Here is a 288,358-nt window from a genome sequence, read left to right as displayed (position 1 = left end):
AGTATTCGCCTTAAGAGGTAAGCAAAATAACTTACTTTGAAATCAGCGGACTTAGATCTGAACATCCTTCCTTCAGAAAGCACGTCCAGTGTGTTACCTCTGCGCACACTGCATTAAATCACGTACCGTGCGGATAAGGGTTTTGTTAGGTTTACTGTTTGACAGAAATCTGTTGTGACATTAGACTCCGTAGTCATCATATTTGTCACAGACTTTGTGTCAGAGAAAAAGGAAAGGAAGGCAACAGGCTGTAGTCATGAGAAAGAGCCGCAGTTGACACAGAGAATCATACGAACAAGGGATCCAAGATAATGAGAACTCGAAATAAAGAATCTGGTGATTTCAGTCCAGAAGGGATGAAACAACATGCAGAGCAGTACTGGAATGTATTTCCACATTCAGCATTAGATTCTACCAATCAGTTGTGAAAGAAGATAGACGAGCAGACAGCGTCCATCAGCAACAACACAAGAAGTGATTAGAATTGTGAAGTACATGAAGAATGAGTGGGTCCTGTGCCTGGGTACCGCTAACACGGCACTGGTGAAGACAATACTATTCTTCATAGTTACTTCAGTACAATGATCATTAATATCCTCACCGAGCGATATTGTGCAACGTTAGGACACTGTAGGTACTTTCGAGAGCATCGAGGGGTAACTGTAATTCCACGTCCAGATATCCTACTTGATGTTTTCCGTGGTTTCTCCAAATCGATTAAGCAGCTAAGACGAAGTTGAGATGTCTTTGAAAAGGACATTGGCAATTTCTTTCTCCATCCTTCCCCAAACCCAGCTTGTCGCCTGTATCCAGTTACCTCGATGTCGATTAAATCATAATTTTCCTTCCTTCTTCATTTCCAAGGTAACGACTTTGTTTTACGTAGACGGATTGTAAAGATCGGTTGTGAATATTTAAGCGGCAGGTAACCAGTTCCTGTATTTACGTCACAGTCAACACAAAACCCTCGAAATTTTGGTCGGAACCTGAGGAATTGAGTTATTTTTCAGTCATTTCCTGGAAAACACATACCAGTCAAAAACATCAAAGCATAGCAACACATCGATTGCAACGAGTATGTGTGCAGATACTTTTATTGGCTTCATAGGTTAATTTCCATTTTTTTTTTTCAACTGTAATAAATGTCTTGATGTTTCTTCTTGGTCTTCCACGTGTGTGTCCTGAATTTTTGCACACAGCAGTTTCACTGCATTAAATATATCCAATTATTCTGCATATAAAACTGCCTTTTCCTGCTGATAGTTACTTTATTTTTTCCATACGCGTTTCGCCTTCTCCTAAGGCATCATAAGTAGGATCTATAACGATACAGTTTTCTTAGTTTTAGATTATTAAACTGTTCACTTCGCGACTTTTTTGTAAAAAAAAGTAATTACTTACGGTTGGCTGTTTTTGCAAAAAAGTCGACAAGTGGAAGCCGCCTTGTAGAATTTTGCACAGAGCATAACTTAATCATAGCTAACACTTGGTTCAAGAAGAAGGTTGTATACCTGGAAGAATCCTGGAGATACTAAAAGGTATCAGATAGATAATATAATGGTAAGACAGAGATTTAGGAACCAGGTTTTAAATTGTAAGACATTTCCAGGGGCAGATGTGGATTCTGACCACAATCTATTGGTTATGAACTGCAGATTGAAACTGAAGAAACTGCAAAAAGGTGGGAATTTAAGGAGATGGGACCTGGACAAACTGATAAAACCAGAGGTTGTAGAGACTTTGAGGCAGAGCATAAGGGAACAATTCACAGAAATGGGGGAAAGAAATACAGTAGAAGAAGAATGGGTAGCTCTGAGGGATGAAGCAGTGAAGGCAGCAGACGATCAAGTAGGTAAAAAGACGAGGGCTAGTAGAAATCCTTGGGTAACAGTAGAAATACTGAATTTAATTGATGAAAGGAGAAAATATAAAAATGCAGTAAATGAAGCAGGCAAAAAGGAATACAAACGTCTCAAAAATGAGATCGACAGGAAGTGCAAAATGGCTAAGCAGGGATGGCTAGAGGACAAACGTAAGAATGTAGAGGCTTGTCTCACTAGGGGTAAGATAGATACTGCCTACAGGAAAATTAAAGAGACCTTTGGAGAGAAGAGAACCACTTGTATGAATATCAAGAGCTCAGATGGCAACCCAGTTCTAAGCAAAGAAGGGAAGGCAGAAAGGTGGAAGGAGTATATAGAGGGTTTATACAAGGGCGATGTACTTGAGGACAATATTATGGAAATGGAAGAGGATGTAGATGAAGATGAAATGGGAGATAAGATACTGCGTGAAGAGTTTGACAGAGCACTGAAAGACCTGCGTCGAAACAAGGCCCCGGGAGTAGACAACATTCCATTAGAACTACTGATGGCCTTGGGAGAGCCAGTCATGATAAAACTCTACCATCTGGTGAGCGAGATGTATGAGACAGGCGAAATACCCTCAGACTTCAAGAAGAATATAATAATTCCAATCCCAAAGAAAGCAGGTGTTGACAGATGTGAAAATTACCGAACTATCAGTGTAATAAGTCACAGCTGCAAAATACTAACGCGAATTCTTTACAGACGAATGGAAAAACTGGTAGAAGCGGACCTCGGGGAAGATCAGTTTGGATTCCGCAGAAATGTTGGAACACGTGAGGCAATACTAACCTTACGACTTATCTTAGAAGAAAGATTAAGAAAAGGCAAACATACGTTTCTAGCATTTGTAGACTTAGAGAAAGCTTTTGACAATGTTAACTGGAATACTTTCTTTCAAATTCTGAAGTTGGCAGGGGTAAAATACAGGGAGCGAAAGGCTATTTACAATTTGTACAGAAACCAGACGGCAGTTATAAGAGTCAAGGGACATGAAAGGGAAGCAGTGGTTGGGAAAGGAGTGAGACAGGGTTGTAGCCTCTCCCCGATGTTATTCAATCTGTATATTGAGCAAGCAGTAAAGGAAACAAAAGAAAAATTCGGAGTAGTTATTAAAATTCATGGAGAAGAAGTAAAAACTTTGAGGTTCGCCGATGATATTGTAATTCTGTCAGAGACTGCAGAGGACTTGGAAGAGCAGTTGAACGGAATGAACAGTGTCTTGAAGGGAGGATATAAGATGAACATCAACAGAAGCAAAACGAGGATAATGGAATGTAGTCGAATTAAATCGGGTGATGCTGAGGGAATTAGATTAGGAAATAAGACACTGAAAGTAGTAAATGAGTTTTGCTATTGAGGGAGTAAAATAACTGATGATGGTCGAAGTAGAGAGGATATAAAATGTAGACTGGCAATGGCAAGGAAATCGTTTCTGAAGAAGAGAAATTTGTTAACATCGAGTATAGATTTAAAGTTTCAGGAAGTCGTTTCTGAAAGTATTTGTATGGAGTGTAGCCATGTATGGAAGTGAAACATGGACGATGACTAGTTTGGACAAGAAGAGAATAGAAGCTTTCGAAATGTGGTGCTACAGAAGAATGCTGAAGATAAGGTGGGTAGATCACGTAACTAATGAGGAGGTATTGAATAGGATTGGGGAGAAGAGAAGTTTGTGGCACAACTTGACTAGAAGAAGGGATCGGTTGGTAGGACATGTTTTGAGGCATCAAGGGATCACAAATTTGGCATTGGAGGGCAGCGTGGAGGGTAGAAATCGTAGAGGGAGAACAAGAGATGAATACACTAAGCAGATTCAGAAGGATGTAGGTTGCAGTAGGTACTGGGAGATGAAGAAGCTTGCACAGGATACAGTAGCATGGAGAGCTGCATCAAACCAGTTTCTGGACTGAAGACCACAACAACAACAACAACATGAATGATTTAATATTAATACTGTAATCAGTTATATTCTGGCCGCGGTTTAGTTTACTTGTATGTTTGCATTACTGAACGTTTCGTAATACTTGGCGTTTTTTGTACTCTGTGGTGGCAAATAAACCAACTTGACACGTTAAAAAAAAAAAAAGAAAGAAATGTCGGTAGCGTGCTAGAACGTCATACGACCTATCAGGGTTCCATTCTATCTCTGCACACGATTTTATTTTCTTCATTGTTTTTTAACATTATAAAGACTTTTAAATAAAGTTAATGACATAAAATATTATCAATTAAATAAAACATAATTTTATTTGCTTTAAGAAATGAACGTCGCAGGCTACTTAAAATGTTAATTACACTCGTGAATACTTACTTTTTAAAAAGTTGAATAACTTCAAATGCATTCTTAATGGAGGTAAACGCAAGCGTTAATTACTGTCATTACAATGTTATTACAAAACCGGGCTATATTATAAGATGTGGAAAGGTTATAAATATTCGTCGTAGAGTCAAGGAACCGGTGTCTTCGTGGAAGAAAAGCATAGCTCTTGTCCTACTGTACATAAAAACAGGCAGATGGTCAGGAAGCGTCAAGGCGGGTAGGAAACTAATCGAGCAGCGAGCCTTACCTGCTACAGTGCCAGTTCATTCCTGACTTTCACAGAGATTGGTGAGTTCTGTACTGTGAAAAATTATCGGAATTTTTACAATATAGTGAATTAAAAACGTCTGTCATGAATACACCGCGAAAGTATCAGAAGCTGCAGATTCACTATACAGAGAAGTGTCGGAGGTGATATTAAAAGATGCGGTTGTTTATTATCAAAGCTTGCACGCTGCAATTAATTTGATTATATCTGAGTCTTCAGCTACAATTTCTCGTGAAGCAATGTTGATGGGTGAAGAATTTACAGACTTATTACGGACACGTTGGCTGAAAAAATACTTGTGACTGATTCTGAAGATGCTCACGAAAATGAAAACTGCAAAGGTACCACCTTTCAAAAAGTACGAATATGAACCAGTAGAAAAGAAGTCAAATGAAGTATCCCTCATTCTTTGAATTAAAAAATTGGCGTGGTTTGTATCGCAATGGCTCATCTCACATCGAAATTACAAACATTACAGAAAAAAGGATGCAGCCGGTTAAGGAGAAAGGGATATTTATCTCAACTGGAAGTATAAATAAAAAAGAAGGCAATTTGAGAAGTACGCAGTAATCAGTTACTGGACTTATGATCGTTTTATTAAAGTCCGAGAGAATTATCAGCAGGTGACTACACGGAATTTACAACAGTGGCCTTTAGCAGCAGAACAACAGCTTACAGATTTTGAATATAAAGTTTCTAACAGCTGGGTTCATAGATTAAAAAATATGCACGTAATTCGTCAGCGAAAAGCGACAGGACTTGTTTCACGAAAAGAAATAGCGACGATCGAAGAAACTTTTGCTGCTGCAGTCACCTTTCGAACCCAGACGTTTAAAATTGATACCGAGTTTCAACAAATATTTTGTTATCAACACTGATCAGACATATATTTATAGCAGGGTATCTAAAAGTTCATTTTTACCTCTATTTTTACGATTCTCTGACAAAATACCTCAATTTCGGTTCTTTTTTTCTTTCCAGGATGACAGTATTAGTCGATGTACAACAGGATTATAAAGTGACGCATTCATATACCGCTCAATATGCTCTCTCACTCTTGTCTGGAAACATCCTACCTCAACTGTTTGTTTCATTGCGAGAGGCAGTCGGTACCTTCGGTCCATGAGTTCAAGAAACATTAAAAGAATATGAGCAAAATTATAAAAACATTGTAACAACGTCTTTCAAATCTGGGGCGCTAATGACAGATCCGTATACCGACGTTGTCAACAGGTGTTTGAAGTTTTATGTGGGTCAAGAACGGTTTCTGTTAGTTATTGACTCTTCGAGTGGACAAGCAAAGCTTGAATTATAGGACGAAATCTTTCAGGATGACGAGAAATCACCAAAATTCTCAATTAAAGTAATTCCTTCGAATTGTACCCCGCCTGTTCAAGCATGTGACGTATAATTTTGGAGACAAGTAAAAAATCTGATAAAGTGGATACAAAATTGCGCTCATCATATTAAAAATAACAGAGAAATAAATTATCGTGAAGACTGTATAAAAATACGATCAAGAATCGATCATCAGCTGTCATCGCCAGTTTTTAAGGGAGGGATCCTATATGCGTGGTATGCTTTCAGGCTTTCTGATGAAAGAGAAGTTTTCAGGAACGTCAACGAAGTAAGTTTCTCAACAGATCTTTTAAAAACCATGGTTCTTGGAAACAATTTTCCCTGATAAATTGTGCAAGATACCAAAGTATTTTTTTTGTTTTCAATGTTTTTGTGACAATTATCATTTTGGTGCTTACATATAAAATACAAAGTTCACAAATGAACATGTTGTAAAGAATTTTATATAATTGAAACTCTACCCAGAATTTTGTGACAGTGGTAATTAATTCACCTCCATTAAAACTGCGTTCGAAATTATTCAACTTATTAAAAGTAAAATACTGATGAGTGTAATTCACATTTTAAGTAACAGTGACAGCCATTGCATAGCCAAAGTAAAATTATTTACCATTGAATTGATATTTCTTTACCTCATTAACTTTATTTAACAGTTGTTATACTTTTTAAAACAATTAAGAAATGATACCTTACCGGCAGGTAGGAGAGACCGAAACCAGATCGGCTACATGACAGTCTAGCACATTACTGTTTGAGTTACTTTACTTACGTGCTGCGTTTCCACCTATGACCCGTACGTGAGGTGTGTAAGAGCTACGTTTAAAACTTTAAGGCCCTTTATCTCTGAGTTTTCTGGATAGTCCGCTTCAAGACTTGCATGAGTGGACACCCTTCAGGTATACTGCTAACCTGCGAAGTCTCAATCCGAACTGAATTTATGAGACCGGAAGGTCTCTTTGTCAGACAGTGGGCACGACTCGCGTTGTCCCCTTAACGACCTGAGCCACGACGCGGCCTGCTGAACTGCAGTGTGAATATAGCTTTACTTCCACCTCCACTACACAGGTGACTTTCCTTAGCGATTCACTGTGCTCGAAGGAGAGTTGACAATGTAGTTCTCGATCAAAACGATCGAAATGGGCTATGCGAATCACGAAGATGACGCTTTTTTCAGCAGTTTATTTCTGAGCTAGTGAATGAGTAATACTGAAAAAAAGTGTGTATTGACTGTGAATCTAGTGCATACCTGTCATGTGGCAGTTACATAACTGCCGATTTGATCCCCGATACTTACTGTCTGTCACTGTTATAGTTTTATCTTCGTCAATGACCGCCTTGTATTACAGATGCCACAGCAGTAATCAAAGTAAGTGAAAGATAAACGATAAACTGCTCTCTGTGACGAGGAAAAAGCCTCATCTTAATCGCTGCCAGTAGGCACTTTGTTGAAATTGAAAAGTCGCTCACAGATACAGAAATTAACTTAATTAAATAAAATGAATATTTCTGAGGTTATTTTCATTCTGTCGTTGCAACTACAAGGAAAAGCCCGGTTTTTTCGAGCAGACGCGTTTCGATTTACTCAGGTAAAGCATCATCAATGGTCTGTAGTTAAAAATATTTACAACCGGAATCTGAATGGCTTCTAAGATCTAAAAACTGTTTGATAACAATACGTTGCTTTTTACTTATGGTGATTTCCGCTTGTTTCTCGCTTACATCAGGAAATACACTCCTGGAAATTGAAATAAGAACACCGTGAATTCATTGTCCCAGGAAGGGGAAACTTTATTGACACATTCCTGGGGTCAGATACATCACATGATCACACTGACAGAACCACAGGCACATAGACACAGGCAACAGAGCATGCACAATGTCGGCACTAGTACAGTGTATATCCACCTTTCGCAGCAATGCAGGCTGCTATTCTCCCATGGAGACGATCGTAGAGATGCTGGATGTAGTCCTGTGGAACGGCTTGCCATGCCATTTCCACCTGGCGCCTCAGTTGGACCAGCGTTCGTGCTGGACGTGCAGACCGCGTGAGACGACGCTTCATCCAGTCCCAAACATGCTCAATGGGGGACAGATCCGGAGATCTTGCTGGCCAGGGTAGTTGACTTACACCTTCTAGAGCACGTTGGGTGGCACGGGATACATGAGGCCGTGCATTGTCCTGTTGGAACAGCAAGTTCCCTTGCCGGTCTAGGAATGGTAGAACGATGGGTTCGATGACGGTTTGGATGTACCGTGCACTGTTCAGTGTCCCCTCGACGATCACCAGTGGTGTACGGCCAGTGTAGGAGATCGCTCCCCACACCATGATGCAGGGTGTTGGCCCTGTGTGCCTCGGTCGTATGCAGTCCTGATTGTGGCGCTCACCTGCACGGCGCCAAACACGCATACGACCATCATTGGCACCAAGGCAGAAGCGACTCTCATCGCTGAAGGCGACACGTCTCCATTCGTCCCTCCATTCACGCCTGTCGCGACACCACTGGAGGCGGGCTGCACGATGTTGGGGCGTGAGCGGAAGACGTCCTAACGGTGTGCGGGACCGTAGCCCAGCTTCATGGAGACGGTTGCGAATGGTCCTCGCCGATACCCCAGGAGCAACAGTGTCCCTAATTTGCTGGGAAGTGGCGGTGCGGTCCCCTACGGCACTGCGTAGGATCCTACGGTCTTGGCGTGCATCCGTGCGTCGCTGCGGTCCGGTCCCAGGTCGACGGGCACGTGCACCTTCCGCCGACCACTGGCGACAACATCGATGTACTGTGGAGACCTCACGCCCCACGTGTTGAGCAATTCGGCGGTACGTCCACCCGGCCTCCCGCATGCCCACTATACGCCCTCGCTCAAAGTCCGTCAACTGCACATACGGTTCACGTCCACGCTGTCGCGGCATGCTACCAGTGTTAAAGACTGCGATGGAGCTCCGTATGCCACGGCAAACTGGCTGACACTGACGGCGGCGGTGCACAAATGCTGCGCAGCTAGCGCCATTCGACGGCCAACACCGCGGTTCCTGGTGTGTCCGCTGTGCCGTGCGTGTGATCATTGCTTGTACAGCCCTCTCGCAGTGTCCGGAGCAAGTATGGTGGGTCTGACACACCGGTGTCAATGTGTTCTTTTTTCCATTTCCAGGAGTGTATCTTTAGTTAAAGACCTCTGATTATGCTTTACCTGAGTAAAGCGAAACGCGTCTGGACAAATAAACAGGCACTTTCTTGTAGCTGCAACGGCAGACCGAAAATACCCTTAGGAACTGGAAAGCAACTACGGACAATACTACCACGTAAATTAAAAATTAATGTATTCAATTCCGCCAAAACTTAAACATAATTGGCAAGCTACTTGAAAAATATGAGTTTTATGTTGATACTTTGAGTGTCTCAAAGTTAAGAAAAGAAACAAACGTTGAGGTTTGTGAACTTGAAAATTACTGCAGTCTCTACCGAAGGCCCATAAATACACCAATCATGTTTATCCTCCAACACAACACTCAATCACTAAGATCAGTACAGTCACATACAAAATGAATTCTAATTTTTCGACGAGCGCTTTACCTTAGGCCGTAGATGCTTGCTGTAGTCTCTCTGACAAAAACGGTCAGTAGTTAATCTCCACCAGACAGTACCTCTCTTTCTCTGCCAACAACCACGTTATCTGTGTCTTTCTATAATTCTCAGTACAGATTCATTCGAAGTGTCTTTGTCTCCTCTCGTTATCACCTTCACTTACATACAGGCCACTCACGGCAGTATGGTATCCTCTAAACCTTCCTGCCTAAGGCAAGTAATAAAATAAAAGTTTCTGGTTTCGTCACCAGATTGCAAACTGCTCTATTATTCTTACTGATTCGTGTAGTACGAAACACGTCTTTTCTTCTAAGTGTAGCCAAAAACGCACGCATCGGACTTCGTCCGTGTGGCGAACGAAGTATTTTGAGTACTGATTTTCAGTTTTGATGGCCAGGATAATGAGCCAGCACGTGTATCCAAAGTTAGCAGAGAGTTTCCGCTGACTGGATATATGGTATTTCTTTTTCAGCATTGCAGTACCGAAGTAAATATGTAGGTCCATTTTAGGTGAAGGAAATATTTCAATTTCATGAGTACATTGAGGTATGTATTATAGTGCGGTGTGACAGAATTTGGAAGTATTGTTAGGAGGGTAGAAGGTAACTGTCATTGAGCGAGGGAGCTGTGCTATTAATTTAGTTATTACCTAAGTTATGTGGAGTGGGTCGTTGTATTATGGAGAGGAAACGGAAGAAACGATTCATGAGTTATGTGAAGAGCCAAGAGGAAGCGATTTACGTGGTTAAGTTGTGAAAGAAATAATTAAAATGCTATTAGCGATTGGTTTTGTATGGAGAGAACTGGAGACTTAAAGAATAGAGTTCAACGCTGTTCTATTAGGGAAAAGGTGGTTAAGGCTACACCAAATATGAATGGTAGTATGAATGTGAATGTGACGTGTCAGAACCTCTCCATTAAAACTTGTTGCCTGTTGGCATGATTTCCATTAAATGGAAAAATACTAACGACAATAAAAATTCATGTCCCTCCGTTTGACATGTGGAATGAAACATATAAAAGTAATAATAGTTGAAATCACCAACTACTGCGATTAAAACTGCTGTGAGTGGTTTAGGTTGGTTGGTTGGAGGGAGGGTACCAAAATGCGAGGTCATCGGTCCCATGAAGTGCTTTACTGAGAGTAATAATGTATTCAATGTAAGAATGATATTCGCAGTTACCAGACAGATTAGTAAAAATATCAGATGTAGAAGCCTAATATTAATGGAATAAATGACCTGCGTGCTTCCTGACCGGCATTTAAATGTAAAATTTTGAGAAGAAATCAGTTGCTGAATATGTAAGAAGGAGGAATCTTTATATTTTTTAATATTGATAAGTATCTCACAGAATAATATATTAAAGTTGTTGTGGACTGACAAGGCAGCCCGTCCACAGTGAAGTAGCCGAAAGGGCACGCGTCAACTCACGCCGTCTTGCGTTAAGTCTGAAACAGGATACGTGATGAAAGCTATAAAGAAAAGAACGGAGCTTCTCATATACTTAACTTTATTCTCTTCGTGTGGTACATCTCTATGGTGAATACAAGTGAGACTCTCTCCAGATATGGATAACTGCGCCTTGCTAGGTCGTAGCCATGGACTTAGCTGAGGGCTATTCTAACTGTCTCTCGGCAAATGAGAGAAAAGGCTTCGTACGTGTAGTCGCTAGCAATGTCGTCCGTACAACTGGGCCGAGTGCTAGTAAGTCTCTCGAGACCTGCCGTGTGGTGGCGCTCGGTCTGCGATCACACAGTGGCGACACGCGGGTCCGACATGTACTACTGGACCGCGGCCGATTTAAGTTACCACCTAGCAAGTGTGGTGTCTGGCGGTGACACCACAAAAGTAATATGAATATTTTTAACATCATGTTTGCTCATAAAATATCTGCATTTAAGCAGGCAAGTGTAATGTAATACTTTTACCCGGATGTATGGCCTACTTTCTCGCGAATTTCGTTCACAAATAGTGTGTTTTTCGTATCCCATGAAATGCAGATAATTTCTCGTAGCACACAAATGGAATGTTATTTGTGTCAGATATCGTAAATGATGTAGGTGAAGAGGGAGTAGTTGTTAAAATACGAGAATATGTAAATAACGAATGTCTGCTAGTTAACTGAAATGATAAAATAGAATGCGAGTAAACTTAACTTTCATTTCATTATCCAGATTCTTGGCGATTTTTGTTCAGTGTTGCTGGTGACTTAAGGAATCTGTAGTGAATCGGAAAACACTGCACTCACGCGGAATCGATTATAGTATTTGTTTCAGAAAGACGTGCACCACGACATCTATTGACTGTGTAGGTAAACCGAAAAGCTATTGTACAAGAGTAATTCGCATTGCAGTAATAGGCGTAGAATTCTTCCTGCATGATTACAGAAGTGAAAGAGTGTGCAAGCTGGATGGTTTTAATTAGACTATTCACTCACTCTTTCGTTCACAGGTAGTATCTATAGGCTCCTGGCAGATAACGTGAGAAGTGCGACAACATATTTCGAAAAAAAAAAAAAAGAAACTGGAATATTTATTTTTATCTGCTATCTAAGGATTACAGCCGATCACAATACAAACCTACCACTGCAATTGTAAAAACTAAATACTACATATCCAAAGAAATCCATGTCTTAAAGTTCCCTCATATTACGTTACAGTAGTAAAGCCTCTTTACTTACTTCGGATACAGATCTTGGATCAGGACCCTGGCGATAGAAGCTGAAAATACAGTACTCAAAATACTTAGTTCGCATTACTGACAATATCTGATGTGCTCAATGATTCTGTACTCCAGCATAATGAGTCAGCTGTGACTGAGTTCAAGGATTTCTCTCTACTTTCCGAAGCGTACAGCCGAGCAGTGACCTTAAGCAGTGCAATGACTGGTTTCAGAGCCACTGGAAACGGGTCCGTAGACAGAAACGTGGTTTTCGATGCTGAGTTTGTGTCATCCGTTATCCATTCACCGAAAAGCTACCTAGAGAATCCTGAAGAGATGCCAACACGCCTGCCTCTTCCCAACGCCAATGCTGAGAATGGGCGTCAAGAAGCTGGAGTGGCCTCTACAACCCAGCAAATAAAAAGTACCACAACCACTACAAGTTAGCCCTACCAGAAATCTTGTCTTAACTCAAACTGGTTAACAAATAAGGAAAATGACTAAAGAAACGTGGTCAGAAAGATTAACTGTTGACTTCAAGCCGTTATAAGAATACAAGAGACCAGACAGAAAAACTCTCTTCAAATTGCAAAGTAAGTGTTGATAGCAGTGTGAGCCTCGAACCTCAACAGGAAGAAGCAGAAAAGCAACGAAAATACCATTCGCTCTTCGACACTGTTTTTTCTCTCCTGAAGGAAGTGTTGTGGAGGATATGGTAAAGTGCAGAATCTGCAGAAAAGGGGCTGTGGTGGTGTTTAAAACGTGAAATGATCTTTCAGTTTGAGTTTTGTGTGTGAATTAATCACTGAAACTGAACAATGATATATATATTTTCCAGCTTCCGATAACAATAATGTAGCATTTAGAATACTTTTTAACGTCTTTTTGCGTTCCATATTCTGTGAAATTTTGTATAATGTTAGGAATGAGAGCGATTCCGGCAACCTGCGATGCATTTTAGGAAACCTAGGAAACTAGTAGCCTAAATCGCGCCATTTTCAGAGTCTTAGAAAAATGCCAAAAATGAATAGTAAAGTTTTTGTTGAGCGTTTCTTTTAAATGCTATTTATATCCAAAACACACAAGATCATTTATTTCATTTTGTTGTACTTATATAATTAAAATAGAATACAAGAGACCAGACAGAAAAACTCTCTTCAAATTGCAAAGTAAGTGTTGATAGCAGTGTGAGCCTCGAACCTCAACAGGAAGAAGCAGAAAAGCTTTGCTCGGTGCTCCACTGTGTGACATTTCGTTGAGTATTGCGGTGTGGCATTTTCCGTTCGACACATCTATCTTCTATTCGGTAGAATCGTGCTGTCACTGCTGTTTAACCTGTAGTTTTTATGGAAGGTGGTACGATTTGGCGGCTAGTAACAATAAACATTATGCAGAGTTGCCGTTACTTTTTTAAGCCATTGAAATAACCACAGACCTTATATGAATTTGTAACCCAGAACGAAATAACTACGAAGGAATAGATATATCCGCGGGATTTGCGGAGCTGAGAAGCTACTTACTTAAGAGCTCGAATTTTATGTAAGATTCTAGATACAAATACACCTCATAAACCCTTCGAGCCAGGTGTATAGACCACACGTGTGCGTTGACTCGGCCTGCCTTGGCTTTGCTCGGTGCTCCACTGTGTGACATTTCGTTGAGTATTGCGGTGTGGCATTTTCCGTTCGACACATCTATCTTCTATTCGGTAGAATCGTGCTGTCACTGCTGTTTAACCTTCGCTGTTTTTCACGGTATAGAGGATGTTCGCAGACTCAGTGGCTGTTTGCACAGAAAGAGACAGTCTAGCGGTCTGGCGACACCGACTTCTAAAAATGAATGTGAACGGCAGAAGAGAAACGAGAATTCTCAATATCTACCATGCATCGCATAATCGACGGGGACTGCAGATTTTCTATGGAATGACATTACAGTAACGTGCAGAAAGAATTGAAAGCTCTAGTTGCAGACGAAAGAGCAAAAAATTACAACGATTGGTAGATGGGATTTATTGTTCTGTAAATGAACAAGAATTTTATGCCGACTCTGCAGGCATGGAGCCCGTGAAGAAATTATTTGTACAAACAGCAAAATTTCTGAAGCTGCACACGTTATTCCACTGTCAGCTGCAACAGTTTTTGATGCAATGTAACGTAGAGTAGGCCTAAGTTGGTTAAGTTAATAAGCGTACCTGGGAAGTATTTTGGATTTCGAATCCACTATTGGTGAGTTTATGAAGGAAAAAGGAGTGCAGAAACGAAAATTAGAACATCCAGAATGGATTGCAGACCTCGTATTTTAAGTGAACTTGACTGCACACTACTCACAGTAAGACACCGCAAGGTGAGACACAAATTATTTATGATTTGGGGGATGCATTTAAGAAGAAAATTGCTGTTTGCAAGGGAAAAATTCTGTCAAGCGCAGTCGAGTTTCCCAATCTCACTTAAAGAAAACATGGGGGTTGGAGAATTCATTCTGACCTTGATATAATTACAAGGATAGTTTCCTAAACTTTTTGATGACACTGTCAATCTTACATCTGTTTTCGAAATCGTTTGCCGTTGCAGTTGAAAGCATGTGTATGAACAGATGTAACTGACTGATCTGCAACGTAATTGCCATTTTAAAGACAAATCCTGTCTAGGATGTCTACATTGTTTTCCTTAGGTAGAGTTCCCATATCTCCATATTGAGGGTTTAAGAGTGATACAATATTTCACTCGACATATATGTGTGAAAGACGTTCAAAGTTATTTGCGCCGACTCGGTCTTTAGTAATCCATAAGCACTAAGTTTTTGATTGCTTTTTTTACTCAAAACTGAATATACTGTTCTCTCTTATGAACAGGTTGGACTGGAATTGATATTGTGAATAGTGTGTCTCAGTGCACACCTTTTCATAAAGACAAAACTAACCAGTGTTCACTGTGCAAGAAAAGAAATCAAAAATGTTACTCTAAAAAACCAGCATAAAAGTCAAACTACGCACTGACCAAAAAAATTGAAACACTGAAATTACGTAGTAACACTATAAAATACTACCGTTCACTGGCCCATTAAAAGTCTGAATTACAAAGTAAATGCTTAGAATTGGCACCATGTAAACGTGAGATGGGAAATGAAACAACCAACAAAAAATGTAAAGAATCTCATCTGAAAAACTTACAGTATAATCAACAACAACAGCACAGCATGAGAAAATCGCAGCTCCTAAAATATGCCAAAGTAAAACTAACTGCAGGGAGAAAGATTGGGACGATCTTCTCATGCTAAAAAGGAACCCTTCTTAGTCAAAATGAAAACACTAATCTATTTATTAAGTGCTGCATCTGTATGTCCTTTCATCACATTCTTAATTCGTAATCATTTTCTTCAGCAAACTCCCCCTCCAGTATGCACTAACTAATATTTCCGCTAGCTTACGCCAAGTCCAACAGTCGTCTATTCTCCGCTCTAAAACTGAATCAAAGGTATACAAGTTCAGAGATACTGCTGTTACTGCCGTAAGTCGACTATTCCACACATGTTACATGCGATGCTTTGCTCTAGTGACATGAAATTTCCACTCATCCTGAAACAATCCGCAAATAAATATCCAGTCTCTGTTGATCCATCATGTATTGGTGAGATCAATTGGTCAAGTATTTGTCAATGTCAATGAAATTCGCCCGCATCCATGTGTACCGCGGTATTGCTTATACTAAATACAAATTATATACTAAGTTAAAAGTGTTTGTTTCTGGTAAACAGGAAAGGTTAAGGTTTGGTACAAAATGGTGAAACTATTTTTAAGTTTACACAAGTATCTAAAGAATATTTCCAAGAAATGCTGCTGTCATGCACGTATCTACGTGGATACTCTACACATCACATCTCAGTGGCTGGAAGAGGGTTCATCGAACAACCTCAACAATCCTCTATTATTCCAATCGCGTATATCGCGCGGAAAGAACGAACGCCAATATCTTTCCATATGAGCTCTCATTTCCCTTATTTTCCTATGATGATCGTTTCTCCCTATGTAGGTAGGCGTCAACAAAATATTTCCGCATTCGAAGGAGAAAGTTGGTGATTGGAATTTCGTGGAAAAATTACTCCGCAACGAAAAACGCCTTTGCTTTAATGATGTCCATCCCAAATCCTATATCATTCATAAGAAATGTAGTACTGCTGGTAAGTAAAAAGAACTAAGTGGCAAACCGTATTCCATGTAACATTTTACTATCTCACAAATCAACTCTTTCAGGTGCTCAAATAAAAATTTTCATATAGAGTGTGTAACTCATTTCATATCATTCAAGTATAGCTAGCATTTCATATGACGTCAACATTACTCACTTCTTAGCTCGCAACTTTCTAAATGAACCATTCTTCCAACAACAAGCGTCAACAGAAAACAGATTCCCTAACCTGTTCCTATTCGTTATTACCTCAAGTATCGACATATATCATCGTACTACTCATCATTAACTTCATCATACATCATCATCACAATATAGCACCAATGGCTTCAGTGCACAAATAACCCCATACCTGATAAAACTTCATTACTTTCCCAGTACAACGCTTAATCTCCACTTAGTCTTCAAATACTGGGAGATAAGAAACACTACATCGTTACACGCTTATTAAGAATAACACTTGTATTAATACTTCTATTCTTCACTAAAAACCAAGAAACTTGACTAATGTTTAGCACTGGAACGTTACATTCTTTATGGAATTACATCGAATCCTCTCAATATACTTTTTTATCACGTACCAACTTAGTAGGAAACAAAATTTCATTTTATGCCAAATGAGTTACATAAAATTCCATACATGTCAATATCTACAGTATCAGGTATTGCCAACATAGCAACTTACAGAACTGGTAACAAGTCCCAAAGCGTGGAGGAGTCCAAATTTCCAATTTAAAAAATCTATGGTAAAAATTTACCACTCCTAAAAAGCCTCTGATTTTCCATTTAGTATTAGCTGGTAGGATTGCTCTGATTGCCTCTACTATTTCGGGCCAGAGGCTTTATGTGTGATACGTGGTGCAGTCCTTCGGATTTCCGCATATGTAGTATTTCAACTTCGATTGCATTATCGTGCGCTTTTCTTTTAATTCTGTAGGGTTCGTTGTAGAGAAGGAAGAATTTCTGACTAAGAGACTTACCTTTGCTTGATAGTGGATGACGTTTGACCAAAACTTTTTGTCCTACGTGGAATTTCCTGACTTCTGCCTTGACGTTATGAGATTTCCAGCGTTTTTCAGATGTATTTGTAATATTTGTTACGGCTACTTGTATGATATCTTTGTGCCATAATTTTCTGGTGTGAAGAAACTGCACCAGTTCTTTGATTTTGTCTAGCGGCTGTCGATTCTATAGCAAAAGTAGTGGCAAAGACGTTGAGTCATGATGAAGTTCATTTAACATATCTTCAAATAAAGTGATATATCTGTCCCAGTTTCTGTGTTGACAGTGGCAATAGAGTCAGCACAGCATGTTAATCTCATTTATTAAATGTACTGATGGGTTTGAATGTGGAGAACATAACGAAGTAAACATTGGCTGGATCTTGTATCCCTTTAATGTGCATAACCTAACACTGAATCGAAACTGAGGACCGTTATCTGATATGATCTTGTCAACATGTCCTACATAGTGTAAAACGTTCTCTTTGAAAACTTTGGACACTGTTTTAGCTGCAGCCTTACGCAAAAGGAAGAATGATAGAAACTCAGATGCCAATGCCACTGTTAGGGGCAACCATTTCTGAATCTAAGTAGTGCTCCCAGTAAATCTACCGCTGCTTATTCTTTTTCTTCGATGGTATGATTGGAAACAGTGGAGCAAAATGTGACATGGTGGACGGTTTGGCCTTTTGACAGCGTTTACAGTTTGCAAGTACTTTCTGTATTCTTTTCTCCATTTTGTTTAAGTAGCACGTGGTCTGTAATTTGTGGAAACACTTCCGTGGTCCGACATGCAGGTAGGTTAAGTGTGTGCCATATGAACTTATTGACAAATTACCCTGGAATACATACTACCCAACACGTACCATTTACAGTGCTGCGTTTAAAGAGCCTACCGTTTCTGACCAAGTAAATTTGTCTGGTAGGTACGTTTCTCCTGTCTTTCCATTTCTCTTTAACAAAATTTCAAATGGCATCTTTATTTTGTTCTTCTGTTGTATCAAGTAATGAATTTGAGATAAGAATTTCGAAAACTACTTATTGTAGACAAAGTAAGCTCAAATTTGTGTCCTGTTAAGTATCTCTGTTATTATCAGCTAAACCAGTTGGGGGACGAGATAAAGCATCGACAATGGTGTTATCTTTGCCTGGAATATAACTGATAGTGAAATTTTATTCCTGCAATGTCAGTTCCCATCGACGTAATCTTTCATGGTTTAACTTCCATGGTTAAACTGTTTGGCTTTGTGGTATGAATAAACTTTTGTGTGCTTTCCAAGTAAATAGTAACTAAAATTCGTAAACACCAAGACAAAACTTCTAAGTTGGTGACTGGGTAATTCCTTTCTGATTTTATTAATACTCTACTGGCAAATACAATAATCGTTTGGACAAAGATTGCCTTCTCAGTGTGCTTTTGGGATATATGAACTAGAAGTCCTATATTTGGAAGAGTCTGAAGAGTAGAAATCCTTTTGAGAGACCAGGATGAGCTAAAATAGGTGCCGTGAGCAGTCTCCCTTTCAGTGCCAAATAGTGTTTCTGCCTGTTAGAGAACATAATGTTGGTAGAGTCAAAATTTTCAATTTAAAAAAATCTATGGTAAAAATTTATTACTCCTAAAAAGCTTCTGATTTGCCATTTAGTCTAAGCTGGTAGGATTGCTCTGATTGCTCTTATTATTTCGGGCCAGTGGCAATACCTTCTCGTGAAATGATATGGCCTAAAAATTTTACACTCTTCTTACAAAAATGTGATTTTTCTAAGTTTACTGTCAAACCTGAATCTTTAAAAATGTGCAACAAATTTTTCAAGTTGGTTCTACTATCGCAACATCATCGACGTAGATGATGATGTCTTCTTAGTTGTCTGGAAGAATAGTGTTTAATCCATGAATAAATGCTGTTCATGAAATGTTTGAACCAAAAGGCAAATTACAGAACTGGTAACAACTCCCAAAGCGTACAAAGGCTGTGACAGTACTTGTTGTTGTTGTTGTTGTTGTTATGGTCTTCAGTCCTGAGACTGGTTTGATGTAGTTCTCCATGCTACTCTATCCTGTGCAAGCTGCTTCATCTCCCAGTACTTACTGCAGCCTTCACTCTTCTAAATCTGCTTAGTGTGTTCATCTCTTGGTCTCCCTCTATGATTTTTACCCTCCACGCTGCCCTCCAATACTAAATTGGCGATCCCTTGATGCCTCAGAACATGTCCTACCAACTGATACCTTCTTTTAGTCAAGTTGTGCCACAAGGTCCTCTTCTCCCCAATTCTATTCAATACCTCCTCATTATTTATGTGTTATACCCATCTGATCTTCAGCATTCTTCTGTAGCACCACATTTCGAAAACTACTATTCTCTTCTTGTCCGAACTATTTATCGTCCATGTTTCACTTCCAAACAAATACTCTCAGAAACGTCTTACTGACACTTAAATCTGTACTCGAAGTTAACAGATTTCTCTTCTTCACAAACGCTTTGCTTGCTATTGCCAGTCTACATTTTATATCCTCTCATCGACCATCATCAGTTATTTTGTTCCACAAATAGCAAAACTCCTTTACTACCTTAAGTGTCTCATTCCCTAATCTAATTCACTCAGCATCACCCGAGTTAACTCAACTACATTCCATTATCCTCGTTTTGCTTTTGTTGACGTTCATGTTATATGCTCAAGACACTGTCCATTCCGTTCAACTGCTCTTCCAAGTCCTTCGCTGTCTCTGACAGAATTACAATGTCATCGCCGAACCTTAAAGTTTTTATTTCTTCTCCATGAATTTTAATACTTACTCCGAATTTATTTTTTGCTTCCTTTAGTGCTTGCTCAATATACAGATTGAATAACAACCCTGTCACACTCCCTCCCAAACCACTGCTTCCCTTTCATGTACCCTCGACTCTTATAACTGCCATCCGGTTTCTGTACAAATTGTAAATAGCCTTTCGCTCCCTGTACTTTACCCCAGCCACCTTCAGAATTTGAAAGAGAGTATTCCAGTCAATATTGTCAAAAGGTCTCTCTAAGTCTACAAATTCTAGAAACGTAGGTCGGCCTTTTCTTAATCTAGCTTCTAAGATAAGTCGTAGGGTCAGTATTGCCTCACGTGTTCCAGTATTTCTACGGAATCCAAAACGATCTTCCCCGAGGTCGGCTTCTACCAGTTTTTCATTCGTCTGTAAGGAATTCGCGTTAGTATTTTGCAGCCATGACTTATTAAACTGATAGTTCGGTAATTTTCATATCTGTCAACCCCTACTTTCTTCGGGATTGGAATTATTATATTCTTTTTGAAGCCTGAGGGCATTTCGCGTGTCTCATACATGTTGCTCACCAGATAGTAGAATTTTGTCTGTTGTTGTAATGGAATGTTGTCTACTCCCGGGGCCTTGTTTCGACTTAGGTCTTTCAGTGCTCTGTCAAACTCTTCACGCAGTATCATATCTCTTCCATTTCCATAATGTTGCCCTCAAGTACATCGCCCTTGTATAGATCCTCTATATACTCCTTCCACCTTTCTGCTTTCCCTTCTTTGCTTAAAACTGGGTTTCCATCTGAGCTCTTGATATTCATACAAGTGGTTCTCTTTTCTCCAAAGGTCTCTTAATTTTACTATTGGCAGTATCTATCGTACCCCTAGTGAAATAAGCCTCTACATCCTTACATTTGTCCTCTAGCCATGCCTGTTTAGCCATTTTGCATTTCCTGTCAATCTCATTTTTGAGACATTTGTATTCCTTTTTGCCCGCTTCATTTACTGCATTTTTATATTTTCTCCTTTGATCAGTTAAATTCAATATTTCTTCTGTCACTCAAGGATTTCTACTAGCCCTCATCTTTTTGCCTACTTGATCCTCTGCTGCCTTCACTACTTCATCCCTTAAAGCTACCCATTCTTCTCCTACTGTATTTCTGTCCGCTATTCTTGTCAATTGTTCCCTTATGCTCTCCCTGAAACTCTGTACAACCTCTGGTTTAGTAAGTTTATCCAGGTCCCATCTCCTTGAATTCCCACCTTTTTGCAGTTTCTTCAGTTTTAATGTACAGTTCGTAACCAATAGATTGTGGTCAGAGTCCACATATGCCCCTGGAAATGTCTTACAGTTTTAAACCTGGTTCCTAAATCTATGTCTTACCATTATATAATCTATCTGAAACCTGTCAGTATCTCCAGGCTTCTTCCATGTATACAACCTTCTTTTATTATTCTTGAACCAAGTGTTAGCTATGACTAAGTTATGCTCTGTGCAATATTTTACCAGGCGTCTCCCTCTTTCATTTCTTAACCCCAATCCATATTCACCTACTACGTTTCCTTCTATTCCTTTTCCTACTATCGAGTTCCAATCACCCATGACTATTAAATTTTTGTCTCCCTTCATTATCTGAATAATTTCTTTTATCTTCTCATACATTTCTTCAATTTCTTCGTCATCTGCAGTATGGCGTATAAACTTGTACTACTGTAGTAGGTGTGGGGTTCGTGTCTATCTTGGCCACAATAATGCTTTCACTACGCTGTTTGCAGTAACTTACCCACACTCCTATTTTTTATTCATTATTAAACCTGCTCGTCCATTACCCCTATTTGATTTTGTATTTATAGCCCTGTATTCACCTGACCAAAAGTCTTGTTCCTCCTGCCACCGAACTTCGCTAATTCCCACTATATCTAAGTTTAACCTATCCATTTCCCTTTTTAAATTTTCTAACCTATCTGCCCGATTAAGGGAGCTGATATTCCACGCTCTGATCCGTAGAACGCCAGTTTTCTTTCTCCTTATAACGACGTTCTCTTGAGTAGTCCCCGCCCGGAGATCTGAATGGGGGACTATTTTACCTCTGGAATATTTTACCCAAGAGGATGCCATCATCATTTAACCATACAGAAAAGCTACATACCGTCGGGAAAAATTACGGCTGTAGTCTCCCCTTGCTTTCAGCCGTTCGCAGTACCAGCAAAGGAAGACCGTTTTGGTTAGTGTTACACGGCCAGATCAGTCAGTCATCCACTGTTGCCCCTGCAACTACTGAAAAGGCTGCTGCCCCTCTTCAGGAACCACACGTTTGTCTGACCTCTCAACAGATACCCTTCCGTTTTGGTTGCACTTACGGTACGGCTATCTGTGTCGCTATCGCTGAGACACGCAAGCCTCCCCACCAACGGCAAAGTCTATGGTTCATGAGGGGGGGGGGGGGGAGGATACTTGTATGCCATAGAAATTTTTGCAGCAATTCGTTAAGTGTCTGTTGTCTGTTTGTTTCCAGAAGAACGGTAGTACTGACCTGATGCGTGTCCGGGGCCAACATTATTGAACCATCTCTTTTTTCAACGAGATGCAATGGATTGTTGTAGGAGCTGACAGGTGGCTAAATAACACTGTTTTCTAACATCGACTGTTTGTCAGCCTTCATCATCTATCGGTAATGAATCGGTATTATATAAGGTCTTACACAGAATTTGTTGTGCTCTCTGAGCTGAAACTGGTATTGAAATCCTTTGATTGTGTAAACCTACTGCATTTTCTTGTAAATTTTCGCTATGTTCTTTCTCGTTTTGTTCATCACAGTTCTCTGCTTCTTGTATCATTTGCTGGATTAATGTGATTAAATTGTTAACCTGATCATAACTGTCGTTGTTTGTACAATGATGAGCTGTTCTACTGTCAATAGAATTGGCTGAGCGCGGTAAAGAACCTTTATATAGGAAACATTGGCGGTTGGTCTCTTTTTCTTGTGAAATTAACAAATCTTCAAATTTTAAAGCTGCATGTTGATCCAAAATTGTTAGATTAATTTCTGCATCATTAAAGTTCATTACTGCTTTGTAATGATTAAATAAATTGACACATAAAATAATTTGAGTAGAGAGCAATGGCACAATGAGGAATTTCACAGCAAAACTGTGTCCCGGAGAAGTAAGTTCAAGAAAGGTCTCATGTTTAACATCAACAGTTTTCCCGAAATGGAACCTTGTATTTTTAATTTTCCTAAGTCGTAGTGTCAGGCAAAGTATTGTGTTTGTAAATTTATTATATGCTGACTCGCTGATAATACATACTGTGCTACCTGAGTCCAAAACTGCGGAAAAATTATTATTAGTAATGCAAATATTGATTACAGGGTGTACAATTTGTTTTGGTTCAAATTCGTTTTCCTTGATCAGAATGTCCCTAATATCTTTGAATTGCATAACGTTAATAGTTACGGCAGCAGAGTCATCTGTTCGCTGTCATTTCCCTTCAGCTGCCAGGACTTAGAGTCATTGTTTATTCTTTTTACCCTGTCGCTGTCTGTCATTAGGTGCCAGTGATCTAAGTTCGACTATTTCTACCTGCCGTCGTCGTAACGACGTACCAGGGTTCTGTCATATAGACTTGTTCTCCTGACTGGTATTCTGATATTTGTTGTTGCCAAAATTTCAATGTTATGACAGGTGTCGTTTTGACCTGGCCGACTACATTGCTGAGTACATGAATGTCCACGATCTTTATTTTTGTTATATTTATGACTGTTTTCAAAACGATGTTTGTTTCCGGAAAAAGAATTCGAATCGTGGCTTCTGAAACTGCTCCTGTCTGTTTAGTTGTCTTGGTACCAGACTTGTGTATTTTAAGGATGATGTCTTTGATCGTGTTTTTTATTCTTTTTACCATGAAATTTATTATATGATCTACGCTTATTGCTATCGTCATGTAGTGGATATGAGCAATCATAATTACCAAACTTATGATTAGCTGATTTTCCTGTTAGAGCATGGTCGTTGTTTAATTCCAACTCTTGCAATAGGCTCAAAAATTCGTTTTTGTCTTAAAATGGTAGGTAATTTCGTGAGACAAATTCTAATAAACTTGTGTGGGCTGAGCAGATGATACAGGTATTGGTTCCACCGTATCATGTCCTCGAAATACTGTACTGGACTTGAGAATTCCGATTGCTCAAAGTTGTTCAACATGATTATACGGTGTTTGATTCTATCCTGCTTTGGTTAAAAATTTCTGGTAAGCTCTTTTTTGATTGACAGTCTCTTATAATTGATCACATTCTGACTGCTGGTTCATTTTCTAGGTATTCACACATGAATTCTAGCTTGTGTTCAGGGGGTCAATTTGCTGGTAACGCATACATAGACTGCACAGGTCACGTGATAGGATGAATTTTGTTAGTGAAAGCTCGGAAAACATTGAACTTTCGTACAGTGAGGAAGTGTTCGTAATCAAATGTGTCTTTGTATCTTGGCACAGCGTTTTCGCGGTTGCTCCAGGCGCTCTGCTCACTGTCATGTCTTGACATGTGAAACGGTTCACATGGGTAATCTCCCAAACGTCAAAGTTACTATATGTCGAAAACACAGACAAGAAGAAGGGACAAGATGATGGTAGATCTGTTAAGACATCAGGGTATGACTTACATGGTACTAGAAGGAGCTGTAGAAAGTAAAACTGTGGAAGAAAACAGAGTTTGGAATACATATACCAAATAATTGAGGACGTAGATTGTAAGTGCTACTCTGAGATGAAGAGGTTGTCACTAGAGAGGACTTTGTGGCGGGTCGTAGGTATAACAGTAGCTTTAGGGAAACAAGATAGGGAATGGGTAGTCTCTCTTGATGAAGTGACATATTGTCCCATTTCGACTGTAATGGAAATTTGATTTTTACCCACCTTGAATGAAAAGAGGCTAATGATGTATGATTTTTCAGTTGAGGATCCGACTGGTTAGATGAGTGGTTATGTGTTTGCCTACTGTGTAGTTTTTTCCGCTAGCTGACGGGGTGTTGTGTTGTCTTCATCATCATCTCACCATCACCAGCACGCAAGTCACCCAATATGGTGTCACCTGAAATACAACTCACAACTTAGCGACTGAGCTTCCCTGGATGGAGCCTACTGGCCATCAGTATCACATGATCATTTAATTTTTTTCATTTCAGTTGAGGTCGCATTATGAGATTATATGAACTTTTGCATGACTTGAAAGTTCTCCACCACCAGCCAGTGTGTAGATTATGGAGACCATAAAATGAGGAGCACTTGAAGATGAGTATTAATAAATAGCAAAACCACCTCCCGTTTGAAATAAGGCAAGTGCCGTAGATGATGATTTTATAAATGAAAGACAATGTAAAGATATGTAAATATGTATGTTACGACATCATGAGTAATGATAACGTTTTGCGAGTATTCTCAATAGTTAAGTGGACTATTTTTGACCGTTTGTTGACATTCATGTTGAATCTCATGTTGTGATTTTTTAATAAAAAAGGAAGATCAAAATGTCAGACTGTCAAATGGTTCAAATGGCTCTGAGCACTATGGGACTTAACATCTATGGTCATCAGTCCCCTAAAACTTAGAACTACTTAAACCTAACTAACCTAAGGACATCACACAACACCCAGTCATCAAGATGCAGAGAAAATTCCTGACCCGGCCGGGAATCGAACCCGGGAACCCGGGCGCGGGAAGCGAGAACGCTACCGCACGACCACCAGCTGCGGACTGTCAGAGTGTCAATGTTTATGTATTTGTCCATTGGTGATCACACATGTGAGTGAGCTGATAATGTTTTTATGATAAGTATTGTCTTAGTGTTTTTATGATAAGTATTATCAAGACTTGAAGTTAAATTTGTAATAATGATGTCTTTTTCCCTTAGCTGCTTGATTTACTTAGTTATGTACCGAATAGTTATCTATGATTTGATGTTTTCATGTTCTTGCTGTGTGCTTCTTGGTCCAGGTTTGTTATATATATGTACTTACTGTTAATTATTTTGATACGTGCTTCCTGGTCCATCTTTGCTGTATATACATATACCTACTATTAATAATCTTGATATGCTTTAGAGAGTATTACATATTTATATTTCTGTATAATGAACAATTAAAATTTGACTGAGTTTCAGGATGTTAACCATTGTTTTAGACATTTATCTTATGTGAGGATAAAAGGCGCTTAGCAAGGCGTGAGATCATGCGACTCATCAGGTGTTTAACATGGATAGCGTTTTACAGATAATCAATCCTGAAAGATTAGATTATGTATAACACTGATAGTAAATATAGCGTCTATGATGTGGTTGATAAAGAAATATTATAGGTAACACTATGATGCAAAATAATCTATTGCTGATGTAAACAAATGACAGTGTTACAATAATTATTAATTTCACACATATTTTGCAGATTTTGTTATCCTCGATTTTATTTATTATGATCCATGTTATGAGCCATGTCATGAACCATAAAAGGAGTTAGTCAGTAGTTTTGGGGTCATTCAGTTGTTGAATTTAGGAGCGTAACTGTAGCTTGGTTAAGGTGGTATGTATGGGGGGGGGGGGGAGATACGTAGTTTGATGTATGCAGTTAGAAATGTTGTTATCTGAACTAATATGAGATGACTCTGTGAGCGTTTTACCTATCTGTATGATATGTCTACATCTTTATCTACACGCCGCAAACAACCTTATGCTGTGTGACTAAGGATACTTTGTGCACCAGTATCACTCCCCCTTTTTTGTGTTGCAATCGCGTATGGTTTGCAGGAAGAACAATCATTGGTATGCTTCTGTGTGGGGCTCATCTCTCTCTGATTTTATCTTCATGTTTTTTTTTGAGACATGTACGTAGGTGCAACTTATATGTTGGTTGACTCTTCTATGAATATACACTCTTGGAACCTTAGCAGTGAACCATACCATGATGCAGAGCACCTCCCTCGCAGTGTCTGCCACTGGAGTTTGCTGAGCATCTCCGTGGTGTTTTCGCACTTACTAAGTGATCCTACAATGAAAGGTGTTGTACTTCTTTGGATCTTTTCCATTTCCTCTATCAACCCTATCTGATACATACCCCAGACTGACGAACAACATTCACGTACTGGTCTTTGACTTTGTAAGCTACTTTCTTTGTTGATAGATTGCCTTTCCTGTGGATTCTTCCAGTGAATATCAGGCCGGCATCGGCTTACTTGCGATTAATTTTATTTCTCTAAACTCCGTCCTAACAGGCCTTGGAAGGCCCAACGGTACCTACCGACCGCCGTGTCATCCTCAGCCCACAGAGTGGATATGGATGTGGAGGGGCATGTGGTCAGCACACCGCTCTCCCAGCCATATGTCAGTTTACGAGACCGGAGCGGTTACTTACCAATCAAGTAGCTCCTCAGTTTGCCTTAAAAGGGCTGACAACACCCTGCTTGCCAACAGCGCTCGGAAGACCAGAGGGACACCCATCCAAGTGCCAGCCCAGCCCGACAGTGCTTAACTTCAGTGATCTGACTGGAACCGGTGTTAGTATTGCGGTAAGGAATTTTACTTGAGGTTCCATTTCAAATTGCTCTGTACGCACACCATCAGGTATTTATGGAAGTAACTGCTTCCAGTGATTGTTCTGAAATTTTTCTGTTCGTGTAATCGCATTTGTTTGCAGTCAGGGTCAATTTCCGCTTCTTGCACCAAGAGTCGATCCTCTCCAGATCTTCCTGTATTTCTCTACAGTTTTCTAGCGTTGGAACTTATCTGTGTACAGCAGCCTCATTCACGAAAAGCCTCTTGGAACTTTCGACATGACATGACAGCACCTACTAATGTTCTGATGTTTTATTTCTTGAATTGAATTGTAGAAACTTTGAGAATTCTCTCTTTATTGACCTCCACCTGTCATGGTAATAATTACTGTTACCATATGCACATTTGCTGAAGAGATGGTACGCATACCAACAATGATGGTGTCAAGATTAGAAGTGGGCTATTAGCGAAATCATACCAATATCCATTGAATTTATTTTGTAGCACCAGCAGTAGAGTGAGATGAGATTAGGAAATATACTGTGTGGGAATGAAGATGTTAGTTATGGCAGTGCAGAGGCTCGTGGATAATCCTTTGGATCCATGCTGACTAAAGCCATGCACTACCACTGAACTCAGACTGAATGACATAACAATTACCAGAAACAGTCGTCTGTAAAGATCACAGAGAACTTCTGACATGCAGAACACGGTATACATGTACAAATGAGATCCACCTCCTGACAGTCAAGAAGAATATGTTTACACTTGGGCGTGTAGCATGTGTCAATGTAGTTTTGTTACAGATCATAACAGTATCAATTCCCGGAGCGTGGTTTATACTTGGGGTTTTCAGTGGTTAATCAAATTCTTCCCACCTCACCTGCAATTACCTCCTTTTCTCTTTCTATAACATTATCTTCAAGTTCGTTGCTTCTGTACAGCGGTTCCATCTTTCAACTTCGTCTTCTTTGTTTAGTATTGGCTTGCTACCTAAGGTATTATTTTATACAGGTGCTTCTCTTTTCTCTAAAGATTTCTTTAATTCTCCTATAGGTGTCATCTATCTTTCATCTAAACATACATGCCTCTACAGCCTTGTGTTTAACCTTTACCCATTCTTGTCAGCCAGTTTCTGTCAATCTTTTATTTCAGATATTTGTATTCTTTCGCTTAGGTCACTTACTACATTTTTATATTTTCTACTTTTGTCAGTTAAATTCAATATCTTTTGTTTTATAGGAGAAGTTCTAATACGAAACGTCTTTTTCCTATTTGATCCTCCTCTGCCTTCACTTTTTTTTTGTCTTTCAGATGTACCCATATGTCTTCTGTTGTATTCTTTTCCCTTTTTTCACTCAAACGTTGATGGATTATTCTCTTTGAACTCTTAAAAGTTTCTTGTTATTTCAGGTTACCCGTTTCATATTTCCTTAATTTTTGGCCACGAGCCTCTGCACTCGCATTGATATCACCTCCATTCCCACACACTATATCTACCAATTCTCATCTCATAGGCTGCTGATGCTACAAAATGAACACAGTGGGTATGATTTCAGTTGTACTCTGGAGTTCATAACCAGTACATTACTTGTAGGAGCAAAGCAAAATCTGCCTCTCTAAATATTTTGGAGTTTAAAATATGGTATCTCTGTGATACTATATATATATATATATATATATATATATATATATATATATATATATATATATATATATATAAGGTGGTCAGAAAATGTGTGAAGTGCTTGTAGGGATGTTACAGGGCAAGTTGTACTGAGACATAAATGTTAAGAAAGAAATTCGATACGCTGCTCCGTTTCCGAGATATTTAGCATTGAAGTTAGACAATCGGGGCGTCGCGCGCGTAAATTCAAGTTTCAGCTAACGAGTCAAAGCACTTGTTGGGCAACACCGTCCCTGGCAGGCCGCTTGAATGTGATACATATATATATATATATATATATATATATATATATATATATATATATATATATATATATATATATATCCCACCAGGTCTCTTCCAGGTACTTGATACTTGATTCCAATCAGGTCTCCGAATGAAGCACTTGAGATGCGGTGTTGAATTCACGACGTCCAGGAACATATGGCACTGTAAGACAATATCGCTTGTTTTTTAGCGATGCATATGGTGCCTTATGATGGCACAGCGGAATGCTGAAAGTGGTAGTCAAAATTAAATTAAATAACAGCTCTGTTACACGGCTGCTAGTGAATTAAAGTTCGCGCGGTTGTGTCTGATCTTCTGCGTGCCAGCGGCCACTGACTCCTTCAGTGTTGGAATGCACGGATACTCTAAGATGACATGATTGACGGATTACAGTCAATCACCTCGCTGCTCAACTGGACGTCTCTGCTGGTAGTTCTGACACATTTGTTCAACAGTTGGGGTGCTGAAAGTCGTGTGCCTGCAGCCCAGATCTCGCACCTTTCGTCTTGGATCTCTTTGGCCCGATGCGGGATACACTCCACAGGAAGCAGTAGGTGGATGATGGGGAGCTTATTGAGGTAGCAAAATGTCGACTCTGACGTCGAACAGTAGTGTGGTACCAACCGGGAATGGTGCCCCCCTCCTCCCAACAGTAAGGTGGAGTGTGGCTGTCGCATTGAAAGAGATTGTATTTAAGAATAGGGTTTTGTAACCAAAACAATGGGTAAAGAATGGTGTATTGGAATCCTGAATAAGAACAATTTTCTTGCAGAAAAAGTGTGTTGCATCGCTTATTGAACATCCCTGGTAGAAGCCTACCAACGCCAGACTCACGTTGTGAAGGAATTTGATGACAGTGTAAGTATTGTGTTTGGAGATACGATACATTAATATTACTACCAATCACAAACTACTCACATATTACTTGTGTTCCCTCCCCTGGGAAGTACTTCACAGAGTGGCAGATTACCAAACTGACCAAAAAGAATGCAAAAATGCAATAATGCAAGAATCCCCAGTGGACATTCGCATGCTACCGTTGCAATACTCTTGGGAACATATTGAATTTTCTGTTCTGTTGCCCTGAAGAAGTGTTTACAGAAAATAACTGTTCAGAAAATTACATGCATGGTCATGACAAACCGTTTAGTAACGAACCATCGACTATTACAAATACTCGAACAATATTTGTGATTCATTTATACTTCATCCGCTGTATCAAATTTTTAATAATTTCCGCTATGTATATTTGTGAATAAGGCTCTCCCCATGCACGTAAAAGGGGAAATTTGGCCTTTTATCTTTTGTACGAGGTAGAACTGTGATGCGAAAATCACACCGAAAACTGGAGCAATATACAAAAACCTGTACCGTACATCAAGTGTCATCCAAACATAGAAGGTGTAATGTGTCGATGCCACCTAAAGTTGGACAGTTTCATGGATACTAATTATTACTAGATCATACTCTAAGATAGCCACAATGATATGTGCAAGAAATATTGTGCCGATGTTTTATTTCAGTCTCTCGCGAAAGGAAACTGTTTACTAACAGAGCCCATACCTTCCGTATGTCGTACCACTCAGCAGACTTGTCTCAGTAACCTCTGAGGTTTGTCAGTTGACCACACATACACTGTGTATCCATGTAAGTGTTTCGGTCGAAACGCTCACCTCTATTGACATTTGTTTAAAAATGATATAAAAAAAGGATCAAGCATTCGTTACATTTCTGTAAGTACAATCCGCATTAAATATTTCTATTAGTACACGTTTATTAGTGTTAATTGTGTTGTAAGTAGAAAACATGAATATCTTCAGGAAGCAGTGAAGATACATGCTATGAATACAATCCAAATAAATTATTTCTATTAACCATCTTTTATTTGTTTTAGTGTTATTGTAAGTAGAAAAGATCAAGGTCGTCGTGAAGCAGTGCAGATATACACTAGTTTCACTTTATCCTACGAAAATTGGCAGTCACTTGTTAAGTATGAACTATAGGAAACGCTCTGTCACATATATATTCGAGAGAATGTAAATCGGATACACACACATCTTAGCAAAGTTTACTAGCGGTGACGTACTGTAATGACGTCATTCAGATATGTTAGCGAATTGTGCTGGTCGCTAATAAAGCTTCCTTTTGTAAGTGACGATGATTCGAAGATTATTTCTTATGGCATCTCTTTCAGAGATGTCGACGATTAGATCCTATGCATTTAAAAAGAGACCAAGAGTTTTCAATATGATCATAAAATTCCTTTGTTAACGAAAAGTGGCGCAAGGTATTTCAAGTAGGACAATGTATACGGATTTCTAAATGACTTATAGACAGCGTCATCCATTTTCTCTTGATCGTTGAATGCTTTTGCATACTCTGCACCGTGTTTCTCGGAAGTGAGGACCATTCCACTGAAGGAACTAAAGAAAACACCGATTACTAAACAGTGGTCCATGTCCTTCTTGAGCTCCTCGAAGGTGTAGGCCTCTGCCTGCTCTTCCAGTCCCAGACGCCGCAGCAGGTCCACCAGCGTGCTGTGGTACTCGCGCAGCAGGTCCTCCATGTGGTGCCGGTGGACGTCTTCGCTGGCGCTCGAGTACAGGAAGTACAGCAGGTCCGAGGCCGGGCTGGTTACTGATGAACACTGTAATGCCACCAAACAGTCAGCTATTAGCTAAATTTCTACGGAGTACGTCGACTTTCAGCAACTGTAAATTATTAATATCAAACAGTGACAGCTGATTTCAAATGAAGAGCCGTGGCAGATCACTGAGCAGCTCGTAGCCAGTTTATAGGCAAACAAGTGAAAGGGGTAGTAGTTACACTGGAGTATTGCTCATCAGTGTGGGATCCGTACCAGGAGATAGAGAATATCCAAAGAAGAGCGGCGCCTTTCGTCACAGGGTTATTTGGTAAGTGTGACAGCGTTACGGAGATGTTTAGCAAACTCAAGTGGCAGACTTGGCAAGAGGGGCGCTCTGCACAGATGTGTAGCTTGCTGTCCAGGTTTCGAGAGGGTGCGTTTCTGTATGAGGTATCGAATATATTGCTTCCCCCTACTTATACCTCCCGAAGAGATCACGAATATAAAATTAGAGAGATTCGAGCGCGCACGGAGGCTTTCCGGCAGTCGTTCTTCCCGCGAACCATACGCGACTGGAACAGGAAAGGGAGGTAATGACACTGGCACGTAAAGTGCCCTCCGCCACACACCGTTGGGTGGCTTGCGGAGTATAAATGTAGATGTAGATGTAGAGTGTTAGTGGGAACCTAGCGTTTTGCCCTGCCAAACAGAAGGATGTGTCAGGTCTGGAAGAAGAAACATGGAGTGGATACAGACTACTAGCAAGTGTACCCCGAGTCATTTGTCGTGAAGTCTGAAAACTATTTCAGTCTTAAATTCTCTCTCTTTTCTGATGCAGCACGGTTTCATTTAGGGGGATACGGGAAATCGCAGAGTTCTGAAAACTCTCGTCAATTACAGCAGGAGGCTCTGCACGATGTGGAAACGGAAACGAGATGCGCATTTACTACAGCACCAAGTACTGGACCGAGCTTCCTGTCAAACCATAACTGCTGTGGCGTGTCTGCCGCGGGGCGCTGGCGGCCAAATGTTTGTCCGCCAGCCGTGCGGGGTGGCTGCGCAGTCTTCGGCGCCTAATCATGGTTCACGCGGCTCCCCTCGTCGGAGGTTCGAGTCCTCTCTCTGGCATGGGTGTGTGAGTTGTCTTTAGCATAAGTTAGATTAAGTAGTGTGTAAGCCTAGGGACCGATGACCTCAGCAGTTTGGTGCCATACGAACTTACCACAAAGTTTCCAAAAAATTTTTCTACCGGCCACGCATTTCAAACGCCTTTAGCTTCATTCGAACCGCGGCAGGGCCAAGAAGTCAGCGACCAGACCGTCAGCTGGCGAAGCCAGTGGCCTTGACAAAATCTCATCTATCTCGTACACCTAACATTGGCGTGCGCCGATCAAGACTATGTTGTGCTTGCGCGAACCAGCCAGCCATAAAGATGTAGTACTCCGCGCATCGAGGGTTTAAGCTCGGGCCGGGGCGGGAGAAGGCAGTGACATCACGAGTCCGGAACCGATGAACTTCATCAGAGTTGCCGCCGCTGTCGTCGTCAAGTCTGCCAACACCCATCGCTCTTCAACCAAGACGTAGCGCCGTTCGGGACCAGGCTTACAAGTTCAGCGCGTCTTCGTCATCGTTTCAGTGGCCGTAGCTAGGAACATTAAATTTTTAAGTACCTCGTACTTGGCGCAGACTTACTATTCGCAATGAATGTGCTTGTCAGAGCTTTAACTTTTGTTCTACGGGTTACATGAGCCAGCAAGGGACTTGATCTTTTATTTTCCTATTACTGAAGTTTTGTAGACTGTATTACTTACAACATTGTCCAAGAATATCTCTTCCTGCCACAGTAAACTTCCTGAAGAAATGTTAACTGATTAGTTTTGGAAAACACTTCAAAAAGTATTTTTTATGTTATTGTTAATAATTCGCTAAAGCCGCAAAACTGTTCACATTCATCATAAGCGTGTAAATAAATATTTTTCCAATTTCCGGGTATCAATTATGTCGGACGTAATAAAAACTTCTCATACTTGTGTGAGTAATCTACTGCAAGCGTTTTTGGGGAAATAACAACTACTGTATATACCTTAGTTTATTTCACACAAGACAATGCCCAGAACGCGTCTATGATAGTATTACGCAATGTTTTTGGTGGTAGAATAGTTGACTGCCCTCCTCGTTTACAAGAACGAAATCCATGTGATTTTTTTTTTAATCTATGGGAATGTTAGGAGAAAATATGTGCGCAACCAATCCCCATACATTAGAAAAGTTAGAGACGGTATTGAGCTTGTAATTTCAAGATTACCGGCAGCCAAAATACGACAACTGTATGGTAGTGTGTTGAGAAGGTGTCTTGCTGCTCTTGCCGTAGAAAAACATTATTTTGAACGCCTGCTGAAAATAAAAGTAAGCAGGGAAGTTGCGCTGAGCTGTGTTGCGACAGCTTCTGTGGAAAATAACAGTGCAAATGCATTCTATGATAACTGCGATGTGCCCCTGAATTGTAAGAGAAATACAGTTTATTGTAAGTGGTAGTGTAAAAAGTATCTCATCGCATACCTTTTACACTAATCAGCAAAGTGTGACTGTAGTTGTAGATAGATACATTTCAGGTTGTGACAGAAAATTGCTCGTTGTGTATCTGTCACTTCTTTCCGTGACCTCATGGCTTAGTTGCAACTATATTCTGCTACACTGGTATCCAAAATGTAAGGACGACAGTAACTTTTTGATGATGTGTCACTGCCAAGTAACATAGCTTGATGAAACTTGGACTACTACAATACAGTACTGAAGGAAACTGGAAGATATACACAATGAGACAAACAGAAATGAGACTTTTCGTCAAAACCAATGAATGACCGCTAATTTTGATGGCCCCTGGATATTAGAAAAGGGAAGAGGCGTGGTTCTTAATAGGGTGTGTAGTCATCACAGGCAGTAGCGCATGCTCTGTGATGCACTCCCATACTGGCTAAGATGTTGGTAAGGAGTTCGTGTGGTACAGCGCTCCACTCCTCCACCAGAGTGGCTGTCAGCTGATAGATGATTATCTTGAGGTTGAAGCTCTTCTATTTGCTTTACCAATAGATTTGGCGGACCCCTTCAGAAACAGGTGTGATGGATGCTTGTTGGTACATGTCCATGTGCTGCAATACATCTCCCCAATGCCTCCCACATATGGTTAGATTGCTACATTCTTATCGGACACATGGTCTGTAGGATTTAAGTTAGGGAAAAGAGTAGGTTAGTCCATCTGCCAACTATCCTCTTGTTTCAAAATCTCCTCAACATGTGCTGTCATCCACAAAAATGATGTAAGAATCGAATGTACCCATGAAAATACGCAACTGGGGAAGGAGTACAACGTCACAATAACGTTTACCAGTAAGTGTAGTGCCTTCCAACGCCCTAACACCTGGACCAAGAAACTATCACATTTGACAATGTTCCCCACATCTCGTCATATGAGTGTTCATCCAGAAACACTATGCGAACAACCTGCTCTCATCCGAGAAGCGCGTGTAACACCACTCCTCATCGGTCAAGTCTTTATGCTCTTGGCACTTTCGCAAATGTCTGAATACAGTACACTCACCTATCGATGTCATTCACACACCCACCCACCCACCAAACATTCACCAACTCATCCAACAACACATCCACTCCCACACACACATAATTGTTGATTGTCGTAATATGTAGATATAGTCACAGATCTCTGATTTCGAATAAAAATTTGAACTATACCCGAAAATAAAATTATTTCTCAAAATATGCAAGTCATCGAACACAAAACATGTGTGATACCACGGTTATAACTGTTCTATAAATTAAGAAAATGTACACATGGCATTCGTATTGCCGCTGCAGATAAATGGTGTAGGTTAAGCAGTGCATGTTTCTGACCGAAGTCTGGTATCTGCACCACACTTTGCAGGCACAACAGACACTCAAATTAACTATTTCAACAACTAAATTGTCTGTGTTACTCATTAAAATACTCATGGCATTTATATTAGAACTACTGATAGAGTATCAAAGCGTAGTTTGGTCTCTGTATCACATATTAAATTTATCAAATAACATAAGAAATGGTACTATAACAAAGTTCAAAATATTTAGGTGGTTAGGAATTTCAAGTACCTAGGAGAATGGAATGAATGAAACAACCTTGAGGGGGAAGCAATGGAAGCAAGAAGGACCAAAATGGAAATAGATTTCCAGAAAACCAAAAACACATACAATAAGACAGCCCTTTCTTGGAACACCTAAATAAGGCATTGTAACACAGTAATTAAAGTAATTAAGCGGGAAGCACTCTATGCAGCAGAGACACTAGCCATGGTGGGGGGGGGGGGGGGAGGGCAAAGGGAGAAATTGGAAATCAAGGAGAGGAAAATATTGAGGAAGATCATGGGTCCCAAATTCCAAAGTAACAAACAAGTTTTCTGTAGAAATAAAGCCCTCTATGCAAAGTCGGAAAGACTCACGGAAACCATGAGGAAAAGCAGGATCGATTTCTATGGACACTTACTCCGAATGAATCCCGACAGACTGACTAAACAAATCATTGATTCTTTTACAAAAAAAAAAAAAAAAAAAAATAGACTAGCCCAATTGGTTTAAGGAATGGGAAAGGATTTGACAGAGCTCCAGATTACGGTAAGTCACGTTAAGAATGGTACAGCCAAGTCCGTGACCAAAGACTAAACTAAGAGGAGAAAAGAAAGAAGAGATCAGATAGAATGAAGAACTATTGGGAGAGAGACAGAGCACAAGCTTTTAAGAAGTGATTGATCTGACATAGCCTAAAGACAGGTGACTCGGCCGGCCGCGGTGGTCTAGTGGTTCTGGCGCTGCAGTCCGGAACCGCGGGACTGCTACGGTCGCAGGTTCGAATCCTGCCTCGGGCATGGGTGTATGTGATGTCCTTAGGTTAGTTAGGTTTAAGTTCTAAGTTCTCGGGGACTTATGACCTACGATGTTGAGTCCCATAGTGCTCAGAGCCATTTGAACCATTTTTGAACAGGTGACTCGAAGTGAAAAGAAAAGCAAAACACTTATGGACACTATTGCTTACCTAAATTACAGCTTACACAGCACTTGCCGACAAGAATTAGCTCAATAATGTTGGCACTGATAATATCTTATACTTGCACTGATAACGTCTTATGCTTGCAAAACGATGTTTTAATCACATCTCCATTTATTCATACATGTTGTCATGCTTGCAATGCATTTAGCATAGGAATATGATTAAAATGACAACCTCCAACAAATTCTTTTTATTGATACGATAAATGAAGGTAGTCTATATGAGTAACAAAAACCAGTAGTCTGCAAATGGTACACTCTGCTCGCTCATATTCGCTCTAGCACACTACGGTCGAACTTGGCGACTATGAATACTCAGAGGGGGCAGGCTCTGGTTGAACGAGGTTCTGTGGTTTGGGGAGGGCGGAGGTAGCCCAGTTTGGTGTGCTGGCTGCTGTATGTGTATGCATGTTAGTGTTGCTTCCGACATACTCCCACTAGATGATATAACTGTACTTGCAGCAATTTAGTTATGCAGTAAAAGTGTATTCCTGCCAAGTAGTGTGTAAACGCGATATCATTATGGTCAATAAGATAAAATAGCAGCTTCAAACAATCTCAGAAACTTGGAAACACGAAGTTTGACGGGAAAACTAAGAATAAACTTTTGTAATGACGGTCGGTCTCGAAATGAAAAATCATCTTGCTGTTTTGTTTATAAGACTATCTCCTTTATTGATACAAAATTACATATGCGACTCTTACCACATAAGAAATTAGAATTGTCCCCTAATTATTCTCAGTAACCGTCGTAACTACAAGAACTGACAGGATATCGTCTACTCGTTTCAGGTCAAGTCTACTCCGTCTGTCCAAGTTAAGGTTCTCCGCAGACTGAAATACCTATCGCTAGCTGCTTTTGAGGCTACAAAAGAAAACACTCTTCTCATTAAATTAGATAGCTTCAGAAACAGACTACTGTTACGCTTCCTCCTCTCAAGTGGATTGTCGTCCTAACCACTATCCATTTGGTTCAAATGGCTCTGAGCAATATCGGACTTAACTTCTGAGGTCATCAGTCCCCTAGAACTTAGAACTACTTAAACGTAACTAACCTAAGGACAGCACACACATCCATGCCCGGGGCAGGATTCGAACCTGCGACCGTAGCGGTCGCGCGGTTCCAGACTGTAGCGCCTAGAACCGCTCGGCCACCATGGCCGGCCTGTTCAATTGGGATCAGCACTAGTCAACCACATCAGTTGATTGTGCATGACATGGTCCACAGTCAAGACACACTAAAACAGGGAATAGATTTTTTGACTGGTGAATGTAGCTGACATTCTCTCAATTACGCAAAATAAATATTTGCAGATATCACAAAAACAGGATAAGATAGCTGTCATTCTATTATTTTCTTCTAGCCTATCTGGAACAGATATTTCAACACAAATTTGAAGCACAGTATTTAATATCTCATTATTAGCACAGACAGACATCATCTTTAATAATCTGAAGGGCGGCCACAGGAATGCTACTGTTCAGGCTAATGTACGAATCGACTCTCCCCTCTACGAGACGGTAATAGCGCACTTTTGGTGCTCTTAGTATCTATAGTTAATAGACGATAATGCGACAGTTGAACTGTGCTGTCAAATAGCAATGACAGTGAAACAGTCGTTCTGCAATTAAGCATAGTTTTCATTTTCTGGAACACAGTACGCTTAGACAAGAAAACTGAATCTGCAGTAATTTAAACGTGCCTTTGTATCTTCAGGCACTGTGTTAGTAGGGGTTTATGCAACATTACCATACAAACTAAAAGTAGGATACATCTCGCCTTCGATCACTTTTGTTGCTTCTTTGAATGGCTCTGTAAACGTCATGAGTTCTGTTTCAATGTTGTTATCATAACCAATAATTTTTTCACAGACATCTTTCTTCGTCATCATATCCTTGATGTTTCCTTAGTGTATATAACTATACACGTAGCTTTCTAAACAAGCTGTTCCACATAGTCCCCGTTTCCCGCCTGAAGCTTGTCTGTATCGAATTGACATCACTAGTTCCTCAGTATTTACTGAAAATCTCTGCCCATCACTGGTACGACCATTACCTTCCGCATTCTGTGCATATTATTTCGAATTAATTTTCGCTTTCACACTCTTCTTAGTGTCACATTCGCGTACCATGATCCTACAGCGGGTGACTGAGCAGCGATCGAGTAGCTAAATTAGATGGTCAGGCTTTTCGAGCATGATACCCTCGAGTGAGCGTCAGGGAGGTGGACTGCAGTTTCTACACACAGGAGGACTGGCTGTACAAATATCTGTCGAACTTTCCTAGAACTACAGGCAACAAGTAATTCGAGAGACCATAAACACCACATGCAAATCTCTAACAAAAACCTGTGAGAAGGTGGAGCTGTTGATACATTCTCCCAAACAGCACACTGAACAGTAGTAATACACATTTTATAGGTAAGAGAAGAGGGTTTCTAGGCTTTTAACTACGCATCTTCATAGACAGGCACACGTTATAGTGACTCCATGCTTGGGTATTAACTTAATGTTGCTCTGCAAAATATGTGTCATCATGCTTTCACAATGAAAACTAAGTGGTACTTCTATGCAGTAGCATACTGAATAGTAGTAATAAACATTCATATAGATAAGAAACACGTGCATCTCACTAACACAGACAGTCAAACATTCTATGGTAGGATGTTAACCTTATCATGCAGTACAAAATATTTGTCAGCTTCTTATGATAATGCTAACTTGTCCTAATGCAAAGTGGAAAATAAAGTACTAGGCAAGCCATACAATAATTATTGACACAATCAAATATTCATTAATTACTGAAGAAGTATTCTAAAACCAGAACATGGCAAAGTAGGTGACATAATGTGACGCTGTATATATCACAGCTTGACAGTGTGTCTCTCCCTGGATCTTCAAGCAGGGTTGTTCCACCAGTAGCTGACAATGTGTGTGTGTGTGTGTGTGTGTGTGTGTGTGTGTGTGTGTGTGCATGTGTGTGTGCAGTGGGTGTCAACCACTGGCGTGCAGCTATGGGGTGTGTCCGATGCTGAGGGTATCAGCTACTGGAGGTGTCAGCTAATAAGACACAGGAAGCTGTTACTAAAAGTGCAACGTAACGCCAGTAACGTAAAGTGTGTATGTGCAATATGTGACTTCAATTATCCCAAATGCATCGTTGATACTTTGCCAATGTTTAAGGAAATATTCAATAAATAGCACCATGTTGCAACAAAAACTGAATCAGCTCATGTTGTAGCAAAAAATGTAGCTACCAATGTTACAACAAAGTTGCAACAATTTGCCTAGCGTTATGGCTCACGTACTTTTGAGCTTGGTCAAAATGGTTAGTCTTGGGCTGTATTCCCATTGGCTGATTCATTTTAATGGCTGTAGTAATAGTAGACTGATTGGTTGTTTCATTGTAATGGCCGCCACTGTTCCAAGAAACAAGGTGTGGCTTCTTGGAATGTGACAGTGTCATAGAGTAGGAAGACATAGTTTGTCAAATGGTGGTGGTGACGTGATTGATAAGGAGGTGTGGTTTGCGTCATTATGGGTAGTAGAGCTATGAAATCTCTAACCCTAATGCACTTGTCAAGGTTATTTAAATGGAGACTAGTCCTGGTCTGACATAGGTTTTACTATACTACTCACTATCTTAATATCTGCAAATTTTTAATGACTTCATTTAAGGGGGAACGTAACTGAATAAAAAGTAAAGTTTGACTTTACTCACCCCCTGCGGGTTCGGGGGTTAGAATAGGCCCACGGTATTCCTACCTGTCGTAAGAGGCGACTAAAAGCAGTCTCAAACGTTTCGGCCTATATGTGCTGGTCCCATAGCGGGTTTGACCTCCATATTTCCAAATTCTTCTGAAGAGCGAGCCAATTGGGTAAGGACACCTTACATGGTGCATTCTGTCCATCGTGGATTGAGACCTTTTGCCAGCTTTCTCATCGTGGCATTGCTGTCCTGCTCATTCTCCATCTCTTGGGTGGGCATGCCATCCTGGGTGCGATTTCCACAATGCACTGTGCAGTGTTGGTTTTTTCGGAGACGACGACCATGGACTTCCTTGCACCTAATATCCAGCACGGTAGCCAGTCCATTGTGGTGGGGCCGCCATGTACCCTGTTGGTTGTAGCCCCCTGACAACACAGGGATCGCTCTTCTGATGCTGCGCCATTAACTCCCTACTTATGCCAAGGAGTAGATGCCTATTGCCCTGGGGTATCGGGACTCCCGGCAATAGCCATATCGCTAGGTGGCCCTTGCTGAGGCTGGGTGGCGTCTGTGGGGAGGGCCCTTGGTTGGAGTGGGTGGCATCAGGGCAGATAACCCACAATGAAGCGTGGTACACCATTTCTCGCTGGTGGCCAGCAGTTGGTCGGAGTGGGTGGCATCAGGGCGAATGACCCACAATGAAGCGTGGTATACCATCTCTCGCTGGTGGTCAGCAGCCAGCAATCTCTAAGTGCTCTCGGGCTCAATTTAACGCTCAGAAATATGATCCCAAAACGTTCCCCTACCTGGCAACACCGTGAGAGGAGCGTAAGCCTCAGGATGGCAGTGACAGTTATTCGCCCCAGTTCCTAGTTTGTACTAGAGCTGATGCGGCGTCTTTCATGTCAACAAAGCCTCAGTTCTTCGTAGAGCATTAAGAGGACAAGTTTGGGGAGGTTGAGGGCTTGTCCAAAATGCGCTCTGGGTCAGTATTGATAAAAACGGCGTCCTCTGCCCAGTCACGAAGGTTACTTGTTTCTGACAGGTTGGGGGATGTTTCCATTACCATCACACCCCATAAGAGTTTAAATATGGTCCAGGGTATTATTTTTCATAGGGACCTTTTTTTGCAGTCTGATGACGAGCTGCGCGCCAATTTAGAGCGTCATGGTGTTCATTTCGTCCTGTGCGTTCATCGGAGTCCAAAGGATAATCAGATAGCTACCAGTGCCTTCATCTTGGCCTTCGAGGGTGTTACATTACCGGAGAAGGTCAAGGTGATGCTCTACCACTTCGATGTCAAGCCCTATATCCATCCCCCGATGTGGTGCTTTAAGTGCTGGAAGTTCAGCCATATGTCTTCCCTCTGTACTTCCAGCCTCACATGTCGAGACTGTGGACGCCCGTCACATCCCAATACTCCGTGTGCCCCACCTCCCATCTATGTCAACCGCAGAGAGCATCATTCACCTTGCTCGCCAGACCGCAGGATCTTATAGAAAGAGCGAAAAATTATGGAATACAAGACCCTGGAACGACTGACCTATACTGAGGCTAAGAGGAAATATGACCGACTACATCCCATGCAAATGACTTCTTCATATTCCGCCACTACAACAACCGTGATAGCCCCATCAGTTCATTAAATTCCAGCCAGATCGCCGACCTGTAGAACTCCACATGCCCCCTTGCCCATGGGGGGGGGGCACTACCCACCCTGTTCCTCCTGCGCCACCTACCTCAGGAGCTACACCCCCTCACCCATCTGGGACATCCATCCCCACATCTAAGCTGGAGAAGTATCCCACTTCTTTGGCTCCTCTCGCTCACGTGGGGTCCCTTGGGTCCCTCCCTTCCAATGTTTCCACAAGCAGGAAGAATGACGCCCAACAGTGGCATAACTGCCCACAAGCAGCTGTTCGTAGGGCTTCACGATCCTCCTCCAACCCGGAGACTGAATCGGTGAAGCCCTCCCAGGTAGTGAAACCCAAGGAGCAGTGAGAGAAGTCCAAGAAGAAAACCTCTAAGGCCGATGAACTCGAGGTGGAACCCAACCCACCGAAACCTTCAAGTTCGGCATCTGAGGATGAGGTGGAGATTCTGGCGTCCACTGAGGACCTATATCTCGCTGGTCTCTCAGACACAATCAATAGAACTTGCACAGGTGCTCAATCGGTGGCAGTAGGTGACCCAGTGGCGTAATCTGCCTCCCCAGTCCCTTCACGCCTTTCTCGGCCATGGACAATGTCATCCTCCAGTGGAACTGCAACGGTTTCTTCCACCATCTTGCTGAGCTCCGACAACTTCTCAGCCTTCACCCTTTCCTCTGCATTGCTCTTCAAGAAACTTGGTTTCTGGCAATGTGAACCCCCACTCTCCGTGGCATTCAGGGTTATTATAGGAACCAGACAGCTTACGAAAAGGTATCTGGTGGTGTATGCATCTAAGTTCTTCACTCCCTTCACAGCGAGTCTGTCCCTCTACCAACACCTTTAGAGGCTGACACTGTTCGGGTGTGGACGCCTCAGGCTGTCATTGTCTGAAGTCTGTATCTTCCATCGGATGGTGATGTCCAATAGCATGACCTGGTTGCACTGATAGCCAAATTGCCACCACCTTTTCTGTTACTGGGTGAGTTCAACGCTCATAACCCTCTGTGGGTTGGATCAGAGGCAACAGGCTGAGGCAGCATCATTGAGCATGTATTGGCACAGCTCGACTTTTCCCTTTTAAACGATGGTGCCTTCACACATTTCACTGTGGCGCATGGCACATACTCAGCCATCGACCTTTCGATCTGCAGCCCTAGCCTCTTACCGTCTATTCAATGGAGTGTGCATGACGACTTGTGTGGTAGTGACCACTTTCCGATCTTTCTGTCACTGCCACAGCGCCACTCTTCTGGTCGCCCCTGCAGATGGGCTATGAATAAGGCTGATTGGGACTCGTTATCCTCCATTGCCAGTATTGGGCCTCTTTCTAATGACGCCATGGATGTGGTGGTTCACTTGGTCACCACTGGCTTCAGTTCTGCAGCAGAATCTGCCATTCCCTTTCTTCTGAGTCCCCTCGGCTGAGGACTTGGTGGTCGCCTGAGATCGCTGAGGCGATTAAAGTTCACAGGCGGGCGCTCCAGCGTCACAAGAGGCATCCCTCATTGGAACACCTCATAGCCTATAAATGGCTCCGTGCAAGGACCCACTGCATCATTCACCAACACAATCAGGAGTGCTGGGAAAGATATATCTCCACCATTGGCCTCCGTACCTCTCCATCGCAGGTTTGGGCCAAGATTAGGCGCCTCTACAGCTATCGGACCCTTGTCAGCATACCTGCGCTTTCACTGAATTCAGCAGTCTGTATTGACTCCGACACAATTGCAAACCGCTTAGCAGATTATTTTGCGCAGAGTTCCGCTTCTGCGAATTACCTACTAACCTGCCGCTCCCTGAAAGAGCATTTGGAACGTCGGAGCCTTTCATTTCACATGCGCCAGGCTGAATTGTACAACGTTCTGTTCAGTGACTGGAAATTCCAAAGTGCTCTAGCCGCTTGCCCTGATACAGCTCCCGGGCCTTTCGCATCCACTGTCAGATGCTCAAACACCTCTCAGTGGACTGCCAGTGATGCCTCCTTGACCATTACAACCGTATCTTGGTTGAGGGTGAGTTCCCACCGCAATGGCGGGGAACATCGTAATCCCCGTTTTGAAAGCTGCGAAAAACCCACTGGAGGTGGGCAGATATCGCCCCATTAGCAACTTCTCTGCGAACTACTTGAACGAATGGTGATCTGGAGGTTGTGTTGGCTCCTGGAGTCTCAAGGCCTTCTGGTTCCATCCCAGGATGGTTTCCACCAAGGCCGCTCAATGTAGATAATTTGGTGTGCATTGAGTCTGCAGTCCACACGGCATTTTCCAGGCGCCAACATCTGGTTGCCGTCTTATTTGAGTTACGGAAGGCCTACGACACGACCTGGCACCACCACGTCCTTGCCACACTGGATGAGTGGGGCCTCCGTGGCTTCCTCCAGATTTTTATATGGAACTTTCTCTCCCTCCCTACCTTCCGTGTTCAAGTAGGAGGCTCCTTTAGCTCCTCCCATATCCAAGAGATTGGGGTTCTGCAGGGATCTCTACTGATCGTTCCACTGCTTTTGGTCGCTATAAGTGGCCTAGCAACAGCCTTCCTTATACGCTGACGATTTCTGCCTTTATTTCGCTTCCTCAACCGTAGGTGTTGCTGAACGCCGACCACAGGGAGCCATTCAGAAAGCGCAGTCATGGGCTCTCGACCGTGGGTTTCACTTCTCTGCTGACAAGACCTGCGTTCTGCACTTCTGTCGGCGACGGACTGTCCACCCTGACGCTGCCTTTTTTCTTAATAGACATCCACTATGGGTAGTCGAAACGTTTCCCTTTTTAGGACTGGTTTTCGATGCACGACTAACATGGCTCCCCCACATTCGTCAGCTTAAGCGAAAGTGCTGGCGGCATCTTAACACCCTCCGCTGCCTGAGCAACACCACTTTGGGGGCAGATCGCTCTACATTGCTGCGGCTCTACAAAGCCCTAGTTCAGTCATGACTCAACTATGGGAGTGTAGTGTATGGTTCGTCAGCACCCTCGGCATTAAAGCTGCTTGATCCTGTGCACCTCTGTAGGGTCCGTGTAGCGTCTGGCGCTTTTCGAACGAGTCCAGTGGCCAGTCTCCTAGTGGAGGCTGGAGTCCCTCCATTGCACATCAGGCGCCGCCAACTGCTCACCCACTGTGCAGTGCACATCCATAGCTGTCCTCAGCATCCGAATTACCATCTTTTGTTCCCGAGCACTGTGGTTCATCTCCCGGAACAGCGGCCCCAGTCAGGGATAACGATCGCTGTATGTGTTCGTTCCCTACTGTTGGAACTCGAGTCCTTACCTTTCCAGCGTCTCATGCGAGTCAATAAACAATTGCCTCCATGGTGTATGCCTCGGCCGGAACTACGGCTGGACCTATCGCGCTTTCGTAAGGACTCTGTTCCTCCTGAGGCACTCTGCAGTCAATTCTTATCCATTCTTGACAAATCCCAGGGTTCTGAAGTGATCTATACTGACGGCTCGCTGGTTGATGGCCGCGTCGGCGCTGCCTATGCTCACTCGGCCCATGTCGAACAGTGCTCCTTGCCGGATGGCTGCAGTGTCTTCACTGCCGAGCTGGTGTTCATCTCTCGTGCCCTTGAACACATTCGTTCCTGCCCCAGTGTGTCCTACATGGTATGCAGTGATTCGCTGAGTGGTTTACAGGCCATTGATCACTGCTACCCACGCCATCCTCTGGTAGTTTCCATCCAGGAGTCGGTTTACGCTCTCTAATGATCTGGTCGATCAGTAGTCTTTCTATGGACCCTGGGGCATATCGGAATTCCGGGAAATGAGCTTGTTGACAGCCTGGCCAAACAGGCCACTGGTAAGCCGCTTCTGGAGATTGGCATATCTGAACCTGACCTCCGATCGGTGTTACGCCGCAAAGTTCTCGGGATTCGGGATGCTGAATGGCGCAGCTTAGTTACGCCCAATAAACTCCACGCCATCAAGGAGAGCACAAATGACTGAAAGGCTTCTCGCAGGGATCTGTGGTCCTCTGCCGCCTTCGATTCGGCCACACTTGGCTGACGCATGGCCATCTTCTCTGGCGTGCGGCCCCACCAAGTTGTCGCTGTGGCTCACGTTTGCCAGTGGCCGACCTTTTGGTGGACTGTCCAAATCTGGCCGCTCTAAGATGGAATTTCAATCTCCCTGACTCCCTTCCTTCGGTTTTAGGAGACATCTCGCCGCTCCAAGAAGTAATTTTAATCTCCCTGACCCCCTTCCTTCCATTTTAGGAGACGATACCTCCACAGCTAACTTGGTTCTACATTTTATACGTGACACTGGTTTTTATTCTTCAGCTTAAGTTTTATTTCCTGTTTTTTGTCTGCCCGTGCTTTCTATCCTCGTCATTTTAGGTTAGACATTTTAATATGTTGCAGAGTGGCTGCTCTTCCTTTTTTATTCTCATGATAAGCCAGCCCGGGTCATCTGCTCTACTGTTTTCAGTTCTTCTGCCTGTTTCTTGTATGTCTGTGCTCTTCTTGTCTTCTGTTGTCCCTGGTGTTTCTTTTGTCCCTCTCAAACTCGTGTGGTGTCTCTCGTCGTATGTTTTCAATTTTAACGCATGGACTTGGTGCAATGGAACAAGGGACCGATGACCATGCAGTTTGGTCCCTTTAAACTTCGAACCCACCACCCAACTTAACTGAACATTAAAAACAAAACGATAACCAAATAACGTACATTTCTGCACATTGTAGAAACCTAAATCTGGTACTTAGTAGCATTCCCTCTGTGTTGCTTCACCCTATGCAATGTACATAACATGCTTGGAGCCTCCTTGTCATGCAGTCTAGAAGTTGTCTGCCGAAATGCTGCTGAGCAAGCCTGCTGATTTCTTTTACAGTAGTCCTACCTTTGTCATCAAATGTGTGAAAATGGTACTTATGATGGAGAACTGCAAGTTTCAGCTGGTCTCAGGGTTTGGGTTGCTATTAACAGGTATTGAAGGCCTCTCCATTTTATTTATTTCTGCCTTATAGAGGAAGGTAATCACGAGAACGATATAGTTCAAATGGCTCTGAGCACTATGAGACTTAACATCTATGGTCATCCGTCCCTTAGAACTTAGAACTACTTAAACCTAACTAACCTAAGGACATCACACAACACCCAGTCATCACGAGGCAGAGAAAATCCCTGACCCCGCCGGGAATCGAACCCGGGAACCCGGGCGCGAGAAGCTAGAACGCTACCGCACGACCACGAGCTGCGGACTTGGATGTAGTGTGCTAGTGCATTAACACCCTGAAAGACGAACGCATTACCAACATGTTGATTATAGGGCTGTGAAAATTTATTGGAGAATCTTGCATAGCCATCAATTACATTCTATAGCGAAAAGATAATGAATAAGAAAAGAGGGATGCGAATAACGTTCTATGGACAACATAGTGAACATGTATCGTTGCTGAGACAAGCATAAATCCAGCACCCACCACAGTAGTACAGGTTTATGTGGCACCTAGCTCCGAATATGAAGAGAATGAAAGAATGTATGATGAGATAAGAGACATTATTCAGATAGTTAAGGGACAGAAAATGTGAATATGAGGGGAGACTGGAATTCGATAATAGGAACAGGAAGAGAAGGAAAAATAGTAAGACAAGGAATGGGGTAAAAGCATGAAAGAGGAAGCCACATAGTAGAATTTTGAGAACAGCACAACTTATTCATCGCTAATACTGGGCTTAAAAATTATCATAGAAGTTTTTATACTTGGAAGAGGCTTGGTGGCACTGGAAGATTTCAAATCCATGATACTACTCCAGGCGCGTGTAGAATGAATGTGCGCAACAGAGAATAATAAACGCTAAGAGCCGGCTGGTGTGGCCGAGCGGTTCTAGGCGCTACAGTCTGGAACCGCGCGACCGCCACGGTCGCAGGTTCGAATCCTGCCTCGGGCATGGGTGTGTGTGATGTCCTTAGGTTAGTTAGGTTTAAGTAGTTCTAAGTACTAGGGGACTGATGACCTCAGCAGTTAAGACCCATAGGGCTCAGAGCTATTTGAGCCGTTTTTTGATACGCTAGAGATGAAGATTTGGCCCTGTCTGAACACCCCCTGAAGCAGATCTTAGAATCTCTGAATTCTAGAAATTACCATCTTAACAGAAATGAATGATATACGCAACTAATCCTAGTAAATGATAAACGTTGTTCCTGCTTATAAATTTGTTGTAGATTAGAAAAAACCTTTAAATTACACAGTTTACATTTCCCAAGTAAAATTACCAATCAATTGCTCAAATCTGCCATTTATTATGACTGCGCAGTCTAATATCAATAACGCGAAATGACTAACATCATCTACCTACCAAACACTAGAAGACACTACTTTCAAAGATGGTGGTGTGGGACCTCAGTGGAAATAAACTAACGTGATCACAGCGTGATCACAGCCGAAGCAATTTGCGATATCACCGTATGTACTGCGTCCGGTGCGTCGAAGTGATGGTTCTCGTACTCGACCCCGATGATGGAAGAATTCCAACCACAAATAAACTCTTTCAGACACTAGGTTGGCAGAAGGCGGTCCTCTGACTAATATACTCTAATACTGTATTCTCCTCTGAGTGTTCTACAGACGAGAAACTCGAACTCCCAGCCACAAGGACGGAGTTCAGATAACGTCTCAAAGTATGTATAATCCAACCGGCCCGTCGCGACTCTATTGTACTCCAGCACTTAGGTGCTATAATGTCCGTCTTGTTATTTGCTGCGTTTAAGCAGGACCAACACACCTTTGTGGGCGTTCCACCCAGGACTTGAGTTCCGTCTGACATTTCATTTCCACTGTCGTTCGAACCTCTACTAGTATAGGCAATCATTCATTACGCCGTTTTTATAATAATGCCACTCTGTCACCTTTCATGCAATAAGCGTTAACACTTATTTACAAGACGTAAGTGACAATGTCAGTCTCCTTTATATATTCATATATATGATGTGCTACCTATCAAATAATACATAATGTGGTTGTAGATCACGGTAAAGTATGTGGATGAGTGCTTGTACGGTGCAAAATTGTAGCCACCTTACACAATCAGATTATTTGTTGCTAAGACAGAAATTTCAGAACCAGATTATAAACTGTGAACATTTCAAGCGGCAGATGGAGTCTCTGACCATAATTACCTGGTTACCAACTATAGATTAAAACTAAATAATTTGCAGAAGGATAGGAAATTCAGGACGGGGGGCCTTGATAAGTTGAAACAACCAGCGTTTGATGAGCGTATAGAAGTGAACATAGGACAAAGACCGACTGAAAAGGAGAAAGGAATACAGTAGGGAACGAATGGGTAGCTTTGAGAGATGAAATAGAGAAGGCAGCACAGAATCAAATAGGTAAAAATAATTAAAAATCCTTGCGTATCGCATTTATACTAAAAGTAACTGATGTAAGGAGAAATGTAAAAAAAAAAAAAAAAAAATGGAAATGAAGCAGACGAAAGGGTATGGAGGCGACTAAAAGTAAGACTCACAGAAAATGCAAAATGGCTAAGCAGGAAGGGATATAGGAGAAACGCAAGTCTATAGAATCATGTACAATGAGGTGAAAGGTAGTGACCACCTACAAAAATATTAAAAATACCTTTTGAGTAAGAAGAGAAACTTCTACGGGTATTAAAAGCTTGTGTGGGAAATCAGTGCTAAGCAAAGAAGCGAAAGTTGAAAGACACATGGAATATGTAGAGGGTCTAAGTAATGGAAATGAGGGCAATTATGTACAAAGGGAAAAGGTAGTAGGTGAAGATGAGATGTGAGGTATGAGACTCTGAGAAGAATTTGACAAAGCACTGAGAGACCTAACTCGGAACAAGGCTCCTGAAGTAGATGACATTCCGTCTGAACTGCTGATACGCTTGGAAGAGCCAGTCCCAAAACCATTCCATTTTGTGTGCTAGATGTGGGAGACAGTGGAAATACCATCAGGTTGCAAGAAGAATGTAATACAAAAAAAACTGTAGTTGCCGGCTATCAGTTTAATAAGTCGTGGTTTCGAAATACTGGCGAGAAGTATTTACAGTAGAAAGAATGAACTGGTAGAGGCTGACTTTAGGGTAGATCAATTTGGGTTCCGAAGAACTGCAGGAGCACGCGAGGCAGTACTGACACTACAGCTTATCTTTGAAGACAGATTGAATAAAGGGAGACCTACCATTATATCACTTGCAGATCTGGAGAAAGCTTTTGACTATGTGGAATGAAACACAGGGAGAATGGAGTTAGTACAATTTGCACAGAAAACATATTAGAGCTGTAAAACTAAACAAAAGTTCAGATGGGCGTCACACAGGATTCTAGCCTATCCCCAATGTCATTCCATCTGTAAACTGAGCGACATGTGGAAGAAGCTAAGAAGGAATTTGGAGGGTAATTAAAGTCCAGGGAGAAGAAAAAAGAACTCGGCGGTTGGCCAATGACATTCTGTCACAGACGGCTAATGACTTAGAGAGAAGTTAACGGAATGAATAGCGTATTGAGAAGAGATTATAAGCTGCAAGTTTATAAAAGTGGAACTAGAATAATGGAGTGTTCTCGAATAAATTCATACGATGCTGTGGGAATTAGATCAGCGAATGAGACACCAAAAACGGTAAATGAATTTTGCTATTGAGGCAGCAAAGTAACACTATTGGACTGCAAAATAACTAACGTCGGTCGAAAGAGAGACGATATGAATGAGCAAGAAAAATTTTTCTGCAAAAGAGGAATTCGTTACGTCAAATACAAAATTAATCCATACCACAACGGAACGAGTACTACAGATTACGCAGGTCCAACACATGCGAATTACAGACCAGAAATTCGACGGAAGATAAATATGAAGGCAGGACGCCTAACCAGTTACCTTTCATCGTCTTTTATGCTATCAACTTGAGTCTTGTGGTGAGTAGAAGTGGCAAGGACCCTCATGCTCTTCTATGTGAAGGATACTTTTCCATTTTCGCCATCATTCTGCTGACAAATTTCTGTAGCGGTAGTTTGTGAAGTGCTACTAGATTTTAAGTGCATGTAAAATAGTGACTAATTTTTTGTCTGTGTTAGTAATAAAAGTAAAGTTTACGAAACAGATGGCAACATCTCGTGGTTTCCATTCGCGCAGTTTAAAATGCGAGCGGAACAAGGAAGCTAAATGCAGTCAGCTGCTGTGCGGGATCTAGCTAAATGCCCGGCACCTGCGATTGATCCCTTCACTCCAATTATGCAAAAGCTTAGTATGCTATTTGTTAATATGCCTTATATAGTGCAGGCACAGTCGACCATGGTACAAGCGCAAAAAGATATGAAAACTATAGTCGATCACACGCCGCAGGCACAATCTGAAATCTAGACATAGTTTCACTTAATACCACTGATCGTGCAGAATCAGAACTAAATGCAAGAAAAGTTGCCTGATCTTATCGGAAAGCATGAGGCCATGTCGAATGAGTTATTAGAGTTGCGACAGGCTCAACACAAATTTCCGATAGAGATAGAAAAGATAGGTGATTGTCTGAATGAAATTATGAATCGACAGAATTAGGTAGAAGAAACGGTGGCTAGCCACAGAAAAACAGTGAAAGATGTTTCCTCAGAACAGGAAGGTGAAATCAAAAAGTACACTACTGCCCATTAAAATTGCTACACCGCGAAGATAACGTCCTACAAACGCGAAATTTAACCGACAGGAAGAAGAATCTGTGGTATGCAAATGATTAGCTCTTCAGAGCGTTCACACAAGGTTGGCGCCGGTGGCTACACATACAACGTGCTGACATAAGGAAAGTTTCCAACCGATTTCTCATACACAAACAACAGTTGACCGGCGTTGCCTGGTGAAACGTTTTATGATGCCTCGTGTAAGGAGGAGAAATACGTCCCATAACGTTTCCGACTATGATAAAGTTCGGATTGTAGCTTATCGAGATTGCGGTTTATCGGATCGCGACATTGCTGCTCGCTTGGTCGACATCCAATGACTGTTAGCAGAATATGGAATCGGTGGGTTCAGGAGGGTAATACAGAACGCCGTGCTGGACCCCAACGGCCTCGTATCACTAGCAGTCGAGATGACAGGCATCTTATCTGCATGGCTGTAACGGATCGTGTAGCCACGTCTCGATCCCTGAGTCAACAGATGGGGACTTTTGCAAGACCACAATCATCTGCACCAACAGTTCGACGACGTTTGCAGCAGATGGACTATCGCCTCGGAGACCATGGCTGCGGCTACCCTTGGCGCTGCATCAGACACAGGAGCGCCTGCGATGGTGTACTCAAAGACGAACCTGGGTGCACGAATGGCAAAACGTCATGTTTTTGGATGAATCCAGGCTCTGTTTACAGCATCATGATGGTCGCAACCGTGTTTTGCGACATCGCGGTGAACGCCCATTGGAAGCGTATATTCGTCATCGCCATACTGGCGTATCACCCGGCGTGATGGTATGGGGTGCCATTGGTTACTCGTCTCGGTTACCCCTTGTTCGCATTGACGGCACTTTGAACTGTGTACGTCACATTTAAGATGTGTTACGACCCGTGGCTGTACCCTTCATTCGATCCCACCCTACATTTCAGCAGGATAATGCACGATCGCATGTTGCAGGTCCTGTACGGGCCTTTCTGGATACAGAAAATGTTGGACTGATGCGCTGACCAGCACATTCTCCAGATCTCTCACCAATTGAAAACGTCTGGTCAACGGTGGCCGAGCAACTGGCTCGTCACAATACGCCAGTAATTACTCTTGAAGAACTGTGGTATCGTGTTGTAGCTCCATGGGCAGCTGTACCTGGTCATGCCATCCAAGCTCTGTTTGACTCAATGCCCAGGCGTATCAAGGTCGTTATTACGGCCAGAGGTGGTTGTTGTGGGTACTGATTTCTCAGGATCTATGCACCCAAATTCTGTGAAAATGTAATCACATGTCAGTTATAGTATAATACATTTGTCCAATGTATACCCGTTTCTCATCTATATTTCTTCTTGGTGTAGCAATTTTAATGGCCAGTACTGTAAATTTTGAGGTACTTAAGAGGTGGACATCGAGAACTGGGCAAAGGTGAAGGAACAGCAACTGAATCAGGCAATGACAGACGGTGTAAAATCTGCTGTCTCATCCTTATGCCCGGATGAATTTCTTTAAGAAAGGATTAGAAGGAACAAGTCGAGAAATCTATTAAGATGACCAAAGGAAAGCTAGAATAGCTTCGAGTGGCTGTGAACAGTAGCAGCAAGATATATCAAGCCCCACGACAACAAACTATAGGCGACGCATCCAGTTACGGAAAAAACGTGTATCCGCCGTAATACAGCCCCCTATTCTGGCCACAAGAAGACGCTACAGGCACAGTACATGTATTCTACACCTAATATCGAAAAGAAAATGCTCGAGTATCGGAAATTGCAGGTATTTAATACCTATAGGAGAACCATAAATCCCGTAGTGTTCGTGCGAATCTTCAGGGTAGCTTTGCCAAGGAAATGGACTGGCTCACAAAAGATAAGCTATGTATCAGGTTGTTTCAAGACGGTGCCCTATAGGCAACCGACGCATGTGAATCTGTCGGACTTACAATAAATATGAACCGACATTCTCGGTAAAAGCAGGGGACATTAAGAAAGTACTTCGAATAGTTTCTTAATAACTGTCGCTACTAGGACGATGTGTTAACACAACATAATGTATTGAGAATATTAAAAGCTAGATTATCGGCCTGTGTCAGAAATCACCTGGTTAATGTTTCAGACGAAAATTTGAAGTAATTTGTATTTGTGTTAAATTCGATCAACCTGATGCAGGAAGACATGAAGTCCACGTCAAGATCGAATAACGAGTATAATAATGCGAACACTGGTGTCTATCACTCACCAACTGGCCGCATAAATGATTATAATGTGCAAAGAGCCAACCAAATGGATAAAGCAAATCCATGCAATGTACCAAATGGTAATCCGAAAAATAGATGGAATAACAACACTGGAAATGGTTGTGACTTCCGACAGGCCCGAAACAAATTTAATAGAGACGATCGGAGGTATAATCCAGTCCAACCTAGCAACGACCAACTGTCAACTAGGCAGTTTTAGAACAATACCTTCCGGCAACAGCAAAGACATAATCAGCCGCAGTCTGCACCACACCAGGAGATTGGCACATGTAGACTGTGGTGTTGGCAGAAGAGCCAACACCGTGTTACTAATGGAGGCCGAAATGCACGTGTTTTAGCTCACGCAGATTGGCGTGAGGAGAGAAGAACTATACTGACGTGAGGTATGGTACATGACAACGAATTAGAATTCAGAAAGCCGACGTAATCAGTTTGATACTTAACTTCAATACATTAATGATGAACGTCACTCTTGACGGTAGTTGATTCACAATATTATCTTTTCAGAGTACATTCTTGAAGAATATGGCGCCTTGCTAGGTCGTAGCAAATGACGTAGCTGAAGGCTATGCTAAATTGTCGTCTCTGCAAATGAGAGCGTATGTAGTCAGTGAACCATCGCTAGCAAAGTCGGCTGTACAACTGGGGCGAGTGCTAGGGAGTCTCTCTAGACTAGACCTGCCGTGTGGCGGCGCCCGGTCTGCAATCACTGATAGTGGCGACACGCTGGTCGTACGTATACTAACGAACCACGGCCGATTTAAAGGCTACCACCTAGCAAGTGTGGTGTCTGGCGGAGACACCACAGAGACACCAATAATGACGCAGGTAACAGACGACGCAAGTAGTGGCTGTGAAGCTCATCCAACAAACTAATCGTGACTGCCTCGAGTCCCAGAGACGCGTTCAGGGATCTAACAAGGTCTACGACCTGCAGTTGCTGGCGCTACGATACATCGATGGAAAGGAATTATCGGAGTAATTATGTGAGGATGTCTGTGTGACATGCTTAATTCTCCCGTTCCAGTGTCAGAAATCGTGTTTACAATCGTGGGATGTCAATCACTGAAGCTTTAGAAACGGGAAATTCGGCTAAAGTAATATCGAGCGCCTTTTTCGAAAAGCTGTCGCGAAAAGAAAAACTACTAATTTTCCAGTGGTGAACTGCAGAATTTTACGAGCCTTAAACACAAGATTAGAAATTGAAATTTGGAAATGAAACAATTACATGCACGTCCCTGATTGTTGAAAAATTGATGTGGATTGTATCCTGGGCATTAGTAACACACAAGAGAGGGACCGAGGCACCGACTTCTCAGCGGGGTAAGCGAAATTTTGGATCGACGGTGCTTCATTGGAGGTTGACTTAATAAGGAAAGAGGGAGTACATGAGCGGTATTACCATGCGGCCCGCATAAGCTTCATCATCACAAAAAACGAACGCCGAAAAAGTTTTCCCTGAACACAATTAAAGCAACTGAATTTTCAGATGAAGTAATCGAGAAACTAAAGTATTGTATTCACCTCACTGATGAATAGTAGCAACAGTTATCAAGCCTCCAATTGTGTCATTCGGTTGCTTTTAAAGAAAGCCGGGAATTATTAAAAGATATATCTGTCGTATTGACGTTATGCTACATAGGACATACTGTCACAGCTTATATCCGGTTCCCTGGCGTCTTAAGAAAACTGCAGAAGAGGAAATAATGAACAACTTGCTTCACGACTCAAAAAATTTCACGCCTGAAGACCTGATGTTGAGATGAAACGAAAGAAATTTACGGACAGATAAAATTCCGATGGCAGAACATACAGACACACCTTGGGAAGAGAAAATTAGACAAGCTGTGGTTAATCTCACCGAGAAGGCCTAGACCTGCAAAGAGGTTTATTACAGAAAACTCAAACGGATGCAGATTCAGGATCGGCGAAAAGTATTGCTGCTAGCACACCCGTGATCTTCATTACTTTCCAGAAAGAGTAAGGAGTGGCAATTATTATAGACTAGACCATTGGTAATTGTGAAGATTCCAAACCCTGGTACGTATTTATTGGCGTATCTAGAAATTCTACGAATCAGATGACTGTATCGGCATCAGGATATTAAAAAGTGTCATGTGAACGGATTAACCCTCTCTGAAAAGGGCAATGATGATTAAATTCATACTAATTAGGAATTACATAGTGACGATTGATGGACTATAATTAAATTTATAGTAATTATGTTTGGCGTTGGACTATGACGCACTTATAGTGAGACCAGGGATACTAGTAAGAGACTATCTACAACATAGTGAGTACTTTAGAGAATTAATGATAGGTTTATCTAATAAGTAACTAATTAATTCTTTTTAGTGACGACCAAGTTAATTATTTTTAGAAAGAGTGTTTATATATATTTGTAAGGCTGTGTGATCTTGAATTTTAATTATTTATATTTTGATGTAGGATGTGTTTTATCCATACAGATTCCTGCATGTACCTAAATTGACTGAATTTACTCGAAGGAGATATTGTGATTTATAATGATGGTGACATTTTAGGATATGCAGGAATTATCGATAATGAGCAGTTAATTTTGCTACATTCTTGCGAATTAGTAGAGTTGAAATTTGATTGGCATATAAGGGGTAGATTGGGATTGATTTGATGGTTCCCGATCCTAGTTAATTTTACTTTCAGGAACATGAAATCCCTTATATGTTTGTGTGATTTATTTGATTAAAGATGATCACGAATGTCAAAGGAATTAAAGTATCTATCTGCTCTAAAGTGAATTCCGATTCGGACGTGGTCCGAAATGAAACTGATAAGGCATAGGAGTTTAAGTGAAAAATGTATGATGAAAGAATAAAAGTTATAAGAAGACAAGGTGATGTATAGTCTTCGTCGGAAGCATTTCCCAGTAGCATATTTATTTTGGAGATACAAAAATTTTCTATAAAGGATTATAATGTGATATTGATGCATAGAGAGAAGGACTCCTAATATGAAGAATTATCTTTCTTGAATATCGGCTCATATGAAAAATTAGTATATGTCGAGTTATTGGTAAAAGTTAGAAAAGTTATTGGATGATCTACCGACTTCCTACAGCCGAAGAATACCCGTTTGTAATGAAATGATCATAAGCAGTGATTTACTTTGGTAAGACTTATTTAAAAATACACTGAACAGTTCAGTGACCGGGTTGTTCTAATCAGAATCGACAGCAGACCAACACCGACAACGATTGTTCATGTATACATGCCGACGTCGCAAGCTGAAGATGAACAGATAGAGAAAGTGTATGAGGATACTGAAAGGGTAATGCAGTATGTAAAGGGGGACGAAAATCTAATTGTCATGGGCGACTGGAATGCAGTTGTAGGGGAAGGAGTAGAAGAAAAGGTTACAGAAGAATATGGGCTTGGGACGAGGAATGAAAGAGGAGAAAGACTAATTGAGTTCTGTAACAAGTTTCAGCTAGTAATAGCGAATACCCTGTTCAAGAATCACAAGAGGAGGAGGTATACTTGGAAAAGGCCGGGAGATACGGGAAGATTTCAATTAGATTACATCATGGTCAGGCAGAGATCCCGAAATCAGATACTGGATTGTAGGGCATACCCAGGAGCAGATATAGACTCATATCACAATATAGTAGTGATGAAGAGTAGGCTGAAGTTCAAGACATTAGTCAGGAAGAATGAATACGCAAAGAAGTGGGATACCGAGGTACTAAGGAATGACGAGATGGCCGTGCGGTTCTGGCGCTGCAGTCCGGAACCGCGGGACTGCTACGGTCGCAGGTTCGAATCCTGCCTCGGGTACGGGTGTGTGTGATGTCCTTAGGTTAGTTAGGTTTAAGTAGTTCTAAGTTCTAGGGGACTTATGACCTAAGATGTTGAGTCCCATAGTGCTCAGAGCCATTTTTTTTAATGACGAGATACGTTTGAAGTTCTCAAATGCTATAGATACAGCAATAAGGAATAGCGCAGTAGGCAGTACAGTTGAAGAGGAATGGACGTCTCTAAAACGGGCCATCACACAAGTTGGGAAGGAAAACATAAGTACAAAGAAGGTAGCTGCGAAGAAATCATGGGTAACAGAAGAAATACTTCAGTTGATTGATGAAAGGAGGAAGTACAAACATGTTCCGGGAAAATCAGGAATGCAGAAATACAAGTCACTGAGGAATGAAATAAATAGGAAGTGCAGGGAAGCTAAGACGAAATGGCTGCAGGAAAAATGTGAAGACATCGAAAAAGATATGATTGTCGGAAGGACAGACTCAGCATACAGGAAAGTCAAAACAACCTTTGGTGACATTAAAAGCAACGGTGGTAACATTAAGAGTACAACGGGAATTCCACTGTTAAATGCAGAGGAGAGAGCAGATAGGTGGAAAGAACACATTGAAAGCCTCTATGAGGGTGAAGATTTGTCTGATGTGATAGAAGAAGAAACAGGAGTCGATTTAGAAGAGATGGGGGATCTAGTATTAGAATCGGAATTTAAAAGAGCTTTGGAGGACTTACGGTCAAATAAGGCAGAAGGGATAGATAACATTCCATCAGAATTTCTAAAATCATTGGGGGAAGTGGCAACAAAACGAGCGTTCGACAATATAAAATGGTGCAAGCTGTTCGAGATTCTGAAAAAAGTAGGGGTAATACAATGTGTACAACAACCAAGAGGGAATAATAAAGAGTGGACGATCAAGAACGAAATGCTCGTATTAAGAAGGGTGTAAGACAAGGCTGTAGCCTTTTGCCCCTACTCTTCAATCTGTTCATCGAGGAAGGAATGATGGAAATAAAAGAAAGGTTCAGGAGTGGAATTAAAATACAAGGTGAAAGGATATCAATGATACGATTCGCTGATGACATTGCTATCCTGAATGAAAGTGAAGAAGAATTAAATGATCTGCTGAACGGAATGAACAGTCTAATGAGTACACAGTATGGTTTGAGAGTAAATTGGAGTAAGACGAAGGTAATGAGAAGTAGTAGAAATGAGAACAGCGAGAAACTTAACATCACGATTGATGGCCACGAAGTCAATGAAGTTATGGAATTCTGCTACCTAGGCAGTAAAATAACTAATGACGGACGGAGCAAGGAGGACATCAAAAGCAGACTCGCTATGGCAAAAAAGGCATTTCTGGCCAAGAGAAGTCTACTAATATCAAATATCGGCCTTAATTTGAGGAAGAAATTTCTGAGGATGTACGTCTGGAGTACAGCATTGTATGGTAGTGAAACATGGACTGTGGGAAGACCGGAACAGAAGAGAATCGAAGCATTTGCGATGTGGTACTATAGACGAATGTTGAAAATTTGGTGGACTGATAAGGTAAGGAATGAGGAGGTTCTACACAGAATCGGAGAGGAAAGGAATATGTGGAAAACACTGATAAGGAGAAGGGACAAGATGATAGGACATCTGCTAAGACATGAGGGAATGACTTCCATGGTACTAGAGGGAGCTGTAGAGGGCAAAAACTGTAGAGGAAGACAGAGATTGGAATACGTCAAGCAAATAATTGAGGACGTAGGTTGCAAGTGCTACTCTGAGATGAAGAGGTTAGCACAGGAAAGTAATTCGTGGCGGGCCGCATCAAACCAGTCAGTAGATTGATGACAAAAAAAAAAAAAAAAAAAAAAAAATCCATTGCTATGAAGTGAACACTGACGTGGGCTATACCTCTTCCGAAACTCTTGAATTCATGAAGGATCCGATGGAGAAATGTGATACTAGCCCATTCGTTCGCAGTATCTAAGATAAAGATCTCCGACTGATCCATTGTTTAAAAAAGTTTCATGGCCTATGCCATGAATGCGAGTCCAGTGTGCTAACCACTGCGCCACCTCGCTCGGTTTTAAAATGGTAGCAACCAAATTTAATTGACATTTAAATTTGTTGCTTCCAAGAATGGCATTTTACTATCACACATTTTCTGTTACTTTTTCTCTTTTGACGCAAATGTTTGTGCGTAACAGCGCAAGTAGTCTATATGGATCAAAGACTCATTAGGACTGCAAGAGAGAGAGAGAGAGAGAGAGAGAGAGGGAGGGAGAGAGAGAGAGAGAGATTATCTCTGCTTCGTGATACAAAAACTCTGTGGATATAATGTGGAACATTACGTGTACTACGAGCATACTTACTTCTGATTTAGCAATTGTGGAGAGTATGATCGCAGCGGAACTGTAATTAGCAGTATTGTTTGAAGCTGCCGTTTTGAATACGGAATGCAATTTCATTAATTATGATAACATTTCATCTCATACAAGAAGATGATGTATCCTGAAACGAGTAGACAGAAAGATTATTTATGGAAAATGTAAACAAAATTGAAATTTGGCGCCAGACTCACCGCTGAACAAATGAACGCTGACTGAGCTGGGATACACAATAACCTCAATTACAGTCTGCTTTGATGAAGTGTAAAGTACTTTTTGCGACCAAATTTTCTGGAAATATGAGTTACATTTACGTGTGCTTCAGAGCACCTCACCAGAATGCTGAGGAAAAACGGCTTTCCATACAAAAACGTAAGTAAAAACGAATATTTGCGCGAAATACCACGACAAACTAAATTACGTCTTAAAGCATAAAATTATAGGTTAACTCCTAACAAAATTTCTCATCAACATCGGTTGCAGTTGACAAGCTACCAGTACGAAATAATACGCAAGTGGTCCTGCAAAACCATGCAAACCGAATGTAAAGGTATTAACTAACAGAAACAAATAGTTGTTTGAATTAAATATTACAGATTAAATAAAACAGAAACCCACTGACGATAGGGGACTGATGACCTCAGATGTTAAGTCCCATGGTACTCAGAGCCATTTGAACCATTTTGAACCACTGACGATGACACAGAGGTGTTGAAAAATGTTTGGGAACTTTGAAAAACGGGGTTTTGCGTAACTGGCGGACCTTATATCCAACAAACTAGAAAATACTGAACTCACTGGATTAACTCTATGCCTGTAGGCAACTGCATATCGAGTAATTTACTATACAACAACAATGTTCACCAAAACTTCAAACCAAGTGTTTTATGTTGTGTTCTGCCCAGACACTTTTACGAATAAATTACAAAATATTGTTTGTTAGATGAGCACTTATATTACTGAACAAAAATATTAAATAAAGAGGTATATTATTGAACGAGAAAAGTTCATTCTCACCTGAAAGTCAACCAAACGGCCTTCTGAAACTTCTTCATCCATGTACTTAAACATCATGTTGTTCTTCCAGCAGTCACCGTGAGTCAGAACTGGAAGTTTTGTTTGCTTCTTGATCTTCTCCATCCTTTCATATGTAACATCGATAAAGCGGTTGGCAAATGTCCTGTATCTTTCTGAATATTGTTCGTAGCCAGGACATTTTTCAAGCTCATTTGCTAACCCATTTATGTACTTTGTGGCTATTAATGCCAAATTCTGCAAAGAAGTTTCATCCGTGAACATGTTTAAACTATATTTGTCCTTGTAATGGGGCTGTTTGCTGAGCACATAGACTGAAGCAGCATGCAGCCGGGCGTATGCCCGCAGCACGACAGCACAGTGTTTGAGGTTTAGCGGTTGGCCAGCCTCAGCTAGTTTGAAGCCAGCCGCTGACAGATCCTCCAACACGAGAAAAGTCACGGGCTGCCGACCCCATTGGTAGCACTTGGCTGCCAGCGGCCGGAACTCCTCTTTCTCCAGCGCTGACAATTTCTCATGGATCTGTGGTATTATATCATGCAACATCTCTGCCTCGGTCTTGAATATATCTAATTTTTCTACTATGTCCTTCAATGCACCAGATTCAAGAAGTGTTTTCACTATTAGGGTTTTCTTCTGTGTCTCTTCATTGTCTTCATATCTCAGAAAGACAGTTAGTCTGAACATCAAGCTTGCATAGCCAAGTCCTTCAGCATTTGCGTACAGGACATTCATGGAATCGATGGTAGTTTTCTTTCGTTCTGCATTCTTCAAGGCAGATTGTATGAAATCGTGATTTATCCATGAAGGTGGAGGAACTCGGGTATCAGTTGATGACTCCATGATGTTAGCTCGTCTCTGAACCAGTTCTGTAGACAGAATAAAACATTGTATCACAGCCTACGTAGATAATCATATAATCATAATGAGGCACACACACACACACACACACATATATATATATATATATATATATATATATATATATATATATATATATATATATATATATATATATATATGCAGTTTCGCATCTCACTTGCTTTCGTACTATTGGAAAATATACAGCTGTACAGCTGTTTTATTCATATGCCTACTTTGAAGGTGGTAGAAGGTATCTGTTTTACATTGTTTCGATTGAGTATTGCAGTGATTCCGTTGACATGCCATAGCTGCTGGCTGATATGAGAAGACACAGGTACACTGTTGAGAAGCATTTAGCGGCGTGTGTGTCTCAGTTTTAACTAGCCAGGGTTGAGTGCAGAGCCAGAAAGGTATCTTTCGTGAGAAACGAAATGGCTATAATTAGTATTTTAACACTGTTCTTCATATTGATGAAATATCACACTTGAATCTCGAAAAAAGTTCAATAGTTGAGCTATCACAATGTGATTCATGTGACAAAGAAGAGCTGAATTTCAAGTACTATGTTCAACAATGTGTGATTTATGTACACGAAATGATATGAAATAGCGTCTGTGAACGATTTGATAACTTTCTCAAGCAGTAGTATGAAGACCTTGGTGGCGCTGTTTCTAATTGGGACGCCTCACTTATGACTGTTATTCTCTGATTATAAATGTGCGATATATTGTAGTTCACACATGAGGAATGTAGTTTTCTGATCTAAGGGAAATTATCATTACAAGAAAAGGTTAGAAGGGAACACTCCCCATGTCATAATTGGACCAAAATGCCGTCACAATCCCTTTTTGGACTATAATTTTTCGAAAGATTTGTGATGGGAAATTTGTCTTTGCACATGTTGCAGCTCCAAAAGAAGGGCATCGTATATCATTCTTGTTTACAGTAGTACAGAGCAGCAGCATACGTTTGCCTTCAGGTGCCTGAGTCCCTTTATGAAAAATTTCAGAATCGCTGTATTGGGTATGATTTGTCAACATCTGCAACCCACTGAAATGGCCAATATGAAGCCCGGACCTTACCATGCCAGACAACTCTTTATGGAGTGTAACAAGGTTTCATTCAGCTCAAAGTTGGTACAAGACTAATGAAGCACTCCGTCTTCAGGCCGCAAGTGGCTCATCGGGACCATTCGACCGCCGTGTCATCCTCAGCTGAGGATGCGGATAGGAGGGGTGTGTGGTCAGCACACCGCTCTCCCAGTCGTTATGACGGTTTTCTCAGACCGGAGCCGCTACTGTTCGGTCGAGTAGCTCCTCAGTTGGCATCACGAGGCTGAGTGCACCCCGAAAAATGGCAACATCGCATGGCGGCCCGGATGGTCATTCATCCAAGTTCCGGCCGCGCCCGACAGCGCTTAGCTTCGGTGATATGACGGGAACCGGTGTACCTAATGCGGCAACGCCGTTGTAAAAAGACTGATGACCATCTGCGGAAAAGTGTTGGGAGAGACTTCTGATGCATAGCATATGAGACGCTTTGTGAGATGCCATTAATGACATTAAACAGAAAATTACCATAGTTTCCCTGCAAAATCTCTATCCATAACCAAATACACATCAAACACGTTCATGTACCCATACCGCAATGCACTTTCCCCTTCTTCAGTGAATCTTAACTTATTGAGAATTTGATAAGAAAATTATAGAAATAATGTACTGATAAATAAATCAATACAAAATTTTTGCAACAATCAAGTGAACCCTGTAGTGCTTGCAAGAAATGTTTATGAAAACCATGTGGCACAGTAACTGCACGTGTTCGTTAAGTGGAATGGACAGAGCTATGATAAAACGGGGGATGATTTGTTGAAGTATAAGTTTGGAGTGTGGCAGTACATGGCTGTCAGACCTCGACTCTGGGAATTGAGTAGAGGAGAAGACATAATTCGTTTGAGACGTGGTGTTTGGGTACATCCTGATAGCCAAAGGGAGTAGTAAGATCACAAATCATATATTTCTTACAATAGTGAAAGAATGAGGAGTATATGAGCAATGGAAAAATATCTAGAAAATGGCAACGACTGAAGTGCATAGATCAAAGTGTAAATGATGTCAGCCGTAGATATTAAACAGAAATGAAGACGATGTAACGATCTAAAGTTAGGGAACAGTATTGCCAATCAATCTGTTGCAAAAATCCTCGGATTCCACACTAAATAAATGAAGGAAATATTTTCTGAGAAGCAGATGAGGCAGATGAGCACATAAATAAAAAAGTGAGGCGGTGGCTTGTTTTAGGTCTTTCTCCTCACATTTTGCTCTATTTGCGTACGAGACTCTCTTGCTTCATTTACTTCCAAATTCAGTTTTTAGTTGTCACCTTTTGACTGATATAGCACGCTGATTATACTCGTATGAGTGGTTAGTGGTAGCTTGTAACAGTGTAGGTTAACCACCTCTCTGTACCTAATGTAACATTTCATTCGAGTAGTAGCTCTGTTTCCCACTGCATCTGGTCTTGGCCAGGTGAACTCCTTTTCCATCGGGTGAAAACAGGAGGAAATTTCACAGGGTTTGGAAGAGCTGGCAGTCACTCAGAATGTAGCTCCTACAGCTCGTACGCTAGCAGACCGCGCGGACAGTCAAATGAGCCTTTCAGTGTTTGTCCTCAGACAATGAGCTGCTGAATGGAAGACTGGTGTCCGCTATAGCAGAACAGGAAACCATTGATGAAAGGCGTGAGAACTCTGCTTGTTAGTAACCTTTGGGTGGAGCTCTCAGGCGACGACATGCCGCTATCCTGCTGTCAGTTGTAGCCACTGCTGTGTCGCCATATTTCTCATCCCATGGGAACGTTGTGCGAAGTCCGCGGCTCGTGGTCTAGAGGCTAGCGGGTACTTCTCTGGTTCACGGGGTCCCGGGTTCGGCTGCCGGCCAGATGGAGGATTTTCTCTGCCCGGCGGCTGGGTGTTTGTGTCGTCCTCATCATTTCATCATCACCATCATCATTTGTGAGAGCGACTGGATTGGACTGTGAAAACAAAATGAACTGTTTAATAATTGGGACCTCGTACGGGCGCTGATGACCGCGTAGTAGAGCGCCCCACAAACCAAACATCTTCATCATCAACGCTGTGTAAACACCCAGCAGGGTTCCCAGAATTACCGATGAACAGGTCAGTAAGTGGGATCAGGCCAAAACTAGTCTCGCGTTTCCATATACGCGTATCTCAATCGCGGTCACATTTTAACATTATGGTGGGGGCCAAGAAACGGACTTCCAGATCAATAATGGAAGAGCATTTAGGCCTTTTCTGTTATAGGCTTGAACAGATTGTGCGAGGTGCCTCTCCGAGGTTTGAAGGAAACCTACCAAAAGCTGAGACAGGCAGTCGGAGTCGGTATTGGGATTTGTATGGGTATTATGATTCGAACTTCTACTTGGTGATGGTACTATGGACTCTGCGCTTGTACGTGTTTTTCTTGACTTCAGCCCCCCGCCAAGTCTTTGAAGTCTTACTTTGAACATACGCGCATCGTCAGCCTGTAATAAAAACTATGATGAGATCCGGCATTCGCAGTCACATCAGCTCAGCTCAGGAAGAATTAGCGCCAGCCGCAGTTCGGCGCACCGCGACATACCACGTCAGTAGCGGTTAAGGTAAGATCGCATTTGCAGTGCACACCCCCACCTTCGGAAAGGGGGAAGGGCTAGAGGAGTTTGCTCCTGGTTTCTATCTTTTTGTTTCTCTGGTTTGAGCTACGCGCTTCATGCATGGGTATGCAAGTTTTTGTGCGACCTGATTCTTGCTTCAAAAGGGTTTATTTTCGTAAGCATTCATGTTTTATTTCGTAAGCGAATTAAGTCTTTGGAACTCAGCCCCCTATTCACGCTACTTTGTGATGCCTCCTATATTTATTGTTTTGTTGTGTGTTTCTGTTCGAATTCGTGCCTATTTTGTGTAATTACATAGATTTGCAACCACTGTTGGCTAAAATGGGTCTGAGCACTATGGGACTCAACTGCTGAGGTCATCAGTCCCCTAGAACTTAGAACTATTTAAACCTAACTAACCTAAGGACATCACATACATCCATGCCCGAAGCAGGATTCGAGGCTGCGACCGCAGCGGTCGCGCGGTTCCAGACTGTACTGCCTAGAACCGCTTGGCCACTCCGGCCGGCAGCAACCACTGTTGAAAACGTAAATTGTGCCCTTTATGTGTCTGGGTACCAACTTAGTCGTCATTTTCGAGTATGATGCTGGTGGTGACCCTAACGACTACTCATTTTCTTATCATTGCTCTGCTCTAATTATGTAAATTCATTCTCAAATTGTTTTATAAACTCCACATTTTTAAGTCCTGAGTGATTTTTCCATATGGTTTGAATAAATATTATTTTACAAGATCAGCTCTATCATTCAGAAATCATTAAGGTAAATTATTGTACTGAAATGCCTGGGTCCTACATCCACAATCAATGGAAGAGGTCCCTGACAAGTTCTAGAACTTGTCAAATAACGCTGATATGTGCGGCAATTAATTGTTTTCAAACAGCTTATTACCTTCATGTGAGTAACGTATCATTTTATATGACGTGGAGTAATAGATTCAGGATGAAGAGATCGTGTTCACAGCTCCCCCGGCTTTTGGCATAAATCGGCGTCTCTGCCATTTCTTTTCTGTCAGGGTACGGGATTCGACCTTGCTTTCCTCGATTCAAAATCAGATACAATTTTGTCTTAATCACAAATAAATAAATATATGAATGGAATACTCGGGTGAATTACGAACAAGAGCAAGCAATTGTTAATGAATATGTTTAAATTTTTGGGTGTACATTTTACATTAGTTAATAGTGCAACGCTTTTCATTATTGTGTCAATTTTTTCCTGGCGTCTTGTGGGTGCCGTCCACATCTTCTCTCGTATGTCTTCTTCAATGTCTGTAATAAATCGATTGAGTGATCTGCGCACTGCACTGTATGCGAATAGGCAGGTGCATCGGATCTTTTAGCGAATGAGTACTAGAAGCCAGACGAGATACTCATGAAATATGGGAACAGTCAGAGCTTTGGTTCATGAGAAAGCAGGCGAAACTGCAGGTAGGACTATAAATGGGGAGCAGTTTCAATGGGAATACAGTAGTAATGTGGAAGGTATCCTGTTGCATAAAAGCGGGATCAGGCAGCGACAATGAGTGATGAGAGTGACGAGATAGGCGGTAATGTAGAAAACACACAGGGCATGCATACACATTTGCCCCAACCAGCGGTGATGATTTCACCAGTGGTAAGGAGTAACATGCGGAGGCGAGAACACAGTGAGCATACTAAGGATAATCGCAGCTGACATCGAGGAGATTACGATGTTACAGAAAGAACGAGACGAGAAAAGAGATAGGAATTGTGGCGTCACCGCCAGACACCACACTTGCTAGGTGGTAGCCTTTAAATCGGCCGCGGTCCGTTAGTATACGTCGGACCTACGTGTCGCCACTATCAGTGATTGCAGACCGAGCGCCGCCACACGGCAGGTCTAGTCTAGAGAGACTCCCTAGCACTCGCCCCAGTTGTACAGCCGACTTTGCTAGCGATGGTTCACTGACTGCATACGCTCTCATTTTCAGAGACGACAGTTTAGCATAGCCTTCAGCTACGTCATTTGCTACGACCTAGCAAGGCGCCATATTCAGTTACTACGAATGTATTCTGAAGAGATAGTATTGTGAATCAGGTACCGTCAAGAGCGACGTTTATCATTAATGGATTAAAGTTAAGTATCAAACTAATTACGTCCGGTTTCTGAATTCTAATTCCTTGTCATGTTCCAGACCTACGTCAGTATAGTCCTCCCTCTTCACCCCAGCCTGCGTGAGCTAAAACGCGTGCATTTCGGCCCCCACTAGTAACACGGTGTTGGCTCTTCTGCCAGCACAACAGGATGCACGAAATGTCATAAGAGGAACTTTCTAGGCGGATAGAGGCAACGTTACATACGTTTACTGAGGTGACACAGAAACACGTGGATCAGAATACTAAAGACGTAAAAGAACCCCAAAAATCCAACGAGGATTTTCAGACGAAAGGGACAGAATTTAATAACATAAGTTTCAGATGCATTAGAGACTCAAAGACCAACAATTACGAAAGTAGCGGAACATATAAAGGAACTCCAGCAATCAAACAGAAAATAAATGAGATAGAACGCAAAGTCAGCGAAGAGGAAAAGATTGCGGAGAAGGGACCCGACAGGCATCCCTTGCACTGAGTTGCGACACAGCAGAAGTGCAAGAACTGTTAAAGTTGAAGGAAAATCAAGAAAAGACATCATGGTCCGCAAGCAAAAGGAGGAAATAATTATCGAAGAACCCCGACGTCTGCCACTGAAAGTGTCACAAGCGTTAGGAGTGGTAAGAGGTACCGGCGCAACTGAGTGCAGCATCCCGTCTGTACTTGACATGGTTTTGGTACGACAGGCAGTAACCAACATCGGCCACTCACAGACAATAAGAACATGCCATCGCGGACGCCGAGTGCCTCATGTTATGTCCACTGAGTCGACGGATGGGAAAGCCTTCGACTTTAACTACTACCTGAAACTTCGTAAATTATAGATATTTTTTCTCTTGAGACATCAAGCTTCTGACTTGTTTGATGCGACCGCCAAGAATTCCTCTCCTGTGCCAGACTCTCATCTCAGAGTAGTACTTGCAACCGACATCCTCAATTATTTACTAGATGTAGTCCAGTCTCTGTCTTCTCCTACAGTTTTTACCCTCTACAGCTCGCTCTAGTACCACGGAAATTATTCCGTAATGTTTTAAGGAATGTTCTACCAGCCTGTCTCTTTTTCTTGTCAGTATTTTCCATTATCTGTCCTCATAATTTTCAACATTCTTCTCTAATACAGCATCACAGATGTTTTGATTCTCTTCTTTTCTAGTTTTCTCACAGTCCATGTTTCACTGCTGTACCAATCTGTGCCCAAAACGTAAATTATCAGAACCTTCTTCCTCAAATCAAGGTCTATGTTTGATACTATTAGACTTATCTTGGCCAAGAATACCCTATTTGCCAGTGATAGCCTCTTTTTTATGTCCTCTTTGCTCCGACCATCAAAAGTTGTTTTGCTTCCTGGGTAGCAGAATTACTTAAATTCATCTACTTCGCCATCACCAATCTTGATGTTAGGTTTCACGCTGTTCTCTTTTCTGATACTTTTCATTACTTCCATCTTTCGTCGATTTACTCTCAGTGCATATGCTGTACTCATTAAACTCTTCATTCCATTTAGCAGGTCCTGCAATTCTTCGTTACTTGCACAGAGTATAGCAATGTCTTCACCGAATCTTATCACTGAAATGCTACACCTAAATTTCATTCCCACTCTTGAACACTTTATTTCCGTCATTGCTTCTTCGATGTATAGGTTCAATTCCAGCACTGCGTTATTCCTCTCTCACTCTTATTGTTATCACTTGGTTTTTGTACATATAATATATTAACCGCCTTTCCCTACAGTTAACCCTGATATTTCTCAGAAGTTCGAACGTCTTGCACCATTTTAAATTATCGAACGCTTTTTCCAGGTTGACAAATCCTATGAAAGTGCTTTCATTATCTTCAGTATTGCCTCCATTATCAACCGCAACGTCAGAATTGCCTCTCTGGAATCTAGACGTTTCCTAAAGCCAAAGTGACCTTCATCCAACAGATCTTCAATTTTCTTTTCCATTATTATGTATATTATTCTTGTCTGCAACTTGCATACATGAGCTGTGAAGCGGATTGTGCAATAATTTTCCCACTTGTCGTCTCTTGCACTCTTCAGAATTGTGTGTGGATGATATTTTTCCGAAAGTAAGATAGTATGTCGCCAGGCTCATACACCAACGTGAATACTAGCGAATTACTCCAATGATTTTAGAAATTTTGATGAAATATTATGTTTTCCTTTGACCTGTTCGATCTTAACCTCTTTTAAATTCTGGTCTTAACACTGAATCTCCTATTCCTTCTGTATCGACTCCTGTTTCTTCTCCCATCATGTCATCAAACAAGTCACACCTCTCATAGAGGCCCTCTGTGTACTCTCTCCACCTATGTGCCCTCTCCTCTGCATTTAACAGTGAAATTTCCATTGCACTCTTAATGAAACCACCAATGCGTTTCATTTCACCGAAGATTCTTTTGATTTTTCGATATGCAGAGTCAGTGCTTTCGACAATAATTTCTTTTTGGATCTTTTCACATTTTTCCTGCAGCCATTTTACCTTAGCTTTCCCACACCTCCTATTTACATAATTCCTAAGTTACTTGTATTCTGTGTTTCTGAATTTCTCTGCTCGTTTTTGTACTTCCTTCTCTCATCGATCAGCTGCAGTGTTCCTTGTTTTACCCATGGTTTCTTCTCAGTTACCTTCTTTGTATCTTCTTTTACGCTCCTGTGATTGCGCTGTATAGAGATATCCATTCCTCTTCAACTGAACTGCCTACTGAGCTATTCCCTATTGCAGTATCTAGAGAAATTCAAGCGTATATCCTCATTCCTCACTAGTTTCATATCCCGCTTCTTTGGGCACTGATTTTTCCTGCCTACTTTCTTAAACTTCAGCCTACTCTTCGTCACTGAGTCTATATCTGCTCCTCGGTACACCTTACAATCCAGTATCTGACTTCAGAATCTCTAGGTGACCAAGATGTATTCTAACTGAAATCCTCCCGTATCTCCCTGTCTTTTCCAAGTATACCTCGTCCTCTTGTGATTCTTGAGCTGTGTATTCGTCAATACCAGCTTTTTTACGCTGAGTTAGTCTTAGTCCTGTTCAAATGGCTCTGAGCACTATGGGACTTAACTTCTGAGGTCATCAGTCCACTAGAACTTAGAACTACTTCAACCTAACTAACCTAAGGTCATCACACAGATCCATGCCCGGGGCAGGATTCGAACCTGCGACCGTAGCGGTCGCGCGGTTCCAGACTGTAGCGTGTAGAACCGCTTGGCCACTCCAGCCGGCCTTTGTCCTGTCTCACTCCTAGTACAAAGTCTATATTCTCTTATAACCATTTCTTCCACTCCTTCCCCTACAAACGCATTCCTGTCCTCCGTCACTAATAGATTTTCATCACCCTTTAGGTACTGAATTACCTGTTCAATATCAAAAATACTTTATCACTTTATCTTTGACTTACGACTTCGCCATGTGTACCTGAAGTATCGCTGTCGGTGTTGGTTTGCTGTCAATTCTGATGAGAACGACCCAGTCACTGAATTGTTCACATTTACTCACTCTTTGTCCTATTTTCCAATTCATAACGAATGCTACTCCGGTTATACTATTTTGTGCAGCTGCTGGTATTACCCTATACTCATCTGACCAGCCATTTCAGTTCACTGGCTGCGGCTAATCTAGATTTAGTTTTAGCGTTTCACTTTTTAGATTTTCTAGGTTTACTACCACGTTCAAACCTCTGAGATTCCACCCTCCGACTCGTAGAACGTTGTGCTTTCATTAGTTATTCAATATTTTGCACATGGTCACGTCCCTCTTGCCAGTCCACTCCCTGAGATCCGAATGGGGGACCAGTATGAAATCTTTTGCCAATCCAGAGATCATCATACACTTTTTCAATTACGGATCACATGCCCTGTAGATATCTGGATACACATTAAGTGTCTTTAATGCAATAGTTTCCATTGCCTTCTGTATCCTCATGCCGCTGATCGTTGCTTGCTTTTCCTCGTTTAGGGGCGGTTTTCTCACCTCAAGGGCAAGAGAGCGCCCTGAACATCTGTCCGCTCTTCCGCCATCTTTGACAAGACCGTTAGCTGAATTAGGGTGATTTCTTATTGCGGAATACTCTGGCGCAATTGTTGATGATTTTATTCAGAACTTAAGAGATGGCAGAGTTATTTCACGTAGTGTTGACTGTCTGATAGCACTAACAACTCTACGCAAATGCATCTGCTCTAGTTCGTTAAGTTGAGGCCGTGGGATACTGCGTCGTCCACTATGAGAGTAGTGAATGAAATTTGATATTCTCGGCACACTCTTGACACTGTGGGTCTCAGAATATTGACTTCCCTAACTATTTCCGAAATGGAATGCTCCATCCGTCTAGCTCCAACTGTCATTCCGCGTTCAAAGTCTGGTAAGTACCGTCGTGCGACCATAATCACATCGGAAACTTTTTCACAAGAATTACCTGAGTACAAATGACGGCTCTTCGTATGCACTGTACTTTTATACCTTGTGCAAGCGATACTACTGTCATATGTATATGTGTACATCGCTGTCCCTTGTCTTTGCCACCTCAGTGTACTACTGTCATATGTATATGTGTACATCGCTGTCCCTTGTCTTTGCCACCTCAGTGTATTTGGTAAATTGTATGGCCCTATGAGCCTGTCACCGACAATTCCTACCCGTACATTCATACTGAATCGAACGTGACACCTCATCTCCACGATTGCTCTAGGCTTTGCATCTGCCTAAATGTGCATAATTACTGTAGCATATCTTTTTTGCCTTATCTGTAAATAAAATGCAGGCTTTAAACTGAGGATCTTCAGCAATAGGCTGTAGAAGGCATTGTCAAAACTGGACGCAGTGCATATGACAGGGATAAAGCACATGCTCGTGCAGACCAGACCATGCAGCGGTGTGGATGGCAGTACAGCAGCTACCGTTCTTCGCACACTTGCTCGAGGATTACCTCCTACATACCGAAATACCTGCTCGTTCGTCACTGGCATCCGTAATCTGGGGGGCTTAACATGGCCCATTGTCCATGGTGCGAATGACCCACTGTGTGCAAGTCGCCGGAATAACCTGCTGTACATTTCTGCCAATAGCCTGGCGAGATCTAGGAGTCATCCGGAGTACAGTTAACGGACCTCGCGATTAGGGCCATCAGCTAACCTATATCAGAATACCCCTTATTCCATTTACTTCGTGAAATAGAAGGCCTCCACTGAACTAACAAGTTTGTTGGCATAGCCATCCTCCGCAGCAAGCCCAGAATTATTTATTTTGTTAAAAAAACTGCCTTTTCTTACTGCACTCAATTTTGTTTCTCCCAGACGCGTTTCACCTTGTTTCTACTCTAAGGCTTCTGCAGTTTTTTGCTGAATGATCAAGCACAGATGAAAAATAATTCATTGTATACACAAGTAGATAAAACAATAGAATAACTCTCCAAAAAAGGATTGTTATCATAATATTAATAATAATACTACCCACCACCTTTTCACTCACTTGTCCATAAACCCCTCCAAACAACATTTAAACCAAAACTCAAATAAGCTGACCACCAAAGCTTTCAACCACACTCTCTAACAGCTATTAGATTCATATTCAACACTCTACAACACAAATCAACCAACCCTTTCCCCCCCTCCCCCTCTCCCCGCCAGCCAACCAGCACTCACACACACATAGACACGCACCTACACAGTGCCATCTCCAGACTACATGGAAGGAAACGCAATGCCAACAAACTTAAATAATTACTTATTTACATAAAAACGCGACGGGAACTGTTTGAAAATGTAAAAATAACAACATCAATACAAAACTGTATCGCTCTCGATCCCATAAAGATGTCTTAGAGTAAAAAAAAGGCGCAACGCGTCTGGGAGAAATAAATTACAGAACAACAAGAAAAGACGTTTTTATTTACAAAACAAATGTGCTCCACTGAACTGTTTATAGTACGGTATGTGCGAACTGTACAGAACAAAGTCGTTCAGCTAACGTAACGCATCTGCAGTGTAACATCAATTGACTGATGTAGCAGATTGCTGCACTGTTTTGACTCACATCAGCGCCACTAACAATGTCCTGAAAATTACAACTACTCAAACATGTGAAATCAACTGCAACAGTAAGACAGACTGAACCACCGAATATTACTTAATATTAGTCACAAGACGACCTATCTGTCAACGGGAATTGGCTTACGGGCATGTCACTGCAGTAACCTACCACCTGATGTTGGAATACATGTATTTCTTTGAAACACCCTGTGTTATTTTAAATGTATAAAATAGTTTTAACTGGATTTTGAAAAAAAATATATTTTCAAATTTTAGATGATGGAAGCTCCTTGACTTACGTTACTGCCCATTACTGCTATTCACCTCTCAAATCATCTTTCCCAGGGTGACGTAACTAAAATTAACTTTAACAAATTATCTCGTAATAAGTATATCACAGTCTCATTTATGCGGACATATGAATGTATTTTCAGATCCCTAAAATCATTCATGGTGCGCCCTTGAGAACTACCAGCACTGTCTGAAATAACGATTGAAATCTGGATACTTCTCTCACTAATGACCATCCCAAACATTATACCCTCACTTAAATTTGGATGTCATGTGTAATCGAGCAAGCAGTTAAGTTCTGTTGCCAAATGCCTCTCCATCTAACTCCACAGTCGCCACTTTGTGAAACATTAAAATGATTACAGAGTACTTCATTTCACTAATGTTTACTGCAAAAGTAAACACTTACAGTATTTCCTTTATACAGGTAGTGTTCGGATTATAGACCTATTTTAGAGTACAAATTTAACAGAAAAGATGCTGCTGTATTACCTGAACAGTGCTCAATATTTAAATCCTGCATCTCTCTGAGTAAATCATTGACAAATAAAGCATCTTAAACGCTTTATTTTAGACGAGCTATTTCTCATACATTGGAATATGTTATCTTAGTTCAAATGGCTCTGAACACTACGGGACTTAACATATGAGGTCATCAGTCCCCTAGAACGAAGAACTACTTAAACCTAACTAACCTAAGGACATCACACAAATCCATGCCCGAGGCAGGATTCGAACCTGCGACCGTTGCGGTCGCGCGGTTCCAGACTGAAGCGCCTAGAACCGCTCTGCCATATCGGCCGGCTGTTATCTTAGTTAAATATGCTTAAAACCTTCCAAATTCGGTGATCATGTGTCTAATGTAAGTTACAGATTATTTATAAGGTAAAATGAATTATAAACGATACGTAGGATATAATATAGATACTTATTAAGTGATTACCCACCACACATTCCCTCATAAAGCATCTGGCCATGATCGCATTATTAGTGACACATAAATTTTTTCCCCTATCGCGTTTTCGCCGACACTGTCAAGGATAAACCTGTGGCCAAAATACTAAGCATTATTTCAAAATATTCCTTCGCGAGTCATATAGGGGAGTTTTTCCGATCGTGCTATTCACACATCAGTGCAGGAAGAAATGGTTCAAATGGCTCTGAGCACTATGGGACTCAACATCTTAGGTCATAAGTCCCCTAGAACATAGAACTACTTAAACCTAACTAACCTAAGGACATCACACACACCCATTCCCGAGGCAGGATTCGAATCTGCGACCGTAGCAGTCCCGCGGTTCCGGACTGCAGCGCCAGAACCGCACGGCCACCGCGGCCGGCAGTGCAGGAAGAGACAAAACGCACCTAAGAAAACGTTGTATTTAGTTGTAGTAAATATATAATTAAGAAGTGTTTCATCATATGCTACTAACCTTTAGATGTAAGTAAGAAATGTCAGCAGCAAATTTGAGTATCAGATTTTTCGCGTTTTGGAGGAGGTCTCTTGCGTTAGAGCAGGCCAGTAGGATTCTGATGCCCTGATAAACGAGCTGCTGCTTTTATAGTGGAGGGCATCACGTTGCTAGACGGATGTGCGCAGCGAGGGAGGGGGGGAGCGATAGGGAATCATGGAGGGGATGAAGTTTACGTAACGCGTTGAGGCAGAGCGGCGGAAAATGAATTCATGTTGTGAAGCGGTGATGCTGCAGAAAACAGTCAGTTTCCTTTGGCTGCGCTATATTTTCCAATGTGTTCAAATAGGGCAACCGATTTTGAACAACCTTGTACATGACACAAATGTTAGTAAAAGTCTTGAAGACGTTGCGTCGTTACTCCACAGCTAGTGTTGGCGAAACGTCGGAGGGCGGGGACAGCTGCCGCAGTTTTCTGAAGAAGACAGGTACAATTTTTTCTCAGAAAGACGATTCTAAAACAACATGGTCATCAAAACCTGTTATAATATTTGTCATTCTAGTAAGTTAGCGCTGTATAACAACTAAACGTGTAATACATAATCGCCTACGCCGGCCGGTGTGGCCGAGCGGTTCTAGGCGCTTCAGTCTGGAACCGCGCGACCGCTACGGTCGCAGCTTAGAATCTTGCCTGGGGCATGGATGTGTGTGTTGTCCTTAGGTTGGTTAGGTTTACGTAGTTCTAAGTTCTAGGGGACTGATGACCTCAGATGTTAAGTCCCACAGTGCTCAGAGCCATTTAAACCAAGCCATAATCGTCTACTCATTAGATCCTGAAATGAAAAGTAACATGTTGCATATCAGCAGCAGTTTTCCTGAAAATCGTATGAAACGAAGCGACCATTTGGATGCATTTTAATAACTTTCAGATGCTGAAATTCTTCCAGTCCATCTGTGGCATGAATCAGCAAACCAGTGTTCAGTATTATTAGCTGAAAAACAGTCTTGGTTCCAATTTTAGTTTTTTTATTTATCAACTACGCGTTTCACCTTATTTAGGCATCTTCAGGCTGATCCTACTTTGGTATTTCTTAGGTCTATCCTTTAGACAGTGTAGCTAAGGGGCATCGTCGAGTACATTAGGCCAACATCGCCTTCGTTAACCTCAGTAAATACTTTCTAGATGGACATGAGTGACTCCAAGAGCTGCACAGCGCGTTCAGGTTCACAGGAGCAAATAACATAATAAGATCTTATTCTATTATTTGCGCCTGTGAAAATCACAACCACATTTGTGCCAATCTGCTTTTATAGTGGAGGTCATCACGTTGTTAGGAGGATCTGCACAGCGAGGGAGGGGGAGGGGGGGAGCGATAGGGAATCATGGAGGGGATGAAGTTTACGTAACGCGTTAAGGTAGAGTGGCGGCAAATGAATTCATGTTGTGAAATGGTGATGCTACAGAAAACAGCATTACATAATTGTTACATCATCTATATCTGCCTGCTTCACAAAAGACGCAGTACCCGACAAAGGTCCTATGCAGAGAGCCACAAAATAGTCGTAGTGTGCGGGTGATACAACGATTTTACTTCTCTTTGGTAGGAAACAGCCTTTGGGAGGTTGTAAGCTCATATGTGAGGCTGAACACTTAACGTTCTCTGATTAATGGCTCATCTTAACATTACACTGATCGCTCCCAGTAATCAAATTAATGCAGTTGACATCATAACATTTAACAGTACCACATCTATCAGCACAGTATGTGATGGGACCACAATTAATAGCACAACGAATAATGCAATGGAGGAGAGTAATCAGGGAAGGAAACGTGTCGTAAACGGCTTTAGGCTTTCCTACACATTGCATTCCTATTTTCAGTCAGAACTTTGGCAAGTATCAGTCTCCACATTCAAAATGTAAGGACGCCTCAGCGTCTGGGGTGGTGGGGGGTGGGGGAGGGCTGCCGGGGGGTATGATTTGCCTAAGACTAGCAATGGCTTGGGTGATCTGAAATCATTTGCATGACCATCAGGGTTTCCATTTATTTTGTAATTCACATTTATTCTCTCAGAGCCGGGGATCTGGTGGGAATATCTGGAACGAATTTAATACATTCATTAAGCAAACAAGTGTCAAATTTGTAGTAAAATAATTGATCTCATAATTGGTGTACTGAGGTATGCAGGGTGTGACTGGGAATGGACAACACTAACGATCAGTGACTAGTTTGGGCGATTCAATCACACTTACAGGCACACAGTAAATAAAACAACAGTCAACCACATGGGGTATCAGTTAGGTGGACAAGCTAAGAAAAGGATGAACGCCGTGGATAGCGTGTAACACTGGTGGTGGGCAAGACAGACCCACTAACCACAAAGAATAGACACCAGAGTCAGCTCAATCAGATCAAAAGCATCTCCCATGGGGGTGTAATGGCAACTTCTGCCACCGAATGTATCAGGATGACCAAATCTAGTGGGAAGACACCAAACGTAGTGGATGGGTGCCAGGAGGTGCTGTATTAAAACTCAGCGAGAACTTTCCAAATGATTTATTGTTTTTAGCTACAGTGCCCTCGTTCCTCTTGGTCTGTGTCAAAGGGCACCGCAATGCTGAGGAAGCAACGCAGCAGCCTGTGTTTGGCTCAGCCGTCTGCGTCACTGCTGACGCAGCTGTCCCCTCCCTCGTTGCCGCCGAGCCACCCGCTGACAGCTGCAAGATAGTCCGCGCCGTGTTCTTTCACCAGTGTGGCTTAGATCACAGCAACAACGAGTGCTCGCAATCCGGCGCCTGAAACTGCGGCCCTCGCGTCGGGATGCCTCCGGCGTGTGTTGGAAGCTAGGGTGCCTGCCCGCGGTAGTCAGCCGTGGAGTGGCCTGCTGCTTGCTGGCTGGCTGACTACGGACCCCGTGTTGGCGTCAGGGGGTCAAACCAACGACCCGCCGTGAACTGGAATGCTGGCGCCCCGTCTGTTGCTGCATGTAGCCCAGTGGTGTGACACACCCCGCCGTCCAGGGTAGCTGCCACACTTGAATGAATCTCATTAGAAAACAGCACCTATTTGTACTCAGCTGTGTGCCTCTGTTTTGCCAAGTGCGCCATTTTATGTGACATACACATAACTCGCTAGCCTGGCCAGTGGGCCCCTTCTGCCTTCGCCATGCGCCATGCAAACTGCTGTGTGTGCCTTCTCCGGCATTCTACGCCCCGTGGCGTCTATTTGCCTTCGCAACTGCTGGTATGCATAACTCACTGCAATCGGGCCCACACCTGGCTGTAACTTTTGCTCAGAATATCGCACAAAACAAACTTTCCCTATCCTAAACGGTGGTGCTGCTACAGGGGATTAATTCAAGAAACAGACCAAATATGAGTAGAAGATCACTGTCGGTAACAGCAGCAATTTCTCTGACATCAGCATCAGCACATTCTTATCATCAACATCATCTGAATAAAAAGAGGAAAGAGCGGAATCCGAAAAAAATTGGGTGTTGTATAATTCTCCAAAATCTTAATTATTTGGAAGTTGGGAAGAGTCATAGTGACCACTGTAGATATCAGATACATAAATCAAAGTGAAATTAAGTTATGTAGATAATTGATAATTTCTACTGCGAATTATCTATTTTGTCGTTTCATTACCAGATGTGCTGGTAATCAGATTCCAAAAGATCGTTGGCAGGCAGATAAGTCTGGTGACGATGGACCGTGTGTGTATTAAACATGATGCAACAAATAATTTTGCGTTACGTGGAATAGTATAGGTCAGACTAGGTGACATAAATTTAGATTCCAAAGGTTCGACGTTTCTGGTTTGTGCAAATTTGCACTTAATAGCGCGGAAATGAGCATGTCATAAATTTCCAACTTCAGTCACATTGAAACATAGAAATATTGTTGTCGTTAGTAACAAGGGTTAGCGACCATACTCTTAAAATGAAGCATAGACAAAGGTATAGATTTATCTATTATTATTCAGCTTCTTAAAAGCTAATTCATTGCTTCTTACATCCTAAGCAAGCGAGCAAGAAGGCTTACAAAGAACAAATGATGACAAAAGATACGAGGCGAATGTCTCACATATTTACAAAGGGATGTCGTAATGCTCATCAGCGACCGCTGCACAAGCGTATGGCAATATTTGTGTGTAATGTCTTCCTTGAATGGGTGTTGACATCATTGGCATCAATATGGAAGCAGCCATTCAAGAGTAATCTCTTGGGGATTTGCTTTCAAGTAATGTGGTACATATAAGTTGTAATAGTAGTGCTATGCCACATTTCACTCAGTAGGAAGTTGCACTACTTTTATGTTTCCTGCATTAATTTGAAAAGATCTAAAACAATTGATTCAGGTAGTACAATAGTTTTTTGTTGAATAATTGCTTGTACTACGTGCAGTTTTGGCTTTCTTTTGGTAACACATCATGTACTTAGCACTTGCTCAAACGACGAGAATTTAATACACTCTTGATAGGTTGAACATGTAGTGGTTGTAGGATTGTAGTTTTTGAAACAAGTATGGTTTGATTGAAGTTCACTAATTTTAACAGTTCTGTTGCATGTCGTATCATTCCGCCGCCGATTACAAAGATTATGTAGTATGAATTTACTTCATACTTTACAGATTTGAGGCGAAACGCTTCATGCTGTTTATGCTGTGGTTGTAGGTTGAAGGTTGGTGCAGGAGGCTCAGACCTCACTGACCAAGGATTTTGTTGACTTGGTATTTTCAGATGATATCGGACTCAGATGAATGGTCGGACTTTGCGCACGATATTTACTACTAAACAGCAGGCGTGATAGGTCCCCAGAGTGTCTGTTTCCCATGTCTTCCTCGTCGTGTCGTTGGATCACATGAAACAATTGTACAATTAGATTAGTACAACGTAAAGGAAAGCTTAACCTAGTTGTGTTAAAAGACAATTTCATTAGATTAAAAATAACAGGTTTTTCGTTATATGATATACACTACTGGCCATTAAAATTGCTACACCACGAAGATGACGTGCTACAGACGAGAAATTTAACCGTCAGGAAGAAGATGCTGTGATACGCAAATGATTAGCTTTTAGAGCATTCACGCAAGTTTGGCGCCGGTAGCGACACCTACAACGTGCTGACATGAGGAAAGTTTCCAACCGATTTCTCAGACACAAACAGCAGTTCACCGCCGTTGCCAGGTGAAATGTTGTTGTGATGCGGCGTGTAAGGAGGAAAAATGGGTACCATCACGTTTCCGACTTTGATAAGTGTCGGATTGTAGCCTATCGCGATTGCGGTTTACTGTAAAGCGACATTGCTGCTCACCTTGGTCGAGATCCAATGGCTGTTAGCGGAATATGGAATCGGTGGGTTCAGGAGAGTAATACGAAACGCCGTGCTGGATCCCAACGGCCTCGTATCACTGACAGTCGAGATGACAGGCATCTTATCCGCATGGCTGTAACGGATCGTGCAGCCACGTCTCGATCAATGAGTCACCAGATGGGGACGTTTACAAGACAACAACCATCTGCACGAACAATTCAACGACGTTTGCAGCAAAATGGACTATCAGCTCGGAGACCATGGCTGCGGTTACCCTTGACGCTGCATCACAGACAGGAGCGCCTGCGATGGTGTACTCAACGATGAACCTGGGTGCACGAATGGCAAAACGTCATTTTTTCGGGTGAATCCAGGTCTGTTTATAGCATCATGATGGTCACAATCGTGTTTTGCGACATCACGGTGAACGCACATTGGAAGCGTGTATTCGTCATCGCCATACTGGCGTACCACCCAGCGTGATGGTATGGGGTGCCATTGGTTACACGTATCGGTCACATCTTGTTCGCATTGTTCGCATTGAGGGCACTTTGAACAGTGGACGTTACATTTAAGATGTGTTACGACCCTTGGCTCTACCCTTTATTCGATCCCTGCGAAGCCCTACATTTCAGCAGGATAATGCACGACCGCCTGTTGCAGGTCCTGTATGGGCCTTTTTGGATACAGAAAATTTTCGACTGCTGCCCTAGCCAGCACATTCTCCAGACCTCTCACCAATTGAAAACATCTGGTCAATGGTGGCCGAGCAACTCGCTCGTCACAATACGCCAGTCACTACTCTTGATTAACTGTGGTATCGTGTTGAAGCTGCATGGGCAGCTGTACTTGTACATGCCATCCAAGCTCTGTTTGACTCAGTGCCCAGGCGTATGAAGTCCGCTATTACGGCCAGAGCTGGTTGTTATGGGTACTGATTTCTCAGGATCTATGCACCCAAATTGCGTGAAAATGTAATCACCTGTCAGTTCTAGTATAATATGTTTGTCCTATGAATACAAGTTTCTCATCTGCATTGCTTCTTGGTGTAGCAATTTTAATGCCCAGTAGTGTTTAATAATAATATTTATTGCTTCACAGATGGAATGGATTCGGCTTTATTTGGGGCAAGAAGGTTGCTTTTATACTTCAGCTTTTCTAAAAGATCACTTTTGTATATACTGTGAACAATTACCAAAGTTCGTGATGAAGTAGTCCTAGAAGTTCGAAATCTAACTCATGTATGTTCGCTGCTGTGAATGTGACACGCTGGGTCTCGACAGTGAGGAGTAATGTCTGCCTACCACATTTACACTGATCTGCCAGAAATTTTACGACCACCGACATACTGTCGATATAAACCCGTCCAGGCGATTGTAGCTTCACCTGGCGATGAACGACTGCTAGTCAGACACACGCAAGGTGCATTTAGTATCAGTGAGCGTGCCGTCCGCGTGTGGAATTGGTAAGGTGCGCGGTATATCTGAGTGTCACCGAAGACACATTATGATGGTGCGAAGGCTCGGCACGAGCATTTTGGGAACTGCACGACTTGTCGGGTGTTCGAGGGGTGCTGTTGCATGGGGGCTTAATTATCGGAGAATGCAAATACTTTAAATTTTTTTGTCGCTGTTTGTCCGATTACGAAGTCTCGTAAACGGTTGGCCCTGACTAGTTTTTGTACGCAATCTGACTGCATGGAACAACAACAAAGAATGAAATGAAAATTTTCGTTAACACAATTAATTAATTAATTAAGTCCCTAGTAACTATAAAACCTACGAAACCAAAACACAAGTGTCACTGTTCTGTGTGTGGAAGTATGACTCAATGTACACATCTGGCACGGTTCTTCTTCAATAACATAAGAAATTCTAAATACCATTTATACTGAAATAATTAAAGAAAATAGAAATACTATAATTACGCAAGAAACCCAGAATTACACTCTAATACAAGAACACAAGCCAGATGCTTTGTTGACTGAACCTGTAATGACGCATTATTTAAGACACTGAAATAATAAAAAGAAAACAGGGAATATTTTACCTTCATATATATTGATGAAAGGCACTCTAATCATTACAATATCTCCATTCGAACAACATCTGCTATCTATCCCATCAACAACTGCATAAAACATGGAACAAGCACTCTCCACTACCTCTCAATAATCACTGCCTACTACGAGTTCTAAACAAGCACTGCCTACCACGACATCTCAAGAATCACTGCCTACTACGAGTTCTCAAGAATCACTGCCAGTGGAGGCGGCCAAACAAAACTCTCTGGCGCGATCTCTGGCGCTGTGGCTCAGTGTAGCCACCTTTCATATGCCCTTCCTCCACGGGCCAGAATTTGATGGTATTTTTGCCAGCATTGGTGGTGAAAATACCACCAAATTCGTCAAAAAAAAAATACAGACAAAAATAAAAGATAATATTAGTACGTAAATATCACATAATTAGATAAAATTTTGGCTTTGCACTGACCTTTCAATAACCTAATATATGAAATACAGTAAGCAATACAAATTCTTTCATACATATGACTTTACATAATAGTTTACACAATACACAAAAAATCAGTTTATACAAATGTTCACATAAAATGCTTTCAATTAAAAAAAAAAAAACAAGTAATTGATAGTTCCAGCAGTTGCACCCAGCAATGGTCAACAGGTGCAAATACCAACAAGTGACATCATTTCAGTAGAAGCAGTTCCATCAGTGGCACCCAGCAATGTTGAACAGGTGCAGACAGCAACAAGTGACATCATTCAGCAGAAACAGTTCCATTAGTGGCACCCAGCAATGTTGAACAGGTGCAGACACCAACAAGTGACATTTTCAGTGTAAGCAGTTCCATTAGTGACACCCAGTAATGTTGAACAGGTGCAGACAGCAACAAGTGACATCATTCAACAGAAACAGTTCCATTAGTGGCACCCAGCAATGTTGAACAGGTGCAACAGCAACAAGTGACACCATTTCAGTAGAAGCAGTCCATCAGTGGCACCCAGTAATGTTGAACAGGTGCAGACAGCAACAAGTGACATTATCTCAGTAGAAGTAGTTCCATCAGTGGCACCCAGCAATGTTGAGCAGGTGCAGACACCAACAAGTGACATTATGTCAGTAGAAGCAGTTCCATCAGTGGCACCCAGCAATGTTGAACAGGTGCAGCCACCAACAAGTGACATTATCTCAGTAGAAGCAGTCCATCAGTGGCACCCAGTAATGTTGAGCAGGTACACACAGCAACAAGTCACATTATTTCAGTAAAAACAGTCCATCAGTGGCACCCAGCAATGTTGAACAGGTGCAGACCCAACAAGTGACATTATGTCAGTACAAGCAGTCCATCAGTGGCACCCAGTAATGTTGAACAGGTGCTACACCAACAAGTGACACCATTTCAGTAGAAACAGTCCATCAGTAGCACCCAGCATTGTTGAATAGGTGCTACAGCAACAAGTGACACCATTTCAGTAGAAGCAGTCCATCAGTGGCACCCAGCAATGTTGAGCAGGTGCAGACACCAACAAGTGACATCATTTCAGTAGAAGCAGTCCATCAGTGGCACCCAGCAATGTTCACAGGCGCAGACAGCAGTCCATAATATTCACTATCACTAATCACACTGTTTATCAGAGTTTATCAGCAGAAATTAAACATGTCCTAGTGGCACCAATCATGTAGAAAAAGTGCAAGTAACAGTCCATAATATTCACTATCACTAATCACACAGTTCATCAGCAGAAATTAAACATTTCTAAGTGGCATCCATTATGTTGAACAAGTGCAGGTAACAGTCCATAATATTCACTATCACTAATCAGACAGTTCAGGCATGAACAATAGTTTGAATGCACACATAATTGCTTTAACAAAATTATTATCAATGCTCTTACACTAAACATACATATTATAATAAACACACAAATGATATCAGGTAATTGTCATATTAACTATTACAATACACGATTAACAGTAAACCTATAATGTTTATGGGTGTCAGTGCAAGCCACAACAAACAAGTAAAATAATATTTAGGAGATAGTTTGGAACTAATTTGGGATTGGGAAAGGAAAACACACAAAACACACTCACTCATCTTTCATCCACATTAAGTACTACTGTGTAATTGAATAGTGTTAACTGTGTAAATGCAATTCTGTCAAAATTTTATGTTCAACTTGTGTATCAAGTAGTAGTGGCAGCAATGTATAACAGTCAATAATAGTTAGTCAACGTCATAGTCATCATGTCAAGACCAATGTTTGCCAAGCCAGATCAAAATGTACGGTTGCTGAACAACTGTCAGTGTGCCAAGATGCGCAAATACTTCCTCTCTCAAAAAAAGTATGTACTGCTTATTGATTTAACAAAGTGTGTGTGTAGACAATCTTCCTTCTACTTAAGTGTTCTAGTCTGCCATCTTCATCCTCCTTGTTCCATATAGACCAACAAAAAACAAATATGCTCCTCACTTACTTTACCTCTTAGCCACCAAAATTCCAATAATCATCAGCATCACATAATCTTAATACTTCAATAATACCTCTTACGTCGATACATATAAACCTTCATCAATATCATTAATAATACCTCTTCAATACGTCGATACATATAAACCTTAGCACCAATATTATTTACCTTACCTCTTGTCCACGAAAACTCCAATAATCATCAACTTCACATAATCTCAATACCTCAATAATACCTCTTCAATACGTCGATACATATAAACCTTATCATCAATATTATTTACCTTACCTCTTGTCCACGAAAACTCCAATAATCATCAACTTCACATAATCTCAATGCCTCAATAATATCTCTTCAATACGTCGATATATAAAAACCTTAGCACCAATATCATGTCACTTCCATAACAACTCTTTCCATCTAGTCAGTCTCCTCGAACAAGTTCAGACAAAATCCTAGTGCAAACTTCAATTCAGCATCCCATACAATCCGAAGACACAGTGTCCACACACAACCTCTGTGTAATCCATGTGACCCAAATTTTCTACACATTATGCCTCATAAAATACATTTTGTTTACCTTGTCCATCATTAAACAAAGAAATGCATACATGACTTCTAACAGCCTTTAGTTTGAATAACCTTCAGTAAGTAAGTACGAGTACGAAGTGTGAATAATCATGATTTTTCACAGTGTGTACACCAATTCAAGAATTATGGAAAACAGAAGCAAACATGTGGAGTATTTCTTGTGTCAAGTGTCACTTGCTATTTCAATTGCTCACGAAGAATGCAGTGTAATAACTGTCAATGGTCTAAACCTAGTGTTGGTATGTCATGTCGTTAGCTTCCTTCCTATTAGCATAAATTTATACAGATTCCATAAAACCTCCAGCTCATGTGACTTCAATGAAGTTTCTTGTACCAATGTCGTTCGTAGAATTATAGCAGTTCATTTTCTTATCTTAAAAATATAAAGCACTGAGCGTAAGCAAAACATGCAGTAGCGAGTAAATATACCAGTAGAGAACAGAATGTCAACAAGTGGATGCAGCACAATCCCTAGAACGAGGCTCTGCCAAGCAAACAATCTATAATTAATACCACAGTGCAACCTAAACTCTATGTTCGTACACTGTACATCAGCATTGCTATATTCTAAATTGAAGAGTAGTTATGACAACAAAACAGAAATGTGTAAATATGCAATCCATATGCACAGCAGCAAACATATATCCTACGTAATAAACAAGTCATTAGCATCATATCAGCATAAGCAAATAAATATTCATATGTAATCTTAATAAGTAAACATGACGGCGCAAGCAGATAAATCACAAAGTATAACTTACATACATAACCATATCAGCACAACTAATCAGGTGACAATTATAATTTAAATAAGTAAGCAAAGCAGGCACATAATAGAAAAATATGACATCAGTGAAAAGGCAGTGCAGCCAAGCGAAGCATAATATACGCAAGTAATAACACTGTTCATTAATAAAACATTGTCAAAATCAGTTAATGTACGCAAGCACGTCGCTTCACAGGTAAATTCATAGAACATGAAATTTAGCACAAAGTATGAGTCACGTAATCGCAAGCAGCAAATTACGTCTAAAGTACGTACCTAAGTGGAAATATGTTACCTGAAAAATAAACTCAATTAGTCGTTACCTTTTTGGTTTTTTACTTCTTTTTTTCGAAATTACATTCTTCCTGAAATTTTCTCCATAGCAAGTCGTCTTAACGTCGGACACGCACAGAATTTACCTGAAGGTCTTAAATATTTTATACAACCGTATCCTGAAAAATACTGAACGTTAATAACATAATTTATCAAGTCACTATAGCTTTATACCGGATTTAATCCGAGAAATTAGACTGTGTATTTGTTTAAGTCTGTCAGTGCATTCGCACTGAGCGCTCGATCAGCTGTAGGCGCGTGACGTAGGAAGTAATTGTTTGCGGTCAACGACTGCCTTGTGCGGCGCGCAGACTTTACTGTTGCTTTGAGTATGTGCCGCCGCCAAAACACAGCGCGGTATCCTTGTACTCTCCGCATGTTTACATGTAGCTGTTAGTTTCTCTAAAGTATGTCATTCCACAAAAATTTTAACGTTTGATATATGATGTATTCCTTTAGAGCGTCGTGATTTAAGAGTTTCTATTTCAACAGTGTTATCATGAATGATTTTGCGAACCCTATATGGACCGTTATAAAGCATAGAAAAAATTTGCGACACAAGCCTTTTCCTTTATGAGACAAACGATGAGACTTAATTAACACCTTTTGACCAACTGACAAGATTTTTAAACGACCAGGACGTTTAGCTGATTTCTCTCTTCTAGCAGCCGCAGACGCAATATTTTGTAGAGCCAAGTTGACAATTTCAGAATGCCGCAGTCTTCGTGAAGGCGGAAAAGGAACTATTTCAGAAATGCGATTTGACGGTGCTTTATTTTTTAATATCAGTATAGGCGGTAAAGAAGTTGAATCATTAGGGAGTTCATTCAGAATGTTTTGAAAAATATGAAGATACTGATCCCAAGTTCTGTGATTCTGATGACAATGAAGACGACACAATTTATTGATTTCCTTCATCCATCTCTCTCAAGCGTTAGATTGAGGGTGAAAAAGTGAAATGAAAATTGGTTTAATCTTCCGACGCCGTAGAGTACGAAGCCAAATTTTAGAGCGAAACTGTGATCCATTATCTGATATAACCTTATCAACATGACCAACTTCTTTAAGAAAATGTTTGATGAAAGCATTAGATACTGAACGAGCTGTTGCTTTGCGTAAAGGCGTAAAACACACATATTTTGATGTCAATTCTACTGCTACGAAAATGTACGCAAAACCATTAGTAGAACGAACCACTGGACCGAACAAATCGACTGCAGCCATGTCCTTTAATTTCGCTGGAATGATAGGAAACAACGGTGCTCTGTGCGAAACAGTTGGCGGCTTAGCCTTTTGACATAATTTGCATTTGGCAAGAACAGATCGAATACGTTTTTCCATATTACTGAAGTAGCAATTTTCTCGTAATTTATGAAAGCATTTTCTGGGATCAAAGTGCGCATAACTGAAATGTGTAAACGAGGTGTGGCCAAATCATCCAATCTAACAAAGCGTCTAAGAAAATTACAGACACCAAGGACACTACGAACATCACGTTTTATGGTAGGAACAGCATAATTACGAATAGCGTCTAGTTTCTCTGGATCAGGAAGAATACCTTCTGTAGAAATAATGTGACCGAGAAATTTCACCTGAGAACGACCAAATTCAGATTTTTCTAAGTTCACTGTAATGCCAACTCTTGCAAAAATACGTAATAAGTAATCCAAAATTTTGTTATGCTCACTCCTAGAACGTTTAGCAATAAGAATGTCGTCAACATATGAAGTAATATTGTCACGAAGATAAACAGGTAAAATTTCGTTTAAACTACGAATGAATGCTGCAGAAGATACAGTAAGTCCAAATGGTAATTTCTGAAATCACTTTTGTGTAAAATAGTCATATCCGGTTATTCTTTACCTACTGTCTAGATAGATTGATAGTCGAAGAGTAGTTTTGACAGATGCAAAGAATAGTAAAAGAGTAGGCAGCGGTGCAGAAAACTAAAAGGGAAATAGCACCACTACAGCTCGGGGCCCTATGCACGCTACGGCACATATCCACTTAGTGTAGTGAATCCCCTGAGGACTTTAATAGCTGCACATAAATTTCAGTTTGTGACCTAGTGGCAAATTTGGTGGAAGTGCGTACATAAATTGATCTAACCGTGCACATGGATGTATGTCAATCTTAGCATTGCGGAAGATCTTAAATTTCCGAACATTCAAAAAGTGTTTATAGTCAAAGTTTTCTCCTCGTGGCGACAAAGGCCTACTGGGTCTGTCCCAGTCCCAATGTCGATTATTGTCAAGTTCGCGCGTCTGGCGCTCTCTTGTTGCATCCCGTAAATGAAATAAATTACTTTCTTGAAACCCCTCTGCTATCTGTGATTCTAAATTTCTTCTACTGTCTTTTCCTACGATTTCGCCTTCAGTTTGTTTGACTTGCATTCGTAAGGCCTCAAATTCCTTTTCAACGCGTTCATTAAATTTTGCCGGATTTTCAACATGCTTATTTATGTTCTGGTACTCTTCGGTTTCTGCAAATAGCAATGGTGCTGTATCATCTGAATCTCTGTCCCCGTTTAAACTAAGACTTGTCAGTTTATCTGAAATCTCCTCAACTCTTTCCAATAAGTTTACGTCTTCCGTAAGTGTCGCGACTCGGGTTTCGGTATTGTCACATTTAGTAGTTAACTGTTCACACTGTTGCGTTAAGTTATTTGTTCTGTCATTTGGTACGGATTCCTCGATTCTCTCAATTATTTCTTCCTTATCGTGTGCACGTTGTAAATTTAATTCTGAAAATTTTTGTACTATCACGCGATCTTTTTCTTCCCGTTCTGTGTCCTGTTCCTCTTGTCTGATTTCTGTTGAAATTAAACTATTATTGTGAGCATTCAAAACCGGTTGTACTTCTTCTCTAATTTCTTTCTTTGATTCATCTTTCATGTTTTTGAAACATGTCCCTGTTCGTGAGCTTAACTGTGTTTCCATTGTTCCCACATCAGTTTCTAATTCAGATCGTAACTGTGATCCCACTGCTTTCATCTCAGTTATAATTGTTCCTATTGTTGTTTCAATTCTTCCCATTTTTGATCCCAAATTTAGTATAGCACCCATCAACTGCTCCATTTCTTCTGTCGTTAACCACGCAATCTGAGAATTTTTCGATTGTGAAAAATTTTGAACTGTTTCCGGCCTAATTTCCCGACTTATTAAATTGTTTTCAACTCCATTATTCATCATCCCTTTCTCCTGTGTTGGCGAGTTCGCCATGTTAACAATTTCGTTATTCTCACTATTCATCATTTTTTTCTTTTTCATCGATCGCGTAATCATTTACAAAACATACAAAACTCGTCACAATACGAAAATTACAGAGAATATAACACGTTATCACCAACAATACCATTCACACGAAATGCTTCCCTCAAACACGATTAACGAACAATTGAAATAATTGCACTAAATTATCAAACCCGTAGACAAGACAACAACAAAAAATAAATTTTGAAAAATACCATTAGAAGAATGCCAATTACCAAATCTACACATGCAATATTGACTACAATTACTAAACTACAAATTACTACAAAAATACAACTGTCTACTATTTTTACAATCAGAAAAATTCCAAGAGACGATCCTGGAAGGGTCGCCACGTGCATGGGGGCTTAATTATCTGAGAATGCAAATACTTTAAATTTTTTTGTCGCTGTTTGTCCGATTACGAAGTCTCGTAAACGGTTGGCCCTGACTAGTTTTTGTACGCAATCTGACTGCATGGAACAACAACAAAGAATGAAATGAAAATTTTCGTTAACACAATTAATTAATTAATTAAGTCCCCAGCAACTATAAAACCTACGAAACCAAAACACAAGTATCACTGTTCTGTGTGTGGAAGTATGACTCAACGTACACATCTGGCACGGTTCTTCTTCAATAACATAAGAAATTCTAAATACCATTTATACTGAAATAATTAAAGAAAATAGAAATACTATAATTACGCAAGAAACCCAGAATTACACTCTAATACAAGAACACAAGCCAGATGCTTTGTTGACTGAACCTGTAATGACGCATTATTTAAGACACTGAAATAATAAAAAGAAAACAGGGAATATTTTACCTTCATATATATTGATGAAAGGCACTCTAATCATTACAATATCTCCATTCGAACAACATCTGCTATCTATCCCATCAAACAACTGCATAAAACATGGAACAAGCACTCTCCACTACCTCTCAATAATCACTGCCTACTACGAGTTCTAAACAAGCACTGCCTACCACGACATCTCAAGAATCACTGCCTACTACGAGTTCTCGAGAATCACTGCCAGTGGAGGCGGCCAAACAAAACTCTCTGGCGCGATCTCTGGCGCTGTGGCTCAGTGTAGCCACCTTTCACTGTGGAGAGTGTCTTCAACACGTGGCGAAACCAAAATGACACTACGTCCAGACATCGTGGGGTTGTGTATACTCCGTTACGCTCTATTATGTTTTTATTTATTTCTTAATTTATCCATTACTATTTGAATTTTACGACTGCCGTTATCATACTGTATACCCGACGGCAACTCCGCATTGCACCTGTGATTATTACAAGCCCAATATTTTGGATGAGCGCTGTGTGATTACGGAGGGGGCTCTGGAGCTGTTGTAGTGAACGGCTGTGTTTACAGTTTGCGTGCAACGTCCTGTTCTGCGCAGCTATGAGTGTTCAGATGGTTCAAATGACTCTGAGCACAATGGGACTTAACATCTGAAGTCATCAGTCCCCTAGAACTTAGAACTACTTAAACCTAACTAACCTAAGGACATCACACACATCCATGCCCGATGCAGGATTCGAACCTGCGACCGTAGAGAACGCAACGGTTCCAGACTGAAGCGCCTAGAACCTCTCGGCCACACCGGCCGGCTAGCTATGAGTGTCGTCACCCCCATTTGATAGTACGCATTTTTCGGCTTCTCCTTCGTTCTCTACTCATGCCTGATCGCGGAGATTTTATTTAATTAATTTATAATTGTTTTTTTGTACAGGTTATCTACATCTACATACATACTCAGCAATCCACCATACGGTGCGTGGCGGAGGGTACCTCGTACCACAACTAGCATCTTCTCTCCCTGTTCCATTCCCAAACAGAACGAGGGAAAAATGACTGCCTATATGCCTCTGTACGAGTCCTAATCTCTCTTATCTTACCTTTGTGGTCTTTCCGCGAAATTTAAGTTGGCGGCAGTAAAATTGTACTGCAGTCAGCCTCAAATGCTGGTTCTATAAATTTCCTCAGTAGCGATTCACGAAAAGCACGCCCCCTTTCCTCTAGAGACTCCCACCCGAGTTCCTGAAGCATTTCCGTAACACTCATGTGATGATCAAACCTACCAATAACAAATCTAGCAGCCCGCCTCTGAATTGCTTCTATGTCCTCCCTCAATCCGACCTGATAGGGATCCCAAACGCTCGAGCAAGAAAAATTCCAAACAAGGGCTGTGCTGAAATCGGCTCAAAAGATATGAAGAAATAGCCAGGACACCACCAGAATGTATTTCAGGTATTCGGCATTTGAGTCTTGTAATCAGTTATGAAATAAAAAAGACGAGCAGATGGCATCCATCAATAATAACACAGAAACTGACTGGAATTTTGAAGTACACGAAGAATGAACAGGTTCTGCTTTTCGGTCCTCAGAGAAAATACCGATCTCTTCTGTTAATTCAGTATCGTAATCACTGACATTCTCACCGAGCGAGGTTGTCCAACGGTACGACACTATAGTCCCGTTCGAGAGGTGCAAGTGCAGATATCCGTGCAGCTATCCAGGTTTATGTAACTCTTGCTTTCGCTAAAACAATTAAGCGATTAAGACAGAGCCTGGTACATTTATTTTGGAAGGACACAGACGATTTCTTTCTCTCCTGTGAACCTTGCTGTTAAGTTTGGAAGGTAGGAGACGAGGTACTGGCAGAAGTAAAGCTGTGAGGACGGGGCGTGAGTCGTGCTTGGGTAGCTCAGTTGGTAGAGCACTTGCCCGCGAAAGGCAAAGGTCCCGATTTCGAGTCTCGGTCTCGCACACAGTTTTAATTTGCCAGAAAGCTCCATATAAGCGCACACTCCGCTGCAGAGTGAAAATCTCATTCTGGAAACCTGACCGTAAACTATAAACAAAATACTAACTAAAACGATGGATGACTGGTCGAGAGTGTACGTCTCTGCACACTTCTGATATTAAAATCTACTGCTGCGTGCCATTCGGGACCATTTTGCCGAACCCTGTTCATTATAGCCATGTTTCGGTCCTCCTTGGCTTACTGTCTACAACGTGTTGGAGACTTTGGTTTTCGAGCCTGTCCCACTCATCACTCATCAGTGGGGTTCCTCTTGGAGTCGTTCAGCGCCTAAGTCAGAGTTTAGAAACGGAGGTAGGACATGTCGACGAATCAAGACACCTCCGTTATATGAATGCTAACGGGCTTCCTTCGTTCCCGCTGTAGTTGTGCGATTGTGACGAGTCTGAGAAGTGTGGCGCTGCTGTCGATTCATAATCGTCGCCTCGCTCTCTCATACGGAGGCACGCAGGAGTGTAAGGCTAGTCGTGACTTACTGCTAGTGCGGAACATGAGTACACGAGCTCCCGGCTGTAAGCTGGCACTGACAATAGTCGGGATCGTATGGTCTTCAACGACGTTTTGTTTTGTGAGACTGTGTAGGGCAGGAGACGAACAATAAGTGATGCAAAGTTCGCACCTGCACACGTGTTCCATTAGATGAAGAGTAATATGTTGATACGTTTCATGCTGTAGTCCACGCTTCAGCCGGAAGACATATAAATTTCGTCAATTGCAAACAAAATGGTTGTATTCCTATTTATTCCATCTCCAACGTGAAAAATCACATGTACTGCCGGAGACTAAAACTGGGCACAGACCAACGTCACTGTCATATCCCTGCGACTAAAAAGCGCGCTTTTTCTGTATTCTTTTGATCATGGGTATTTGCGATTATGGGCTGCTAGCGAGCTATATATAGGGTGAAAAGTATTAAAACCGACAAACACTGGGTCGTTGTAGGGGACATCAAAACAAATATTTTTCCCTGATGCCATTTTTTCCTATGAGGAGTATTTAAACCGGTAGAGGAAGATTTCTCTGGCGGCAAATTAATTAAACCAACAAACACTTTTGCCGACCGAAGTGGCCAAGCAGTTCTAGGCGCTACAGACTGGAACCGCGCGACCGCTACGGTCGCAGGTTCGAATCCTGCCTCGGGCATGGATGTATGTGATGTCACTAGGTTAGTTAGGTTTAAGTAGTTCTAAGTTCTAGGGGACTGATAACATTAGCAGTTAAGTCCCATAGTGCTCAGAGCCATTTGAACCATTTATTTGAACAAACACTTTTCCATTTTTTGATGACCAAGAGACAACACATTAACAAAACCAAATTTCAACTACAGTGGATTTTCAAAAATGCCTCCATTTACACGTAAACAAAGGTTACACTCTCGGATCATGTTCTGTCTGACACCGGCAAAAACCCCAGCAGTATCCTGAATTGTTCCTGCTGCTGCTGCTGCTACTATCCGGAGAACCAGATCCTCTTCTGATGCAACAGGAGTTGCGTAAACAAGGTTGTGAATCTCTCCCGCACACAAAAAATTCCAGAGGGGACATATCTGGGGATTGAGCAGGCCATGGTACAGGACCAGCTCTGCCAATCGACGTTTCTGGGAACCGTCGGTCCAGGAATCGACGAACACGACGACTGAAATGTGCCGGCGCCCCGTCATGTTGGAACCACATGCGTTGTCTTGTAGGGTGCGGGACGTCTTCCAGCAATTCTCGGAATGCTCTGGCGAGAAAATTGTAATACTGCTTGCCATTTAACGGCCTAGGTAGCAGATATGGCCCAATTAAACAGTCCCCAACAACACCGACCCACACATTAACGGAGAACAACACTTGATGAGTGCTAGTAACTGTGGCATGTGCGTTAACCTCACTCCAAACATGCAAATTGTGCATGGTGAAGACTCCATCACGCCCGAACGTTGCTTCATCGGTAAACAACTCAGAGGATGGAAATGTAGGATGCATTTCACACTGTTCCAGGTACCACTGCGAAAACTGTGCTCTGCGTGGATAATCAACTGGTTCCAGGTTGTGGACACGCTGTAAGTGAAATGGATGTAACAATTGCTCTCGAAGGACTGTTCTTACATTCGTCTGATTCGTCCCCATGTTACGTGCAATTGCACGAGTGCTGATTGAAGGATTCCGCTCCATATACTGCAAGACAGCTTCCTCTAATTGCAGCGTTCTTACCGTGCAACGGCGCCCCTGTCCATGTAATCTGCCAAATGACCTGGTCTCACGCAGACGTTGATACACAGCAGCAAAGGTCGTATGATGCGGGATACGGCAATTAAGATATTGTTGTTGATAAACCCGCTGTGCAGCTCGTCCGTTGTGGTGCGCTACGTAGTACGCGTCAACCATATCAGTGTACTCACGGAGCGTAATACGACCTCCACCGGTTTAAATAATCCTCATAGGAAAAAAATGACATAAAGGAAAAATATTTGTTTTGATGTATAAATGTAGACGTTCTCTGTATAGATACTGAATGTTAAAACAAATATACAGTCGTCTTCGAAAATGTTATACAGAGTGAGTCAGGAGGAATGGTACATACTTTGAGGGGTGATAGTGATTCCAACAAAAAGCATCATTGGGCATAAGCCCTATTCAGAATGGTTGCCGAAATAGAAAACGTTTAATATCACTTTTGTGCTTTCTTGAATTAATCGAAAACCGCACCCTTCAGCGAAAACGTGTCACTGCACAGAAATAAACTGCATTAAATTTCCTATAGAGAATGTCGCTCATTTTTTTCTCTGGGGCTAAAAGTTCGCGCGAAGAGGACGCGCGAATCTACATCTACATCTACGTGATTACTCTGCTATTCACAATAAAGTGCCTGGCAGAGGGTTCAATGAACCACCTCCAAGCTGTCTCTCTACCGTTCCACTATCTAACGGCGCGCGGGAAAAACGAGCACTTAAATTTTTCTGTGCGAGCCCTGATTTTTCTTATTTTATCGTGATGATTATTTCTCCCTCTGTAGGTGGGTGTCAACAGAATGTTTTCGCAATCAGAGGAGAAAACTGCTGATTGAAATTTCATGAGAAGATCCCTTCGCAACGAAAAACGCCTTTGTTTTAATGATTGCCACTCCAATTCACGTATCATGTCTGTGACACTATCTCCCCTATTTCGCGATAATACAAAACGAGCTGCCCTTCCTTGTACTTTTTCGATATCATCCGTCAGTCCCACCTAATGTTGATCGCACATCGCACAGTAATACTCCAAAATAGAGCGGACAAGCGTGGTGTAAGCAGTCTCTTTAGTAGACCTGTTGCACCTTCTAAGTGTTCTGCCAATGAATCGCAGTCTTTGTTTTGCTCTACCCACAACAGTGTCTATGTGATCGTTCCAATTTAGGTTATTTGTAATTGTAATCCCTAAGTACTTAGTTGAATTTACAGCCTTCAGATTTGTGTGACTTATCGCGTAACGGAAATTTAACTGATTTCTTTTAGTACTCATGTGAAATAACTTCACACTTTTCCTTATTCAGAGTCAAATGGTTCAAATGGCTCTGAGCACTATGGGACTCAACTGCTGAGGTCATTAGTCCCCTAGAACTTAGAACTAGTTAAACCTAACTAACCTAAGGACATCACAAACATCCATGCCCGAGGCAGGATTCGAACCTGCGACCGTAGCGGTCTTGCGGTTCCAGACTGCAGCGCCTTTAACCGCACGGCCACTTCGGCCGGCTATTCAGAGTCAATTGCCACTTTTCACACCATACAGATATCTTATCTATATCATTTTGCAAGTCGTTTTCATCATCTGATGACTTTACAAGATGGTAAATGACAGCATCATCTGCAAACAATCTAAGACGGCTACACAGATTGTCTCCTATGTCGTTAATATAGATCAGGAACAATAGAGGGTCTATAACACTTCCTTGGGGAACGCCGGATATTACTTCTGTTTTACTGATGACTTTCTGTCTATTACTACAAACTGTGACCTTTCTGACAGGAAATCACTAATCTAGTTGCGCAACTGAGGCGATACTCTGTAGGCTAGCAGTTTGGTTAGAAGACGCTTCTGAGGAACGGTGTCGAAAGCCTTCTGGAAATCTAAAAATATGGAATCAATTTCACATCCCCTGTCGATGGCATTACTACTTCATGAGTATAAAGCTAGTTGTGTTTCACAAGAATGATATTTTCTGAAATGGTGATATGTGTCAATAAATCGTTTTCTTCGAGGTACTTCATAATGTTCGAATACAGTATATGTTCCAAAACCCTACTGCAAAACGACGTTAGTGATATAGGCCTGTAATTCAGCGGATCACTACTCCTTCCCTTTTTGGGTATTGGTGTGTGGTGTGACTTGAGCAATTTTCCAGTCTTTAGGTACGGATCTTTCTGTGAGCCAGTGGTTGTATATAATTGCTAAATATGGAGGAATTTTGTCAGCATACTCTGAGAGGAACCTGACTGGTGTACAATATGGACCGGGGCCTTGCCTTTATTAAGTGCTTTAAGATGCTTCGTTACTCCGAGGATATCTACTTCTATGTTTCTCATCTTGGCAGTTGTTCTTGATTGGAATTCATGAATATTTACTTCGTCTTCTTTGGTGAAGGAGTTTCGGAAAGAATACGGAAAATCTAGCACGACCTACATGGACTGTGACTTATGTATGTTTTGTAGGTCAGTTTGACGTAGTTTCCGATTAGGATAGACCACAAATCTCCGGTGCCAAACTCTTCATCTGAGCTATTTCTATACTACTGTGGTGAGTTTTAATCAATGACAATGTTCGAGTAATAACACAGAACTATGTACATTAAATGCGTTCTATCGCGGAACCCATTCGGAATAGGACGTATGTCCGTTTGAAAGTTTTTGCTCAGAATTACTAATACTGTCACCCCTCGAAGCATATACCTTTCCTATTGACACAACCTGTATATATAAACATACATAATAAAGAGCCAAAGAAACTGCTACACCTGCCTAATATCGTGTAGGGCCCCCGGAGCACGCAGAAGGACTCGACTAATGTCTAAAGTAGTGCTGCAGGGAACTGAAACCATGAATCCAGCAGGGCTGTCCATAAATCCGTTAGAGTACGATGGGTGGAGATTTCTCCTGAACGGCACGTTGCAAGGCATCCCAGATATGCTCAATAGTGTTCATGCCTGGGGAGTTTGGTGGCCAGCGGGTGTTCCATTGTCCTGCTGGAACTGTCCAAGTCCTTCGGAATGCGCAATGGACATGAATGGATGCAGGTGATCAGACAGGATGCTTACGTACGTGTCACCTGTCAGAGTCGTATGCAGACGTATGAGAGTTCTCATATCACTTCAACTGCACACCCCCGCACCATTACGGAGACGCTATCAGCTTGAAAAGTCCAGTGCTGACATGTCCACGGGCTTATGAGGTTGTCTCTCTATCGGTACACGTCCAACCACTCGATACAATCTGAAACTAGAATCGTCCGACCAGGCAACATGTTTCCAGTCCAATGTCGGTGTTGACGGGGCCAGGCGAGGCATAGCTTAGTGTCGTGCAGTCAAGGATATACGAGTGGGCCTTCGGCTCCGAAAGCCCATGTCGAAGATGTTTCGTTGAATGGTTCGCAGGCTGACACTGGTTGATAGCCCAGCATTGAAATGTACATCAATTTGTCTGAGATTTGATGTTTTGTCGGATTCCGAATATTTACTGAACTCTCTTGAAATGGCCATATGGGAAAATCCCCACTTCATCGCTGCCTTGGAGATGCTGTGTGCCATCGCTCGTGTGCTGCCTCTAACACCACATTGAAACTCACGTGAACCTTAATAACCTGCTTTTGTAGGAGCAGTAGCCGAACTGACATCTGCGTCAGACGCCTCTGGTCTTATGTAGGCGTTGCCGACACTAGTGCCGTATTCTGCCTGTTTACATATCTCTGTATTTGAATACGAATGACTATACCACTTTGTTTGGCGCTTCAGTGGATGTACATGTAATACGACATACAGTGTGAACACATGTCAAAAGACCGAATAACCAAATTTTGCAGCGCGGAACGATGACAGGTTCTGGAAGGTAACGTCACGGATTGGAGGAATCGGGACTCTAGAACCGTGGCGAGCTGCACTTGGCTTTTTCTCAGTTTATGATCCCAGGCACGAAAAGCCCGATCGGGGTGGTCCTACAGATTCTCAGTTGGGTTTGAATCTTGGCAGTTCGGTGTCCAGTGGAGTAGGGTAAATCTCCTGATGCTGTTGTAACCACGCATGTACTCTGCGAACTACGTGACACACTGCATTGTCTTGCTATTAGATCCCTTCATGCCGAGGAGAAACAAAGTGCGTGAGGGGTTGGACATGGCTCCCAAGGAGAGGTGTTTTGATCAACAGTGTCGTCCAGAACGCCGACATCACCCAGGGAATGCCACGAATGCATTCCCCAGAGCGTAACGCCTCCGGCTCGGACACTTTGGTCGATTGTTGTTATGCTGTTTCCTCCCGACACTTCTCGTCGCACACACAGACAGCCTTCTGTTCGATGGAGCATTAAATGTGATTCATGTGAAAAGGCCACATGTTTCCACTTAGTGGACCTCCGGTTGAGGTATTGGCGTGCAAGTGCCACGCTTCGTCGCCGGTGAATGCCAGTCAGCACGGGTGAAAGAACCGAGGTCCTGCAGCGGAGGCCCATACGCAGCAAAGTTCGCTGAATGGTCTTTAGTAGCCCCTTGGTCATCTGCGTATTCCGTTGCTCACAGTGGCACATCTGTTCGCCCATATACATCTCCGCAGTTGCGGTTCACCTATTTCATCTCCATTTTGTCGTGCACGGTATACCGGGTGATCAAAAAGTCAGTATAAACTTGGAAACTGAATAAATCACGGAATAATGTAGATAGATAGGTACAAATAGACACACATGCTTGGAATGACATGGGGTTTTATTAGAACCAAAAAAATACAAATGTTCAAAAAATGTCCGACAGATGGCGCTTCATCTGATCAGAATAGCAATAATTAGTAAGACAAAGCAAAGATGATGTTCTTTACAGGAAATGCTCAATATGTCCACCATCATTCCTCAACAATAGCTGTAGTCGAGGAATAATGTTGTGAACAGCACCGTAAAGCATGTCCGGAGTTATGGTGAGGCATTGGCGTCGGATGTTGTCTTTCATCATTCCTAGAGATGTCGGGCGGTCACGATACACTTGCGACTTCAGGTAATCCCAAAGGCAATAATCGCACGGACTGAGGTTTGGGGACCTGGGAGGCCAAGCACGACGAAAGTGGCGGCTGAGCACACGATCATCACCAAACGACGCGCGCAAGACATCTTTCACGTGTCTAGCAATACTTTGCTTTTTTTTTTGGTTCTAATAAAACCCCATGTCATTCCAAGCATGTGTGTCAATTTTTACTTCTCTATCTACATTATTCCGTGGTTTATTAACTTTTCAAATTTATACTGACTTTTTGATCACCCGGTACTTTAACCACGACTGCTCGTGAACAGAACTCAATAGTTTCGGAAATGCCTCCACCGTTAGCCCGAAAACCAATAATATACACTCTTGAACGGTTTCATAAATCGCTCTCTTTCCGCCTTACTACGGCTGCACTGTTTTCGCAACCCTCACCACATCCCCGGCATGCTTTATATACGCTCCGCTGTTAGTGCTACCATCTGCTGTCTGTGAGTGGTTGTTGACGTCGAATATAGGCGATGGTCACATTAATGTGCGTCAATCATGTACATATACATAAATAAATAAACGGACCAATATTCGTTACTAACCGATGTGTTATTTACATAATAACCCTAATTCTAGTGGTTCTTATGTCATTTAGGCAGGTCGGACATTTTGTGTCATTTCAGCTCGTACTTGAAAATGGTTACAAAGGCGAAAGCATGTTTGTGTGAGATAAATGAATAGTAATTTACCTTCTAATGGCGAAAATTTCTTTCAAACAGTTTGTGTATGCAGCCGAAACGCAGTGAATCCGTGGTTATACTTGCGAACTCGTGTACTCGCTGTCCTTTCTGAGCGAGTCGAAGCTACTTGCATGGCCGCGCGGAGTGGCCACTTGGTTAGAGGCGCCATGTCACGGATTGCGCGGCCCCTGCCGCCAGATGTTCGAGTCCTTCCTCGGGCATCGGTGTTTGTGTTGTTCTTAGCATAAGTTAGTTTACGTAGTGTGTAAATCTAGGGACCGATGACCTCAGCAATTTGGTCCCTTAGGAACTCACACACATTTTGCTACTTGTATGCGACAAACAGACTCAGGTGAGAAGGGGGCAATAGCGGAGACGGCGAGTTTGGAGATGACGTCACAAGATTCGCTGGCGAGTTTAAAGCGAGTATACGGGACTCATTTGTGACCTCTAGTGTGAGGAGGGTTCCCGCTACGACGCACTGCCAGTTTCGACTGGTCCCACTCAAGCTCAGACAGGTTTATCTCAGGAGATACTGCAGGCTCTTCCATCCGGCTAACTTGGGCCTCGTGAACGATGGTGTTTATGAGGTGAGTGTGCTGTGCTCCTCCTGAAAGACGCACCTGTCTAGTAAATGCTGCCTATAGGACTAGACAACTGATTGAAGGATCCTGTACCGACGGCGGACAACCCTTAAAATATTCGATATGGTGAGGAAAGATATCCGGCATCCGTACATAAAAAGGTCTCTACGTTGACCGAACCACTGCCCTGCCTAATCCGTCGGAAAGCATGCCTGATACATCCATTGGGAGTCCTCCCAAGGCGATCATCAGGCGTCAAACAAAATCTTCACTTACCAGTGAAGAGAACCCGACGCCACTGAAGGAGGTTCTGTTTCAAAGGTTTCTTTCTCCATCGTCTTCACGCGCCACAGTCTTGGGGTGTACGTGGCGTGGTTCGCAATTGGCAGCTATAGGCCATATTGATCGGGTGCAGACGGTTTTGTGCAGCCTTGCTGTACACAGACCTTGCGCTTTTCTCCCCAAAAAGCAGCGAGTAGTTCTTTTACATTCACCTCGGTGTATGTACGAGCCACAATTTGTAGGTAGCCGTCGTCAGCTGGTGCTCTCAGCTTTTCAGTGTTTTGCATCTCATGACCGCACATGCATATACAAAATACGAAGTTGTCGTGCAATGAGAGGCAACTACGCCATGCTGACAATTCCTTTTCCTCATAGTGGCAACGCCCATACAGTCTTAACTTCGAGGCATGCAGACAGACAGATCACAGGACACAACTCGCGCTGTCCCCTTCACGACTGGAGTCACAACGCGGCCGACTGAATTGAACCAGAACATAACTTTTCTTCCACCTCCATTACAAAGCTCACTGTCCGTAGCGATTTCGTGGGCGAAAGAAAAGTCAATAAATAGGATCCTGATGAAAAAAAGAAGAGAAAACATGGACTATGACCGTGGACTATAACCGTGAAGATGGTCCAGTGACAAATCCTTCTTTGAGCCATTTTTCTGATTTAATGAATGAGTAATACTGCAAAAATAATTGTGTGCATGCAATGTGAATCAATGCATAGCTGTTGTGCGGGAGTTAAAAGCTGGGAGGGAATGTGGCCAGATACAGATTATCTCGCAGTCCATAATTTTATCTTTGTTAATGAAAGCCATACATAACAGATACCGCAGCAAAAGCAGTAAACAAGATAAACGAAAGATAAGCATTAAACTGCTGTCTGCGATTGTACTCAAGAACAGAAAATATTTGAATCCATTGTCTGTTAATAACAATGACATCAACCCGGATGCCGGGTCTACGTCTATAAAAGGACCAAGTGCAAGATAACGAAGGGAATCTTGGAGCGATAAGCGCACGATTAGGAAATAACGAATACCTGCATACTTGATACAGTGCTATCAGGAATTCCAGTGGGTAGAAAGTGTGGTGTCACCGCCAGACACCACACTTGCTAGGTGGTAGCCTTTAAATCGGCCGCGGTCCGTTAGTATACGTCGGACCCGCGTGTCGCCACTATCAGTGATTGTAGACCGAGCGCCGCCACACGGCAGGTCTAGTCTAGAGAGACTCCCTAGCACTCGGCCCAGTTGTACAGCCGACTTTGCTAGCGATGGTTCACTGACTACATACGCTCTCATTTGCCGAGAAGACAGTTTAGCATAGCCTTCAGCTACGTCACTTGCTACGACCTAGTAAGGCGCCATATTCAGTAACTATGTCTAAACGATTTCGCCTCCAAGTTATGTACAGTTTCATCTACAACTGAGGATTGAACATCCTTGCAACTTGTCTCCTTTTATACCAAAAAGCTTCGCAACATGTCTTTCTATTGTGTATATTCCATTACAAAAATTACAATTAGCCATTGTGAAGCAACTGATTCAACTTAGCCGATGCACGTATTCAAAGTACCTCAGAGCGGATAACTTATTAAACACAGAAGACGATGATTATTATAAATTAAAACATGTGTTTCGCCTTGGCAAAATTTCGGCAGATCTTACGCAAACATTTCATATGAGTAACAGCTACCGGTGCGTTGTGTGCAACTTTTATTTTGTAATTTTTGTACTGATTTTAGTTTTTGTGATTTCCCTTCTATCTTCAAGTCAGCCCAGATCAGTCAACATATTATAAACATGGTTTGCCTGCGAAGAAACTGAAAATTTGTGGGGTTTCCGATTTCTATTCTAATCAATTGAATATTTGCTTAAAATTACACTTCAGTGGCATTTGAAACTGTGTACATGATAATTTGACCCAAAAGACGCATATAAAAACTAACGTGTTTTGGTTGACACCCTAAGAATGAGGAAGTTCAGATGGTTCAAATGGCTCTGAGCACTATGGGAGTTAACATCTGTGGTCATCAGTCCCCAAGAACTTAGAACTACTTAAACCTAACTAACCTAAGGACATCACACACATCCGTGCCCGAGGCAGGATTCGAACCTGCGACCGTAGCGGTCACGCGGTTTCAAAGCGCCTAGAACCGCACGGCCACACCGGCCGGCTCCTGAGGAAGCTTAACTCAAATTTTCAAAGTTATTAACTGTAGCGAAATGTGGATGAAAAATTACGAAATCCATATGAAGGTAAAAGAGATCAACTTGTTAGATCTGTCAAAGATTATGCATTATGTGGTAAGGTGAAAAAAATAGACAGAGAAGGGGCATGTTAACGAAAACAAAGTGTCAGGGATACAAAAATATTTCACTCCTGAGGAAGCTTAACTCAAATTTTCAAAGTTATTAACTGTAGCGAAATGTGGATGAAAAATTACGAAATCCATATGAAGGTAAAAGAGATCAACTTCTTAGATCTGTCAAAGATTATGCATTATGTGGTAAGGTGAAAAAAAATAGACAGAGAAGGGGCATGTTAACGAAAACAAAGTGTCAGGGATACAAAAATAATTCACGGTTAGGAGACAGTTGGTCGACGGAGTACTGGATGTCTTAGAAAGAAGCAGGAACGATATGAATCGTGACCATATGGCCTAAAATTACTTGAAAGTGAAGAATAAAAAGAACAAAAAGAGAAGGAGAAGCAAATATCTCCGAACTAAGAAAAGCTAAGAATCTCTGGCATCGACATCCTGTATTCTGAAGACGCAATAATGAATCTTGTGGACCTGGCGCGATCCAGATTAGACAAGAAGGTAGACACACATGAAGCGGAATGCAGATGCATCTACCAAGGAATCTAACAGAAATGAAGTGATAATTATTTTAAGTTTGTCAACGTGGAGTCAGCTCAAAGCAAGTTTCAGTCATCCGTTATTTAAAGAGCAATATGTCTTTGCCGGAATATACACAAGATTAGGCGTTCAGGTCATAACGGACGCTTGAGAAAGTAATTAGGTAATTAAGGCTTCATTGGATGGGCCATATGTTGGTCTCGAATACTGGAGCACCAAATGATGTGGCACAGTGTTTAGCCATTAGACTGACATACTAAGGGGTTGTCGTCCCTATGCCGTCTGGCCACACACATTTAGGTTTACCGTTATTTTCCTAAATCGATTACAGCAAAATCGGGGATGGTTCCTTTGAAAAGACCACGAACAGTCTTATTCCCCATCCTTCCCCAGTCCTAGATCGTGCACTGTTTCAAATGACTTCGTTTTTCACAAAAACTTTAACCCTTCCTTTTCTCCTTCCTATGAATGTTGGAAGCATCGGCGACGGCAACCGTTAATACAGGTTACGGACACACATGTGTGGGCAAATAATGAGTTGCAGTATGTCAAACAAAAACGAAAGTAATTGCAGACAGTGTAGTACCCAGGATAACTGGAGCCCAGCGCATACTTCCACTTCCGCCTCCCTGTCCACGTATCGAATTATTTGCAACAGCAACATGTAGCCACTTGTTGACAGTTACAAGAGCTAGCCAGGTAGGCTTAGGAGAATCTAGTGTGCTGATCAGGGCTTCCTGAAAAATAAATTCCAACAATATGTAGTTGAAGTAGTAGACTTTAATTTAGAATCAATTGTAAGATATTTCTGCATGAGAAGGTACAGTAAACTGTGGATATTAGTTCAGTAAACGTGATGTGAAGATCAGGAGGCACATTGAATGTGTTTCTTCATGTAGGAGGCCAGAGTCAGAGAGATTGTTTTTGCTTGTCAAATTCCTCTATTACATTTCTCCACCACGATTCATTACAAGCAGAGGCAGTGTGATTGAGCTCCAGTAACGCTGGACAAGGCACACAGCTGATGTCTCCAGCGCTGTACAGCTGGCGGCGGTGGACGATGCAGCCGCCATGACCAACTGCAAGAGCACTGTGGCTGACTTGCTGGGTCCCAGCGCACGGCCGGCCACACAGTGTCGCTGACTCTGCGTCTTGTGTCTGACGGTAGGCCACTCTGATGCGAGGTCGAACTGAGGGCGATGTACAGCATAAAGCGTTCTGGATGGCGCCCCAAGTTTCACAGCCCCATGCTGGTAATGTTGCGTTAACAGTTCAAACGCCGGCCGGAGTGGCCGTGCGGTTCTAGGCGCTACAGTCTGGAGCCGAGCGACCGCTACGGTCGCAGGTTCGAATCCTGCCTCGGGCATGGATGTGTGTGATGTCCTTAGGTTAGTTAGGTTTAATTAGTTCTAAGTTCTAGGCGACTGATGACCTCAGAAGTTAAGTCGCATAGTGCTCAGAGCCATTTGAGCCAACAGTTCAAACGTGGCTAGTTATTTATATGCTTACGGCCTATGCTTGCTTCGCTTTATTATGCGATGTAGCACATTTAATACTACCTCAGTTGCTGGTGTGGACAGGTTTCCGCCTTTTTTCGCTTATTGTAGCTGTGCAACTGTATACCTTGCCTGTCTGTCACGCCTTGAGACTTGTTACAGCTCTGCTGGGTTGTGTAAGGCATAACATCCGCTGTCGCCTGAGGCTGGCTCTTCTGTAATTTAATTTATAATTTGCACATTTATGACTAAATTTGGTCGGTGTGCTGTACTGACCTGCCTCTTTAACGAGACCTGGTCCCCAGGTTGTCTTAACCAGAGTATACTTAAACATTAGTGTGACAGTTCCTGGTGATTGGCCCAACAGGCTCCGGTCTGTTCTTGCAAGATTGCTTTTACCATCAAGTTCCCAAAGTAAATTATTGTCATAGTTCTCTCCAGTCTCTGGGAATTAAGTCCACTTGAATTTAAACAATGACTGGTTCTGCTTTCTTTCTTCCTTTCTATTTTTTGTACGCATAAACAAGGACACCGCTTAGCAGAGGAGGTGTCGCTGTGATAGTTGGTATTACAATGGTTAACATTGTTTCCCTCCAAACGAAGTTTTTCGTGGACTGTATTAACTCATGTCCCAACACCTGGTTTAACATAGTCTGATAACACCTCCGTTAGTTCCTCTGGCCCATACTGTTGATTGTATTTTATCATTACGGGAGCATTGAAAGATGGTCTGTTTAAACTCTTAAAAACCATTCAAAAGTCAAGTTTGGACAAGATATTTTTTATTCAAGACAACCGGTTTCAACAGTCTGAGCTGTCATTTTCAGGTCTGAAACATCTTCCTTTTACGCTGAACCTCATGCACAAGATGTCAAGTGGGTAAAACTCCCACATTATAAACGTTTGTCACTGCTAAAACATTTAAAAACACGTAGCGCTTTGCCCAAAAGGCCGTATCCATGAATTTATTCCTCACAGATGCTTGTTGTATGATACAAATACGGTACGCAATTGCACATCTGTTTACATACAACTTCTGTCACTGCTCTGTGTGAACTAACCGTATTCTCTCTGCCATGTAACTCCTGTAAGTCCGCTTCTTCCATTTACGTAAGTCAGTTCTTGTATTCCACAACCAGTAACAACCATTTTACCTTCTAACAATACCACCACTTGCAAAGTAGATTAGAAATCAGATTAATAATGTTGCTCATGCAGCATATGTTCGTTTTATCGGTCAAACAACATAACTATTGACTGTGGATGGTATCGTCAGAATCGAAATTATGAGTTCACTGTAAGAAAGTCATTAATTTGGCACTTATCTTGAATGGGTTCCCACGTAGATTTCGTCGAAGTCGTTATGGCTCATCTTGTTGATTTTAGGGTGATTCCACTTTGGCTGCTAGAAGGTCCGGGTCTGTATTTCAGCAATATTTGAGGACCTAACAAATGCGTTTTCAGGAAGTTCTTAATGATCAAACAATCCCAGATCAGAGCAATGGCATGGTAGAAATAATTTTTGACTTGGTATTCACGATGCACATTTTAAAAAACTTCTTGAAAATTCACATATACTTCTTCTTAATTGTCGCATCATCAACAAAACAGTTTTGTATCGATCTTCATATATTTAATTTCCACTTTAACCAAACACAAGACTTGACTGTTCTTTTACAAAGAGAAAAAACAACATAACTTCTGCAAAGTCAAACAAAGACTGCTCTGTGCGCATTCACGCCAAAACGGTTACAAGAAAGTCAAAGATTATAACAGTCTTACAGAAATGAATACACACAAGAACCTTATCACTGTAATATATCGATATATCGGAGTACCTATACATTAATAAAACCAAATGTGAATATTATCACAAAAATATGTGTATTACTTCGCAGAAAAGTAGTTCGATATTACTGGTATCGAGAACTGGGGTTGGAGTTCCGTAATGGTCACGTAAATAAAGAACCATTACAACCTTTACTCCGAAAACCTTTTTCAGCATCCCCCCACTTAACAGGATACATAACGTTAGTACTGTGCCTGTTCCCTGATACTGGAAACGTACACTTTTGCTCCATCTCTGCTTACTTCCACTACTGCTAGGTTAACATAAAACGGTACATTTTTTTATGATTAGGTACCAAGAGGTTGGAGGTTGCTCTTTTTGCACTTTCTGAAGCCCCTCCAGGTACTGTTGAACTGACAAGTACACTCCTACCTGGTCTCGCACAGCTTGCTGCATAGCTTCCCGTAACTGCTACCTCTTTTTGTGCTCCCCACACACTATTCTCTAAGGACTGTAACCACTTTGTTAGCACTACATCCTCGTCCAACATTTCTACTTGAATTTGGTTCTCTGTTCTTCCCCAGTTTTTGCATAGCTCATCACTTACCCAGTCAGCTGGCGTACTGACTGAGTATTGTTCAACACACCTTTCTCCAAATTCGCCATTTGCGTGGTATGCCACCCACGCGCTGCTTGTTTCCTATTACCTGTTGTTTCATTACTTTCACTGTGTCCTTCACCTTGCTAATGTCCTCTTCATCCGCTGTCCCAAATATAGTTTTTGGAATTTGACCTTCCACATCGATCCATCTCTCCTCCTTCTCGTATGTGATATAATCCCCAGAACCTGCGTCATCTCATGCAACAACTTCTCGTAAGTCCCACGTATTCTCCTACATAACCCATAAAACCTTTTAAGTACTCCGCGTTTCTCTGCACCTTCCGAAAATTACGGGACACTTCCTCTAGTCGTCCCACTTCATTCTGCTTCTTCCATGCATTAAACACCATTTAGATCACACAGCGATGACCGGTGATCAACACAGCTTTTTGCTTTGCGAAGAGCACTCCCCTTCCAGGTGGTGATCCCACAATGATTCCATGCTTCCACTCCAATGACGACCAGTAGCCCAGTTATGAACTCCATCATCTTGTTTCCTGGCGTATCTCACCTGAGCACTGGTATATCTATTATCTTTTGCTCCCCTGAAGTCCCCTACTGCCCCGCAACAGTTCATTTCATCTCTACTAAAGATTATGCTAAATCAGGGAAATAAATCTGTTCTAATCCCCTAGGTCTTGACCCACACGGGCTTACTATCGCTCATTCGCCTACAACCTTCCCATCGCTAATCTGCACCTTATTTTCCACTTTCCTTTTCCACTCAGGATCTCCGGTTCCTGAGATAACATCCGGATTACCTCCGAAAGGTTTCAAACGTCCCTTGTGCAAAATTGTCGTCAACAACTGAATCTTGACGTTCCACAAATTGATATGACCCTTGATATTTCGTAAAAAAATTTCTTCGTCTTTCTCTCTGGAGTGTATGAAGCAGACAGCGTTACCCATTGGCCTATCCTCTAATGCAGCATTCTTGCTATGCAGCAATCTGCTCTCTCTTGATCCGTGTGTACGCCTTATTCATTATGTTCCATATTTCTCTTACCACATTCGCAAATTCCTTAATCGTTTCTCCTGTTTTCCTCTTCTTGGTTTTCAACACGTCGGACGACAACGGCATTTTATGATCACGTTCTACCTCATACGGTGACAATACTGTACTGGTGTGCTGCTTCAAGTTATACGCTGAAGACACTATCCGTGTGTACGCCTTGAAAGGGTCCTGTAGCCACCTTTCATTGCCAACTCTCGTAGTGGTCAAGTCGGCAAAGAGGTTTCCGCTACTTGTAAGAAATCCACCTGCGTTAGGTTGGTGGCGGAAATGGCATCCTGGGGTTTTCCGGTCCACGCGGAGCGTGGAAGAGGCTGGAGAAGCGGGAGTCAGTCTGCCGCCGGTACGGGAAGCGTACACAGCTGTGCTCCAGTAGCAGAAGGGTGAGTTGGACTGACCGCGTGGCGCGTTGTCACATAGAGAGGGGAGCTTTTAGCTTTTGGTCTCGAATTTCGTCTTATAAAGATTTACTTGCTGGGTTGCAGCAGGGAATGCAAGGCTTTTGTAAACTTTCAGTTTGATTCCCAATGCAGTCTTGACTTTGATCCGTGAGAGGAACGCAGCACAAAGGAGTTGCATATGTTAAATTGCCCTCGGTTCAGTGTGAATGTTTATGTGCCTACAATTGTGTGTGTATGCTTCTAATCTTTTCCGGATCTTGGTAATTTTTGTGTATTTGTGAATTTTCTTTGTCTCATGTGATTAAAATTTGGCCACAGTCCATAGAAATTATCTCCGCGGACCGAGTGGGCCCGCGAGTCTGTTATGAAACTGTCGTATTTCACAAGCAATTGTACATAGTTAGCATGCAACAGCAGGCTATAGATGCACTACATCAATGTTTTAAGGAATAAATAATTTTGCCTTCAATCTTATCTTGTGTACCGATGTTACGTCGCCGTTACCTTCGCCATTTACCTTGTAGTTTTCCTTGTTGGCCCACCGATAGCGTTTCCATGTGCACAGGTGTAGTGATTAGTGTCCCTTTTTTTATCTGAAACAAATGCTCTGGAAGAGATTGTGTTTTCACGAATCTTGCTGCAGGCTGCACTTACGCATGGTGTTCACGTCCTATTTACTTTACTCAATATTTGATTCACGGGAAGAATGCCTGGATCATATTAATAACTACATCCCATTCTTTATCAATGACTTTACAATGAATGTTCTTTTGTGAGTTTGTATTATTAATAAATTAAGTAATTTTCCGACTCAGTGCTACCTCTTTTTGTCGTGTGGCTAGAGTTGGTGGCGACCCTATCTTTTATATTGATATCAGTGTCAAATAGCATTCTCTTATTCAAAGTGCGCGTGGCTCTTTTAGCTATCAGGATACATTCAAAGGGCGCTTCATGCTTCTTGCACATAGCGTCCCTGTATTCACGCCACTTACAGCCTTATTCATTATGTTCCATATTTCTCTTACCACACTCGCAAATTCCTTAATCGTTTCTCCTGTTTTCCTCTTCTTGGTTTTCAACACGTCGGACGACAACGGCATTTTATGATCACGTTCTACCTCATACGGTGACAATACTGTACTGGTGTGCTGCTTCAAGTTATACGCTGAAGACACTATCCGTGTGTACGCCTTATTCATTATGTTCCATATTTCTCTTACCACACTCGCAAATTCCTTAATCGTTTCTCCTGTTTTCCTCTTCTTGGTTTTCAACACGTCGGACGACAACGGCATTTTATGATCACGTTCTACCTCATACGGTGACAATACTGTACTGGTGTGCTGCTTCAAGTTATACGCTGAAGACACTATCCGTGTGTACGCCTTATTCATTATGTTCCATATTTCTCTTACCACACTCGCAAATTCCTTAATCGTTGCTCCTGTTTTCCTCTTCTTGGTTTTCAACACGTCGGGCGACAACGGCATTTTATGATCACGTTCTACCTCATACGGTGACAATACTGTACTGGTGTGCTGCTTCAAGTTATACGCTGAAGACACATGCCTTAAACGGATATCCCCGTTGGTACGGTGTGCGTCCACATAGAGTCCTAGCATCTATTTTATAATTCTATGCACTCTTCCCGTTCACCCATTAGCTTGAGGATGTAGAGAACTCGTCCTCAACTTCTTTACAAATAAGACTTTACACAATTCCCTGAAAAAATCTGACATAAAGTTGGTTCCTTGATCCCTTACTATCTTTCACGTCCGCCAAAAACCAGTATCCAAATGTATACTAGCAGTTGTGCCACTATCGCTGCCTGTTGGTTTGGCATTACGACCATTTGCAGATATCTCGAAAAACGATCTACAGTTATGAGTGCCTACTTATTGCCTGGTGGTGTTTTGTTGTCCTAAGAAATTCAGACGGTGCTAATTCTTCAGATAATCTGGTAATGGTATCCTTGTTCGAAACAAATCCACTCTCTGTACATACTGTATGCAGTTCTGCACCTGCAGGTTCAGGTCCAGCTTCCTGTCGTCAAACCAACATTTCTCCTCAACTCTCTTTTCGGTAGCCCTATATGCGGCATGATTTGTTAATACATGATCATGTGTCTCCTGTTGCTCTCTATTCCTCGGTTTCGCTGGTACTACTCGCGGTCCCAACTTGTTTCCTCTGCAGAGCAATCCATGTTGTTGTTGTTGTCTTCAGTCCTGAGACTGGTTTGATGCAGCTCTCCATGCTACTCTGTGCAAGCTTCTTCATCTCCCAGTACTTACTGCAACCTACATCCTTCTGAATCTGCTTAGTGTATTTGTAGTGGACTGACAAGGCAGCCAGTCCACAGTGACGGGTAGCCGAAAGGGCACACGTACACACACGCCGACTGGCGCGAAGTCTGGAACAGGATTCGTAATGAATGTGATAAAGAAAAGAACGTAGCTACTAGAACACTTAACTTTTATATCGTCCTTTGGTATACAGCATTTATACAGCATTCTTGATGATGCAAGTGAGACTATCTTGAGATATATGCAGTGGTACAAATGGCGCCTTGCTAGGTCGTAGCCATGGACTTAGCTGAAAGCTATTCTAACGGTCTCTTGGCAAATGAGAGAAAGGCTTCGTACGTGTAGTCGCTAGCAATGTCGTCCGTACAACTGGGGCGAGTCTAGTCAGTCTCTCGAGACCTGCCTTGTGGTGGCGCTCGGTCTGCGATCCTGACAGTGGCGACACGCGGGTCCGACATGTACTAATGGACTGCGGCCGATTTAAGCTACCACCTAGCAAGTGTGGTGTCTGGCGGTGACACCACAGTATTCATCTCTTGGTCTCCCTCTACGATTTTTACCCTCCACGCTGCCCTCCAATGCTAAATTTGTGATCCCTTGATGCCTCAGAACATGTCCTACCAACCGGTCCCTTCTTCTTGTCAAGTTGTGCCACAATCTCCTCTTCTCCCCAATTCTATTCAATACCTCCTCATTAGTTATGTGATGTACCCATCTAATATTCAGCATTCTTCTGTGGCACCACATTTCAAAAGCTTCTATTCTCTTCTTGTCCAAACTATTTATCGTCCATGTTTCACTTCCATACATGGCTACACTCCATACAAATACCTTCAGAAACGACTTCCTGACACTTAAATCTATACTCGATGTTAACAAATTTCTCTTCTTCAGAAGCGCTTTCCTTGCCATTGCCAGTCTACATTTTATATCCTCTCTACTTCGACCATCACCAGTTATTTTGCTCCCCAAATAGCAAAACTCCTTTACCACTTTAAGTTTCTTATTTCTTAATCTAATTCCCTCAGCATCACCCGACTTAATTCGGTTACATTCCATTATGCATGTTTTGCTTTTGTTGATGTTCACCTTATACCCTCCTTTCAAGACACTGTCCATTCCGTTCAACTGCCCTTCCAAGTCCTCTGCTGTGTCTGACAGAATTACAATGTCATCGGCGAACCTCAACGTTTTTATTTCTTCTCCATGGATTTTACTACCTTCTCCGAATTTTTCTTTTGTTTCCTTTACTTGTTGCTCTATATACAGATCGAATAACATCTGGGCCAGGCTACAACCCTGTCTCACTCCCTTTCCAACCGCTGCTTCCCTTTCATGCCCCTCGTCTCTTATAACTGCCATCTGGTTTCTGTACAAATCGTAAATAGCCTTTCGTTCCCTGTATTGTACCCCTGCCATCTTTAGAATTTGAAAGAGAGTATTCCAGTCAACATTGTCGAAAGCTTTCTCTAAGTCTACAAATGCTAGATACGTAGGTTTGCCTTTTCTTAATGTATTTCCTAAGATAAGTCGTAGGGTCAGTATTGCCTCACGTGTTCCATCGTTTCTGCGGAATCCAAACTGACCTTCCCCGAGGTCGGCTTCTACCAGTTTTTCCGTACGTCTGTAAAAAATTCGCGTTAGTATTTTGCAGCCGTGACTTATTTAACTGATAGTTCGCTAATATTCACATCTGTCAACACGTGCTTTCTTTGGGATTGGAATTATTATATTCTTCTTGAAGTCTGAGGGTATTTCGCCTGTCTCATACATCTTGCTCACCAGATGGTAGAGTTTTGTCAGGACTGGTTCTCCCAAGCAACCCATACTGCATACAATACTGTAGTTGTTTACTGCACTGCCTACACTCGTCATCCGACTTCTGCGCTGTCTTATGTTCCGTAACATCATCACCACCTACTTGCAACACTGCTACTTTCTTATTTAAGCCGTCTGCTTTCCAAAGCTTCTGTTCTGGTTTACGTACGACCTCAAAACGAAACTCAGTCAGTCATACCGCCCATCGTCTCAACCTACTAAATGGGTCCTTGAACGCCAGTTATCATTTCAACACTGCGTGACCTGTTATGGTTCAAAATGGCTCTGAGCACTATGGGACTCAACTGCTGTGGTCATTAGTCCCCTAGAACTTAGAACTACTTAAACCTATCTAACGTAAGGACATCACACACATCCATGCCCGAGGCAGGATTCGAACCTGCGACCGTAGCAGTCGCACGGTTCCTGACTGCGCGCCTAGAACCGCGAGACCACCGCGGCCGGCGTGACCTGTTATGAATCGAACCTTTTTACTGTATAGATTACACTTGAAGTAGGTGATACAACAGAGAGTGATCAACGTCTCTTTTTCCGTCGTGGAGTACTTCCACTCTGCTGGGTCCATTTGCCTTGATGCATGGGCTTCTGGGTGCTCTAGGGCCTCTATTTCTTGAGGCAACACACAAAAAAGTGAATGATTGTACACAACGTGTGACAATAAATTCCATACTAAAATCTGGAAACACTAAGATCGGACTTGACGTGAAAGCTTCTTTCAGTTTTCCAAACGTACATCGACAGCCGTCTTACCTTATGGCCTAAGACATTTTGAACCTTTCTTCAGCAACTACATAGTCAGTCTTGCAACACATGAAAATCCCTTTATAAATCCACTAATAATTTGCAAAGCCAAAGAGCCAAGCATGGAAAATTCACATACAGCTTTATCAATCTCAGGGTCTGTCTTAACCTCATTCTGACTAATCATGTGACTAAGGTATGCCAACTCCTATGGCACAAAATTACACTTTTCTGCACTCGCTCGCAGGAACACTTCCCTCGAGTGCTGTACCATATGATTTGCATGGGTGACTATATCATCAGGGTACATCAAGTATTTACATGGTTTCAATCCTCTGTCCGCAGCTCGTGGTCGTGCCGTAGCGTTCTCGCTTCCCACGCCCGAGTTCCCGGGTTCGATTCCCGTCGGGGTCAGGGATTTTCTTTGCCTCGTGATGACTGGGTGTCGTGTGATGTCCTTAGGTTAGTTATGTTTAAGTAGTTCTAAGTTCTAGGGGACTGATGACCATAGATGTTAAGTCCCATAGTGCTCAGAGCCATTTCAACCATTTTTTTCAATCCTCTGAGAACTCCGTCTAACAATTTTTGAAACATTTGAAGTGCATTATTTAATCCGAAAGAATCCTCCTGTGTTGATAGTGATCCCAAAATGACAAATATTCTGTTTTGGAATAAATTTCCTTTAATGATTCGAATGGTTCTAAGCACTACGGGACTCAACATCTGATGTCATCAGTCCCCTAGACTTAGAACTACTTAAACCCAACTAACCTAAGGACATCACACACACCCATGCCCGAGGCAGTATTCGAACCTGCGACAGTAGTAGCAGCGCGGTGCCGGACTGAAGCGCCTAGAACGGCTCGACCACAGCGGCCGGCTAACTTTCCTTTACTTTACGTCTATGTTCACAAATGCCATGTCCGCAGCTCGTGGTCGTGCGGTAGCGTTCTCGCTTCCCGCGCCGGGGTTCCCGGGTTCGATTCCCGGCGGGGTCAGGGATTTTCTCTGCCTCGTGATGACTGGGTGTTGTGTGAAGTCCTTAGGTTAGTTAGGTTTAAGTAGTTCTAAGTTCTAGGGGACTAATGACCATAGATGTTAAGTCCCATAGTGGTCAGAGTCATTTAAAACATTTTGAACCACAAATGCCACTATGACTCCAGTACATTAGGACACGTTTTAATAAAACAGATCTGCAGATGGTCATTGTAGATCGAAACCGGTGGTCTGATGACAAAAAATTTGTGACCATAAACGTAAAGTAAAGGAAATTTATTCTATATTCGGGTCACTGTTTTATTCGCTACCATGTCGCAGCCTGTGTCCAGAGCGACTTCTATCTGATGGTAGCCTCTGCTTAATTGCATCGTTGAAAAGTTCTTGCACTGGCCCAAATGTTCTATGGTTTCCATAACACTCAAGAAAGGATTGGCTTCCGTTATAGTCTTAGCATCCAGATGTTGATAATCGCAACACCTATGCTTCTGTAATCCATCTGCTAACTTCTTGAGTTGCTGTGCTGGTACTGCGAACGGCTGAAAGCAAGGGGAAACTACAGCCGTAAATTTTCCCGAGGACATGCAGCTTTACTGTATGATTAAATGATGATGGAGTCCTCTTGGGTAAAATATTCCGGAGGTAAAATAGTCCCCCATTCAATCTCCGGGCGGGTACTACTCAAGAGGACGTCGTTATCAGGAGAAAGAAAACTGGCGTTCTACGGATCGGAGGGTGGAATGTCATATCCCTTAATCTGGCAGGTAGGTTAGAAAATTTAAAAAGGGAAATGGATAGGTTGAAGTTAGATATAGTGGGAATTAGTGAAGTTTGGTGGCAGGAGGAACAAGACTGTTGGTCAGGTGATTACAGGGTTATAAATACAAATTCAAATAGGGGTAATGCAGGAGTAGGTTTAATAATGAATAAAAAAATAGGAGTGCGGGTTAGCTACTACAAACAGCATAGTGAACGCATTATTGTGGCCAAGATAGACACAAAGCCCATGCCTACTACAGTAGTTCAAGTTTATATGCCAACTAGCTCTGCAGTTGATGAAGAAATTGATGAAATGTATGATGAGATAAAAGAAATTATTCAGGTAGTGAATGGAGACGAAAATTTAATAGTCATGGGTGACTGGAATTCGTCAGTAGGAAAAGGGAGAGAAGGAAACATAGTAGGTGAATATGGATTGGGGGGAAGAAATGAAAGAGGAAGCCGCCTTGTAGAATGTTGCACAGAGCATAACTTAATCATAGCTAACACTTGGTTCAAGAATCATAAAAGAAGGTTGTATACCTGGAAGAATCCTGGAGATAATAAAAGGTATCAGATAGATTATATAATGGTAAGCCAGAGATTTAGGAACCAGGTTTTAAATTGTAAGACATTTCCAGGGGCAGATGTGGATTCTGACCACAGTCAGTTGGTTATGAAGTGCAGATTGAAACTCAAGAAACTGCAAAAAGGTGGGAATTTAAGGAGATGGGACCTGGATAAACTGAAAAAACCAGAGGTTGTAGAGAGTTTCAGGGAGAGCATAAGGCAACAATTGACAGGAATGAGGGAAAGAAATACAGTAGAAGAACAATGGGTAGCCCTGAGGGATGAAGTAGTGAAGGCAGCAGAGGATCAAGTAGGTAAAAAGACGAGGGCTAATAGAAATCCTTGGGTAACAGAAGAAATATTGAATTTAATTTATGAAAGGAGAAAATATAAAAATGCAGTAAATGAAGCAGGAAAAAAGGAATACAAACGTCTCAAAAATGAGATCGACAGGAAGTGCAAAATGGCTAAGCAGGGATGGCTAGAGGACAAATGTAAGGATGTAGAGGCTTGTCTCACTAGGGGTAAGATAGATACGGCCTACAGGAAAATTAAAGAGACCTTTGGAGAGAAGAGAACCACTTGTATGAATATCAGGAGCTCAGATTGCAACCCAGTTCTAAGCAAAGAAGGGAAGGCAGAAAGGTGGAAGGAGTATATAGAGGGTTTATACAAGGGCGATGTACTTGAGGACAATATTATGGAAATGGGAGATGATGTAGATGAAGATGAAATGGGAGATAAGATACTGCGTGAAGAGTTTGACAGAGCACTGAAAGAGCTGAATCGAAACAAGTCCCCGGGAGTAGACAACTTTCCATTAGAACTACTGATGGCCTTGGGAGACCCAGTCATGACAAAACTCTACCATCTGGTGAGCAAGATGTATGAAACAGGCGAAATACCCACAGACTTCAAGAAGAAAATAATAATTCCAATCCCAAAGAAAGCACGTGTTGACAGATGTGAAAATTACCGAACTATCAGTTTAATAAGTCACAGCTGCAAAATACTAACGCGAATTCTTTACAGACGAATGGCAAAACTGGTAGAAGCGGACCTCGGGGGAGATCAGTTTGGATTCCGTAGAAATTTTGGAACACGTGAGGCAATACTAACCTTACGACTTATCTTAGATGAAAGATTAAGAACAGGCAAACCTACGTTTCTAGCATTTGTAGACTTAGAGAAAGATTTTGACAATGTTAACTGAAATACTCTCTTTCAAATTCTAAAGATGGCAGGGGTAAAATACAGGGAGCGAAAGGCTATTTACAATTTGTACAGAAACCAGATGGCAGTTATAAGAGTCGAGGGGCATGAAAGGGAAGCAGTGGTTGAGAAAGGGGTGAGACAGGGTTGTAGCCTCTCCCCGATGTTATTCAATCCGTATATTGAGCAAGCAGTAAAGGAAACAAAAGAAAAATTCGGAGTAGGTATTAAAATTCATGGAGAAGAAGTAAAAACTTTGAGGTTCGCCGATGACATTGTAATTCTGTCAGAGACAGCAAAGGACTTGGAAGAGCAGTTGAACGGAATGGACAGTGTCTTGAAACAAGGATATAAGATGAACATCAACAAAAGCAAAACGAGGATAATGGAATGTAGTCAAATTAAATCGGGTGATGCTGAGGGGATTAGATTAGGAAATGAGACACTTAAAGTAGTAAAGGAGCTTTGCTATTTAGGGAGTAAAATAACTGATGATGGTCGAAGTAAAGAGGATATAAAATGTAGACTGGCAATGGCAAGGAAATCGTTTCTGAAGAAGAGAAATTTGTTAACATCGAGTATAGATTTAAGTGTCAGGAAGTCGTTTCTGAAGGTATTTGTATGGAGTGTAGCCATGTATGGAAGTGAAACATGGACGATAACCTGTTTGGACAAGAAGAGAATAGAAGCTTTTGAAATGTGGTGCTACAGAAGAATGCTGAAGATAAGGTGGGTAGATCACGTAACTAATGAGGTGGTATTGAACAGGATTGGGGAGAAGAGAAATTTGTGGCACAACTTGACTAGAAGAAGGGATCGGTTGGTAGGACATGTTTTGAGGCATCAAGGGATCACAAATTTAGCATTGGAGGGCAGCGTGGAGGGTAAAAATCGTAGAGGCCAAGAGATGAATACACTAAGCAGATTCAGAAGGATGTAGGTTGCAGTAGGTACTGGGAGATGAAGAAGCTTGCACAGGATAGAGTAGCATGGAGAGCTGCATCAAACCAGTCTCAGGACTGAAGACCAGAACAACAACAACAACAACAACTTCTTGAGCATACTAACAATTCCAGCGCCCCATGACCTATTATCCTCCGCAATAGTACCTTCCTTCAGCTGCCGATCGATAAATTCTTCCAGAATCTGTATGATTTGTGGTGAACCGGTCATTCATCACTTGCTGGTATTCAGTGCCGTGTAATATGTTACTGGGGAGAACAAATCCCTAAATTCCAAAAGTAATTCTTCCATCAATTCCCGATCACTCCGATTTATGTGACGTACCTCCCCTCATAATGCAGTTTCAATGGCGTTTTGGAATTGTCTGTAGCCGACACCCCTCGCATCCCACTCTTCCTCCTCTAGGATACAAACATTAGACGTCAACAGCCACTTCGTTAACTATAAATCCTCGATTCTGAAATTATCCACAAATACACGTACAATTTTCTCACTATATTTCTCTTCTACATGTACAACACTTCTCTTCACTAAATAACCTGCCTGATCCAGTACTCCATTTACTTCCAAAGTTTCTGCCACACACAAAATACCTACTGGTAAGCTAGACTCGCCATGAACACAAAGCGATTTCCTGCTACCTTTAGGTATAAAATTATGTGAATCGAACCTTAGCGTGATTGTTCGCAGCTTAAATGGTTTTTCATCCGTGATAGACTCAGCCCGTGGCATTGCTACACCGGTAGCCGTGCCACGCAACTGAAAAGATTTGCGGTCAGGCTCCACCATATGCTGTTGGAGAACTATTTTGACGCAATGCTGATACAAGAAATTCATCCTCAGAATCATGTCATAGTCCTCACTCATGCATGGCACAAGCTCTACACATTGTTTTAATTGAATCATACCCAGGCAGAATTTCATGTCCACCAATCCCCGCAGACAACGGTCTTACCGCAGTGGTTACACCGGTTCCCGTGAGATCACCGTGGTCGGCGCTTGGATGGGTGACCATCCAGGCCGCCATGCGCTGTTGCCATTTTTCAGGGTACACTCAGCCTCGTGATGCCCATTTAGGAGCTACTCGACCGAATAGTAGCGGCTTCGGTCAAGAATACCATCATGACGACCGGCGGTGTGCTGACCCCACGCCCCTCCTATCCGCATCCTCCGCTGAGGATGACATGGCGGTCGGATGGTACCGGTAGGCCACTCATGGCCTAAAGACGGAGTGCTTTACCGATCTCTGCAACGTGACACCATTATCTCCCACTCCCACTTCCACTCTATATAAAATGACATGTTCTATTGCTTATGTTCCACAAGATCCTCACTGACAAACAACACATGCATCCCTGTGTCCAACCATACCTTTCAATTCCTCTTTCCTGTTATTCTTCTGATTGTAAAGTCCACTTCTGCATACCCTTAGTAGCATTTAATCTTACTGGGAATGACCCTATGTGGACCTCTGGTTCCCTGTGACGTTTAACATCTGGTTCTTTCCAGGTCCTCTACCTCTGAATCAATTGTGACCTCTTCCGTTACCCCCACTGTACCGAGACTCCTCACATGCCCCGTTTGTCTTCACTTATAACAACTAATACTGCTTCAAAAGACTATCTGTCTTATGTGCAATCTAGTTGTCATGCCAATGTCTTCGTCATCTAGCTAATCCGACAGCTGTGTGGCACGATGTCTATACTCTTCTTGACATCTCTGTAGGCAATCCTCTTAAAATGTGTCAAGTACTCTCTACTGAGCCTCTCGTATGATCATCCCATATATCGCAGTGTTCTGTCACAACTGTTAAGTACACTCATTGCTCACCTTGTTTTGTCTCAAAATTCTTCTGCCAACTCTGCATGCTTCTTCGTTACCATGGCCCACTCTTCACTAAAACATGTGACGCTATTCTCATTCGTATACCTATGGACTAACCCCTTATATTTTCGATGACATTTGCGAACTGCCTCCAGTTCTGACACACCTTGCGTCTCTGACTCTGCAGAAAGCTCGTCGTTCCTGGAACTCGCTTTGACACACCAATAATCGTAAAGACACACAAAATAAAATATAATAACCTGACTCTTAAGTCCAAACATTAACCATGTCCGCCTACTTAGTTGAGTGGTAACGTGCTTGCCTCTCATGCAGCGGGCCCTGGTTCGATTTCCGGCCGTCTTGGATATTTTCTCCGCTCATGGACTGGGTATTGTGTTGTCCTCATCATGATTTTCATCCTCATCACCGGCACGCAAGTTACCCCAATGTGGCGTCGATTGAAATAAGACTTGCACTCGGCGGCTGAACTTCCCCGGATGGGGCCTCCCGGCCAGCAATAGCTAACTGCCCGTAGCCTTTACAAGTGAAACGTACCGCTGATACCGAGCGAGGTGGCGCAGTGGTTAGACACTGGACTCGCATTCGGGAGGACGACGGTTCAATCCCGCGTCCGGCCATCCTGATTTAGGTTTTCCGTGATTTCCCTAAATCACTCCCGGCAAATGCCGGGATGGTTCCTCTGAAAGGGCACGGCCGACTTCCTTCCCCATCCTTCCCTAATCCGATGAGACCGATGACCACGCTGTCTGGTCTCCTTCCCCAAAACCAACCAACCAACCGTACCGCTGATAATGATTCTGTATCAGGTGCTGAATGACTGTCTAAGCTACACTGGGTGCATCCAACAGGTACTAGCCAATGGTTACTCCCATAACCTGTGAAACCGAGTGAGGTGGCGCAGTGGTTAGCACTCTAGACTCGCATTCTGGAGGACGACGGTTCAAACACGCCATCCAGATTTAGATTTTCCGTGATTTTGAGTGGTCAGCGAGATAGAATGTCAATCCTAAGGGCCAGGATTCGATTCCCGCTTGGATCGGAGACTTTCTCCGTTCTGGGACTGGGTGTTGTGTTGTCCTAATCATCATTATTTCATCCCCATCGACGCGCAAGTCGCCGAAGTGGCGTCAAATCGAAAGACTTGCACCCGGCGAACGGTCTACCCGACGGGAGGCCCTAGTCACATGACGTTTATTTTATTTCCACTGCTCGCCTGGTTGACTCAATTCGCAAAGTGAGAATGCTGTGTTGTGATTTGCAAGGCAAAACATCCGCGCTTGCCCGCGGCTGGCTCTGCTGTAATCTATTTCTTACTTTAGGCATTTCTGAGCAAATATGGTCAACATGCTACAATCACAATACAAAGGGAATTAGAGAAATTAGATAAACTGTGGTACACGTCGATTTGATGTGAAGTCACTGTTGAGACATCGACATATCACTGTGGATGTCGTTAAGAGCTGTATCAGGTGACCTTACTGGTAATCCACGTGTAGATAAAAATCTTACGTCAAGATCGCAAATTTTCTTAATTGATTTCCGGTTTCATTTTATTTACGAGCAATCCTCTGATCTCAAATACAGAAAATTGCATACAAAAATATAAAAAGTGACAAGAACAAATACATTCAATATTTGAATTTCCATTATGCAATATATACTTGTATAAAATGTTTTAAGTGTGTGATTATCATTACACATCGTGGTATTCTTAGGACTAAGTAGTTCTAATTAAATTAAAAAATCATATAGGCATAACAAGAAAAATATTAAAACGTGACATAATAAAAACATGCAAAAATATATGGTGAGCGATAATGAGATTACTTCCCTCAGACTACAGGTGTCACACAACGAATAACTTAATATACTTCATTTACCGAACAGGGGTGGCACCAGAATATGTGAAAGGTGGGTGCTGTTACTCACAAGCTGATGAATAGGAAGTTTCATCAAACTACTGACTAAAACAGTAGTCACTATTAGACCTTGTTTATTACAATTTGCTGTGGACTTCAAGTTAAATACCAGTACACAATGTCATGAAATCACTCCCCCCGTGCTCCCGCGTTCCCGTTTACACTTTACGCCATCCTCCTCTTTTAATTGGCTGTCCCAGCAGAATTCATAGACCTGAGCACACATTAGTCACACCTCTCCCACTGCAATGTTAGAACCTCTTATGCGAACTTCCAACACAGCCATCATACTCCAAATGACGCTTAGGCTCCATACCTAAAATTACGAGAGATGGGTCTCCTTTGCTGTGTCTGAGGGCGTAGGTAGGTCTAAATCAAACTCACGTAAATCTTGATAACCTGCCATTGTAGCAGCACTAACCGATCTGTCAACTGCGCCAGACACTTGTTGTCATATACAGGCGTTGCCGACCTCAGCGCCGTATTCTGCCTGTTTACGTATATCTGTATTTGGAAACGCATTCCTATACCAGAGTCTTTCGCACTTCAGTGTATATTGCCTATAATTTCATATAAATATGTTTGGAAAATAATGGAGACTTATTATATAAGGCATTTGAATAGTATCTACCAAATTTGCATGTTTTTTATTAACAGGAAATGATGTGTCATATATGAGATAATGGGACTGTATGGGAGCATTTATTCCTTAAGTACTCGTAACAATTTGAGTTACTTTTCATTAACAATTTGTGTTCTGACTTAGTAATATTTTCATAATTTTGTTTCAGTAGCTACTGAAGAAATACTGAAAAAGTTGGAAGAACCTTGGCGAACTGACAGTGGTATCTCCGATGCAGAAGGCTGGTCAGGCAAAGATGACTGTGATGTGACGCTTACTCCACCTGTGAATAGCGTTGGACAACAAATGTCGAGTGAACCTGAACGATTTGAAGTGGAATGATCATATAAAATTAATTGTTGGTAAGGCGGGTACCAGGTTGAGATTCATTGGGAGAGTGCTTAGAAAATGTAGTCCATCAACAAAGGAGGTGGCTTACAAAACACTCGTTCGACCTATACTTGAGTATTGGTCATCAGTGTGGGATCCGTACCAGATCGGGTTGACGGAGGAAGTAGAGAAGATCCAAAGAAGAGCGGCGCGTTTCGTCACAGGGTCATTTGGTAACCGTGATAGCGTATCGCGGTGTAGCTTGCTCGCCAGGTTTCGAGTGGGTGCGTTTCTGGATGAGGTATCGAATATATTGCTTCCCTCTACTTATACCTCCCGAGGAGATCACGAATGTAAAATTAGAGAGATTAGAACGCGCACGGAGGCTTTCAGACAGTCGTTCTTCCCGCGAACCATACGCGACTGGAACAGGAAAGGGAGGTAATGACAGTGGCACGTAAAGTGCCCTCCGCCACACACCGTTGGGTGGCTTGCGGAGTATAAATGTAGATGTAGATGTATATGAAGAGGATAGTGATTCAAGTGTTCGAAAATTGGGATCATACGGATGTTTTTGAGCCTCTTCCGTCCAGTCTACAATTTGATGCTTCTCTGTGGCAAGGGAAAGAAATGGAACAACATAAATATTTCCTAACACCCTCGTATATTACCTGTACTATGTCTGAGCTCATTTCCTCATGTTCGAATCTGTCGCAAAGGACAATCTTTAAATACTGCATCACAAGAAATGCGAATATCTTTTGGTGCGTCTATCGCAGTTCTAATGGTTGGACGACTTAAAGTGTTGAAATATGTATGCATATTTCCACTTCTTTTACGAGACGACGTACTTGAAATGTTTGGCCAAACTTCCCTGTTGGTTGGCCTGCTGCTGCAAACTGTCTTTCACTTCGTCTCTGAATTATGCTGCTAGGTACAGGAATTTCTTAAGACGCTTTCAACTTATAAAAATAAGAAGACATACCAAGTTTCATTCGCTTCAATTAACGACGTATATTTTAACGTCCGACATTTTACAAATTCCACACTTCACATAAATAAATACTGTTTCGTAAGCCTCTCGTGTCTCCAAGCATTAGAAACAAATTAAGTTACATGTGAAAGAAAGTTGGCTTAAAAACCATGTTCATTCTCAACATGAAACAGAATACTTATGTTCCCTTCGCCAAGGCTAAGACAGAAGTTTTTAATGGTTCTCTTTCAACAATTCACGTTACTACAACAATGGTCAAAACAATTAGAACAGAGTAGCATAAACACTCCATGGTTCTTCTGTCCACTATCACTAAACTTCCATGCAACGACCGACAAGTACTTGTCGGTGCAGTTCGACCGCCATGTCTACATTCTGCTCGAGACTCATTTACAACCTGCACACACAAACATGTGACGTGCAGTAGGTAGGATTCCACTTTCTCGCACTCATATCTAAAATATCGTGTGTTCGAGACAGTAGGAGGCCGAGTGGTTCTAGAATTTACGCAGAAATTCTCGAATCACTACACAGTGTGATACTAAGGGTAACCCAGAATACATAAGTAAGGGGCAGGTGCCACTAGTGCAACTAAAGTTGCCGAAAATACGTCAAGAAACAGTTTCTCCTCAATACGGAACTCACTAAAAATAACGGTAGATGAAACTGTGGTTGCAGAAGATATAAGCAAAGATAATTTTTGAAGATTCGTTCTCTGCTGCAGACAATTAGGGCTGGCTATATCAGAATTCCAAGACAGAAAGTGTTTAGACTGAAGAACAAATCAATATGTGAGCGGTAAACTAAACCCACGTGGTCTCAAGAACATTTTTGCCTCCCTGTGTCGGTTGCCTTTCGACATTTTTGTGTATGGAAGAAACGATCACACCACCATAGAGGGCTGTGATCACCTCCATATTGGTGGGAAAATAATAATGAGACGTAACATATCACTGCCTCAAGGATTCAAGGTGTACATGGAGTTATTTTGCTTCGGAAGGGTTACTTGAAGGCCTTCAAGTAGATGAATGTTATCCAAGTGAGCAGTGTTCCAAAAAAGTGGACCCCTTGCTGATGCTGAAATGGTAAGAAAAAGGTCATAGTGCTATTGACCAATGTGTGTAAGGCAATGGGCAAGTTACCATTGTCAAATGATTTGACAACAAGCCTGTAATGCTTGCATCACCTACAGACGACAAAACGCCCCCCCCCCCCCAAAAAAAATGCAGAATAAGGTCAAAGAAGGATCGTTCTTACAACCAATATACAAGTTTGTTACAAAGAAGATGACTGACACTCCTTTGACCCGGAGACCGTTCCAGGATCGACTTTCATATAATTTTCTCATTAACTGTATTTGTCAGCTGCATATTGTTTCTTATGAAAGTACTGGGAAAAATTAACTGTACTTTAACAGGGAGTGAATTCAAATGTGCATTGTAGCTGAGGTAGTGAGAGACATCACTGAAATATGCTGTTACTGTGAGTTGGGTTGTTGATGTAGGAAATAAGAGTGCAGGAGAGAATGAGGAGTACACATCCTACTTTTGTTACAATTTGTATTATTGAATGATATGGAATTTATTTTGAAATACAAACTAAGTACACACCCATTAATGGCAGTGGTAAGTATTTTTCATTCTATCAAATCAGTATGACTAGCCTGTTGGTACAAATGTCTGAAATGCAAATCTATTTATCAGTTAATTGTAGAACACACTGAAGCTACTGGTAGGACCTGGTTCAGCTATTTAAGGTGAATAAAAAGAAAAAAAGTTACAAAAGACAGCTGTTTATTAAAAGTTTGTAATCAACAGTTGATTTTAATCAAGCAATGAAACAAGCTAGGTTTATGACTGGATACACAACAGTGGGAACTTCCTGGTTGTGAGCAAAATTGCAGTATTGGGCAATGAGTGTGAATTACTTTCGTAATTGGAACTGGTACATTTTGAAAGAATGCTTTCGACTCAGTTTCAGCGAAATCTCAAGTACCAACATTTTCTGACGGATATACACAAATTTTCCATTAAAACTGTTAAACGATATGTCCTTTTGTATTTCTTGTGTAAATTAGACAAATTTTTTGATTGCAATATACCGTGTGATGTGAATTCTTTTAGTATCGCAATGTAACAGTAAAAACTGTATAGCAACAAATGAAAGAAAATTATAATGTACAGACTGATGTACACACTCACACCAAATAATACCGATTTTAAGTACCTCTGATGTGCGGAAGTATTGATGACATGGAATGTGCGAAAGTTAACGTGTGCACCAGAGAACATAGGGAGACAAAGACACAGTATGGATCATGCTGTCAATGACGTAAGACCTAGTGAGTGTGATCGTAATGGAAAGTCAGAAGTGTGATCCATTAATAGTCTGAGCACAGCGGAAGTGGTATGTAGTGAGTTGTATCATCTCAGTAAAAGACTGAGGCGTTCTCTACGATTTTATTTCGTGCCTGAAGTTAATTTTTTCTGCTGAAATATATTGTGCCTTGCATTGTCCTAAAAGTATGGCTAATCTACAACATGAGACAAGAATAATATTAGAGCTGAGGTATCGTGGAAATTTTCTGCTCTGAATATTATTTACAAGGCTACAGTAAACTGTCTACATCACACACAGGAGAGGATTATAAATGCATGTAATGGTACTCCAAGACGATAGATAACCTGTTTTCTCTTTCCTGATCGTTATTATATGAATTCAATGGTAAGAGCGAGCACCTTGAGTATTTGTTTCGTCGAACACGACTACAAAAAGGCAAGTCTGATTCATTAATTATATGGGTCATAGTATGTGAGAAGGTGAGAGAATACCTTTTAGCAAGTCTGAAGAATATAAATCATGCTGAAAATGTTCGTTAATTACTACAAAACGTCCAGAAAATCTTTTTACTTTTCTTAGTTGTTTGTATATGTAAAGAGCTTGAAAGGTTGCTAAGTTATCTCCGAAATAAGTGATTATTAAGACTGCTGCAGAGCTAATGCAACTGTGTGCATTTTCAAAGAGAGAATCTCACATGCTTTGTATCAAAATCATATGGATATTAAAGGTCTTCAGCCAAGCAGCAGAAAAATGCCTGTGGTCTCCTCTAGTTAAGTAAGGAGCAATATTTCCATGCAACCACTTATTCAGATAACAAACACACCAGTTAATGATTTAGTGAGACTCTATGACAGAGACAGTGGTTTCATTGTCTTGCATTATTTCAGTACAGCACCAGTGGAAACTAATAAAAGCAGTGGTAAATGTGCACATCATTAACTAACCAAAAATATGATCTTTGGTAAATTCTTAATCTCAGCTTTGACACCAAGAGTAATAATTAAATGATTATAGTAATCGCAAGTACCTGCCTCTGTCTTAACTGTGTGTACTGTAATGACACAAACTACACTTCGGAAGAACAAGGATAAGCAGGTAGGAAATGATTAACCACCAATCTAAACTGTGTCTTTGCGTCTTCGGATGCTGATTGGCAGTATGTGGCTAGGTCACAGTCTAGGTACACTGTAACCATTTAGGAGCGACTGATTAGATAATGCGTATAGAAGATAGCTCTCATGTATAAATTCTTTTAAAATTCAAAGTAATTAAACATAATACTTGTCTATAATTATAACAAAGTGATTTCTTCAAAACGTCATCACTAGAGCTTCCATCAGAATCCGTCAGAATAATAGGAAATTCAGAGTGACATCTGGGATTAGGGAAACATATTCCATCAAAATTGTTCTTTGCGATATTAAACGAAGTTTTCAGATCTTTGACCTGGATGAACAAGTAAGTAATACAGTTCAACTGAACATAACTAACCTACCTTCGATTTGCTTATAACACTTCTTACATCAAGTACATAGGAACTTGAAATCGAATGCAAAGATTTAATGCGGAGAGTGTACAAGTTGTTCTGAAAACGAATTTTATTAAAAAAAACTTCAATGAGTGCATGGGAAAGAGAAATATCCAACACAGAATTAAAAGAAGAAAGTAATTGACAAGTTTTTGTAACTATCCAAGTTAAAGGCACCTACGGAATTGGCAGGAAAAGAAATAACTCAAAAAGTAAAAACGAACTGAATTTACTCGTATTTTGTTAAAAGTTTTCAAAATTAAAACGGAAAATATGCAGTGTGTAGTACCAGTTTTGAGATATAACAGAGAAACATGAATTTATAATGCTAAAACAGTTGAAAAACCAATGGTTGCTTAACGAGAAACGGCTAGATGCCTATTGGGTATTATTAAGAGGAATAGGAAAACAAACGAAGTGGTGAGGCAACAGACTGAAGAGAAAAACATAATTATGGAAGAAAAGAAAATTAAATCGATGGTGCACGACTGAACGGCAAATATGGGGAAGGGAGCTTCTTACTGCATTCTAAGACATAAGAAAAAGCTGATAGGTAGACGTAATGGAAGACGAGTAAACGATCTTAGGATGAGCTACCAGTACACGGATGCGTACAACTCAAGACCGTAAAGTGTGGGGAAGCCTAGAGGATACCTTTATGTTACAGCGAATGTGAAACGGTAGATGATGATGAGAACGACGATTTACGCAAGAGGCAGAAGAAGGAAGACTCTTATGACACGGTTGACTGTGCCGAAGGTTATGTTGAGCCGCCTAGTAGCCGCCTAGTAGCAAAGAGTTTTCTTCCCCGATGCACATTGCTCCCTTTCCTTGCGGTATGCGCGAGCTGTGTCTTAAGTCTGTGATGAGTGGAGGCGACTGTGACGGATGTGGATTACCCACCAAAGCGAGCTGAAGACCTGGTCGTGGTGGCAGCAAAGTAGTGTTTACGCGTGAGAAACACGGAGGCGAGGACAGAGCAAGATACCGTCAGGCATTGTTCCAAGTGGAAGGCTTTACACACAACAGTTCTGCACGAAAATACTCTAGATGGCAAAACAATTGAAGAGTGGGAATGGAAAACGTCCTAAGAGCTATTTTATTCATAAAACGTGTTTTCGGTGCAATTATGTTCTCAGTACATTGTTGCACGTTCCAAAAGTTACATTCCGGAGAAAATATTTCACTCACTGGTAGATGATGCACCGACCTTGTGGCAAGCAGTGATTCCCAATGGAGTTCTAAGGACCATGCGTCAAGGTGTCCTCAAGTCAGCCTCACAGGTTTTTAGTTAGTGGACACAGCCTTCTATAGCAGCGACAGAGATATTACATTTATAGGGAATCTTAGAAATGCAAGCAAGGCCGCTATACCTCGAGATATACGTATACCGTGTTGTTGACTATTCCTCCACATGTAGTACGATCAAGGTCTCTCATACTCATTTATTACAACAAAAACCATAAAAGATCTTATTCTGAACGAAGAATGGAAAAATATCAAGGTATTCTAAAGAGGAAGGAAGACGGAGGATACAGACCATGGCGTATTTCATTCGAAAGAGCATCCATGTTTGTCATTTCCCAAACAGAAATATCTGTTGACATCGTTCCAATTTCTTCCTCAAAGGCAGAGGCAGTTTTATAGTAAACCTTTGCAACATCTGATCCCAAGAACTGAATTCTTTAAGAAATAGGAGTCAATACCGAATGATTCTTTTTTCTTGAATTTAGTGTTCTTAGGATTTATGAAAAATTAAAATAAATGTGAAATGGTTTTTATTGACTACTGTACTATAGTTAAAATATTACAGCTGTTTGGAATGGAGTTCTGTAAGAGACAGATGTCAATACTGTATATATTTTCTTAAATTTAATTTTGGTATGATCTCATAAAAATTTTGAAATAAAATTGAAATGGTTTTTGTTGACTACAGTACTGTCAGTTAAAATATTGAAGCTTTGTGTCTGCACTTGTATGATCACCAATAAAACTAATTGCTTCCATATAACGGTGCTTTAAACAAAACTTTTTTATTGGGCCTTATAATCAGTCAGTTTCCTGCCATGGCCCTTAGGACGTTTTTAATAAAGTGTTTACTTTCTAATTGGTCACTACAATTTTTTTGCGTGATAATTTGGGCAACATAGTTCTGTGGTATCACAGCTTCTCAGTTTTTTGGATTCAGATAATTTACATATGAAGTGGAATACACTGCATTTCGATACTCGTGGTAAATGTGATACTTGGCACTTCCCCTCAATTATCTATTGACCAGCTCTTTCCTTCCCTCAATCTGTGTGGTATCGTTAACAGACGATAAGTCTTTTATTTTGGGTACTTTTAAAACTAAATCCCATAGCAAGAACAATTATTCTTTGTTAGCCCTGTAGTCCAGTTGTGTCCGATAACGTACTGACTATGTTGTTCATAATGTCTCAGAAATTGCCGCCTCATAAGACGATCATCCAAATGGTCAGCAGAATATCTATTGTGCGCGTTTTGCTTCTTCTTATTCGTAGCAGATAAGTGAATCTCATCCGGTCAGGATTGCCGGTCCTGCAGTAATTTGTACACAGGCCACTCACTCGACTTTAACATTTTCCCTGTACGTACCGTCACGTTTTGCGTGTACACTGATATTTCTTGCTCCTTCTCATCGTCACTAAATTTCGTGACGTTAACTCTAAGCTGCTCCAGCTGCCCACGTAGGCATTTTCAGCGATCACTTTTCCTGCTTGCGATGTGAGACACCGATGCACCCTCGTTGCTACTGAAGCGTGGCCGCACATGGGCACATGCGGTGCCGAGAGAAAGATAAGGAAGAAACCCCGTGCTGGGACATAGCCTACTGGTCTCAAGCAGCGTAACGAACCTATCTGTCAGATGGATCATCATCAGCAGTGTCGCTTGTCCTCACTCCTTGCATCAAACGGAGGAGGTCGGCAATAGATTTGGGGATCAGGAATTTAGCGCCACCATCTCCCTTCGCCTTGGCGGCAAAATACTGTTGCTGGTGAAAAGTGCTTTCATCACCAGGATTCAAAATAGGATTCTGAGCCGAGCATCAGTGCACAGGAATGCTTGAACCATCTCGCCTAGGGGGGGGGGGGGGGGGGGGGGGGAGGGGGGGCAGGCAGAAAAGAAGTCTAGAAACCTAAAGTTTAGACAGAGATGTGAAAGAAGTTGAGAATTTTATCTGAGCTGACATTATAGTAAAACAGGGAAAAACAATCTTCACCTCTCGTCACAGCAACCCTTTCTTTTCGAACAAGGGTGTCAGGTATTTGAGAAAGGAAAGAGAGTACGGGTTTGCATAAGCCTTCGCAAAAAGTTGTCCAGAGTACTTATTATCGTTTAAAAACTTGTTGATTTCTGATGCCAGGGGCCCCGAAGAGAGGAAAACGACGTTGAAGGTGCTGTATAAGAGACCGACTGGAGCGGCTCGTTCCATGTCCTCGAGAAACTTGTCCAGCGGGTAGGCGTCCGCTTCGGCGGCCAGACCGAGGGCGCGCAGCGTGCTCTGCAGCTCGGCGTGGTACAGCGACAGCAGGCCGGCCAGCTGCCGCCGGTGCACCTCCTCGCTGGTGCTGCCGTACAGGAAGTGCTGCACGTCCACAGCGGGGCTGCCCATCGTCGACAGCTGCAACATCGAGGCACATGTCGTTATAAGTGCTAAGAATCAGGCGTCTTAGAACGGTTGGAAGGAACACCAACACCCATATATACTGAGGAGACAAAGAAACTGGTACACGTGCCTAATATGATGTATGGCCCCCGCGAGAGAGCAGAAGTGCCGCAACACGACGTGCCATGGAGTCGACTAATGTCTGAAGTAGTGCTGGAGGGAACTGACACCATGAATCCTGCAGGGCTGTCCTTGAAATCGTAAGATTACGGGGGGAGGGGGTGGGGGGTGCAGATCTCTTCTGAACACCACGTTGCAATGCATCCAAGTTTGGTGGCCAGTGGAAGTCTTTAAACTCACAAGAGTGTTCCTGGAGCCACGCTGTAGCAATTCTGGATGTAAGCAGTATCGCATTGTCCTGCTGGAATTGCCCAATTCCGTCGCAATGCACCATGGGAATGAATCGGTGCGGGTGATCAGACGGGATGTTTGCGTACGTGTCACCTATCAGAGTCGTATCTAGAAGTATCAGGGGTCCCATATCACTCCAACTGCGTCTACATCTACATCTACATCCATACTCCGCAAGCCACCTGACGGTGCGTGGCGGAGGGTACTTTGAGTACCTCTATCGGTTCTCTCTTCTACTCCAGTCTCGTATTGTTCGTGGAAAGAAAGATTGTCGGTATGCCTCTGTGCGGACTCTAGTCTCTCTGATTTTATCCTCATGGTCTCTTCGCGAGACATATGTAGGAGGGAGCAAATATACTGCTTGACTCCTCAGTGAAGGTATGTTATAGAAACTTCAACAATAGCCCGTACCGAGCTACTTAGCGTCTCTCTAGCAGAGTCTTCCACTGGAGTTTATCTATCATCTCCGTAACGCTTTCGCGATTACTTAAAGATCTTGTAACGAAGCGCGCTGCTCTCCGTTGGATCTTCTCTATCTCTTCTATCAACCCTATCTGGTACGGGTCTCACACCGGTGAGCAGTATTCAAGCAGTGGGCGAACATGTGTACTGTAACCTACTTCCTTTGTTTTCGGATTGCATTTCCTTAAGATTCTTCCAATAAATCTCACGCCCCACACCATTACAGAGCCTCCACCAGCTTGAACTGTCCCATGCTGACATGCAGGGTCCATGGGTTCAAGAGGTTGTCTCCATACCCGTAAACATCCATCCGCTCGATATAATTCCAAACGAGACTCGTCTGACCAGGCAACTTGTTCCCAGTCATCAACAGTCCAATGTCGGTGTTGACGGCCCCAGGTGAGGCGTAAAGCGTTGTGTCGTGCGGTCATCAACAGTGCGAGTGGGCCTTCGGCTCCGAAAGCCCATATCTATTATGCTTTGTTGAATGGTTCGCACGCTGACACTTGTTGATGGCCCAGCATTGAAATCTGCAGCAATTTGCGAAGGGTTTCACTTTTGTCAAGTTGAACGGTTCTCTTAAATCATCGTTGATTCCGTTCTTGCAGGATCTTTTTCCAGCCTCAGCAATATCGGAGATTTGATGCTTTACCGGATTCCTGACATTCACTGTACGCTCGTGAAATGTTCGTAAGAGAAAATCCCCACTCCGTCGCTACCTCAGAGATGCTGCGTCCCATCTTGATAACCCGCTAATGTAGCAGCAGTAACTGTTCTAACAACTGCGCCAGACACTTGCTGCCTTATATAGGCGCTGCCGACTGCAGCGCCGTATTCTGCCTGTTTACATATCTCTGTATCAGAATATGGATACCTATACGAGTTTCTTTGGCGCTTCAGTGTATATCCAGTTCCAGTATCGTTCGAAGAGAAACACGCGTATTTTGTGCATTGCAGACATTCATAACATACACTCACCACAACCTGTTCTTCCTCCTACAACATGCTGACGACACCGCCGATCTAGTAACATACTTTACCTTTCAACTCTCTCTCTTGCCTCTCTCAAATTTCACACGAATCACCTGGTCGAATGGTATAATACAAGGAAAATTCTATCAAATCCACAGAAAAATCAAACCACGGTCTTTGATTCAGATTTCCTTCTCTTCATTTAGAGCCGACACATTCCTCTTACTAAGTCATGAAGGCATTTAGGAAAACAACCTGACAGATAACTAGCTTGGAATTTGTACAAGCTAACCATACAATACAAACCCCGTGACCGATTAAAGCTGCTGAAATTTCTAATACGCCGCATCTCGTGCGTACATCTTTCAGCCATTAGCCACACCTATAATACACTCGTCCACTCCATACTAATATATGCCAACATTGCATGGACCTCCGCCTATCCTAAATTCTTTAAATCCCCTCAAATCCTAGAAGGACATGAGCTCAGCGTCACCTTCCCACTACTTTCCCAAACACGCATTCATTTCCCACACATTTTCCTCTTCTTGGAGACCAGCGAAACACATGGATTAATAGGATAGCCCAATTGCGACAAGTATTAATCACCAATCCAGGATCACTGCTGCACCACTGCACTCATATCCTACCTTCAGCGCATCTGCACGCCTTATGCATCCTGCCCTCCTGGAAGTTAAACCAGTAGCATCCTTCAGGCGCTTATCAGCAGCAGTAATAAGTTTAGAAAAGTGCGTGACACAGAGCAGTATAGTATTCATTTATTATTGCTACCGGTCTCGGTCATAAACCGTCATCTTGCTACCTGGAGAAACGCAAATAAAGGGACCAACTATACATTTAACAAAAGACACTTATCTTCATAAGAATAACAGATCATACGATACCAACTGAAGAATAAACAATACTACTCACATACGACTCAAATTGAGGCATAGAAAGACATTTACTGGTATACAGGCATAAAGATGAAGCAAAGTGGTTGACGTAAACAATATGAACAGTTGTTTGGTGACTCCATGGAGTGCTGTGTGAAGAACGACCATTGGATTAATAAAATTAGAAGGAAAGTCAGCGTTGGCCGTAATTTTGATGAATTATTAACAACCAAATCGATTTTCGAATGATCATCTTCAGTGCTGGAAGTTAAAAATTTTTACATAGCGATCAGTGAATAGGAAATAAATGTCCACAAATACAACTGAGTATAAACCAATTGTTGGTAAGAACATACCTTTAGAGTACAAATTAAAGCTCGTAGGCATTGGTGTTCAGTTGTTAGGAGTAACAGAAGCTATGAAACGATCACAATAACTGAAGCCGCTGTTTACATTCACCTATACAGCAGACCTCGGTATGACAGGGGTTTGGAACGCCCTCTATGTGACATGTGTTCAATGGTTCAAATGGCTCTGAGCACTATGGGACTTAACATCTATGGTCATCAGTCCCCTAGAACTTAGAACTACTTAAACCTAACTAACCTAAGGACATCACACAACACCCAGCCATCACGAGGCAGAGAAAATCCCTGACCCCGCCGGGAATCGAACCCGGGAACCCGGGCGCGGGAAGCGAGAACGCTACCGCACGACCACGAGATGCGGGCATGTGACATGTGTCACGTGAAGATTTAACACTAGTCTATTTGGCGGGAGATTAGCACAAAATAGCAAATGTGCACTTGCAAATCATTAATTGAATATTTCAAATTTTAAAATTGTACATTAAAAACGCATAGCAAAAGGAAGGGGGAAATGCACATCTTGCCAACATACACTGGCGTGTTATTTTCAAAACACTTAAAAAAACATGCAGGAGTAAAAATCAACAGGTAAAATAGCGGTGTCAGATTGCTGGACTAATAAAAAAGAAAAATATACAAATAACATGACATTAAATGTGATCGAAAATCGATTTGGCTGTTAATAAATCATCAAAATTACGGCCAACGCTGACCTTCCTTCTAATTTTATAATCTAAACAGTTTATTATATAACTGCTAACAAAGTGCGAAAGTAGCACAGCTGATCAAGTCAGAAAAGACAAATACAACAGCCACCATGAAAGAGTTCATTTTTAATATTTGATATGGAACAGGTATTATCGAAGGCACCATAAGAAAGAAAAAAATACTCTCAGTGTAATGATTATGTCATTTAAATGTAAAGATACAACATCTTGTCCTTTACTACGAAGAGCTGGAGGGCAAAAATGATAATATACAGGAAAAAAACCAATAACAAGAGCAGTAATTCTCTTACCAATACAATGAAACACCAATCCGTAAGTATTGCATACTAACAACTGAGGAGTTCATTTTAGAACAGTATCCATCTATAAAGGGCATAAAAATTTTAACGTACTACTGCTAAATCGAATAAATTCAAGTATATAGGAATCCTTTGACGTTGTCATGTGTGCGACTGATGGCAAATAACAATCAGTCAAAAATAATACAGTAGCTAGCATGGATTAGTATCCAGTAACATTACAAGCTATAATACTACCAGTAATACACAACCAAAAATCAGTGTTTTACATGGAGGAGCTATTGTCATTGGCACCACATACAACACTAAATATAATATCAGTATCAATACAATTCCCTATAAAATGGAAAATACTATCTTATGTTATTAAAAAGAAGTGGGAAACAAAAGTATCTGGTAACTTCCAGGCAATATTATCAATAATGTTATTCACGCAATAATAAGAGCCGGTTATTAGCCTGATAAATGCAAAGAAACAATATGTGTGTGTGTGTGTGTGTGTGTGTGTGTGTGTGTGTATGTGTATGTTTTACGTATTAACAAACAGTAACAAAACAGCTGATGTGAGCAGCACTATTCGGTCTTTCGTATTATTGTATGTTTTGCTATGTCTATGGCGATCTATGCTTTTTGTTATTTATATCGTTGATCTCTTGTTTCATATTTCTACATGTACCAAGACGATGGATTATGACCGGAACCGGTAGTAATAATCCATACAAATTATATAAATGGACGTGTGTGTGTGTGTGTGTGTGTGTGTGTGTGTGTGTGTGTGTCACATCTCCTCCTAAACCAGTGGAGTGATTTCAAAGAAGTTTGGTAAACACATCCCTTACTGTCAGGCAACAGTAATAACCACTTGCTTATCATAATTCAGAACGTATGACGTCACAAATTGTGAGAAGTATGAAAACTGCAGTATCACGATGACATTTAAATTTATTAATTCCGTGCTACTGATTCCACTCGCAGACGGTTTCCACATATACCACTAAATGCGCCTACAAAATCCTATCACAGTACCACACATAATGCAGGACATTTGATTTCATAAAGACTGATAAACGTGAAAAGTTCGGGCATCATGCATGAAGTTTCAATACATTTATTTTTGCATACTAAGACACTCCTACAGTTTAGTCAATTTAAGGAAATCTCTGACACTTGGTAGTGCTTTTCACAGTTTGCAAAGCTGTAATGGCTGTCGGCGAAAACAACAGCCTACATAGCTTTGAAGAGGCGATGCCATATAGATATTTGCAAAATCTTGCCATAGGCGGTGGATGTAGCTGTACTCGGTGTACAGGGAAGCTATGTTTCTTAATTTCGATACTGCACTCCTACGTAGTACATTATGCATATGTCTTTGCACGACAGTTTCATAATTTCAAAGGTGGTGAACTGACGTCCATTGATTTCCAGGGCTTCCATCAGATTAAGTTTTGGGTTTTATTTGATAATCGGAGGACATGGGACTGTGGCTGGTAGCTGGCCCTCACTCAGTCCTCGCTCACAGGGGAAACTACCCATTGCACCCCCTCCACGTATTTAGCCCAGATGGCCTAGAGGATAGCCCGTCAAAGTCTGAAGAAAGATCAAGCATGAAAACAAGAAGAAGCTGTAATTAACTGTTAAAAAAGGAAGAAAAATAAGAACAGAGAACGGTCAAAGCTGACGATGTCCAACATCGAGCGGACTGCAAGAATTATGGCGTCCTGGTTGTGTGGGTAAGGAGTTGGGCTGGAAAGCGGGAGACCCGTGATCAAATCTCCCTCGTACCCCATTTTTTCCACAAAATTATGAATTTTCTGTCTGGTTGTGGATGTGTCTGTTCTCCATCTGTCGTCTTGGGAGGTGTCATACTATACGTTGGTTATAGACCATGAGCCATGTGGTACGAATATATTACCGTCGCAAGTAAATCAATGAAGACAACAAATAAATGGGTATGGACTGGAGGTCCATTCCTTACAAATCACAGCTGCCAAAGCACGTTACACCACGACACAGACACAGATTTAAATACAGCGAACAGAAAAATAAATGACCGGACGGACAGTTCATAATTCTGCGAAGAAAATAGAGGCAAGAGGGAGATTTGAACACGGATCTCCCCCTTCGCTGTCCAACACCGTGACCACAGAATGATGGCACCGTGCCTTTTCAAAGTCGCTCGATGCTGCACATTTTTAGCTTAGACTGTTCACTGTTTCGATTTTGCTTCTTTTTTCCCAGTTTAGTACATCTTCTTCCTGTATTCAGGCTTGATCTGTATTGGGTGTTTGACGGGCTATCTATTGGGCCATGTTACCACTAAATATGAAGAGAGTGCGATGGTGAGTTTCCCATATCAGTACAGTACTGCAGACTCCAGCAGCGTTCGTTTTCAGCCAGCCTAGTTGTTACGTCCCTGTCTGATAGACCAAAATGTTGTAACCTACCTGAAAAATCCCTGTGAAGTCATTCTTCTATAGAATAGAAGAACAGCCCAACATAATGTTACTAAGGTAACTGCGAAGACACCATGGGTAACAGAAGAATTACTCCAGTTCATCGATGAAACAAGGAAGTACAAAAATGCTCAGGGATATTCAGGAATACGAAAATATAAATCCCTTAAGAATGAAATAAATAAGAAGTTCAAGGAAGCTAAGGCGGAATGGCTGCATCAAAAATGTGAAAAAATCGAAAAATAAATGATTGTTGGTAGGGTTTGCTCCGTATACAGAAAATTCAAGACAATCTTCGGTGAAATTATAAAGCAAGGGTGGCAACATTAAAAGTGCAACGGGAATGCCATTGTTAAATGCAGAGGAGAGAGCGGATAGGTGGAAAGAGTACAATGAAAGCCTTAGTGAGTGGGAAGACTTGTCTGGTGTTCAAAGAAGAAACAGGGGTTGATATAGAAGAGGGTGGGGACCCAGTATTAGAACCATAATTAGAGAGTGGTTTGGAAGATTTAAGATCAAGTAAGGCAGATAGGATAATTAACATTCCATCTACAAAATAGAAAATTTTCAGATTTTTAGTACTATTTTTTGTGTAAATAGGATATTAATTTAAAAAACGAAAATAACACGAGAAACGTAAAGTAAGATTTTTCAGAGGGAGGAAAAATAAACCTAAATTTACTATATTCTGAAGAAGGAAACAACATACGAAAGGAAAGACTCAGATAGGAAAAGAAATTCCTTTACTTAACTATTTCAAGTGGGAACGCTTCGGTAAACACTTCGGGCCCTGTCTCACCTGAATTAGCATATTCTATTCTACTATAGCTACTACCATATGTATGCATGTTGTGATATACCCTACTTGTTTTGTGTATAAAGTATGACAGTTCTGTTTGTTACTACATTGCATCCTCCACTTAACCGCGCCGTAAGCGGGAGAGGAGCCTCGGGAGACGACTTTGAGCTTCATCTCCCCGAAGAGCGCTTCTTACCTATTTGGTGCGCTTGTCTTATGTATTTGTATCTTATTGTGATGCGTATGTATGTTTATGCACAATCTTATAAAGTTCACGTGTTTTAGAGTTTGGATCTTACACATTTCGCAAATTACACAATTACTTGTTTGAAAATAATGATCGAAAGAACTAAATAATTACTTATTTTACTTGTACAAAAAGGATATTTCGTTCTTACATTTCTCTTATTAACTTATTTCTAAATTCCATGTATGTATTACTTGTCGTATTGTTGCAGTCGTGTGATCTGCTATTATGCCGTATAGGTAGCTGGTGATTTTGGTGGGTACATGTAATCATCTGTGTCTACATGTTAATCTGTTTCCATATCAGTGTTTGAATCTCTGTTGTTCCATGCATCATGTTGTGGTGTAGGGCATGTTTCAGATCGTGGTCTTGTGTATGGTCGTTGCTGCTTGTTAAGTCTTGTGTAGCGCTCTTGATATTTTATCTGCGATGCGGTGAACCATGCTCCAGTTATGTGGATCTCTTAAATTTTGCCGTATGTCTTCGATTTATGACGTCAGCCTTACGTGTCCGAGTGTGCCACATTTTAGTGTTACGTGTTCGGGGATCTATGATGTACAGATTCACATTTATCACTTTGGCTACGGCCAAAGCAATCCAGGAGTATAGGGTAAGGGTCATGGCCAATCAGGAAATGTACCATACCAGGACTTGGGTCAACTTGTCTGAACCTCAGCCGTTCCTGGATGTTTGGGAAGAAGGAGAATACCCGGTGTCCCTTGTTAGATGTTTCCCATTCTTTTTTCCATGTACCTTCCGAAGGTTTAATTGGCGTTTCTCTGTAGTATGTTCCCCTGTTACCTCATACGCCTTATACAACCTTTTCCTTTTGAGCCAGTATGCTGCTGCTCTGTGTATAATGGATACGTCAATAGGCTATGTTGTGATATCAATGGACGTGTGCCAAATGCCCCTGACATTCTCAGCAATACACCTCTTTCTGCACGGCTCACAATGGTTTTTTGGATCGTGAGTGACAGTCTATGTGCCGCAAAACACATTACAGATTCAAATAAGACTGTGTGATACGTACGCAGTGTCTGTAATGATAGTCTGTAGTGATTTGAGTTTAGCGTAGCGAGTTCGAGCATTAGTCTTGTCGCTTTTTCGATTATAAGTCTTATGTGCTCGTTGAATGTCAGTCGTTCGTCGAGGTATATCCCTAGGTATGTTGTTATTTTTCTCAGCGTAATGGCGGGATTTCTCTGCAAGGCCCCTTTCATCAGTAAATATGCTGCCTTGCTTTCCGCGATTGTGAGCTTGTTATGGCTGCACCCGTCACTTATTTTTATAAGGAGTTGTGCAGCCTTGCTTTCGAGCTGCACTCTCGAGTTTGCACTTATGACTATAAGGAAGTCGTCAGCATAGGCTACTGTACCATTCACCATATCATCTTCATCCAGATTGTTTGGGAGTGGTTCTAAGAAAATATTCCAGAATATTGGCCCGCAAATTGAGCCCTGTTGGCATACTTTTGTCAGATTCTTGATAACCTATACTGTTCCTGCGCCCTACTTTTGCTGTAGTCGAGTAAGTTCATGTATAAGACTGTTGATGTAAGCATCTCTCTTTACCTTGCAACAAGGCAGGCCACCAGAGATTTTCGAAGGCGCCTGATGTATCTTGTGTGTCCTGTATTACTTCCAGCGCGCGGTTAACTGCGTCGTCTAAAGGTTAGTAACGGTGACATTTGTGTAGGTGTCATCCATTTGTCTTCGTAAGTCCGTGTAACGTTGCTAGTCATTCGCCTTTTCCTCATCAGGGAGAAGCTTGTTCAGCACGTACTCTGCTGAACATCTCCAGTGCCAAATATTAAATGAATCAACTCGTAATTCTGAGGAAAACAGAATAAGCTATAGGGACAGACGGGTAATATGCAACAGGTACAAGAGCCAAGAAGGAATAGTAGGAGTGAAAGACCAAGAACAAAGTGCTTGGATTAAAGAGAGTGTAAGGTACGAATGTAGTTTTTCGCCCATACTGTTCAATCTATACATCGAAGAACCAATGATGGAAATAAAAGAAAGGTTCAAGAGTGGAATTAAAAATCAAGGTGAAAGGATATCGATGATAACATTCGCAAAAGACATTGCTGTCCCCGGAGACAGTGAAGAATAATTCCAGGATCTACTGAATGGTTTGAAAAATCTAACGAATACAGAAGGTGGTCAAAGCGTAAATAGAAGAAAGACGAAAGTAATGAAAATTAGCAGAGATGAGAACAGCGAGAAACTTAAAATCAGGATTGATGGTCACGAAGCAGATGAAATTAAAGAATTCTGTCACCTAGGCAGCAAAATAAGCTATAACGGACGGGCAAGGAATACGTAAAAATAGACGACCATTAGCAAGAAAATGCATTCCTGGCCAAAATAAGTCTACTATTACAAACATACGCCTTAATTTGAGGGAAATGTTTCTGAGAATGTACATTTGCGGCACAGCATTCTATAGTTGTGAAACGTCGACTGTGGGAAAACCTGAACAGAATAGAATAAATGCATATGAGATATCCTGCTGCAGACGAATGTTGAAGATTAGGTGGACTGGTAAGGTAAGTAATGAGAAGGTTCTGCGCAGAACCAGAGCGGGAAAGAATATATGCCAAACACTGAGAAGAAGGGACAGTGTGATAGGTCGTCTGTTAAGACACCAGGGAATAACTTTCATGGTACTCATGTAGAGAGTAAAAACTATAGAGAACGACAGACATTGGAATACACGTAGAAAATAATTTAGGACGTAGGTTGTAAGTGGCCACCGGCCTTGCCGTTGTGGTGACACTAGTTCTCGTCAGATCACCGAAGTTAATCGCTGCGGGCTGGGTTAGCATTTGGATGGGCGACCTTCCGGTCTGCCGAGCGCTGTTGGCAAGCGTGGTGCACTCAGCCCTCATGAGGCAAACTGAGGAGCTGCTTGACTGAGAAGTAGCGGCTCCGGTATCGTAAACTGACATACAGCAGGGAGAGCACTGTGCTAACCACATGTCCCTAGATATCCGAATCCAGTGACGCCTGTGGGCCGAGGATGAGACGGCGGTTGGTCGGTATCGTTGGGCCTTCATCACTTGTTCGGGTGGTGTTAAGGTTGTAAGTGGTGCTCTGAGATGAATGAGATGAAAGGTTGGCACAGCAGACAAATTATTGACGGGTAATATCAAACTAGATAGATGTGTGATAACCCTTGAAATCTATCTAATATCGTAAAAAAATAAATGTTGTATCGACGAAAGGCAAATGTAAGCATTGCAAAACAGATATCAAAACATAGGGCTTTCTTAAGAGATTTCTGCAGGATATTCTAGACTTAACACGAAATAAACATTTGAGACTGCACTCTATTCCAGAAATGTTGTCCTTCTAATATTCCATAAATCTCTCTCTCTCTCTCTCTCTCTCTCTCTCTCTCTCTCTCTCTCTCTCTCTCTCGCACACATAATACACACTCACACACATGTTAACGTTTACTTTGGATCCCCACTCCACATTATGAAGCCTTGGGTCAAAATAGAATACCCTACACCGAGGAAGATCAGTGTCTTCATCTTGTCAGGTGAGCACAAAGAGAGCACCATGACCTTCACCAGTTGCAAATTTATTCTCTGTAAATTCCAGCCACTCTGTCATCGATCGACACTTTAGCTTCTCGCTCAAGAGCGAAGCCATACCTTACAGCAGCTGTGCATTTTTCCGTAATGTTTGTATAAATGTTTTCTTTGGAAGCAAACTCAACTTTCTTGTACCCCTTGTTTCTAATTTGTCCTCGTATCGAGCTGAATCCATTTTATTCCTTTGACTGCATAGGCAAAAGAACGCGTTGACTATTTGGGAGTGATGTAGAACGACGGATAATAATCAGATAATAATGAGTTTGCCAGCCAAGATATTCTGGCTCGTTCAAAGGATGCTACGATTATTTGCATGTGCAATCCTGTGGATAAAGGAGGATGTATAAAGTGACAAGTTGGTATTAGAATACGCAGCATTGCTCTAACGTTCCGAACACTGTTGTGGCTCCGAGCTACATCGTGCTAGGGCTGATCAACAAGGACAGTGACTGACTTTTTCCTGTATCTGTCGTGACAGCTTCCTACCTATACCATGAATGTTGCAAAACGGCGAGTTTTTATGTAAAATGTCCATAGGTGGCGTCACCCTAGTATCAGTAGGTTGTTGATAACGCTCTGTTTTGTAGACGCTTTTTCCATTTTGCATACCAAGCAACAGAGGTGACGCAGAACGAGCAGTACGGCGCAATAAAAATTTTTGTTGGTTTAAGCCATACAGCCACTAAAGCTTACAAAAAGCTGCAGCACGCGTACAGTGAAGACACGCTACCTCGCGCAACAGTATTTAGGTGGGTCAAGAGCTTCAAAGGCCGATTTGTCTGTGTTAAGCAAGGTGGGTCTGGTGTTTTCGCTGCTGCTGTGACTGAAGTAAACATCAACGTAGCTGCTATGATTGGCCGTGAGGTTCAGGGTATAACATCACGTAACCTCCATGAAGAGCAAAGAATTTCGTATGGCAGTGTCTTTATGACTGTCCATGATCATCTCCATATGACCCGTGTTTGTGACCCTTGGGTGCCACTTCTATTGACTCCAGACAAAGGGCTGTGCGAATGGAGCAAAGCCGTGAGGTGCAGCGACTTATTGCTGATGGGCGAGATGCGTTTCTGAAACGGATTGTCATCGGTGATGAATCATGGCTCCATCATTATGATCATGGAAATCACCAGATTCTGCAACACTGAAAATGGTGAAATGTGTTCCATCTGCAGTAAAGCGATGGCAATCAAATTGTTTGAATGCCATGAAATGCAGTTCCCATCTCACACTAATGTTACAGCTGCATACTACACAGTTGTATTGGCTAAAGTGAGGAAGCACATTACACGGAAACGACCAGAACTTTCTCTGACTGGGTGGCGGCTTCATCATGACGATGCACAACCTCACGTCTCATATCAAAACATGAAGTGTGTGGTTCAATTCAAAATTACCTGTGCAACGCATCAGCCTTTTAGCCCCGGTCTTGCACCCTGTAACTTTTTTTCCTCATCACTAAAGGCAAAGCATTGGGGCATTCCATTTGAGAACTCTGAAGCAGTGCTCAAGAAATATCTGATTTTTCAAGGACCTGACCAGGAATGGCTTGCACTATGTGTTCGAGAACTGGCAGCGACAATATAAAAAGCGCATTCAAATAGGAGATGCGTACATTGAAAAAAAAATGTAAACATTGAAATGGAGTAACAAAAATTGTGAAAAGGATCTGTCTCAATCTTTGTTAATCAGTCCTGATAGATTCGATGTTACCCATTATGAGCTGCAGCGACGGGTCGCACACTACCGTGCCCACTGCCCATAAATCAGAGATACCTCGTACTGCAATAGGCACATGACCGCAAGGTTGGCATGCTGAGTGTTTTCGGACTAATTTCGTTTTAATCTTTCCTTTGGAGATGGCTTTTGTTATTTGTCCTTGATCTAAAAATTATACAACCATCTCATATATAATACAAATTTGTAATCACACTGTAACGTAGCAAGTTATTACGAGATGACATTCGTTGCAGTAAGGTACGCAGCCTTTTGGTGCGGTGGCTACAAGATGGCTATGTTCTTTTTTGTCGCTTTACTAATAGCGCAGCTGGCGCTGCCTGCCGTGAGAACTGCATAGCGTAACTGTCAGTCAATACGAAGATTCAAACCCTCTAGGAATCTAAATAATCCAAATTAGTTATTATCCGAATTTGTTCAAATTTGGTACACAGCCTTTTGTTATTAATGGAATGATGCTGTCAATATTTCAGATTTTTATTTATTATAGCGTCGGAGATAAAGAAAATTACCTACAAGTCCTAAAACCAATGCTTGTTTTTTTTAAAAAAAACATGTTACGAACAAATACAGATTGACTTGCATTATCATTTGAAGCCATTACAAAGTTACCAGTCCACAAAAATCAATTAATTAGAATTTTATTTTTTAACACTTTAGTCACTGTGCATTACGTAATACAAAAATCGGTCAAAATTATTATTTGATTGTATTTTGTGGTATGAGAGCTTGAAAATGATTGAGATAGTGTATGTGGGACATACGTTAAAACTTAATATGTCATTTTTGATAAAACCTTATACAAATAGACCGTAGGAAAGTTATGGTGCAACTATGATTCAGATGACGTATGACGGTGTGAGCTTGCTTTTGTAGAAAAGCAACCAGAATGAAAGTTATAGACGGAATAAGTTTATTTATCAATTTGGAGAATAATTCGTACTTTACTTATTTTGATTAAACAATATACTAGAAATTGAAGTTTTAATGGTGTTAACTACTATCAGATTATTGATTGGATAAGCAACTTTTGCAGCGAGAATGATCTGGAAGGAACATTCTGATTGGTCGTTTAGATCAACAGCCAATCAGCATTAACATGTTCCCGTGCGAATTTAGTGGTGTGGGCAGTGAGTAGAATAGTTGTAGATATCCGTAGGCCAGTTAGCAAGCGACTAACACCGTATTAGATAGCTCTGTAAAATTAATCTGAAAAATGACAAAAATAGTGAGTAAATTGCGGTTAGAATACCTCGTGACCGAAACGACTGGAGTTACAAACAGTTTAATGAAAGTTTGGTGTTTCTAAATTAAATAGTTTGAGAGTTATGAGCATGTGAACTTCCTGGTCGTAGTAACAATTCCGCGTGGCATGTTCCTTGCTCTGTACGGAATGCTTTGGTGAGCACTTCTTTCGATGAAGACCACTGAAACGACCGAATGTTTAACTCGCGAGTAGTTGTGGGGTCGGTACCTGGTAGAACATGAAAATTAGTCGGGTCGGACTTGCAAAAATTCTGGCTGCTTTTCGAGTGCAACTATGTCGTACAGACAGTGAACTTTGAATGATATAGCATTACGATATTAAATACGGACTTGATAGCCATTTCATCTGTTTCCATATGAATAAAAAGCAGATTCAATTTGATTTTAAATGCTTTCTGCAAGTAAACTGCATCCTCCGAATGCCCGATTTTTAAAAAATGAACTTTGAGAAACTGACTTTCCACTCGAGTTACGCGGCCTTTGCGCGGCAGGTATTAGGTTGTGGTTACATCAACGCTGCCTTACACTGCCTAGCATGTATCTGCTACTACAGAGTGAAGGGTCGTCGGAAAGAAGCAGATCAAGGTAGGTGGACTTTCGTGAATGAGAGAGAGAGAGAGAGAGAGAGAGAGAGAGAGAACGCAGACGACCGACCCCTCCCCGCCGCAACGCGACCACGTTCTTTTCCCTGCGCTTACAACCGCAAATATCCCACGTACAGACTCTCACAACTCCGAATGTTGAGTTTATTATCTGTAAACATTACAGAGATTATGTTTGTGTTTTCCTTGACTGAGCCAGATATTGTAATTTTTCCGACATTCATCAACAAAGAAATTCTACAGTAGTTTCAACACCCTGACATCGATTGTAGACAGAGATGTTGTGCTGTGATGTGCAGCGACGTCCACTGTATCTCAAGTTCATCAACTGACAAAGTATGGTATTCGTTGCCTGAATGGTCACTGGCAGGCGAGCACAATATAGTTAATGCGATCTTGTCCTTCATAGCTCGCAATATGGCGAGTCCTCCCTTCCAATACGGTGTAGAAGCTGTTTTAAACATCCATAGTAAAATTTAGGCGTGTCATTGGTAAATACTACCACGTAACCACAACCAAGTAAGCTTGCACTGTTGTGCGGTGTAGGGGGGGGGGGAGTGTCAATTGTATTGATGATTTGGTATGCCACTGGATGACGATATTTACCTATTGAGGGCAATCAAGGTAGCGGTCGTTGTATCAGAGAGGTATTTGAGCGCGAGTTATTTTCATTTGTTCAGTTAGGTATACCCGCAAAATTTCAACAGCATATGAAAAGGGGCGAGAAATGCGACTTTGCAGAATGACAGTACCATCCCTGTGGGAATAGGTTTGTCGAAAATTTATTCCCTATGATCCTTTAGCAGACATTTTTAATACCTGAGGGATAACATACGCCCCAGGACCCTTTCATTCCACATCATGACATTTACATACTCTGACTACCGCTGCATCATATGGGGGAGGGTCGGTAGAGAGGGGGGAGGGACTTCATAACATATGTAATTCTCATACTAGAAGGCCTTGTTCAGTTCTACAACCGATCAGTTCTAAAACTGTATCTGGCGGAGAAGGGCAGGACGCGTCGTCACACGAAATTTCTGACTAACAAGCTTTTTGACAATGTTTGATGAAGCGTGGTCTGTTACACGGCTGTTGGTGATTCAGAATTTGGGACTGTGATGTTAATCTAATAGCCTTTTCGGTACTTTCTATTTAGAAAATGTGTTTCCCTCTCCCCCTTTCCTCATCGTTATCAACAGGAATATAAACTAACTCACTTTCACCCACCTATGCAGGAGTGTTACAAGGTGTAACACGAAAGTAACCAATGAGGTACGAGTTATAAAGGTTTATACCAGGTCGGTGAGCCACACAAAAGAGAGAGATCCTAAGCATGCAGACTTGTCCTAGCTCATCTCTGCCGGATTGGAGCTCACTGATAGCCGGGGATGCCCCAACATCCCAGTAAGAGCACAGCTTCATTTTCCTTTACGTTATCAGTTCGTCGATCGTCTCTGGTCCGTGATGATATCCAGTCCGGACCCGACTGGACATGCTACAAATTTTATCATATCTCGTTACCTCAAAGAGTTACGTAATTGTGATTATCTGATATCGAACTTTTGTTCATCGGTCTGATTCCCAGAACATGCACAGAATCCTCTCCAGGAAAATATTACTTACAATATTCTCGAACGTTTTGTCTGAGCAATGAAAATCATGCGACGAAGAAAGCGATTTTCTGCCATCGTCTAACATCTTGTAAAAACGATGTTACGAGGGGCGTTCAGTAAATAATACAGAACATTTTTCTCGGCCAGTTTCGACTGAAAAACGCGGAATTTGTAGAGGAACTTCGTCGAATATTGCCGCTTCAGTCCTTACAGTTTCATAAAGTTCCGACAACATGTGGTGGCACTATACGTAGCCTTGCAAATGGCGTCAGTGATGGAGGTGCGTTCCAAGCAGAGACCTGTTATTGAGTTTCTTTTGGCGTAAAACCAGAGCATCGCACATGTTCGTAGGTGCTTGCAGAATGTCTACGGACAGCTGGCAATGAACAAAAGCATGGTGAGTCGTTATGTGAGGCGTCTGTCATCATCGCAACAATGTTACGCAGAACTGTCAGTTGTCCCGCGTGGCTGCCGATCGCACACAGCTGTGACTTCAATATTGAAACGTGCGCAGACTCTTATTCTAGGTGCTTGATGGATCACAATCAAACGCCTCGCAGCTCAAATGGACCGTCCTGTTGGTAGTGCTGACACACTCATTCGCTAGTTGGAGTACTTGAAGGTGTGTGTCTGCTGGGTTCCCCGCCGTATAACAGATGACCATAAAGAGGAACAAAATACCAGCTCTGCGGAATTTCGTGAGCTTTACAAGGCTGATCGTGACAATTCTTTGTCGAGCATCGTAGCAAGCGAGGAGACATGGGTTCACCATTTCGAATCGGAAACAAACGACGATCCTTGTAGTAGGGCCCGCACTACCCCTCCTCCAAAGAAAAAGTTCAAAGCCGCAACCACAGCCGGTAAAGCCATGGCGCCGGTCTTCTGGGACTCTGAAGGGGCTATTCTGTTTGATGTCCTCCTTCGTGGAGCAACGACCAACTCTGAAGTGTACTGTGTTACCCCCAGGAAATTGAACAAACGGCTTCAGTGTGTGTCGCCACAAAAGCGCAAACGAACTTCTCCTTCTCCATGAGAACGCAAGGCTTCACACCAGCCTGCGTATCCTAGAGGAGCTCACAAAACTTCATTCGAATGTTCTTCCTCATTCACCACACACCCCGGTGTTCGCACCTTCCGATCTCCGTCTGTCCGGCCCAACGAAGGATGCACCCCACGGTCAGCAGTAAGTGGATGACGAGAAGGTTATTGAGGCAGCGCCGGCCGAGCGGTTCTAGGCACTACAGTCTGGAACCGCGCGACCGCTACGGTCACAGGTTCGAATCCTGCCTCGGGCATGGATGTCTGTGATGTCCTTAGGTTAGTTAGGTTTAAGTTCTAGGGGATTGATGACCTCAGAAGTTAAGTCCCATAATGCTCAGAGCCATTTTCTTTTTATTGAGGCAACAATGCGCTGGCTCCGACGTCGACCAGTAGAATGGTAGTACGCAGGGAGACAGGCGCTCCCAGTAAGGTGGCGTAAGGGCGTCGTGTTGAAAGGGGAGTCTGTTGAAAAACACTGGTTTGTAGCCAAAGGAGTAGGGAATAATGTTGTATATTGTAATCCAGAATAAAACCAATCTGCTTTCAGAGAAAAAGTGTTGCATTACTTACTGCACGGCCCTCGCGTTACCCGTTAAAAGGCTTTCAATGCGCATGCAGAAATATACGGGCAATCATTTTTAACTGCACAGCGGATGAACGAAGGAGAATGATTGTAACGTAACTAGTGATCATACAGTGTATGCTTTCGTGGCCGGTATTGTCTTCACTTAAAACTTCCAGACTGATAGGCCGTGGTCGATGTATAAAACTCTCCCCTGACGTTTCGTCTCCGACGGCGGGAGACGTCCTCGGAGATAAAGCGGGGCATTACCACGGAGGATGTCTCCCGCTGTCGGAGACGAAACGTCAGGGGAGAGTTTTATACATCGACCACGGCATATTAGCCCGGAAGTTTTAAGTGAAAACGTAACTAGTATTTGGCTTTTTTCAGAATGCACCTTACGATATTCTGCTGTTTATAAACGATAATGTAGGCATAATTGCTCTTGTAGATAATGTCGAAAGGTCCGTGAGGCGGTCTATGCCGTTATTGTAACATCAGAAGATTAGTATACCTGCAGAAGAATAACGAATTGTGCATGGACTCTCAGTTGATCTTGAGGTTAGTAAATATAAGGTACGGTTCGTAAACACGTGAAAAGATCCATTGCCGTTCGATTACTCCATTCGCGATGGTTCATTGGAAACAGTAACGACAGTAAATTACATAGCAAAAGACGTTCGCGGCGACTTAAAGCGGTATAACCACATAGAACTAGGTTTGGGAGAAGCTGATGCCAAACTGACCCAGCGAGGTGGCGCAGTGGTTAGACACTGGACTCGCATTCGGGAGGACGACGGTTCAATCCCGCGTCCGGCCATCCTGATTTAGGTTTTCCGTGATTTCCCTAAATCGCTCCAGGCAAATGCCGGGATGGTTCCTTTCAAAGGGCACGCCGACTTCCTTCCCTAATCCGGTGAGACCGATGACCTCGCTGTCTGGTCTCCTTCCCGAAACCAACCAACCAACCAAACTGACATTCATTGGATGAATCTTAAGGGAATTTAATTCATCCAAGGAAGAAGTGGCTTACAAAACACTCCTTAAACCGACTATTGTGTATTGCTGGTCAGTCAGGGATATTTACGAGCTATATTTACGAGCTACAATTTACAGAAGATCAACAAAGAGCGGCGTGTTTAGTCACTCGTTCATTGAGTAAGTGCGAGAGCGTTACAAAATGGTTCAAATGGCTCTGAGCACTATGGGACTCAACTGCTGTGGTCATCAGTCCCCTAGAACTTAGAACTACTTAAGCCTAACTAACCTAAGGACATCACATACACCCATGCCCGAGGCAGGATTCGAACCTGCGACCGTAGCAACAGCACGGCTCCGGACTGGAGCGCCTAGAACCGCACGGCAACCACGGCCGGCGAGAGCGTTACAAAAATGTTCTACAACTTGCTATGGCATACGCTGCAAGAGAGGCTTTCTGCATCACCTAGAAGATGGCAGTTGAAATTCAGAGATTATGTTCCAAGATGATTCAGGCAACATACGAGGGTTGGAACTTAAATAGTGGCAGCTATTTATTCACAACAAACAGAAAAGAGTTACATGTTTACACCTGTTACTGTCCTTCAAAGTAGTCGCCAGCGTTATGTAGAACCCATTGCCAGCGATGTGCAAGGCGTAGTATACCGTTAGCAGAGCCTGTTCTCTTAATGGTGCGAATGGAGTGGTGTACTGCCTGTCGAATCTTTGGAACAGTTCTGAAACGAATGCCACAAAGTGGTTCTTCATCGTCTGAATCAAATCCGGGCAGTATGGTGGATGGTACAGTACTTCCCAGTCCTATCTACCGAACAGAGCAGCCACAGCTTGTGCTTTATACGCCTGCGCATTGTCGTGCAAAATGGTGGGTGGGTTGCGCAGAATGAGCAGCGTCGTAACGCCTCCATTTCTGCATTTCCGTCAAGTTATGCGGAACCCATCGTGATGCAATTTTTTGCATACCCAGGCGTTGCTTCAGGATGCGAAGCACACTCGTATTTGCTAGGTCCGGTTTCGTGGGCGAGCTCACGAATCATATGGCGTCGAACACTGTCCATTAACGCAGCAACAACATGCACTTCTTCAGAGACGTTAGGACGACCTGCCCGATGCATGTCTGCACAGTTTGCAGACCTCCGTTGAAGGCTTTTACCCAACGTGCCACTGTTCTTTATGGCAATGCCGATTCCCCGCACACCTCTTGAAGACCTTGAAGACACTGTCGTGCTGTAAGACTTCTGGCGCATTCAATCTAGATACAACTTCGTTGTTACTGTTTCGAAAACATAGTGACACCGTTACGTTAGACCACTCGCTCACAAGTGACTGTGTTTCTCTCGATTGATTGCACACCGGTGACGTGGGACGGGCGAGTCCATTTGCTCGGAGGCAAGGTAGGTATGTCAACAACGTGTGCTATCAGCGACGATAGTAGATTCCATTGCATAGTGCCTCTACACCAGTGTTGTCACTGTTAAAGTTCCAACCTACGTATTAATTCCTGCGACATACAACACGCAAAATGACCGCATCAAGTCAATCAGAGAAAATAGAGCCGACGTACACGCCTGCAGACAATCCTTCATCTCATGCAGCATTCTAGAATGTAACACGGATAATAGTGATACAGAAGTACCCTCCGCCACGCATCGTAATACGGCTAGCGGAGCATAGATGTAGACTCCCCGGAGTCTTTCGACGTGGAGGTTTTCGAGCTGCTTCATTTAGACGAAATCGTCGAAATGTCGACAGCTTTCTCAGCCATCGTCTTCAGAAGTAAGAACTGCTGCCTGCCGTGGCTGGAATGGTGTTCCGCTAGTATGGATTCGACAGGAGCGGCAGGAAAAGGATCGAAGTGACGCAGATGCGGAAGACGAGTTGGGTAGCTCTCGGTAGCTGCGATCTACCGTGGAAGACAACGACGTGATGTGTTGCAAACTGCCAACTACTACTCCCGTCTCACTACAAGCGCCAAGCATCCAATTTTGGTTCCACTCTCGTCCAGTGCACTCCAGCATTTTGTCAATCACGTGAATAACGTGCATGCCATCGCAAAAGTTACTGTTGAGCTGGAGACGGACGGCGTGAAACCATTACCGGATGGGATGAGGCTGACATGGTCATTAAATGTGCACGCAGCCAACCCACATTGTGTGGTACTTGAACGAAAATACACTGACGGACAAAAATCACAACACAAAAAAATGTAATGCAGAGCAATGAAATTTTAGGAGTACCTATCTAGATAACATATTTAAGTGGTTAGCACTGCATGATCACAGTGTAGTGTAAGCGCGAGACAGACCATTGCAAATGTGAAACGTTGGCACATAAATGAATGAGTAACAGCCAGAACGTTGAATGCAATCACGCAAACGCTAATACATTGTCTTGTACAGGTGCCGGATGTCAGATCGTAGGATGGCGCTTCATGGCTGTAGACACTTGTCGGTCAATACAGGGATAGATCTGGTGATGGACCACGCAGAAGCAACATGTCGATACTCGGCAGAGCATGTTATGTTACACCAGCAGTATGTTAGCGACCGTTATCCTGTTGGAAAACATCCCTGGGAATACTGTTCATGAATGGCACCAAAATAGATACAGATCGAATCACCAGACTTACGCATAAATTTGATGTCAGTGTGTGTTGGATAACCACGAGAATGCTCCTGCCATCATACAAAATTTCACCCCAGCCCATAACTCCAGATGTTGACCAAGTGTGTCTAGCACACAGAAGGCTTTCAACTGGCCTCCTTCAAACGCAGACACGGCCATCGCTGACGCCGAGACAGAACCAGCGTTCATCAGGAAGCCCAACAGACTTCCACCCTAGCCTCCAGTGAACTCTCGCTTGACACCACTGAAGTTGCAAGTGGTAGTGGTTTGGGGTCAGTGGAATGCAAGTTACAGGGCGTGTCCTGAAGTGTCCTTGAAGTAACCAATTTGTAACAGTTCATTGTGTCACTGCGGTGACAACTGCTGCTCAGATTGCTGATGCAGTTGCAGTACGATTGTGAGTTAATGAGCATTTCGCTCTAAGTTAAGTGTATGGCCGAAAGAGTCATCCTTCAGGGATTGTGAAACGAACCTTGTCGTCCAGGACCAGATGCCACAAAAGGTACGGATTCAGCACAAGATGGGTCTAAGCGCTGTAATGCGTGAGTGAGACAGGCGAGAACCTACGTCATAGGGAAACCCAGTAGAAGGCTTTTGTGGCCAAGGAGATGTAGCACTGTTAAATATGGCTGACCTAAGATCGGCCACAAAGGGAAACTCTTATGAAAACTATTTAATTCTGTAGTAATGCAGGGAATCAAGCCTCAGTAACTTTAATCTGACATCCTAGATAAATTTTCATGGTGAGCCCAATAAAACTTGAATATTGGTCTTATCTATAATAAGTTACGATTTACTGTTAAAGTTAAATTGACAAGTTTTGTAACAAAGACCTGAATGCTACAATCTGAACGCTTTGGTTGATCTTAACGATCGACATTTCGTATAAAAGAGCGTCATTAATATGACAAATTTGGTAAATATCAGCTCTGTAACTTTATTTCTTTAAAAGATACAGTAAATTTAAACTATCAGTATTTTCAGTGAAGCATCAGGTCAGCATTTTCTCCACACAAAACACATCGAACGATGACATCATGACACCTTATTGAATCATTAGGGAATAGAATATTTGTTGTAAAGTTTAGTGGATAATAGTTACTTTTGTTCTTTATTTATTTATCAGAAAGCACACTGGTGAAAGGTACTGGTCATGGTATTGAAAGCTAAGAAGGAAATTCTATTGGTTTTATGTAAAAGAATTTAACGTTTATTATGTAATGGATGTTATTGTCACTTTAATTAGAACGCGAAAGTGGTCAAGCTTTGATTATTTTAATATATTAAAATGTAAAATAATGTAGAATAAGCTGTAGCGAATCAGATGGACGGCTTCAGGAAAGGGAACTGCTCTAGTCAGTTGAGCGAGGATATTCGGCGCGCGGGTGCAGACGCGAAAGCGGACAGTTCGACTGGAGACACCAAGGATACGGTTCGGATGCAGACGCGAAAGCGGACAGTCGGTCTTCAGGCAGTTAGGAAGTTTAACGACTTAGAAAATTTCGCTTTGTGTGCTACCGCGGGGCTTTTAGTTTGCTTTCTAAATAAACATTATTCTAACCAAATCGCATTTGTGTGGCCTACATCATTTATGGGTCGTTAATTTAGTTCCCGATATTATTATTACTGCTACTATATGTTGTATTAACTTTGTATTTCGCAAAATGACCATCAGACAGACAATTTAACCAAAGGGTCACAAGGGCCTAATTTAGGGCGTGTAATGGGACACGTGCGGTTCAACTCTTAGATGAGTTTGAGCCAAGACATTTCGACGAAGACGAACTGCCTGTGAGCCATAACAGTTTCGGGATGTCAGCTCGCACGATGCACCACAGACATGCGCCGAACACGGTGGTCTTCTCTCCCGTTAGCGTCACGTTGCCGTACGGAGCCCGCTGTTCTTGCGACCGTACATTCCCGTGATCACCGCTGCCAGCATTAACGTACAGGGGAACATTCTTGCCAAGTCTTCCCGCAACATCGTAGAGGGAATATCCAGTTCCTCATAGCCCTGTTACACGACCTCGTTAAAATTCAATGAGGTATTGCTATTGGCGTCTTTGTCACCTGAAAGACATTCTTGACTAACTGTCATGTCCAGTCTTAAAGATAACTAATGCTCACGACCATGAGAGCGTTTATTTAAGGCAAATCCTCACAGTGGTGCTACTAGCACCCAATCTTATGCGACTGGTGCGAAATCTGAATACGCATCATCTTTCAGGTGTAGAAACATGCCTATCAACTCCTTCTGGGTGTTGGAATTTTTTCCGTTAGTGTAGTTCTCATTACCCTGTGCACAAGAAAGCAGCCCTAAACACTTTGACACAGAGCACATACGATTTCCGATTATGGTCGTCTACAGCCTGAACTGCGGCGTCTGAAACTAGTGTAGAGAGTAAAATGTTACAGTAAGCGAGAAATAGCGAACGCTTTCAGCTGGTACCAGCTTGTGACTCGGCGGAGGAAGCCGATTCGGCAGCTTTGGCACCGTACTTTAGAGTGACTACTAGTAAAATAGGAAGTAAGCTGCAGGGATATCGGCTGAAACCAATGTTTCATCATGCCTCCAAGATATGGAAGCCGAATACGCTTTGAGCTTCAGCAATCGACTGTCAGGGATTGCAAAACTTAGCTTACCCTCGTACTTCCGCCAATGATGCCTGCTTTAGAAATATGATCAGCGGCAGCCGCCGATACACATTCTAAAAGACTGCAGACTTCCCGGAACAAAATTTTCAGATTTACAACGGACGCTGCTCGATCTCTCAACACGCACTTTAGGCAACACATCTATCAAGTCATGCAGTAAAAATCTATCGGACACCATACGAAAACTACTACTATGCTCCACGTCGTTAGCAATTCACTAATCGAAGAACCCCCGAATTCTCTTCATGGACGTCCAAAGATGACCACCAGAAGAGACTTTATGGTTTACACTTCTTTACTGACTGAACAGTAGCGGTCTATTCACTCATACTCCCTCATTTTGTACTCATCCATACACAGTGAAACGGGAATAATGCTCCGTGGAGTTTCCTTTAGTTCCATCTGACCAATAGGCTTAGACCCAGCGGTCAGTGGCCCGTGATGGCGACGGCGGGGGCAGGTGTCGAAAGCTCGAGAATTTTATTGGTGTAGCTTGTAAACCGAGAAGATTCTGTTCTTAGATGTCGATTAAGGTACTCTAAAATTTCATTTAGAGTTAAAAATCGTAGCATGGTTCAAATGATTGAAATGGCTCTGAGCACCATGGGACTTAACATCTGAGGTCATCAGTCCCCTAGAACTTAGGACTACTTAAAACTAACTAATCTAAGGGCATCACACACATCCATGCCCGAGGAAGCATTCGAACCTGCGACTGCAGCGGTCTCGCGGTTCCAGATTGAAGCGCCTTGAAACACTCGGCCACATCGGCCGGCTCGTAATATGAATACAAAGTATCACTGCAGTCGAGTTTGTCCTCCTTACGACTATCAGTGACAGAATAACACGTGCTTACCTGAAAGTCGACGAACCTGACATCAGCTACTTTCCCTGCGTCGTACTTGAACATGATATTGTTCATCCAGCAGTCTCCGTGGAGCATTACCAGCAGGTGGACGTCTCTATTGCTCCGCTCCTCCAATACTCGATCCACTGTATCATCCCTGATTTGTAAGTACCTGTCGGCGTACTTGGAGTACTCGGGATACGCTTTCAGTTGGTCCGCCAGAGCCCTGAATGTGCCCCCGGTCAGCAGCAGCATGTAATCCCGCACGCTGGCCAGTGGGTCTGCCCTCAGACGTTCTCTGCAGTCGGCGCGATCTCTGAGGACCCTCGCCGAAGCGGCGTGGAGACGTGCGTAGGCCTTCAGTACGGCTGCGCAGTGCTCGTAGTCCGGCGGGCGGCCCGCTTCCGCCATCACAAAGCCCGTGGCGGCCAAGTCTTCGAGCACCAGGAAGTCCGCCGGGTGGTCGCCGCAGCGGAGGCAGCGCGCAGCCAGGGGGCGGAAAGCGCTCCCTTCGACAGCTGCCAGGAGCCTGTGGACCTCCGGCATCACGCTGCCCAGTGCCAGGGACTCCACCCTGAACACCCCTGCCTTGTCCGCCTCGGCCTTCACCAGCCCTTCGTCGGCAGAGCACTTCACTATCAGGCGTCTCTCTGCACGCTCGGACGTTCCTTTGACCCTGGTGCAGACAGCCACTCTGAAGATGCGGCTGATATAGCCGGAGCCTTCTGGGCACGCATTTTCAACACTTATCGATTCTATTATGTCTTCTCCCGGAGGTTCTTCCTGTTTCAGAGCAGCCTGCAAGAAATCGGGGTTGATCCATTGTGGGTGCGATTGTTCTTCAGTGGAGGTACTCATTGGACGACGCCTCAATAGCCTGAAATTTAAAAGAAGAGAAGTAACTTTAGTTGATTCATCAAAACTTTTGAGCTGTCTACTGGTAAGTCAGGTTAATAAATATGTCGATACGCTTGAAAATTTGTCCTAAACAAGGACTCTTGTTCTTGGTCGTTACAACCGCGCACCTTTAACTATCTTTTGGAGTCGCTTCCTTCCCCCTTCCTCACCAAAGGTTACCTTCGGCGGTTTGGCTTCTAAACAGCTATCTACTGCAAGGCTCCTCTTCGCAAAAATAAAGCCAAAATCACAGAAGAAATAAAAATATTACTGGTTCACTTTGTACTCTGCTGGTTGGTTGTTTGATTTGGGGGGGAGGAGACCAAACTGCGAGGTCATTGGTCTCATCGGATTACGGAAGGATAGGGAATGAAGTCGGCCATGCCCTTTCAAAGGAACCATCCCGGCATTTGCCTGAAGCGATTTAGGGAAATCACGGAAAACCTAAATGATGATGGCCGGACGCGGGATTGAACCGTCGTCCTCCCGAATACGACTCCAGTGTGCTAACTGTACTGTGTCGTAGTGGAGAGGATGTAATGTGCATACTGGTAATTGCAGAAAATAAGTTGCTCGAAAACAGAAATTTTCAAAATTAAAGTATAAAAGCAAGTGTTAGGAAGGTTTATCTGGCGAGATTTGTTTGTAGTGCAGCCTTGTAGAAAATTGAATTGTGGACGACATATATTTCAAACAAGGAGCGAACCAAAGCCTCTGACACAGATGTCTCCGACCTTTTAGCTTACCTGGGCCGCACTGGAAGACGACGAGTACTTTTGGACCGCATATAATGTATTTGGAAAAAAGAAGGTCTTTTATATATGTAACACATTTAGCTAATTTAGAAATTAATGATTCTTTACTCTAAAAAAGGCAAGATGGAATTATTTGGTATTTTGTATACGACATTTCATTCGTAGTTTTACGTATCAGTACTAAAAACCATACTAGGTCAGGTCACATTAACGTGACCACCACCTATGCTCCACGACAATGTGCAATAATCACTCACAGACGGCAGGGGGCAGAACGAGCAATGGAGGGTATGTAAAGCGAATCTGGGCGACGCGGAATACGGTGCACTCGGAGCGATTTATCTGAGGTCCAGAAGATCATGATCATTGGCTTTCGGACCAAGAATGGAAGCCCTCAGAAATGGCAGTGTTTATCAATTGTTTGTGTGCCGCCGTAGCTAAAATACAGTACACTGTGCATGGCAAAATGGCGCTATTCAAAACAGGCACCAAGGTAACTAAGGTGCACTACGAGCCTTATATGACGGAGGTGAATGGAAGTTGTGGATATCTGTACGGCCGAATACACGTGTAACTGTTGAGCAACTGACCGCCGAGACGAACCAAGTCCTATCAGCAGTGTCTCGTCAATTACCGTTCAGCAGACGCTGCTGTGTATGGGCCTCCGCAGTAGGTACCTGGTCAACGCACCGATGCTGACTGCTGTTTATCTCCGACGAAGATTGAAATTTGTACGCCAGTAATGCAACTGGACGTCCACTGAGTGGAGAAATTGGTCTTTTCAGACGAATTACGTTTTTAGGCACCATCGGCATGAAATGACTGAAAGCGAACACCCTGCATCTGTCGCAAAAAGGGGGAGCGTTAAGGTCTAGCGAATACTTTGGTTGCATTCACAGGGTGAACTCCTGATTCTGTACGGCACAGTGGATTAACATAAGCATGCATCTATCCTTGAGAACCATGTGCACCCCTACATGCAGTCTGCTTTTCCTCAGCACGATGGCATCTACCAGCAGGGCAATGCAACGTGCAGCACAGCTCGCAGCGCAAGTGTGTGCTTCGAAGAGCACCAGGACGAGTTTACCGTACTCTCTGACCACCAAACTGCCCGATTAAAACCCAATCGAGAATCGGTGGTGATATGTCTGCGTAAGCAGAAGAAAATAAGGATCAAAATCCGAAAAGAATTTATTCGACTGTTAAATTAACCAAAACAAATTCTGCAAGTATAACACCAACACAAAACAGTGATCCGTCTTCGAATCACAGCTACATACATGAATAATATAGAAAACAACTGAAATAATTTCCTACTAGTCTCCGCCAGAGACTTCTCTGATATACCAAGCCTAATCCAGAGATCAGCGAGAAGATCCAAGACGGGCTGCCGGGGTGTCAGCTATCCACGTCTGCTGGCGGTCGATGAACTGCCGATGTGCGGCCGAGCGCCGGCCTTTATAGTGCTTCGGCGTAAGAGTACCTCGGAACTATTTTCCATTACGTGGTTTGACGTGTAAAAATAGTTCCGGGATCTGCAGCGAACTCTTCCTTATGTTTATGTGGGCTAGTAGTGGCCCCTGGTGGCCGCTGGTGTCTTTGCTGTGGTGCGGTTGTTGTTGTGGCCGTTCATCAATATTGCCTGTCGGTTGTGTAGTGCTTCGGTGTGCCTGCCAGTTGGGCAACCCGCGGCTGCACGCTGTCAGTTTGGTTGCCGATACTCTAGGCGCCGTGATGTCTGGTGGAGAAGGCCACAGCACGTGGGACAACCTATATCGGGCTGTTCGCGCTGTGGATCCCCAAGTTAGAGACATTGCGCAGCTGACCACGACACGGGAATCAGTATGGCTCCTCATCCCTGTCGGTATCTTCCAGAGCGTCGTTAACTCTCTTCCTGCACGTCTCGCAGTGGTCCACGCTTCAAAAGCTGATTATTCATGCTTTTTTACACGTGGTCACATTAAGGTGACTTGACGGTGTAGAATTAATGTGACATTTGACTTCGAATCTGGGAAACTAACGTATCAATATAAGACTCGACAAAAGTGGTTTCAGTTTTCGAAGTTTTCTCAAGGTCTTCACTTGAGGTTATGGCTCTACTTTTACTCTTTGAGTACTTTACTCTTGAAAATAACCGTTCACAAAAGTATGTTGTTCCAAACAAAGATGACAAGTATTACACTGTGCAGCATGGGGTATTTGTCCCTGGTTAGGTATGGCTTGTAAAAGTCCGACAAAGATGCAGGGTCAAATTTTTCTTTTAGTCGGACGTTAGACTGCAACACTAAACATTCTATATGAAAATTCCCTGGCCACGTACCTAAATTTTTTGTGAAAGGTATCGCATAAATGCAAAAATTGATAATTATTTCAAAAATCTGGAAACAGATTTTCGGATTCACGCATCAGATCGAGAAGTATGGCTGCGTATTGCATCCCGTCTTTAGGATTATGTTTTAATTTATCATAACTTTACATAAACGGAATTCCATGAGATTTTTTTTTACCGAACTTGTAATACATGCTCACGCCTTGGGTGGCATTGATACTTGCTTTGGGCGGTGGGTGGGACACCCCTGCTTTAAAACATGTTGCTGCTGAGGAATGCTGAAGATTTCATACGTCTATAGAATAATTTATGACAAGGTGCTGAATCGAACGGCGGAGAAAAATGAAATTTGCGACACTGCTTGTCTAAAGCACGGGATCACTTCATAGGACAAAATTACAGGCACCAAGGAGTCGTCAATTTAGTAATAGACGGTAGTGTGGGCATAAAACTATAGAGAGATATTAAGGCTAGAGTACAGTAAGCAAGCTGAAGTGAATGCGAGTTTCATCAGTGAGGCAGAGGCGGAGAGACTTGCGTTGCACACGCAAACTTGGAGAGCTGGGTAAAACTACCATTCCCACGGTCTCAGTAATTTTTCTTTGGTAAGTCCTAAAACTGTTCTCAAGTGTCTGTGGTAGGCAAATAACAGTAGATTCATCGTTACTTCTCCTTGCGTCTTCTCATCAAATGTGGAAGGAAATAATACGAGCAGCTTCTCAGAGCTACTTCAAATGATACATTCCTGAGGCAAAAACTTTTAAAGCTCTCTCGTGCTAAAGCAATTCTAAGTGATTATAAAAGTGGTGCTTTAATTCGGACAATAAAGATCTGTAACAAGCCACTACTTTGCCAGGGCAAGTGTGTTAACTAAGATCATGAAACACAGCTACGTGTAAAAATTTCGCAAAAGGTTGAAGTGCATATCACACAGTTGTAAAACTACCATAGAATACCGTAGACTATCGTAAGCAAGCGTAGACTACGGTAACTTTGCTAGTATCTTTGGTCAGTTAAGGTCGTACCCACATTACGTCTACTTCAGATGTGTTGGATACCTGCGGCACGGTAACACAGAACTATTCCTTTCTTTATGTATGCGATCGTCCTAATAACCAGAAGCGGTGTACGCTTACAAGTTGAGTGAGGATATGTAAGGGTTTCAAGAAGTTCGTAACTGTTGGCTGCATTACAACAATTTATTATATCACTGACCAACATCTAATACGAAAAAAATTACCTATTCCAAGTTAAGTGTCACTCATGCTGAATCATACACTCGTATTAACTGTCAGTTTCATGAGTAATAATATAGAAAAAACAATACTTTTCTCAATTCGACAACCATCATCATGCACACACACAACAACACTATATACACTGAAGCGCCAAAGACATTGGTATATACACAAATACAGAGATATGTAAACAGGCAGAATACTGCGCGGCGGTCGGCAAAGCCTACATAAGACAAATTCCCCTGATCTGAACATTATTGAGCATATCTGGGATGCCTTGCAACGTGCTCTTCAGAAGAGATCTGCATCCCCTCATACACTTACGGATTTATGTACAGCCCTGCAGGATTTCATGGTGTCAGTTTCCTGCAGACATTAGTCGAGTCCATGCCACGTCATATTGTGGCACTTCTGCGCGCTCACGAGAGCTCTACATGATCTGAGGAAGGTGTACCAGTTTCTTTGGCTCCTTTGTGCATAAAGAGCTAGGTAACTCACGGAGCATTTTTGACTGACATAGTTATCCTCCAGCCTGGTACTTAAAACTTAACAGTATTTACAACAAAACTGAAACTGACACTGTTTAATTCAGGTTTTGTTAGAAAATTATTGGTTTGTAACATTAAACACAGGGATGCCGTAGTAAAATAAAAAAATACCATTTATCATATAGCGCTAAGAAATTCAGTTTCCTCAAAAATAAATAAATAAAGGACAGTAAAAAAACAACGCTTCAGTACTTCGTCGAACTGATATAGATCACGTTTCTATTATTCTTAATCGACTTCCGCATTTATCAATAATATCAGGATATTCTTCCTTTGATCATCATGAACAACGTTCTATTGAGTACAAAACAACAACAATCATTATAAATGTTTTTCTGTGTTTGTATATATAAGCTGCACTCGCGTCAAAAGTAATTGCTTTGGTTACGTAAAAGCGCAGAAGCTATGCAATCAACTACTTCTTATTACTTGGAGATAAAACACACGACGGCTAACACTGAGTGACGTGCGGTTCTATGTATGAGCGAAACAAACAAAATGCCAAAGAGACGTCGTAGTTTTGGTAGAGCGCAACTCTGATTTCTTCACGTGTTAATGCTCTTCGAGTAGCCATCAATCTATCTGAACATACATCTAGGATAGACTGAGCGGCTTAGATAATGATTTTCTTCCTTCACGCCTAGTGGTCCCTTTGTTCGCAGTGTGAAAGATGTGTCGTAAGTGTGTTTGGAGTCAGGAGGTGACTGTCACGGATGTGCCTGTAGAGTGTGTCACATTTGTGTTGTATGATGATGAGAGACGGGAGAGCGTAAAATCCAGTGCCGACACTGGGTTTCCCTTCTCTTACAGCACCGTAGTGGCCGCCGAACCATAGTCCCAATCCGATGAGTCAAACACCGTCAACAGTTTCATTTCATGAGACACTGAAGAGAAGTTTTAAATTTGATCCGACTATTCGTCCCTACTTATGAATCGAGCGCTATCACAATGTTGGTTCAAATGGCTCTGAGCACTATGGGACTCAACTTCTTAGGTCATCAGTCCCCTAGAACTTAGAACTACTTAAACCTAACTAACCTAAGGACATCACACACATCCATGCCCGAGGAAGGATTCGAACCTGCGACCGTAGCGGTCTCGCGGTTCCAGACTGTAGCGCCTAGAACCGCACGGCCACTCCTGCCGACGCTACCATAAGGGCATTGAGACCAAGTACTTAGGGAAAGGCAGGATTCGGTGTGGGCGGGGCCGTAATCAGTTACCGTTGGTTGCTCAGTTTTTTTTTAATCACGTACACTTTAGTTGGAAACAATTGCAAATAAAGTTGACAATAAGGAACAACTATCAAATCTGACTTTTAAGACAATGTCTAATTAAAAAATACTTAAGCAAGTTTCACTCACGGCTGAAGGCCTTATTGACCAGAAATTCAAATTATTTGTTGACTGAAGGACCCAAGAGTAACAAATCAAAAAACAATTTGACGGCTGAAGGCCTGGATAGCAAATTCTTAAGAACCAGTTAAACTTCTCCAAGAGATACTAAACTATTTAAAAAAATACAATCAACAAAATTTCATTATTAAGAGACAATATCTAATAAAAAATTCTTAATACCAATTGCAATCACGGCTGGAGGCCTTATCAACCAGAAATTCAAATAATTTTTTTCAAATGGCTCTGAGCACTATGGGACTTAACTTCTGAGGTCATCAGTCCCCTAGAACTTAGAACAACTTAAACCTAACTAACTTAAGGACATTACACACATCCATGCCCGGGGCAGGATTCGAACCTGCGACCATAGCGGTCGCGCGGTTCCACACTGAAGCGCCTAGAACCGCTCGGCCACACCGGCCGGGCCCTCAACGTCGTAAATGATGAGACAGGCAGCCAGGAGTTGTATGCACTTAACCGGATGGCAACTGAAACTAGTGACAGTTTAAACGTAGACCAACACTCTTGCAAAATCCACCTAATGTCTAATAACCAATACAACAATGGAATAACCCAGGCATGGCAGAACCGGTGGACAGCACTGCGTCTTCAGAATCCGGTGTTTAGAACATCCAGACGCAGAAGGAACCACTACGGCCAACGTAGTCCTAAAGAAACAAAATATCGGAACCACAATCAAGGACGCTGTCGAACTACACGCCACTGGCTATAGTAAAAATATTGATGGCCTTTTGGCTGCTGGATGTAAGCAGATTTTGAATCATTTCATCTGACAGGTTGCAAGTAGGCTGTTTAGGTTTTCTTATTGGTAACGCCATGTAGCACTCTGTATGAAAATCACTGGCTGTGCTGTGTGCAGTTTGTGGCTAGTTTGCATTGTTGTCTGCCATTGTAGTGTTGGGCAGCTGGATGTTAACAGCGCGTAGCGTTGCGCAGTTGGAGGTGAGCCGCCAGCAGTGGTGGATGTGGGGAAGTGAGATGGCGGATTTTTGAGAATGGATAATCTGGAGGTGTGTCCATCAGAAACAGTAGATTTGTAAGAATGAATGTCATGAACTGCTATATATATTATGATTATTAAGGTAAATACATTTTTTGTTCTCTATTAAAATCTTTCATTTACTAACTATGCCTATCAGTAGTTAGTGGCTAATGTAGTTTGAATCTTTTATTTAGCTGGCAGTAGAGGCGCTCGCTGTTTTGCAGTAGTTCGAGTAACGAAGATTTTTGTGAGGTAAGTGATTTGTGAAACGTATAGGTTAATGTTAGTCAGGGCCATTCTTTTGTAGGGATTACTGAAAGTCAGATTGCGTTGCGCCAAAAAATATTGTGTGTCAGTTTAAGCACAGTCTTTTATAATTGTTCAAAGGGGACGTTTCATATGTCGACCCTTAGCCAAGGATACCTCACTGGAATCTTCTGATTTTTTTCTTGTAGTTTGTGTAGTTAGTGTAACCATTGTTTATTGCTAGCGCGTAATTATAGAGAGAATTTCCTTTGTAGTTGTAGTTTTTCATTGTTGTACAGTAGAACACTTGTGGCATGCATGTAGATTTGCCCCAAGTATTTCGCAGCTGCGCTTGCAATTAACTAGATATTATTTTCAGTGCTATGTTAATGTGTTTTCTTATTTTGCTCTTCAAATTGTGCTTTTCTGTGTTGTCGTGTGAAATATTGTGACAATAATGGCGTGTGAAAAACGTAATACTAGGCTCCAAAGTAAACTGAGAAATGACAGTGAAGACGAAAGCAGTGTGTTAGCGCCACCGTGTAATGAATTAACTAATGTTCATTCTAGTAATTTGGTAATTGTGCATAAGAAAATGGAGCAGGTGGCAAATAATGGTGTAGACAGTGAAACAAGTAGTGAACAGGGAAGCATTATCGATCGATCGGTCGGCAACAGCTCGCCTCAGGAATCCGAAATGACTGAACACAATATTATGAATACCGTAGACTCAGGTTTTGGGTCCTCACCGTTTTCTCAAATAAGTCAAACCACATTTTCTGCTTGTCAAAGTGTAAATGTTGCCGGTGCAAATGCACTGCCGAAAAGCATAGAGGAACAGATTCCAGATACTAATACATTATTATTGCAATTAATGCAGCAAATGAAACAAAATCAGAGACAAAGACAGCAACAGTTAGACACAATGGAACAAAATCTTTAAAAGTTAGACACAATGGAACAAAATCTTCAAAAGTTAGACACAATGGAACAACACCAGAGACAAACACAGCAACAGTTAGACACAATGGGACAAAATCAGAGACAAAAACAGCAAAAGCTTCAAAAGTTAGACACCACACTTAGAAACTGTTAACATGTAACTATGTTTTAAAATAAACTATCCAGTCTATAATCTAGGGAACATATTTAGACAGTAAGTACGAATGCATTGTTATAGTGAACGGACGACACTGTGTTATTGTGTGTGTACATTCTTGCTTGTTAGTGGCACGATTACGTAACGACCATAAGGCTCACATACTTAGAACATGTACCGATACTGCTAATGAGATTTTAATGCAACATTTTGGTTTATTTGAAAATACATTCTGGATTTAAAGTACTTTCTGAGAGATATCAGATGACACAGTGGTTAGTTTATTTGACTGCTACACGATTATATCAAGACGCTACTAATGAATGACACAATTTATATTATTGCTTTTGCGCTGTATCTGTTTTATATCTGCACAGTTTTTCTATATTATTCTGGAAAGTAAAACATGGTTTAGTAGTAACTTTTGTGGTATAGCTACAATGAGACAGCCTTTTTGGTAGCACAACAATACGTTACATTATAGTACTTTCTTGATCACGATAAGGTACGTAATAACTACGATATCTACACGCAAAGCATTTCACTTTCGTTTATGATGAGGTAAGTACATTGACTTCAGCAGAACTTTGCTTACAGAGGACGATAATTACAAAGAAAGTTTTCCGTGATACATTTCATTCCATTGCTGTAATCTGTAACACCTGAGGGTATAATTACATTTATCCTCGGGGGGGTACACGCTTACTTTGTGTACCATGTGTGTGGCAAGCACAAGGAGCCCTAGCTAATACGGTATTTGCTTATGCAACTTTACACATCGGTACCATATTTCTCCAACACAGAATTACACAGCTATCTGATTATTTAACAGAGAAACAAAACTTTTTTTTTATGTCAGTGACACATGTTTACGCAATAACACAGTTGGATAATTTCACACTTATGAAATCGTATTTTGTCTGTACTTTGTGAACTGTTCATATTTTTTCGGAACCATTGTGATAATATGAGAGCTTAGAATGATGTATTTGGTAAGGGATCATGATTTTTGAAGTACATTTGAGGTAGATGACTTTATTGAAGGTCTTGAAATTATTGAAAGAAGCTGTGACGATTCTGAGATGTGATTGATCTGATATGATGTTATTATTGCGATGACGATGTGTATTATGCTGTTGAGGTACGTTTATGACCAAAAAGCTGAGAATCGTACTTTAAAGAGTTATGAAATGTGTATACATGCGTGAATGTATCACAATGCCGCCGAAACTTTTTTGGACTCTGTTATATTGATAGGATTTTGTTTCTACACATTTGTAACGCATATTCTCGACCTGTGAAATTTTTATATGAGACTGTCACTGCCGTCGTAAATATTTCGGTAAGAAAGTTAAGTGACCACCTTCACGTAATGCGTCATGGGCACCCAGCTGCGCGACAATCGCCTGGAAAAAAGCCATTAGTGTGCGCCTTTCAGAGGCACAGGTGGAAAAATAAAGAGGCCATTATCCTCGCTATTGACATTTCTTTGTAGAAAGCATCGCAAATACGAAACGCTCAAACTTGAAAACATATGATTATACTGTGGAGCTTTTAATTTATGATATTTACTAAAATGCCTAATGAAATGATGAGAAACATTTTACATCTATTGTCTTTCTAGTTGAGAGTCTGCTCATTTTGTTTAATATCAAGTTTCTAGCTGCAGCGGCATTGGTTAAAATAAAATTTAATAGATGTGCTAATATCACTATTTTCTGTCTACAGACCCAGTACAGAATAATTTTATGATGTACTTTCGTAGAAAAGAGAGCACAAATAGACATTTCCCTTCACAGGAATTGCAAAAATAATTTTTTAACAGGTTGGTAACTTATCTGCTAGAGTAAGTCAAGGTGATGCATCACTCTAGTGTTAAGATGTGACATAGGTATTAAACATGGCCATTTTTACTGTAATATTTTTTCTGATTGAGCTTTGTCATGTTTAGATATAAGTTATTGCATTTGCTGCTGCTGTTTGCCAGGCATAGTGCTACTAAATTTCACTTTGTATTACTCTGTTAAGCTAGTTTTACTACTGATTTATTTTTCTTGTTGCTGCACATTGGCTCATATTAGTTGAAATGTTGCATTTGCTTGGTAATTTAGATTTACTGTAGCTTGCTTTGCCAATTTCCATTTTTTTTAGTCATTGCTGTTTGTGTTAATTGTTTTGTGCTGCTGCATTGCCTCGTCCCTTAGTTTAGCATCTGACCTCAGTAGATTTAAGTTAGCTTAAGATGGGGTTGTGATGAATTGGAAGAAATGCATTGGGAAGCTATAAGAAAATGGTTTGACCAAAAAAGAATTTTGAAAGAGGATGTGAACAGAATACAGAAAGTATGCTTGGATAGGATTTTTTTTGGTGGAAACAAATTTTGAAATAAGGGGAAAGATCTACAGAACGAAGTTTTGGGTTGGACTGCAGTACCAAATGTCACACTGAAAACGAACCCTGTCTTTCCTTTTGTATTATTCCGCTATGTGTTTATGTACCCTTGTGTATTTGTCTTTTTCCTGTCTTTAAGTGTTTAGCTAATAAGATTTATGTTGTAGAATTTTTCAAATACTATGTTATTTACTTTGTAAAGATGTTTAGACATTATTTATTCTGTTTTGTGTTAATGCTCAGGTGTGAAGTTGATGTTTCGAAAGTTATTCTGATCTTTTATGTATGTACTCATGTCATAATGCCTGTAACACTGATGTACATATATGTTATTTCGATTCTTTTGTAAAGCTTGTACTACAAATGTTATCTGTATCGTTATGTTCTTTAATGATGTATTTTGTACCTTTGTTATTGTATTCTTATGTTATAAAATTGTAATTGACACCAGTTCATCATATTATTAACTTGTAAGTCCCATTTCACTGCACACGTTTCTGTTGGTCATAGTATATGGACAATATGTGAGAAGTTGGGACTGTTAGTGTTTGCACGTGTGTTGATAATTCAGCAAGGGACTGGATAACAGCATTGCTGGTTCTAAGGACAATTATAAAAACTTTGTGAGTGCACAAGTGGTGGTTTATGGACTTGCTATATTGTCCGCAAGACTCTTCGATGGTGATTGTGCACCTGCACAGTCGCAACAGATGGCTGCTGGCCGTCTCTACAAGGACTGAAGTGGGTCTGCACCTTCGATGACTCACCAATACCATTATTTCTACAAGGACTGCAGTGGGTCTGCACCTCTGGTGGCCCACCAACACCGTAATCTCTAACAAGACTACAGTGGTCTGCTCTGTGATGACCTACCTACCAATATTCTTGAACTTCGACTGACTCTGCTGTGGGTTTGCTCTGTTGTGGCCCATTACCTGTCTGCAACTCAAGAGTCAGCACTGTCTTTCCGTTGGAAGGACAACACTACTTCTTCAAGACTGCATGGAAATCCACTACTTCCGTGTGCATTTTCTTTTACTGCTCAGACTTTGAGAAAAACACTGATATTTTACTGTGATGAACGATCAGGACTGTCTTTATCGACTGTGAGAAAATTTTAGCTTTTGACCTACATTGTGTCAATAAGTGTGTGCATATGATTTCTTTGTTATTGTAACAGTGAAAAAATTTGTAACAAATATGTATTGGCCAGTGCCCAAAACAATTTGTAAAATTTTTTGTGGGGAGCATGGGGGCTACGCAAGTAGGCTGTTTAGGTTTTCTTATTGGTAACGCCACGTAGCACTCTGTATGAAAATCACTGGCTGTGCTGTGTGCAGTCTGTGGCTAGTTTGCATTGTTGTCTGCCATTGTAGTGTTGGGCAGCTGGATGTTAACAGCGCGTAGCGTTGCACATTTGGAGGTGAGCCGCCAGCAGTGGTGGATGTGGGGAAGTGAGATGGCGGATTTTTGAGAATGGATAATCTGGATGTGCGTCCATCAGAAACAGTAGATTTGTAAGAATGGCTGTCATGAACTGCTATATATATTATGACTATTAAGGTAAATACATTTTTTGTTCTCTATTAAAATTTTTCATTTGTTAACTATGCCTATCAGTAGTTAGTGGCTTCCGTAGTTTGAATCTTTTATTTAACTGGCAGTAGTGGCGCTCGCTGTTTTGCAGTAGTTCGAATAACGAAGATTTTTGTAAGTGATTTGTGAAACGTATAGGTTAATGTTAGTCAGGGCCATTCTTTTGTAGGGATTACTGAAAGTCAGATTGCGTTGCGCCAAAAAATATTGTGTGTCAGTTTAGGCACAGTCTTGTACAATTTTTCTAAGGGGACGTTTCATAAGGTGTCATTATCTCTATGGAACTGCTATCTCTAAATGCATTCTTGCTTTCTCTAAACGCAGAATTGCAAATTACCATGGAGTCATAAGAGCGAAGATGCAGTCGCTACCAGGTCACTGGGAGAACATGAGTTTGATGGCTCCTTTGGAAACGTTCTAAACAAGCACAGGTTGTTCTGTTAGTGGAATTCATTCTCTCTACCTCGTCAATGTTGTGTTCAACAACACAAACATAACTTTTTCCTCAATATTTGCTCATAAAAGTCATGTACATTAAACAGAAGGAGCAGTGAAATGAAAACGAGACAGATGGAAAAGTAGTAAAGAAATATTGTAGTCCGAAGCAGATCTTATGCCACAAGTATCTTTCTTCAGGGTTCCGAATTAACAGATATCTTATGTGGAGAGATCGAGACTTGATGGAGAATGAACAAGAGCCTCCCAGGGAAACTTCTGCAGCGTAGTCGAGACAACCTTGGCACCACACGGGTATGTAGGAACAGAGTCGCAATCTGTCCCCGTTCGATTTTCATGTTTTTGGAACTACTGATTGTCTTGTCTCACAGTGGGTTAAATGTATTAACAGTTATAGCGATTACTTTTCATAAAAATTTTCCTTTCTTTTTCCTTCTGTCTCGTATCCATTTATCTGTCTCTTACAGTTGCAATAAGATCACACTACTAGCTTTTTACGAAGAAAGCGTCCGAATGCACTAAAATAACGGAAACTTTTTTTTTGTAATCTATTAGGCAAATATACCACACTGCAAGTCGCAAACTTTACCTTGCCCCTCTGTGATCGGTAGAAGTTGTCTGATTTAGTGCCGCGTCCGGAATATTTACGCTCTTTGCCACTCTTAGCTACATACCAATATTGTTTGCAGCAGACACTGCCATTCTAGCACTGATGGGTGTGCCGTATTGTGCTTAGTGATTGTTAACATTATTTACAAAAATGAGTGAAGAATTTGTACTCCGTCTTTCTAGCGACTCGCCATCAACTTTCGTGTTACTGCTACGACGCGTTAATCGTTTACTTCTGTGTTTCTTTTATTAGATGTAAGTGCTGGCATGGGAGAAGCAGACAGAGCTTATCTCAGCACCCAATGGGCATCGCACCGGTCGAAGGCTCTTGCTCGCAGCATCCTCCGATCAGGGGCCAAGTAAAAGTGTGCGATCTGTAATTCGCTCTCTTATTGAAATCGCTTTACATGTGTTGCTGTGAATAGTGTCAAGAACCTGAGTTTATGACGTTCTTGCTTCGCTTTTATTTCAGTCTCTCACTTTCCGTTACATCCTCTTGTGTTACAACCGCCGGCCGGAGTCGCCGAGCGGTTCTAGGCGCTACAGTCTGAAACCACGCGATCGCTATGGTCGAAGGTTCGAATCCTGCCTCGGGCATGGATGTGTGTGATGTCCTTAGGTTAGTTGGGTCTAAGTAGTTCTAAGTTCAAGGGGACTGATGACCTGAGAAGTTAAGTCCCATAGTGCTCAGAGCCATTTTAACCATTTCTTACACTCTGTTCACCTCTGGATGTATCAGTATCTTTGGTAAGCCCAATTTCATTTTGCGCAATGAAATGATTTTATTTGTGCGTCTTTAAAAGAGAAAAAGAGGCGTAGCGCCTATACATTGTCCCTGTAGACGGGAAAGTATTGATTATACGTGCAGTATGAGCCACGCGCAAGACAGGTAGCATCAGTTAACTCGAGTGTGTGTAGTTTCTATGCGACATGAGAAAGGTCACTAGCTGTCGGATACTGTTTCAACTGCAGTCAAAATACTTTCAATTTTATTTCCGGTCTCGTTTGTTTAATTTCCTAATTGTTTATTAATTACTACAGTTCTGTTTGGTTACCAGAGTGAAAGAAAGTGTGAATATTTCTTTAATTTTCTAATTGTTTATTAATTACTACTTTTGTTACGTTCGGTTATGAGAGTGCAATATATTTCTTAAAGGAGTCGAAGTATCTAGGAAGCACGATCTCGAAGGACAACACAAGCAGGAAATACTCAGCAGGATAGAGAAAGAATCCAGTTTTTACAGTCAAATCAGAAACCTTCTCTGGGATAATAAAACGCCACGAAAAGGAAAATCGACCACGTACCACACCTATTTTGTACCTGTCCTAACACAAATGGTTCAAATGGCTCTGAGCACCATGGGACTCAACTGCTGAGGTCATAAGTCCCCTAGAACCTAGAACTACTTAAACCTAACTAACCTACACACATCCATGCCCGCGGCAGGATTCGAACCTCCGACCGTAGCGGACGCGTGGTTCCAGACTGTAACGCCTAGAATCACTCGGCCACTTCGGCCGGCCTGTCCTAACACATGGTACCCTACTAAACAAAGACCTCAGCAGAATTCAGGCAACAGAAATGAGATTCATTAGAACTATGAATCAAACAACGAGAAAGGACAAAATCAGGAATGAGGTGAATAGAAAAGTAGCTGGTATTGAGGTTCGTGTTAACAGCGCCCTAAAGAAAAGCAGGCTTCAGTAGTATGGGCACTTAATGAGAATGAACAGCTAAAGACCTGCCAAAAGGTTTTTCAACCTGAGCCTCGTACGAAGAAGACTACGGGGAAGATCAAGAAAACGCTGGATAGAGACTGAGAGATCAGATGTGAAGGAGAAAGGACACAAATGGAAAGCTATCCTGGAACAGAAGACCTATGAAGACTGGACGAGATGGCGAGCGCATGTACACCACACCCGGGAAACTGCAGTTGGAAAACGATGATGATGAGAGTGAAAGAAGGTGTGAATGTGAAATATTGTTTTATGTCAAGTTTTTATACTATACAGTAAAGTAACTGGACACATGAGGAATGTTCGAGAATGACATGTGTGTTAGTCATTCGTACTGGGGTATTTGTTATAAACGGTTTCGTCAGTTTATGGTACTGTGGAAATGAGATTACGGTTTTGGTAAAGTAGCTTTGTTAAGAGGGGATTAATTTTATATTTTTGGGTTTTAAAAATTTCTTTAGGGCAACTTACTGTTTTGATTCAGTGACAAATTTTGATTGGTTCTGTACATATGAGTGGATTTGATGCTTCTTTCCGACTGGTTGTGATGTGTCTCAGCCAATCAGAAATTAGCATGCTCGCATGTATTTTGGAAATTAGAAATTTCTTTTATGTAGAAAGATGAGTAGCATCGGGGCTTGGACCTCATAGTGATCAGACCTATTGATACGTGCTACTTGGAAAATTGTTAGTATTGTCGTATTTCAGTACGGAATTGTCTGAGAAATGCCGCAAAGTGTGGAAGACAGATTTAAAGCGCAGTATGAAATTCCTAACTCTAAGTAACGTTTTAAATTACTAAGTTCCACGTGGCGTGTCGCTTGCTCACGAGCGCGAACATTTTCTTTGCGTGACACTGATGTTAGCAATATTTGAGCGAGCAATTGTGAAATAAATAATCTGTTTGTGGACTTTCTGTGAATGTACTTCGTAATTGACCATAAATTGGTGACAGTTATGAATGAGGTGTGCGTGTGAACTTTTCAGACTTTGTACAGCTTAGAGTAGGGCTTGGTAGTAACTGGTGTACGCATATTTGTCGTAACAGAGTGAAATATTATGCACATAAGTACTTTTATTCAGCTGTTCCTCCCACCGACAAAGCAGTTTTAGTGTGACTTGTAGTTATGATGTGTACAGCTATTTATTTCTAAGTTCTTTGCGGCTGATGACTGCGTATCAGTAACTTGAAGGAGGCGTGCTTGTTAGAAGAGGTTCACCACGAGGTGAGTGAATATTACACATTATTTAATGCATTGCACTGCCTCTAATGGTGGTGTGTGCATTTTGTTCAAATTAATGAACTTGAACACTGTAGCATACTGTACAAATATTCTTTTTGATTGACGAGTTATCGCCAACAAAAAATTTCAAAACTTATGGAAGGTTTTCAGCTATTCAGGAAAGGATAACTGAGTTTAAACCTAGGCCTGTTCCATTTGAAGGTGCTCCACCTGAAAGACGTCTGGCGCCGACAAACGCAGATGGAAACAAAATGAAGTGCGGACAAGGAGGCACATATCACGTAAAAATTACTAAATGAAAACACCGGGAAATATGTTGTGGAATGCAGATCAAAAGAAAATTAGATAAAAAATTTCTGAGCGATGCCAAGACCATTTCGGAATTAATTCCACTGATGTTGTGGCGAGGTATTTTCGTCATGGCCGATTCGCGGGTCCACCAAGTAACGGCAGAAATTCAAACAGAAATCGAAGTGGCCGTCCTACGCCTGAAGAGCGGTATTGTTAACATTTATTTAAAATGCGTTGTGGCACCTGATTACCTCGGTTTAGATCGAACAAAATCCATCCACGGTCCTGTTATTAATAGCATTTTTTCTTTCCATCTTTTCTTTCTGTTCTAGTTTTTCTGCTTGAGATCGACTAGATTCCTTGAGTAATCTGTTACTATGCCGCGGATTTACTTTAACTCCTCCCGAACAAGCGATGAAGGCCCAACGGTACGGACCGGCCGCCGTGTCATCCTCATCGCATAGGCGTCACTGGATGCGGATATGGAGGGGCATGTGGTCAGCACACCGCTCTCCCAGCCGTATGTTAGATTCCGAGACCGGAGCAGCTACTTCTCAATCAAGTAGCTCCTCAGTTTGCCTCACAAGGGCTGAGTGCACCCCGCTTGCCAACAGCGCTCGTCAGACGGTCGCGCATCCAAGCGTTAGCCCAGCACGCCAGCGCTTAATTTCGGTGATCTGACGGGAAGCGGTATTACCATTGCGGCAAGGCAGTTGGTGGACTTCAGATAACAACAGTAAACAGGAATGTAAAACATTAGCAGAATGATGAAAACTTCTATGGTGACTTTCAATATGAGTGGACGTATCCATTTTCAAGAAACAAGCAATTATAATTTTCTGAATAAAAATGTAAAATATTTGAATGCTCTTTATGTGTGTCGGTTTACTCACTTTAAATCGTTAATCCAACCCTACATGGTTACAACTGACTTAACTGACTGACTAGGACGAAATATAGGACTACGTCTTCAGGCCACAAGTGGCCCATCGGGACCATCTGACCGCCGTGTCAACCTCAGCTGAGGATGCGGATAGGAGGGGCGTGTGGTCAGCACACCGCTCTCCCGGTCGTTGCGATGGTTTTCTTTGACCGAAGCCGCTACTATTCGGTCGAGTAGCTCCTCAATTTGCATTACGAGGCTGAGTTCACCCCGAAAATCGGCAACAGCGCATGGCGACCCGGATGGTCACCCATCCAAGTGCCGGCCACGCCCGACAGCTCTTAACTTCGGTGATCTGACGGGAACCGGTGTATCTACTGCGACATGGCCGTTGCCAGGACGAAATATAGTGTCACGTAAAAATCGCTTAACAGTTCAAAATTCAATGCACCAAGGAATAATGTAGATAGAGAGGTAAAATTTGACACACATGCTTGAAATAACATGGGGTTTTATTAAAACCAAAGAAACTGCACAAAATAACCAACAGATGGAGCATGAAATGATTTAGAACCAATGATTAGCATAATAATTTATTTTTAGGGCAAAGACGATATTCTTTTTAAGAAATGGTCAGCATGTCGGCCACTGTTCATCATCAATACCTGTAGTCGACGGACAATGTTTTCAACAGTACTGTTCAGCATATCAGTAGTTACGGCGAGAAGTTGCAGTTGGATGTTGCCTAAACTGGTTCAAATGGCTCTGAGCACTATGAGACTTAACATCTGAGGTCATCAGTCCCCTAGAACTTAGAACTACTTAAACCTAACTAACCTAAGGACATCACACACATCCATGCCCGAGGCAGGATTCGAACCTACGACCGTAGCGGTGGCGCGATTCCAGGCTGAAGCACCTAGAACCGCTCGGCCACGCCAGCCGGCGATGTTGCCTATTAGCACCCCTAATGAAGCCGGGCGATCGCGGCAGATTTGCGACTTCAGATAACCCCACAACCAATAATCACGCGGATTGGGGTCTGTGGACCTGGGAGGTCAAGTCTGACGAAATTGGTGGCTCAGCACGTGATTCTCACCAAGCGGCGTGAGCAAGAGGTCTTTCACGCGTCTAAGAATAAGGGGTGAAGCACCATCCTGGGAGAAAGTCGCACCTTCCATCAGATGATTATCAATCAGGCTATGGAGGACGCGATTATGAAACGTATCAGCGTACCTCGCACCCATAACGCTGACAGTTTGAAAAGCTGTAACCCGTATTTCCTCGAAGACAAAAAACTCCATTCACGATTGGTGTGGTAAATCCGCCAGCACACCGTTTCTAGTCATGCAGTGGGATTTCCATGACAGTTTGAAGATTTCCCGTAGCCCAAATTCTGCTGTTGTGGGTGTTGGCAAACCTTTGGAGTATAACATAGGCTTCGTTGGCCCGCAACACGTTAGACAACCAATCGTCATTTTCCCCCAAATTTGAGAAGTTCTCACATCGCAAATGCTTTCTGCGTCACAAAATCGCAAAATCACTTTGGGTTTTCTACGGGCATCATTGGAGGGTATGCCTTAGTGCTCTCCAATCTGTAGTGCGTGTAATGCCGGTGCGACGGAAGGCATAAAGAGCATAGAGCATGACCTTCACCATGCGGAGATGAACCTGCTTAAGTCTCCATTTCTTCCTGATCTGTCCGAGCAACCCGTGGCCTCGAACTTCGCGATAATTTTCTTCACGGAGATACCGGTCGTAGGACTTTTATCCGTTGGAAAACCCTTCTTAAGGTGATAGGATCGTACAGCTGCAGCAGATTCTCCGTTCTGATACTAAAGCTTCACTAACAGTGTCAGTTGTTGTAAAGTCAGCATGCCGCCATTGATGGGGCAGCTGGCTGCCTGTCTCACTACACCTCTTCTTATGCACTATTCTCATGCAGCATCACCGACGTGTTGCTGTCCATCGCTATCAGTTGAGAGTTTTTGCACTCGTTTCTGATTTTAATAAAAGCCCATGTCATTTCAGGCAGGTGTGTCTATTTTTACCTCTCTACCTGTCTTTCCTGAATTAATGCTTTTAGGTCACCCTGTACTTTCACACTCGGTCCTCTAATAAAACTGAGTGTTTATATAAGATATGCCACAGACGCGAAAATGGATTAATTATAAATGTCATTTTATTCCATGTATTAGTAGCAGCCAACGAAATTTTTAACTTTTTCTGTTTGTTTGATGAAAACAACACTCGAAATCAATCCCAGACTTATGAAAAAAGCGTTGGGGGTTGATTTGGAAATCTCGTAATGTCGGTATATCAGAGTCTCTTGTGATGCCGAGACTTTTATTTGAGCAATAAGAGTGACAGATATTACGGACATCTACGTCACAAATGGTGTAGCGGCGGTACTGATCTATCATCTACCAAGCAAGGAAAGCGATGGCCGGGTGGGGGGGTGGGGGGTGGGGGGGGGGAGAGAGAGGATCGCATCACTTTGGTTGGCAAATGCGGAACAAGGAATGGATACCGGCTATCAGCAAGTGCACACAAAATCATTTATCATCATGATACATGAGAATTATTTCGCCGTCATACGGAAATTCGTATGGGTTGCCCCCAATCCTCCTAGCTCAGATCCTGGTACGCTGTTGGCTTAACAGCGTAAAACTGTGCATCTGAACTCGGAATTTCCCCAACACTTTTTCGTCAGTGTTAGTCTGCAATAATAGCTAGTCAGAATTTTAACGAGCAGTAGCTTGCCTCTTGATCCGTTATAAACGAAAGATAGAGAGTCACGTAACGACCGACAGAAACAAAAGTAAGCATGCCCTTGTAAGTTTCAGAGGCGGATGCGATAATGACAGAGAAAAGCGCAAGCTGTTGTGTTTCGTAACTGTTGCGAAGCCACGAATGGCAGTGAGTGCGCAGCAATGGCTGCTTATCAGATGCACACATGACTGATTACCATGTTACACTACGTTGTTGCGTCAGCGTGAATGTGAACTGCTGGACATCAAAATTACACCATCATAAAGGCGGTATGCAATGAACCTCAAACTGGCACGGAGTGTACTACCGGGTGGTTACAATTGAAGTGCAGCTACTCACTGACGTCCGATGTGGACTGTAATTATTGTATGGAAGTGAAACTTGGTTGATACGCTAATGCATTAATCTGGAACCCATCTACGCTCACATTGTAGGCCACTAGGTGAAAATCTGGCTCTGTAAAGCATCTCGTCGTCCTCTATGGTACTAATATGGCAGACAACGTGTAAGCGGCAGCTACTAATACTACCAGTATTGCGCTTTTCTCAGCTGTCTGAGCTTCACTTCCCTCGTCCAGCTTGTAATCCTTGACATATGAAAACATTTCTGTACGTCTTTCTTGCATTCACAGCGTCTAATTTGCACCTGGTGCCCAAAATGGGAACTAACTTTTTCTGGCATAACTCGGTTCCCCTTTAACATATTACAGTATCTACGAAGTTTCGCTGCCACACAGTGGATCCTTTTGAGTAGCTGCACTTCAACTACAGCCACACGATACATACTTGCATATGCAAACGATTAGCATTTCAAAGCAAGCATGCAGAGCAGGTGGGAATAATACCACTTATATTCTCTATGTAAGGAAAGTTTACTAGCGACTTTCTCATTTAGAAATCGCGTTTTGTGAGTGGGTCGCGTTATGCCTCGTGTAAGAAGGACAGACGCCTGCCGCCAAGAGTCGGAATTCGGCAGCACCAGGATTGTGGTCCAACAGTGCGTTTATATATATATATATATATATATATATATATATATATATATACTGCTCGTTAAAATTCTGACTAGCTATTATTGCAGACTAACACAGGAGTCTCTTCAGCATAGCGCCACGATGGAGACACACACACACACACACACACACACACATATATATATATATATATATATATATATATATATATATATATATATATGTGTGTGTGTGTGTGTGTGTGTGTGTGTGTGTGTGTGTGTGTGTCTCCATCGTGGCGCTATGCTGAAGAGACTCCTGTATTCAGCGTTCGCGTTGGAACCAACACTCTCTACGCGGTTTAGCTGTGCAATAGTAGCCTGCGATGGCAGTTGATCCTAATCGCTGAAGTCTGCTCTGCTGGCGACAGTCTGTCACGACACTCTGTCGCAACACTCGGCTGTGACCCAGAGACATGCAACCTCACGATTAGGACTTTCGAACCTAAGCGTCAGGACGCCGTCTTTATAATTTCAGCTACTGAACGTAGTGAAAACTTTTAGGTCGAAAGTACCACGTGTTCCTCTCCTATCTTCTGATACGGGAAGATGCTCACTCTTACTGGCAAACTCATCGTGGTAATTGGTCAGCCCAGCCTCACGAAGTTTGTTGCTGTCGGTACGCAGAGGTGATGCACATTAGAGTTTAGACACAGGACGCGGAGGAGTCGAGTCACAAGTCATTCGCTGCTCCGTGATTAAGTAACTAAGGTGTGCTGTTCCTGAGCACAACTGAGGAGCGAATGTTGGGTGGATGTTAGTTCGATTTCATGTAAGATCCCCTGTAACGATTTAATTCAATCGTTAGAAGCAGGGTGGGGTTCTCACAATTGATGATTTTAGCATTGTTTTACATAAATACAAATGGAACTGAATCCTGTCTTTAATCGGTCACAATTCACTTAACGTATCGTGTGCCAAGTGAACTGTCATGATTATTTTCCCCGTAAGTCTTGAATGAAGGCTTCGACTATTCATTTATAATTGAAACTGGTGATCTTCGCTTTCAGTTACTCTATGGGATTAAATATTTGTTTGTTGTGAGTAGTTGCATTCCCACGTTATATTTCCTTAATGAAACCAGTGTTTGCTGGCAAATGATCATTAGTACGTTATTATCATTTGCTGGTAGAAACCATATGCCTACTATATTCATGCGTGTCCCGTGTAGACGCAGTTTCAGGATTGTGCACCATCTGCTGAGTAAATGTTCATTATGCTATTAATTAGTTTGTTTACTCAACGTGCATGCCGGCAAGCTTACCCTCATCCAGTAATCTCTATCTTTACGCATATTCCTTGTGAGACGGATTTACTTAAGTTATTTAGTAAAGCGTATACTCTGATCGTTCTTTTTGGAGTTCACTAATTATATTTCTGTAGCACAATTTTTCTTCTTATGCTACAAATTAGGTCTAATAATTAATACTCATGTCAGATTAGTCGATTTGGCACACAGCGTCAGGTATATTTCTTAAGCGTGATACTTGTGTAACAGACAGCTCGCAACTACAAAAAGTACTTGGAATAAGGTAAAAGGCAGTCTCACCACAATAAAAACGGGAGTGAAAGAGGAATACTTTAGTATGGTGATGCATGGAAGCTTATTTTAGACATCGAGGATTTTTTGGGATGTGTTATATGTGAAATATGTAGAACGTAATTTTCTTTTTCAGAAATATTGCAATATCTGTGTTGCCAAGAGATTACAGCTTGAAAAATTCCGGTGTCTTAACGGAGTCGTCTTCCTGAAAGTTATTAGTGTGTTTTTGGAAAGGTTACTAATACAGGTTGTGACAAAAATGTACGACACAGATTTCAAGATACATTCCTTACACGTAGACGAAGAAATTATGTTATATGAACATGGGTCTGGAAACGATTTGCTTCCGTCTTACAGCTCATTTTCACCAACTCATCATTCATGGGACACACACACGAATAGAACGCCACAGCAGACCACATGCAACTCATTATCGCTATAGATGGTCAGTACGCAATCCGAGGTCATTCATACACGCATCAAACCGCCGTCCTAGTGAATCTCGGATGCGTTGATGTATCCTTGGAGTATTGCGTATGTTTTCGCAGCCTTCCATAATGCGGGCACCGAGACTCTGAATATCTTGTACTGGTATTCCATACACAAGACATTTCAAATCCCTTCGCAAATAAAGGTCCATTGGGTTTAGGTCCGGAGAGCGTAGAGGCCAAGCAATTAGTCCATCTCTACCTCTCTTCATCAGCCACCGAATCTGTTATTTAGAAGCCAACGGACAATAGCATCTCTTGTTCCTTTTCCTCTTCTAAATCCGAACTGCTCCTCTGCAATCCCTCTATCCAGCTTGCCATATAGCATTCTATTCAACACTCTCAGCAAGACTTCAGCTGCATGAGAAATTAGACTGATGCTCTTCACATTTTTTAGTGTTTCTCTTTTTCTCTATTGGTATCATAACTGTTGCAAGGAAGTCCTCAGGCCATTCCACTTAGTCATATATCTCGTTACAACGGTAGACTATATCTTTTCTTGCCTTGTTTCCTAGACTCTTCAACAGTTCTGTTGGCAAATCATCAATTCCACATGCCTTCCTATTCTTCATCTCCTTCAGCGCCTTTTCTACTTCTGCTTCCAAGATGGTGAATCCCTTTCCATCTTCCGGCACATATTGCTCCTCTTCAACCCTAATTTCGCTTTGCATTGCATCCCCGTTATACAGATATTCAATATATTCTTGCCATCTGTTCAAAACCTCCTGTGGTTCTTCTGCTAGAGTACCATCCGCTCTTTCTATTTCCGTGTTAGTCCTCGTTCTTTTACGTTCAAAAACTATCTCACTAGCCAGTCTATACATCATTTCATAGTTTCCCTCTTTCTCCATTTTCTCTACTTCGTCGCATTTCTGTTTCATCCATTTTTCCCTTGCTTCTTCAGTTTCTGTTCTTAATTCATTACTCAGTTTCCTGTACCTCTATTTGCCTTCTTCAGTTTCTACATTCTTCCACTCTCTCCGCTCTTCCATCTTTTTCAATATGTTTTCTGTTATCTATATATGGAAAAAGTTAGAGAAATCTTTGCTGTTTTTATAGATTTAGAAAAGGCTTTTGACAGAGTTCAGTGGAACAAGCTGATGAATATTTTGAAGAGGAAAGGAGTTGATTGAAAAGGGAGATGACTGATACAGAATCTATATTTACACCAGATAGTAAGGATAAGGACTGGAAATGAAATGTCAGAAAGAAGCAGCATTGGACTAGGTGTTAGACAAGGTTGTTGCCTTTCCCCACTGCTGTTTAATGTATACCTTGAAGAGACTATTGCAAAAGGCTTAGATGGGAAAAGGGGAACATCTATTGGTGGAAAGAGAATAGAATGTATAAGATTTCCTGATGACATGGTATTAGTGGCAGAAATTGAGCGGACAGTGGACAACATGCTGCAAAATCTGAACGAAGCTTGTGTGGAATATGGGATGCCAACAAAAATGGCTCTGAGCACTATGGGACTTAACAGCTATGGTCATCAGTCCCCTAGAACTTAGAACTACTTAAACCTAACTAGCCTAAGGACATCACACAACACCCAGTCATCACGAGGCAGAGAAAATCCCTGACCCCGCCGGGAATCGAACCCGGGAACCCGGGCGCGGGATGCCAACAAATACAGCAAAAACAAAGAGTTTGGTCATCAGTACAAGACGCAGACTGGCCAATATTAAAATAGGACAATCTACCATTAGTGAAGTAAGTGCATTTAAATATCTTGGAAGCACAATAACTGAAGAGATGTCACCAGGAGGTGAAAACTCGAATTGCCATAGCGAAGGAGGCATTCAACAGAAAGAGGAGACTCTTATGTGGCAAATTAGATAAAGGACTAAGGCAAAGGCTTGGAAAATGTTTTGTCTGGAGTGTGGCACTAAATGGTGCAGAAACATGGACGCTGAGATGAGAAGATGAAAAAAGGTTACAAGCATTTGAAATGTGGATGAGGAGGAGAATGGAGAGAATAAGCTGGATGGAAAGAGTGATTATTGAAAGAGTATTGGAAAGAGTTGGTGAGAGACGATGTCGGCTGAAGGTTGTAAGGGAAAGGAAGAAGAACTGGTTTGGACATTCATTGAGAAGGGAGTGCTTGCTAGCAGCTGCTTTGGAAGGACCGGTTTGTGGGAAAAGCCTGAGAGGAAGAAGGAGACAAAAGATGATAAGACGACATAAAGGGATGAGGAAATTATGCGGATCTGAAGAGGATGGCAGAAGACCGGACAGCCTGGAAAACTACCATGTGAAAACCTGCCTTTTGGCAGAACACTGATGATGGTAATGATGATGATTATGATGGACATTAACACTAAAATGAGAAGGTGTTCCATCGTACATGCCGTACGCGTTTTGTCGCACAACTAAATGAACGTTTGCTTACATATCAGATAGAACATTCTCTGCGAAATTATGATAACATTGTGTGTTGAGCCGAGGTGGAAGAAAATGAGGCGCTAACAAAGAGTCAGCAACAATGCCAACCCAAACACCGACAGAAAATCTTTGTTGATGACTTGTTTGAACAACTGTTTGAGGATTTACTTCTGTCCATACACGCTGATTGTGAAAATTTACTTCCTGATCTCGTTGAATCCACTCCTTACCTGTGAACAGCACCGTTGCGCTAAAAGTAGGGTTGACACTTTACTGAATAAACCATTCGCAGAAAAGTATCCGTGCAAGAAAATCAGCTGCTGATAATGTCTGCACGCGCTGAAAATAGTATGGATACAGCTGGTCCTTGTATAGCACACGCCAGACAGTCATGTGGTGAACATTCAGTATTGCAGCTACATGCCATAACTGACATTAGGGTCGCCGTCAACTGCATGAAAAACTGCCGCCTCCCGTTGCGATGTCCTCGTCCTTTTAGGCCTCCCCTAGTCGCGAATATCACGCTTAAGTGCTCCATGTTGCCTAAGTCGATGATCAACGGTTTCAAACATTTTCCTGCCGGGGCACTTTCGTTCCAGAAGTCTCTCCCGTACAAAAGTTGAGCGCGAGAGCCATTGCCGTCAGCTAATCCATACATGAAATTCACATCTGCTGCGTCCGCATATGTGTACACAGCGATTGCACGGGCCAAGTCCGTGATTAACACTACGCATGTTTGCGCCGGTGGCGACACCTACAGCGTGCTGACATGAGGAAAGTTTCCAACCGATTTCTCATGCACAAACAGCAGTTCACCGGCGTTGCCTGGTGAAACATTGTTGTGGTGCCTCCTGTAACGAGGAGAAATGCGTACCATCACGTTTCCGACTTTGATAAAGGTCGGATTGTAGCCTATCGCGATTGCGGTTTATGGTATCGCGACATTGCTGCTCGCGTTCGTCGACATCCAATAACTGTTAGCAGAATATGGAATCGGTGGGTTCAGGAGGGTAATACGGAACGCCGTGCAGGATCCCAACGGCTTCGTATCACTAGCAGTCGAGATGACAGGCATCTTATCCGCTTCGCTGTAACGGATCGTGCAGCCACGTCTCGATCCCTGAGTCAACAGATGGGGACGTTTGCAAGACAATAATCATCTGCACGAACAGTTCCACGACGTTTGCAGCAGCATGGAATATCAGCTCGGAGACCACGGCTGCAGTTACCCTTGACGCTGCATAACAGACAGGAGCACCTCCGATGGTGTACTCAACGACGAACCATGGTGCACGAATGGCAAAACGTCATTTTTTCGGATGAATCCAGGTTGTGTTTACAGCATCATGATGGTCGCATCCGTGTTTGGCGACATCGCGGTGAACGCACATTAGACGCGTGTATTCGTCATCGCCATACTGGCGTATCACCCGGTGTGATGGTATGGAGTGCCATTGGTTACACGTCTCGGTCACCTCGTGTTCGCATTGACGGCACTTTGAACAGTGGACGTTACATTTTAAATGTGTTACGTCCCGTGGCTCTACCCTTCATTAGATCCCTGCGAAACCCTACATTTCAGCAGGATAATGCACGACCGCATGTTGCAGGTCCTGTACGGGCCTTTCTGGATACAGAAAATGTTCGACTGCTGCCCTGGCCAGCATATTCTCCAGATCTCTCACCAATTGAAAACGTATGGACAATGGTGGCCGAGCAACTCGCTTGTCACAATACGCCAGTCACTACTCTTGATGAACTGTGGTTTCGTTTTGAAGCTCCATCGGCAAGCTGTACCTGTACACGCCATCCAAGCTATGTTTGACCCAATGCCCAGGCGTATCAAGGCCGTTATTACGGCCAGAGGTGGTTGTTCTGGGTACCGATTTCTCAGGATCTATGCACCCAAATTGCGTGAAAATGTAATCACATGCCAGTTCTAGTATAATATATTTGGCCAGTGGATACCCGTTTATCAACTGCATTTCTTCTTGGTGTAGCAATTTTAATGGCCAGTAGTGTAACACAGTGGCAGTGCACAATGTAACAAGACGAACCAAGAATGAATGCTCCCCATGATTCTAACGTTCCATTCTTGTCTGTTTCCTGTGATTAATGAAATGGAGAAAATGTGTGAGAAAATGTGTTGTAACACGGAAGCAAACCGTTTGCAAACCCATGTTCATATAACATAATTTCTTCATCTACGTGTGAGAAAAGTACACCGCAATTTGTGCCGTACATTCCACCCTGTATATGTGCTATGTGAAATGTCTTGAACAAGCGTTCAGGTTCGTAGCCAGTATCAATAGGAGTTTCTTTTTTCTCTTGGTTTTATAATCAATATTTCGAGAAAGAACAGAATAATTGCTGAAGGTCAGTCCGCGATGAACGGACACCGACAGGCAGAGGGTACAGTGCCGCAAGCTGTCAATGGAGAAACCGTTACGGTCGGGTGGGCGAGTGCGCAGAGTGGGGGAGCGCGCTCTATAACATGGCCCGACCACGTTTCAAAACTAACACGAGGGACGTGACCCCGACATGGGAAGTGTTTTAAGAGGAACAGAAAGTGGAAAGGCATTCATTACCAAGATAATGTGAACTTAAATAACACCGATGGCCACTGGGCCTTTAATTACGCATACCCTGACTGCAACAGTATTTGTCTAGTTTAGACCTCACTACATTTCAAGGCCTATCCCAGCCATTCATAACTCTGTTAAGAGATGACCCGCAAACACAGAGAGCTGTGTTAGAAATGGAATTAGGTGACATTATCGATTTGTAAACCGTTCAATTAAGTGAGATGAGAAGAGAGTGCAGAACTGAGTTTGCAATAAAAATCAACGCGTACGTTGTTAACTGAATTATGTAACAAGTTTGAAGTCATTAATGTTAAACTGGATACTGAAGAAAATAAGAAGAGAAGGGGAGAAATTTGTAAGCTTGATAAGCGATAGCGTGCCACGAAATTTAGTGTCTCCACCCATAGGGGGTCGCTACGCCTTGCAACTTCATTAAAAATTGTGTATGATTGAGGGTAATCGAACCCCCCGTGCTACAACGATACCAGAATTCAGTACTAGCGAGGAACAGCTGACTAGTAAAAGTGGGCAAGCTGAGATGGGGCTTTGGCCACAGGTATTTGTAATATGGAGGAGTTAACAGCTGTCCCGGAGTAATCTACTGACCTCACAGAAACTGTGAGGAAGCAGTGAATCAAGTCTCAGTGAGGAATGAGCACACTACTGCTGTGGCTTCTCGTGTCGAGGTTGTGTCGAGGTTGCATTTGCCTCTGTGAATGCTGTATCGATATGAAGTAGAGGTTTCAAAAATTATCATGTCATTGCCGGAGATTACACTCTGTTGATTTCTGTAATCCGATGGAGTGGCACAGTGTTAATCTGCGTTATACTGGCGATAACAACAGAAGAGAAACTTCTGAATGGAAAGGAACCAGTCAATTTGCTGTGAGACTTTTCCTATAAGCACTGCAGCGCACTTTGGTTCATGTGATACTATATTTAGAAGATTTAGAGTTCAGTTAGCGAAAAGGAAGATATGAACTTGAAGTCTAGGCTGAGTCCACTCAGAGCTCAATAGCAGGAAATGTGGAGTTGACATACTTCCTGTAGGCGTGGATTCACTGATAGTTATTTAGTGTGTGTTGCAATAAAAATGTACTACCTTAATCTCCTTGAAAACATGGCAGTGTCGGTGTAATTTTGTGTACCACGTACTTTACATGTGTGTATTTTCCGAAGTCTGTCACGTGTCCTTACGAGTAAAAAGTATTGTGTGATAGATTTTAACATCTGTTTGGTGTGTCAGGCAGTTTGTGCGTTCCTGCTGAAATAGTTTTCTCATGTCCCGAGCAATTCGCATGCTCTTATATAGACAGGTTTTATGACTTTTTTTCTAGGCGCTTAGCGAGTTCTCTTTTCAATAGACTTTTTTGTGTTGAAGCGTGCCGAGTACTTGGTGGTGATATACTAGGCGGTTTGAGTATTTTCTGTGAATTTTATTTTTTCACCAGAAATGTACCATGGAAGTTGTGTGTTATTTGAACATGCGCTCTACGACAACGCACCACGAAGGAATTATCCAAATTGAGCGTAAATCGGTAGATATGAGGTACTTGTAGAGAAAAAAAAGTGATTACAATTTCTGGAAAATTAATTATTTACTTAAGAGAAAAGGCTATAAAAATTGGTCAAGTGTTGACCCACCTCTGGCCATTGCACAAACAGTTATTCAGCTCGCTATTGATTAATAAGGTCGTTGGCCGCCCTCATGTTGGATATCGTGACAAAATATGTCCAACTGATGCGTCAGATCGTCAAAATCCCAAGATGATTGGACGGCCCTGCCTATGTTGCTGCAAACGTTCTCCCTTGGGGAGAATACCGGTGACTTCGCCGGCGAAACAAGGATTTAGCAAGTACGCAAACGGGCAGTAGAAACTGTGGCCGAATACGTACAGGTATTATCTTGCAGAAATATAAACCCTGATTAGTTTGCCAAGAAGGGCAGAAAAAAACAGGCCATAGAATGAGGTCGACGTACTGTAGGGCTGTAATGGCACAGTGGATGAAACCAAAGGGATCCTGATAAGAAAAGATATAGCACCCCAGACCACCACTCCTGGTTGTCGGGCTGTATGTCGGGTGACAGGCAGCTTGGTATACCATCGCTGTCCGAGCGTCTCGCTTGCCATTGGGCAGTTTTAAGCGGGATTCATCAGTGAAGAAAATGCTATGCCTGGCCGAAGACATGCGTGGAGACGCCCCGGACAGCGGTGATATATCAAGCTGAGTGTCGTCCGCCTTACGGATGGATGACCAGCAGCAATGGTGTGCGATACCATTTCATTTCATAGCACAACCCCGCACTCTAATGGTACAGCGGTACGTCGTCGATGTCCTACGCCCCATTTTGTTGCCCTTCATGGCAAGCCATCCTGCTCTTACATTTTAGCAAGATATTCCCGCCAACACAAGCGAGAGGTTCTACTGCTTGTCTTCATGCTTGTATAACCCTACTTTGGCCAGCAAGGTCGCCGGATCTCTCCCCAACTGGGAACGTTTGGAGCATTATTGGCAGGGCCCTCCAACAAACTTGACATTTTGACGATCTAACATGTCAATTGGACGTAACGATGTCTCTCAGGATATATTCTCTCAGGATAAATCGAACAACTCTGTCACTCAGTACGAAGGCCAATAATTGCTTCCATAAGTGCTACAGGTGGACCAACACATTACTGCTTTGCTCAATTTGTGAAGCTCATACTCCTGAATAAGTACGCTACTGGACATTAAAATTGCTACACTACGAAGATGACGTGCTACAGACGCGAAATTTAACCGACAGGAAGAAGAAGCTGTGAGATGTAAATGATTACCTTTTCAGAACATTCACACAAGGTTGGCGTCGGTGGCGACACTTACAACGTGCTGACACGAGTAAAGTTTCCAACAATTTCTCATACACAAACAGCAGTTGACCGGTGTTTCCTGGTGAAACGTTGTTGTGGTGCCTCATGTAAGGAGGAGAAATGCGTACCATCACGTTACCGACTTTGATAAAGGTCGGATTGTAGCCTATCGCGATTGCGGTTTATCGTATCGCGACATTGCTGATCGCGTTGGTCGAGATCTAATTACTGTTAGCAGAATATGGAATCGGTGGGTTTGGGGGGTAATACGGAACACATTGCTGGATCCCAACGGCCTCGTATCACTATCAGTCGAGATGACAGGCATCTTATCCGCATGGCTGTAACGGATCGTGCAGCCACGTCTCGATCCGTGAGTCAACAGATTTGCAAGACAACAACCATCTGCACGAACAGTTCGACGACGATTGCAGCAGCATGGACTATCAGCTCGGAGACCATGGCTGCGGTTACCCTTGACGCTGCATCACAGACAGGAGCGCCTGCGATGGTGTATTCAACGACGAACTTGGGTGCACGAATGGCAAAACGTCATTTTTTCGGATGAATCCAGGTTCTGTTTACAGCATCCGTATTTGGCGACATCGCGGTGAACGCACATTGGAAGCGTGTATTCGTCACCGCCATACTGGCGTATCACCCGGCGTGATAGTATGGGGTGCCATTGGTTACACGTCTCAGTCTCCTCTTGTTCGCACTGACGGCGCTTCGAACGGTGTACGCTACATTTCAGATGTGTTACGATCTATGGCTCTACCCTTCATTCGATCCCTGCGAAACCCAACATTTCAGCACGATGATGCACGACCGCATGTTGCAGGTCCTGTACGGGCCTTTTTGGATACAGAATATGTTCGACTGCTGCACTGGCCAGCACGTTCTCTAGATCTCTCAACAACTGAAAACATCTTGTCAATGGTGGATGAGTAACTTGCTAGTCACAGTACGCCAGTCACTACTCTTGATGAACTGTGGTATCGTGTTGAAACTGCATGGGCAGCTGTACCTGTACACGCCATCCAAGCTCTGTTTGACTCAATGCCCAGGTGTATAAAGGCCGTTATTACGTTCAGAGGTGGTTGTTCTGGGTACTGATTTATCAGGAACTATGCACCCAAATTGCGTGAGAATGTAATCACATGTCAGTTCTAATATAATATATTTTTCCAATGAATACCCGTTTATCATCTGCATTTCTTCTTGGTGTAGCAATTTTAATGTCCAGTAGTGTGACACAATTTTTCTGAGATTGTAATAATTTGTTTGCCTGCACATGTATATCACGTCTACCGATTTCAATCCCATTAGGATAATTAATGCATTGTTTTTCAATTATTATTTTGAGTATATTTTAAATATGGTTCGATGTGCTTGGCAATCCCCTTTTGGTACCGGAGTTTTGATGGGTTGTTAGGAAGCACGGAGGTGACGTACGTTGTAATGCTTCTATGTGCTAGACAGTTTGTGTGAATTTAATAGATTTTTCATATAGGTATCACTGGTATATGTTCCCTGTGTATTTTCATGTGCTTGGCAGGTCCCTTGTCCCTGTTACGTAGGATTTTCGGAGGTGTATTTCTTTGGAATAGATTTTTTTATATGTTTCAGTATATCTGATGGATTATGTTTTCGCTTTGTAACGTGTTTTCTATCTTTTAAGATCTATTTTGTATCTATGAGGCAACCGTGAGGTGTTTAAACAGTTGTACCAAGATTTTTGCAGTTGCCTGTAAGGGAGTCAGTTTTCTCACAGCCGATAGTTGATAACAGAGTGTACAGTGATTTTCCATGTTGTACATCGTTCATGGATGAAGCAAAATTCTTCTGTTGCTTGTTCTGAGAAATATGTAGTGTTTCGACGCCGCAGTTGCTCCATCACATGTCTGCTGTGAACATTTCGATGTAGTGGTGAAAGTATCTGCACATTGTACGACAGGGTGAGTTGTGAATCTTCAAATGTGGTAAGTGAACAACTACGGTTATTTTTTGAGCTGTGTATGACTTGTAGGATGACATATGCATTTACTATTGTCTAGATGAGATGCTTCTGTCGTATGGCTGTTGATATACTTTCCGGGATGTGAGGTCGTGGTCCAAGAACTTTTCTGCTCCTTACGTTTCGTCCAGAACTGCGCTGGACTTCCTCAGAGGCGCTGCTCCGCTGAGTCTTGCCGACTGACTGGTCGGGTGTCCGAGAGCGACTTATATATTGTGAGAAAGGGGGGCGTGGTTCAGGTGACACGTGATGAGCAGTGATAATCCATAGCAAAGATAAGGTTGACTATCGATTACCACCTTGTCCAAGATAAAAATTGTTAGCAATTTTGTAGAGCCACTGTCCATATATCGCTAAGTTTCATAGCCTCCTCTTTCCTATTAAAATTATCGTGATGTTTATAAATTTCGATAGCTTCTCTATATAGCCGTGGATAGTAATTTAACGTTGTAGATAAAACTTCGGTATCCGAAAACTTCACTTGGTGGTTGCCTGGTTGAAGAGCATGTTCCGCTACAGCTGACTTTTCTATTTTTCCAAGTCGACAAAGAGTTTTATGCTCTTTCAATCGCGTGTTTACGCTTCTTTTGGTAGTACCAATGTAAACTTTACCACAGGTACATGGAATTTTATACACACCACATGTCGACAGGGGAGGGCGTTTATCCTTCACAGATCGTAGTACTTGACTTATTTTCTTTGTTGGTTTAAAGATCGGTTTTATGTCATGTTTTCGTAAAATCTTACCGATCCGATCTGTTACTTTTTTAATAAAAGGGAGAACTACTGTATTTTTCTGTCGTTGTGGTTCATTCTTATCTTTTGGGTTTCTGTTCCTTGGACGCAAAATTCTATTTATCTCTTTCCTTGAGTAGCCGTTTTTTTTTCAAAAGCCTGCTTCAGATGTTTCACTTCAGCATCCAAATGTTCAGGTGTACATATCCGTTCCGCTCGATCGACAAGACTTTTTATGACACCTCTTTTTTGTTGAGGATGATGATTAGAATTTTTATGTAAATATCTGTCCGTATGTGTTGCCTTTCGAAAAACTTTATATTCCAAGTTTCTATCGGACCGTCTCATAACTAAGACATCCAAGAAAGATATTTTCTATTTCCATGGTAAACTGTATTTTTGGGTGAATTTTATTTAGATAATCGAAGAAATCGTCCAAGGCCTTTCTGCCATGGGGCCAAACCACAAATGTGTCATCTACATATCGATACCAACGAGATGGTTTGTTATTAGCTTTGTCTAGGGCTGATTGTTCAAACTTCTCCATATAAAGATTGGCAATCGCAGGGCCTAATGGATTACCCATTGCTACTCCATCAAGTTGTTCATAAAATTCATTATCCCACTGGAACTGACTTGATGTAAGACAATGCGTGAAAAGAACAGTCAAATCTTCTGGAAAAATATCCGCTATGAAAATCATAACTTCGTTAACAGGAATCATTGTGAATAAGGACACAATGTCAAAACTTACAAGAATATCTTCAGGGGCCAGAGTCAGTCCCTCTAGTTTTTCAGTAAAATGACGCGAGTCTTTTATATATGAGTCAGTTTTTGCAATGAATGGTTGTAAACAAGTTGTTAAATATCTTGCTATTTCATAAGTGGGAGAATTGATGACACTGACTATGGGCCTTAAAGGAAAATCTATTTTATGAATTTTAGGTACACCATACAATCGAGGACACATAGCTTCACTTTTCAATAAAGTGCTTTTATCTTCTTTTCGGATAGAGGTAGATGACTTAATCAAATTATTTGTTTTCCTAAGTACACTGGCTGTAGGATCCCTCGCACTTGTGTTAACGTGCCACAGCAGTGCCTAGGCGACGTGCATGGCGTCGTCGCTGGCGGCGCAGCGTTCCTGTGTATCGCAGTTTGAAGGCTATTAATGTTGATTTGGCTGGACAGTTTAATAAACAACAATTAATTGGAGGTCCAAATGTTTTTCGTTGACTCCATTTGAACTTTACATGTGATGTACAGGCAGTTTTTGGAGGTAGTACATGGCTCACGCTTGCTGCTGTATGGGGCAATCATGCAGATTATGGTGGCCTTGAAGCTTTCCCAGATGCAAATATTTTGACATGGAAGACATGGAGTATAGCAGAGACAACAGGACTTTTGGCTAAACAGCCTTATGGTACACTTGTTCCAAGTATGCCATTTGTATTGAGTACTAGAAAGAAGAAAAAATTAAATGCCGATGAGTATTTGTTTATATGTGCTAAGATTGGTAATGGAAATTGTAAAATAAAGATCAATGGTGACTGTATGTTATATTGTGTTAACGTGTATAGCAATGCCTCGTGCGCAATATTGGTCGCGCCAGACCGCTCGTGAAATTTTTTTTTTATTTGACTTAAAAGACGTTAGCATGTTCCTGATGTATAGGTTGAAAGAGTATAGCCTCAATAGAATAAAAACCTCAAAGTCCTTCTCAGACACACAGCCGAAGGCCTTCCTAGAGAATGGCCTCGCGGTAAGTGAGGTCTCCTTGTCAGGGTGATTAAATTAGGTTTTTAAATAAGCATATTAAGTACTAGTCTTAATGTTAGGGTGGTTTACTGTGTGTAGGTGTGTAGGTGTCTGTGCATTGTAGTTGTCCTTCTTTAAATTTTCTTATCTTTAAATTAGTTTATCGTTTAATATTTTATGTTTGTAGTTACATTATTATTGCTGCTCTTTGCGCCATATTGCGTACGCATAGCATAGTTCTGGGTGTCTCGCTGGGCGTTGGCTTGCTACGTTCACTTGTGTTAACGTGTATAGCAATGCCTCGTGCGCAATATTGGTGAATTTTGATTTTTAACTGGTTGTGTTTTATCTGTAGTGTTTGGTTTCTAAATTTGTCTTTTGTGCATTGGTGAGGATGTTAGGGAAGTTTTGGTTAGTAAGATATTTCGACGTAGTTGATTTTCCGACCACCGGGAGAAAAAGGTACCCAAAAATCATGCAGGTAACTATTAGAGCTATTACTATGGTTCGTTTCAGATGGGAAGAGTCCTGCACTGAAACATAATCGAGATAAAGAGTAAATCTATATGTGACAGCCTCATGGACGAGGATAAGTGCGAGTCAGTAATTAGTTATCTGTGCTCAGAGTGAGAGTTTGTAATGCATTGTGGTCGATAAAGAGTTTTTACAAATTACCTCATTGCGTGAGCTATGAATTGAGCAGTGACGGACGGAGTCTTGACGTAAACTCAGGAAAGTGAACTGATCCAGGGCTATGAATTATCGGTTTGCAAAGATGATAAATGTTGGGGACGGCGGGGATACTAGAGGCCAGGGAACACTCGGGGTAGAGTCGGAGTAACTCTACAATGAAATGCCGAGGCAAATAACCGCAAGGGAATGAAGAGATTAGAATCTCCAAGTAAATTGCAGAGGAAATGCTTTTCTTATGTTTGATCTCTCCTCTGTGTGGGACCACAGTCATAATGAATTCTTGAAAGAAACTTCCGCCATTTGACTGTTAATTTTCATTTATTTTATACAATCATAATTTAGGCTCTGCAGCCCTTCTAATGTGCACGTTGTAATGTCAAAATATGTCTGACCTGCCACGCATGTTCATCATCGAGAAAACAATAGTTCTCGTCTTATAGCCCACCTGTCGTATTGCAGGTTATGAGTACATATCAAAGATACACTGTGTAACATACATGAACAACTAATAAACAGCGGAAATATCTTTTAGAAAATTTCTGTGTTTGTCTGCCTTTGTGTGTGTAAGTTGTGAAACTAAAGATTATCGATTATTTGTGCTTTTTACTTGCAACCCGTTGTCCGGCCCTGGTAGCTGAGTGGTCAGCGCGACGGAATGTCATACCTAACCGCCCGGGTTCGATTCCCGGCTGGATCGGAGATTCTCTCCGCTCAGGGACTGGGTGTTGTTTTGTTCTTATCATCATCGTTTCATCCCCATCGACACGCAAATCGCCGAAGTGGCGTCAACTCGTAAAACTGCAGCAGGCGAACGGTCTACCCGACGGGAGGCCATAGCCACTCGGCATTTTCATTTCCTTGTAACGAGTTTTAGGGGTGACCGTATGTGACTGAGCCATAAGAAAAATATTTAAGACGATAACAGGAATAGAGAAGAGATGGAAATACAAATTGAAAGAATTCAGACTGATGAATTCGACACTAGAAAGACGTATAACGCCTGTTAGGAAATAACAAACTGGCCTGTACCCATCTCAAACCAGGTCTAGATTAATGGTTCAAGTGGATCTGAGCCTTATGGGATGTAACAACTGAGGTCATCAGCCCCCTAGAACTTAGAACTACTTAAACCTAACTAACTTGAGGATATCACACACATCCATGCCCGAGGCAGGATTCGAACTTGCGACCGTAGCAGCAGCGCGGTTCCGGACTGAGGCGCCTAGAACGGCTCGGCCACAACGGCCGGCTCTGAATTAATATGTATACATTAATATTGACGGTGTTATTTGCTGCTATTCGTAACGGTTTGTGCAGATCAAAAATGTATCCACCACAGTGCCTATGCTGTAAAGAGAAGTATAACACCGAGTAGGGTAAGAGAGAACGAATAGCAGGTATTCAAATGACTTTTACTCGAAGCTATGTATCTAGTCACTACCATTTACGTGCCAGTATCAGTGTTGATGATATTTTGTGTCTTGCATAACAGTTTGTATTGTCTAACACATCTCTTCACAGTGTCCACGAAGAGGACTCGACAAGAAAGAGTATATGATGATGTGTCCTTGTTGCATATACGCAAGAATGGACTGTGTTAACAAAAAAAAAATGGTTCAAATGGCTCTGAGCACTATGGGACTCAACTGCTGTGGTCATAAGTCTCCTAGAACTTAGAACTACTTAAACCTAACTAACCTAAGGACAGCACACAACACCCAGCCATCACGAGGCAGAGAAAATCCCTGACCCCGCCGGGAATCGAACCCGGGAACCCGGGCGTGGGAAGCGAGAACGCTACCGCACGACCACGAGATGCGGGCGGTGTGTTAACAAAATCTGGATGCAATTTATTGTTACATATGGACGGTGACAGAGACTGACGACTCGTTTTCCATATACGTGTCCATCATCAATAATGTGACCAAATAATCCTGCATGTGCTGCTGCCTGTAGAAATCATTATAAACAACTCAGAGTTGTAAGGTGGTACGAAACTTTAACAATCTATTCCTTTTTCTCAACTCTCATGACTCTTTCGATTAAGTAATAATTTTATTTGTATAGATTATCTATTTTTATCTTTTATTGTGAATGTCGAATATTTCTCGACATAGCAGAACTCTGGAATTGTATCACCTTATTGGTGGTATAAATTTTTATCATAATATTGAACATGATCCATAGATATAAACGGTCTAAGTGTCTATTAAAAATGTTATGGGGCACGAAACACCGCTGGAGAAATTGAATAAGAAGAACATGAGGCGATCGTGGGCACTAGTCACGGGGCAGCATTCGCCGTCATCAAGTGGGTGGCCATAGAGAGTCACAGCCGACGCATGCCAGCATGTGTGAGCGGGAGACGCCAACTCGCCTCCCTAAAGGAACCAATTCACAGGCCAACCATTCCCCCATCTCCTGTAGCAAACGATTCTCCCCTGACACATATGCCTTTGTGTCAAGTCCACTGGGTGTGTCTGCGCCACCAGCAAACCACTACCAGCTAGACCTGAACTCTAAGTACCACCCCATGCACCATCCCTTTAATTTTGTTTTTGCATGGTGATGGGTGCCACATGACTGGCTGCAGGTGAGGTTCGCCACGCAGTTGGAGTGTGCCCGTTGTTGTTGTTGTGGTCTTCAGTCCTGAGACTGGTTTGATGCAGCTCTCCATGCTACTCTACCCTGAGCAAGCTGCTTCATCTCCCAGTACCTACTGCAACCTACATCCTTCTGAATCTGCTTAGTGTATTGATCTCTTGGTCTCCCTCTACGATTTTTACCCTCCACGCTGCCCTCCAATGCTAAATTTGTGATCCCTTGATGCCTCAAAACATGTCCTACCAACCGATCCCTTCTTCTAGTCAAGTTGTGCCACAAACTTCTCTTCTCCCCAATCCTATTCAATACCTCCTTTAGTTACGTGATCTACCCACCTTATCTTCAGCATTCTTCTGTAGCACCACATTTCGAAAGCTTCTATTCTCTTCTTGTCCAAACTGGTTATCGTCCATGTTTCACTTCCATACATGACTACACTCCATACAAATACTTTCAGAAACGACTTCCTGACACTTAAATTTATACTCGATGTCAACAAATTTCTCTTCTTCAGAAACGATTTCCTTGCCATTGCCAGTCTACATTTTATATCCTCTCTACTTCGACCATCATCAGTTATTTTACTCCCTAAATAGCAAAACTCCTTTACTACTTTAAGTGTCTCATTTCCTAATCTAATACCCTCAGCATCACCCGATTTAATTTGACTACATTCCATTATCCTCGTTTTGCTTTTGTTGATGTTAATCTTATATCCTCGTTTCAAGACACTGTCCATTCCGTTCAACTGCTCTTCCATGTCCTTTGCTGTCTCTGACAGAATTACAATGTCATCGGCGAACCTCAAAGTTTTTACTTCTTCTCCATGAATTTTAATACCTACTCCGAATTTTTCTTTTGTTTCCTTTACTGCTTGCTCAATATACAGATTGAATAACATCGGGGAGAGGCTACAACCCTATCTCACTCCTTTCCCAACCACTGCTTCCCTTTCATGCCCCTCGACTCTTATAACTGCCATCTGGTTTCTGTACAAATTGTAAATAGCCTTTCGCTCCCTGTATTTTACCCCTGCCACCTTTAGAATTTGAAAGAGTGTATTCCAGTTAACGTTGTCAAATCTTTCTCTAAGTCTACAAATGCTAGAAACGTAGGTTTGCCTTTTCTAAATCTTTCTTCTAAGATAAGTCGTAAGGTTAGTATTGCCTCACGTGTTCCAACATTTCTACGGAATCCAAACTGATCTTCCCCGAGGTCCGCTTCTACCAGTTTTTCCATTCGTCTGTAAAGAATTCGCGTTAGTATTTAGCAGCTGTGACTTATTAAACTGATAGTTCGGTAATTTTCACATCTGTCAACACCTGCTTTCTTTGGGATTGGAATTATTATATTCTTCTTGAAGTCCGTGGGTATTTTGGCTGTCTCATACATCTTGCTCACCAGATGGTAGAGTTTTGTCATGACTGGCTCTCCCAAGGCCATCAGTAGTTCTAATGGAATGTTGTCTACTCCCGGGGCCTTGTTTCGACTCAGGTCTTTCAGTGCTCTGTCAAACTCTTCACGCAGTATCTTATCTCCCATTTCATTTTCATCTACATCCTCTTCCATTTCCATAATATTGTCCTCAAGTACATCGCCCTTGTATAAACCCTCTACATACTCCTTCCACCTTTCTGCCTTCCCTTCTTTGCTTAGAACTGGGTTGCCATCTGAGCTCTTGATATTCATACAAGTGGTTCTCTTCTCTCCAAAGGTCTCTTTAATTTTCCTGTAGGCAGTATCTATCTTACCCCTAGTGAGACAAGCCTCTACATCCTTACATTTGTCCTCTAGCCATACCTGCTTAGCCATTTTGCACTTCCTGTCGATCTCATTTTTGAGACGTTTGTATTCCTTTTTGCCTGCTTGATTTACTGCATTTTTATATTTTCTCCTTTCATCAATTAAATTCAATATTTCTTCTGTTACCCAAGGATTTCTAGTAGCCCTCGTCTTTTTACCTACTTGATCCTCTGCTGCCTTCACTACTTCATCCCTCAGAGCTACCCATTCTTCTTCTACTGTATTTCTTTCCCCAATTCCTGTCAATTGTTCCCTTATGCTCTCCCTGAAACTCTCTACAACCTATGGTTCTTTCAGTTTATCCAGGTCCCATCTCCTTAAATTCCCACCTTTTTGCAGTTTCTTCAGTTTCAATCTGCAGTTCATAACCAATAGATTGTGGTCAGAATCCACATCTGCCCCTGGAAATGTCTTACAATTTAAAACCTGGTTCCTAAATCCCTGTCTTACCATTATATAATCTATCTGATACCTTTTAGTATCTGCAGGATTCTTCCAGGTATACAACCTTCTTTTATGATTCTTGAACCAAGTGTTAGCTATTATTAAGTTATGCTCTGTGCAAAATTCTACAAGGCGGCTTCCTCTTTCATTTCTTCCCCCCAATCCATATTCACCTACTATGTTTCCTTCTCTCCCTTTTCCTACTGACGAATTCCAGTCACCCATGACTATTAAATTTTCGTCTCCCTTCACTACCTGAATAATTTCTTTTATCTCGTCATACATTTCATCAATTTCTTCATCATCTGCAGAGCTCGTTGGCATATAAACTTGTACTACTGTAGTAGGCGTCGGCTTCGTGTCTATCTTGGCCACAATAATGCGTTCACTATGCTGTTTGGAGTAGCTAACCCGCACTCCTATTTTTTTTTATTCATTATTAAACCTACTCCTGCATTACCCCTATTTGATTTTGTATTTATAACCCTGTAATCACCTGACCAAAAGTCTTGTTCCTCCTGCCACCGAACTTCACTAATTCCCACTATATCTAACTTTAACCTATCCATTTCCCTTTTTAAATTTTCTAACCTACCTGCCCGATTAAGGGATCTGACATTCCACGCTCCGATCCGTAAAACGCCAGTTTTCTTTCTCCTGATAACGACGTCCTCTTGAGTAGTCCCCGCCCGGAGATCCGAATGGGGGACTATTTTACCTCCGGAATATTTTACCCAAGAGGACGCCATCATCATTTAATCATACAGTAAAGCTGCATGTCCTCGGGAAAAATACGGCTGTAGTTTCCCCTTGCTTTCAGCCGTTCGCAGTACCAGCACAGCAAGGCCGTTTTGGTTAATGTTACAAGGCCAGATCAGTCAATCATCCAGACTGTTGCCCCTGCAACTACTGGAAAGGCTGCTGCCCCTCTTCAGGAACCACATGTTTGTCTGGCCTCTCAACAGATACCCCTCCGTTGTGGTTGCACCTACGGTACGGCCATCTGTATCGCTGAGGCACGCAAGCCTCCCCACCAACGGCAAGGTCCATGGTTCATGGGGAAGTGTGCCCACACAAAGTGAATTGGGCTGGCGACATGCTCAGCAGGCGTGGGGGAGGGTGGGTGTTGACGGACTGGTCGGCCTCTGAGTGCCGGAGTGAGTGACTGTGAGTGCCAGAGCTGAGGCATAGCTCCATGGGGCTGTCCATGTGGCAAGAGAGAGCACTGGCTCCTGCCACTTCATGTTCTACAGCCCAACTGAGCTCCAGCTAGCATTTTGCGAGGCTGATTCTGTCCTTCTACCAGCTACTCGTTTTGTGTTTGCTGGTGTCAGACGATCTACAAGCAGCCTTGCAATGAACCAAAAACAGTCCTCACAACGACTTAACTGGCAGGAGATGGGCTGCCCCTCCCCCAATCCTGCCTGCCACCACTCTGAACAAGAATGAGCCTCTGCCAAAGTATCGATGCCAGTCGTGACGCTCAGTGTGGAACTGACTGCCCTAAACATTTCTCTACAGAAGCAGACAGCCCAACAACAGGAGGTCATGCTGAGTGAGAGGTTGCGGTAACATTTAATATTTCATCATCTCAAATGCTTTCAATGAGTATGGTGGGTGACCCAAAGACTAAATGTCTGTTTTAGTGAGTAACAGCATTGAGAAGCCTCCTCCTGAGACAATATCTAGAAGAAGCTAGGGACTGGACTACTAAGGATTGCCTGTGTGTATGAGTTGTGACTAACTATGCAGATCCACAACTTTGAGTGACCTCGGTGTAATGTTTTGCGAGTAGTGTAGGGTCAGTTACTCAGCATGATGGAATGTGTAGACACCCTCTCCCCATTTATCCCTTGCATCCTTGGCGAATGTATGACACCATGAAAGCATACATTCAGTCCTGCATTAACCTTGTTACTGCCCACCAAAAGACACACCATCCCTATGTATGTCGAAAGAAACAGTGAAATCCTAAGACCAATCGCTGTGTGGTGACTCATATGTGAATGGGTATGCTTCATTCTTTGTGCACGTCAGTACACTCTTTTGTTGTTTCCTTAAATTTGTCCACATGATGAGCATGTCTCGTGTCAGATTTTCTATTTCAGGTCAGCCAGTATGTAGACAACTAAGTGCGAGAACAAACAATCAGTCTTACCCGAACCTTGTTATTTTCCACCAAAACACCCACCATCCTTGGTGTGTCGAAAGAAGCAGTGAAATGTTTAGACCATATACTGCATGGTAATTCATATGTGTATGGGTGTGTTTTTCCTTTGTGTGTATTTGTACCGTCTTTTGATGTTTCTTTAAACCTGTCCACATGAGGAGCATATCTAATGTTAGGTTTTCTGTGTCAGGTCAATGGGCATTTATATAACTATGTCTGATTGAGCACCAAATTTAAGTACTTGTTTGTTACTTTTTTGATACATTTATGCTTCACCTGTCACCATTTTTGCGACTCCTACCATTCATGTACCATACACATAACCAAGCCTTGGAAGACGAAACCTTTTGGTGCCCCTAGTACTATTTTCATCCATGCTGAGTGGCACAGTTGCATACTATATTTTTTCAATTATCTTCGCTTTTGTGGGTAATCCAGATGTATCAAATTTCCTTTTCTGTAAGTTGTATCAACATCTCTCTCGCATTTCTTCTTCTTAGGGTAGGGAGTGTCATATGTCAAAAGGGGAAATGTTGTGCAAATAATATTTCAGATGAAGATTAATGGACCGAATTTTCGTGGAAACTACGAAAGCTTATGCTTTTATCTTGTGATCTAGCACTCAGAATTGATTGGGGAAAGAAAACCATAAATATGTAAAAACCGTTTCACCCCGTCACAACATTGCAACAACAGGTTCAAATGTGACTGTGAAGTTAGATGGAGAGGCATTTGACAACAGAACTTAACTGCTTGCTCGATTGAAAAAAAAAAAAAAAATTGTTCAAATGGCTGTGAGCGCTATGGGACTTAATTTCTAAGGTCATCACTCCCCTAGAACTTAGAACTACTTAAACCTAACTAACCTAAGGACATCACACACATCCATGCCCGAGGCAGGATTCGAAGCTGCGACCGTAGCGGTCGCGCGGTTCCAGACTGTAGCGCCTAGAACCGCTCGGCCACCCCAACCGGCGCAACAACAGGTCCGACCTGTTTTTTTCCAACATCCAATTGTCATTTAATTTGGTGGTTTTGCCTTATCAAGTTTATCTATTCTGTGCAATTGCTCATATTTTCCATGTGGTGAATGACGATCATGCTTCGAAACTAAATCGTGTTTACTTTTCCTCATTTTAAATACAAATGATAAAAAAATGTTGAAATGTGTGTGAAATCTTATGATACTTAACTGCTAAGGTCACCAGTCCCTAAGCTTACACACTACTTAACCTAAATTATCCTAAGGACAAACACACACACACCAATGCCCGAGGGAGGACTCGAACTTCCGCCGGAATCAGCCCCACAGTCCATGACTGCAGCGCCCTAAACCGCTCGGCTAATCCCGCGCGGCTACAAATGACAGTCAACACGACATGTACCTGTAACAATCTATCCCAAACATGAATGATTGCTCATTGTGAATGAATGTAGGATTAGTTACAAACGTATGCTAGTATACAAAGTGAGGTTGAAGTTCTTGGTATATTATTGCAAAGCCAGCAATGTGTGAGGATGTCGCTTCGGACGGTTGGCTGGGCAGTAGGTGTGAAGAGCAAGTTCCTCGGTTGCCATGGGTACCATTGTCCACACCGGCAAACACGTCGCGGCATTTGGTGGTGGCGGCATTTACTCTGCTCAGGAAAGCATTGTGCTGTTACTTATACTGGCCCAACCATTTCTAGTTTGACAAGGCGCCGCTTCGAGTCTCGCTTCTGTTCATCTTCTCATGCATAGCCGTGCATAGGTGACCACTTCATACCAAGTTGCGGGTACGAATGTAGGTATCATTCGATGGACTGACTGAGCTGTGGGAGCCTGTTTGCTAAGGGTTGCGGCAGAAGAGGTCAAAGCACAAATAGTCTAGTATACGAATATTGTGGAGCTCTGACTGCTGGTCCCGGTGGAAGTTCCTCCCTCGGGCATAGGTGTGTGTGTTTGTCCTAAGGATAATTTAGGTTAAGTTGTGTATAAGGTTAGGGACTGATGACCTTAGCAGTTGAGTCCCATAAGACTTCACATACATTTGAACAACATTTGGAGCTCTGAAGCACTCCCTCCCTCACCGTGTTTCGAGCCTGGAATTAGAAGGCAATGTATTCTGGTACAACAGTTGCAGCGACATCTAGGAGCAGCGGTGAATCGATTTCTTGCTGGAAGGATGCGTAATGGCATTTGATGATGCTGTCTTCAGTATAACTGAAAATTTTCTACTGCTGTTGGGAAGTACAGCCTTTCAGTTTATTCCTGGATTTTTTAAGTACAAAACCTCCCAAGTTGTTGGGTGTACATCGAATACAATTTAATGCCAGTCGTACCAAGATGTTGAGGCCAGGATATCCTGTGCGATAGCAGTTAGGCATGGACAGCGCTGTCGCTACAAGCTAGAGGAGAGTAAGAATGCACCGACTGACGTAGAAAACTTTTTGGTAGAGATAGAGGTCCTATACCACACGTATTACCTACGTAGGTGGTTTTTATATTTTGCACCTAATGCGCCACTTCATCCTTATCATATACTAGGGCAGACAGTAAAGAACATCCCCAGATTTTTCTGGATGTGTACTTGCAAACTATGGTGTTGTGGTTCTTGAGAATGGGTGAGATTCCAGATTTGTGGATATTCAAGAGTGTCCCGCTGTACTGTTTGTAGTCAGACAGAATCTGTTGGGTGTGCGGCTTGTCTCTGTCATCTTGGAGTATCAGGGTGTGTCTGTCTGTGGAGATCGGACAACTGCTTTCAGTCCATATAGACTGATGGCCGATAGAGTGTGATGGATTTGTACGAAGGATTCTTTGGCGATCGAGAACAAACCAGCAGATCAACGGAGACCTTGTCGAAGTTGTCTTTGCAAATAGATGGGTTCCGGTCGCTTTTCAGTTATTTTTAATGTCGATCATATGACAGTGAGAACCAAGAGCATACATCGTGTGCAATTGATAACCACATTCTGTTCGGCAACACAGTCTTTCGAGGTCTAAAAATGCGATGTCAGTTGATGCTTACGCGATCATTTAAATCGGATCATTATTGATCTGCTGTCAGTGGTGCTGTGTTAGTGCGATCCAAGGATAGGCGATAAAAGAGGTTCCAATCTGTCGTTAAGAGCGTGCGTCGGGAAGTAGAGTGTAATAACGAGATTCGATGGTCACGGCTTTCGTCGTTTGGAACCGAGTACTGTGATTCCCTGAGTGAAATCCGCCGGGACGGTCGCAACTTAAAGCAGATCGTTATTTCTGTGAAGATGTCACCGAAAAGACGCTAGTGCCGGCCGGAGTGGCCGTGCGGTTCTAGGCGCTACAGTCTGGAACGGCGCGACCGCTACGGTCGCAGGTTCTAATCCTGCCTCGGCCATGGATGTGTGTGGTGTCCTTAGGTTCGTTAGGTTTAAGTAGTTCTAAGTTCTAGGGGGCTGATGACCTCAGCAGTTAAGTCCCATAGTTCTCAGAGCCATTTGAGCCATTTGAACCAAAAGACGCTAGTAACGCCCAGAAGAATTTACCAGAAGGCCATCTGCGCCAGAAACTTGCACTGTGATGCAGTTTTTAAAGCTGAATGCACTTCCACCACTGTACATATTGCAGTTCAGGTCTCTTTTATTATTCGGTGGTTTTTGTGAACTGATCAGGTGTGTCTAGATATGGTTCTATGTTTGTGATGTCCGTGATTCCTTTAGAATGTATTGCCTACTGTATTGTGTGCCCATATAGTCGTGTATTCTGGTGATTAACTGACAGCGGTCCTGCAGCCACTCTTGAATTATGTGGTAAAGGGATGATGCGGTATACATACGGTCGGCATAGCCCCTAACACTGACTTTGGAACTGACAGAAGTCTGACGTACTGTACTCGTGATCTCTGCTTCAATCCGTTTGATCGCGCTATTTTTGTAGAACGCACAAAGCCAGAATATTCTTGCTGCAGCGTTAGGAAGTAGTACTCTTTAGTCGTCTTACTCCACATGGCTCGTTTAACTGCATACGTTTCTAAGTAGTCTCTCAGTTTCATCTTAGTATGTATGGTCCACCAAAATATGCGTCACTGAAATTTTGATCGCACAGCCAACGTCAGTTGATAAGTTTGGTCTGTGTGCTCTAGAAGGCTACAACTTAGTTGCCAGAATCCTCTGTCCACATACATTTTCTGATGCAGGTTTCATACCGATGTGTGGAAAGCTGTGCGATCTGATAAACTGACAAGCCACATCGTGACGATATTTGGTGGTAGTTCTCTTTATGCGTAGAATCTGTCGAAGCGGCTGACTGAAGTCACTGTGACGTACTCATATGTGTAGGCTACGATATTCGGTTTCAGTCGCTGCCAAATATCTTTGGGCGATATTTAAATTACTAATGTGTGAAGTTGTCCCGAATAATTGTAAAATGATGTTTGCTCGTCTTTAGATATGACACAACTGAAATCTCCTCCCAGAATTACACTCAAAGGGTGAAAAGCAGTGCTGTATAGCCGTAGCAGAAACCACATATTTCCACTTTGTGTTTCGTTTCCAAACGCCGGCCGTTGTGGCCGAGAGGATCTAGGCGCTTCAGTCTGGAACCGGGCGACCGCTACGGTCGCATCTCCGAATCCTGCCTCGGGCATGGATGTGTGTGATGTGTGTGATGTCCTTAGGTTAGTTAGGTTTAAGTAGCTCTAAGTTCTAGGGGACTGATGATCTCAGATGTTAAGTCACACAGTGCTCAGAGACATTTGAACCATTTTTTTTTTTTCGTTTCCAAACAAGCATAAATATTCTCAACTTCAGGTCTTATAGCCGAATGAGTGTACCTCTATCAGAGGGGAGTAGGGTCTGCAGGGTACATGGGATTCCATGCTTGAGCGTGACCATAGTTCCTGCAACAGATAATTTGCAATTAGAGGCTTCCTGAAGAAAGGTGACGTTCTAGATCAGCAGCATAAAAATATTGATGGAAAGTTAACACATTGGTGTCAGACGCTATTCGGTTGAGATTTAAGGTGGCAAATTTGTAACTTTGCATTTGGAGACTCTGCCAGTCCTCGGTATCAGCGCAAGAAATGTGGTCTGATGTTCGACACTGGCTGACCTCCATCGGTTCTGTGTTCTCCTACTGCGATGATTCAGTTGCACTGCACCTGGAGACGCTGTGTCATTCCTCATCCTCTTGTCCATTTTATTTGAATTTGTCTTTGTTCTGCATCTTTTGCGTTGGCCGCCTGTTGTTTCTTTGTACTGAAGCCCGAGTTTCGGTCGATTTTGCTAAGATGCTTCGAGTTTGCACGCCGTTATATATATTGAAATGGATGTTTCTCACAGCTTTGCTTCCAGCAGTGCCTTAACAGTAGTTCTACTGTACACGTTTCGGATTTAGTGCCTCTGGAAGAAGCAATATTGCGCAGACCTTGCTTAGCCACAACCTGAGAGATCTTTCTCACAATGAATTTTCGCTCTTTAGTGAAGTATGTGCTGATCAGAAACTTCGTGGCAGATTAAAACTGTGTGGCCCACCAGAAGGCGAATCTGTGAGCATTCCCTGTTTTTGCACAAGTGCTCGAACCGTATTGATATACTAAGTAGTTTCAAATCAGTGCATACTCTCATGTAGAGTAGAAATTACTTCTGTAAACAATCCCTCAGGCTGTGGCGAAACCGTATCTCCACAATATACTTTCTTCCAGCAGTGCTAATGCCACAAGGTATAATGGAGAACTTTTTTGAAATTTGGAATGTAGAAGATGAGGTACTGTCGGAAGTAAAACTGTGAGGAGGGTCGTTACTTGTGCTTTGGCAAAGCACTTGCTTACGAAAAGCAAAGTTTCCAGCTTCGATTCTTGGTATGGCACGCAGTTTTAATCATTCACGAAGTTTCAAAACAGTGCACACTGTGCTGCGAAGTCAAAATTCATTCTGGAAATGTGTGGAACTTGTTTAAAGAGAAATAAGATAATAGCGCCGCTAAGTAGTTCGGCCGTCACAAGATGAAGTTCCTCAAACATATAGTTAACTTGCTAAATTTAGGCAACTCAGGTACGTTTGACGTGCGCTGGAAGCCGTTCGGTCTTTTGGTGCTGTAGCGATCAGATAACCAAGAAAAAATATTCAGACTTCGGTTACGCACACGAAAGTCGAAAAATTGGATGCAGTTTTTTGTGACTAATTAGTTATTAGTGATAATGATAACAAGCGTTCAAAATGTTGACCTTGAGCTATAAAGCGATTCAATACAGACCGTACTGCAGTTTGAGTTTCATCTGAACTTACTGCAGCACAGTCTAGAGCTGTACGGCATTTCATGTCTTCGGGAGTAGTCAGTGTTTTCTTGTAAAGCCCTATCCATAGGACAGAGATTAATGATGCGATTCTTGAAATGCTTGCATCAGACGTTGACAGATCAACGTCGTTGTTCGTCCTCTTGTCTCAGCCAGCGTGGACTTCCAACTGACCAGCAGTGTGTTTTGCGAAGATCAGTTTGCTCTTCGTTTTTAAACGACACTTCTGCAGTTGCATTTACATGTTCACCTACATCTATACCCTGCAAACTGCCGTTAACTGCACAACAGAGTGTGCACCCCATTATATCAGTTATTAGGGCCCTTTCCCTTCGCATTCACGTATGGAGAGCGGGAAGAATGATTGATTGAATGGCTCTGTGCGAGCTGTAGTTCATCTAATATTTTCTGACGATACCTAATAGAGCGACATGTAGGGTATAGTAGCATATTTCTAGAGTCATCAATTACAGTTGGGTCTTGAAATTTTGTGAGTAGGCTTTCTTGAAGTATAACTTCGTAAGTTCCCGCGGCCAGTCATTCAACATAAAAGTTTTCTGTGTGTGTTACGGCATCATATTGTATAAAACTAGTTCTGGAGAAAAACCGTTTCGGCCACTGTTGTAGCGCCCTTCTTCTCGGTCTTCTGGTGCGTTCTGTCGTTTTCTTGGAGTAGTTAATGTCATCCATAAACAAAATTTTCCATAGAAACGGCGCATCACCTTGCAGTTTTCTTTAACATCATTCACAGAACTGTAACTAACTGTGAATGCCACTGTTACGAAGTTGTTAATGCAGAAAAATGTGGAAAGGATGAAGTTTGTTCTACCGTAGTATTCGCATGTCTTTCCTTTGTGGGTCCCACGTCGCACGTTCAAGCTTCTTCGAAGCGACATTTCGAATAAACATTACCGCTGCTTAAACATCAATAGCATTTCTTTCGTCCGTTACTATTCTTTTACGTTGGTTTATTTTGTTCTCCACACTTCGAGTTCATCAAGCTTTTTTTATAATTGTCGCAAAGACAGAATAAAGACAAATCATCATTGTTTGACACGACCGGGATATCTTTCAGTATACAACCGCACCACTGTTTTATGTAGAGACTTCGAAAAGTGAGTTATTCATTGTTATTCCAGGCCAAGGAAATTACACTCAATGGGGCATCACATATCATTGTGACACTGTTTTTCAACATTAATCAATAAGTGTCTGTAAACCACAGTCCGAATGTTGTACCAATCTTTCAATTCCTCGACGAGAGTAATTAGGTCCTTGGTCGAGCATTTAAGAACTGCTGTGATCGAGCGCATCTTTACAAAATGTCTTTCCCGCTCCAGATGTTCTTTCAGTTTGCAGAAAAGAGGGGAATCTGGACTTCGCCAATCACCGCAGCTAAGTCTATGAGGAGTGGGTCAAATTGTTGTCACCAGTTCACTACGGCTTAACTCGATATTGCATTTGGTCCAGATACCATCAGAACTTCACGATCAGTCTGTGTGCAATTTAGACTTTTGCCCACAGGAATCGTGGTGTTCTACATATTTCAGCACTGGAGTACGTTTCCAGTTGCTGCGCCATTTCACTCGCACACTGTGTTGCACCTGTTGTTCGCACCTCAGCAGAACTCTGTCTGCAGGAAACCCAGAACATGTATTCTCTTCTGAAAATGCCCCAGTCTCATTGCGTAATGGGCTTAGCGTGGGATGAAACGTATAACTTACTTTCAAACGTCCCTATGACATATTTAGGTGATATTTGGCATAATCGTGAACCATATCCATGTCAAAGCCCATTAAGCGGTTCACACTGAGGCAGAGAAAGTTAGCTCGTATACTCTAGGGCGGCAGCCATAGGACACAGATATCTGTATAGCTTTGCCCGACGCAACAGGGCGTGCTGGTCAGTCCACGCAGCTCCTACAGTACGACAAACGGGAAGCTCAGTTTCAAATCATTCAGTTTGTTTAAAACAATTGTTTTTGCTGATGAAGCAAACCTACATCCATTTTACTACTTTTATTTTCCGCTTAAAAATCCAGAAATAGTGTTTTGGGATTCGTTTGTGCATGGTCTTCACTGTATACTGATTTGCATTGTATTCTGAAGAAACTATTCCCTTAGCAGCACGCCGATGTTGCATTGGTTTTTTTTCCTTTATTGTAATATCATTCCCCTGCCCCATATGGGCAGGGGAGGGCTGGCAGTGGCACATTCCACTGCTCTTCAGCCAAATGGCTTTAACAGAAATACAAGGGGAACTCTTACATAAAAAATAGGGATAAAATGGGGACATAAAATACACTAAATGGAGATGATAGGAGTTAAAATATACACTAATACGGGATCTTGGGGGACAATTAAAAAGTCGACATAAAGTTAAAAGAACACAGCTGGCAATTCGTTGTGTACTTAAAATCAATGGAGTCAAACATAAAAGTCAGCCACAGTATAAAAGTCACACAGACCATTGGAAACGACAGAACACTCAAATACAATAAAAACCGCTGGTAGGGCCCTGCTGAAGGACTAGAGGTAGGAGGAAAAAAGAGGGGAGGGGGGATGGGGGCGGGAGGAAGAGGAAAAGGGAGGACAGGGGGCGCACCAGGATGCAGGAAATGGGCCGGACAGGAAATGAAGAAGGAAGACAAGGCAGGAGGGAGTGCAGAGGCGCTGAAGGGGAGCACAGGAGAGGGAGGGGTGTGGAAGGGGAAAAGCCACTCAGGAGAAAGGAGGGCGAGGAGAAGGAGCCCTGAGGATGAGGCAGGAGGAAGGCGGGGTTTGAGTTGGTAGGAAGGGTAGACGCCAGGAGGGTAGATGCGGTAAGCTGCATTGGGAAAGGAGGTGGGGGGGTGTAAAGATGGAGAGAGGGTGGGACACAATGGTAAAGGCGTGGCAATGGGCTGGGGGTGGAGAGGCAGGGAGACACAGGGGGTGATGGGGATCGAGTTGGTGGACAATATACAGGGTGTGGATGTGATCAAGCAAAAGGAGAAGGTGGGGAAAGAGGATGGGATCATAGAGGATGCATGTGGGGCTCAGAAGGTAGATGCGGAAGGTGAGGTGGAGTGCATGGAGTTCAAGGATTTGGAGGGCTTTGTAGAACCTGGGAGAGGTGGAAGTCCAACAATGCTAGCATAACAAAGGGTGGGGCAGATCAAGGATTTGTAGGCGTGAAGAATGGTGGAAGGATGCAGTCCCCACGTCCAGCTGAACAGGAGTTTCAGGAGGCAGAGTCTGTAGTGAGCTTTGTGTTGGCCTGTAAGGAGATGGGGAGTCCAGGTGAGGTCACGGGCGAGGGTGAGGCCAAGGAATTTGAAGTTAGGAGTGAGGTGGATAGGACAGCCACAAATGGTGAGGTAGAAATCATGGAGGCGAAAGGAGTGGGTGATGCTGCCTATGATGATCGCTTGGGTCTTGGAGGGGTTGATACAGAGGAACCACTTGTTGCACCCAAGTGGTGAACTGGGCAAGGTGGGCTTGGAGGGTACGTTTCGGATGTTGAAGGGTATGATAAAGGGCTAGGAAGGCGGTGTCATCAGCCAATTGGAAGAGATGAACAGGCAGGGGAGGTTTGGGCACATCGGCAGTGTACATAAGATAGAGAGGAAATGATGGAGCCTTAGGGCATGCCAGCAGAGGGACAGAAGTTATGTGAGTTGGAATTGAGGATAGTGACACAGCATGGAAGACAGGAGAGGAAAGAAGCAATGAGACGGATGAAACTGATAGGGAGAGCATAGGTCTGGAGTTTGAAGAGGGGCCCAGAACACCAGGCACAGTCATAGACGTTCTGGAGGTCAAGGGAAACATAGATAGTGGAGCAATGGGAGTTAAATTGGAGGGAAAACTGATTGGAAAGTTAATGAGTTGGTCATTGGTTGAGAAGGAAGGCTGGAAGCCACACTGGGTAATGGGAAGGAGATGGTGCTGGTTAAGGTGGCAGTGAATACGATAGGAGCACGAGATGAGGCAGATGGGATGATAGGAAGTGGTATCCGAGGGGGTTTGTTGGGTTTAGGGAACAGCAGGACATGAGAAGTCTTCCACAGGTTGGAGTAAAAGCCAGTGAAGAGGAGGACATTGTCTAGGGTAGTAAGGACAGCCAGGGAGGACTGGAGGGATTCCTTCAGGTGGAGGTAGATGACAAAATCATGACCAGGGGCGGTGTTGCATTTTGAGGAGAGGACAAATGTGATGTCATGTGAAGTGATGGGAGTGTTGATGTCTTTGGGGGGTAACTGATCCAAGTACTGGAAGCTAGGAGTGAGTGGTCGTATAGAGGTATCAGAGCAGTCAAGGATGGTGGGGAAGAGGAAGTAATCAGGAATGGAGATGACCTCAGAGAGGTGGGAAGCAAAATGATTAGCCGTACTGAGGTTATCAGGAAAGGGAGGATTGGGTAATACGGGGTAGGGTGGCTACCAGTAAGATGGTGGAAGGCTGACCACTACTTGGACGAGTTGACAGGGAGGGTGGAGTTGAGGTGCGTACATGTCTGGTGCCAGTCCAGCGTTTCTTTGCTGTTAGGAGGTTCTGGATGTGTCGCTGTAATTACCGGTGGCGGATGAGTGTATCCCGATCAGGGGGTGAAGGGAGGATCCTGCGGGATTCATGAAGAAGAAGGACAGCCTGTGGAGGAAGCGGAGGTCGGTGAGGGTGGATGAGTTTGATAGAGGCATGGGCCTTCACAGCATCAGTGATGAAGGAAGGAAGGAAGAAACATTGGTGATTTCAGGAGGATGGTGAAAGGTGATGGGGTGGCTTTCGACCTGTGAGGTGACTGATACCCAGTAGGCATCCCAGTCAGCATAGCGGTAGTCACGGACAGAATTTGGAGTGGCAGCTGGGCAGGGGGCTGCAGTGGGTCCATGGAGACAGTGAGAAAGATGGGGAGGTGGTCACTACCAACAGGATCAAGGATGTCCATGGCGATGCGAACAAGAAGGTTAGGGGATGCGAGGATAACATTGGGGCTGGAGTTACTTTCAGGACAGGTGTGTTGTTGGAGAGGAACAAGGTCACCATGGAGGATGGAAGGGAACTGATGCCACTGCCATAGAGTGGCAGGGTCAGGGCTGTGGATGTTGAGGTCGGCAGCAATCACATAGGTGGAGAAGGTATGGTCAACATGGGAAATGAAGTCTAGGGGAGAGGAGCTGCGGGACAGATACAGATAGTGGCAAAGGTGATGGTGAGGGGGGGAAAAAAGATGCGGAGGAGAATGTGTTCAGTTGGGTCGTTGAGGAGGGGTTGTGGCCAGACAGGGAGATGGTTGAGGTGGCCAACAGCGACCCCACCTCGGGCAATGGGAAGGGGATTTTCGGAGTGGTGAAGGAGATAGGGAGAGGTGTGGACAGCATGGTGAGGTTGGAGGAAGGTTTCATTAAGGATGGAGTCAACCTTGTGTTGGGATAGGGTATGCTTGAAGAGGTATTTGTTGGCATGGAGGGAGCGAATCTTGAGGTAGAGGAGATGGTACTGGTGATGCTCCAGGAGGTGGGAGGGAGGAAGGAAGCAGGGTGAGGAGAGAGAGGCTTAAACGAGGGTGTCGAGGCGGGTAAAGGCAAAGTGTGCCTGGTTGTGGGAGTAGGTGGTATAGGTATTTAAGTGGAAAACAGAGTGGGTGGCGAGGGAAATCTGCTGGTGGGTGTGGGGTCGCTAGAAGGGGTGGATGTTCTGTAGGACGGTGGTTAGAAACTGAATGATGTCTTGGGCTGCAGGGGGAGGGTAGAGGGAATTGTTCGGGTGGAAGGGCAGGTCGTTGGGGCGAAGAGGGACAGTGAGCTCAGGGTTAGTGGGAGGGGGTTTTGCTTTGCATTTGGAGGAGAAGGTGGGGTGGGGTTTGCTGCAGGTGTTGCAGAAAGGGGTAGAGGCGAGGATAGGACACTGTTTAAGGAAGGGGGAGGCTTTACAATGGGGGCAGGTGAGGGGTTCTTGCAGTTTTGGGTGTGGTGGTTGTGTTACATTGACATCGCCCTGAAGTAACGTACTTTAGCACATAGATTTCCCGATCGAGAATGGTCTCGTAATTTCATTTAGATGAGAGAGGAGATTTTTTCGAATCTACTAACAATCATTGAAATTACATTTACTGACAGAATAGAAACAGGAGACAATGCATAAAAAACAATATACAGGGTGAACCTTTAAAAAACCGACTAAAAACAGGACTGGAAATGGAGGAAGGCAGGCCTATGAAAATGTGCCCAGAAATGCATCGTTGCCACGGTAGATGGCGCTGACGAATGAAAGTTCCTCTGCCCACGCGGCGTGTGTTCCTTGCAGCGTGTGTGATTAACGCAGCATACTGTAAGCAGCAGAATGGTCCAGTATCCGATCTGAGAACAAGTCGAGACGGTGTTTGTGTATAGCCAAGTAGCAGCAGAGGGGCAGTACGTCTGCACTAAAACGAGTTCACTCACAGACACCAACCACTTCACACAACATTTCATGACCTTTCTTGTGCGTTTGTGTGATGATGGGTCCTTTCAGACACACGACTGTGCGTACACCAGAACCGGAGAAGCAGGTTCTACAGGATTCTGATATGAACCCTAGTATAGTCTCCAGACAATTGGTCGTCCAACATGGTGCTAGCCAAAGTATGATTATGTGTATCCTCTATGCGAGACGCTACTATCCCAATCGCCTGAAACGAATACAAGGATTACTGGCAGAGGATTTCCCTCTACAGGAAGGATTTTGTCGATGGGTTTGCACCAGACGATCACAATTATGGAATTTCTGTCATCAGTCCTCTTCACCGACGAAGCATTCTGCTGCTTACATTACGCTCCATCAATCATCTAGCCTAAAACACGCAAGGAACACATGGAAGGTGGTCAGAGTGACTCGTTCGCCCGCGCCATCCACCGTGGCAACAATGCATTTCTGGACACATGTTCATATCACCTTTTTCCCTCCATTTCCAGTCCGGAATCCGTCCGTGTAGTTGATCGGATTCATTAATGTTCACCCTGTACAAGTAAGAGGTCACTGAAAGCAGTTTGAGGTGAGACGATAGACCAGGCAGACACAAAGGCCACCACACTTATAACGGTTCTCGAGCAGGAGCACCAAGAGTCACGTAAGTCGATGGCTCACACGCCATTGGACACTCTTTCGCAGTGCCACTGTTCCACACCCAAAGCATCGTAAGCAAACACAGATAAGACCTCCAGTGCACCCATTCGCGATTGCTTGCACACTCCGGAAGTTCGATGAGAAGAAACGCTTTTTTAGAGAACGAAACATAAAAAGCTGTACCTCCCCCAGAAAGTGTCAGATACCATGGACGCTATCTCGAAAATACACTCCTGGAAATTGAAATACGAACACCGTGAATTCATTGTCCCAGGAAGGGGAAACTTTATTGACACATTCCTGGGGTCAGATACATCACATGATCACACTGACAGAACCACAGGCACATAGACACAGGCAACAGAGCATGCACAATGTCGGCACTAGTACAGTGTATATCCACCTTTCGCAGCAATGCAGGCTGTTATTCTCCCATGGAGACGATCGTAGAGATGCTGGATGTAGTCCTGTGGAACGGCTTGCCATGCCATTTCCACCTGGCGCCTCAGTTGGACCAGCGTTCGTGCCGGACGTGCAGACCGCGTGAGACGACGCTTCATCCAGTCCCAAACATGCTCAATGGGGGACAGATCCGGAGATCTTGCTGGCCAGGGTAGTTGACTTACACCTTCTAGAGCACGTTGGGTGGCACGGGATACATGCGGACGTGCATTGTCCTGTTGGAACAGCAAGTTCCCTTGCCGGTCTAGGAATGGTAGAACGATGGGTTCGATGACGGTTTGGATGTACCGTGCACTATTCAGTGTCCCCTCGACGATCACCAGTGGTGTACGGCCAGTGTAGGAGATCGCTCCCCACACCATGATGCCGGGTGTTGGCCCTGTGTGCCTCGGTCGTATGCAGTCCTGATTGTGGCGCTCACCTGCACGGCGCCAAACACGCATACGACCATCATTGGCACCAAGGCAGAAGCGACTCTCATCGCTGAAGACGACACGTCTCCATTCGTCCCTCCATTCACGCCTGTCGCGACACCACTGGAGGCGGGCTGCACGATGTTGGGGCGTGAGCGGAAGACGGCCTAACGGTGTGCGGGACCGTAGCCCAGCTTCATGGAGACGGTTGCGAATGGTCCTCGCCGATACCCCAGGAGCAACAGTGTCCCTAATTTGCTGGGAAGTGGCGGTGCGGTCCCCTACGGCACTGCGTAGGATCCTACGGTCTTGGCGTGCATCCGTGCGTCGCTGCGGTCCGGTCCCAGGTCGACGGGCACGTGCACCTTCCGCCGACCACTGGCGACAACATCGATGTACTGTGGAGACCTCACGCCCCACGTGTTGAGCAATTCGGCGGTACGTCCACCCGGCCTCCCGCATGCCCACTATACGCCCTCGCTCAAAGTCCGTCAGCTGCACATACGGTTCACGTCCACGCTGTCGCGGCATGCTACCAGTGTTAAAGACTGCGATGGAGCTCCGTATGCCACGGCAAACTGGCTGACACTGACGGCGGCGGTGCACAAATGCTGCGCAGCTAGCGCCATTCGACGGCCAACACCGCGGTTCCTGGTGTGTCCGCTGTGCCGTGCGTGTGATCATTGCTTGTACAGCCCTCTCGCAGTGTCCGGAGCAAGTATGGTGGGCCTGACACACCGGTGTCAATGTGTTCTTTTTTCCATTTCCAGGAGTGTAGAATAAGAATCCACAATTCTGGGATCCTGTAAAGATTTGTGTCAGTGCTGGACGTTGACATTACAAAACCAAATGTTTAAGGAACATAAGAAATCCCTTAATTAGCAAATATGAATGAACTAGAGGTTAGAGAGAGTAACTCGACTATACCGACGAGGACTCATCTCGCTGAACAGAGATATGGAAAGAGTGTGTGATGTCTTGTTTCATGTTAAATGATAGGACGGACATTACTGGTTATCCTCCTACATTTAAGAACGGACCAGGGGTGGTGAGCAGAGTTTTCTAAGAAAAAATGCAGAAATGCGAGTTTTTCTTTTTAGGGAACATTCGGTACAAAGTTATTTCTTCTTATGATTTCTTCGGAGAGAACCTTTATTACCTCTTCCTACGCCTTCTTCTCTGAGAACTTGCACCGCCTGAATCCACGCCTGCTGGGCCTCCACGCCACCAGAACAGATGTATCGGGGGCTTAGAGATATTTCAGGCTGGTTCGCACTTCGCCGTTGGTGAAGGTCGTCGGTGTGCCACCAATGACTGGTTCTGCAACCACTTCCACCTCCACCTACCATGATGAGATCGAGACACAACCACAAGACGATGTGTAGGGCCATTAAAGCCGTTTTACAGAATATCATAACTTCAAGCTACACCTTGGAGACTTGTATTCAGATTCAATGACCATCTTGCTTTCAGCTCTGACCACGGGTTCAATATAGTCCTCTTCTTTAGTACTGTCTTTTCTGCTAACGTCACGACAGTCATGGTACAACTTTACCATTGCAATTGTTTCATTTACACGATTATCGGAATCTTACCCCCGACCCTTGTATCAGATGTGGTAAGGTGTCAATAGAATGATGTTATCACTGCTCGCCGAATATTTTCTTTAACGGAATTGAAATCTGGTTTCAGAGGACAGAGCGGATCAGGTTGTAGAAAGGGGCCCAAATCAGCTGCTGCTAGTTGCACAAACATACAAACTTTATTAACTAAAACACTTAGTCACACATGCCCTTAAAAGAATTCAGAAACAATGCTGCTGAAGGCCAGAACACAAATTATTCAAATTGCGTTAAGGAATACGTGTGGCTGAAGGCCTTAGTTACAAAAAGAAGAACTGAGGGCTTAAGGCCCGGATAACAAGAACTCCAGTAAGGAAATGTTAAAAGGTCTTAGATGAAGACATTCCAAATTTTAATTTAAGTAGGCTGAAGGCCTTAATCTTAAAATATTTCACATAAGGTTCGGCTGAAGGCCACATACTGAACATTAAAACGAACTAAATTAATACACGGCTGAAGGCCTCACACAATACTTGAGACAAAAGAAAATCGCAATCCCAAACAACCGAACAGTGGTGCTCAAAAGTGTTCCAAGGGTCGGCTTTGGGAGGAACAGGTTAAGTGAGACATGCAGCCAAGTATAACACTAAATATTAGGGTGACACCACGACTAGGGACAGCTGAAGAACCACCCAACAACCCAATCAATTCCCTTCCACCCGACCAGCTGCACGACAACCTGAAATATCAGCGAGGACGAAGATCGCAGCAGCACTACGTCTTGATAATTGGCGTCTAAACACAGTCAAGGTACAATAACCACACAAGGAAACAAAAATAGAGAACAACATCAAATTGTCGAATTACACGCCAGGCCGGTAAGCATCAACACAGCGAGGAAAACACACTGCCAGAAAACTACACTAACGACCAGGGCAGGTAACCGGAACGTTAATGGCCACAAGGCAGAAGATAACGCTGGTGCACTTCACTAATAAGTTACAATCATTTCAATAGTTGAGCACCATACAAGAAGATGGCTGCAAAATACGCTCCTGGAAATTGAAATAAGAACACCGTGAATTCATTGTCCCAGGAAGGGGAAACTTTATTGACACATTCCTGGGGTCAGATACATCACATGATCACACTGACAGAACCACAGGCACATAGACACAGGCAACAGAGCATGCACAATGTCGGCACTAGTACAGTGTATATCCACCTTTCGCAGCAATGCAGGCTGTTATTCTCCCATGGAGACGATCGTAGAGATGCTGGATGTAGTCCTGTGGAACGGCTTGCCATGCCATTTCCACCTGGCGCCTCAGTTGGACCAGCGTTCGTGCTGGACGTGCAGACCGCGTGAGACGACGCTTCATCCAGTCCCAAACATGCTCAATGGGGGACAGATCCGGAGATCTTGCTGGCCAGGGTAGTTGACTTACACCTTCTAGAGCATCTTGGGTGGCACGGGATACATGCGGACGTGCATTGTCCTGTTGGAACAGCAAGTTCCCTTGCCGGTCTAGGAATGGTAGAACGATGGGTTCGATGACGGTTTGGATGTACCGTGCACTATTCAGTGTCCCCTCGACGATCACCAGTGGTGTACGGCCAGTGTAGGAGATCGCTCCCCACACCATGATGCCGGGTGTTGGCCCTGTGTGCCCCGGTCCTATGCAGTCCTGATTGTGGCGCTCACCTGCACGGCGCCAAACACGCATACGACCATCATTGGCACCAAGGCAGAAGCGACTCTCATCGCTGAAGACGACACGTCTCCATTCGTCCCTCCATTCACGCCTGTCGCGACACCACTGGAGGCGGGCTGCACGATGTTGGGGCGTGAGCGGAAGACGGCCTAACGGTGTGCGGGACCGTAGCCCAGCTTCATGGAGACGGTTGCGAATGGTCCTCGCCGATACCCCAGGAGCAACAGTGTCCCTAATTTGCTGGGAAGTGGCGGTGCGGTCCCCTACGGCACTGCGTAGGATCCTACGGTCTTGGCGTGCATCCGTGCGTCGCTGCGGTCCGGTCCCAGGTCGACGGGCACGTGCACCTTCCGCCGACCACTGGCGACAACATCGATGTACTGTGGAGACCTCACGCCCCACGTGTTGAGCAATTCGGCGGTACGTCCACCCGGCCTCCCGCATGCCCACTATACGCCCTCGCTCAAAGTCCGTCAACTGCACATACGGTTCACGTCCACGCTGTCGCGGCATGCTACCAGTGTTAAAGACTGCGATGGAGCTCCGTATGCCACGGCAAACTGGCTGACACTGACGGCGGCGGTGCACAAATGCTGCGCAGCTAGCGCCATTCGACGGCCAACACCGCGGTTCCTGGTGTGTCCGCTGTGCCGTGCGTGTGATCATTGCTTGTACAGCCCTCTCGCAGTGTCCGGAGCAAGTATGGTGGGTCTGACACACCGGTGTCAATGTGTTCTTTTTTCCATTTCCAGGAGTGTATGTCGACTCCAGCACACCACACGTTACTGCTTGTGGGAACGGCCCAGGAAGTAACAACCGACAATGAACGAAGAGATGTTACAGCAGCTTACGTTTCGTAACAGGTTAATTGAATACTCAACTCCAGTATCCAGGTTCAGTGGGCAACGAACTTTGCAGCTCTGGCAGGTAGAGCCTCATAACTCCGACCGTGCATGCACGCCGCCAGTGGTCCTGGCCTGACCACACGTCGTGGAGACTTCCTCGCTGCTCTGTCGCAACCGACCGACTACCCACCCACACCACCACACGGAAAATACAGCGGTCACACCAAAGATGGTACAGCAGTACTAGAATCTATAAACGGTGCTGCTGCCACTATCGGAGGGAAGTGATCAACTCGTTCAGGTAGTGACTGAGGGAGCAATAAGGTGCCACTCAATGGTGAGTGAATGAGAAAAGAAAAAAAAAAAAAGGCAACGGCTCAGGAATGAACCGAATTGTGCTTCTTGTTTCTTTTAGTAATCATTTAACTCCTAATTCATTATTTTGGAAGGTGATTTACTGACGTTTCCCCAGATTCAGCGCCCAATTTTCACACCACCGATTTTGAATCACGCAGCCGTAAGTTAACAGAACGTGCAACAGGCTGACATGTCTTCAGAAGGTAAAGTTAGACAGCCTTATGCGAAGCAACATGCTTCTCAGGCATTTCTGGATCCTCTCACTAATTGATCTCCCATTGGCCACATGATCTCACACGGACTGACTCATTTCTTCTTTTTCCAACTGTCTACTGGCCAGCCCTCAGGCACCACTGCTCGGCAGTTTTGTTCGTTGTCCCACATTCTACTCTCCTGGGCTCTGAGTCTCTTCTTTTATCTTGTCGTTGGTGGGCTCAGTTTGCTATGTCATCCAATGAATTATCGACACAGCTAATCATAGCTACCCGTCTTTGTACACGGCGACAAATTTCTACTGCTGCGAATCGAAAATTCCCTTGGTGGACACTGCGGAAGTCATGTAGCATGAGAACTTCACTGTTGGCTGCTGGTTCTCTAGCCGACTGCTTGAAGTGCTTTCATCAGTTGGTAACGAGGCTGCAACCTAACAACAAATCCGCTTGTCTGTATTGGGAAGCCTGCTCTCCACTCAAGTGTCTCCAGGCGTTTTAGGCTCTGTGATAATACTCCGCTGTCAGAAAGCTTTTCAGAACGAAGCAAACACTTCCGTTAAATTTTACTTGCCTGGCTCTTGGGAAAGCCTCACGCCCAGGTACAGTCGGAACCGAGCCCTTTCGACATGACCGCCTGCCGACGGAGTGTTACAACTTACAGCAAGAAAGGTTATTTACGTTGACATTCCCATTTTGTCAAATATATGTTGCTTTCGGTACCAAGTATCTTCATCCCTCTATTCTCTACCGTACAGTCTTCGAAATGGCACTCCCAAGCAGGTGTGCCACTTGATGAAAGTTTGGCTCTTGACAGAACCAAATAATTTTCTTTCTGTTTATGATGATCACTGTTCTAATGAACAGTACATCTGAAATATCTAGTAACTATCAAACTACGGCTGGTAGCAAAATTAAGGAACTACGGCTGATCTTACATGCTGTAACTGTAATGAAAAGTATATAACTGTGAAAATTTGATTTCATCGCTTTGTGGTTACAAAAACTTGAATAATCAATACAGGCATGCACAATGAAAACTTGTTTCGTTTTATTAAGATAATGAAATCTCAAATACTAAATTACAATTTGTGTACTGTAACACTGTGATAACAATGCTGGTTTCGCAATCATTTTAGAGGGCCTGCTGAAATGTAACGGCTCTGAGTTCTTTTGTGTGAAAACTTTTAAGCTTTTCAAATACAACAAACTTTATAAACATTCTAGCTTTATTCTTCATGTCTACATATTTATTCCCCAACATGATCACTGTGGCGACGAACGCACGTCTCACAAGAAAGACCACTCTGGTGATATCGTCACTGCGGACTGTTTGTTGATGAAGCCACAAACACACCACTGCTTTGCAACGGATCATCACTGTGGCAGTGAAGACCTCGAAATGGGCTTTAAATTTTGGAAAAGTTCCCAATCCGATGGGGCCAAGTTGGGAGTGCACGGAGTGATCGATGACAGTGGTCGTGGCAGATGTCGCACCGGTCGCGTATGGTCTGACATTGTCATTCTGAAGGAGAGAGTGCTCCATTTGTGGACGCACACTTCGAATTCGAAACTCCATCACAGCACGATATTTCTCAGACACCGACAAGTTACGTAGCACACCGCCAGGTTACACGCTACAATTGGGGGCCCTCCTGTGTCAGAGGTTAGGTTAGGTTAGTGTTGTTTAACGTCCCGTCGACAACGAGGTCATTAGAGACGGAGCGCAAGTTCGGGTTAGGGAAGGATGGGGAAGGAAATCGGCCGTGCCCTTTCAAAGGAACCATCCCGGCATTTGTCTGAAACGATTTAGGGAAATCACGGAAAACCTAAATCAGGATGGCTGGAGACGGGATTGAACCGTCGTCCTCCCGAATGCGAGTCCAGTGTGCTAACCACTGCGCCACCTCGCTCGGCCCCTGTGTCAGAGGGCTGCCAATATGTAGGCATGACGAATGCTGGTGTTCAATGTTAATAACGTTTGTTTCATTCAAAAGTTTTAAGAGTTTTCACATCATACCAATGCAGAAAAATGGTTACACAAAAATTAATTTTTATTGTTACAATTTATCTATCAAATAAGTAATTTCACTCAACATGGCAGTTATTTTCAGTTTCATTATCAGTGTCTTTTTCATTTAAGATTGCCTATAATTCACAGTCTCTCTGAAAATTTAGAGAAACGTTCAAAAAATAATGAGCTGTGTTTTTTTGATATTATATTAAAAGTAATTCCTTTGTAATTTTAAAGTTTTTAATGTGATATGTTGATTCTTGTGAAATGTAATGTGTTGATAGCTCGAACTTTATTAAAAATGACCCTTTACTACTTTCTACGAAATTTAAGCATTTTTAAATCTGATAGGTTTCGTGAAGAATGGCATATGATAAGAACCACAAAATTAAAACAATTTTTAGATTGCCTCTACAATTTTGCTTATTTAATTGTTTACAGATGCTTTAGAGGGAGCACTGGCTCAAGACTACACTAATCCCAGTTTAGTCATCTGTTAGTTCTTTATGTCTTGGAAAAAGTGTGGTGTCACCGCTAGACACCACACTTGCTAGGTGGTAACTTAAATCGGCCGCGGTCCTGTAGTACATGTCGGACCCGCGTGTCGCCACTGTGTAATCGCAATCCTAGCGCCACCACATGGCAGGTCACAAGACACGGACATGACCTCGCCCCAGTTGTACGGACGACATAGCTTGCGACCAGACCTACCAAGTCTTCCTCTCATTTGCCGAGAGACTGATAGAATAGCCTTCAGCTTATTCCATAGCTACTACCTAGCAAGGCGCCATTTGTATCAGTGCTTATAGCTTACTACTATTCAAGAGATGTATTCCAACAAGAGAATAAAGTTAAGTATATTATTCCAGCTACGTACTGTTCTTCTTATTCATTATTAAGTCTCATGTTCCAGTACTTCACGCCCGTCTGCGTTAGTTTAGCGTGCACTTTCAGCCACTTCGATCTACAAGGTGTTGGCCCAGCTGCCGACACATCAAAAAGTATGGTAGCATGTCGAACTTTGAATTTCTAGCCCAGACAGGGAATGAATATGGGTTACCTGGAAGTAGGCAGAAGTGAAAGCGGCTCGTCGTAGGCTACACGGAACTGAAGGTAAAATGCTTGCCAAGTCCCTTAACCATCTTAGACAGTTGGCCTCCCTCTAAAACTTTTAATAGAATCACTGTTATCACCAAAGCAGCCGACTGATTCTTAGAAAGAATGAATACCAGATACAGATCAACAAGGGAGGAACTGTTATCGTTCCTTGAGCCAGCCGTACCCACCTGAAGATATATTGAGAAATGCCGTCACTAAGACATACGAAAGCTCTGTAACATTGGGTGAAAAACTTACCACTCGACGTCGGGATGTGTTGAAGCGCTTCGCTCGCGAGCCACAGGCTAAGTCAGTCAGCAGTCGTCGGAACTCGGTGATATCGTCGTTGTTGATAACGCAAGTGGCCTGTTGCTTAAGGGCAGTAGATAGCATTCGACCTAGCGGGCTGGGCGTTGTAATTCCTTAATGGTCTATTCAGGGAGAGACTGTGGCCTGTTTTACTTTCAGTTTCATTAGAACTGTGCAGATTGACAACCATACGTTAGTTTCTGTTAACATGGATATTGGGACGTCAAACAACCACACGAATGTCAAGACGATGTGAAGATTTTACGTGCACGACACGGTAGTGTTTCCCTACCAGCGACGGACTCAGAAGAATAACCACAGAAAGCGGCTTGTAGCTATTGTTATTACGTGTTGGTTCAAAAGTCTGCTACTGTCATAGGTCTTAATTTGAGGAATAAATTTCTGATAATGTACGTTTGGAGTACAGCATTGTAGGGCAGTGAAACATGAACTGTATGAAAACCGAAACTCAAGAGAATCGATGTATCTGAGTCATGGTTATACAGAAGAATGCTGAAAATTTGGTGGACTGGTAACGTGAGGAATGAGGAGGTTCTCCGCAGAATCGCCGAGGAAAGGAACATACGACAGACACTGACAAGAAGAAAGCAGAGGATGATAGGACATTGTTAACACATCAGGGAATAACTTACGTGGTGCTAGACGGAGCTGTAGAGGGTAAAAACAGTAGAGCGAGACCGAGAGTGGAATAGATCCTTCAGATAATTGAGTATATATAAGAAAGGAAAGTTAGATAACCGGCATTTGTATCTGCTTGTGAATCGATTCTACTGCCGCCAAAGTACATTCCCCGTTAGGACATTGAACCCAAGGTAAGAAAATTTGGGGCTCACGCAGGGCCGAGTAAACAGTAATTTTTCCCTCGCAGCATCTGCAAATATGAGGAAGGCACACTACACCACGAAGATGACGTGCTACAGACGCGAAATTTAACTGACAGGAAGAAGATGCTGTGATATGCAAATGATTAGCTTTTCAGAGCATTCACACAAGGCTGGCGCCGGTGGCGACACCTACAACGTGCTGACATCAGGAATGTTTCCAACCGATTTCTCATACACAAACAACAGTTGACCGGCGTTGCCTGGTGAAACGTTGTTGTGAGGCCTCGTGTAAGGAGGAGAAATGCGTACCATCACGTTTCCGGCTTTGGTAAAGGTCGGATTGTAGCCTATCGCGATTGCGGTTTATCGTATCGCGACATTGCTGCTCGTGTTGGTCGAGATCCAATGACTGTTAGCAAAATATAGAATCGGTGGGTTCAGGAGGGTAATACGGAACGCCGTGCTGGATCCCAACGGCCTTGTATCACTAACAGTCGAGATGACAGGCATCTTACCCGCGTGGCTGTAACGGATCGTGCAGCCACATCTCGATCCCTGAGTCAACAGACAACAACCAACCATCTGCACGAACAGTTCGACGACGTTTGCAGCAGCATGGATTATCATCTCGGAGACCATGGCTGCGGTTACCATTGACGCTGCATCACAGACAGGAGCGCCTGCGATTGTGTACTCAACGACGAACCTGGGTGCACGAATGGCAAAACGTCATTTTTTCGGATAAATCCAGGTTCTGTTTACAGCATCATGATGGTCGCATCCGTGTTTGGCGACATAGTGCTGAACGCACATTGGAAGCGTGTATTCGTCATCGCCATACTGGCGTATCACCCGGCGTGATGGTATAGGGTGCCATTGTTTCCACGTATCGGTCACCTCTTGTTCGCATTGACGGCACTTTGAACAGTGGACGCTACATTTCAGATGTGTTACGACCCGTGGCTCTACCCTTCATTCGATCCCTGCGAAACACTACATTTCAGGAGGATAATGCACGACCGCATGTTTTCAGGTCCTGTACGGGCCTTTCTGGATACAGAAAATGTTCACTGCTGCCCTGGCCAGTATATTCTCCAGATCTCTCACCAATTGAAAACGTCTGGTCAATGGTGGCCGAGCAGAGAGAGATAAAAAGGATGAATTCATGTACAAACGAGTGTGATATGGAGTGACATACAGTGATTGATTCACAATTTGACCAGTGCATAAGATGAATTGCTGTCTTGCCCACGTGACTATAACAGACGAAACGGTTTAGTTTATAATATTGTTATGACACACTGTCTCTTAAAGGTGGGACTGATCGCAAACAAACCTTTTTTCATTTCCCATTGTCCACCATCCACATATGCCAGTGATTGTAACGATCAGAGGAATGCCATCCCCTGCAAAGTATTTTTGAATAAGCCCTTCTTCAGCATATCCTGCAGTTGTGATCAAAGTGTAGCAGACTGCAATGTTTGAGGTAGGACATCTAAATTAAATGCAATGGCTTGGGCACCATTTGGTAGCAGATGCGATCTCGGTATGATTCGACACACTTGATGACACCCAGCTGCTCATGGATAAGGATATTACATGTCGTAGTTGATAAATATCAGATACTACTAATGCCGTTAGTTACGTGTTTACCTAAACTTTCATCGATTTATTAACTGGAATATTGTTGTTTGGCAACTTGTACGTCAGATATCTTGCATAAAAGCCACCTGGGAGCAATTCACCTGGAACAATAGCAGGGTCATTTTAATTTCATGCCATGATGTTTAAAGGCTCAAATTACGGTAGGTGATAAATTTAAACCGTACTAAAGACTCAAAGTTAGAAGTAATGTTCATTTCTTAATTGTGTTATAGAGTCACTGCCCAGTGTTTCAGCAAAAGTAAGAATAAATTGTCAGAAAGCCACAGTGAATTACTGCCTTAGCAGCGAAAAGCTGGTAGCCGCAATGCGGAAACATATGGGTAAGAATAAATATGGATGTAAGGGGATTGCCAGACAAGGATAACCGCCCTCGGTGGTAAACTGCGTACTACAGCGATAACAACAGCGGGGGGCAGGTTGATGTTACTACAGCGGAATCTCTTGTAATGGGCAATGTGACTAGGTGACAGGTGTTACAAATGTGTTTGAAGTTTGAGGCAGAGGCAGTCTCGTCGCCCAAGTCCAGCGGCAGCACAACCGGGCCTGGGACACGCCAGACCCAGGACGACTGGACGTCTCCAGCAGCAGCCATGGTAGCAACCAGGGGTTCGAGACTGCTCTGAACCTGTCAGCCTGCAACCTGCAACCTGCAGTCTGCACCTTGGCTGCCAGCACTGAGTTTCCTTCCTGCAGCTTAGTACCACAGCACCAGCTGCATCTGTCTCCTGCCAGGGAGCAGTGGGTCGAATCGTGCACGCAGCAGTCTCCACACATCACTGTGGTACCCATGTGAGGAGCTAAGGGGCCTTCCCAGGCACCATCGCTGACGTCACATCTCTGGCCTACAGAGGCCATGGACCATATATGAGCCCAGTGGAAGCACTGCTACCTATGAAGAAGCCATTAATCAATATCTGTACATGCTCTGTAATGGCTGGGCGAGGCAAAACATGCCTAACTGGATTGATCCTGGCTGGCACTTATGTAAGGGCAGTGGCTGTGATAGTGGCCTCCATCCTGGTGAGAGGATGCTGCATAGAAACACTGACGCCAAGCCCATGGGCAGTCAGGGGCCTCTGTAGGCCATGCATGGTGATGACGTCAGTGACGCGCGACTGCTCCGTCGGCCAGTGCGCCTGGGATGACTTTTGAGCTCGACGTGTGGCCCTCACATCTTAGTGCTGCTGCTGGACTTCAGTAATGAGAATATCTGTGTTTCAAAGTTGAAAGCTATTTATGTCACTCCAAGCTGCATTCGTTTCACTAAAATCTGGAACCTAGTCACATTGCTAATAACAAGAGACTTGATCCTGTGTGGTGAAACTGATCCACCGACTACAATATTCCTGCTGCATGGTGCTGTTTTCTGCTGAGTGTGAGCAATTTTTCTTGCAGTCTCCTACCGTGTAACCACACTGTGGCTACGAGCGTGTGGTTTCCTATTGAAATTACGTTTACCCTTAACTATATATGAAGGTAGTATCTGTTACCGAAAGAACGGGATCTCTGCTTACATGGCAGACATTCTACCCACCTGAGCCACCGAGGGCACAGAGGATAGTGCGCCTGCAGAGACTTGTCCCTTGCACGCTCTCGTGAGACCCACATTCCCAACACGTCCACACCATTATATTCGTAGTGCACCTAATAGATGTTTGCCCATCACACTCATTACCCGTGGCAGATTAATCTACCAAGTCCCGTAAGAGTTGGGGCATAGCGTGTGCGTTCGCAAAAGAACAGTCAGTCGTCGGGTAGCCATATTTTAACTATATGAATGTAGTATTTGTTCCCAAAAGAACAGATACTCTTGATGACCGTGCATCTTCTCTACAATGAAATGATGATCAAACCGACGCCCTAGCTGCAAACAGGCGGGAGCGTGCAAGGGACATGGAAAAAAGAACACATTGACACCGGTGTGTCAGGCCCACCATACTTGCTCCGGACACTGCGAGAGGGCTGTACAAGCAATGATCACACGCACGGCACAGCGGACACACCAGGAACCGCGGTGTTGGCCGTCGAATGGCGCTAGCTGCGCAGCATTTGTGCACCGCCGCCGTCAGTGTCAGCCAGTTTGCCGTGGCATACGGAGCTCCATCGCAGTCTTTAACACTGGTAGCATGCCGCGACAGCGTGGACGTGAACCGTATGTGCAGTTGACGGACTTTGAGCGAGGGCGTATAGTGGGCATGCGGGAGGCCGGGTGGACGTACCGCCGAATTGCTCAACACGTGGGGCGTGAGGTCTCCACAGTACATCAATGTTGTCGCCAGTGGTCGGCGGAAGGTGCACGTGCCCGTCGACCTGGGACCGGACCGCAGCGACGCACGGATGCACGCCAAGACCGTAGGATCCTACGCAGTGCCGTAGGGGACCGCACCGCCACTTCCCAGCAAATTAGGGACACTGTTGCTCCTGGGGTATCGGCGAGGACCATTCGCAACCGTCTCCATGAAGCTGGGCTACGGTCCCGCACACCGTTAGGCCGTCTTCCGCTCACGCCCCAACATCGTACAGCCCGCCTCCAGTGGTGTCGCGACAGGCGTGAATGGAGGGACGAATGGAGACGTGTCGTCTTCAGCGATGAGAGTCGCTTCTGCCTTGGTGCCAATGATGGTCGTATGCGTGTTTGGCGCCGTGCAGGTGAGCGCCACAATCAGGACTGCATACGACCGAGGCACACAGGGCCAACACCCGGCATCATGGTGTGGGGAGCGATCTCCTACACTGGCCGTACACCACTGGTGATCGTCGAGGGGACACTGAATAGTGCACGGTACATCCAAACCGTCATCGAACCCATCGTTCTACCATTCCTAGACCGGCAAGGGAACTTGCTGTTCCAACAGGACAATGCACGTCCGCATGTATCCCGTGCCACCCAACGTGCTCTAGAAGGTGTAAGTCAACTACCCTGGCCAGCAAGATCTCCGGATCTGTCCCCCATTGAGCATGTTTGGGACTGGATGAAGCGTCGTCTCACGCGGTCTGCACGTCCAGCACGAACGCTGGTCCAACTGAGGCGCCAGGTGGAAATGGCATGGCAAGCCGTTCCACAGGACTACATCCAGCATCTCTACGATCGTCTCCATGGGAGAATAGCAGCCTGCATTGCTGCGAAAGGTGGATATACACTGTACTAGTGCCGACATTGTGCATGCTCTGTTGCCTGTGTCTATGTGCCTGTGGTTCTGTCAGTGTGATCATGTGATGTATCTGACCCCAGGAATGTGTCAATAAAGTTTCCCCTTCCTGGGACAATGAATTCACGGTGTTCTTATTTCAATTACCAGGAGTATATATATATAAGGCTCACCGGCCATTTGACCATCTTCTTCTGTGCGGATGCACAAACGGTGCCCGAACTCTTACGGGAATCGGCAAAAAGCCGCGAGTAATGAGTATAATGGGCAGGGACACTATGAATATAGTGCGGGACAATAAGTTGGGAATGTTGGTCTCACGGGAGGCGTGCCAGAGATAGGTCCCTGCAGTCGCACTATCCTGTGTGTCCTCGGTGACTCAGATGGGGAGAGCGTCTGCCATGTAACCAGGTGATCCCGGGTTCGAGTCCCGGTCGAGGCACACAGTTCCAACAGTTCCCGTTGACTTATATCAACGCCTGTAAACAGGTAGGGGTATTCATTTCAATGTAATTTCATCTACATAATTTTTCAGCAGTATTACAATTCCTGCCCCCCTCCTTCTACAAAGGCTACTACTCTTTTCTATTATGCTGTCAACCACAATTCGATTAGTAACTTCCTCCAAAATTGATGGCAACGATTACAATGTATCAGCGTCAGCCAGAGTGAACTGATTGAGGTGTATGTTTCCTCCCAGAACTATGATGAAGCTTGCACAGAGATTGAATAAAGCCTTCTTTATTGTCAGCAATTGTTCCACTGGGCCCTCCCGTCCATCACCGCCAACACATACCCCTCCTGGCTCCTCTTGTCTGAAGAAAAACAGTCACTTGCGCTCCTAGTTTTATTTATTTAGGATTAAATTAATGGCCGATAATTGTCATTTTCATTACAATAATTTATGACTCAAAATGGCCACCAACTAGTGCACTTTCATTAATGTTTGCCCAGATGCCCAACTGTGGTCAGCTTAATCTTGCTTACAATAGTTTAAGCTTGCTCCAAAATTGTTAGTCTCTCCTTCCCAACTCTTGTCTCTTGTAAAACGTTACTATTCCTAATGATTCACACTACAAGCCCCCCCTCCCCCCCCCCCCACACACACACACATTGCTTAATTACTCCTTAGGTACCCAGAATCATCGGATGGGACTTAGCACTCAAGCTCGGAACATAGGTCGATCAAAATCATCGTCAGCAGACCAAATTATAATTATATTCACAACCTCCAGCTTAATATTGCGTCAAAGGGTACTTCCTACAGTTTATGATGGTGTTTACCGTTTTGGAGCTATTTGTTACGACTCTGACAAATTTTCCCACGCTTTTCATGAATACAGAACTTGAGTGCAAATCCAGCAAGCACAGCAATGTATGATGCTATTTAGAGTTTTCGGGAAACTTGTTAAAATTTTACAGATTTTCTCACATTTTTCAGGAAGGTACAAGTAAATACAACGGTGTAAATGTTCAAAACAATGTCCACCACAGTGCATGCCCTGCAAGCACAAGTAAATGTTTAACAGCTGATGTCAAAGTGCAACTGTATATCACACTGCACCACATATGCTCTTGCTATTGTAACTGTTAAATACCTCTGGCTTCCCCAACACTATAAGCAATGGCAGTAATTTTCCTACACTGAGGTAGGAGAGATATGGACTTCGTTACATCTTCCACATCAGCACTGCACCCAGATGAATACATACAGTATACGAAGGAAAAAAGAAGGAAAACGCATATAAAAACCATTTATTTTAATGTCCCCTTTTTATGGGTTTTACAGTGCTGTTTCATAGGAAGTAGTCCATTCAAATTAACATTTATCAACAAACTGAAATGTTTATCACAGTAGTCATGGAAGTAAACTCATCACTCTGAATCACTGATGACAGCTTGTCACAGGCATCGTTGCTTTACGAAACAAATTGTAGTCAACTGCTTTGAAATTATAGAACTCTTCCATAAGTGTTCATAAATCTCAGTAATCACTTTACACACATTTTCAGATTTACACCACTCAAACATGTAATATGCGTGAACACTCACCATCTCAGTGAATCCGTAGTCTTCTAGCTACAGTGCCACCATATATCCCGGTATAACGTGTTCCAAGATAATTAGTATGGCTGGACAGTAGAATGCATTTAAGTCCTACAAGCAACACACTCCATTAACAGCGACTTAATGAATGACTTCAAAATGTTGAACGATGCTACATTGCTCAGAACTTGCAGTATACACTCACAGGCTGTGCTTAAATTAACTGCTAATACTATTATCCTATTTTTATGCCATTTAACTTCTAGCATCATAGAGTTATTCGTTGTTTCATGCAGTATCTACATGAGTGATAGTGATGAACCACCTGTGGGGCTCTACGTGTGATTTTTTAGTGTTTTTAAGTTGCATATACTACAGTGAATGTCATACAGTAAATCGGTGGTTGGAAGTGCCGTTGTCTTAGCTGAGTAAGATCTCTCACAGGATGAATGTGTCGAAATGCGCAGCATAGAAGCACCTCTCCTTGTCCTCCTCAATGCAGGTGGCATTTCACTATTAGTAACAGTGGTTTTATGTTAGTAGTTCCTTGCAGGAAAGGTATATCAACCTCAGGCACGAGATGTGAAAATAATGCTGTGTAGTTCAACCTACTTTTTAAACATCAGTAGTAGCAAATGTCTCAGTTCTGCCCAGTGGTAGCTTTCGAAAATTCTCGATGTAGTGATCCCAGGGTCAAGATGAGTGGGTTCCTTTATGTGAAAGTTTAGTGCGGATTCGTGCCATATTAAGTGGAATCAGTCAAACTCCTTAGCGATAGCAGGTGAAGGTATGAAAGCCTCAAGAGACTTTCCTGAGATGATCAAAATTTTTAATGAAATGCAGAACACTCACATACGGGCAAAGTTTGAAATTTTAATGTATGCCACTTACAAGATCCAGCACGCTCTAGACAAGTTGTTACGCTGGCAACGACAGATATACAGATTCTACGAGAAAATGTGAACCAGTTTCATCGTTGAGCAGTATGACACAGGCTATGTGTCGCTATAAACGATAGGTATACAGATTCAAAATCAAATTTGAACCAGTTTGATGAAGTTAGTATCCAAAACTCCTAATACATCAGAAGAAACCATTGCTCATCTCTATTTAAGCATTCTGTGCATCAATACATTGAAAAATGTATGAACCAACAACGCTGATTTGGAGGCTGAACTATAGTCCTATTTATGTATGTGTCTATACCCTACCATATATAAGAAAATAAAATGAAAGTGTAAAATCCCTTGGATCCTAATGTAAACAATAGCCATCATCAACGCTGAGTTGATAAAACAACTTTATCACAAGGACTTTGTAGTAACTGAATGGTCTGGCAAAAATGTTGGAAACCACAAGAAGAAGAAGAAGAATGAGAAGAAGAAAAAGAAGAAGAATGGTCCACTCCCTCCCAATTCTTCCTCGACGTCTAGTTGTAGTTTAAACGGATTTGTAGACGCGAAAAGGAACAATGTACTTCCTAATCTTAAGTATCACGTACAAATTATAGTGTTATACTGAAAACGAGTTACATACGGCTACAAGGTAGAAAATATCGCCATCGAGTAAGTTTAACAAATTCTTTTGAGATTTAAGTGATATGGTACTAAAAGCACGAATTAAATACGTCTCATGATGTACGTGGTAACAACTGGGATCAATTAGCACGGTATACACAATTCACATATTCGGAGCGTTCAACTATGTAGCATTCAGTCTAGATACTAGTGTAACTTGGTACTTTAGATGTTGTATAGCAAAGGTGTAAGGAATATGATTCTTTTTATATATACAGTTAAACAGTGTAATTGCACCGTATAATTACAGGATGTTATTTTACCCTGATGCATTATATGGTGCGACATATTCTATTATTACTACTACAGTGTCACCTAGGGGTTGATATAACATCTGTCCTGTTTACTTTAGAGTCTCCAAAGTCTTCATTCAGCTATTAAGCGAAGACGAGTATGCATAATCGGGACAATATGCATGGCATTTTAGTTTCTTACAAAGGTGCAGTCGATTAAAATGTGACCCAGTTGTAAGGGTTTCATCTTTAACTAGCAAAATGTACTTGTGTGACAACTACACAGTTGAAATTCCAAGGCATATTAAAACAGTGTCGAAAAGGGACTCGAATCTGCGAATTATAACCTTTTTTGGGCGCAGAATTTTGTTTTGCAAGGAAATTTCAAATTCGCGTACATCCCACTGCAGAGCTCAAAGTCATTCTAGAAGTACATACATATCAACGTGCTGTTAAGACTAGATCTTCGTTTTCAATTGACATTGTTTCTTGCCATGCTGTGAACATATGATTTACAATCTCAAAAATGTACTCAGATCATTTGCATGAAGAATGGCTTAGCAGACATGTCAGCAGTGTGCGTTGGAAGAAGCTGTAGGGATTCACTATCTCTTCATTCTCGTCTGTCCACAGAGCAATGCTCCACACAACGATTGAGCAACGTTTCATTCCTAACTGATGATTCATTCAAACTGGTTGTAGCGAAAATTACTACTTGCCTTAATGTTAACTTGAGTTTTCGTTCTGAAATCTAGATATTTAGGTGATATGTTGAAGGAGAGGCCAAGTAGAAACTTTTTGAGTTAATTTTGGATATGTAAAAATTTCGAACTTTTTGCTTCGCGTTTGTCTGATGACTGGATTGCAGTCCATTCGTATTTGATGATTCATTTGTGATCCTCTATTACCAGTAAGCAACAATGGGGAGAAAATATGTGTATATGTTCTCTGGTACTTAGGCTGACTGGTTTACGTTGCTCACTGGAAATTACTCAAGAGGGAAGAAGTTTAGTTTTCGTTAGATTCCCATTAATGACTAATGTAAACGATATATAATGTTCTTTTTGTGTATTTATGAGCCTCCAAAAAAGGGTTTTACATGATGGCAAGCAGGATTCGTTAATATCCAGAAGGTAAAGCAATAGTTTTATTCTGAGACGCAGTACCAACTAATTTCATTAAAGCATTAACCAAGCTTTTGAAAGATTGTGGCTTCAGTCACACGATCAGGTTTCAACTTCCCTGAGTAATCATTATTTTGAATTAGGAGTGTTTTCGAAGAATTTGACGAGATTTCATGATCCGTGGAAACACCCAAATAGTGTTCTTTGATTTTCGTTTGCGCCATGTACCAAGAGCGAATTTGCGTCGCTCTCAGACTGATGAGTGCTGCGCTGTATAACCTTTTTGTATGGTTATAGATTAATGTGGAATGAAATTTTCCTCTTTGCAGTCAGTGAAGTCATCTTTAGTGGCACCTTGAGGTCTTATCGTCAACTATCAGTTTAACTCCAGACATTACTGCCGTCTGATCGTCGGATATTTCTGCCATCACTTGTCCTACACTTTGTTGGCTAACTGCTCGTGAGGAACGTTTGTCCCACAAACAGGGCTCTTCGTGTACCGCTGTATTAGCGAGCTCAGTATCTTCGGCTACTACATGGGTAACACCTTGCACTCAAACCGGTAGAACCAATCAGTCGGGTGGAATGTTAGGACTGACGCAACATAATAGTTCCTTACAACTAATTATTGTAGCACGATGTAAGTGAAAATTATTTATCTCAAGGAGCTGAGTATATCTGAGAAATGACACCGGTGTGATGCCGACTCTCACCATTAACTTCTCATCGTCTAAAAGAATTCACCTAACGAGTGAAATGATGAAGTGAAGAAGACGATTCAAATTTCTTTATGATGCAGGTGTTAGGATAAGTAACGTGTTTGGAAGCCCAACGAAAGCTGCTGTTTCTTCAGTTATGAGCGTCGTTAGTTTCCATGGCATTGGATTTCTTCAAGATGACCAAGAGGTTTTTGATTACTCTCATGAAGCAACGTGTGACCTCTGAGCACTTCCTGTCGCCGTTTTTATTGATGAAGTATGTCATGATTACAATTTATCCGCGGACGGAGTGTCCTCAGTTCTTACTTCTTATAACACTCCATCCAACTCTTTTACATACCAACGTCGACGCAACGTTTGTCGTAACTCAGGAATGGGTGCCATGTTTATCTATTTGGACTGTGGCGTTGACGGGCTCACCAGACGGAGTCTCACCCATTTACCATTTCCTAGTGGATAGGCATCCTCAGACGTTGTCTACATTTGCATCTACATCTGTTGCGTGCAAGGCACCTCATGGTGTGTGCTTCGTGTACCATTGTAACAGAAGTATACTCTACGCAGTATTTAAAATTCCGAGTGTCTAAGGAGGTGGTTCATACGCATGGTTAATATAATATGAATTGAAGGGCCGCTGAGGATGAGTGGCAGTGAAAACTGCTTTTTCATTTAGAAATTGTATTTGACTCAATTTATTTTCTTTTCATATATTGTAACATCGTATTTGCTATACTTTGTGTGTCTATGCTGAACTCAGGCTTCGACTGATCGAGCAAGCACTCTGAACCTCTTTGCGTGCCCAGTGACAAAGGGAAGGCTTCAGATACGGCCAACAGAGACGGCATTTCTTTGGCAGGTAGTTTGTGTCTAACCAAATATGAAATATTCGAAGATACTATGGCACAACAGAATACCGTTTTTGAGAATATCACCCCTAAAGCTCACGACGCGTATTCGACTCAACACTGAAGAGATCGACATCTAATAAAAAACTGAATATTTTTCGTCACCATGTATAGTGTCCAAGAACGGGTATTGATTAGAAACGAAGGAAAGACACTGTTATTAATGACACATATGTAGCCACAATGTAAATGCTGTTGAACGAAACAGCTGCTTGTGTAGCGACAAAAGTAGCAGAGATCCAACACTCTTTCTCCAACGCATTCTGCAGTTGTGTAAAAGTAAAAATATTCCAAAATAGAAGTGTCACAGTTCATACATTTCCTGATTATTAGTTTCAGCAAAGTTATACTGCAAATTTCAGATCGTCGGATACGTGAATTATAGTGCCAGTAGGTTTGGCACATTTTCTTCTAGCTTTTGAAAATCTGGAAATACTGTCATAGGAAAAACACTACCATTTAACGCTACAACGGCTATAAGTGTAGCACCAAGACACGGAGCCCGTTATCAGCATATGCACATCTGACAGTAGCTATCTGACTTTTTGACACCTCTTTGCATTGCTCATACAGTTATCGGCTTTATTTTAGTGTACTTAGTGTTGCACTGGAGTGTCTTTGCTACGAGTTAACCTCCCTGTATCCACCGACCACATATAGTTCTGATTCTACTTAATTTGACCCACACTTCCCTGTAAAGTTCGATACTCATAGTATCAAAGCTATATTTCTCGAACCATTCCCGTTCTTGGTAATTTACAACGTGTTGGCCGTTATTGTTACAGCGATATCATACTTTGGTGTTAACTGTAGCTAACTGTTCAGTATACAATATGGCGGGTATCTCGAACCAGGGCTATTTGCTTGCAAGAGAAGTATGTCGTGATGAATGGGCAGTTCCTTATTCTTTCATATGTTGCTGTAATCTCTAAGTAGGATCTAATTTTTGCGAAACTGTGGTGGGAACATAGTAGTTGGCAGCGGAAACCATTAGACGGGAGATTTATTGTACCAATAACCATGTGTATCGTGTTGTTGAGCTGCTCATCGATGAGGATGGTATGACAACTATTATACCAAACTGGAGCACAATACTTTGCGGCCGAAAAAAACCCGTGTAAGAGCCGATGTACACAAAGTCTTCATTGAAGCCCCCCAGGATGTGTCACATAGCTACTGAATGTCGTTTTTTTCGAGTTTCTGTCTTAGCTGTTGTGTTGCCCAGATGTTCCTTTTTTTTCCTTTTTTCTTTTTTTCGCTCATCTTTATTGGAATTCCTCACTACAAATGGGTCTGAGCTCTATGCGACTTAACTTCTGAGGTCATCAGTCGCCTAGAGCTTAGAACTAATTAAACCTAACTAACCTAAGGACATCACACACATCCATGCCCGAGGCAGGATTCGAACCTGCGACCGTAGCGGCTGCTCGGTTCCAGACTGCAGCGCCTAGAACCGCACGGCCACTCCGGCCGGCAATTCCTCACTACAAGCAGACAGACTAACTTAGGCAACCAAGCACTAGAAAAAAAACCCTCTCAGGACCAAATGACTAAAAAACTGGGACTTCAGTCCTCGTTTGCCAACTGAGTATAGAAAAATAGAATGTCGTCGGAAAATCTCAACGTTGACGTTTCTTCTTCTTGAACTGTAATTACTTTTCAAATATCCCCTCGATTCCCTCATAGGTTGTTCACTCTGCAGAGTAGATAACACAAAAGTATGTCGGGATGAATGGGCAGTTCCTTATTCTTTCGTCTGTTGCGGTAATCTCTAAGCAGTGTCTCAATTTTGGGTAACTGTGGTGGGAACAAGTGTGTCTGTATTCTTAATAACTGCTTCCGTTTCATGTCCTTCGACTCTTAACACTGCATTCTGTTTTCTGTACATATTGTAAACAACTTTACGCTGCATGTTTATTTTATTCACCTTTCCCTCTGAATTTGAAACAATACATTTGAACACCATTGTTAAACGCTTTATCTAAATCTGCAAATGTATATATAAATTTGTCATTGTTTGGTCTTTCTTCTCAGGTTCGTAGGAGGGTCAGTATTGCCTCGCGTTTTCCTACCCTTCTCTGCAGCTCAAATAGCCATGTACCACTCTTTCCATTTTTCTGTAAATAATTCTTGACTGGTTTTGGCACCCTTGGCTTACTGACGTGGTGGTTCGGTAATATTCACTCCGGTCAGCGCCTACGTTCTTTGGAATTGGAGTTATTACGTTCTTGTTGAAGTATGAAGATATTTCACTTGTCTCGTATATCTCGCACACCAGGTGGAATAACCTTGTCAGTGCTGAGGCAGAGTCTCAACCATTCCCACGAACGACTGACTATTCCAGGGATGTTGTTTCGACTTAGGTCTTTCAGTGCTCTGTCAGATTCGATTTGCATTCCCAAGTCATCTACATTCTCTTCGTTTTCTGTAATACTGTTACCTTTGTATCGCCCTTATATACACTGGGGCGACAGAAGTCATGGGATACCGACTAATATCGTGTCGGACCTCCATTTGCCCAGGCGTAGTGCAACGACTCGACGTGGCGCAAATTCCACAAGTCGTCGGACATACAGAAAGTTCTTCAAACCAGTCGCGAACAGTTGCGACCTGGTGCCTTGTTTGGGAACATGAAGCCTGTGAATGACTACAAATTGTCTCGAGGTAGCCGTACGTAACCATTTCCAGTCAATGATTTGCTCAGTTGGACCAGAAGACCTAGTCCATTCCACGTAAGCACGGCCCACACTATAATGCAGCCACCGTCAGTTTGCACAGTCGCTTGTCACGCGGGTCCGTTTCTTCGTGGGGTCTGCGCCACACTCGAACACTGCCATCAGCTCTTACCAACTGAATTCGCTGCTCTCTTCGCCAGGCCACGGTCTTTCAGTCGTCCAGGGTTCAACCGGTGTGGTCAAGAGATGAGGTGGGGCGCTGCAGGCGACGTCGAGCTGTTAGCAAAGGCACTCGGGTCTGTCGTCTGCTCCCGTAGCCCTTTAACGCCAAGTTCCGCCACACTCTTCTATCCCATACATTCGTCGTACGTCCGACATTGATTTCTGCGGTTATTTCTTGCCGTATTGCTTGTCTGTTGCCACTGAGAACTCTACGCAAACGCAGTTGCTCTGGGTCGTTAAGTGAAAGCGTCGGGCACTGCGTTGTTCGAGCTAAGAGGTAATGCCTGATTTTTGGTGTTCTGGCCACACACTAGACTCCTTGGATCTCCTAATATTAAATTGACTAACGATTTCCGAAAAAGAATGTCCCATGCATCTAGTTCCAACTACCATTACGTGTTCACAGTCTGTTAACTCCAGTCCCGCGGCCATTAATCACGTCGGAAACCTTTTCACCTGAATCATCTGAGAACGAATAACAGCTCCGCCAATGCACTGTCCCTTTTTACCTTGTGTATGCGATACTAAGGCCACATATATGTGTGCACGTCGCTATCAAATGACTTTGTCACCTCAGTACACTCGTATACTCCTCATACTGCTGAGCTTCGCTTCCTTATTTAGTATTGGCTTTCTCTCTGATCTCTTAATATTCGTACAGCTTTTTCCGTTTTCTGCAAGGATATACTTAAACTCGCTACAGACGGCTTCTAAATTTCCCCTAATAACGGATGCTTCTACAGCGTTGCACTTGTCCTCTAGCAATTCCTCATTAGCCATTTTCCATTTTCTGCCAATTTCGTATTTAAGACGTCTTCATTTGTTGCGTTTCTGTATTTCCTCCTTCCGCCAAATACATTCAACATCTGTGTTGTCCAACGGCTTCTAGTAGGCCTTGTCTTATTAACTATTAGATCTTCCGATGCCTTAACTAGTTCATTTGTCAAAGCTTCCCATTCTTTCTCTAATTATCATTCCCTTCCTCTTTTTGAGTCAAACGTTGGCTGATACTCCTTTTTTAATCTGAACAATTTCTGGTTCTTTCAGTTCATTCAGATCTCATTTCCTTAATTTTAGTTTTAAGACGTTTCTTCAGTTTTAATTTCTCGTTCATAGCGAATAAATAACTGTCAGAGGCCACAGTTGCCTCCGGAATTATTTTGCAGTTTAAGGTCTTGTTTCGGAAAATTTGTGTTACTATTATGGAATCTATATGAAATATTTGAGTGATTCCAGGTCTCTTCCAAGTATCAGCCTAGCCTCATGATGTTCTCCAAATTAATTATAGCTCATGTCATATCACTTTAATTCATCCTGAAGTATAGTAAAACCGTTTTGGAGAAAAATGTTCACCATGTGTTTCAGAATAAAATAGACAAATTTTAATTCAATGCATAAGGTTAGTATGAACTCTACAGAGAAATTTTCGGGCGTATCCGGGAGGTTTTGTTTACGAACTTTGACATCAGAAACCTACGAACTCCATTGTCTAATTACGGAGTGATCTGATGAGAGTGTAAGTTATGTATTCTCTTTTGGATTGCGATGAATTAACACTGTTAACAAAAACAGATGACTCAGGTATTCTTATGTTCAGACGCCTGTAGTGGCATGGTCAGAGGAGAAAGCAACCAACTGATTAAAAACATTTAAGATCAATACAACTCTCAGGTGACATTCACACGATTCCACTACAGTGATATTGGGGACATAGTGAATTTTCTGTTTTGTTGTTCTAGAGAGGTGTTTGTAGAAAGCATATACTCAAAGTGTTCACTTACATGGCCATGACAACAAACGATGGACTATCAGATATGTTCCAACAAGGCATGTTTTTGCTTTATTCGTTCACCGGTTGGAATCAGTTCTTTAGCCCGTTTCCACTAGATTTATATAAATGATCCTTCAGCCTCTTATCTTGTGACTGGATTGGCTGTGTAGCATGGAAATTACTATCAGTACACTTATGCCCAAACAATGTACAAAATGACATTCTAGTATGGAGGATACCGTGCGTCAATCCATGTTAATGGTGGTGTGACATAGAGATACGAATTATAACTGCCTTGTAATCTACAAAAACCGTAATGGCGTGTTCCAGAAGTAATTTGTTGATGGCTTGTTCAGTCTTTTTAATAAGGCTATCAAAACTTCGGTATGTCATACCACCCCTCAATAAACTGTGAAGACTTGTCACTAGAATAGGTATACACTATGTAGGAAGGTAATGGCTCGTTTGATACATTCAATACCACTGGTAATTTGCTTAAAACTAAAATGGCATTTTCTGTGAAGAAAAGGACAAGCGTTACTAATACTTTTGTAAGGTTTATTTCTATTACTCACCGTTGATTAACCTTAATTGTATTGCAAGTAGTACAGAAAAATCTCATCAAAAAGCATGAAAGGTTTCAGTTTCAGTTTGTCCTAAGGAAATTGGGAGAACTTGTCAGATACAAAATACAGCTAAATTTCTGTCACATAAATACAATTAGGGAATACACATCACACACATTTCTTTGTTTAGTTTAGTAACAAAACATTCGGGTATGTTTGTGAATAACTGTTCATCGTTGATGACTCAAGTGTCAACTTTACGACAATTAGTCCTTACAATATCTTTCAGATGTAAAGACAAATGGTACCAAGAGCTTTAAATGTGCTCATAAAATTCCTTTACTAACGAAGACTGGCGAGACGTATTTCAAGTAGGACAATGAATACCGATTCCTGAATGACATAACGAAAGCTTCGTCAAACTTTTTTGGATCGTTCATCGCTTCTGCGTAGTCCGCGCCGTGTTCCTCGGAAGTGAGGATGATTCCACTTATGGTGCTAAAGAAAACGCCGATGATTAGGCAGTAGTCCATGTCCTTCTTCAGCTCCTCGAAGGTGTAGGCATCTGCCTGTTGTTCCAGTCCCAGACGCCGCAGCAGGCCCACCAGCGTGCTGTGGTACTCGCGCAGCAGGTCCTCCACGTGGTGCCGGTGGACGTCTTCGCTGGCGTTCGCGTACAGGAAGTACAGCAGGTCCGAGGCCGGGCTGGTTACTGATGAGCACTATAATGCCATCAAACAGTCAGTTATTCGGAAAATGTATCGAGATTAGCATGATTCTCACAAGTAAAGGGCACATAATCTATTTTGTTATTTTCCTGTTTGGTTTACTGCTAAATTTCAAATTAATTTATGGCAAATTATTAATACCAGAAGGCCAAAGGTGGTTCAAAATGAAGGGCCGTGCTAGACCACTGAACAGCACGTAGACTCTCTACAGGTAAGCAGAGGGAAATGGAAGTAGTTGTAGTGGAGTGAAATGGTGGTCGTACGTAGGGAGTTCCTTAGTTTCTGCACTGGAAGACAGACATACGTATCAATTCAGGATAAAGTAAGATAGAATGTGTCAATGGTGCCGACTAGCAGTAAGTGTACTCAGAGTCATTTGTCATGAAATCTGAAAACTATTTCGTCATTCACCACTAAAGTAACATGACTAGCGTGTAATTCAGACGGAAAGTAAACATATCCTAGACTAGCAGAATACAGAGTGTCCTGTAGCGATAATCGCCCACAGACACTGCAATCGGACCGCTGAAAGATCTTGCTTGTACTCGAAGAAATCGCCATGTTGTTATAATCATCCTCTAACACTAAACGAGGGAGCTTTCAGTGTGGTTCCATCGTTCTCGATCCTCTTACTCATTTTTTTTTTTCGAAGAGACTGTCACAACAAATTTCACTAAAATAAGAAATTTCAAGAGACAGGATCCATGTTAGACAAGAACAGGTCTAGATAACCAACGCATCCAACGGAAGATAAATCAGTGGGTAACAGATGAAATATTTCAGCTGATCGACGAAAGGAGGAAGTACAGAAAGACTCAAGGAGATTCAGGAATACAGAAATAATGTCACTTAGTAATGAAATAAATAGAAAGCTAAAGTAAAATGGCCACATGAAGAAGAAATGATTGTCGGAAGAACTCATTCAGTATACGGAAAATTCAAGAAAAAAAACCATCGGTGAAGTAAAAAGCAAGGATGGTAACGTTAATGCCGCGTGGAATTAGCCGAGCGGTCTTAGGCGCTGCAGTCATGGACTGTGCGGCTGGTCCCGGCGGAGGTTCGAGTCCTCCCTCGGGCATGGGTGTGTGTGTGTTTGTCCTTAGGGTGATTTAGGTTAAGTAGTGTGTAAGCTTAAGGACTGATGACCTTAGCAGTTAAGTCCCATAAGACTTCACACACATCTGAACATTTTTTGGTAACGTTAATAACAGTGCAATGGGAGTGCCACTGTCAAATTGAGAAGAGATCTGACAGATGGTATGAGTACATTGAATGCTTCTACTATGAGTTGGCTGCTAGTCTCTCTTGGTTATGATAATTCTGCTTACCTGCACTCCTATTTTATTTTTCTTTATTGGACCAACTACTGCATTACCTATATTCTATTTCGTGTTTATAACGGTGAATACACCTGACTAGAAATTCTGTTCATCCTGCCACCAAACTTCACTAATCCCCATTGTATGCAACTTAAAGCTATCCATTTTCTTTTAGGGGATCTAACATTTCACACTCCGACCCGTAGAATGTCAGTATTGTTTCTACTGACAGCAGAAATAGGTACCGCTTTGGAGAGATAACGCTCATTCCACTGCAGGAATGAAACAGTTCAGGTTGCCGCATGAACGTGATATCGCTTAAGTTTAGCACTGGCCGGATGAATAAGAAGTACGCTGTCATCACATTTCATTGCGATCATATCTTGGGTTGAACTGAGATGGAACACCTCTTTTCCAATTCAGGTGCAAGCATTGGGCTTTACACTTGAGACTATATCCCGCATATAACAGAAAAAACACATGTCGACAGAACACGCACCCTCTAGCGTCAACTGTAGATGACACGGATCGGCAGCAACTATAACGGAGCAAGAAGCTGTAACAGAGCAGCACTGTATCCGAATCGCAATGGTGTTATAAAGGAGTCACGTGGCTTAAGAAGCCAAACAAGCACAATGAAGTCAAAAGCAGTGATCCTCAAACCAATCTGACACATATCATCCGGAACCACGAACTAGCTATAGGGACAAATAGCTGAAACCTTGTATCAGCAAATCTGATATACCAGTTGACACGGGAGCTGCAACATGGCTGTTAAACGCTCCAAATATTGAAAATGTTTGTCAAAACTGACTAGTTGTGTTGTACGTTGGTACATGCCTGCAACCGTGTTCGATTGCTTGGAAAACATGTGGCAAAAAATACTGCTGGAGAACACGGCACCTTTCACTCAGATACTGATGAATCAGAATCTTCTCCGAAAGCTAGAAGTACTGAATCTACTTGGGTAACTATACCCATGTCCCGGCCGCTGTGGCCAAGTGGTTCTAGGTACTTCAGTTCAGAACCGCGCTGCTGCTACGGTCGCAGGTTCGAATTCTGCCTCAGGCATGGATGTGTGTGATGTCCAAAGGTTAGTTAGGTTTAGTTAGTTCTAAGTCTAGGGACTGATGACTTCAGATGTTAAGTCCCATAGTGCTTAGAGCCATTTGAACCATTTTTGTACCCATTTGGGGAAATGTCACTTCTCCGAAGTACTGCAGGCGACATGCATTTTCTGCACAACTTCAAGCAAAATATTTTATGACGTATACAAAATAGGATTTGTAGGATGAATAGTGATAATGCTGAAAAAGAAAAGTTCAGTCTTACCTGAAAATCAACCAGGCGGACTTCTGAAACTTCTCCATTCATATATTTAAACATCATGTTGTTCTTCCAGCAGTCACCGTGAGTCAAAACTGAAAGCTTTGTTTGCGTCTTGATCTGCTCCATTCTTTCATATGCAACGTCTAGAAAGCATTCAGCCAATGCCCTGTATCTTTCCGAATATTGCTCATAGCCAGAAAATTGGTCTAACTCGTTTGCTAGTGCTTTGAATGACATTTTGGCTCTAGGTGCGAAATGCTGCAGAAAGTTTTCGTCTGTGAACATGTGTATACAGAACTCCTCCTTGTAGTGGGGCTCTTTAGTGAGCAGGTAGGCTGAAGCGGCGTGCAGCCGAGCGTATGCTCGCAGCGCCACTGCACAGTGTTTCAAGTCTAGCGGTTGGCCAGCCTGAGCCAGCCTGAAGCCAGTAGGTGAGAGGTCCTCCAGCACGATGTAAGTCGCGGGCTCCCGGCCCCATTGGTAGCACCTGGCTGCCAGTGGCCGGAACTCTTCACCCTCCAGCACCGCCAACTGCTCATGGATCTTTGGCATGACATCGTACAACATTTCTCCTTCGACCTTGAAAACATCGCATTTTTCTGTCAGATCCTTCAGCTGACCAGACTCAAGAACTGTTTTCACTATCAGGGTTTTCTTCTGAATCTTCTCATTGCCTTCATACCTCAGGAACACAGTGAGTCTGAACATGAGACTTCCATAGCCAAGTCCTTCAGCATTTGCGTACTTGACATTCATCGAGTCAACGGTAATTTTCTTTCGTTCTGCTTTCTTCAAAACAGATTCTACGAAATCGTGATTTATCCATGAAGGTGGCGAAACTCTCGTATCAGTTGATAATTCCATGTTGTTAATTTGCCTCAGATCCATATCTGTGGACAGAATAAATCACCGCATTGTAAGATAAATGAGCAAAAGGCACTGGACCCAGAGGTATGCATAATGAAAATGGGACGGTGAATGAAACATACTATCTTTAGTAATCATCTGCTCTTTCTCTCTCTCTCTGTCTCTCTCTATCTCTCTTCACGATAAACACACACACACACACACACACACACACACACACACACACACACACACACACACGCACACGCACACATACACACACACACACACACAGACTTCTACACAAAACACATCCTCCCCTATGCACATCATGTATGTGAGTTCCGTAACGTTATGCAGTTAGAAAAATGTGTACTTGTTTTATTGTATCTCTGCATTAAAGCTAGCAAAAGGTACTTTTGTTGGTATTGTTTTGACAGACTGTTATAGTCATTCTGTTTTGAAGTCATGGCAATTAGTGATGTGATGAGTCAGCTTTAATTGGACACAGAAACAGCTATTGTGTTCACTCCATAAAGAATCGAAATGTGCACAGTAAGTTATTTTAACACCAGTGATAAGTGAATTCTTTTACGTTAATGAGAGAGAATGTTCAGTTGAAGAGCTATAATAATTTATTCATATGATAATAATTGCATAAAACTTGTTCTCAAAAGAGCAGCTGAACCTCAAGGACAGCTTTCAACATTCCACAACATTTACGAACGCAGTGTTATTGATTAATGTTTGCCAACGAAATATCTGACAACGAGATTGAGCAGCGAGTTGAAACCGGCGTTGTTTGTTGGCACTGTTTCCAGGTACATTGCCTCGGTTATGTCTATTAGTCTCTGAAGAGTTCAAGATATATGAAAGTTCATAAAGGAGGAAAGTAATTCTTTTTTGTCTGTGGAAAATGCCCATTAAATGTAAAAGTAGGAAAAGAACCCACCTCATTTTCCGATTTTCGTCGGGATATCGCGATGATACCTCTTTGGACTAAGGTATGTGAATGGAAATTCTTGTTTGGACTTCTGTGCATACAGTAGGACGGAGCTGTAGCACACTTACTCTTAAGTGTCTCAGTTCCTTATGCACAATTTCAAGACTCCTGGATTTGGTATGGTTCAGCAGTGTTTTCAGCACCATTGAAATGGACACCACGAGGCCTGGACATTACGTTAGAATAACGAGAATAAGAACATCACATGTGGCTCGATGTCAGTAGAATACTAACGGACATTTGCGTGACAGCATTAAGGATATCTTTCGAAATGTAACATATGATATACTACACAAGATGTCAAGGGAGACGGTAAACACAGCGCTATCAAAAATTATCTGCGAAGGCCTGTGTCAATAAAAGCATAAATATCAAACGCGTTTGAACATCCATGTCACACATGGCACCATCGCCATATTCCTTGAATTGTAATACATTTCATATCTGATGAATACAAAAATCATGTACTGTAAATGTATTTACATAGTTTATTGCGCCGAACATATATCAGGCACATACCTGTGCGAAAATAATAAGAAACCTTTGTAACAGGCTAGTGAACCCTGCAAAATTTGTAGATATATGTTTGGGGAAACATTGCGTATTCCAAAAATGTTAATGGTGTTAGCACTGTAGCTGTGAAGAAACGATGCACAGTGAAAGCACGTATCAATACGTGAAAAATTTTAGATTGTAACGTTTATAACAGGTACGTAACTGAGGTAAAGTTAATAATATTTTTATTACGATAATAATTCGTGTTTCTTAAGTGGAACCGAGAACGCTATGGTGAGGATAGGACTCTTGTAAGCGAGAGTAGGAAAATACAAAATTATTTTGAGGTGTGGTGTTACTGGCGCATCAGTTCCTCTTTTTATATATATATACACTCCTGGAAATTGAAATAAGAACACCGTGAATTCATTGTCCCAGGAAGGGGAAACTTTATTGACACGTTTCTGGGGTCAGATACATCACATGATCACACTGACAGAACCACAGGCACATAGACACAGGCAACAGAGCATGCACAATGTCGGCACTAGTACAGTGTACATCCACCTTTCGCAGCAATGCAGGCTGCTATTCTCCCATGGAGACGATCGTAGAGATGCTGGATGTAGTCCTGTGGAACGGCTTGCCATGCCATTTCCACCTGGCGCCTCAGTTGGACCAGCGTTCGTGCTGGACGTGCAGACCGCGTGAGACGACGCTTCATCCAGTCCCAAACATGCTCAATGGGGGACAGATCCGGAGATCTTGCTGGCCAGGGTAGTTGACTTACACCTTCTAGAGCACGTTGGGTGGCACGGGATACATGCGGACGTGCATTGTCCTGTTGGAACAGCAAGTTCCCTTGCCGGTCTAGGAATGGTAGAACGATGGGTTCGATGACGGTTTGGATGTACCGTGCACTATTCAGTGTCCCCTCGACGATCACCAGTGGTGTACGGCCAGTGTAGGAGATCGCTCCCCACACCATGATGCCGGGTGTTGGCCCTGTGTGCCTCGGTCGTATGCAGTCCTGATTGTGGCGCTCACCTGCACGGCGCCAAACACGCATACGACCATCATTGGCACCAAGGCAGAAGCGACTCTCATCGCTGAAGACGACACGTCTGCATTCGTCCCTCCATTCACGCCTGTCGCGACACCACTGGAGGCGGGCTGCACGATGTTGGGGCGTGAGCGGAAGACGGCCTAACGGTGTGCGGGACCGTAGCCCAGCTTCATGGAGACGGTTGCGAATGGTCCTCGCCGATACTCCAGGAGCAACAGTGTCCCTAATTTGCTGGGAAGTGGCTGTGCGGTCCCCTACGGCACTGCGTAGGATCCTACGGTCTTGGCGTGCATCCGTGCGTCGCTGCGGTCCGGTCCCAGGTCGACGGGCACGTGCACCTTCCGCCGACCACTGGCGACAACATCGATGTACTGTGGAGACCTCACGCCCCACGTGTTGAGCAATTCGGCGGTACGTCCACCCGGCCTCCCGCATGCCCACTATACGCCCTCGCTCAAAGTCCGTCAACTGCACATACGGTTCACGTCCACGCTGTCGCGGCATGCTACCAGTGTTAAAGACTGCGATGGAGCTCCGTATGCCACGGCATACTGGCTGACACTGACGGCGGCGGTGCACAAATGCTGCGCAGCTAGCGCCATTCGACGGCCAACACCGCGGTTCCTGGTGTGTCCGCTGTGCCGTGCGTGTGATCATTGCTTGTACAGCCCTCTCGCAGTGTCCGGAGCAAGTATGGTGGGTCTGACACACCGGTGTCAATGTGTTCTTTTTTCCATTTCCAGGAGTGTATATTCCTTTTGTGACTGGTTTAGTGCGCAGTGCGACCCGACAAGAATTCATCTCCTGCGCCGACGCCTTCATCTCACAGTAGCACTTGCAGACTTCAGTTATCTGCTGGATGCATTCCAGTTTCTGCCTGTCCACAGCTCGTGGTCTAGTGGCTAGCGGTGCTACCTCGATCAAGGAGTCCCGAGTTAGATTCCCGTCCGGGTTGGGAATTTTCTCTGCCCGAGGTCTGGGTGTTTGTGTTGGCCTTATGAATTTGTCATCATCTTCATCATTTGTGACAGTGACTAGACTGAACTGTGAAAAAAATGGACAGTGTAAAAATTGAGACTTCACGAGCCGTGATGACCGCGCAGTTGAGAGCCCCACAAATCAAACATCATCACATCAGTTTCTGCCATCCTCTACAGCTTTTGCCGTTCGTAGCTCACTTTAGCAACACGGAATCTATTCCGTGATGTCTTACCGGATGTCGTACTATCCTGTACCTTCCTCTTGTCAGTATTTTCGATAAATTCCTTTCCTTTGTAGTGTTACGATTATGTAGGCGAAATAATCTTCCGCCTTTGTTTGCGAAGCTGTGCGGCCCCTGGGCGGATAGAACTACGCGGGCCACGTGCGTTAATAATGGACAGGATGTGGCAAAAATCCCGAAGCTGAGCATTTGGACGGCTGTTACTCGCATGTCCTTTGTGCAGGAGACGCTCCAGGAAATGGCAGGGTGTCCACAAACCTTAAAGATGACTAAGTTACAGTTCTTTGAAAACCGACAATAACTCAAAGTCACATATTTTCGCGTTCTGAATACATATCCGATCTCCGAAAAATAAGGCACATCCAAAGACACTAGAATATCTCAACATCTTTAAAACCATAGAAGATAATATTTCACATTTACACAATCTTTCTTTGAATTAACAACTTTTAATCGTTTAGTGCTATTTCACGAATGGTATTTCAGATGATAGCATTGAACTATAGTTACCATCCGTGAAAGCGGCGTATCTGTATCTATTTCATTTATTGATTTACGACGTTTTTTTACATCTTTTTCATTTCGCAAATGTTCATCAGAGCACCATACTCTCCACATTTACACAGAAAATGAATGCAGTATGAATACCTCATAATTTGTTGTACTTCTGGTTTTATTTCATGAGTAGTTTATTAGTTTGCCAGTAACTTCATTCAAGTGTTTATTCCAAGTGCTATTAAAAATTATGCTAATTTAAATGAGGTCAATCGTAAGTGTTAGCAGACACCGCCATTGTAAAAGAACTCCAGAAGGCATTTCTGACAAGCAGGCCTAAATAATTGTTTAAACTAAAATGTACGACAATGCGTTGTCATTTAACGTCACTGCACTTGCACAAGACTGCTAGCTTATTTATTTATGAACCATCTATTACGTTTATTTATTGTAAAATCTCTGAATGTGAGCGAATGTTTATAATATTGTTTTATTTGAATAGAGCTATAATATATTAATTTAATGCGGGGAAGTGGTCAAGTGAGTCAAATCACGTCTGTAGAGGTTGAGAACGACGTGTTGCTGGTGGGCACAACGTTCAGCTAATGAAGGTTGGACTGTGGCGGAACACTGCTGGAGTCAAGTGGAGACTTGGACTTTCTGAGTGAGGTTCTCGAGGTAGCGATTCTGCGCACTTTATGTCGAGTTCTGGATGGGGGCAGACCTGCCTCTGGTAACGAGTGGTATTCGATTGTGGAGATGATTGATTCTGGGCGGTGAACGGCAGCTAACCTACTTTGGTTTCTGAAGGGACTTACGATTTCGAGAGGTTTTTAATGTGCTCCAGAGTACAACTCTAGCTTTTGCAGCTTGATTTACGGAACTGAGAAGAGACACAGTGTGAGTTACTATTCTTTGTATAGCGTATGTTAATTTGTGACTAATCAAGTTGAACGCAGAACTGTTTCGAGCTGGTGAATATTTGATATACTGTGATGGCGAAATGGACTTAGCTTCCGCATATCTTTGATGACGTTTTAGTTTGGGGATTTTGCTACTATTCTCGTAACGTTGTCAACGTAACTTTACTGCACTTCATAAGGCTGGCGGCCTGCCTGGCTGTGTCTTTCTATTGGGCCAGGGGCCCCAGAGCTTTGCAAACAAATTAACATAATCTTTTAGCGATTCTAGGCTGCAGATTATTTCGCCTAGATAAGCGTAACGTTACACGGTTCCATTCAATGTGTCACATTAGCTGGTTAATTTGGCACTTTTTGTAGCACCAAATTTGAGATACGTAGGTAACATAATAAATACATACATAAGACAATAAACAGAATAGCCTACTTACTTGTCAGGACAATAGCGTTGTACCTTTGTGGTGGTGTACGAAACAACATGTACCTCCTATAATGCGTCACAACATTTTATCACCGTACATTTTCTAAATCTGACACAAATTATAAAAATTGCGGAGTATTATTTAAATGCCAAAATAAACACTTAAATTTAGATAAATTCTAGAGTCAGTTCGTTCTTTTCGAAAATTTTTTTGCGCTTTTCCGCTCATTTGGTAGTATCTTTTGCTTTGACCACATTATACAACGTCACTAGCACAAACACAGCATGTGATGTGTTTCCTGACGTCGGAGTTCAGATCGTTCGCAGTTCATCCGCCACTGAAGAAATTCATGACGCCCTTGGCCAAGTACTGCGCCGAACATGCGTCAAACCGTAGTCACTGTCAGTACTGGAGGACGATAGCTGTCGAAATACGACGGTGGTTTAGTTACCAATAACAGTACGAGTTCCCGAATTCCCATAGATCAGGAACTAAACGCACTCCCCAGTGGAATCGATACATTCATAAGCAGCATAGAAAAAAAAGAAGGAAAAACTGGTTTACAACGTAGATGGAAAAAAATGGCTCTGAGCAGTATGGGACTTAACTTCTGAGGTCATCAGTCCCCTAAAACTTAGAACTACTTAAACCTAACTAACCTAAGGACATCACACACATCCATGCCCGAGGCAGGATTCGAACCTGCGACCGTAGTGGTCGCGCGGTTCCAGACTGTAGCGCCTAGAACCGCCCGGCCACACCGGCCGGCTTACAACGTAGATTAAACATTTGTTTCAGCTCGACATTTCAAACACTTTGTCCTAATTCACAAAAGAAAATAAGTCTTTGGTACTATGAAATTTGTTCGACACCATAAAACAACAAATAATTTACTATATTTTACGATTTTATCCAGTCTAATAAGAAATTTTAAAACTATTATTAACTTATGCAGAAATCATTTACTTAACTTCCCTTTCAACGAACCAATAACTGGACGCTGGATTCATGAAAATACTTTTTGCAAATGAAAACATTCATCCGCAGAATTATTCTCGTAAACATATCACAAAGTTGTCCCCACGACTTACAGTACATAAATATATTCTAATCCTTCCCAGTCTAATGAATAGTATAGAGTTATTCAACGAAACATACCCCCAAAACTTTGCTTGTACTTTCCACGTAACTACATGTTCTGTTCCCACATGTACCTAAAATTTTAATGAGGTCTGATGACCTCCACGAACAGAAACTTTTGCTAACAATAATTAAAAATAAATTACATATGTCACATGAGAAATTCACCGAAAATACTCCAAGAAATTCATTTACATAACCCTTGAAATTTCACTCCCAAACCTTACGTACAGTACACATTGTATTCCAGTCTTTCGCAACTAATTACAGTCTGCCGACCTCTGCGCACCAAGATTTGTGCGGCCAAAACTTACTCTTTTTCTGCACTAAATTGTACGTCCATATTTTATTACATACACTCCTGGAAATGGAAAAAAGAACACATTGATACCGGTGTGTCAGACCCACCATACTTGCTCCGGACACTGCGAGAGGGCTGTACAAGCAATGATCACACGCACGGCACAGCGGACACACCAGGAACCGCGGTGTTGGCCGTCGAATGGCGCTAGCTGCGCAGCATTTGTGCACCGCCGCCGTCAGTGTCAGCCAGTTTGCCGTGGCATACGGAGCTCCATCGCAGTCTTTAACACTGGTAGCAAGCCGCGACAGCGTGGACGTGAACCGTATGTGCAGTTGACGGACTTTGAGCGAGGGCGTATAGTGGGCATGCGGGAGGCCGGGTGGACGTACCGCCGAATTGCTCAACACGTGGGGCGTGAGGTCTCCACAGTACATCGATGTTGTCGCCAGTGGTCGGCGGAAGGTGCACGTGCCCGTCGACCTGGGACCGGACCGCAGCGACGCACGGATGCACGCCAAGACCGTAGGATCCTACGCAGTGCCGTAGGGGACCGCACCGCCACTTCCCAGCAAATTAGGGACACTGTTGCTCCTGGTGTATCGGCGAGGACCATTCGCAACCGTCTCCATGAAGCTGGGCTACGGTCCCGCACACCGTTAGGCCGTCTTCCGCTCACGCCCCAACATCGTGCAGCCCGCCTCCAGTGGTGTCGCGACAGGCGTGAATGGAGGGACGAATGGAGACGTGTCGTCTTCAGCGATGAGAGTCGCTTCTGCCTTGGTGCCAATGATGGTCGTATGCGTGTTTGGCGCCGTGCAGGTGAGCGCCACAATCAGGACTGCATACGACCGAGGCACACAGGGCCAACACCCGGCATCATGGTGTGGGGAGCGATCTCCTACACTGGCCGTACACCACTGGTGATCGTCGAGGGGACACTGAATAGTGCACGGTACATCCAAACCGTCATCGAACCCATCGTTCTACCATTCCTAGACCGGCAAGGGAACTTGCTGTTCCAACAGGACAATGCACGTCCGCATGTATCCCGTGCCACCCAACGTGCTCTAGAAGGTGTAAGTCAACTACCCTGGCCAGCAAGATCTCCGGATCTGTCCCCCATAGAGCATGTTTGGGACTGGATGAAGCGTCGTCTCACGCGGTCTGCACGTCCAGCACGAACGCTGGTCCAACTGAGGCGCCAGGTGGAAATGGCATGGCAAGCCGTTCCACAGGACTACATCCAGCATCTCTACGATCGTCTCCATGGGAGAATAGCAGCCTGCATTTCTGCGAAAGGTGGATATACACTGTACTAGTGCCGACATTGTGCATGCTCTGTTGCCTGTGTCTATGTGCCTGTGGTTCTGTCAGTGTGATCATGTGATGTATCTGACCCCAGGAATGTGTCAATAAAGTTTCCCCTTCCTGGGACAATGAATTCACGGTGTTCTTATTTCAATTTCCAGGAGTGTACATCTCAAATTCAAGAACTTACCCCTCACACAAAACAGAAATACCCCCAAAATTCCTACGTACTACATTTATACACACTCCAGTCTTCATTCACAAGGTGCAACTCTGCAACCGTTGCCTGTTATAACACTGTGAGATTTTTCCGAATCTCACTCTTTTACGTTTTTTGAATTCTCAAATTCGAGCCCTCTCTCCTTGTTCACCAACGGATTCTTGCGTTGTGGATAAAATTTGTTAGTACCACCGGAAAACCGTTTTTAGATTCCAGAAATATACACTGTCTTTCTTCATCAACATCGTTTATTTCACTAAGCGGCTGCCAATGTTTAATTTCATCTCTCTCTAAGCAATGTTCCCTCAAAAGATCATTTTCAGTATCCCTTCCTTCGTCTTCCATATTCCTGGTACACATTATAATTTCAGGTCAACCATCAGTTTCATTATCCATGGTTAGATTTTCCTGATGTTGTTCCAACTCATCCGTAGGATTTGAATCATTCTCAAAATCCTCAGTTTCATCGTGCTCGCAAGCACCAAATACACTGTTCTCTTCCTCTGAGGAAACTATACCAGTAAATTCAAAAATGGCTCTGAGCACTATGGGACTCAACTGCTGTGGTCATAAGTCCCCTAGAACTTAGAACTACTTAAACCTAACTAACCTAAGGACAGCACATAACACCCAGCCATCACGAGGCAGAGAAAATCCCTGACCCCGCCGGGAATCGAACCCGGGAACCCGGGCGTGGGAAGCGAGAACGCTACCGCACGACCACGAGATGCGGGCCATACCAGTAACTAGTTTGTTTGTGTGGCCATCCTCCGCAGCAAACATATAAATACTTGTTCTGTAAATAAAACTGCCTTTCCCTGCTGCTAGTTTATTTATCCCACACGCGTTTCGCCTTCTCTTGTTCTAAGGCATCATCAGCGGGATCTATAACGATACAGTTTTGTTAGTTATAGATTATCAAACAGTTCACTTCGCGATTTTTTGTAAAAAAAAAATTACTTACGATTTGATGATCTGCGTTCACAATTAACTATACAACTCTAAACTTCGTACCCCTTACACAAAACCTCACTTATTTCCGCCGAATCACAGGTAACTCGATTGACATCTGTATATTACTCAAAACATTTGTTACTTAAGACATACATTAGACCCCTCGATACTTTATACAAATCACCACCAATAACTTCGTCAACCTCATCCGTAACATTTTCTCCCCCCTCAAATTTGTCCGACACTTTGCAGTCTAATCAACTACTACACGCATTTCTTTCACATTCATCCCTTCACATCCTCTCATAACTCATGCTTTCATCAAGAGCCATTGATTCACTTTCATCGACAGAAATAAATGCACAATCTCCTCTCTCTTATATATCTAAATCAGTAGCCTCAGTTTTCACAACTTCGGCGTCTAAAACATCACTTTTGCTTCCCTTTAATAATAAACCGCTCACTTCCGCCGATACATAATACTATTCATCAGCAGCTGACGAGACTATTGCTACTGCGTCTGTAGTGGACTGACAAGGCAGCCAGTCCACAGAGACGGGTAGCCGAAAGGGCACACGTACACACACGCCGACTGGCGCGAAGTCTGGAACAGGATACGTGATGAATGTGATAAAGAAAAGAACGTAGCTACTAGAACACTTAACTTTTATATCGTCCTTTGGTATACAGCATTCTTGATGATACAAGTGAGACTCTTTAGATTCATGAAGTAACTAATGGCGCCTTGCTAGGTCATAGCCATTAACTTAGCTGAAGGCTATTCTAACTGTCTCTCGGCAAATGAGAGAAAGGCTTCGTCAGTGTAGTCGCTAGCAACGTCGTCGTACAACTGGGGCGAGTGCTAGTACGTCTCTCGAGACCTGCCTTGTGGTGGCGCTCGGTCTGCGATCCTGACAGTGGCGACACGCGGGTCCGACATGTACTAATGGACCGCGGCCGATTTAAAGCTACCACCTAGCAAGTGTGGTGTCTGGCGGTGACACCACATTCCTCCCCCGCAAATCGGCGAACGGACGTGTGATAAGGCTTCCGCCCGCCGTGGGGAGGACCCCATGTTGACGTATGCGATGGGGTGGGGAGCCTAACAACAGGCGAGGCCGTGCCACCCGCACCCTGCCATTCGGTCCGATGGGAGCTAGGAAACGCCTGAAAACCTAGTCCAGGGTGCACGTCAACATGCGGTGTATGCGCCCGGAATGAGACAGGAGGGGCCGAAGGGTCGACCTCCAGTGCGTCGGGGGAACCGACGCGCGATGACGACATCTGGGCCGGAGCGGGCAACAGTTCCATGGCGGAGTGCAGCTGGTCACGGGAAGCGATCGGCGGCGCGCGCGACCCAGGGAGGCGCTGGGCGGCTGCAGCGAAGCGTCCACTGCGGGCGGCGCCGGCGGGAGAACAGGCGGCGGCGGCAGCGGCGTGTCGCCATGGGGCAAAATGGAAGGCATCGTCGGTAACACCTGGGGATGAGGCGAGCCAGTAGATGGGTCCCCAGGGCGCTGACCGGACGGCACCGTCGCTGAAAGCAGACGGGGAGCGGCAGAACCCGTGCGACGACAGAGGCGCAGCTGATTGAGATGCCGACGCACCTCACCAGAGGCCCCCAAAACCAAATACATCGCGCGGCCGAGGCAGCGAAGAATGCGCCCTGCGAGCCAACACCGTGAACCTCGATAGTTGCGATAGAAGACAACGTCGCCAGGAGCAAAAGCAGGAGTCTGCTGCTGCACAGGAACCTGATGCGGCGGATGCAGCAAAGACATCAAGGTTCGATGAGGACGACCGTGGAGCAACTCAGCCGGCGAGCGACCATCGCGGGGCTGAGAGCGATACGAAGACAAAAAGAGCAATGATGCGTCCTCCCGAGAATGCGACTCTTTCAACTTCAACATCTGTGACTTGAAAGTCCGGACCAATCGTTCCGCGGCACCGTTTGACTGAGGCGAAAACGGCGCGGATGTCAGATGTTGAATACCATTGGCCTTGCAGAATGACTGAAATTTTGCGGACATGAAGTGTGGGCCATTGTCGGAAACAATAGTCTGCGGAAGACCTTCAATGCAAAAAATAGCGGATAACGCTTGGATGGTGGCAGAAGACGTCATGGAATACACCCGGACAACAAAAGCAAAATTACTGAAAAAATCGACCACAACCAACCATCGAGCATTCCAGAATGGACCAGCAAAATCGACGTGCAAGCGTTGCCAAGGGGAAGTGGCTTTCGGCCATGCAAAGAATTTCCGCGGTGGTGCGGATTGTTGTTCGGCACACGCCAGGCAAGAAGAGCACATATCCGTAATCGCAGCATCGATTCCGAACCAAGTACAGTGCTGACGAGCAAGTTGTTTCGTACGCACTATACCCCAATGTCCTCGGTGGAGAAGCCGTAAGACAGAGGACTGTAACGAACGTGGGACCACGACTCTGGACTGGTCATTATCAGAACGCAACAGCAAAACACCACGTCGTACAAAAAGTCTCTCCTGATGAGCAAAAAATCGGCGAACCAACGTATCCTGGATCCGTGACTTTGACAAGGGCCATTGCGTAGCAACAAAACGCAAAACAGTAGCAAGGACAGGGTCAGAAGCTGTGGCTGTAGCTACACGACGAAAATCAATCGGAAACGAGTCGACCACATCATCGGTTTCCGAATCAATGAACATGCAAGCAAGTTCGGAAGAATCGAATGCTTTATCCGCAGCAACAGGCAAACGGGACAACGCATCAGCGTTTCCGTGCTTAGCAGTGGACCGATACAAGATATCGTAGCGGTACTGCGAGAGGAAAATAGACCAGCGAATGAATTTCTGCGCTGTACGTGGAGGTACAGGCTTGTGCGGATGAAAAAGCGATGTCAAAGGTTTGTGGTCTGTGATGATGGTAAAGTGACGACCATACAAGAAATCATGAAACTTTGTAACACCAAATACGAGAGCCAAAGCCTCTTTCTCTGTCTGCGAATAATTTCTTTGCGCAGACAAGAGCAACTTTGACGCAAAGGCAATAGGGCGATCGTGCGATCCATCTTTGTGCGCAAGCACAGCACCGATCCCGAAATCCGATGCATCTACCATCAACAAAAGCGGTTTCTGGGGATCGAATGGCGTAAGGCAAGTATTTGAAAGCAACGCCGATTTCAACTGGCGAAAGGCGCGTTCGCATTCCGTCGTCCAGACGAACGGAACACCTTTACGGCGTAAGCGATGAAGCGGAGCTGAAATGGAAGAGGCATTGCGCAGAAAGCGATGATAATAGGTAATTTTTCCCATAACACTCTGTAGCTGCTTCACATTCTGTGGCGAAGGCAAGTCCTGTATGGCACGGAGGTGCTCTGGACTCGGATGTATGCCTTGGGCATTTGATTACATGTCCAAAATATGGTAAGTCACGAGCAAAAAACACACATTTGTCCTTCCTCAAGCGAAGACCATTTTGCCGCAATACCTGAAATAATGTGCAGAGGTTGGCTAAATGTTCGGATGCTGTCTTTCCGGAGATCACAATATCGTCCAGACAGTTTGCTGCAGTAGGGACCGATGCACAAACAGTTTGTAAATATTGCTGAAACAATGCAGGGGTGGATGCACACCCGAATGGCAGTCTTTTGAATCAGTACAATCCAAGATGCGTGTTAACCACCAATACGTGCTGGGATTCGTCGTCCACCGGTATTTGCAAGTACGCATCTGCTAGGTCCAACTTGGAAAAATATTTTCCCGGGCACAGTTTGTCAAAAAGATCTTCCGGGCGGGGCAAAGGAAAAGTAGCAGTCACAAGTTGTGGATTCACAGTTGCCTTGAAGTCCACGCAAAGTCTCAATTTTCCGGAAGGTTTTTTCAAAATTACTAAGGGTGAGGCCCAGAGAGAAGCCTGCACACGTTCAATTACACCTTGCGATTCCAAATCGTTTAATGTTCTGGCGACCTCGTCACGCAATGCGTGGGGAACATTGCGCGCTCTGAAAAATTTCGGTTGCGCGTTTACTTTCAGTTCCAAATGAGCTTCATAGTTCTTAGCGCAACCAAGGCCCGGTGCAAAAATGTCTACAAATTCGTCACATAGACTAGAAACACTGGCTGAAGGCACAGTCTGATTCACTGATAGGACCTGATTTACTATAGACAAGTTAAACAATTGAAATAAATCTAAACCAATCAAGTTCACAGCAGCAGAAGAACGAAGAACGTAAAATGACACAAGTTTTGTTTGTTCCTTGTATGTAGCAAGAAGAGTGCACTGTCCTAACACAGGGATAGCTTGTCCGGAATAACTATTTAACTGAACACGTGCAGCACGCAACGGTGGTGCGCCCAGTTGTTTGTACGTGGCGTGATTGAGCAATGAAACTGCAGCTCCGGTATCGAGCTGGAATGGTATCACTTGTCCGGCAAAGTCCAAATCTACAAAAAGTTTATTGTCCTGCTGACGACAAGAGCGACTGTTTCGTGCAACTTGAACAGACACTAGAACAGAATCACGCGCGACGTGACGGGACTTCCGTCGACGTCGACGCACACTTTTTGTGGGACGAACACAGTCATTGTTAGATAAAGTGGCACTGGACGGGGTGGAATTAACTACATGAATGTCCATGGGCGAAGGTTCACGAGCCCGATTGTCCTTGGTTCGATTCCGGCGCGAAGCAAAGGGCCTGGAATGGTTGTGAATGTCCGATCTATGCTTTTCCTGGCAAACACTTTGAACATGGCCTTTCTTATTACAGAAAAAGCAAATAGCTTGGCGTGACGGGCAATTCTCACGCGAATGTCTAGTGGCACACCGCGGGCATGATTTCACTGCACTTGCTGGCTTGCGCGGGACACGTGGCTGCGCGGACGTGCGCGAGGGCAGGTTAGCGTTCCGTGCAGCAGGCCCGGCGGGCCGGTTAATGTGACACATGGCTGGCGAAGTTGCAAATGATTCCTGAGCAAAGTCAAGTGTGTCTTGCCTATCTAAAATGTCTATCACTTGTTGAAGGGAGGGATTGACGAGTTTCAAAATCTGTTCCCGTATGCGAACATCAGAAACGTTCTGTGCAATTGCATCACGCACCATAGTATCTGAATAAGGGAGTCCACAGTCACATTCAAATGCACAATCCCTAGTAAGTCCTTGCAAAGTTGCAACCCACTCCCTATTAGTCTGGCCGGCCGTACGTTTTGTACGAAAGAACATATACCTTTTTGCAACGACATTAACTGTTTCTTTGAAATAGGCATCTAACGCTGACAAAATTTCTTCGTAGGACAGAGTAGCTACGTCGCGTCGGGGAAACAATTTCACTATCACACGGTAGATGGACACACCTACACACAAAAGCAAAAACGGCTGCCGCTCATTACCTCGAATTCTGTAGGCGGCGAGATGAAATCCAAATTGGCGTGACCATTCCGTCCAGGTTTCGGTGGCTGGGTCAAAGCTACGAAACGGGGGTGCAACCGCATGTTGTGGCTGCGGTAGCGGCGAAGCGGCGGCGGCCGCATCGGGTGGCAGTGCACGTTGACCCTGGACGAGCTGTCCCAGGGCATCCAATAACGCCTGCGTCTGCTGATTCTGCAAGCGATACAATTCGGACAGTACATCTGGAGAATGTGGCGAAGCCATGACACAAGCAAATTAAGACAATACGAACGCTAAAGTCCCTTTTGAGACTCGTCGCCAATGTAGTGGACTGACAAGGCAGCCAGTCCACAGAGACGGGTAGCCGAAAGGGCACACGTACACACACGCTGACTGGCGCGAAGTCTGGAACAGGATACGTGATGAATGTGATAAAGAAAAGAACGTAGCTACTAGAACACTTAACTTTTATATCGTCCTTTGGTATACAGCATTCTTGATGATACAAGTGAGACTCTTTAGATTCATGAAGTAACTAATGGCGCCTTGCTAGGTCGTAGCCATTAACTTAGCTGAAGGCTATTCTAACTGTCTCTCGGCAAATGAGAGAAAGGCTTCGTCAGTGTAGTCGCTAGCAACGTCGTCGTACAACTGGGGCGAGTGCTAGTACGTCTCTCGAGACCTGCCTTGTGGTGGCGCTCGGTCTGCGATATACATCCGTCGAAGCACCACAAAATTCATCTCCAGAAGACGTGATTACAGCTTCACTGCCTTCGCAGATCTTCCCATATATTGCCGTCGATACAAAATCATCTACATTACTTTCACCTATATTTCTATAGTTTTTGATATTGACCATTACCTCATTCTAATTCATCATACATTCCACCTCCACAAATTCAGATACACCTCTGCCTCTCCTTTAATCACAGACCTTTCAACAAACATACATCATTCCATCATGCACTTCCCATTCTCAGAATAAATTTTTCAGTCCTATATTCTCGTTATCAAATTTCTTAGCACATTTTACAACCTTTCCTGCGTTTTCTTTACGATTGTGCTGCTTAAAATTATTCCCCATTTTATTCTCACTTATTATAACATCCATTTCCAACATTCGTGGCTTCCTTGTCGAATTTTCTACACCCACAGAGTTTTTAAAATAACAAGTCCTTTACAACGCCGATTTAATTTTCCATCGCCGAACCTGAGATGTAACGATCTCTAATTCCCGTACTCGTATTCTGTTGTTTCTGGTCTTTTTATTACCATTATGACACTTCCAGTTTCCCATTTCATCTTTGAAAGTTATTATTACGTTGATAATTATTTGTATTGTGATCATTAAAATTATTGTCGATATTACTGCTGTTCCCGTACTGGAACACATTTCCTTGTCTACTGTTCCCATTATGTAGCTTGAATTTCAACGTCGTGTCTTGAGCGTCGAAATCTTAGTTAACACTCCCAGCGGACGATTTATATGCGTCAGCTTAGTCAGCTCGTCCACACAAAAATCCCGAATGAACCCACATGCGTTTTTGAAGGTTGGTCCGTTTACGAACTTATTCTGAAGTCGCGTTTGATTCGCTTCATCCCAGAATTTGTTCAGGAAACAGCTCTCAAATATCGCAGCGTTGGTAAAATTGCCTAATGTGACATTCCTGTCACAAAACTCGCTCTACAAGCAGCAAGAAAATCAACTGGATTTTATTTTCAGTCATTTGCAAAACGTTTTGTCGTTCTTGAATCTTACAGATCATCTACTATAGCAGCAGCGTGATTCGCCGCTACTGAAGTATTTAATTCTTTCCTCACGTCTTTAAACTGCTGTTCATGCTGCACAACTTCTTTATTTAATCTTGGTTCGAAATGTTCTCATTTCTTAAGCACCTCTTTCTCCCATTGCCACTCTACCCTAAAAAATGATAACAGAGTTAGTGGTTACTTCCTCAAGTGTATTTTGCCTCAGCACACAATCCCTAATATCGCCATCCAGTGCGTAACGTATCTTTTTCAACTTGTCTCTGAAATATTTTTCTACTGTGTCGACTCTTGTGTTAACCAGGAGCACTTATTGAGAAATTTTGCATGCATCTGCCCTTATTGCTTTAATTTAGAATCTATCGTCCCTTCCATGTCGTATTTAATTTTCCTCACCTTAGCTTTTACTGTTTCTACTACAATTTTCTCTACCGAACCTATCTCTGGTTTTATTGCACCTATGCCTCTACCAAATACTGCCACTTTAGAGTTCAAATTTCTCAGAATGTTCCTTAACGATGCCACAGAACGTTCCGCAGTTACATCTCCTTTCTCTGATTTCATACTATCTACTCCACTAATATCGTCCCTACCGAGGTACGTATCACCACGTTCAGATTTTGGACTACCTGGCCCACTAACGTTATGTTAACCACACAAGCTGGTGATTGGTTGATAATTGGAACTTTCATTACTGACTGTAACCTTGCTGGTTCACACCTACTGAGCAGATTTTGGACTACCTGGCCCACTAACGTTATGTTAACAATACAAGCTGATGATTGCTTGATAATTGGAACCTTCATTGCTGACTGTAACCCTGCGGGTTCACACCTACTCAGGCTATCGGCAGCAGTAATTATCTTATCGGTCATGCCGTTGTACTGCTGCTGCCCGAAGTGCCGATGCTGATGACTCGAAGTCGTCTCCGGTTGTTCACACTGTGATGGTCTCAGCTTCTGCTAGCCACTACAGACTCGAACTCAGCACGCCTCTGCGTAGCCTTCCGCTTTTGCTACCGATTCTCACACACGTAACTGTTGCAAAAGCTTGTGCTGTGAACCTCCATGCAAACTGCCTATCATGCAACAGATTTGGGACCTGGGTCACAGAATAACGTTATAATTACAGGTTCATTTCTAAAGGGATTAGATCCATATCCCGGATGGACACCCACGTAACTTAGCCTGTAGTTGGAGTCTGGCGCCAACTGCCTATGCAAGCTAATTACTGCGGGCCACCTTCCACAGTCACTCAGAGTGCAGCTCTCATGTGCACAGTGATCTGGACTGACAACTAACCCCCAGCACAACTCTGGGTCAGCTGGATAACTTATCACAACAAGTATGATTCATTTAATTTACCTACCACCTCCCTATCGAATTGATTGTCCCATGCAAAAAGGAGAGGGCAGGTAGAAAGTGTATGCAGATTGGAGAAATTCTATAATTCATTAATAAACAATGATTTACTGCCTCAGTGACCTTTTCCCATAAATTCCGCATGAAGTTGGTCCTGATTCAAATATTTGGTAGAAAGAGAATTTATTCAGTGATACCTTGTGACAGCAAATTTACTGGCAATATTTCTAGCTGGGCGGGTTTGAGATAATGTGTGCTCGGTATGGTGCCTCACACGTACAGTATCAATTCGAAAGGTCAGTTACCAAGTGACATCGATAGCGCAGTGATCGAACGCTCCTCTACGGTTTATTCTTATTACGAGGTGCTGCTACTGAAGTCTGCGGCAGGTTGGCATCGCGATGGAAATATCTACAAGACGGCGTAGCGTATATTACCGTTTTCAAACGTCCTGCGGTGTGGTTGGCGACGTGAATTGCTGCGTGCTGCCGGCTCTGTAGATGACGCCTGCTGATTCGCGGCATGACTTTTCCGAAAACTGTCCACAGATGCGGACAAACAAAAGTGAGAACTCAAACCCTTACGCAAACTGCACAAGAATACCAAAAATGACAGTCTCCTGCCACGTCCGCCATAGATCTCCTCCAAATGTTCCCTCCACTGCACAACGAGCAGCTTCTCTGTTTTTTCAAGAGATGAGCCAATCGTTGCTCTGCAACAAATTGTCTTCCAATAGAAGATGTTCCCGCCTTTCGTGCTAGTGGCCCGATTCTAGTGCTGAAGTGTAAGACAAAATAGCCAACCCCGACGTGAGCCAGAAGCGGGCGCGGGACGATTTTCTGCATCGTTCTGCCGGCCGGAGTGGCCGTGCGGTTCTAGGCGCTACAGTTTGGAACCGAGCGACCGCTACGGTCGCAGGTTCGACTCCTGCCTCGGGCATGGGTGTGTGTGATGTCCTTAGGTTAGTTAGGTTTAATTAGTTCTAAATTCTAGGCGACTGATGACCTCAGAAATTAAGTCGCATAGTGCTCAGAGCCATTTGAACCACTTTTTGCATCGTTCTGTGCGACCCGTGGCTCCACTATAGGCGACAGCTTGGCGGGCGTGAGACCGACTTCCTATCACAGTACCTTGCCGACTCAGGCATCATTCCCCGTTCCACCTTCAACGCAAGCCGTGTTTTCAAAGCGTTTGCAGTGTGAATGGAAAGCTATTTTGCGAGGCGCTAAGATTATCGGCGTTGGAGCCTTCACAGGGAACCGCCGGTGGGTGGGGGAGTTCACAGCCCCCTCGCCACATGACCGACACTTGGGTTCCGGAATCCATTGTCTGGCCAGGATGTGGCTATAGATGCCTCACATGCAGGTTCGGATCCTCCGTTCACTTCTATTACCCTATCAGACTGACCGGTTGGCGGTATGCAAATCAAAGTTCGATATGCAAAGAAACTTCCTCATCAATAAATATGGAAGGTGGACCGCACTCTATGGCTTCCCCACAGCTTGTGAAGGAAACAGAAGGCCTGCCACCTTTCACCCAATTGCGATAATACCTAGCTGTGACCGCTGAGTAGTTGCACTTCCCTAATAGCATCCCATAGGAGCAACCCAGCTGCATGTTTAACTGAGGTTACGCATACTTTTGGTACTGGGGCAATGCACGACTCTGTTTGAAAAGAGCAGCTCGATGTAATCGTAGGATCGAGTCACGCACGTCTACTTTCACGGCCCGCAGCTAATTCGCTGCAGATGATAACCTGCAGCTGTGATCATACAGTCAAATAGTTTGTGCATTGGCTACAATTGCGAGTTAATAGAATACACTGAAAAATAAGATAAAAGATAAACAAATAATTTAATGAAAAGGGTTCTGTTCTGACGTCTGTAATTGATGAAGGTGACAGAGGATTATGTTGAATAAAGTGCATTCGAGATAGGACATCTCACATGAACGGGAAGTGGCCCTACGATATTCAGTTAAAATACAGGTTGAATAGAAGCAGTGAAAGGCCACATCCCTGTCTTACACCGTTTTAATTCGAGCACTTCGTTCATGGTGATCCATTGTCATTAGTCCCTCTTGGCTCTTGTACATATGGTCTATTACCCGTCTTTCCCTATAGCTTAGCCCTATTTTTCTCAGAATTTAAAACATCTTACACCATTTGACATTGTCGAACTTTTTTTCAGGTTGAAAAATCTTATGAACGTGGATTTATTTTTCTTTAGGTTTGCTTTCATAGTCAATCTCATCATTGAAGTGTCTCTCTGGTACCTTTATCTTTCCCAAAGCCAAACTGATCGTCATCTAACACATCCCCAATTTTCTTTATCAGTATTTTGTATAATATTATTATCGGCAACTGGGAAGCTAGAGTTGCTATGCTGATTGTGCGATAATGCTTGCATTTCCCAGTTCTTACAATTTTCGGAACTGTGTAATTCGTTTTTCCAAAGGTGTGACAGTACATCACCAGACTCAAATGTTCCTAACACCAACGTGAATAGTCGTTTTGTTGCTACTTTCCCTAATTATTTTAGAAATTCTGATGCAATGGTATCTATCCCTTCTTCCTAAAAGACTTGACTACGAAGAACATCATTAATGATCTATGAAATAAATTTACATAATTTAGTTCAAAAACTTCAACCATCGAAATCAGTAAAACTTAATGGGTGTCGTATGCTTCACAATTCATCTTGATAAAGTTGAGTTAACTAGTATTATCAGTGCAAAGTAACTCAGATTCAGCGCTGACTCTATTCTTCTCTTTGTCGGAAGCTTATTAAATAAACCGCAAACAGTAATATATAAAACCTCATCGATTTGGACTGTTTAAGAAAAGAAAGGAGATGCTAATGTTGACTCAACGTTAGTTTCTCTCATTATCGAATTACACCAAGCTTTGGTATTTTCAGCAATGTACTTACATTAATGCTCATGAAAATTGCAGTATTAGAATGAATCACTACAACATAATTCAATTTAGTATAAATGTGATATTAACGAAGAAGCGGTTAAATAATGTATAAAGTACTAAGCAATATTTTGCGCCTCAGCACGCACAGGGTGAAGACGTCCTGCAGCGAGATAACAGCCTCTATACGTCAAGGTGTCGAACTCATAGACTCTGACTGTGATGTAACACGCGGCCTGCTCCAGAGGCATAGGTCGATTCACGAGACAGGTACTATGACTGAATAATACGCATACTGAAGTAGACAACTGTACATGTGTAACAATGCTTTAATGTTATACCAGTATCCGATACGAAATTCTGTGTACCGTTACTGATGAGCTGATGGTAAACAACGAATAACAATTCTGATACTTCCGATATCTTCAATGTTCAAGTTATCCCCCGATACTTAAAAGATTTGAGCTCCCATGTACAAAACAGCTTCGAACGTCTGATTAGTTTCCAAATGACTTAATGTTCTAAACATTTGGCATTAATAACGCAAGGAAGAAAACATTTGGCATTAATAACGCAAGGGAGAAAACTGTTTGAAATTATGCATTAAGTTTGTTGGAAGTTGCTATTTGCTCTTTTTCTCATGAACCGTACAAATATGGTCTGGGAATTAGAGCGCCATCAGTGACATTGCCTGAAGACAAACACACAGTTTCTAACTATAATACTTGTCGTGAGTGAGACCGTGAAACTGAAGAAGATGTATAAGGATCTCTCGAATGGAAGGAACAGCCTAATGAGTACAGAATCGGATTGGCAGTAAACCGAAGAAAGACGAAAGTGGTGAGAAGTAGCAGAAATGAGATCACCGGAACTGGGAATCACGAGTATTCTTCTACGTAAACGACAAAGTAAACCACGAAGGAAGGAGCAAGGACGACATAACAAGCAGTATACCATAGCATTAAGGGCATTCCTGGCCAATGGAAGTGTATCATGTCTAACGTTGGCCTTAATTACAGAAATAAATTTCTGAGACTGTACGTTTGGAGCTCAGCATTGCACAGTAGTGAAACATGGACTGTGGGAGCACAAGAGAATCGAGACATTTGAGATGTGATGGTACGTAAGCAGGTAGAAAAGTAGGGGGACGGAAAAGGTAGAGAATATGGAGGTCCTCCGCATAATCGGTAAGGAAGCGAATAAATGGAAAGCACTGAAATGGAGAAGAGACGGAATGATGGGAAACATGTTAAGACATCCACGAATAACGTCCATGGTGTAAGAGGAAGCTGGAGGGATAAAAACTATAGAGCAAGGTAGAGATCGGAATATACACAGTAAATAACTGAGGACTTAGGCTGCCTGAGCTGCTACGAGCTGAAATGGCTGGTACAGGTGAGGAACGCGTGGTGGAATGCATCACACCAGCCAGAATACTGACAATTCAAAAAATAAAAAAATAAAAGGGGGAGGGGGGGAGGGATGGAAGTGTCATAGTCGTGCCATGTGAACACATGTAATTTCAAAGTTGGTACTAGGTCAGCCGATCTACTCTGATCAAATGTGCGCAGTCCAGACTGGTCTCGCCATGTACTGCAGTACACGTTAATGCGAGTTAGTCGGCGTTGAGTAGTTTTACGTATTAGGTACCAGAGATTATGAGTGTGTACAGGCAGGCAGCGCTGAGCAGGAAGAGGCTGTTTGAAAGTTATTTGCGTTGGAAGAGCTATCTGATAATTCTCCTGGCACTCAGTTAAGGAGAAGTATTGCATAATATTGGAATTGGTATTTAGAATGGATTCCATATTATAGCTTGAGAGTAGGCTATGGTATTTTTTTATCTGATTACTACAAGAACGTTAATGCTAGTACGGATTTTTAACTTATTTCTGCCTATGTAAAATGTGTGTGAGGCGTCACTGTTGTGTAATAGGGTCGGTTTTGTAAATGTATGGTAAGTCACGCTGCAGAACGACAAATTACGCCACCAGAGCTCTTATTTTACTTTTTGCAGGTGGTGTGGCATTGTCAGTCTATGGTGGAGTAAACGTATTTGCGATTTAGTTTCTTTATCACATCATAAGGATAGCAACTGTCTGTTATCAGCATACAGAACTGTTTATTGGTTGAGCCGCAGCAGAATTTCTTCAAAGATATGATAGATTTTAGCAGCATGCAGCCAGATGCATATCGATACAGCTGCTAGTCGATTACACTTTACAGTTAACAGACGCCGTACAGGCTTTCTAAGGCCTTCTCGTTCAGTAAGCCACACATGTACATCACTGTGAATGCAGAATAATAAACGAACGTTACTATATTTATACAGACTTACATCCAACAGTTGTTGAGAACAATTGTAAATACATGAAACACACCGTACCATGTGCCAACAAGCGCGTCTGCTATAATTATACAAAGTGCTTAAAAAAAGTGTCACATATTCCTGTAGGATACACCATTGATTAAATCTACAAGAAAAGTACGTATATTGATGTGTCCGGAAACTAAAACGAGATACGGGCCAAACTGTCCTTTTATTACAATCTGTCTATTTCGTAGATCTAGATACCATAAGCAGTAATGTATGCGGTCAACACGCATCCTGTGTTTCATCCTTCAGCCCTTCTTCGTAGGATATCACTCATTCTTTCAAATGCACTTGGCTCCGTTCGGATTATATCACACGCAATGGTCAGACGTTCCTGTAACGTCTGCACATTTTCGACGGGATCATTCACCATTTCGTTTAGGTGTCCCTCTATCCAGGAAACCGACGAAAACAGGCACGGCCAACGGGAAGGCCACGCTACCAGTTGCGATGAGGTACCACCGCACGATCCACGCATTTGGAATGGTGTTCAGTGGAGTTTAACGTGCAAGGGTAACGTTCTTCATCGTTGCCGGTAAATAATCGCGCAGAAATCGATGATACGCAGAGCCTGTGTATCTGTTCGGTAATGTTTACGGTCCTATGAGTCTTTCACCGATATTGACAACTAAGCGATCATTATGCCTCGTTTCTATAGCCGCCCGACGATTTGGATCTGCCCATATTGCCCACTTGCTATACCATCTCTTGTGAATGCTGCCTTATCTGCAAATGAAACGCAGGCTGTAAACTGTGGATCTTCGGCAATCTGTTGCAGAAGTCGTTAGAATAACTGTAATCGGAATGAGATTTTTACTCTGCAGCAGAGTGTGCGCTGATATGAAACTTCCTGGCAGATTAAAACTTTGTGCCGGACCGAGACTCGAACTCGGGACCTTTGCCTCTCAAGCGCAAGTGCTCTACCAACTGAGCTACCCAGGCAGGAGTGCAGGAGAGCTTCTGTAAAGTTTGGAAGGTAGGAGACGAGGTACTGGCAGAATTAAAGCTGTGAGGATGGGGCGAGAGTCGTGCTTGGGTAGCTCAGTATGTAGAGCACATGACCGCGTAAGGCAAAGGTCCGGCAAACAGTTTTAATCTGCCAGGAAGTTTCAACTGTAATCGGGCATGGTGGTCTACCTGTCGAAGAACTTGCACGCGTTTCATATGGTAGGGAATAAAACAACTGTTCGTGCACAGAAGACCAGGCAAGGGTGTGGCTGTACAGTTTGGGCAGCTTCAGTTCTTCGCATACTTCTTACAGCGTCACCTTCTACACTCCACAACACCTGCTCCCCCATCTCCGGCGTCCACATTGTGCGAGGCTTGTCAAACCCTGTTGTCCTTGCTCGAATACTGTAGTGTCTCTAAGTCGTTGGAATAGCCTACCGAACATACTTACAGTTGCAACAGCGTGCTGCGGATGTACGGCATACATTTCAGGGCCCTGACGATTACTGCCATCAGTCAGTCCAGAACAAAATACCATGCCTGCCATTTCCCTCGTGAAGTAGAAGGCCACGTCGTTCAGCTAACTTGACGAATCTTTTTTTTTTTTTTTCATCAGTCTACTGACTGGTTTGATGCGGCCCGTCACGAATTCCTTTCCTGTGCTAACCTCTTCATCTCAGAGTAGCACTTGCAACCTACGTCCTCAATTATTTGCTTGACGTATTCCAATCTCTGTCTTCCTCTACAGTTTTTGCACTCTACAGCTCCCTCTAGTACCATGGAAGAATTCCCTCATGTCTTAGTAGATGTCCTATCATCCTGTCCCTTCTCCTTATCAGTGTTTTCCACATATTCCTTTCCTCTCCGATTTTGCGTAGAACCTCCTCATTCCTTACCTTATCAGTCCACCTAATTTTCAACATTCGTCTATAGGACCACATCTCAAATGCTTCGATTCTCTTCTGTTACGGTTTTCCCACAGTCCATGTCTCACTACCATACAATGCTGTACTCCAGACGTACATCCTCAGAAATTTCTTCCTCAAATTATGGCTGGTATTTGGTATTAGTAGACTTCTCTTGGCCAGAAATGCCTTTTTTGCCTTAGCGAGTCTGCTTTTGATGTACTCCTTGCTCCGTCCTTCATTGGTTATTTTATTGCCTAGGTAGCAGAATTCCTTAACTACTTGATGCATAGACAGCACAATCTCAGCCGACTGATGGTGCTGATTGTTGCACAGCTAAGACTCATGAAAGTGACACCATCAGTGCCCTGGAAATAACAACTATTCGAACATGTAAAATGAACCGCTACATGAAGACGATCTACACCACATAACGCTAAATATTACTTGCCACAAATCGGCCCATATCTCAATTGCGATTCGTTTCCAAGAGTATGGTTGTATTAATCTTCTACTATCTCATGTTGGAATATATGACACTTGTTAAACAACTTGATTATTTCAAATCTAGGAAATACTTTTAACTTGATTTTGAAACAAAATAAAGTTTAAAGTGTCAAATGGTGAAAAGCACACTAAGCAATGATACTGGCACTTATCGCATTTCAGTCCCAAAACCTATTTCCCAGCATGACATAACTAGAAACTTCTTTGAAAAATAATCTAGTAATAAACGTATCTGAGTCTCATTTATGTAAAGCTACGAACATCTCAAATCCATAAAACCATTCGTTTTCCCACTGGGAATTGTCAACAATTTCTCAAATAAAGATTTTAATCTAGATACTGCTCTCGTCAATGACTATGTCAAAGATGTATCACTTAAATAGGAATATGATGCTCCGTAAAGCATTGATTTAAGTTTTGTTGTCAAATGCGTTTCCATTTAACTTCACATTAAACACTGTGGCCATTAAAATGTACTGCAATTTTCTAATGTTTATTGCAAAAGTATACAGTGCCACACAATCGACATTCAGCCAATGTTCGAGTTGCAGACCTTGTTTCAAGTACAACGTTGAAAGAAAGGATGCTACTATGCTACTGTATTAGTTGAATAGTGCAGGATATTTAAATTGTGAACCTCTATCAGTAAATCATGCATAGATAAAGTATCTAATATGCTGTAATTTAAACGGGTTTTTGTTATAAAATGGACTATGTCGACTTAAATCACAGATAATATGGTAAAAATATTCCGAATTCAGTGAACATGTGTCTGATGCAAAGTACATATCTAACGTCAAACAAATTTAAAACGACATTTTTTTATATAATGTAGAAGCTTATTAAGCCATTGTGCATCAACGATTCCGTTACAAAGTGCCGGACATGATCGCGGTATTAGTGCCACGAAAATTATTTCTCCATTGCGTTTTCAACGTAATCGGCAAGGATAAAGGTGTGACTAAAATACTATGCGTTATTTTGAAACATTCTCTCGCGAACCATATACGGGAATTTTCCGATCGTATATTCACGCATCAGTCCGGAAAAAAAAAAAACTGTACTTGAAGAAATATTATGTTTAACTGCAGTAAATATAATGATTAAGAAATGTGTTATCATACGCTACTAACCTTTAGCTGTAAGTGAGAAACGTCAGCAGCCGATATGAGTTTCTATTTTTTGCACCCTGAGTTCTGCAGGTCTGTTGCTCTAGAGGGAGAAAGTGGAGTTCTGATGAACTGATAAAGCACGTTCTGCTTTATAAGCGGCGCTCGTCATGTTGCCAGCCGGATCTGGACTGAGAGCGGGAATGATAGGGAACTGTGGAGGGGATGAGGTTCGCGTAAGCGTGGAGGCAGAGAGCGGCAGTGTTGTGAAACGTGATGTTGCAAAGAACTTCGGTACAGTTGGCTACGGTATATCGTCCTGTACGTTGAAATAGAAGAGGAGAATAAGAAACGCTGTACGCGATTCTGATCAATCGTCTGCATGAGAGAAATCTTCTTCTACTATGTTGAGTCAGCTGCTACTGCGGAAGCCGATTGTCTAACGACAAGAAATGAACTCATGTTTCACTTTCCAGCAATGGAAATGTAAGTACAACAGCAGTCTATAAGTTCTGTCGATGTAAATACACTCCATACCTCCTGATAATCAATGCAATGTGTGCACTGTGTGTAACTGATATCTTCCAAACAAAAAAAAAAAAAACAAAAAAACCATGATCCTTTAAGACCAAGAGCTGTTGTTACCTTACATTGTTCGACAGTCTGCATCACAATACCATCGTCACTGCTATACGAGTGTTTCCAGACAATGAGGCTGCAAATTTTCGATGATTCAGCGTCTCTAACCTTCAACATCAACTTACCGAAGTCGTCTTCATGAAGTTCTTCAGAAGGCTATATAGTTTGGCCACTCTGAAGGGGAGACGTTGGCTACTGGTTCATATACAAATGACTCGAGTCTGCTAATGTCAATGTATTGATCTTTCCTGCCACAGCTCATTAAACTTTGCCATACTTAATTCTATCAGACTATAGTGGCAATTGCACAGAGGCAAACACAAAACCATTTGTCATATTCGGGTGCAAATTCACATCTGTTGTTAAGGAAGTTGTTTTAATTAACGAGCCACTGTAGTTCGGCATGAGTGTGGCTTATACTTCACGGAGTATTTTGATTTGCCGGCCAGGGTATAATTTCTACTTACCTCGTGTGTTGCGTCATAATGGTGGCATAGTGAATTCCTGTGAGCAGCGGAGGCTCTCAGGGGTGAAGATAATGGAACTTCACGGCAAAGGGTTATTAACTGACCAGGAGCTAGTGTCACAATGGGACTGGCATCCTACCTGTCAGCCACTGTTATGGTTCAAAAATGGTTCAAATGGCTCTGAGCACTATGGGACTCAACATCTTAGGTCATAAGTCCCCTAGAACTTAGAACTACTTAAACCTAACTAACCTAAGGACATCACACACACCCATGCCCGAGGCAGGATTCGAACCTGCGACCGTAGCCCACTGTTATGGGATCATCAGACTGAATACAACACAGTCACAGTCGTACTGGCCGGAGAATCCAGAGGCAGCATTCCCAGCACAACATTAGAGATATCTCAATAATATCTTGAAACCAAATCTGGTCTGTCCCCAATACAACTCATAAAAGCTAGTAAAGGCATGTTTTGGCAGAACAGATGGTACAGCACGTGCAGCGCGCCGACAATGGCGCACCTAACAATAGTAATGTACAAAAGAATTCCATCACGTCTTCTTTTCAGACGTTTCCCAGTCATGTGTACAGCATTATGACGGACGTATCCACTTGTAGAGGCTCCAAGAAGAATGAAGTTTCCATGTGGACTTCATCATCGTCAGAGAAGTCTAGTATCTGGTGTTATGGCATGGGTGCTGTCGGGAGCACAACACGATAACTTCTGATTCGTATAGTCGGTAAATCGTACAACTGCAGTTACTTTTCCGTCTTGTTAATGTCGGTAGCTGTGCCCTATCTTCAAGATATCGATCATATTACTTTCAGCCACTTCATTTTGCCATGATGCAGTGCGTGTTCGACTGTTGCCATGGCCAGAGTGTTCTCCAGATCTCTCACCCACTGAAAACGTCTCGTCATTTGCCGCCGAAAGACTGGCACGCCAATACTCACCAGCCAATTAGCCACTATGAGTAATGAAATCTGGTACGGAGTTGCCGCTGCATGGAATGACATACCTACATCCTCCCTCCTAACAGAGACCGACTCGGTGATCAGACAGGTTAAAGCCTTTGACGCTGCCAAAGTTAGCAGCTGAAGGCGTTCTGGTCTTCATATACTGTGTACCTCCATATCACCAACAAATTTAATCATGCTAAAGTTACTGCAATTACAGCCCTCGGTCGCAAAAATTGAGTCCTTTGAGCTGGTTTCGGCATTTCTTTGAGTGCTTTCATCAGAAATTAAACATTGAAATTGGCCTATAACATGAGTACAAAAATTATGGGATTTTTTAATGAAAGTGTAATTACTGACTAACAGGACAAGAAAAAAACAGTACTTAGATGTCCCGTATAAAATAAATATCAAGCGATAAAGCTTTAGTTACAAAATTATACGTGAGCCGTGGCTCGCGTTCCATGTATTTTTTAAATAACTTAGTGACTAAAGTTTTATCGCTTGATATTTATTTTATACGTGACATGTATGTACTATTTCTTTCTTGTCCTGTTAATCAGTACTTACACTTTTATAAAAAGAATTTCCGATAATTTTTGTACTTATGTTATAGGTCAATTTGAATGTTTCATTTCTGATCAAGACACTCATAGGAGTGCCGAAACCAGGTCAAAAGACCTAATTTTTGCGACCGAAGGCTGTAATTGCTTTAAGTTTAATTTTTAAACGGTCGCTGACCGAGCAGCCATGTTTAAAACTATTTAATCATGTATTCCTGATATATTGTATAAGAAAAAAACATCATCTTGCTATTTTCTACCCTTCTTGGTATAGCAGATTTGATGGCCGTCATTATAGGTGGAGAACAGAACTCAGTATAATCATCTGTGATTGTCCTTAATCGTATTGAATAAATTTTAAATTAAGTGTAGTATGCCTGCTTACAAAATATGTTTTAATAGCCAACATGTATTCACTTTAAGATGGGTAAGCATTTAGACAACCAACATGAAAGAAAATAGAAGCGAAAATTTTCAGACAGCTAAGATGTTTTTCAGCAGATATTTAAATTACCAGTTCCAGAAAACTATATTGCCTTCTTCGAATCGGTACACCGTAGCTCGAAAGTGCAGGCACGATAGGATCATGCGCAATGGAGTGTGATGCATTTTTACATAACAAAGATATACACATGACGAGGATTCATGAATCTCGACCACGTGCTGCACTATTATACCATGCCACATTTCAAAAAGAAACTTCAAGAACGAGACGCTGTAACAGGCGTCTGCAAACACTTCGCTAGTTATCGGGGCTCATTTCGAAGCGAGTCTTATCGCTGAAGACAGTTATAGTCCACCGATTAAGATTCCAGGCCATTGACGTGTGTGTAGAAGCCCCAGGCAGGGGGGGGCACACCAACCTGACTGTCGTCTGCCATACCGCCCGACAGCCAGCAATGATAGTCTGGGGTGCCAGGTCTTTTCGTAGCATGACCCCGTTGATTGTCATACGCAGCACCCTTATAGCACAGCAGTACGTGGGCGATATTTTACGCCCCGTCTTGTTGCCCTCGTGGCAAGACAACCTACGGTTGTATTTCAGCAAGACAATGCCCGCCTGCGTACATTGAGTGCTTCTACTGCTTGTCTTCATGCATTCTAAAGCCTACCTTGACCAGCAAGATCACTACATGTCTCCACAAATGAGAACGTTTGGAGCTCTATTGGAAGTTCCTCCAACTATCTCGGGATTTTGGCGATGTAAGGCATCAGTTGAGCATAATATGGCACGATATCACTCGGGAGGACATTCAACAATTCTACTAATCAATACGAAGCCAAAAACACTGCTCACGTAGGGCCGGAGATAGACCAACATGATACTGGCTTGCTCGATTTGTAAAGCTCTTTCTTTTGAATAAGTCATCCAATTTTTCCTAAATCGTAATCATTTGTTTGTCTATACATGTACATCTAAAGATTTCCGTCCCATTCGGATAATTCTTTCATCGCAGGTCTTTTTTTTCTTTTTTTTCTTTCTTTTTTTTTTTTTTGGCCATAGCGTGTATATACCCATCGATAGTACGGCGCTAAATCTAAGTAAAACGTAAATTGTTGCTCGACGTCTAAATGCAGTTTGAGTGGAGTTTTAGACGCCAAAAGGAACAATCAATTTTCCTGCCCTTATCTATCACGTACATTTCGTAGTGTTATAGTGAAAACAGTTGCATGCGGGCAGAATGTAGAAAATATCGCCAGCGAGCATGTTCAATAAAATTCATTGAGATTCAGGTAATACAGTACTAAAAGCATGAATTATACACATCTCATGGTGTAAGTGGTAATAAATGAGATGAATTAGTATTCTATACACAGTTCACAATATTCGGAGACATCAACCATTTTGCATTAAGTCTAGGTGCTAGTATAACTTCGTATTCTAGATGTTGTATAGCAAAGCTGTAAGGATCAAACTTCTTGTCAGATATACAGTCAAACTGTATAAATTCACTGTATAGTTCCAGGATGTTATTTTATACTGAGGCATTATATGATACTGTTGTTGTTGTTGTTGTTGTTGTTGTTGTGGTCTTCAGTCCTGAGACTGGTTTGATGCAGCTCTCCATGCTACCCTATCCTGTGCGAGTTTCTTCATCTCCCAATATCTACTGCAACCTACATTCTTCTGAATCTGCTTAGTGTGTTCATCTCTTGGTATCCCTCTACGATTTTTACCCTTCACGCTGCCCTCCAATGCTAAATTTGTGATCCCTTGATGCCTCAGAATATGTCCTACCAACCGGTTCCTCCTTCTCGTCAAGTTCTGCCACAAACTCCTCTTCTCCCCAATTCTATTCAAAACCTCCTCATCTGATCTTCAGCATTCTTCTGTAGCACCACATTTCGAAAGCTTCTATTCTCTTCCTGTCCAAACTATTTATTGTCCATGTTTCACTTCCATACATGGCTACGCTCCATACAAATACTTTCAGAAACGACTTCCTGACACTTAAATCTATACTCGATGTTAACAAATTTCTCTTCTTCAGAAACGCTTTCCTTGCCATTGCCAGTCTACATTTTATATCTTATCTACTTCGACCATCATCAGTTATTTTGCTCCCCAAATAGCAAAACTCCTTTACTACTTTAAGTGTCTCATTTCCTAATCTAATTCCCTCGGCATCACTCGACTTAGTTCGACTACATTCCATTATCCTCGTTTTGCTTTTGTTGATGTTCATCTTATAGCCTCCTTTCAAGACACTGTCCATTCCGTTCAACTGCTCTTCCAAATCCTTTGCTGTCACTGACAGAATTACAATGTCATCGGTGAACATCAAACTTTTTATTTCTTCTCCATGGATTTTAATACCTACTCCGAATTTTTCTTTAGTTTCCTTCATTGCTTGCTCAATATACAGATTGAATAACATTGGGGAGAGGCTACAACCCCGTCTCACTCCCTTCCCAACCATTGCTTCCCTTTCATGCCCCTTCGACTCTTATAACTGCCATCTGGTTTCTGTACAAATTGTAAATAGGCTTTCGCTCCCTGTATTTTACCCCTGCCACCTTTAGAATTTGAAAGTGAGTATTCCAGTCAACATTGTCAAAAGCTTTCTCTAAGTCTACAAATGCTAGAAACGTCGGTTTGCCTTTCCTTTATCTTTCTTCTAAGATAAGTCGTAAGGTCAGTGTTGCCTCACGTGTTTCAATATTTTTACGGAATCCAAACTGATCTTCCCCGAGGTCAGCTTCTACCAGTTTTTCCATTCGTCTGTGAAGAATTCGCAGTAGTATTTTGCAGCTGTGACTTATTAAACTGATAGTTCGGTAATTTTCACATCTGTCAACACCTGCTTTCTTTGGGATTGGAATTATTATATTCTTCTTGAAGTCTGAGGGTACTTCGCCTGTCTCATAGATCTTGCTCACCAGATGGTAGAGTTTTGTCAAAACTGGCTCTCCCAAGGCCGTCAGTAGTTCTAATGGAATGTTGTCTACTCCCGGGGCCTTGTTTCGGCTCAGGTCTTTTAGTGCTCTGTCAGACTCTTCACCCAGTATCGTATCTCCCATTTCATCTTCATCTACATTATCTTCCATTTCTATAATATTGTCCTCAAGTACATCGCCTTTGTATAGACCCTCTATATACTCCTTCCATCTTGGTTAGGACTGGGTTTCCATCTGAGCTCTTGATATTCATACAAGTGGTTCTCTTTTCCCCAAAGGTCTCTTTAATTTTCCTGTAGGCAGTATCTATCTTACCCCTAGTGAGATAAGCCTCTACATTCTTACATTTGTCCTCTAGCCATCCCTGCTTAGCCATTTTGCACTTCCTGTCGATCTCATTTTTGAGACGTTTGTATTCCTTTTTGCCTGCTTCACTTACTGCATTTTTGTATTTTCCTGTAGGCAGTATCTATCTTACCCCTAGTGAGATAAGCCTCTACATTCTTACATTTGTCCTCTAGCCATCCCTGCTTAGCCATTTTGCACTTCCTGTCGATCTCATTTTTGAGACGTTTGTATTCCTTTTTGCCTGCTTCACTTACTGCATTTTTGTATTTTCTCCTTTCATCAATTAAATTCAGTATCTCTTCTGTTACCCAAGGATTTCTACTAGCCCTATGATACTATTTATTCTTTTTGTCACATCTACAGTGTCATCTGGTGGCTGTGTTTTTTACTTTAGAATCTCCCAGTCGGTCTTCATTCAGCTACTACGCGAGGATGGGCATGTGTAGTCCGTGCAATATGTATGGTATTTTATATATTGTTTGTTTTGTGCTTAACAAGCCCATATACCATGGTCTTCACGTTCTTGAAATGTCTTTTTGTGATGTGACGCGGCATCAACGGAATTCGATCGAGATTCACTGAAATGTATTGCGTGAAGTATGATATATATACAGGGTGAGTCACCTAACGTTACCACTGGATATATTTAGTAAACCACATCAAATAGTGACGAACCGATTCCCCAGACCGAACGTGAGGAGAGGGGCTAGTGTAATTGTTTAAAACAAACCATACAAAAATGCACGGAAGTATGTTTTTTAACACAAACCTACGTTTTTTTCAATGGAACCACGTTGGTTTTGTTAGCACATCTGAACATATAAACAAATACGTAATCAGTGCCGTTTGTTGCATTGTAAAATGTTAATTACATCCGGAGATATTGTAACCTAAATTTGACGCTTCAAACCTCCGACGTTCAGTTGCGTGTTGTAACAAACACGGGCCACGGTAGGCGAGCAGCATCTGCAGGGACATGTTTACGATGACGACCGTGTTTACGAGTGTGGCTGTAGTGCACTGTTGTGGTTTGGTCTAGCTGTCGCAGTGTCCGCATGTAGCGCTTGCTGCTATTGTTATTCTGCATTCGTCTCCGCACGCAGACCAACTGTAGTACACCGTGTTACCAGACGTTTGTGATAGTGTAGTGTTGTAGGAACTGTGACCATGGTGTATTCGAACGCTGAAAAGGCGGAGTTGATACTCATCTATGGCGTGTGTCAACGAAATGCAACTGAAGCCTGCAGGGTGTACGCAGAACGGTACCCGGACAGAGAGCATCCAACGTGCCGCACATTGTAAAACATCTACCGCCAACTGTATGCAACAGGTATGGTCGTAGCACGCAAACGGGTCCGTAACAGGCCCGTCACAGGAGAAGCGGGTGCAGTTGGTGTGTTAGCTGCTGTTGCCATGAACCCACACATGAGTACACGGGACATTGCGAGAGCCGGTGGACTGAGTCAACTGCATACTGCATCGTCACCGCTTTCACCCGTTTCATGTGTCGCTACATCAGTAATTACATGGTGATGACTTTAATCATCGAGTGCAATTCTGTCAATGGGCATTAACAGAGAATGCGTTGCAGTTCTACCTGTTTACCGATGAAGCGGGTATCACAAACCACGGGGCAGTGAATCTACGGAACATGCATTACTGGTCCGTGGACAATCCTCGCTAGCTCAGATAGGTAGAGCGACAGCGACCGTGGACTGTAAATGTATGGTGCGGAATCATTGGCGACCACCTCATTGGTCCTCACTTCATTGCAGGGGCCCAAACAGCTGCAACATACATCGCGTTTCTACAGAATGATCTGCCAACGTTGCTCGAAAATGTCCCACTGGAAACGCGTCGACGTATGTGGTATCAGCATGATGGTGCACCTGCACATTCCGCAATTAACACTAGGCTGACCCTTGACAGGATGTTCGACGGGCGTTTCATAGGACGTGGAGGACGCATAAATTGGCCAGCCCGTTCTCCTGATCTTACACCTCTGGACTTCTTTCTGTGGGGTACGTTAAAGGAGAATGTGTACCGTGATGTGCCTACAACCCCAGAGGATATGAAACAACGTATTGTGGCAGCCTGCGACGACATTACACCAGATGTACTGCGGCGTGTACGACATTCATTACGCCAGAGATTGCAATTGTGTGCAGCTAATGATGGCCACCACATTGAACATCTATTGGCCTGACATGTCGGGACACACTCTATTCCACTCCGTAATTGAAAACGGAAACCACGTGTGTGCGTGTACCTCACCCCTCATGGTAATGTACATGTGCGTCAGTGAAAAAGACCAATAAAAAGGTGTTAGCATGTGGACGTAATGTGCTGTTCCAGTCTCTTCTGTACCTAAGGTCCATCACCGTTCCCTTTGGATCGCTACGTAATTCGGTGCTCTCCGATACACACGATCGAACAGCGGAGGAGTGGTACTCAAGCGTCAACTTTAGGTTACAATATCTCCGGATGTAATTAACGTTTTACAATGCAACAAACGGCACTGATTACGTATTTGTTTATATGTTCAGATGTGCTAACAAAACTAACGGGGTTCCATTTCAAAAAACCTAGGTTTGTGTTAAAAACATACTTCCGTGCATTTTTTTATGGTTTGTATTAACCAATTACACTAGCCCCTTTCCTCACGTTCGGTCTGTGGAATCGATTCGTCAGTATTTGATGTGGTTTACGAAATATATCCAGCGGTAATGTTAGGTGACTCACCCTGTATATCCTCGTTACATAAAATGTCACACCCCATAAAATAAGCGGCTATTGTGCTTACAACTTCTGTCTATGCTTTACAGATCCGAATGTACCAACTTCGATTGCTGAGAATGGAAATATAAGGATTCCATCTGAAGGGGCCTCGGAAGGACGAACGGTACCGACCGACCTCCGTGTCATCTTCAGCCGACAGGTCCCACTAGAAGCCGATATGGAGGTTCATGTGGTCGGCACACCGCTCTCCTCGTCACTGTCTGTTTCCGTGACCAGAGCCGCTACTACTCAACCAAGTAGCTCCTCAATTGGCCTCACAAGGGCTGAGTGCAACCTGCTTGGCAACAGCACTCGGAAGACGAGGACGGTGACCCATCCAGATGATCTGACGAGAAGCGGTGTTACCACTGCAGCGAGGCCGCTGGCGGTAATTAAATAAATGTTGAGAAATAGCGATCTGGGCTGTTTGAAGTTTTTTACTTCTATTTTCATATTAATCTCATTCGTCCCTATATGTGAAGAATATCGGGCATATAAAATACCGCAGCCGTTAAGGCTTTCCTAGATATTCATATAATTACAGGATACTCGAAATTTCCCAGCGTTAGATTATACTGGGTTTTGTCACAGCGTTTTGATCTTGTCGACTCGGATGAAAATGCTGTATTGTGTAGAGAAGTAGGAACACCACAAAACCGTAGCGAGATGCATGAAGACCAACAGTACTTAGTGCAGGGCTGGAAGTTGACCCTCACCATAATTAATGTGACGCTTTACGTGCAAGTACGCGGAAATGCCCTTTGTTATATGACTACACGATTGACGAGTCATCTTTAAAAGCAGATACACCCACTAAATATCTCTGATGGGGTTTTACGAATAATGTGGGGACATTACATGAAGACAATCGCAGAAAAGGCAGATCACAGAATGAGGTAAACAGGATCCTCAGGATGTGAAATCGGTCCACGAAAACGATAGCATCAAAACACTACTCCGAATGATTGCTCTTCAATCTACGGTTCTCACCAGATAGGGTGGCAGAGGGAACAGAGAAGATCCAAATAAGAGCATCCTGTTAAATGTTAAAAAAAAAACATTTTTTGTGATTCAGCTGGATCCATTACGTTCCTGATATCCATTTTGACCTATTACAAGGAACATATATATTTCTACATGGCTGGGAATTATTCGGGTCTCAAACGCTTTAAGTAAGCACTCAAAGCTTGTTGTCGGACGAACCTGAAACAAATTCAAGTAATTTACATATACGTAGGCCAAGCAACTTCCAAAAGGTGGGCACTAGCTGGATGTTAGTCAGTGGCAATGTTTTCGCAATGCTAATGGCCTCAGTGCTTGTAAAGCAAATCGCATACGGTCTACAGAGAGAGAAGCATTATGTTTCCTACAATCTTTGTGAGTCTAGAATGGCCGTGCTTTTCTAGGCGCTGCAGTCTGGAACCGTGAAACCGTAACGGTCGCAGGTTCGAATCCTGCCTCGGGCATGGATGTGTGTGATGTCCTTAGGTTGGTTATGTTTAACTAGTTCTAAGTTCTAGGGGACTGATGACCTCAGAAGTTGAGTCCCATAGTCCTCAGAGCCATTTGAACCATTTTTTTTTTAGTCTAGAACATCCGTTTCTTGCTAAGGTGCCACTGATTCAAATGTGATCCAAATCGAAGGGATTCATCTTAAACTGGAAGAATGCACTTGTGTGACTAGTATACAGTTGGAATCTCCAAGCATATTAAAACAGTACCGGATCGGGACTCGAACCTGCGACTTCAGCTTTTAGCGAGCACAGTATTTAATCGAACAGGAAGTTTCAAACTGGCGCACATTCCGCTGCTGAGTGAAAAGCTTTTATAGAAGTATACTCATCTACTTGCTGCAAGTCTCGATACCGGTTTTCAGTTGACATTGTTGCTAGCCGCGCAGTTAACACAAGTTTTCTAATCACAAAACATCTCAGGTAATTTGCTTGAATATTGGTTTACCAGCGTACAGTGTACGTTTGAACCTGTAGAGATTCACAATTTCTTCGTTCTCGGCTGTCCAGAGATCAACCATCCACACGAAGACTGAGCTATGTTTCATTCCTACCTGATGATTCGTTCAGGTGAAAATCGATGCTTACCTTAACGTTAACATGAGTTTTCATTCTAGACTCTAAATATTTAGGTGACATGTTGAAGGACTGCCGATGTAGAAAAGTTTTTCAGTTAATTGTGGGTATAGAGACATTCCCAACTTTTTGTTCGCATTTGCCTGATTACTGAATTACGTTCCATCCGTATTTGATGATTCATTAGTGACGCTGCAATTTTCACAAACACCAGTACGTAACAACGAAGCGGAATATGCATATTCTCCGGTACTGGTTGGTTGGTTTTTGGGGGAAGAGACCAAACAGCAAGGTCATCGGTCTCATCGGATTAGGGAAGGAAGTCGGCCGTGCCCTTTCAGAGGAACCATCCCGGCATTTGCCTGGAGCAATTTAGGGAAATCACGGAAAACCTAAATCAGGATGGCCGGACGCGGGATTGAACCGTCGTCCTCCAGAATGCGAGTCCAGTGTGCTAACCACTGCGCCACCTCGCTCGGTCTCCGGTACTCAGCCTAAATTGTTTACGTTACTCAGAGAAGACTACACAAAAGGCAAGATGTATGTTTTTCGTTATTTTCCCATTTATGACCCAAGTAAATGGTTCATATCGATCTTTCTGTGTATTCATAAGCAACGAAAAAATTAGGTGGTAACACGTTGACAAGCAGCATTCGTTAATATCCGGAGGATCCGCTGCAGTTCTGTTTTGAGGCGTAGTACCAACTAATTTTATTAAAACATTAACCAAGCTTTCGAAAGATTGTGGCTTCAGTCACGGGATCAGGTTTCAACTTCCCTGAGTAATCATTATTCTGAATTGTGAATGTTGAAAAGAGTTTCACGAGTTTTCGTGACTTGTGGAAATACCCAAATAATGTTCTTTGAGTTTCCTTTGCGTAGTGTGCGAATATGCGTTCCACTCGGTTTAACGAGTGCTGTGCTGTATAACCTTTTTGTATGGTTATAGATGAATGTGGAATGAAATTTTCGTGTTTGGAGTCAGTGCAGTGTACTTTAGTTGCACCTTGAGGTCTTTATGTTAACTACCGATTTAACTCCAGACATTACTGCAGTCTGATCCTCGTATATTTCTGCTATTACTTTGTAGCTTAACTGGTGAAGAACTTTTGTCCCACAATCGAGGCACGAACGCCGTTTTGCCCACCGCGTACCGCTATATTAGCGAGCCTCCGTGGCCTCGGCTACCACTTTGTGGGTGGTTTTCTCAAAACAGGATGGCCGGTGAGTCAAAATACCTTGGATTCTATCATTTTAGGTTGTACACTTTTTTTTTTTTTTATTATTATCAGTCTTCTGACTGGTTTGATGCGGCCCGCCACGAATTCCTCTCCTGTGCTAACCTCTTCATCTCAAAGTAGCACTTGCAACCTACGTCCTCTATTATTTGCTGAATGTATTCCAGTCTCTGTCTTCCTCTGCACGTACGAGATGCCGAAATGAGCCGAATCGGTTGGACTTCCTTTGTGAGGCGTTTTCGCACCTTTGGAAAACGGATTTGTGCATCAGCCACTGTGAAGCTTTCGCAGTTTGGAAGAAACAGGGTGTTCTTTGTTTGAAGGGGTATTCGCCATTCTGGTCGTACTTATCATTGAGTTCAGTTGTTTGTGTCAGAATGAGGTCTGGCTTTGTTTTTTGGTGTGAGCTGCATCGGAGTATCTACAATGTTGAAGAAATCGGCTGAGATCATTTCAGTTACTTGCTTTGGTGAACATTCAGCAACTGGTGAGTTATTTCTGGAGTGCAGTTTAAATTTCCGCAGCGGTTAATTCGCGATTACACCGCTTTCAGGCTTGCGGAAAAATTATCCCGAACGACAAATTGGAACCTTTGAGGTGGCGCATTTTTATGGAGTGGAAGGCGATCATGGGAAAAATCGTTGCTCCTCAATCCGTCGTGCTGTATGTTAAAAGTTTTCCTCCTCTTTTTCAATATGAACACACCTTTTGTGTACCCCAACTGGTGGACAAGTGTGTCAGCTCTACCAGCACGGACGTCTAGTTGAGCAGTGATTTATTTGATTGTTACCTGCCGACTACCTCGAATGGTAGTGTACGCACTTTCCAATATTACAGGAGTCACATCCGTGTGTGGCTTGCTGCCTCGCGGGAGTTAGGACAGGTTTGCGCCACCTTTTTGCGACGATGACAGACGATTCACCCAACGACTCAGTGCGCTTTTGTTCACTGCCAGGTCTTCGTAAACATTCCGCAGGCACCTATGAATGTCTGGGATACTTTGGTTTTCAGCTTAAAGATACCGAATGACAGTCCTCTGCTTGTAATGCATTTCCGTTATAGACGCCAAATTGATGGGTACGTGTAGCGCCGTCACCTAGCGGAACTTCATGAAACTGTACAGCCTGAAGCAGGAATATTCCGCAATGTCTCGCAATAAATGCCGCTTTTTTTTTTTCAAAGAAATTGGGGAAAAGAAGAAGTGTTACATTACTTATTGGCCCTTCCTCGTGCTTTGTGAGATTTGCTTCTTTGATTACCGCTGAGAAGTCCCATGTTGGCTTGTAAATTAACTGCATTCTTTTGGTATAAGTATATCTGTCCATTAACGAGATTCTTTTCTGGATTATGTCCGCCCAGACGAAGTCTTTTTTTTTTTTTCATTTGAGCATGATGCAGTAACATGCTGCTGCCACGCCGGCATATTGCTGTAATGGTGTAATTCGTTGATGCCAACTGTAGGTCCTGATGTATCAGACAACTCGACAACTCACTGAATTAAGTATTCTCTCTTTACGTGAAAGTAGGTTTCCGATGCGAAAGTCGACGTCCTCCGTCATGGGCTAGCTGTACTTTCTCAACGTACTGTCGAGTGATCCGGCGCTTTACTGAGTTAAGTGGAAATGATGTTCGTAGCTTGTGTGATGATCTTTCAGTTTCAAGCTGAATGGGTACATGCCTAAGCGGTCGTCCTCAAGGCTGAAAGAAAACACGTTGTTTAGTTCTTGGTCAGTTTCCCGATTAATCAGTTATCAATTTATGTTTTCGAATAGAAGCTACACAAAACTCATTGTTATCATTCTTGCATAAGACTATGTATGTCTGTGTTTAGTCTATTAATATGGGAGGCAAGACTGAGTTTGCCCGCATCTCGTGGTCGTGCGGTAGCGTTCTCGCTTCCCACGCCCGGGTTCCCGGGTTCGATTCCCGGCGGGGTCAGGGATTTTCTCTGCCTCGTGATGGCTGGGTGTTGTGTGATGTCCTTAAGTTAGTTAGGTTTAAGTAGTTCTAAGTTATAGGGGACTGATGACCATAGATGTTAAGTCCCACAGTGCTCAGAGCCAGCCAAGACTAAGTTTGCGAAATTATTTTGTGAGGTAT

At 42.9% G+C, this 288,358-nt stretch overlaps 2 protein-coding genes, 1 non-coding gene and 1 pseudogene across 4 annotated transcripts; all 4 read right to left on the bottom strand.

Moving 5' to 3' along the window:
- Positions 1 to 31,424: 31,424 nt before the first annotated feature.
- LOC126236833 (uncharacterized) lies at positions 31,425 to 76,084 on the bottom strand. Of its 2 annotated transcripts, XM_049946433.1 has the most exons (4): positions 76,004 to 76,080; positions 75,822 to 75,935; positions 61,575 to 62,461; positions 31,425 to 32,138 (listed from the first exon to the last, which is right to left on the bottom strand). In XM_049946433.1, the coding sequence occupies exons 2-4, from the start codon at positions 75,823 to 75,825 to the stop codon at positions 31,743 to 31,745; spliced, it is 1,287 nt and encodes a 428-aa protein (XP_049802390.1). In that variant the 5' UTR covers positions 75,826 to 75,935; positions 76,004 to 76,080; the 3' UTR covers positions 31,425 to 31,742. The 2 variants fall into 2 exon arrangements, with proteins under 2 accessions (XP_049802390.1, XP_049802391.1); XM_049946434.1 differs by lacking the exon at positions 75,822 to 75,935 and having other exon boundaries at positions 76,004 to 76,084.
- Positions 76,085 to 105,775: 29,691 nt separating this feature from the next.
- LOC126235255 (uncharacterized) lies at positions 105,776 to 246,891 on the bottom strand. The gene is made up of 6 exons (XM_049943985.1): positions 246,429 to 246,891; positions 246,139 to 246,278; positions 243,183 to 243,481; positions 158,371 to 159,238; positions 132,984 to 133,190; positions 105,776 to 105,964 (listed from the first exon to the last, which is right to left on the bottom strand). The coding sequence occupies exons 1-6, from the start codon at positions 246,889 to 246,891 to the stop codon at positions 105,776 to 105,778; spliced, it is 2,166 nt and encodes a 721-aa protein (XP_049799942.1).
- Positions 177,359 to 177,476, bottom strand: LOC126238499 (5S ribosomal RNA; annotated as a pseudogene).
- A 24,286-nt stretch (positions 246,892 to 271,177) lies between the features above and the next one.
- Positions 271,178 to 271,252, bottom strand: Trnas-uga (transfer RNA serine (anticodon UGA)). The gene has a single exon. It is a non-coding gene; the product is annotated as a tRNA-Ser (tRNA).
- Positions 271,253 to 288,358: the final 17,106 nt, after the last annotated feature.

The sequence above is a fragment of the Schistocerca nitens genome, chromosome 2, assembly GCF_023898315.1.
Source record: "Schistocerca nitens isolate TAMUIC-IGC-003100 chromosome 2, iqSchNite1.1, whole genome shotgun sequence".
NCBI lineage: Eukaryota > Metazoa > Arthropoda > Insecta > Orthoptera > Acrididae > Schistocerca > Schistocerca nitens.
This window is presented reverse-complemented; position numbering and strand designations above follow the sequence as displayed.

Coding starts and splice junctions, on each gene's coding strand:
- LOC126236833 (XM_049946433.1), bottom strand. Junction 32,139..61,574: donor GCCGTTTGGTTGACTTTCAG/GTGAGAATGAAC, acceptor GTGGCATTACAG/TGTTCATCAGTAACCAGCCC.
- LOC126235255 (XM_049943985.1), bottom strand. CDS start 246,891: ATGAATGTCAAGTACGCAAATGCTGAAGGACTTGGCTATGGAAGTCTC. Junction 133,191..158,370: donor TCAGGTTCGTCGACTTTCAG/GTAAGCACGTGT, acceptor TCGATGTTGCAG/CTGTCGACGATGGGCAGCCC. Junction 105,965..132,983: donor ACATGGAACGAGCCGCTCCA/GTCGGTCTCTTA, acceptor TTTATTTTTCAG/GAAGCCCTGATCAGCACACT.